This window comes from Engystomops pustulosus, chromosome 1 (assembly GCF_040894005.1).
Source record: "Engystomops pustulosus chromosome 1, aEngPut4.maternal, whole genome shotgun sequence".
NCBI lineage: Eukaryota > Metazoa > Chordata > Amphibia > Anura > Leptodactylidae > Engystomops > Engystomops pustulosus.
The window spans coordinates 150,988,558-151,200,473 of record NC_092411.1 but is presented as its reverse complement, the minus strand read 5'-3'; the positions used below and the strand labels follow the sequence as shown (position 1 = coordinate 151,200,473).

The 211,916-nt window shown below is 42.2% G+C and overlaps 3 protein-coding genes across 4 annotated transcripts; 2 read left to right on the top strand and 1 right to left on the bottom strand.

Moving 5' to 3' along the window:
• The first annotated feature begins 10,423 nt into the window (after positions 1-10,423).
• SHC2 (SHC adaptor protein 2) lies at positions 10,424-49,137 on the top strand. The gene is made up of 13 exons (XM_072110913.1): positions 10,424-11,229; positions 16,391-16,461; positions 17,234-17,294; positions 17,418-17,537; positions 28,875-28,928; positions 29,016-29,067; positions 32,806-32,932; positions 33,979-34,165; positions 36,049-36,118; positions 36,273-36,437; positions 42,766-43,061; positions 45,914-46,048; positions 48,428-49,137. Exons 1-12 carry the CDS (start codon positions 10,543-10,545, stop codon positions 46,046-46,048), a joined length of 2,025 nt encoding a protein of 674 aa, XP_071967014.1. The 5' UTR covers positions 10,424-10,542; the 3' UTR covers positions 48,428-49,137.
• A 7,697-nt stretch (positions 49,138-56,834) lies between these two features.
• C2CD4C (C2 calcium dependent domain containing 4C) lies at positions 56,835-92,632 on the top strand. Its single transcript, XM_072110900.1, has 2 exons — positions 56,835-57,012; positions 91,266-92,632. The coding sequence occupies exon 2, from the start codon at positions 91,325-91,327 to the stop codon at positions 92,630-92,632; it is 1,308 nt and encodes a 435-aa protein (XP_071967001.1). The 5' UTR covers positions 56,835-57,012; positions 91,266-91,324.
• A 16,278-nt stretch (positions 92,633-108,910) lies between these two features.
• On the bottom strand, positions 108,911-114,846 carry LOC140064210 (uncharacterized). 2 transcript variants are annotated; one of them, XR_011847727.1, is made up of 3 exons: positions 114,697-114,846; positions 109,303-114,433; positions 108,911-109,039 (listed from the first exon to the last, which is right to left on the bottom strand). XR_011847727.1 is itself a non-coding variant. In XM_072110887.1 (2 exons), exon 2 carries the CDS (start codon positions 114,183-114,185, stop codon positions 109,557-109,559), a length of 4,629 nt encoding a protein of 1,542 aa, XP_071966988.1. In that variant the 5' UTR covers positions 114,186-114,433; positions 114,697-114,846; the 3' UTR covers positions 108,911-109,556. The 2 variants fall into 2 exon arrangements, 1 of the variants encoding a protein (XP_071966988.1); XM_072110887.1 differs by having other exon boundaries at positions 108,911-114,433.
• Positions 114,847-211,916: the final 97,070 nt, after the last annotated feature.

The window sequence follows — 211,916 nt, the reverse complement described above, 5'->3', positions numbered from 1 at the left end:
CTCATTGAACCTGTGTAATGGTCTCTTATAGTTAGCAGATGGAAGGCTATTAGAAATCATCAGTGATATTGCTATATGCTGCAATACAGTAGCATTGCAGTATATAGTATTAGCAATCGGACCCTGCAGGGTTAAAAGAAAATGTAAAAAATTTTAAAAAATATGAAAAAAAGTAAAGGTTTAAATTATCCCCCTTTCCCTAAATCACATATAAAAGTAAATAAACAGTAAGGCCCCTTTCACTGCTTTTGACACGCAGAACTTGCATTGCACTCTGACCCATTGTAACCAATGGGTCTTTTCAGACTTGCATTCTTTTTCACGCCCACAAGCACGTTTTTTTACGCGCGTTTAAATCTCGACATGCTCTACTTTTGCAAGTCACGCACGTGAAAAACACACCATACAAGTCTATGGAGATGCATCAAAAACGCATTGCACTCTGAGACACTTGCAAGTGCAATGCAAGTGCAATGCGTTTTTCACGCAGCAATTGCCATAGAAAAGATAGAGCTCAGTCCTCAGTCCTGCAGCTAATTTCCTTAATTATATGACAACCCCTTTTTAACTGGCAACCTAACTTTCCAGTTTTCACTGACTTTTCAAAACTGGTGTGCCATTCCAAAGTGACTGAAACACTCTGCAGCCTGTTGTCCAGATGAAGGCCAAAGGGGTTGAGCCTATCAGCCATTGCAATAGAAGATGGTCAATACAAGTCTGTGATTTCTAGAATACTGCTTCGTTACAACATTGCAAATTCAAGTCCACCAAGAAGTCTGATCTCCCTTGAAAGACAAATGCAAGAGGGGACAAGATAATTCAGGGAATATTACAATGAGTAATTGTTTAAATACTGCAGCTGGAATTGCTTGCCATTACAGCACAGAACAGGGTAGGGATCTGTCTCATCATGCCAGGGTAGGGATCTGTACCTCAAGGGGAAAAAATGCCCCCGAACTGAACTATAAAAAAGCCAGTGAAAGGTGGTTGAGGAAGTGTCATGGTTTGGAGAAAGTTTTCTGCAGCAGGAGTTGGACTTCCCATACAGCTACATGGCAGAGTGCAGGCAAGTGTGTCAGAACTATGGAAGAGACTGGAAGAAGAGTGGACCAAAATCCGACCAGAACAGTGATGGTCCTATGGCTGCAGATGTGCTGAAGTCAAAGTTAAGACCAGTGCACTTCTTCCGATTGGTGACTGGTGTAACCTACAGAAAATGGAATTATAATCTTTCTTTGTGCTTCAGTCATTGCTGTTATCTAATATTATCCATGAATTTGTCTGCATGGAGCCTTCAAGCAGCAGTTAAAGGTTTTGTTTATTCAGTATATCAAATTCTGATCACTAGTCTAATATTTTGTATTTATCATACAGTTAATATTTTACATTTCATGGTTTTAATTGTAAATTAGCCATGTCAAAAGGTGACATTAACAGATGTATGCCTGCAATTGTAGGGTTATTTAGAAATGCATAATATTCATTATTTATGGTGGAGAGTTTCATCATTATTAACTATTTATCAGCTAATGGACCACATATATAGCTGTCCATTTTTTAATGCCTCTATAAATGTGTATAGATATATTCTTAGAACTGTGCTATTGTTACATAAGCATTGGTACACATCCATATCAAAACACAGATATTATTATAATTGCAAGTGAAGCTTTCTAATCTTTTTTCACATGTGGGAAATTTTATTCAGAAATAAAAGAATTTTTGCAGAATATGCCTGGATTTCTATAAACCTTTTCAGAAATATAGAACAGCCACTGACAATTCTGTGTGATATCTGACATGTAAACCCGAAGAACAGAGATATGCTCACAGTAAATAAATCTTTATTAACATATAAGCAGAAGCAGAACATGTAAAATCCCTAAAACTGTATATATTTATATAGAACATTCAATACCCTCACCTCCCAAAAAAACACCAGTGGTGGTCCATGGTAAACCAGACATATATAAATATCACACAATGGGGCACATTTACTTACCCAGTCCTGTCGCGATGCCCAAACCGGACGGTCCGATGAAGAAGAAGTCCGGTGCGTTTCACCAACATCTTGCGCCCGAGATCCTGCATCTGTCGCTTACCCCGCTGAGGTCCGCCGGAGTTCACCTTCTTCTTCCCGGTGCATGTGAGTGCATGTCTTGCGACACAATTTTTGATGTTAAATCCTGCGCGTTGTCCGAATCCTTCGGATCGTCCGACGGCTCGCCCCCTGATTTGTGTCATATGAAAGCCGGCGACAATGCGCCAAAATCCGCTCGTGTGTGCCAAAAACCCCTGTTAAATGTGGTGCTAATTGGAAATCCACTGGAAACCTGACGTAAATGCGATCCGTGGACCCTTAGTAAATGAGCCCCAATATCTCCTAGATGCGAATACTAAAACCTAGCTGTGTGGTTTGTCCAAGTTACACCTGTTGGCAAGGACAGATCAGCACTTACACCACATTTTTGTATCTGCAATTGATACCATAGGGGAAATACCCCTGAATTTGGAGGTGTTGCATAGAATTTAGTTGGTAATTTGATAGTAACTTTAGATCATAAGTTGTTCTTGTATCCAGGCTTACTAGTGCTTAATTTTAGAGGGAGGCCTTTCCACTTCTGCCTGCAGTTCTTTCTATTTGCATTTGCATTATTTTAGTGGAATTAATAAACATTGTAAATTTGTTGCTCATTATCACTTTCTTTACTTCTGTTGTTGTTTAAGGTAATTTGTGGTGTGAGAGCCTTTTGGTTATTATGTAGCTGTGCAGAGCCTTACTGTGTTTTTGTAGTACATGTGTGTGTATATTGGCTGTATGTGTGTTTGTATCTGCTATATGTGTATGTATATGCTGTATTTGTTTGTATGGTGTCTTTATACTGTACGTATGTGTATTTATGCTATATGTAAATGAAGTATGTGTGTATATGGTGTGTATATACTATATTTGCATGTATTTGTACCCGTTTGTACCCGTGTGTGTACACGCAGTATGTTTGTACAAGGTGCACATACTGTATATATATATATATATATATATACACTCACCGGCCACTTTATTAGGTACACCTGTCCAACTGCTCGTTAACACATTTCTAATCAGCCAATCACATGGCGGCAACTCAGTGCATTTAGGCATGTAGACATGGTCAAGACAATCTCCTGCAGTTCAAATCGAGCATCAGTGTGGGGAAGAAAGGTGATTTGAGTGCCTTTGAACGTGGCATGGTTGTTGGTGCCAGAAGGGCTGGTCTGAGTATTTCAGAAACTGCTGATCTACTGGGATTTTCACGCACAACCATCTCTAGGGTTTACAGAGAATGGTCCGAAAAAGAAAAAACATCCAGTGAGCGGCAGTTCTGTGGGCGGAAATGCCTTGTTGATGCCAGAGGTCAAAGGAGAATGGGCAGACTGGTTCGGGCTGATAGAAAGGCAACAGTGCCTCAAATCGCCACACGTTACAACCAAGGTAGGCAGAAGAGCATCTCTGAATGCACAGTACGTCGAACTCTGAGGCAGATGGGCTACAGCAGCAGAAGACCACACCGGGTGCCACTCCTTTCAGCTAAGAACAGGAAACTGAGGCTACAATTTGCACAAGCTCATCGAAATTGAACAGTAGAAGATTGGAAAAACGTTGCCTGGTCTGATGAGTCTCGATTTCTGCTGCGAAATTCGGATGGTAGGGTCAGAATTTGGCGTCAACAACATGAAAGCATGGATCCATCCTGCCTTGTATCAACGGTTCAGGCTGGTGGTGGTGGTGTCATGGTGTGGGGAATATTTTCTTGGCACTCTTTGGGCCCCTTGGTACCAATTGAGCATCGTTGCAACGCCACAGCCTACCTGAGTATTGTTGATGACCATGTCCATCCCTTTATGACCACAATGTACCCAACATCTGATGGCTACTTTCAGCAGGATAATGCGCCATGTCATAAAGCTGGAATCATCTCAGACTGGTTTCTTGAACATGACAATGAGTTCACTGTACTCAAATGGCCTCCACAGTCACCAGATCTCAATCCAATAGAGCATCTTTGGGATGTGGTGGAACGGGAGATTCGTATCATGGATGTGCAGCCGACAAATCTGCGGCAACTGTGTGATGCCATCATGTCAATATGGACCAAAATCTCTGAGGAATGCTTCCAGCACCTTGATGAATCTATGCCACCATGAATTGAGGCAGTTCTGAAGGCAAAAGGGGGTCCAACCCGTTACTAGCATGGTGTACCTAATAAAGTGGCCGGTGAGTGTATATATGTGTGTATATACTATATCTATGTGTGTATATGTTGTGTTTATATTGTTTGTATTTGTATATATTGTGTTTATATACTGTAGGTCTAATATATGATTATATATAGTTTATACTCGTATGAGTATTTAACGTGTATATACTACATGCCTGTATAGCATTTTAATGGTTTCTATCTTTTGCACAGTGCTTTTTAATGGAGGCAATGAACAGCTATGGGGAGCAGATGCAGCGTATTGCATCTCTCCCCACAGCCCCGTCAAGTGCATACGTTGCTCGGCTGGAGGGAGGAGCGGGGATGTCACTTTCCATATTAGGAAGATAACATCACTGGAGGAACACCCCGTTCATCAGCAGCAGTCAACAATGTACACTCCTTCCCCCCACTTTCAGGGGGAGGAGGGGTCCCCGGGTGACGTATCCCACTGTAAAGCATACAGTGGGATACATCTGTGGCATACCTTGAAAGGAAGGTCAGAATCCTCTTGATGTGTCCTTACAAAATATGGCTATTAATGTGGTGTAAATCCAGGATTACTGTATCCTGTATTGATGTTGGAGATGATGACCTACTGACCTGATAAAAACCTAGTTTTAAATGGGCTGCCACCTACCTCAAATATGTGGCCATACTTTTGCCATGAGATTCCAATTTATCTTACCAACTGAACTTCACTATTCTTTAAGGTGGAATGTGCAAGGGGGACATTCACTTATTTTGGGAAAGATCTTTAAAATGAATATCCTACTGTGTTTCTTATTCATGTTTTAGACCAGTGATTTTCAACCTTTTTTGAGCCGCGGCACACTTTTTATACTTAGAAAATCCTGGGGCACACCACCAAACAAAATAGCACAAAATGACACTAAAACAGTCATAAAAGGCCTCCCTTTACTATTAAAAAAACCCCTAGCGGCCTCCCTTTACTAATAAAAACCTCTAGCAGCCTCCCTTTACTAATTAAAAGACCCTAGCGGCCTCCCTTTACTAATTAAGAGCCCCTAGCGGCCTCCCTTTACTAATTAAGAGCCCCTAGCGGCCTCCCTTTACTAATTAAGAGCCCGTAGCGGCCTTCCTTTACTAATTAAGAGCCCCTAGCGGCCTCCCTTTACTAATTAAGAGCCCCTAGCGGCCTCCCTTTACTAATTAAAAGGCCCTAGAGGCCCCCCGTTACTAATTAAAAGGCCCTAGAGGCCCCCTTTACTAATTAAAAGGCCCTAGAGGCCCCCCTCTACTAATTAAAAGGCCCTAGAGGCCCCCCTCTACTAATTAAAAGGCCCTAGAGACCCCCCTCTACTAATTAAAAGGCCCTAGAGGCCCCCCTCTACTAATTAAAAGGCCCTAGAGGCCCCCCTCTACTAATTAAAAGGCCCTAGAGGCCCCCTCTACTAATTGAAAGGCCCTAGAGGCCCCCCTTTACTGATTAAAAGGCCCTAGAGGCCCCCCTTTACTAATTAAAAGGCCCTAGAGCCCTCCCTTTACTAATTAAAAGGCCCTAGAGGCCCCCCTTAACTAATAAAAAGCCCTAGAGGCCTCCCTTAACTAATAAAAAGCCCCAGCCTCCCTTTGCTAATAAAAAAAAGACCCTAGCTTCCTTCCCTATACAAATAATAACCTTATATACTTACCCTTGATGTCTTCTTCCGTGTACCTTCACTCCTAATGGCGATCCGCCCACCCCGCGTAGGCGATCCGCCCATCTTCTGTAGCTCCTGCACCTGACGTCAGGTCGTGTCAGTCACGTGACATGGGACACGCGGTGCAGGAGCTACAGAAGATGGGCGGATCGCCGACGCGGGGCTTGTAGGTAAAATGGGCGGCAGCACTACACAGGGGCACCATAGTTCGGGGAACTTTCCCCGCGGCACACTCAACAGGTTGAAAATCACTGTTTTAGACACTATCGCTTTTTTTGTTAAAGTAAATCTACCACTTAGGTAGATCCCAGCAGCATGAATGGAAATATATGTGTATTAGAAGCTCTGCTCCTTTACTTAAGTTTTATGTAAATGACTCACAAGTGCCCCCCCCCCCCCATCCCACTTTCTGCTGGAAATTTCAGGCAGATAGCAGAATTGGGGAGCAAGCTTGCGACTTATTTACATAAAAAAAATATTTTTTTAAGTGGACACACAAAAACACAGCTCCTAATACACTTATATATTTCCATACATGATTTAATAAGGAAGAAGTTGTTTTAGTGGTAGAATATAAAACAGGTACAAGATGTACAGTAGAATCTTAATTTTAAATTCTTGAGTTAACCAGACTCCAGCACATAAAGCACCTGCTACTTTATAGACGACACTGATTTTAAATGAAGCCGTCTGGCATCCCACTTGATTGTAGCCTCTCTTGCCTGCTGTAATGATGTGATTCCCTCCAGGGTTACAGAATCTGGTGTTCAGGACTTGGTATAGGGCCATACACTCTTGTTTTGCCCCTTATGGGTGCAATGTGGCATTGCCATCCCTGGCCAAATGAAATTCATTCACAGAGCCTGTTACTATGGGTAGTTCAAACAGCCTCTCTACTTTTTGTCCACTCACTGCAAGACACAGATAGATTTTTGGATGAGGTTAGAAACATCCTTTCATTTTCCTATGTCTTGGTGGTGTGGGAAGGAGGAAGACATACTTGTGCATATGTAGATGTCTTGCTGTGTGAAAATATGCAAATAACTACATGGCCTCCTCTATGATTGCAAGACTCTGCTGGTGCCACATAAACTTTTGCTTCACTGTTTTGTAGTGGTCGATAGCATGTTTTTTCTTGCTGTGGAAGAGATCTGAACAGGGTCGCATCTGCCATTAGGTGAGATGAAGATCTCGCCTCAGGCGGCAGAATCCTTTGGGGAGTGGCAAAATTCGCTATTTCAATGTGCCCATTGCCACCCAAAATCTCCCACCAGGTAAATAAATCACACCTGTCTCTTTAAGACTGTACTATGCAGGAACACAGCTGCACGGAGCCATGGCTGACAAGAGCCGGGAGAAGGAAGCCGCTCGATGTGGGAGCACACTACCTGCAGGTAAGTACACGTTTTATTATTTTTGCTGCCCAAATATTACTGAAAGTGAAGGGAATATATATAGACAGTATATACATGATGGGGAAATATATATGGACTGGATATAATACAAATAAATTGGAGGTGGCTATTTAGGAGGCAGTATATAATTGACGTGGGGGGACCTCTTAGTGTAATAAAACTGATTTGGGGGAATCAATTTTTGAGGGCCAGGCAGTAATTAAACTGGGGGGACTATATGGACTGGATATTATTTGTATTATATCCAGTCCATGTATATTTCCCCATCAATTATTTATATACAGAGGCCCCCCAGTATAAATAGTATCTGACACCTATATGTATATACTGTTTATATATATTAAAAACTGAGGGCATGGACTATATATTGGGGCCCTATAGTAATTCAATAGGACTGGTGAACTATATTCAAGAGCTGGATTTTAATTAAACTAGTGGGTGGTTGTATATGTGGGGCCAGGTTTTATATATGATGGATGATATCTGTATTTGGGAGCTTTACATAATTTAATTGGGGGGGGTGTGTATATTTAAGCCTTTCAATGCATTAAAGGGTGATGTAGTAAGAAAATTAGGGGATATTTATGAATATATTTATAAGGGGTTCTGTATATATTGATTAGTCAGGGTGGCACTGTATAGAAAAGGATTAGTCTGTATGTAACTTGATAATTACTGGGTGGGATACAATACTCTGAAACACTGTACGTGGTTACACGGTGCTAGATATATATGTTATTGGGGTGCTGTGCAAACTATAATTCCAATTATATATATATATACACTCACCGGCCACTTTATTAGGTACACCTGTCCAACTGCTCATTAACACTTAATTTCTAATCAGCCAATCACTTGGTGGCAACTCAGTGCATTTAGGCATGTAGAAATGGTCAAGACAATCTCCTGCAGTTCAAACTGAGCATCAGTATGGGGAAGAAAGGTGATTTGAGTGCCTTTGAACGTGGCATGGTTGTTGGTGCCAGAAGGGCTGGTCTGAGTATTTCAGAAACTGCTGATCTACTGGGATTTTCATGCACAACCATCTCTAGGGTTTACAGAGAATGGTCCGAAAAAGAAAAAACATCCAGTGAGCGGCAGTTCTGTGGGCGGAAATGCCTTGTTGATGCCAGAGGTCAGAGGAGAATGGGCAGACTGGTTCGAGCTGATAGAAAGGCAACAGTGACTCAAATCGCCACCCGTTACAACCAAGGTAGGCAGAAGAGCATCTCTGAACGCACAGTACGTCGAACTTTGAGGCAGATGGGCTACAGCAGCAGAAAACCACACCGGGTGCCACTCCTTTCAGCTAAGAACAGGAAACTGAGGCTACAATTTGCACAAGCTTATCGAAATTGGACAGTAGAAGATTGGGAAAACGTTGCCTGGTCTGATGAGTCTCGATTTCTGCTGCGACATTCGGATGGTAGGGTCAGAATTTGGCGTCAACAACATAAAAGCATGAATCCATCCTGCCTTGTATCAACGGTTCAGGCTGGTGGTGGTGGTGTCATGGTGTGGGGAATATTTTCTTGGCACTCTTTGGGCCTCTTGGTACCAATTGAGCATCGTTGCAACGCCACAGAGTATTGTTGATGACCATGTCCATCCCTTTATGACCACAATGTACCCAACATCTGATGGCTACTTTCAGCAGGATAATGCGCCATGTCATAAAGCTGGAATCATCGCAGACTGGTTTCTTGAACATGACAATGAGTTCACTGTACTCAAATGGCCTCCACAGTCACCAGATCTCAATCCAATAGAGCATCTTTGGGATGTGGTGGAACAGGAGATTCGCATCATGGATGTGCAGCCGACAAATCTGCGGCAACTGTGTGATGCCATCATGTCAATATGGACCAAAATCTCTGAGGAATGCTTCCAGCACCTTGTTGAATCTATGCCACGAAGAATTGAGGCAGTTCTGAAGGCAAAAGGGGGTCCAACCGGTTACTAGCATGGTGTACCTAATAAAGTGGCCGGTGAGTGTATATATATATATATATATATATATATATATATATATATATATATATACAGTATTTAATGAAGGGATGTTTTATATGTGTGAGAAAGTGAGCTCAGTTGTGTTGTGAGGGGTATAAAATATTTAGGAGCACAGTGTTGTTAGCCAAGTGACTTTATACTGTAAGTGACTATGGTATTTTTAGGGACGCCGGGTGGAGATGCTGCATGGTGCTGAATAATAATAGTAAATAAAGTCATTTACATATGAAAAAGATTGTCATCTATAAGGTACTAGATACAGCCAATGCCTCTCAATCAGTTACAGTGTGCCAGTGATCCTGCTTGTTGGAATGTTAATAATTGTTAGTAAAGTTTTCAGCATTTACTGATCAGGATGTGGAAACCTTTAAAAGATTTGTTCGATTTGTTCCCCTGCCAAATATAGCAGAGGAATAGAGGTAAGCTACTGAAGGAGGAAGGGGGACGGGGCGGCATTTTAATTTTCGCCGCAGGTAACAAATCTGTTAGAATCGGCCCTGGATCTGACCCCCACACCCATCCTTCCTTGGTCCTTCAAAATGAATCTTATGTCCTTGGCTCATGACATTGTGGATAAATTTCATAAGATCTGGTTTTACTTTAAGAATTTCTGAGGGACCGTGGAACACTGCATTTACTGATGGTTTAGATCTGTGCTGAATTTAGCCTTTCTCCCAATTACTACAACTTTCTCTCTGTTTCTAAATAACAAATATATTTAAAAAGCAGCTAAGAATGTAGTAAAATAACAAACTTTATTTTTATCTTTATCAGGATTTATCTGCTACATCTGGATACATTGTATATCCCTCCATTCCATGCCATATGTGAAGAATATGTTGGTCCATACGAAAAGAAAATTGATTTCTCAATGCCACAAGTGGAGCATTTACTGTGATTCAAGCTAATAAATCTGAGACCCATTCAGAAGGATAATACAGTTGTTGCCAGTCCTTCCTAGCATGCAATTTTGGGAGCTAAGATTCTGTTAAACCTTGTTTTCTAAAGATTCAGGTTGCTTAGAAATATTCAAGGAGAAGGGCAGGGCAATCACTAGTGTAGGATACTGCATGCTGTACTGCATGCATGCTATATAACATGAATTTTCATTCTTTCTTTCATTAAGAATCCTCCTGTGTATGGCTTTATTTTAAAGGGTGGGGGATGTGATGATACTATGGCAGGTTCTGCTGACCTGAGCTGGGATGTTGCATGCGGTGGGGGCACATGAGTAATATGAGAATGACATCATCTTGTGAGAGTGGATCCTCCCGAGGGAGCAGAGAAGAGCAGGAGGAGGGAATGAGAGAGAGAAGCAATCACTCTGAAAGCTCTGGATGGATCCCAGCACACGGCATGCTGGCTGAATCCAAGTATGGTCGCTTTCGCAATGAGTCTGTAACTTCTGCAGAGGAACAGACAACTCTACCAGCCGCTATGAGTGGACAAGTAGCCCCTGGTACCCCAAGCACATCAAGATCACTGGGTCAACCATTCTCTGAACCGCAATGTCCGGAAGAGCAGGATGTAGCTACCACCTTCTGCATGATGATACCCAGGATGGGACAATGGAAATTCTCAAGTCCTGCAGCTTTCCTCAGCCGATCCCCATCTGGTGCCAGCAAGGATCTGTCCCTGGAGAAGTCAGGGGCTTCTGGGGGACTAGGGTCAATGTTTGGAGCCTGTGATCCAGTTTGCTCTACACCTTGTACTCTGCAGGTGATAAACCGGTTGCGAGGGGGAGCAGCAGGAGGAGGTAGAAAGACTTCTCGGACAGAGACATATAAATTGCCAGGGGAGGAATGGACTCGTAAAGGGACTTTTATCAGCAAACCAGCTCAGGGTTGGCTTCATCCTGATGATCGATTGCAAGGGCCTGGAGTGTCTTATATTGTGAGGGTGAGTGTTGTTGAAATGAACATGGTTCCGATAAGTAGAAAGAGGCTATATTAATAAAGAGATAGGGTGGGGCATATTGACAGTGAAATGGATGTAATAATGTGACCAAATAGGGATAAAAATATAGTCTGAGGACTGGAGGCCATTCATCTGAACTTGACAATTTATACCAAAGGTAGTGCTAGTTATAACTATATACAACCGCAGAAAGGGCACTTAGTTGACTAATATCATATGAACCCATTGCACCCTGAAGGCCCTAAACTCTTTAAACAAAACGCCTTAAGTCTCATTTTACAAAGGTATATTTCTCTTTAACAAATGGCTCAGCACTTCTAGAGCAGTGCGCAGACTGTTATGTCCTGTTATCTAATTGGATAGCTCTTCCCTTCCCTGCTACCGATTTGTAAAAGTGCTGATGCAATGTTTTTCTCCTTTGTTTTGCTGTGCACTGATTGGGCAATGGCTCCTTTGTTTTGAAGGAGCATAGGAAGGGCCGGTGTATCCATGTTGGATTTTAGAACCGTTATTCTTCCATAGTCCTCTTATATATACCATTAAGTATAATATATATATTAACCATATCTGATAAATATATTAACCATATCATTTTTTCTTTTATTTTTATACATTTAGTAAAGTCTAAGAGATGGCGGCATTATTTTGGGGTATTTCCTGGTCCAGAGGCTGACTCAGGGTATTAACTCATAGACAGAAGTCACTTTCACCCTATAATTTTCATTTCCAATTACTATTATACAAATCTTTATTTACATCTTAAATATAATCATATTTATATCTTAAATCTTAAAAATAATCTTTCACATTCTTCAGTGCTTTACAAACCATGGGGTACATATACAAACAAAATAAAACATTCAGACACCTATATCTTTATCAGACAATACTATACAATAATGCTGAAGGATTAAACCAATTTGGATTTTTTTTCACATGATCTCGGCTGCAACCTACCCCTTAGCAATCAAAATGGTATTGCTCTAAATTGATCCTTCTTATATGGACATGCAGGTCTGCTCATTGAATCCCCCAGGGTAATAAGCTGAGCCAGAGGGGTGTTCTGACATCCAACCTGGAGACTTTCAAGCTGCCTGCTAAATTAGATCAATTACATTAGAAAACAAGAGTAAGATGGATAAGGCAGATAGGATGAAGGATAGGGCATATGCAGATGGGGTGCAAACTTTCTTGATTTTAAAAAATACAATAAGAAATACATTTAATGTCTTTAAATGTATGGACTATAAATTCTTTCTAAATCAATGCTGTGCTAACCTATGTGTCATCAAATGTTTTATGTACATATCATGTGTAGCAATCTAGAAGGATGAGATCATTTGGAGACACAGACACTTAGAAGTCACACGGGACCTCCACTGACACCCAAGTGTTTAACACATGTCTGTCAGTTTCATGGAGGTGACAGGTCAGACTACTTTCTAAGCATAGAGAGCTAGAGAATAAAAAAAAAATCTCATAAATATATGAACTAGGAGATAAACTAGACATCTGCTGAATGGTCTCACTAGTAGGACATGTCTTGTGGTGTTCATCAAATCTATCCCTTATTATATTACCATTAGCATTTTTGCTGTTCTTAAGATCTGCCTTCCTGTAAGTGTAAGATTGCGTTTCACCCCTTATAGTTGAGGTGAGTTTTCTTGATCCAGGTATTTATTCTGAATTACATATTTAGAGTGTGGAGAGATTTTTTTCTCCCAAAATGGCTTATTGGCATCAGCCTTATGGGTTATTTGTTATGTGTTTGGTTGTCCGCTGATCATTAACCCCTTAAAGACCAGGCCCTTTTTTGTTTTTGCGTATTTATTTTTCACTCCCCACCTTCAAAAATCCAAAACTTTTTTATTTTTCCATGTAAATGTCTGTGTGAGAGCTTGTTTTCTGTGTAACAAATTGCACTTCATTTTACGGACTTCACTGTGTGCCCCAAATGACATGTCAGTACGATCATGGGTATACCAAATTAGTATAGGTTTTATAATGTTTTCATGCATTTACAAAAATTAAAACTTCCTTTAAAAAAAAAAAACGTACTTAGTGTATGGAGCAGTTTGCAGTGTAATTTTTTGACAGTACAGACTTTTGATGACTTTTTATTGCTTTTTTTTTTTTATTTTTTCAAAATGGCAAAGAAAGTAGTATTAAGAATTTGGGTGCTATTTTCCATTATGGGGTTACACGCTGGTAATAATCGTTTTATGGATTTTGATATATTGGACATTTTGGGAGGTGGGGATACATAACATGTTTATGATTTTTACTGTTTGTGGCAAATTTGTGGTCTCCCCAAAGAGGCCAAACATAGTGACATGGGAACCAGGAGCAGGTTTTGTATGCTTTCTTATTCATGCCACTCCGGACCCTCACAGGATTTTGCTAAATTCCTGCCCCTTTAACATTTGCAATTGATGCCAGAAGTGTATTGGAGAAAAGTCTATGTGGCACATTTACTAAGGTCCCTGCATCAGTTTTCTGTTGGACTTGCACATTCTTTTATGTGCAAACTGCTTGCACATATAATTAATAAGTGTTCACACCACATGCGTGTCGCACGTAACCCTTTTGTGTCTCAGCTACACTATTCTTAACGTAACACAATTGTTGTCATTAAAATGGGCATTCCAGTGCATCACATACCATACCGTACATCACATTTATTATGCAAAGTCTGACAGAAGTGTGTCTCAAGGCCCATGTTAAAGGTGCACCAAAAAAAAGTTTGTGCACTCCTTCGGGGCAGTACAGGGAGCGCCAGATTCATAAAGAACAGGCGCCACAAATCCTGAATCTGGCGCACCCTGCACACTACAAAGGAAAACTGCACATAGTGCAGTTTGCACTGCTTTTAGTAATTAGTTTAAAAATCATTTTTAGTCAAATTTTTAAGACAAATTGATTAAAACGTTTAATTTACTTTCCTAGTTACCTAGTGAAAATGCGGCCAGTAGGTAGTACAATTTGTTATTCAGAAAACAAGCCCTTATACAACTCTTTGGAAGGTGCGGAAAAAAAATGGAAACACAAATATGGAAAATGACCAAGGTGTTAAAAGGTTAAAAAAGTGCAGTGCGTAGTGATTGAATTAATGTCTGGACCCCAAACTCCTTTGTATTCTAGTGAATCTGGTCTTGTCCCAGTGAATCTGGTGCAAGAGCAATGTCTGGGTCCCTGTCCACTTCCACTTCCACAACTATCTCCAGAACTACTGCCAACATAGAGGGTTGGTGAAATAAAAGAATCTCTATGACTTATACACAAGTGAAAAATGCTTAGCTACTATTGATCAAGGGGAATAAATGTATGGTAATAGAGGAGTGGATAGGATCTTCAAAAGTGTATGGAGGAAGCTTATGTGAAAACTTCCTGGAACAAGGGTCAAGCAGGAAAAACTTTACTTTCACCCTTCAGACTGATTTAAAATTTTTAGTCTATAGCAAATTATTGAGGAGTCTATAAATACAGGTGTCTTGTTGTCTTGCATAATCCAAGAATATAGGGGAAATATTGTAAGGTACACAAAGAATAATGGTGTTAACCTATAACAACACGTTAAGACAATTTGTGTCACATTCTGCCACAGTTATTGCCATAGGTCAGTCCATGTAAAAATCATAACACATTTGTTTCTAGTCTTAGGTTACTTAAGAGGTTGTCTGGGTTGCTTTATTCATTTTAGTTACTGCCTACTCTTGCGCTATGTCTAGCATTGCAAAATGTACATTAAACAGGTATTCCATAAATAAAATAAAATATAGACAACCTATAGGTTATCGATAGTAGAATTCTGGGACTCAAGTGATTGCCTGTAGTTTGTGAAGAATCTAAAAACTTTTCTAGAGAACACCGCTTCTGTCTTACAGGTTTATGATGCCACGTTTATTGGTCACATGGCCTGTCTGCACCTCAGTCCCATTCAAGTTTCATTCCCTCTTTCCAACATTGCAGTCACAACTCATCAGTGGTGATGCCAACTGCTGGATTGATGTTATAATTTGGACTTATCCTAATGGAAAGTCATCAATGTTTTAGTCCTTTAAACCCATTGAGCAACATTGAGACTTTAAAAAAAAAAGTCATGTGGTTGGTGAAAAGCTAAAGTAAAACTTTAAAGTATAAAATCTTTTGCCGAACTCTGCATTAAACTAAAATAAGCAATTCTTTAATTTACTCTTATTAGCTATCTGCAGCCGTTTGCCTGCTTTCAGAGGTTTAACCTTGTCCCCCTGGATGCTCTCCCTGCCATTGTTTGGTTTGGTTGCCATGGAAGTCTGTATCTGGCTGCTGGAGATGAGTGAAGCGTGGGGGGATCCTGCTGGGAGGGGCACTAGGAGGGGTGCACATTCCTGATCTGTAGCCTGCCGGATGCAGGAGAATATTAGTCCTCACTATTGCCAGCAGCATGAAGAAATTTCCAGGACCTTGAGTGATGTCACAAGTATGTGACTGATCACATGCTTCAGGTCATTCAGAATTGTGTATGTGTGGAAGTTTGAAATTAGTACAAATAAAGACAGATAAAAACAGCCTGCTGTTTTTTAAGACTTCTCTGTACAGGAAAGGGGACAGTTAACAAAGTATAATAGCAAAAAAATAATAGAAAAAACATCTTTTAGGCATCCTCTCAGCTGGTATCGTTGTATATATACTGTGATGTTGCCATGTGTTTATATTTTAATTCCTATGTAGGTTATTTTTAGTGTAATTGGACATGTTTTAATATATATTTTTCTTTGTGGTGTAGTAGATGTGTGGTGTCAGATCTGTGTCTTCCCTACCTTGCTCTTCACTAGATCTCTGTATAAGCCATAACACTGATTCTGTGTCCTGATTGACTGGGTTGTTTGTGCACATTCACAAGAGCCCTCGGTGCTCTGGCAACACTGCCATTAGCTGATATCCCAAACAGGAATTGCCCGCCCACTTCAGGAGTAGATGAGAGGACTTTACAGATAGGCCTGATAGATATATGAGGCTGGATCTCAGGCTAGGAAGAAGCTAGCAGCATGATATAGGTATTGTTGAAATTGTTGTCAGAGGCTCTTATCTGCTGTGCTAAAACTATCTTTTGTCAAGTAACTTTACAGTTACTCTTTATTGCTTTATGTTTTATACCTTGTAGTATATGGGCTGCATTGAAGTTCTACGCTCCATGAGGTCTTTAGATTTTAATACAAGGACTCAAGTGACAAGGTAGGTAATAAAAATTACATTTTCTCTAATGAAATAATAATTAAAAAATTAGTTAATATAAACATACTTAGCATGTATACAATGGAGGACATTTAATTTAGGGTTTCCGTCTATTCTCCTTTCCCATTGGCTAGTGGTTGGCGCCAGAAAAAATTAGATTTTCCGCCTCCTCTGACTCTGCCCCGATAAGGGGCATAGTTTTTGTGGGGTGGTAACTCCAACACACTTAATATGTGTGTTTTTCATTTTTTCGGTGCTGGAAATTGGGGGAAAGTAGACCAAAAAAAAATTAGTCTAGAAGAATAGAAACCTTCACTGAAGTCTGCTGTGTTACAGCTCTCTGCCTGTGGAAGTTGGGGTGCAGCTAATCCGGTGGAAACAGTTGGTTCCATACACCGACTATTATTACAGTGGCCATTGCTGCAACTCCTCCGCAGCCTGCTCATCTCCAACTGCTGCACACATTTGTGGTGCTTGGGACAGAAAATGGTCCACAAAATTATATATGTATATCATTACTGACAGCTAGTTGGAAACCAAATCTGCAGCGGTAAAGACACCTTATAAAAATGTCCCCCAATATCTTTATGGCTACACAAACCCGGTGTGTAGTTTTTTTTAAAAGTTGATTGAAATAAAAATAAAGCTAAAGTGGAACTAATAACCTCAATCACACAACATTCAAGTAAAATTATTTATTTACCACAGAGTTAATTTTCCAATCTAAAATTTTTAAATTTATAATGTGTGCTGTCACTTTTTGATGTCACAGAGAAGCCATCAACAGACTTTATGAGGCAGTCCCTGGTGTAAGAGGCACTTGGAAGAAGAAGGTGGGTATTATAGCTTGTTTATAGCTTGTCTCTTCTTGACCAAAAAAGAGATGTACAATGATTATATATTTTTTTTTCATATTTATCAAATTTAATATTTCATATTTTATTATTTATTTAAAGGCTCCCAATAAATCTCTGGCATCAATCTTGGGTCGGAGTAATCTTCGTTTTGCAGGAATAAGCATAGCTGTAAACATATCCATAGAGGGACTTAACCTCAGTATACCAACAACTCGACAGGTAGATAAATTTGAATTTCCTTTACTCATTTGTGTATTTTCTTAATGTTGTGAGGCTTACGATAATAAAACAAAATAAACAACCTTTTTATTTGTCATTTAAAATTTGGATGCAACAAAAGTTACTATCCTCCTTACACAATCGGAATGATTTATTAATAACATCTAAAACAGTGCAAAAATGTAAAAAAGTTTATTGTGATATATTAGCAATCTAGTTATGATACAAATCAGTTGAAGTGTAATGACTTGCACCACAGTTATAGATCCGGGCACTGTGCCTGTGGTAATCTTCTGATATTTGTTATCCTCCTTCTAAAATTATGAACAAGCCTCACCACCCCCACGCTTTCTTGGCACCTCCACCTTCCCTCTGCCTGTTGTAATCTCACACAGTGGGGGAAGTGCTCCTGCACAGTGAGGGGCTCTGCTGGGTCATTAGCATAATTTTAAAGGTTGATTTTAGAAGGAAGGAGGCCATGGATAACAGATATAAGAGGATTATCACAGTCACAGTGCCTGGATCTATGAGCAAGTGTACCTGGTTTATCATGCTTGATTTTGATGGTAGATTTTACTTTCAGAGAATAATTAACAAAAGTCTCATAAGGTAAGACTAGATGGTTTTATGCCGCCCAAGATTCTTTTTAGTGTCTTAGTTTAACTGGCTTAGTTTACGTCAGAAAACTGTGCCAAAATTCTTGTGGATTAGCATACCTTTTGGTGCACAGACTTTTCCCTGTGGAGCAATGCCCCCTTTTTGGATGGCATAACTGTAAAAGTGTTTAAAAATGTAAATGCTTGATATCTGTGGTGTAGACAGAAGTATGTCATATTGTATATTTACGCTATATGCAAATCCTGTTAAAGAGGTTTTCTAGGAGTGTTGGAAAACCATGTGAGGGCAATTTGGCGCAAAAAAAAAGAAAGTCTACTTACCCTAATTCGACTTCTGGTTTGTGTGTCATACCAGTACTTCTTGTCTTTGCCACTTCTGGGCCAACCTGTGCAGGATTTTTTTTTTTTTTAAAGCCCTGTCAGGATGTATTGATTATTATAGCCTGTGCTCATTTTGGGGTACATAGTAAATGATAGATAGGAACGATTGATGTATAACTATTAGTTTATATGCCCTATATGTTAGAAAATCCTAACATGAACAAGTCATGTGGCACAATAAAAACATCCAAAATGTGGCTTAGAGTTCTGGCCCCCCAATACTGGACACAGGGGTGAGGAGCTCCGACACCTGGCACTTTGCACCCGTAAAGTTATTGCACTCCACATACAGGGGATGAACACTGCACCCATGCTAGGCAGAGCTCGTGGCCTTGGGGGGCATGGTGCCCAGCCATGTGCAGTCCAACAAAGAAGACATCTCTGAAGGGGAAGCAGGAGAGTCAGATGCCATCCAGCAGAGTTTCCATATTAACTATAAGCGTCTTGACAAAGAAGTGGCCAAGAAACTAGCACCTAGTATACAAGACACTTTGTCTGCAACTATAGCTGATGCCCTGAAATCTATTCATTAAGAGGTAACAGCACACACTGACTCTTTGGATAAACTGGAGCACAGGGTATCTGTTCAGGAAGATGATCTAGCCACCATGAAGCGCATAAGGGAACTCCAACTAGATGGAGGAGCAATCTAAGAGTGGGGTTGCCAGAAACCTACTCTGCTGCGGCACTTTTTACTGTTTTCTCTACCCAACTTCCAGCAGCATTGGGACTGCAAGGTCCATTCCATGCACCTGTAACCTGAAAGGGCAAGACCCGAAGACCTGATCTGTTTTAAAGAAAATGGAAATTTCATTTTCAATACCATTTACCCCAATCAATCCGAGGTGGCATTCACCAGTCATACACAGATATTAATAATAATAATTCTTTATTTATATAGCGCCTACAGATTACGCATCGCTGCACAAAGCATGTCAAATCGGTCCCTGTCCCCATGGGGCTCACAATCTAATCATCCTACCAGTATGTTTTGGAGTGTGGGAGGAAATCGGAGGACCCAGAGAAAACCCATGCAAACACGGAGAGAACATACAAACTCTTTGCAGATGTTGACCTGGGTGGGATTAGAACCCAGGACCCCAGCGCTGCAAGGCAGAAGTGCTACTCACTCAGCCACCGTGCTGCCCCAGATGCGCCAGAGAGAACAGGCGGCCCAGAATCCTCACCTCAAGGAAGATTTATGGTCTTGCGAACAAATGGCATCCCCATGGTGACAGCATTTTTCCTTGAGCAGCAAGAGCCGGAACGTCCCAACTTCCAGACCCTAATTTAATGGATTTGTCCACTAGTTGGTTTGTCCAGGATTGTTAGTATGTGATGGTCACTTATTTTACTAATGAGACTTTTTGTATGCTCTTCGAGACTCCCCTCTAACTTCTTCACCCTTTCTACCCCCTTGGATTGAGTCCGACTTGGACTAGCCCTTACCCTGGCACATACTTTGTGACCCATAAGGATACCTATATCCTGGAAAGGAATCCTCAGCATAGTATCAAGAGGTGAAGTCCCTTCCAAAGATGTACTACCAAAGAGGTGGGGAGTTTCATAGAGCAGGATTTGAACTCTATTGTTCTGTTGTTTTCTTTACTAAAGTTATGTGGTTATGTTAATCGCTCTTTCACTAGCATTGTGTCCGAAAAAGAATACACCTTCATTATCAGAAACATGGTTCCTCTTAAAGTCACACTCCGCAGACACAGAGGGTAGAATCTCCACAACGCGCTTAGATATCAATCATCACTGCAGCCCTCCATCAGTCGGGGTTCTATGGCAGAGTGTGCCGGCAGAAGCCTCTCCTCAGTGCAAAAAAAACACATGAAGGACTCCCACACTGTGAGAAATAAGATTCTCTGGTCTGATGAGAAGATGATTGCACTTTTTGGTGTTAATTTTATTTGATATGTTTGGATCAAAGCATGCACTGCTCATGGCCTAACAAATACAATCCCAACAGTGAAATATGGTGGTGGCAGCATCATGCTATGGGGGTGTTGACTGGTACAGGGACAGGAGGACTGGTTGCAAGCAAAGATGAATGTGGCCAAATACAGAGATATCCTGGATGAAAACCTCTTACAGAGTGTCCTGGACCTTAGACTGGGCCAAAGTTCCACCTTCTAACAAAACAATGACCCTAAGCACACAGCTAAAATTACAAGTGGATTCAGAACAACTCTGTGACCATTCTTGACTGGCCCAGCCAGAGCCCTGACCTAGACCCAATTGAGCATCTCTGGAGAGACTTGAAAATGGCTGTCCACAAACGTCCACCATTCAACCTGAGGGAACTGGAGAGGATCTGCCATGAAGAATGGCAGAGAATGCCCAAATCCGGGTGTGAAAAACTTGTTGAGTCATTCCCAAGAAGGCTCATGGCTGTACTAGCTCAAAAGGTGCATCTACTCAATACTGAGCAAAGTGGCTGAATACTTATGACCATGTGATATTACAGTTATCCATGTTTAAGACATTTTAAAAATATCTACGTATCTGTTTTTTTCTGCCAGGATGGGGTGCAAATTATATACTATATTAATGAGCTAAAAAAGAACTTTTTTGATCTTACCAATTGGCTGCAATGAAACAAAGAGTAAAAATTTAAAGGGGTCTGAATATAGATAATATTCTGTTATAGATAATAAGGAAAAGTTCTGGAAATCCCAGTGCTATGCCGCCTTATTTAGATTCCAACTTGGTGAGAGGGGTCAGGCACCCATGATTCAGTAAATGGTATATGGTTCTTGGCACCACTACGGTTACCGAAAGCCTCCCAGGAGCAACTGGCAGATTTAACAGAGTTCTACAAGGCACTAAAGGCAAAGTTAGTGGTGACACTAGCTAAATATTTAACTTTCCTCCTGCATGGAGGCCCGGTATAGACAGCCTCCAACAAAAACGCATATCCATGTATTACCCAAGCCAGGATGCAATCAAACTGCATTAGGTTATTATCAAATAAGAAATCAAATAAGAGTAGGGCAGCGGTGACTTATATCATAAGAAGGTTAACAGTCCTTGATAGTGTTGCCCTTTAGTGATCGCCAGTGGGTATCCAATGGTGAGGGATGGATCAAGTGCTTGATAATATTATTATCACAGGTGGCTTCATGACATTTCTTGTGGCTCTTTATACAAACCCGGGAGTGGTGGTGGGTTTTGAGAACTGGGGGCGGCAAGGGGGGACTAGAACTGGGGGCAGCAGAGGGGCTAGAACTGGGGGCAGCGGGGAGGACTAGAACTAGAGCAGGAGGGAGGAACTAGAACTAGGGGGGCAGCAGGGGGGAACTTGAACTGGGGGCAGCAGGAGGGGAACTAGAACCGGTGTGATTAGTGTGATTTGTCAAGAGTAGGGTAGCGGTGACATCAAGTGCTTGATATTATTATTATCACAGGTGGCTTCATGACATTTCTTGTGGCTCTTTATACAAACCCGGGAGTGGTGGTGGGTTTTTTAGTTTTTCCCGCTGACCAAAGCAGTGTGGCAAGGATGCCCCTATGACCTCTGCTGTTTAATCTGCCACTGCTGGCTTTCATAATGTGTTACTAGAGGGATCTTTCAGGGCATACAGTTTGGGTTCCCAAGTCCAACGCAGCCTTATTTGCTGATGCTGCATTGTTGTTCATGAACGGCCCGCACACCTTTTGGATACTATACTGCAGCACATAATGGAACTTCAACAGCTCTTGGGATACCACATTAATACATCTAAATATTAAATGCTTGCCTTGCCAGGACGTAAAAAAAAATTAGGTCTAGGGATAGCCTCCAGCTCTATTACATATCTTGGCATCAACATTGGCACACAGCAGGGACCCTTTACTTCTTAAACTATTCTCCATTATTCCATAAAATAAAAACTAAGCACTGACGTGATCTCCCGATACACTTAATCGTTAAAGTTCAGCTGGTGAAAATGGTCAGTTCCACTAGGTTGCTGTACCCGCTACAGACAATTCCTCTCTTGCTCAAGAGAATCTCTGAACCGCTGGTAACGTGCCTTTTTGTGGCAAGGTAAGAGACCTTACAAAGCCTTGCGAAAACTGATGTGACCAATTTTGACAGGGGGTCTCGATTTCCCTGACGTGCGCAATTAAAACTTGGCGTGCATAAGCCGTCACTTGCTGGACTGGATACACAACACTAGTCTTTAATAATGCCTTATGACCCGGTAGCGATCCTACACTGCCATTGGTCGCAAAGAGGTCAATATTAATTAGGGATACCATTATCACATGAAAAGCCCTAAGGCAGGAGCATGGCTTATGTTTCCAATTTTCCAAACATCTACTTATCTGGCAACATCAGGAGTTTACATCAGGAAGCGACAGCAGACTTTTCACTCCATGGAGGACCGGGATATACAGAAAATACAACACATACTAAACCCAACCATGCCAAGACACACTAGTGCAGGGTCCCCATCCTGCTGCCTGCAGCTTCTAGTGCAGCAGCAGGGCCGCAATTCTATTTAATTTCTGCTGCGATTTGCGGCAAAAACAAGTAAACCAAGTAAGCACACACTCCTTGAGGACCTACCAGGATCTGTACAGAGGAGAATCTGAAGGACCTGTGATGTGATATCATCATCACATGACCCTCTGGCTTCTCCTCTATACAGCCTCCTGCGGAATAGGGCTGCTCACAGAACTGGGGGCAGGAGGGGAGAGGGAAACTAGAACTGGGGGCAGAAGGGGGGGGACTAGAACTCGGGGCAGCAGGAGGTGAACTAGAACTGGGGGCAGCAGAGGGGGGTGAACTAGAACAGGGAGCAGCATAGGGGGGACTAAAACGGGGCAGCAGGGGAATGGCTAGAATTGGGGACAGCAGGAGGGCTAGGAATGGGGGCAGCAGGGGGAGGACTAGAACTGGGGCAGCAGGGAGGGAACTAGAACTGTAGAACTGGGGGCAGCAGGTTGGAACTAGAACTAGAGGCAGCAGGGGGGCTAGAACTCTGAGCAGCAGGGGGGAACTAGAAGTGGGGGCAGCAGGGGGGGGGGGGCTAGAACTGGGGGAAGAAGGGAGGGCTAGAACTGGGGGCAGCAGGGGGAGGACTAGAACAGGGGCAGCAGGGAGGGAACTAGAACTGGGGGAAGCAGGTGGAAACTAGAACTTGGGGCAGCAGGGGGGTTAGAACTGGGGACAGCAAAGGGGAAGTAGAACTGGTGTCAGCAGGGGGGACTAGAACTGGTGTCAGCAGGGAGGGAACTAGAACTGGGGGCAGCAGGTGGGAACTAGAACTAGGGGCAGCAGGGGGACTAGAATTGGGGACAGCAAAGGGGAAGTAGAACTGGGGGCAGCAGGGAGGGACTAGAACTGGGGGCAGCAGGAGGGCTAGAAATGGGGGCAGCAGGGGGAGGACTAGAACTGGGGCAGCAGGGAGGGAACTAGAACTGGGGGCAGCAGGTGGGAACTAGAACTAGGGGCAGCAGGGGGGCCAGAACTCTGAGCAGCAGGGGGGAACTAGAACTGGGGGGGCAGCAGGGTGGATCTAGAACTGAGGGCAGCAGGAGGGGAACTAGAACCGGGGACAGCAGGAGGGGAGAATAGAACTTGGGGCAGCAGGGGGGCTAAAACTGGGGGCAGCAGGGGGGCTAAAATTGGGGGCAGCAGGGGGGCTAAAATTGGGGGCAGCAGGAGGGAACTAGAACTGGGGGCAGCAGGGGGGAACTAGAACTAGGGGCAGCAGGGGGGCTATAACTGGGGGCAGCAGGGGAAGGACTAGAACTTGGGCAGCAGGGGGGGACTCAAACTAGGGGGAGCATGGGGGTCTAGAACTGGGGGCAGCAGGGGGACTAAAACTGGGGGATGCAAGGGGCTAGAACTGTGGGCAGCAGGGGGGAACTAGAACTGGGGGCAGCAGGAGGGGGAGATTAGAACTATGGGAAGCAGGAGGGGGAGACTAGAACTGGGACCAGCAGGAGGGGGAGACTAGAACTGGCAGCAGCAGGAGGGGGAGACTAGAACTGCCGGCAGAAGGGGGGAACTAGAACTGGGGGCAGCAGGGGAAGGGCTAGAATTGGGGGCAGCAGTGGGGCTAGAACTGGGGGCAGCAGGGGGAGCTAAAGCTGGGGGCAGCAGGGGGAAATAGAACTGGGGGCAGCAGAAGGGAGATTAGAACTGGGGACAGGAGGGAGGACTAGAACTGTGGGAAGCAGGGAAGGGACTAGAACTTGGGTGCAGGAGGGGAACTAGAATTGGGAACAGGAGGGAGGGGGAACTAGAACTGGGGGCAGCAGGAGGGGGAGACTTGAACTCGGGGCAGGAGGGGGGATGAACTGGGGGCAGCAGGGGGGAGACTAGAACTTGGGGCAGCAGGAGGGGGTACTAGAACTGGAGACAGTGGTGGGGGGGTGAACTAGAACTAGAACAGGGGGCAGCGTAGGGGGGGGACTAAAACTGGGGGCAGCAGAGGGGAGGACTGGAACTGGGGGCAGCAAGGGGGAAGTAGAACTGGGGGCAGCAGGGGGGGGGACTAGAACTGGGGGCAGCAGAGGGAGGGCTAGAATTGGGGGCAGCAAAGGGGAAGTAGAACTGGGGGCAGCAGTGGGACTAGAACTGGGGGCAACAGGAGGGAGAGTAGAACTGGGGACAGGAGGGAGGGATAACTAGAACTGTGGGAAGCAGGGGAGGGACTAGAACTTGGGGCAGGAGGGGAACTAGAATTGAGAGCAGGAGGGAGGGGAACTAGAATTGGGGGCAGCATGAGGGGGAGACTACAACTGGGGACAGGAGGGGGTACGAACTGCAGGCGCAGGGGGAGACTAAAGCTTGGTGCAGCAGGAGGGAGTACTAGAACTGGAGAGTGAACTAGAACAGGGGCAGCTCTAGGGGGGGACTAAAACTGGGGGCAGCAGGGGGGAGGGCTAGAATTGGGGGCAGCAAAGGGGAAGTACAACTGGGGGAAGCAGGTGGGCTAGAACTGGGGGCAGCAGGTGGGCTAGAACTGGGGGCAGCAGGTGGGCTAGAACTGGGGGCAGAAGGGGGGAACTAGAACTGGGGACAGGAGGGAGGGGGAACTAGAACTGTGGTAAGCAGGGGAGGGACTAGAACTTGGGGCAGGAGGGGAACTAGAACTGGGGGCAGGATGGAAGGGGAACTCGAACTGGGGGCAGGAGGTAGGGGGAACTAAAACTGGGGGTAGTATTAAAGTAGTTATATTCTTGTACATAGGGGGCAGTACTATAGTAGTTATATTACTGTACATAGGGGGCATGTATATTAGACATGGACATTCAGATGGAGCATGTCCTGGAAATCTGCCCTGGCCGCTGCCTAATGCTGGACTTTACCTTTGACACTGTACATTATAGAGTTGTGAGTGTATATGCTTCTCAGACTAGGAAGGATAAAAGGGTGTTGTTTCAGAGTATCAAGCCATATTGCTTTACATCTAGAGTGTTTATGATGTGTGGTGACTTTAATAGTGTGTCCTGTAGCTTAGATCGCTCCAGTAGTCACAAGAGCTTGAGATATGATGAGACCCTCCTTAATAACATAGTCCCGCAGGCTCCTTTAGAGGATCCTTATACTCAACACTGAAAGCGTATGGCCTTCACTTATCATAAGGGCGGGAATGCCACCCGCATAGACAGGGTATACACAAAAATTGGTATGAGAACCTCCCGGTATAATATCACCCCCATAGAGTTCTCTGACCATCGTATGGTAAGTGTGTCCCTGGAGCTGGACGCTGCTGTATTATAGTAGTTCTATTCTTGTACATATGGGGCAGTATTATAGTAGTTATATTCTTGTACATAAGGGGCGGTGTTATAGTAGTTCTATTCTTGTACATAGAGAGCACTATTATGGTAGTTATATTCTTGTACATAGGGGGCTGCATTATAGCAGTTATATTCTTGTATATAGAGTGGTGGTGAACCTATGGCTGCCAGAGGCGGAACTCGGGTGCCAGAGGTGGAACTCAGAGCCCTTTCTGTCCCTTTCTGCCAGATAGGACTCATGGCTTCCTCCTGTGGTCCAGTACAGCCCAGGACTTGCCATTTTAAAGCAACATCCCTGGCTGCCAGGGTTACAGCAGAAACAAGAAGGTGTGGATAGAGACAGATTATTATTGGAGATCCTGCTCTGGGAACCTTGATTCTTCCTCTTCAGGGAACCCTGGAGGGAAGCTAAAATCCAAATTTCTCAATCATCTTTCTATTGTATTGGTGAACTCATTACACCAATGTGATTGAAACCTGAGATACAGCAGGGATTAATAAATTAGTGCTTAAATTGTCATGTTGGCACTTTGCGACATATACATGGGTTTTGGTTGTACTTTGGGCACTCTATCTCCAAAAGGTTGCCCATCACTGCTATAGGGGGCAATATTATAGTAGTTATATTCGTTTCAGCTCAGGCAGCAAAAAGGCTAGAATCTTAGGCCTTATGCAGCAGATAAGGATGAATAGGTCTACCAGAGCCCCTGCATGCAGCCAGTTATTCCCAATTACCTGCTGCAGGGGTTCAGACAATTTCCACCATCATTAATATCGTCTTGTTTGTGTGCTGTATTGTAGTCTGCTCTGAGGTCTAAGTTACTTATTATACATATGCAGTATTATGCAGTAGTGGTTTCTGTACAGGTTTACCCTGTACTATGGTTTTTGGCGCATCTAGGGTTTTGGTTAATAGTGTGGCCCCCTGAATGCGGCCCTTGGGCACCCCTTCACTGGTGGAATTGACATAAAAATACTCCTTCCTGCGGAACCAAGCATTTCAATACCTGCAGCTGCAATCTTTTTGTAGATAATAAGCTTGGACTATAGTGAACAAAATGGCTGACAATGCATTTGACAAACTTAGTGGGTTCCCCAACAGAAAGGTTCTCTATCTCTCTATTGTATAAGATGTTGTGCAATAAGGGTAACAGCCCATACCAGATGTTAGCAAAATAGTACGTAGTGTGTGTAGATGTGAATTAGTGCAATGGTGGTGGAAAAGAATCCGGGACCTGGTTCAGGACATCTGTCAGACACAAACAGTGGGGCAGATTTACTTACCCGGTCCATTCGCGATCCAGCGGCGCGTTCTCTGCGCTGGATTCGGGTCCGGTCAGGATTTACTAAGGCAGTTCCTCCGACGTCCACCAGGTGGCGCTGCTGCGCTGATGTTCCCTGGAACGCACTGGAATACACCGAGCCGGGCTGAGTAAGTGCAAGCTCCGCGACACATTTTTTGTTTTAAATGCGGCGGTTTTTCCGAATCCGTTGGGTTTTCGCTCGGCCACGCCCCCCGATTTCCGTCACGTGCATGCCAGCGCCGATGCGCCACAATCCGATCGTGTGTGCCAAAATCCCAGGGCAATTCAGGGGAAATCAGCGCAAATCGGAAATATTCAAGTAACACGTCGGGAAAACGCGAATCGGGCCCTTAGTAAATTACCCCCAGTATGTGCATGCTGATGCCGTGGAAGTGGCACGATATAGAGACACCAAAACTGCATCTTTTTCCAGGGAAATGGAGCCGGTTCATAGTAACTCTCATGCAATCAGAAATATAGAAGCTCATGTCCAAATTACACCAGACATCATGGTATCACATGCCCATTACAAATGCCCATTACAGTGCAGAAATATTTGTCGCATGAAGAATAGTGAAGCACAAAAAGGGTTGCAAAAATAAAAGGATCCAAAGAACTTTATCTAGTTTTCCGCAGTTTTATAGCTGATGTTTTAGTAACTTCTCTACATGCAATTAGTTCCACTTTAAGTGCCTCCAGTAACTGACAATCATAGCTTGAAACTAGTAGAGACCATTGAATTCTACTGCTATATCAACCAATATAAATAAACATAAGTGTGGATTGTTTTGTTCATATAAAAATAAAACATCCCCTGAAAATGATCCCCGAACCTGTCTTATTTTTGGAGAAACACTTGGCTCATTTATCATATGGTGGCCCTAAACCCTCTACAGCCACCAGATCTAGCCGTCAGGTCAGCTCTACACATGGCTTGACCAGACTACAGGCAATGACAGGTGTGGGGTAGGAACCGTTCCACTTATCCGCAGGGTGAGCCCCCCTTCAGACTCTTCCAGCCAATGGGGGAAATGCACACAATTCCTGCCTGTATGCCAAAAATTGCACCTATTTCAGGACTTGTATGCTAGATTGCAGGCATACAGCCCCTGATAAAAGTGTCCCATTGTATATTATCTCTTGTGGTGTTGACAATGCTATTAAAAACGATAATATTCCAGTAATAATCCTGGCACAAAGTCATGTTTGTGAATATTGCTAAGTGATAGGTCTAAATAGAATATAATCATATAAAATAGCTCTGCCCAAACATATCTTTTTCTTTGCAGGTGATTGCCAATCATCACATGCAAGCAATCTCCTTTGCATCAGGAGGGGATGTGGTAAGTGATCTTCTATGTTTAAAGTCCCTGTACACCAAGATGAAGGTATATTATCTGAGAACCTGACCAGTACTTTCTTCCTACTAGGATACAACAGATTATGTGGCATATGTGGCCAAGGACCCTGTTAACCAAAGAGGTACATTAATTATGCTTACAGTTGCTTGGGGGGGGGGTGACCTCTTTGCCATGGTATTATTTTAATTATATATATGAATAATATAATTTTTTACCATTAAATACCATAATCTATATGACACAGCAACTTAACAAGTATGTGTTCACATAAATCGGTTGCCATTAGTATTTTTGAGCCTAAAATCAGAACAACTGATGACAAATGATGTACCTAATGTATTTGGTCCCAGGTTGGCACTGCCATCTTATTGCTTGGCTTATGCCCTTTTTGTTCATTTGTTTTTTTTTTAATTAACGTGTGTCGTGATTAGCAAGCTATGTGGAAATAGGACCTGCTCTATCCTTTGCAGCACGGACACCCGATTCAGACATGCATAATGCATGTCTATGGTGGCCGTGAGCTAGCTGCCGTTTTTGCAGTTAGCTCACAGCTGCCATTTGTGGAGTATGATGATGCACAGATTTGAGGGGACTTATCAGGGCTTGTATACCAATTTTCTATCATTCAAGCCCACAGACAGGAATTACAACTATTTTCCCCCGTATCCAGTGGCTATATCGCCATTCTACACCTGAACTACCCTGCTGCACACTGGCCGCCGGATGAAGCAGAAGGCCAGAGTCTTTCAATGTATATGGAGCGTGCAGGGTAACAGGGTTAATGTCACATGTGTCAGTGTTTCATAATTCCCCCTCATTTTGTAAAGTATGTTTTTATAGTGGAACCTTGACATGTCTATCCATAATTTCATTCTAGATGTACAATCATAATACTTACATATATTAGAGCTTTAGCATTGAATGCCTCAGGGGAGATTTATCAAACGCCGGGGCTCCTGCACCGGTTTAAAATTGCGATTGCCACGCCCCACTCTTGTCAAAACTCCTTGCCAAAAATCTGACCTGTTATAGTTTTTCGTAAAAACCAACGTTCGTTGGTTTTTTAAAGGAACACAGGCACTGGGCAGGAACACCCCATTACTATCCTCTCCACTGGTTGCCGTTGCCCTTCCACACCCACATGGCGTGGAGGTGGCGTATTTACTATTTTAATGATTTCACCGTTTCAATAACAGAAAACTGTCATAGAAGTAGTGTTCAATCTCCCCCTTATTTCTATCCTTATGGAAACAGGGGGGTCAGCAGACTCCCACACAATGGGAAAGCTTGTTTCACCCACAAATTAATACTTTAAAGTGTATATAACCTTTAACAAACATTTCAGAAATTAGTATTACAGAATGTGCGCATAAGGAGTACCAAGGTTTCTTGTCATTGGCCCACATATATTATTAGTGAGGCAAAGACCTGAGCACGGTCTTCATAGATCTGGCGCACTCTGTACGTGGCCAAAGTGATAAACTGAGTGCATGATTTTTTTCAGGTGCAATCAGTTTAATAGCATGCAAATATGCACAGGAACGCCCCTTTCTGTGCACAGTATTGTGTTGCGGCATGCATAGTGCAGCCCCAACCCAATACCATCTCAGATACTTCATAAATACATATGCAACCAGTTTGCACATGTATTTATGTGCAATCTACACCGAAATTCTACAGCTCTCATCTCTGCAGTCTCTGTGAGTAAGTTTTCTGTTGTCTACATTCTCTGGTTGTAGACTTTGCTCCTTTATCGCACTTCTCCTGCTCCACTCTACAGTGAGCTTTTATGTAATAGTACACCTAAGTGAGCTTCTGTCTGTCCTATTAGAAATAAGTCCAAAAAATAGGCAGCACTCCAAGGTTGTAGTAAAAAACGTGAGGGTGAAGCTTTATTCCATGGCAACGTTTCGGTGGTTTAATCCACCTTAAACCACCGAAACGTTGCCATGGAATAAAGCTTCACCCTCAAGTTTTTGACTACAACCTTGGAGTGCTGCCTATTTTTTGGACTTATTTACAAAAGACCGTTTGCCACGGAACTTACGGCTTTGCACCACCTTACCATTTAAACCAGTAGTGCTGCTCCGGATTTTTCTTTTTTTCTTTTTTTCTGTCCTATTAGAAAGACAGAATTCAGCAGAGATTTTGAATAGTATATTCGATAAGAAGGAGTGGGATGATGAGGGCATGTTAAAGGTTTTGTCCGAGACTGTAAAACAAAAACATTGGGCTTCTTAAAAAAAACAAAACATGTATTCACCTCTGCAGTCCCTCCCGGCGTCCAGCGCTGTGATCTCTCTGGTCCATGTCCCATGTAAACAAACAGGGGCATGGAAGCCATGCTGCACTCAGCTCCCGGCCGCCCGGGGTGGCCTGCCATGCCCACCTGTCCAGCATAATACAATAACAGGGGGACCACAAAGGGTGAGTACATGTTTATTTTTTTAAGTAGTCCCTTACTGCCCACCAATGTTTTTTTTTACAGTCTTGGACAAACCCTGTAAGTAAATAAGTGAATAAGATCAAATCAATATAGATATAGAAATAAGATGAGTCGATAGTACAATCATGTCAATTTATGCTGTGGCTTTTCACTGTAAGGCTGAAAGCAGCAGAAGACCCTAAGCAATTTCTCCAGGAATGCAGCAGCGGATTGCAGAAAAACCTTCTGCTGAATTACCATGATGAAATCATGGCCAGGCTTTTGGGACTAGGATTATTAGTTTTTTCACAGAAAAATAAATACACATTCAAAAAAAGAGAAACAATTTAATGGATTTACAAGGCTGCATAGCTGCATGTAGAATAATTCCATATGTATAAACTGAAATATTGTGTTATTATAGGTAACGGTGTTGTGCCACTAATATCACTTACACCCTTTACACTGGATAGGGGGTCTGATCCTCATTGAACACAAGACTGGGGGACCACAAATTAAGTGCCCCCTTTGAATGGAGCAGTAGTTTGCAAGTCCATCCTGCTCTTCCTTCACTTGTATGGCTGTATCCCACAATCTATAGCATTGAATGGAGAATTGATCAAGCACTATTTTTGGGAAGCCGCTAGGGAATTAAAGAGCCCTATTTTTGTGTAGTGTTTACCACCTAATTATTGTGCTTGTGCTTGTGCTTTGTGCCAAAACTCTAGGACCTTCTTTGCCTTTATACTACTCTTTGGGTATTCAATTATTGCCAGATTTGTATAGTATTTCAATGCATTGTTTATATTGTAAATTATAGTTAAGTTATCATTGGTTAAAACGTAACTTTTTGTATTTTTCAATATAAAATTGCATGCCTGCAAAATCAACTCAAACCTGGCTCGTGTTCATTGTGATAAATCCAACTAAAATCTAGAATTGGAAGAATGCTTAACTAGTGCTAGATCTGGACGTTTTAGCTTTGCTAGTGTAACTTGTTATTGCAATCTGTAACAAATGTATTTTCTGAACAGTAGTTTATCCAAAATTTGGGTTTTAGCTCTCAATTATCTGTTTCTTTTCTTTTTCTGAAAATTACTCTTTGGTTTTGATAAATCTTACCAATGTTTTAAATCAATGGCATATTATTTTCTTATAAAGGTAGGGAAATGGGGAAATTACTACAAAAATGGTGACGAAGATAAAATGGGTGAGAAGAATGTGAATAATGATGATAGTAGGGAAAGGTTAAGGTGGCTGGGTTACATATAATCATCTGTCCACAATTTTCTTTCCTTGTTTCATACCTCAGACCTTCTGTTTGTTTCATCTTGGTGTTAATGTGTGTTTTTGTCTCTCAAATTACCCTTCTGTCCTACTTTACACCATCCCTATCCTCCCATCTGCCCCCTTGTGTCCCCAAATCATCCGCAGCTTGTCACATTCTGGAGTGCTGTGATGGGTTGGCTCAAAGTGTGATCAGCACTGTAGGACAAGCCTTTGAGTTGAGGTTCAAACAGTTCCTGCACAGTCCCCCCAAAGTGGCAGCACCCCCAGACAGGTACGATGGAATCCCAGTTTAATCAAGTTTAATCCACATTTTAGTCTTTAGGTCAAATTAAATTTTAATTAATATTCAATTAAGTACATAGTGTGTAAGACGTAAAACCCACATTTTTGAATTCTATTAATTTGATTTAACCCTTTCTCTGCCTAAGTCATATTTCATATGTCCTATCAGGTTGACTATTCAGCAGCCAAGGATGTATGTAATTTGTAACACAGTTCTGGTGTCTTCCTAAAAAGGGTATTTTAGGTTCTAGCCACTAAAGAAGCAGAGATAGCTGCAGTTAAAGATACAGTCGGGAACACCATGGGGCAGATTTACTTACCCGGTCCATTCCCGATCCAGCGGCGCGTTCTCTGCGGAGGATTCGGGTCGCAGAATCCTCGCAGAATTCACTAAGGCAGTTCCCCAGATGTCCTCTAGGTGTCGCTGCTGTGCTGAAGTTCGTCGGATTGCACTGAAGTTCACCGTCCTCCGCTGGGTGCAGGTAAGCGCTTGTCAAGCGACACTTTTTAAAAAAAAATATGGCGGTTTTTCCGAAAACATTGGTTTTTTTACGGCAACGCCCCCCGATTTCCGTTGCGTGCATGCCAGCGCCGATGCGCCACCATCCGATCGCGTGCTACAAAATCCCAGGGCAATTCAGGGAAAATCGGCGCAAATTGGAAATATTCGGATAACCCGTCGGAGAAACGCAAATCGGGCCCTTAGTAAATGACCCCCCATGTTGGTATACAGCTCCCATTGCTGAATTCACTCTGAACTGCATATATCACAGTTTCTGTTGCAGCTAGAATCACAAGATACAGATTAATAGCAGTTAGTAACATATTAAATATATCCTTGGAGACTGCCAGAACATGTGAAATATAATTGCATGGAAAGGTTTAATATATATCAAATTATAATACGATGCATCGGTGGTTGCCTGGGTAATCCCTTTTACAAAATCACCAACTCAGCTTTTCTCTAAGCCTGTACAATATAGTGACATAAGGAGGATTTGTTGTAATGTGCTTTTCTGTAACTTGTCTTTAAAGGATAGTGGTGGGAAGTGAAGACATGGCATGGGCTGCTGATGATGATCCAAATTCTGAACACAACTATTACAATAGCATACCTGGCAAAGAACCGCCTCTTGGCGGAGTACAAGACTGCAGGGTCAGGGATCAAGGTGCTACAAGTCAACCCAGCACACTGATTGCAAGTTATGGCCAGTGGACACAGGTATGAAGAGCAGTATTAATACTTTTACTAACATACTCTATTCATAAGCAAAAGAAACTCTGTAGGTAATGGGGCAGCACAGCGAGTAAGGGGCTCAAAGTCCCGACGAGGGTGCAGGCTTCAAAAAACCTGACTCAAGGGAATGCAAAGAATGGATCCAAATTTAAAAGTTGAAAACATACAATTGTCCAGAATGTGCTGATGCACTTACGTTTCTGTTAAAGGGGTTGTCCACTTTCAGCAAATAATTGACATTGTTTCTGTAATAAAAAGTTATACAATTTTCTAATATACTTTCTGTATCAATTCCTCACGGCTTTCTAGATCTCTCCCTGCTGTCCTTCTATAGAAAGCATCTATATTCATTTATAGTGGTTAGAAATCTGTCCATGGTCATGTGATGGACGTGCAAGTACACGAGCTGTTATTATCACAGAGAGTAATCACAGTCATGGGATACTAACAGCTTGTGCTCCTGTGTGTCCATAAACATAGAAGCTTTCTATAGAAGGACAGCAAGCAGATCTATAAAACTGTGAGGAATTGATACAAAAAGTATATTGGAAAATTGTATAACTTTTCCTTCCACAAACCATATCAATTATTTGCTGAAAGCAGACAACCCTTTTAAGTAAGAAGTTTTGGGTCTGAATAACAATACCTTCACCAAAGTTTCCACCATAAAACCAGGCAGGCAAAATTCTTCTAGCATTCATCAAATCAAGACTCGTCTATCAGAGAAGCATGACTAATCTCTTTATAGAACATTTTTCCACTACCGTAAGAAGCCGAGGTCAATGGTGGTATTCATCTTTACGTCACCTAAATGCTCAGGCCCTGAGAGCAGGGTGCTAGGGATAGATTCACCAACATCGTGCGCCAGAGATCCTGCATGTGTCGCTTCCCCACTGAGGTCCGCCTGAGTTCACCTTCTTCTCCCCGGTGCTTGTAAGTGTATGTCTTGCGACACAATTTACTATGTTAAATCCTGCGCGTTGTCTGAATCCATCGGGTCGTCCGACGGCCCGGGCCCCCCACCCGGTTTGTGTCACGTGAAAGCTGGCGCCAATACACCAAAATCCGATCACTTGCTCCAAAAACCCCTGTTAAATGCTGCGCTAATCGGAAATCGTCGGGAAATCCGACGAAAATGGGCTCCGCGGACCCTTAGTAAATTAACCCCTATTGTGTCACGTGCTCTATGTTTAATGAAGACTGTGTGCCAGTATTCAATAATCTGGTGCACTTCACACATTAGTGAGGAAAACTGCACTTAGTGCCGTTTGCAAGGTCGGCTCCAGGGTTCAGTAGGCCCCTGAGCGATAGAGCCTCAGTGGGCCCCTTTGCAGTAAACTCACATAGCGGCATTAAAAATTCAGAAACTAAAACAAACAGTCTCCTGTTCCCTAAAATATTCCCTAGTTTATCATACCAAACAGCCCCCTCCTGGTTATTTTATACACAACTCCCCTCACCCCTATGAATTCCTTATGTACAGCCTTATGTGGGCCTCCCAGCAGCTCTGGGCATTCAAAGTGTGGCACCGGCCCTGGCAGTTTGCACTTCTTTTGATAAATGTAGGTCTAAGTGTCTCATCAATTTACCTGGACAACCACTTCATGGCTGCGCCTCCTAAATATTTCCACTTTTGCGTGATACCACTCACAGTTGGTGCCATCTCTAGAAAAAGTTTTACAAACTGATTTCTTGCAATGGTGGAATCCTATTACAATCTAATATGTTAGATATCAGTGATCTCTTTGCACTGGCTCAGGGGTGAATTTTATATGTACATGTATCTATCATTGGTATTGTCTATGTTAATAATATTTATCAATGTATATGCTTTTCTAGATATTCACTTATCATGTCATATCTTGCAGCAGGTAGGATCTCCAGCCAGACGAGCACCAGTAACACACTCTGCATCACAGTGGGAATTGGAGGACCATGGTAAGATTGTACTAAAAGTTTGTATTATTGTATTTTGACTGTTGCCTATCCTCCTAAGCCTTTCTAAAGATAGACAGAATAATCAATATCATAATGAATGGGAAACATACATTTTCTTATTTAATAATACATTATTATTATTTTCCTTTATTAGGGTCAACAAATGATATTTGCCATGGAAGCAATGGGCATGCTTTAGGACTAAGAGACTATGAAGAACACATGTATGTCAACACACAGACCATTGACGAGCTTAATACAGAAAAAGAGCCTTATATGATCCCAGAGGATAGTCCAAAGAAGGATATTTTCGATATGAGTAAGTGGATATATATGTTTAGTCTATCTGTCCTGAAGGAATCTTTACCTATTCAGTTAATGGGGGACATTTACATAAAGTGTCGGTATCTGCATTGGCTTTGTTACCGACCTGCTCTCGGAAAGGAGACACATTTAATATTGCGGAGCTGTGCAGTTACATTTCTGGCGCCGGGACCATTTTCTGTCCCTGGGACCAAAATCTGTCCCGAGCACCAGAAATGTGTCCAACAGTCGGAGAACAGGCAACAGTGCAATAGTATTGTTTTGTGTCCCTGCTAGATCAAATTTCTTTTGGTCTACTTTCCACCAGTTTACAGCGGCCAAAAATGGCTGCGACATATTAATTGTGTCTGAGTTTCTACTCCGCCAAAGCCATGTCCCTTTTCGGAGAAGATTTGGAGCAGGCGGAAAAAGTCATTTTTTTCTGGCACCGCCAGCTAACAAATAGGTCGGAGAACAGAACAAAACTGGCGGAAAGGCCATAGTACATGTCCCCCAATGTCTTTCATCTGTTAAACTAACAAAAATGCACCTAAAACAGTCTCAAAAGTGATTGTAATGCAGTTGTAACCGCAACATGTGACTGCACCCTCAGATACCTGTAAGTTATTGATGTTTTTCTGGCATCTGGTGCTAATTTCCTTCCTTATCTGACAAAATCTATTCACCTGGAAGGCTAAAGTTGGATTTACATGTTTTGGTGATCACAGTACAGTGTCGTCTCTGCTACGTATCAAGAAACTAGAACTCTGTGCATCATATATCAATATTATGCATGGAGTTCAGTCCCCAGCATAGTGATCAGTCCGTGGCACTTCTCATGTCTATGATCTGCGGCTAATAATACAAAAATGTGAATCCTGGCACATGGTCAGGATTTTGCATCAATATTTTTATGCCAAAACCAAGAATGGATTATAAAATTTTTCTGTGTAGGTTTTTCTTCTGGTTTAGGCATAAAAATAGTAATGCTAAATACTGATCAAATACTGATCATGTGGACATACCCTAAGGGCTCTTTCGCACTGGCGTTGTTTTACACGTCTGTGGTTTAGTGATGCCTTACTGAACCATTGTTTTCTATAGGCGTTTTTACATTGGCCTGTCTTTTATCCATCTACTTTGGTAATTTAGCAATTTCTCTTTTTCCTTGTGTTAAATGTTTTTTTTTTCCATCTCATTTTTTGCAACATTTGTTACAAATGTCTCACAAATGTCTTGAGTCACTTCTTTCCATTTTTTAAGCTTCCCTTAAGTATGGTTTAATCTGGAGTTTTTTGCACCAAAAAATGTTGCAAATGTTAGACAATTTGAAAAGATAAATGTCATTTGCGAGATTTAGAAGATTTGGAACAGTAGATGAATGTTTCTTACTGGCGATAAACTAATGTACAGTGGACTTCAGTTCTTATTTCAAAAGTCCCCAAAAACTCGCAAAAATTGCAGAGCGTCAAAAAAAGCTGCAAAAAAAGACAGAAAAAAAGGGAAGAGAAATAAGAAATAACAACCCCTATGATTCCTTCCATGTGTTCTTTACTCAATCAGCCAACAATTTGGTCAGTGCCTCCTGTGCCCACAAAGAAAAACTGGTAACTTTAAAACATTGGCCAGTCCAGAATCCTAATCTAAGGGCACATTCCCATGGCCGTCTGCGGGGACGTACATGCGGCCGCAAATTTGCACCGATCCGGCCTGCACACCGCAAAAAAAATAGAGCATGCTCTATCTTTCGGCGTGTATGCGGCCGTGCGCCGTTATTCTCTATCCTCTGTGTGAATGTACCCTGTGTGAATGTACCCTAAACCAATACCCAGAATAAAACCAGAAACCTCTGGAAATCCTTGATGACTAAGTTATTGTCACAAAACTGTGGAAGAGACTAGAAGAAGAGTTGATCAAAATCCCACCAGAGTAGTGTGAGAGACTAGTGATGTCCTTTGGCCATAGATGTTTCCCTCATAATAACCATGTTTCCCTCATTTATCCTACCAATCCACATGTTTTGCTGCGCCTAATAATATTCACCTTTTGCAAATTTTCATTCAGGCGCAAAAACAGGCACAAAAGCACACCAGCCTGAAGGTGGCGTAAACTGAGAAGTAACACTGAGCTCTTGTGCAGAGCAGCTTATCCCCAGCAGAAGAGCTGAGCCAGACACTACAGACACTACGTGTAGCCTCTGTTTACAGTTCAGGAGCTTCTGTTTACAAAACAATCTGCAAAAGCAGCAGCTCAGAGCAGGAGAGAAGAGAAGTTTGTAGGATTTTGAAGATACTACAGAGAAGTGTCCCCTGTGTAGCAGGATGACCACATTGGCGTCTAAGGAGGATACTGGCCAGAATTACAGGGGGGCAGCAGAAGATCAGCACTGGGGGATCCCAGGGCTCTGCTGTGAGTGTCATTTTCATGCTGGGGTGTGGGAGAGAAGCAGAGAGGAGCTGGTAGCAGGATCACATATAAGTGCCAGAATCTAACATTGTGCCTAAACTGCTCCTAAATTGCGTCAAAAGTAAAGTGATTAATAAGAGGCAGGAACTCAACTCATCAAAGTTGTAGCTTGTGATAATTCAGGCGCAACAATGCGCCAGAATATATGCGCAGAAAAGTGATACATCTGGCCCTTTGTTCTCTAATTTTGATCTCCAGTATATGTTATATCTGTCTGTGTATGTGTCATATTAAACATATTTGCCTAGAATACATAATCGTTTCCTAATGTAGAATAACCTGAGAGAGCAGTAAAAAGTCATGAAAATGTATATCATTGTCAAGAATGCTTTGGTATGAGATTACTAACCCAGAAATGTTTAGAGTGAATTTCTTATTAAATATAAAACACTCACAAAAGCCAGCCAGTAGAATTTATATTAAATTTACTTTCCCGTTAATGTGTAATTAGCTCTGGCCATTATCAGTAATGACTGCATTTGTCAGTATATGTAGACAGAGGGAGTTGCCCCTTTGAAAAGGAACAGAAACTGTCTGTGATATGTGGAACAATACACATCAAATGCACCACAAAGTATACAAATGTCAGATAGGCCTGACCAAACAGTAAAAGAACAAGTGTACATACTGTACAGTGAAGGCCGACTGGACAATATTAGCAAAAAGAGAGATATCAATGGTAGAGAGTAAATGTCTGATACAGTTAAAGAGCACAAAGAGCAACCTAAATTTTAAAAAATAAATATGAAAGTACTTGAATCAACATTGATTGGTAATAAAATTCCAGTTGACTATTTGTTATTTTCTATCACAATCTGAAGGGTAGGCAGCCAATCAGCTGTACAGTGCAGTAAATGCACAGAGCATGGAGGGGTACAAAGTTTGCTCCATACTTTGTGTAGTTGTCAGAAGCTGTAACACCTGTATCCGGCAGATACATTTTCAGTACATTTATGCAGGAAAATTAAATACAGAGAATTATTTGCACAACATTTTAGCGTGTATGGATATCTGCATCGGTCCTGTATTCAGGAATTATCTGTGGAAGGGCAGCACTGGATGCTATGCATGTCATAAATCTTTTCTGTTTGTAGTCTCTTCTGCTTACAATAGGAAGGGAGAAGTAAAACAGGGCTGCTTCTACCATTATTTTGGAGGTGCTACAACAAAGCATCAAATGACCAGCCTTTTGAAGCAAGGGGGGGGGGGGCGTACATCCTCCCTCCACCTGCTCCATATTTTAAAATAATCAATTGCATTCATCTATTTATGGTGATGTATTTATGGTGTTTGCATTGTTCTGTATTTCTGGTTTGGCATTTGGTACTGTATTTATGTTTTGAGCTTGGATCTGGTGCTTTATATACTGAGCTCAGTGTTAATGGTGAGTTTATTTACTAAGCTTGGTTCTGGTGCTGCAACTATGAACTGATTTATTATAATTCAGGAGGTGGCACTATATTTTAATTGAGGGACCTATACATGTTTAAATTAAAAGGAGGTAACTATATATTTTAAAATTAATTAGGGAAGCACTGTATATATTAAGGGACTGTGTCTGCATATACTATTATTCATCCAGAATCACTGTATTACACTTAATATGGAGGCCACCATTTATGTTATAATGAATTTTGGGGGCCATTGCATATATTTCTTTTTTGAGATCTCCACTGTTGAATACATATTCTTAAAATTGTCCTGCTAAAGAGCAATAGTTATTCAAATGTCTTATTCACAACAAACATCACTCACTTATAAAGATAAGCGGATCGAAACTAGCCATGGCATATAGCTAGGGGTGTTAACTTGCCGGATTGGCTGTTTGGCAGAGGAAATGAAAATGAATAATGATGTAACTGTAAATTGCTTAAAGGAAATCTATCACCATGATTTACCTACCAGAAATAACTGCCTTGTCTTGTCTGGCAATGTCAACACATTCCACTCATACCTTTGTATTGTCCAGTTGTTCCTGCTATGCCAATACTCTATTAACACCCCCCAATGCACTTTAGCTTCATTTATATTATTCTTAAAGGAATAAAGCCGATGCCGGACCATATTTTTACTAGTTGCAGAAACCGATGTATTACGGGAAAAACTGTTTTATTCGTTATATTCAAACCCCCCTTTGGCGCACCACAATATCGCTGTGCGCCATATTGTCTGAAATACTCAGACCAGCCCTTCTGGCACCAACAACCATGCCACGTTCAAAGGCACTCAAATCACCTTTCTTCCCCATACTGATGCTCGGTTTGAACTGCAGGAGATTGTCTTGACCATGTCTACATGCCTAAATGCACTGATTGCCGCCATGTGATTGGCTGATTAGAAATTAAGCATTAACGAGCAGTTGGAAAGGTGTACCTAATAAAGTGGCCGGTGAGTGTATATGTGATGTATATATGCTGTATGTATATATGGTGTATTGTGTGTATAGACTGTATTTGTGTTTATATGCTGTACGTCTTTATATGGTACTGTATGTTTGTGTATATGTGATGTTCACATGCTCTATATGTGTGTGTGTATGATTATATAAATGTGTGTTAGAGTGTATAAATGTTGTTTATGAGTAAAGAACTGTATATTTATGTATGTAGGTATATGAATGTGTGTATATATAAGTGTAATATGTATATTTTTAAGTGGTAAGTGGGTCCCATTCAGAAGTCTGGTAACTCTCAAAGTTACACCCCTGAGTTAAATAAAAGGTTAAGGATACATAGAAAGTTAAGAAAAAAGTTAAAAAATTCCCTACAATATGCCATATATACAGTAACTGTTTATGTAACATTTACTATATGGAATCTGCAAATATTAACACTTGTTTTAATAAAAATGATGTTCAATTGTGAATATTTCTTTTATGTCCTATATAGATATATAACATTCAATAATTCTACAGTTTGAATGTATTTGAACTCCCTTGCTTCTCTTAATTTCATTACTACTGGAAATTTTGGTAACAATGTTGTCATGACTCGCAAATTGTACTGATGAGATCAGGTTTCAGGCTTCTTGCTGGGAAACCACACCCAGAGCTGCCTGTGATTGACAGCTGCATTTCTGATCCTGGGAAAGCTGGGTGTGCCTCTGAACTCGTTTTGCCTGCAGCTGCGGTTTGAGTGATTGGACGGCTGAGCCAGTCAGAGCTGGAGGCAGTGTCCATTACTGCCTTATATTCTGCTCAGCCCCTTCATTTGGTGCTGGTTATTGCAGTCTTTCTGTGTATCTGGTGTTCTTGCTATTGTGTTTCTGGCTATTCTGTGTACTGACTTCTGCTTTGCCTACTGACCATTCTTATTGCTTTACGAATCTGTACCTTTGCCGCCATCTTGGTTTTGACCCGGTTTGTTTGACTTCGCTTGTCTGTCTGAATTTGTTGTTTGTCCCTCAGTATCGTTTATCTCCTAGTGTTTACCCCACCTTCCTGTTTCAGTCTAGTGTCAGTTTCTGTTTCCAGTGTGAACACTGACCTATATCAGTATTCCGGTTACCTGTCCGCTCCACCATCCAGCAGCTGCCAGACAAAGTAGGTTTTCCCTGTCATCTTGTAGGGTCACTCAGGGACCATCAGTTAGGTTCCTGATAGTGGGTTCGCCCTTACCAGGGCGGTTTATCTGCTTTAGGCAGGGCCTTAGTCCGCAGGGACGTCGCAGGGTGAGTTCGCCACCACCTACCTAGTCTGACAGCTAGCGCCAAGCCTGGTTGTGGTTGCGTGGTTGCTGGACAGGTGCTGACAAATGTGCTCTGTTTTGATCTACCTCTTATTCTACATTTTTGCAGATAGATATATTAAATGATTAGGTACAATAAATATAATAAAGCAAATAATATCTTACTCTAACATAAATTCATATTTTTGTTAGGACCATTTGAAGATGCATTAAAACTCCATGAATCCGGTCTATCGGGATCTCAAAAAATGGAAGATCAGTGGCCAAGTCCACCAACTAGGAGAGCTCCAGTTGCCCCCACGGAAGAACAGCTGAAAGGAGAACCATGGTACCAGGGTAAAATGAGCAGGAGGGAAGCAGAGAAGCTTCTTCAGAGAGATGGTGACTTCTTGGTTAGAGACAGTATTACTAATCCAGGCCAGTATGTTCTGACTGGCATGCACAGAGGACAACCCAAACATCTACTATTAGTGGACCCAGAAGGGGTGGTAAGAAACATTGTATTTTTATGACCCCTATAGCTCCTGGGCCTGATTGAAACTGCTGCCCATGTGTTCTTTATAGCTAGAATCTATATATAATAATAATAATAATAATAATCTTTACTTATTAGGCGCTATCACAGGGGTCAGGAACTTTTTGGGCTGAGAGAGTCACGAACACCACATATTTTGAATGTGATTCTGTGAGAGCCATACAATATGCACATGCCCTCCAGCAGATAGGTAGCCACGGCACATGTCCCCCAGTAGATAGGTAACCACAGCACATGTCCCCCAGTAGATAGGTAGCCACAGCACATGGTCCCCAGTTGATAGGTAGCAGAGGTACATGGTCCCCAGTAAATGGGTAGCCACAGCACATGCCCCTCAGTAGATAGGTAGCCCCATAACATACCCCCAGTAGATAGGTGGCCCCAGCACATGCCCCCCAGTAAATAGGTAGCCCCAGCACATGCCCCCAGTAGATAGGTAGTCCCAGTAAGTGCCCCCAGTAGACAGGTAGCCACATCACATGGCACCCAGTAACTAGGTAACCCCAGCACATGCCCCCCCAGTACATAGCTAGCCCCAATACATGCCCCCAGTAGATAGGTAGCCCAAGCACATGCCCCCCAGTACATATGTAGCCCCAGCACATGCACCCAAATAGACAGCTAGCCCCAGCACATGCCCCCAAGTAGATAGGTAGCCACAGTACATGCCCCCTAGCATATTAGTAATCACGGCACATGCCCCCCAAGTAGTTAGGTAGCACCATCACATGCCTGCTAGTAAATAGGTAGCCACAGCACATGCCTCCCAGTAGATAGGTAGCCACAGCATTTGCCCTCCAGGAGAAAGGTAGTCATTTGTCCAGTAGATAGTTAGCCCCAGCGCATGCCCCCAGTAGAAAGGTAGCCCAGGCACATGTCCTCAGCAGATAGGTAGCCACAGCACATGACCCCCCCAATAGATAGGTAGTCACAGCACATGCTCCCCAGTAGATAGGCAGTCACAGCAAGAAAAAGGAAATACTCACCTACCTGCTCTCCCTTCAGCGGCTTCTCACCACTCCCCCGCTCTTCTCTATCACCCAGGTGCCATAGCCATTGTTGCTTAGGCAGTGGCGCCAGGGTCATAGAGAGGAGTGGATGCTGCTCTACTCTATGACATGGGTGCTGTCACCTAAGCAACGGTGCGGCAATGGCACCTTGGTCACACAGGCAGTGGTAACATTGTATCTAGGCTGGGAATAAAAACCACTTGATTTATTTCCACTATTTTGAAGTGCTGCCTATTTTCTATTTTTTCTATCTATCTATCTATCTATCTATCTATCTATCTATCTATCTATGCTTTGGAAATGGTAGGCAGCACTCCAGAATTCAGGTCAAATAAAGGTGATTTTTATTGGAACAAGTGGCGACGTTTCGGTGTGGTACACCTTTCTCAAGCCTTGATTTGACCTGAATTCTGGAGTGCTGCCTACCATTTCCAACGCATATACAAGTAAGGACCTGGCCAGGATCCTTGGGGGCTCTGCACCCCTCCTTTGAAGGAGTTTTCCACTGTGCGGACTTGAACTTTCCATGTGTATCTATCTATCTATCTATCTAAGTCCAAAAAATAGGCAGCACTCCAAGGTTGTAGTCAAAAACGTGAGGGTGAAGCTTTATTCCATGGCAACGTTTCGGTGGTTTAATCCACCTTTATCAAGCACCGAAACGTTGCCATGGAATAAAGCTTCACCCTCACGTTTTTGACTACAACCTTGGAGTGCTGCCTATTTTTTGGACTTATTTACAAAAGACCGTTTGCCACGGAACTTACGGCTTTGCACCACCTTACCATTTAAACCAGTAGTGCTGCTCCGAATTTTTCTTTTTTTCTATCTATCTATCTATCTATCTATCTATCTATCTATCTATCTATCTATCTATATCTTTCTCATATATGCTTTCTCATATAATGTTTGTTTCAGTTATGTGCAAAACTTGAAATCTGTTTACAACTAAAACTCTGTTCTAATTTTTTGGGAAAAAATGTCTAAAATGCCTGGTGTCACATTTATCAAGGATTTTAAAAAACCTTTAAGCCACTCGAAGAACTAAGAGGCATGGCTTTGTGGTAAAGGACATGGCTTATGTTGAGTTAATTGACCCAAGCAATGGGAGGCACGCAGTCTAAAAACCTTACTTTTTATTCTGCTTACTTGGATAATTCTGGTGCAGTTTTAAACCATCTTACTATACAACTGTTTTTTTTTTTTTTGCGCAGTGCAAGAATTTGTGATTAAAATAGTGAATATGCCAGAGGGGTGTGGCGGCCGGTGGAGGGGGCAGACATGGGACATTCCTGAGCTTGCCTGCATTCCTTTGAAAAACCAGTGGACTATGTTTTTGGTTTAATGTTTTTTAAGCAAAACTACACCAGATCGGACCTGGCGTATGCCATAAACCTTGCCTCTCCCACTGTGCTGGATATATCCAGAGACTCTGGTCTCCTGAATCCTGGCACCCAGCACCCAGTGGCAGTCCCCTCTGCCTCTAGGCATGAGCCTCATCATACCCTTTCATACCCATTTGTCGTGGAGGTGGGTTAAGAGGGAAAACAATCTATTCTATTTCAGGGCTTGTACACAAGAAAAATCTCCCCACTACAGGTACATGAGTGGGGCACTAAAGGAAGGATATTGAGGAACTGTACAAAATCACCTGGCAATATTGCATTAATATTGCCCATGGAATATTTACTGTAAAAAATGTTTTCCTTCTTTTATGGTTCTAACTATGGATGTTTCTTATGGTCAGGAGTATACTATACAAACGATACAGTAAATGGCTTCTGTTTTCCTTTAGGTTAGAACAAAAGATGTTCTGTTCGAGAGCATAAGTCATCTAATCTCCTATCATCTGCATAACCAACAGCCAATTGTGGCAGCAGAAAGTGAACTGCACTTACGTCAGGTGATACCACGAAGAGTAACATCTTAGGTAAGAGCACTGGTACCTGGAAATGGGTAAAGAAAGAGTGGATTGAAGCAGATAGGCCAGTTCAGGAATGTGAAGTAATCATTCTTATTGCTGTTTTTCAGGATGAGGGACAAAATGCCACATAAAAATGATAAAAGCACAAAAAGCTGCAAATGTAGATCTAAATGCAGTCTTAGATTTTGATAACTATTTTAATAAACTAGGGACACTTACTTGGCGATACATTATCCATGAAGCCTTGAATAAGGAATTTAAGAAGATTAGCACAGTCACAGTACCTGGGTCTATGTTTAAAGAGAACCTACCACCACGAATCTACCTATAAAGGTAGATCGGGTGGTAGGTGGATGTAAGGGACGTGAGGATAGCTCTTTTTAGAGCTAATCCTCACGTCCCCGCTAACTTTAGGTACACTTTATTCCCCTAATATGTAGATTTCATTATGCGGCTACTGGGGCGTGGAGTAGCCGGCACGAGGCTACACAGTGCGGCTACTCCACGCCCCAGTAGCCACATTACTCCTCCCACCCGGTTGCTTGCGGCGCGCAGCTGGGACTGCGGCCTCGGAGCTGGGACTGCTCAGCCGTCGGCCGGCGTTCTGCGCATGCGCAGAACGCCATCATGACGGACGAGGGCGCGCAGCTACGAGGAGCTGCGCGCCGCACGCAACCGGGTAGGAGGAGTAATGTGGCTACTGGGGCGTGAAGTAGCCGCGCTGTGTAGCCTCGTGCCGGCTACTCCACGCCCCAGTAGCCGCATAACGAAATCTACATATTAGGGGAATAAAGTGTACCTAAAGTTAGCGGGGACGTGAGGATTAGCTCTAAAAAGAGCTATCCTCACGTCCCTTACATCCACCTACCACCCGATCTACCTTTATAGGTAGATTCGTGGTGGTAGGTTCCCTTTAAGTGTCCCTAGTCATGATGGATTTTCATGGTAGATTTCCTATAAAGTTAGCAAAAAAATGCAAAAAACCATAAAAAATGCTGTATGTAATGCCCCTTTTGCTTTGTCCACATACTTGCAGTAGAAACACATCTGCAGACTTTCCAGTCACTAATCCTTGTGTAGACTTTCTACACTTGTGCAAAGTATCAATTTATGTTGCAGGATTTGTAACATTTGCAACCAACCTGCAGCATATCAGCTGAAAAACTCAAACTCGGCTTATACTCGAGTCAAAACCAACTCAATAATCAATAACTCAATAATAAATAACTCAAAACTCACCTTTCCGGCGGGCACCGATCCCCCGTCCCATCGGGCAAGCGCTCCCTCGTCCTGTCGGGCACCGCTCCCCCGTCCCCCGTTGTTGAGATAGTTGATTAAAAAAATAAATAAATCTAAACTCACCTTTCCGGCGGCCCCCTCAGGTCTTCTGCGCGATCCGCCCGGCAGCAGCAGCGGCGACAGCTCCGTGCGACGTCACATGGTATTGTGTGTGCCGGCAGCCGGCTCACACGCTTGATGTTTGGTGATTTCAGAGCTGTGCGTCTCACGGAGCTGCCGCCGCTGCTGCTGCCGGGCCGATCGCGCAGAAGATCCGGGGCCACCGGAAAGGTTCGCTTAGATTTATTTATTTTTTTAATCAACTATCTCTATCACGGGGGACGGGGGAGCGGCTATTTACTGGGGCAGAGGCTGCCGGCTATCTACTGGGGAAGGGGCCGCTGGCAGGCTGTATACTGGGGAAGGGGGCTGGCAGGCTGTATACCGGGGCTAGCAGGCTGTATACTGGAGGCAGGGGGCTGGCAGGCTGTATACTGGGGCAGGGGGCTGGCAGGCTGTATACTGGGGGCAGGGGGCTGGCAGGCTGTATACTGGGGCAGGGGGCTGGCAGGCTGTTTACTGGGGCAGGGGACTGGCAGGCTGTATACTGGGGCAGGGGGCTGGCAGGCTGTATACTGGGGCAGGGGGCTGGCAGGCTGTATACTGGGGCAGGGGGCTGGCAGGCTGTATACTGGGGCAGGGGGCTGGCAGGCTGTATACTGGGGCAGGGGGCTGGCAGGCTATATACTGGGGCAGGGGGCTGGCAGGCTGTATACTGGGGCAGGAGGCTGGCAGGCTAAATACTGGGGGGGTTGTGACCAATGCATTTTCCACCCTCGGCTTATACTCGAGTCAATAGGTTTTCCCAGTTTTTTTGTGCTAAAATTAGGGGCCTTGGCTTATACTCGGGTCGGTTTATACTCGAGTATATACAGTATTTCTCCGAAAAAAGAAAAGTTTTCTTTTTTTAAATAGGAAATACACATTTAGAAGAGAGATGCTTTTTATTGTAGGTGCATAGTGTTGGTTATAGGAGATTTAAATGTGATAAACTCTAACTATGTTCTTAAGCACTTGATAACCTCTTGTGTGCTGTATGTTATTCAGGCTCACCCCTTGCGTGGAGATGAACAATAATCAAAAGGGGTGAACAGAGGAGCTGCCCCTGAAACAGGTTGCAAAGGTGAAAACCACTATAAGAAACATCAATAAGTGACCAACAGAGGACCCTTCTGCCAGAGACTACATCTTGCATTTGTGTATAGCTGTACTATTGTACCTTTCCCCACCAGAGGGAGTAGCTGAGCTCACTGACAGTGAAGAAGAGGACCACTCATAACCACAACAATAACAAATATCCAGCCACTGGTGCAAGACATGATGTACGCCTAAGGATGAGCGGCAACGATTACTATATATACACGTATGCATTAACAACCTGAACTATATTTACACCAAGCCAGTGTATTTCTAACCGTCTGTCTGACCTTCCTGCTGCAGAATCTGGTGTATTTAGGAAATAGTAATATCTTCTAAGCATGGCTAACTTGCGGAGGAGCATTACATGTTGGGAAATATGTCTAATACCTTTTATGACCTTGTGGTGCTTGGATGTATGTATTGCCTCACCAAACATCGTCCATGCTTCTTTTCTGAAAAACAAGTGTTAATCTGTTTATCTCATACCTCGAGCAATCTTCATGGTCAGTACAGAAATGGTTGTTGTCTTACACAGTTAATATGATTTCATAGGTTTTACACACTTGAAATCTTAGAATATGTCAAGAAGGAACACATTTGTTCCACTCACCTGCAAAAGCCAGTACCCTACGGCCATCTTCATGATAATTATGGAGAACTGAATTGCAGCAGGAGGTGCAGAGACTGCAATATTTACTTTGGCTACTGATGGCTTCATCCTATGCAATGAATGTTATAATTTGCTAGTGATAGAATTTTGCTCCTTATCGTTACCGCTGGGAGATCTGACAATCAGCAAATATGGTGTGGGTGACATGGTGTGCTCCTAGTAGCACTCTAAGGCTTGTATATGCCCACTCACTGTGGTTGGATATAGTAGTGATTGAGCCGGAGATACAACAGGCCAATAAAGAAATACATCAGAGCAAGTGTCTAACTAAATCTCCATCCATTGCTTCCAAGTTATAATCTATACTTTTCTGGTGGGGATTTATATAATAATAATTCCTTTATTTATATAGCGCACACAGATTACGCAGCGCTGCATGAAGCATGTCAAATCGGTCCCTGTCCCCATGGGGCTCACAATCTAAACAACCTAACAGTATGTTTTGGAGTGTGGGAGGAAACCCATGCAAACACGGAGAGAACATACAAACACATTGCAGATGTTGACCTGGGTGGGATTCAAACCCAGGCCCCAGTGCTGCAAGGCAGAAGTGCTGCTCACTCAGCCAACGTGCCGCCATGTGCATGGCATGTGTTGGGTTTTCTGCACTGGGGATGTGCTAAAAGAAATCTACCTTATCTATATTTTATTCATGCACACAAGTGCTTTTGAATGAATTGGAAAAACAGGATTTTTTTTCCCTCATAATTCAATTCAAAAAGACATATATTATAAACACTCATTACAAACAGAGTGAACTTTTACAAGTGTTTATTTATGCTATGGCCTACATCCAAGGAAAACCCTAAATTAATTGTGGGAGTTTTTTTGCCTTCTCTGCCAGAAAACTGGTACATTTATAATCCCCTCCCGACAGTTATGGGTGGGCAGAGGACAGGAAGGAGTGTGAACCGGCCAAGACTAATGCAAAAAGATTCCTTCAGTTCAGATCTGATCTACAGGTCAGAATTGGCAATTTGTGCCCATATTATGGGGAATACTGCGGACTTGACAGCAGTCATTGACAAACTCCACAAGGAAGGTAAGCCATAAAAGGTTGTTGTTAAAGAAACTGGCTGTTAACAGAGTGCTGTAAAAAGAAAAATTGTGGTAGAAATAGGTGCACAATCAACTAGGATAACCGCAGCCTTGTTTGTTAAGAAAAGACCGTTCAAAAATTAGGGGGAGATTCACAAGTAGTGGACTTCAGATGGAGTCAATACTTCAAGAGTCAACATACATATCCAGGACCTGAGTTATAAGTCTCACATTCCATGAAGTGTCTTACCTGGGCCAAGGAAAAAAGGAACTGGACTGTTGCTCAGTGGTCCAAGGTGTTTTCAGATGAAAGTAAATTTAGCATTTAATTTGGAAATCAAGATCCCAGAGTCTGGAGGAAGAGTGGAGAGGCACACAATCAAAGCTGCTTGAGGTCTAGTGTGAAGTTTTGCAATCAGTGATGTGGAGCCATGTGATCTGCTAGTGTATACCCACTGTGTTGTATCAAGACCAATGTCAGCGCAGCCATGTACCAGGAAATTTTAGAGCACTTTACTATTCCCGCTGCTCACAAGCTTTAAAGAAATGGAATGTCTATACTGTCAAAGGTACCAATATCTAGTATCACTGTGTTTGATTGGCTAGCGAACCCGCCTGGCTTAATAGAGTATTGTCAAGATAGGGATACCAGACCCAACAATGCAAATGAGCTGAAGGCTGCTATCACAACCTGGGCATCCATAAGAGGTTTGTAGTGCCATAAGCTGATTGCCTCCATGCCACGCCATATTGATGCAGTCATTCATGCAAAAGGAACCCTGACCAAGTATTGAGTGCATTTAATCTACATACTTTTCATTTGGCCAGCATTTCTGTGTTCAAAAAATGTTATATGGTTGGTCTTCTATAATATTCTAATATTCTGAGATAATGGGGCACATTTACTAAAGGTTCGAACGCCGCATTTTTGTCGGGTTTTGCATTTTTTTTCCGTTTTGCCCTAAATTACCCCGGGTTTTTAGTGCACACGATCGGATTGTGTCGCATCGGCGCCGGCTTGCATGCGACACAAATCGGGGTCCGTGGACGTCGGACAACCTGACTGATTAGGACAAACGACGGAATTTAAACAGCAAATTGTGTCGCAAGATCAGCACTCACATGCACCGGGAAGAAGAAGGTGAACTCAGCGGGGGAAGCGACAGATGCAGGAAATTGGACGCACGATCTTAGTGAATCGCGGCAGACCCAAATCCTCGTCGGACAACGCATGATGGGGATCGCGACGGGACGGGTAAGTAAATGTGCCCCAATGATTTTTGCTTTTCCTTGGCTGTAAGGCATAATCATCAATGTTAACATAAATATAAACATGAAAAAGTTCTCTCTGTTTGTAATAACTCTATACAATATTCACTTTCACTTATATTTCCCTTTTTGATTTGATTTACTTTTCGCTGATATTCTAATTAATTAAGAAGCACTTGTATATTTAAGGTCAGATTGGCCCACCGGTGTACTGGTGAAACCACTGGTGAACGCAAACACATGTTACCCCTGCCAATAGCTGACTCTGTTCTACTGTCTGCTGTCCTGGGACTAAAACACCATATGCACCCTCTGCATATGGATTTGTATGAGGTGATGGTGCTGAACTTTGTGCCTTTAACTCTCTGCATCATCACTGTTGACCCACTGCAGCTGTATGCAGCAGATGTGATCATCATGTCTTCCAGCATCACTGCTTGCAACAGCAGCAGAGGCAGAAGATGAGAACTGCAGGAGGAAAGGGAAAAGAGGTGAGTATCTGCTGTTTAATTACATAGTTTGGGATGGGTTTGTGTTCAGGGGGCCCACAACATGAGGGTGACAGTCACAATATGAGTGGGAGCTAAGAGGGTGACAATATGTGGGGTAGCTGAGAAGGTCACTCTGAGAGGGGTGATGAGGCTAGATGATCAAGGCCACAATATGAGGGGCCACAATATGAGTGGGAGATAATGAGGCCACAATATGAGGGGTAAATGAGAGGCCACAATATAAGGTGTAACAATATGAGGGGGAGGTGATGTGGCCACAATATGAGGATATGTTCAAGGCCACAATATGAGGGATAGATGGGTGGGCCACAATGTGAGCATATGATCAAGGCCACAATATGAGGGATAGATGATGTGGGCCACAATTTGAGTGGTAGATGAGGGGGTCACAATATGAGTGGAGAATCAATTAGGTCTAGACACATACATGTTCAGGTAAGTGATGCTCCATATGTGCTATAAAAGCATTTTGCAATTCGAACAAAAGCAATGGAAAACTCTGACTAAGCACCAACACACCCATTTAGGTGCACAGTTTTCTAAAGTGTAGGACAAACTGCAACCACAACATAAAAGTGGCGCAAACACTTCACAAATACATGTGCAAGCTCAAAAGACACTTTTTTAGTGCAAACTTATACAAAAAACTGTCACAGACACAATATTATATCTAGGCATTAATGCAGCCACTGGTAGATTACCTTTGATTCAATTTATATCTTGAATTTTCGGGCTAGAGAATACTTATTTGTCTCTATAGTTGTCATGTGTATATATAGTTAATACACAACACATTTCTAGATAACAGTGAACCCGCTGCTTTGCATTGGCTATACAATACATAAGTCAATAATAGCCAACTCATGTTAAAATTTGGGACTAAGTCAAACAGAGCGAGAAGCACAGTAGTATGATAAGTAATGGAAAAGAACAGCAAGCCTTAGCTTTAGCTATGAATGGCAGATTAAGGTTGTTAATAGTCTGGAGTAATTAGGTAGGAAGAATTAAAAGGCAAGACTTATGAGGTGAACAGGAGAGAGCAACATCAGAGCTGAGAAAAGACACATAGAACATAAAAACAAGACTCAGAAGAAAGTTCAAAGCACAGAGGTGCAACAAAAGGATGAAAGAAGCATGAGCAACACAATGGGTCACATTTATTTACCCGGTCCTGCGCAATCCTCGCTGTGCCGTGATTCACAGAGATTGTGCGCCCTATTTCATGCATCTGTTGCTTCCCTGCTCAGGTCCGCCGAAGTTCACCTTCTTCTTCCCGGTGTATGTAAGTGCATGTCTTGCGGCAGAATTTTAAAGTTTAATCCCGCACTCAGTCCGAATCCGTCGGATCGTCCGACTGCCTGCCCCCCGATTTTAGCCTCATGAAAGTCTGCACCAAATCCAATCGCGTGCGACACAATCCCCTTCAAAATAGCTGTCACAGCGGTGCAAATCCCGAAAATTTCTGAGTATGTTGAGATCTGTGTATGACTATATAAATGTATGGATGTGTATATGCTCTATATGGGTGTATTTTTTTACTTTTTAACCCTTTCTTAATATAATGACAACATCCATTATCCTACAATCCTGTGATACTGACCTTGTTGCTATAGCAAGTCTAGTTTAATAAGATGTCAGAAAGAAAAATCCTTTTCATAGTTCGTATGCATATAACAACTAATTGCTTCTGCATAAGCCTATATAACTGAGCTGCGTTACTGTGTGGTGGTTCCATATCAACCATGCTATCTTTTTAAGGGGGCTTGGCCGTGATGAACATGTAATGCAAATCAGAGATAAGGTGGCATGTAGGCGAACAGAGAAGGCAGCCTCTACTCTGATGACTACGGTAACTACTGCTGCTCCAAAGCTGAGGCAGGAATTCCCTTAGGACAAAACAGATAGAGCTACAATTATACTGCATAATACGGCACAATCACATTAATATAGCTATCTCTGTGTCACAGCGCATTAAGTGACGTGGCCACACAACATTATGTCCTACACAAATAAGCTGACGTATTCATTTTACATAGTATTTAACAAGGCAGAACAATGCTCATGTCTTAATTTCATGCCAAAGTAAATATAGTAACACTGCTATCTATATGTTGTAATTTAACACAATGTACAGTGGTAAAAAAGTACATGCAGCAAATTTCCATGACTAACGTAATATACTATAACAATGACCAAAGCCTAGGCTGATGTTAAGTGAATCAATGATTTTGTGTTAGGGACATTGCATTTGTCAATCTATCTATCTTAATATCTATCTATCTATCTATCTATTTATGAATCAGTGTTTGAAAGAGTGTAGAATAATTTGTGTTTTTAAACACAATGGAGAGAACCCCACCACCTCAGCTCAGAACTGCCCTCTGTATATTAGAGGAAATAAGGACTGGCAGCTTCCTTTGGCAATAGAAGATGATCACCTCATTGGCAGGAGGCCAGTTACATACAGGTTGTGCAACTTGTCCAAACTGAGAATTCTCTTTAAGTAGATTTATTTCATGTTTTTAGTTACTTTTCAGGTAATATCTAGTTATTGTTCTGCCTAGGCCTTGCTCCTGAATGATGACACATTGGGGAAAAAAACACTGTGCATGTACAAGCTGTCAGCTCCCACGTGGATGCATGTCAATTGAAAGTCTCTCACACTGACTGACAGAGACAGTAGGTAACATCAGGGAACAAGACTTGGACTCTTGGACATGACAATGGGACATCTGACCTCTGTCGCTCTTAGACGTGACAGTTGAAGATCACATTTGCACTCTTGAACATGACAGTAGAAGACCAGACAGAAACCTGACAACTTCTCCATTCTCTCTAAGACTTGAATAGCCATGGGGCATAAAGAACTAAACTTATTACATGTATGGATCCACATCTAGGTGAGTTGTTGCATTTGCTGCTGTTCTTTTCTTTGGATTTTCTACTTGCCACTCGCTTTCTGTCTCTTAAATATGTTATTGACCTTTGGTATACTGCACCAAGACAATTATCCCGGTGGAACAAAATCCCAGTGTTTCTCATGTACTAAAGTTTACACCACAGATTTTAATGATTATCTGTTGGCTTTCTGGAAATCCTTGCCTCAGTAAATATACTGCATATACTCGAGTATAAGCCGACCTGAGTATAAGCCCTTATTTTAACACCAAAAACTGGGAAAACATATTGACTCGAGTATAAGCCAAGGGTGGGAAATGCATTAGTCCCAGCCCCCCCAGTATATAGCCCCCATGTAGTATACAGCCAGCCCAGCCTGCCCGCTGTAGTATACAGCCAGCCCAGCACCCTAGAGTATACAGCCAGCCTGCCCCCTGTAGTATACAGCCAGCCTGCCCCCTGTAGTATACAGCCAGCTCAGCCTGCCCCCATGTAGTATACAGCCAGCCCAGCCTGCCCCCTGTAGTATACAGCCAGCCCAGCCTGCCCCCTGTAGTATACAGCCAGCCCAGCCTGCCCCCTGTAGTATACAGCCAGCCCAGCCCCCTATAGTATACAGCCAGCCTGCCCCCTGTAGTATACAGCCAGCCTGCCCCCTGTAGTATACAGCCAGCTCAGCCTGCCCCCATGTAGTATACAGCCAGCCCAGCCTGCCCCCTGTAGTATACAGCCAGCCCAGCCTGCCCCCTGTAGTATACAGCCAGCCCAGCCTGCCCCCTGTAGTATACAGCCCAGCCAGCCCCCAGTAGTATACAGCCAGCCCAGCCTGCCCCCTGTAGTATACAGCCCAGCCTGCCCCCTGTAGTATACAGCCAGCCCAGCCTGCCCCCTGTAGTATACAGCCAGCACTTAAAAAAGAATAAACTTATATACTCACCCTCCGGCGGTCCAGATGCTCAGTGCAGCTCCCCGATGTCTGCGCGGATCCTCTTCTGTCTTCCCCAGGGCTCCTCTTCTTTCTTCCATCTTCTGTACAGCTGGCAGGGATGCGCTCATGCTATCTTCCTGGCCAGAAGGAGGAGTATATAAGTTTATTTTTTTAATTGACTTATGTATAAGCCAGGGTGAGGTTTTTCAGCACATTTTTTTGTTTTTTGTTTATACATGAGTATTTATGCTATATGAATTTCCAATGAAATAATAATTGTAAGGAATCTTTTCCTAGAATTCTGTGTTATGCTGCTAGAAATTTCTGAATAAGTTGACAACTTGGTGTTTCTATTCCCCCAGCCCAGCATGTGGGGGTTAGTGAATGGAACATAGAGCTATAAGAAAAGTGGCTTCCGAATTACTGTATTATGAGGAATACTATTGTGTTTTAAAACTGATATATGGAGAGTGGTGACTGGTCCTCTTTAAATAAACCAGGAAAGGCTCAAATTCCACAACCCAGTCCAGCATCTAATACATGTCTCATTTCTATATAAGCGCATTCCCTCCCTTTGTATTTCTCTATAAATAACATTTTCTAAAGTAAAAAATGAAACATGCAAATGTCTGTCAGGATTATTACACCAATGTGAACAATTACCAGCTGTAGCAAATAATGTATCCATATAAAGAGGCAAATTAGTAAATTGACTGAAAGCAATAAAATGAAATGATGTTATAAAATATGTCATAAAACTGTCAGACCCTAAAACCTGTGGACAGACATTGATGTGGGTATAAAATATACAGTAAAACTGAAATGTTAGGACCATGGAAGTAGATTCTGCCTGTTACAAGAGGGTAAGTTAAGACAGCTATTACAGTATTTGTCATGCATAGCAGATATGATGTCCATGTGCACATGCCAACCATACAGGGCACAGGAAGCAGGCACTTCTCTGGCACACTTGTTGCTCCCCAGGCAGAGAGACTGGGTGAGGGCTGGCAGTGGGAGGTGTGTGTGAGGAGGCTACATATGGTTGGCTGCCAGGGCTGGGAGCTGGGTCTATATAACACGGCAGAGTCCCGGCCACTGCATATACAGACGAGCTACATGACGAGCAGCCAGCTGTAGAAAAGTAGGTGCTTACAGACCCCCGGAGCAGCGGCTACAGGTGGGTACAGGCAAAGGGCAGCGCCGTGCGGTGTCGTCACTGTCATTGTGGGGAGCTGGGGCTTCTAGTCTACATGTATTCTGTATGTGCAGATCCTGTAGTCACTGGACATAGGGGTTACCTCACATCTATTCCCACTCTGCTATGCTGATGTGTGCAGTAGTGCTGAGTTTGTCGTGTAGCACACCTCACCCATGATGTCATGTGTTACCTGTTTTACATAAGACTGCAGGTAAATCTACTGCCTGATCATACTGCCCATAGTGATTGTGAAGATGAACTGAATGTGGGAAATTAGCATTGGCTTCTATTCTGATCCTAACAATAAGTTTGTATGCTGAAATAGATTTCTTTTCCTAGGGCTCATTGTCCTTTTCCACAGGATGATTTCTATAATATGTGATTGTTATCAATTACTGAATTGGTCTTTGGCTTTGAGAATTATGAGTGCACAGACAATACAGGCTGAAAGAGTTAACTGGAAAGCGCAGCTCCACTACAGCCATAATCACATCATTGACAGCAGCCAAGGAGACAATGCTGGAGTAACATTGATTAAAGTTTTCCATTGTCTATTAGTGAGCTTGGGTTGACAAGCCATCATTAGCCCTCCCTAATGGCAGTGCTGCTGTGGTCCAGCGACCTGTGAGTGGCAGGTGGGCAAGGTACATGGCTGATATAGGGGACAGATTGAAGGGAAGGGAGGGAGAAGGGAGATGATGCTGTTTACCACTGTCAGAATGTGCTACATAACCCATTTCACTGCAAATAAAATATGACCATAATTTGTATTTGGAGATGTTTTATAGGTGTTTATAAGGACTACCCAAAGTTACCCATAAATTTAATGATTTTATATACTATTAGATAAGAATTTTGATATTTGTCATTAACAGAACACCAATAGCCTGAGGGAATACATATACATGATATATTGTTAGGAGATGCATTTTTTCCATGAACAAATGTTTACTAGAGTTTCAAAAATCTTTTGTTTGCATTTCAACATAGAGAAAATCCTTCACCAAGGAAACCATATTGAACACGTCCAATTGTTTTTCACCATAAATCTAATAATTCTTTTAGTAGTTTGTGACATGGTTATTTTCGTGATCAATATAATATTCCTATCTGTTATTATGAGAATTTAGATTGTTTAAATTTGTTTAATGGGTTAATTACAAGAAAACACATACAATTACTTTCTGCAGAGAATTTCTGCTAAATTACATTTACTATATGCAAGTTCTAAAATTTATTAGTGATATAAAAAACATGTACTGTTACAATAAGATGTGTATGGAACAAAGATTTGTATGATTTTCAAACTGGATATTTCTGGTGACAATGTATATCCTATTTCATCTTTGTATGTGACAGAACTATGAGTATTTAAAGTGCTCACATAAATTGCATATTGCAAATATCAAAAAGCAAAGCATTGAAGAGCTCCATCTGGCACTTGAAGGATTCCTTATCTATGGAACATCATAGATTTCTTTTATATACACACCTGTAAACTCTTTGATATATGATACAAGTACATAACAACCAATGTTCCTCTATAGCCCTAAGGTTATACAATAAAAGGACATAGGTAGCCTTTTCATCATAAGAGATCTAACTTAAAGCTTCTGGGCCCTAATGTATATTCTGTAACAAGACCCCAACCTACCAATCACCATATGGAATACTGCACCCTAGGGTACCAGGGCCTGGGTGCAACTTTGATCCATTCAACAACACTGTTCAGTTTTATCTACCACATTACATCTATTTAATATACCAATAATGTTGTAGACCAGGCCACCAAAAGACTAAAAAGAGCACATACACTTCAGCATAAACATCCCCTACCCCCAAAGTTTTCTTATTAAATGTGATCAAAGACTGACTTATTTTGCAAACCCATCACTATACCAGCAGCAGACTCTAACAGGCACCTTCAATTACCACCACACATCTTAGTATCAGAGGACAACAGCTGTGACTGCAACATGCAAGCAAACCATTTCATATAATGTAATAAAAAATTACTGTTAGAATTGCTAAAAAAGACAAGAAAAAAAGAATGGTGTGGCCATGTAAAGGTGGGTACAATAAGGTGGTACGTATTCACCTAACTGCTTTCTAACTGCATTAGTCAACCAATGGTACATACCGACCATATAGGTTAAGGATGGAAAGAAATACCAGAAAATCACATCTCTCTACTTACTCAGAATATTATTTTTTTTAAATTGGATTTTTCAATCATATATCATAAAATGGCTTCAGAGTCTTTAAGCTACATATATATTTGAAAGATTATCATAAAAGCTGCTTCCAAATCGGCACCAAACCTAGAAAATAAAAACACTTTCTTATAATATCCCCGCACTAGATATGTCTCCTCTATATACTGGCGGTCCCCAGCTTAAGGACACCGAACATATAGATGACACCTAGTTACAGACGGACCTCTCTGCCTACTGTGACTTCTGGTGAAGCTCCCTGGATGCCAGCAATTTTCTGAAATTCTGAGGCTGCAATAGTAAGATTAGTAATAATTGTAAGAGTAATCAAGTGTGTCTTAAATGAGGCCTTACTATTAATCCTTGTACCCATGACAGCCAAAATGTATGAAAATCCTATTGTCACAGGGACAAAAAAATAACTTTGTCTCGAGTTACACTTACAAAATATAACAGTTCCGACTTACATTCAAATCAGACAAACCTATAGAACCTCTCCTTTATGTAACCCGTGGACTACTTATAATTTTTTACAGGCTCTCATTCATTGATACTTCTACAGAGGAAGACAAAAATGTCAGAACAAAGGTTTAAAAACAATTTACTTCCACAAAGGTTCAATGGATGTCTTAAAGAGGACCTGTCACCTGTAAAAAAGGCACTCGGAGCTGCTTACTAAAGTTGGGCGTATACATGAGGGGGTGGGATTAGGGGCGGTGACTGCCACATGAAGCTTGGCAGTCACCGTGTGGCCTATGGAGTAGGAGGGAGAAGCAGCACCTCGGACGGCCCCCTCATGAATACGCTTGACTGCATAAAGTATGGTCCGGCGTTACTTTTGAACAACGCGGCAGTGTCTGCTAGCGTTATCGTAGGTTTCGGATAACACTTCCTACTGCCTTTTATGTAGATGACATGTCCTCTTTAAGGTTTACGTTTTACCAATCATTAGCTACTGATCAGCCGAGGAACCAGCTATTCCTCATTGACTGCCAGCAGCTTTGAACTATGGCTAATCAACCTGTGTAAAATAGTCAGGGCTATCAGCACAGAGCAATGCAGTGGGGGCATTAACAATTGGCTGCTTGTGGAGCCATTGGGTGCTCATGTAACATCAACCATGGGCTCTTCAGTCTCATTTACATATTTTTATAAGGTAATTTTTTGGTTTATTCCGAACCCCTGAAAGGAGGAAAAAAGACCTACCATGAACCCCCTAAGGCAGTGATGGCGAACCTTTTGGAGACAGAGTGCCCAAGCTGCAACAAAAACCCATTTATATGGCGCAAAGTGCCTACATGACAATTTAAGCAGTAACTTATTTATCCCTGCTGTATCACAGCTTTTAATCATATTGGTGTCCTGAGTTCACCAATACAATAGAAAGATGATGGGGAAAATTGGATTGTAGCTTCCCCCCAGGCTCCCCTGAGGAGGAAGAATCAGGGGCCCAGAGCAGGAGCTCAAATGACAATCCTTCTCTGTCCACCCCTTCCCGCTCCTCCTGTAGTCCTGGCAGCCGAGGATGTTGCTTTAAAATGGCGCTGAGCATGGCACATCTTGGGCTCTATTGGACCACAGGAGAAAGCCTTGAGTCCTATCTGCCAAACTCTGTGTTGGGCTGAAGGCCTGGGTGCCCACAGAAAGGGCTCCGAGTGCCACCTCTGGCACCCGTGCCATAGGTTCGCCACCACTGCCCTAAGGTAACGAGCATGATTCTGTGGACAGTCTACCTCTGGTGGTAGATGTCCTTTACCCCTACTGAAAAATGCAGGATACTTTTTGCATATATAGGCAGTCGCTAGGTTACGTACAATATAGGTTCTTTATCTTTGTTTTTAAGTCGAAACAGGTATATTTTATCATTGTTGCTCCAGGCAAAAATTTTTTTTGTCTGAGTGAAAATTGGATTTTCAAAAATTTGTGCTGTCATGGAAACATGGATTGTCAATAAAACTTCATTACAGCTGATCATTGCAGCCTAAATGGGACTAAAGTAAAGCATCCAGAGATCTTTACTAGAGATGAGCGAACATGCTCGTCCGAGCTTGATGCTCGGTCGAGCATTAGGGTACTCGAAACTGCTCGTTACTCGGACGAATACTTCGCCCGCTCGAGAAAATGGCAGCTCCCGCCGTTTTGCTTTTTGGCGGCCAGAAACAGAGCCAATCACAAGCCAGGAGACTCTGCACTCCACCCAGCATGACGTGGTACCCTTACACGTCGATAGCAGTGGTTGGCTGGCCAGATCAGGTGACCCTGGGATAGACTAGCCGCTGGCCGCGCTGCTCGGATCATTCTGTCTCTGGATGCCGCTAGGGAGAGAGCTGCTGCTGGTCAGGGAAAGCGTTAGGGTGTTCTATTAGCTTACTGTTAGGCAGGAGTGATTCTCAAAGAACCCAACAGCCCTTCTTAGGGCTACAATAACGTTCTACTTTTTTTATTTTAATTTGCATCTTTTACCATTTTGTGAGGAATTAGCAGGGGGACTTGCTACCGTTGTGTTTAGCTCTTAGTGGCACACATATCCATAGCAAAGACCGAAGTGGCAAAATTCAGTAGGGGTTGGATTTCTATTAGGCAATAACTCAGTGTCATCTCATCTGGCATAGTAGTGTGCTTCCTTTGATACTTGGCTAGAAAATAGCCATAGGAGAATACAAACAGCTTCTTGAAGCCTACAGTAGCGTTCTATATATTTGATTTCTGGTTGATCTGCTGGTGGCTGTAGTTTCTGCAGTGCATGTACTTGCCAATTCTGAGCAATTTGTAGTGAGACTTGCGACCGCTGTGTTCTGCGCTTAGTGGCGCACATATCCATAGCAAAGGCCGAAGTGGCAAAATTCAGTAGGGGTTGGATTTCTATTAGGCAATAACTCAGTGTCATCTCATCTGGCATAGTAGTGTGCTTCCTTTGATACTTGGCTAGAAAATAGCCATAGGAGAATACAAACAGCTTCTTGAAGCCTACAGTAGCGTTCTATATATTTGATTTCTGGTTGATCTGCTGGTGGCTGTAGTTTCTGCAGTGCATGTACTTGCCAATTCTGAGCAATTTGTAGTGAGACTTGCGACCGCTGTGTTCTGCGCTTAGTGGCGCACATATCCATAGCAAAGGCCGAAGTGGCAAAATTCAGTAGGGGTTGGATTTCTATTAGGCAATAACTCAGTGTCATCTCATCTGGCATAGTAGTGTGCTTCCTTTGATACTTGGCTAGAAAATAGCCATAGGAGAATACAAACAGCTTCTTGAAGCCTACAGTAGCGTTCTATATATTTGATTTCTGGTTGATCTGCTGGTGGCTGTAGTTTCTGCAGTGCATGTACTTGCCAATTCTGAGCAATTTGTAGTGAGACTTGCGACCGCTGTGTTCTGCGCTTAGTGGCGCACATATCCATAGCAAAGGCCGAAGTGGCAAAATTCAGTAGGGGTTGGATTTCTATTAGGCAATAACTCAGTGTCATCTCATCTGGCATAGTAGTGTGCTTCCTTTGATACTTGGCTAGAAAATAGCCATAGGAGAATACAAACAGCTTCTTGAAGCCTACAGTAGCGTTCTATATATTTGATTTCTGGTTGATCTGCTGGTGGCTGTAGTTTCTGCAGTGCATGTACTTGCCAATTCTGAGCAATTTGTAGTGAGACTTGCGACCGCTGTGTTCTGCGCTTAGTGGCGCACATATCCATAGCAAAGGCCGAAGTGGCAAAATTCAGTAGGGGTTGGATTTCTATTAGGCAATAACTCAGTGTCATCTCATCTGGCATAGTAGTGTGCTTCCTTTGATACTTGGCTAGAAAATAGCCATAGGAGAATACAAACAGCTTCTTGAAGCCTACAGTAGCGTTCTATATATTTGATTTCTGGTTGATCTGCTGGTGGCTGTAGTTTCTGCAGTGCATGTACTTGCCAATTCTGAGCAATTTGTAGTGAGACTTGCGACCGCTGTGTTCTGCGCTTAGTGGCGCACATATCCATAGCAAAGGCCGAAGTGGCAAAATTCAGTAGGGGTTGGATTTCTATTAGGCAATAACTCAGTGTCATCTCATCTGGCATAGTAGTGTGCTTCCTTTGATACTTGGCTAGAAAATAGCCATAGGAGAATACAAACAGCTTCTTGAAGCCTACAGTAGCGTTCTATATATTTGATTTCTGGTTGATCTGCTGGTGGCTGTAGTTTCTGCAGTGCATGTACTTGCCAATTCTGAGCAATTTGTAGTGAGACTTGCGACCGCTGTGTTCTGCGCTTAGTGGCGCACATATCCATAGCAAAGGCCGAAGTGGCAAAATTCAGTAGGGGTTGGATTTCTATTAGGCAATAACTCAGTGTCATCTCATCTGGCATAGTAGTGTGCTTCCTTTGATACTTGGCTAGAAAATAGCCATAGGAGAATACAAACAGCTTCTTGAAGCCTACAGTAGCGTTCTATATATTTGATTTCTGGTTGATCTGCTGGTGGCTGTAGTTTCTGCAGTGCATGTACTTGCCAATTCTGAGCAATTTGTAGTGAGACTTGCGACCGCTGTGTTCTGCGCTTAGTGGCGCACATATCCATAGCAAAGGCCGAAGTGGCAAAATTCAGTAGGGGTTGGATTTCTATTAGGCAATAACTCAGTGTCATCTCATCTGGCATAGTAGTGTGCTTCCTTTGATACTTGGCTAGAAAATAGCCATAGGAGAATACAAACAGCTTCTTGAAGCCTACAGTAGCGTTCTATATATTTGATTTCTGGTTGATCTGCTGGTGGCTGTAGTTTCTGCAGTGCATGTACTTGCCAATTCTGAGCAATTTGTAGTGAGACTTGCGACCGCTGTGTTCTGCGCTTAGTGGCGCACATATCCATAGCAAAGGCCGAAGTGGCAAAATTCAGTAGGGGTTGGATTTCTATTAGGCAATAACTCAGTGTCATCTCATCTGGCATAGTAGTGTGCTTCCTTTGATACTTGGCTAGAAAATAGCCATAGCAATAGGATAGGATTGTTTGGTTTTAAAAACTCAAAAAAAAACAAAAAACACAAAAAAAAAAAAACACACAAAAAAACACCAAAAAAAACAAAAAGAAGTAAAAAAAAAAAAAAAGTTATAACTCTCATTTTAAAAATGTTTAACCCGAGGGCTAGGGGTAGAGGACGAGGGCGGGGACGTGGGCGTCCAACTACTGCAGGGGTCAGAGGCCGTGGTCCTGGGCGGGGTGAGACACCACCTGCTGATGAGGGAGCAGGGGAACGCCGCAGAGCTACACTCCCTAGGTTCATGTCTGAAGTTACTGGGACTCGTGGTAGAGCACTGTTGAGGCCAGAACAGTGCGAACAGGTGATGTCGTGGATTGCTGACAATGCTTCGAGCAATTTGTCCACCACCAGTCAGTCTTCCACGCAGTCCACCCATGTCACCGAAATCCCCACTCCTCCAGCTCCTGCACCTCAGCCTCCTCCCCCCCAGTCTGCCCCCTCCCAGGAAAATTTGGCATTTGAACCGGCATACTCTGAGGAACTGTTTTCTGGACCCTTCCCACAGTCACAAACCACTTGTCCGGTTGCTGCTGAGCAATTTTCCGATGCCCAGGTTTTCCACCAGTCACAGTCTGTGGGTGATGATGACCTTCTTGACGTAGTGGAAGTGTGTAAAGAGGTGTCCGACGATGAGGAGACACGGTTGTCAGACAGTGGGGAAGTTGTTGTCAGGGCAGGAAGTCCGAGGGGGGAGCAGACTGAGGGATCGGAGGATGATGAGGTGACAGACCCAAGCTGGGTTGAGAGGCCGGGTGAACACAGTGCTTCTGAGACGGAGGAGAGTCCTCGACCTGAACAGGTTGGAAGAGGCAGTGGTGGGGCCAGACGGAGAGGCAGGGCCAGAGCTGGTGCATCAGCGCCACTGTCAACTAGTGAAGCTCCCGTGGTGAGGGCTCTTGCGGCGAGGGCTAGATCTTCAGAAGTGTGGAGGTTCTTTAAGGAAACACCGGATGACCGACGGACTGTGGTGTGCAACATTTGCCAAACCAGGCTCAGCAGGGGTTCCACCACTACTAGCTTAACTACCACCAGTATGCGCAGGCATATGAATGCTAAGCACCCCACTCAGTGGCAACAAGCCCGTTCACCTCCGGCCGTGCACACCACTGCTCCTTCCCCTGTGTCAGCTGCTAGTCAGCCCCCTGCCCAGGACCCTGGCACAAAAACCCCATCGTCGCCTCCACGATCCTCCACAGCATCCACCAGCGTTCAGCTCTCCATACCCCAGACGCTGGAGCGGAAACGCAAATATAGTGCAACCCACCCGCACGCCCAAGCCCTTAATGTGCACATCTCCAGATTGCTTAGCCTGGAGATGCTGCCCTATAGGCTAGTAGAGACCGAGGCCTTTCGCAACCTCATGGCGGCGGCCGCCCCTCGGTATTCGGTCCCCAGCCGCCACTACTTTTCCCGATGTGCCGTCCCAGCCCTGCACCAGCACGTGTCAGACAACATCATCCGTGCCCTGACCAACGCCGTTTCTGACAAGGTCCACCTGACCACGGACACGTGGACGAGTGCTGCCGGGCAGGGCCACTATATATCGCTGACGGCACATTGGGTTAACTTGGTGGAGGCTGGGACCGAGTCTGACCCTGGGGCTGCTCATATACTGCCGACGCCGAGGATTGCGGGGCCTACCTCGGTCCAGGTGTTTCAGGCCTACTATGCCTCCTCCTCCTCCCACCCCTCCTCCACCTCCTCCTCCGAACTACCATCCGTGGGCACGGCGCCATCAGTCGGTAGCTCTAGGCACAGCAGCAGTGCCGTCGCTAAGCGACAGCAGGCGGTGCTCAAACTGCTGAGCCTAGGCGACAAAAGGCACACCGCCCAAGAGCTATTACAGGGCATCACGGCGCAGACTGATCTGTGGCTGGCACCGCTGAACCTCAAGCCGGGAATGGTTGTGTGTGACAACGGCCGTAACCTGGTGGCGGCTCTGCAACTCGGCAGACTGACACATGTGCCATGCCTGGCCCATGTGTTAAATCTGATAGTGCAGCGTTTCCTCAAGACATACCCCAATCTGTCTGATTTGCTCACGAAGGTGCGCCGCATCTGTGCGCATTTCAGGAAGTCCAGCCCAGATGCTGCCACTCTCAGGGCAGCGCAGCGCCGCCTCCAACTGCCCGCTCACCGACTGTTGTGCGATGTGCCCACGAGGTGGAATTCAACACTGACCATGTTATCCAGAGTTTACCAGCAGCGCAGAGCGATTGTAGACTGCCAGATGTCAACTTCCACCAGAACTGGTAGTCAGGTCAGTCAGCTTCCTCAAGTCTACAATGAGGAGTGGACGTGGATGTCTGATATCTGTCAGGTGCTGAGTAACTTTGAGGAGTCAACACAGATGGTCAGTGGCGATGCCGCCATCATCAGCCTCACCATCCCGCTGCTTGGCCTGTTGAAAAACTCTCTGGTCAGCATGAAGTCGGAAGCTTTGCGCTCGTCACAAGAGACGGGGGAAGAATATTCCCTTGTTGATAGCCAAAGCACCCTGAGGTCTGTTTCTCAGCGCATATCGGAGGAGGTGGAGGTGGAGGAGGATGAGGAGGAAGAGGAGGAGAATGTTGGCGAGACACAAGAGGGGACCATTGTTGAGTCCTTCACTGTTCAGCGTGTATGGGCAGAAGAAGAGGAGTTGGAGGAGTTGGAGGAGGAGGAAATGGACAGTCAGGCCAGTGAGGGGAGTGAATTCTTACGCGTTGGTACTCTGGCGCATATGGCAGATTTCATGCTAGGCTGCCTATCCCGTGACCCTCGCGTTCAAAGAATTTATTCCAGCACCGATTACTGGGTGTTCACTCTCCTGGACCCACGGTACAAGCAAAATCTTCCCACTCTCATCCCTGGAGAGGAAAGGAGTGTGAGAATGCATGAATACCAGCAGGCCCTGGTGCACAAGCTGAAACAGTATTTCCCTTCTGACAGCGCTAGCGGCAGAGTGCGTAGTTCTGCGGGACAAGTAGCGAGGGAGAGTAGGCGAGCAGGCAGCTTGTCCAGCACTGGCAAGGGTACGCTTTACAAGGCTTTTGCCAGCTTTATGTCACCCCAGCAAGACACTGTCACCTGTCCCCAGTCTCGGCAGAGTAGGGCTGATCTTTACAGAAAGATGGTGAGGGAGTACGTAGCTGACCATACCATCGTCCTAAATGATCACACAGCTCCCTACAACTACTGGGTTTCAAAGCTGGACATGTGGCACGAACTGGCGCTGTACGCCTTGGAGGTTCTTGCCTGCCCTGCCGCTAGCGTCTTGTCCGAGCGGGTTTTCAGTGCAGCTGGTGGCATCATCACCGATAAGCGTACACGCCTGTCGACTGACAGCGCTGACAGGCTGACGCTTATTAAAATGAATAAAGGCTGGATTTCTCAGAATTTCCAATCTCCACCAGGTGAAGGAAGCTCAACCTGAATAATTGATCCACTCCTCCTCCTCCTCCTCATTTTCCTCCTTCTCCTCCTCTTTGTACAGTAAAGCAGAGGAAAATGGCTATTTTTTGACAGGGCCCACTGGCTCTTGCTATAGTACTTCATGCATTTAATTTTTCTGGAGGGCCACCTACCCGGTCCTCTGTTTGAAACAATTTTTGTGAGTGCCACATACAGGCACTCAATCTATTCCATTTTTCTGGAGGGCCACCTACCCGGTCCTCTGTTTTAAAAAATTTTTGGGACTGCCACATACAGGCACTCAATCTATTCCATTTTACTGGAGGGCCACCTACCTGCTCCTCTGGTTTGAAACATTTTTGGGACTGCCACATACAGGCACTCAATCTATTCCATTTTACTGCAGGGCCACCTACCTGCTCCTCTGGTTTGAACAATTTTTGGGACTGCCACATACAGGCACTCAATCTATTCCATTTTACTGCAGGGCCACCTACCTGCTCCTCTGGTTTGAACAATTTTTGGGACTGCCACATACAGGCACTCAATCTATTCCATTTTACTGGAGGGCCACCTACCTGCTCCTCTGGTTTGAAACATTTTTGGGACTGCCACATACAGGCACTCAATCTATTCCATTTTACTGCAGGGCCACCTACCTGCTCCTCTGGTTTGAACAATTTTTGGGACTGCCACATACAGGCACTCAATCTATTCCATTTTACTGCAGGGCCACCTACCTGCTCCTCTGGTTTGAACAATTTTTGGGACTGCCACATACAGGCACTCAATCTATTCCATTTTACTGCAGGGCCACCTACCTGCTCCTCTGGTTTGAACAATTTTTGGGACTGCCACATACAGGCACTCAATCTATTCCATTTTACTGGAGGGCCACCTACCTGCTCCTCTGGTTTGAAACATTTTTGGGACTGCCACATACAGGCACTCAATCTATTCCATTTTACTGCAGGGCCACCTACCTGCTCCTCTGGTTTGAACAATTTTTGGGACTGCCACATACAGGCACTCAATCTATTCCATTTTACTGCAGGGCCACCTACCTGCTCCTCTGGTTTGAACAATTTTTGGGACTGCCACATACAGGCACTCAATCTATTCCATTTTACTGGAGGGCCACCTACCTGCTCCTCTGGTTTGAAACATTTTTGGGACTGCCACATACAGGCACTCAATCTATTCCATTTTACTGCAGGGCCACCTACCTGCTCCTCTGGTTTGAACAATTTTTGGGACTGCCACATACAGGCACTCAATCTATTCCATTTTACTGCAGGGCCACCTACCTGCTCCTCTGGTTTGAACAATTTTTGGGACTGCCACATACAGGCACTCAATCTATTCCATTTTACTGGAGGGCCACCTACCTGCTCCTCTGGTTTGAAACATTTTTGGGACTGCCACATACAGGCACTCAATCTATCCCATTTTACTGGAGGGCCACCTACCTGCTCCTCTGGTTTGAAAAATGTTTGGGACTGCCACATACAGGCACTATCCAAATTAAATTGTCTCCATAGCAGCCTCCACACGTTGTCTCCATTGCTACCTCCAAAAGTCGTCCATATAGCTGCCTCCATACATCGTCCCTTTATCAAACGAGGTGTGTCAGGCAGAAATTTGGGTTGTTTTCATGGATTCCACATCAAAGTTGTTAACTTTGTCGCCACCCTGCTGTGTTATCCACAAAATATACTGGCAAACTTTTACCATTTAGGGATATTATTTCAGCGCTTCTTGCGCATCTGTTTACATTCCCCTCACCCGGCATATCCTAAACTTATAAGAACGCTACTACACTTGATCTTATACAAAAGGTTCTTAGAAGTGCTGTTTGGGGAGTAGCCTAGAGACAGGGGCTTGGATTGGCGAAAGCTCGCCTGGCAGCGGAACGCCAGCTCCATGCGCATCATGCGCTTCTTGCGCATCTGTTTACATTCCCCTCACCCGCCATATCCCAAACTTATAAGAACGCTACTACACTTAACTTGGTGCAGGCTGGGACCGAGTCTGACCCTGGGGCTGGTCATATACTGCCGACGCAGAGAATTGCGGGGCCTACCTCGGTCCAGGTCTCAAAGGCCTACTATACCTCCTCCCACCCCTCCTCCACCTCCTCCTCCTCCGAATTACCATCCGTGGGCATGGCGCCATCAGTCGGTAGCTCTAGGCACAGCAGCAGTGCCGTCGCTAAGCGACAGCAGGCGGTGCTGAAACTGCTGAGCCTAGGCGATAAAAGGCACACCGCCCAAGAGCTATTACAGGGCATTCCACATCAAAGTTGTTAACTTTGTCGCCACCCTGCTGTGTAATCCCCAAAATATACTTGCAAACTTTTACCATTTAGGGATATTATTTCAGCGCTTCTTGCGCATCTGTTTACATTCCCCTCACCCGCCATATCCTAAACTTATAAGAACGCTACTACACTTGATCTTATACAAAAGGTTCTTAGAAGTGCTGTTTGGGGAGTAGCCTATAGACAGGGGCTTGGATTGGCGAAAGCTCGCCTGGCAGCGGAGCGCCAGCTCCATGCCAAGATCCAACTAACATAGTTTTAACTGCAGCACCTTTAATCTACTACTAGTTCACTGCCTCCATACATGGTCCCCTTATCAAACGAGCTGTGTCAGGCAGAATTTTGGGTTGTTTTCATGGCTTCCATGTTAACTTTGTCGCCACCCTGCTGTGTAATCCACAAAATATACTGGCAAACTTTTATCATGTACCGATATTATTTGAGCGCTTCTTGCTCACCTCCTTTGGTTCCTCTCTGCCACCCATTGGTTTGAAGCCTGAGTCCATTTAGGGTATGTCGCCATGCCACTCTCTAGCCTGCCGCTGCTGCCGCTGCCTCTGCATGCCGTCCCCTATAGTGTCAGGGTCAATTATTGGATGTTTTAGATGCTATCTAGCTTCATTCTGTCACTCTGTCATGGCCATGCTGTTGGCCATAATTTTGGCATAATGGTGCGATTATGCAGCCTCAGAGGCATCCATGCATGCTGCCCCTGCTGTTTCCTGTCCATTTCCGTGGTGTTTCCATCCTTTTCTGAGGTTCCCAGGTGTTTGGCCAAGCTTCCCTGTGCAGAGCCTTGGTCCCCTTGAAAAATGCTCGAGTCTCCCATTGACTTCAATGGGGTTCGTTATTCGAGACGAGCACTCGAGCATCGGGAAAAGTTCGTCTCGAATAACGAGTACCCGAGCATTTTAGTGTTCGCTCATCTCTAATCTTTACCAGAGGTCACAATGGGCAGAGAGGTCCATCTGTAACTTGGGGTTGTGTGTCCTTAAGACAAGGACTGCAGGTACATAGCAATATGAAATTTTTACAACAATCTTATTAAACATTAGTTTAAAATATGTTTAACATTAAACCCTGGCTGAAAAGATAAGTTATTTTCTAATGAAACCTTCCCCTCCCCCCCCCCAGTCCATTTTAAGTAAAATGTTCAGCAAGGGTGAATGTTATCTTAATTTGAGAGAAGAGCAGTAATTTCAAGATGGGAAGATTCAAATCAAGCAAGTCCAAAAAAAATATCTTCCCTCAAGATGACTAAGTTATATCACATATAGAGAGAACCTTTATTAGCAATACTATATCATAGTAGCAGCTCCTCATAAGTTGCTGACATTTAACGTTGTGCAAAGGCTGATGTGCACAATACAGCTATAGATATATTATATTATGAGAAGCCAGATCATTTCCTTCTTATAGGAAGCCTGCCGTAGTATTCATAGCTGGCAGCTCATTTCAGAGTCACCGAGGAAAAACTCATGAAACACAATAGTACAAGGACAGCTCACTTGACAGATTTCCATGTTTCATTGTATCCATTGTTTAGCTCGACCTGCAGACTAACATTTTCACATTTAATGTTAGGAAGTGTGGCTGGTAAGCAGGAGTCATTCATATCTATATGTATATATTAAATTGCAAGATCAGTGAAATAAGCTGCTCCTTAGAGTGTGAGATAAACACTTGTTGCTCAACAATGGATATATCGATCACTGAGATCTGGTAGTTAACGCTCTGTGACGCATAAACAGTGGGTATGGAAAGTATTCAGACCATTTTCAATTTTTCACTCTTTGTTTTATTGCAGTCAATTGGTAAGATCAAAAAAGTTCTTGTTTTTGCTCATTAACCCCTTTTTGTTTTTGCATTTCGATTTTTCACTCCCCACCTTCAAAAATAAATAATTTTTTTTTATTTTTCCCTTTAAGGAGCTTGTTTTCTACATAACAAATAGCGCTTCATAGTGATGGTATTTAATATACCATGCCTTGTAGTTGAAAGCAGGAAAAAAAATTCCAAATGCAGGGAAAGTGGTGAAAAAATGCATTTGCACTATTTTCTTGTGGGCTTGAATTTTACGGCTTTCACTATGTGCCCCAAATGACATGTCTACTTTATTCTTTGGGTCAGTGCAATCACGGGGATAAAAAATTGTTTTGTAATGTATACAGACGGTACTGCCTTTTGATCACTTTTTTTAAAATTTTTTTTATACTTTTCAAAATGGCACTTTCCAAAATGACTTTTGGGTGCTATTTTCCATTACGGGGTTAAATGCTGGGGAAAAAACTTTATTATATTTTGATTGTCCAGACATTTTGGGACACTGTGATACCTAACATGTTTATGATTTTTACAGTTCATTTGTATTTATATCAGTTGTAGGGAAAGGGTGTGATTTGAATTTTTATGTTTTTTACATTTTATTCTTTACTTTTTAATTTTTTTTTACAATTTTTCAGATTCCCTATGATACTTTATCCCTAGCTTGTCTGATTCTACCATATACTGCCATACTACAGAAATCGCAAATCGCACATTGTTATTGATGGTGTAAAACGAGACAGCCTAGGCCTTTGTATGACCCAAGGCCAGCAGCATAACAACCGCCATAGCAACCGTAGCGGCTGCTATGGGGCCCGCCATGTTAATGGGCTCGGAGGCACGACCGAATCATTATTTATTCATTATATATATACTGTATGAGTGTAGAACTTTATGTGTGTTTATAAGTGTATTAACATGTGAATTTACAAATATGTATTTATATTTTTTAAGGCCAAGGAAGGGCCCCATGAAGGAATCTTTTATGGGGCCGGGCCTCTCCTAGTTATACCCCTGCCCGAGGCTGTCATGGCAACAGATCATGTCCCCCCCCCCCCCGATGGGGCGGCAATCAAATTCAATATTGCGGCTCCCACGCGCCAGCACCAACGGTTATTATTACCGGTGAGCCCTCTCCATACACCCGCAGTTGTACAGATACGTCACACATCAGTAAGGGGTTAATGTACACTCTTAGATATTTTTGCTAACGTTTTAAACAAGAAAAACTGAAAAATTGCATGGTCAAAAGGATTGGACCCTTTGCTGAGACACTCATATTTAACTCACATGCTGTCCATTTTCTTCTGATCCTCCTTGAGATGTTCTATACCTTCATTGGAGTCCAGCTGTGGTTAATTAATCTGATTGGACTTCATTTGGAAAAGCGCACACCAGTTTATATAAGACCTCACAGATCACAATGCATGTCCATTTAAGGATCCAAAAAGTCCAGGCATAGAGCTGAGACAAATATGAAATTTACACAATCAAAACCAGATGACAGCACAGTATAAAATTGTTTTCTCGTGACACTTTTTACTTCATGTTAGTTGAAAAATCAGATATTTGGTGAAAATTTGGAAAAATTTGGAAAAATTCTTGATTTTCGAACTTCAAAATGTTCTACTTTTTCCACACCTAGTCATAACCGCAAAAAAAACTTAATAACTAACATTCACCGAATGTCTACTTTATTTATTTACATTACATTATTTATTTACATTTTTTTATACATTCTCTTATTTTTGTAGGATGTTATGAACCTTTAAACATTAGGTGCGATTTTTCACATTTTCATAAAAAACGCAAAATACTGCTTTTGAGGGACCTGCTCAGGTTTCAAGTCACTTTGAGAGGCCTAAATAAAAGTAAAACCCCGTAAATTACCCCATTATAGAAACTATACCCCTCAACATACGTAAAACAACTTTTATGAAGTTTGTTAACCCTTTAATTGTTTTACAGGGGTTAAAACAAAATCGGATAAAATTTTGAAAGTAACATTTTTTTGGTTAAATTAATGTGTTTTTCAAAAAATGTACAAATTCTCAGTGGATAAAATACCAAAAAATGTTGATACCCAATCCCTCCCGCGTATAACAATATCCCATATGTGGTGGTAACCTGCTGTATGGGCACAGGCCAGGGCAACAAAGGGAAGCTGCGCCATTCAGAGCAGATTATGCATTGTCACTTTTTATTGGCTATACAATCTTTATTTTTTTGGAAATTTGGACATATAAGGGCTTATTCTTTGCGACACAAGATGTACTTTACAAATATTTCATTTTCGTGGGTCACTAGCTTATTGATTGAGTTTATTAACTCTTGAATGTATGGGTGAAAAGAAAATTGTCAGTTTTGGTTTACTTTCTTTTTGTATTTTTTGGTGGTCGTATACCATACACTAAAAATACTATATTATTAAAATTACAATTTTACTGGAAATAAACTAATATAGAGGAAATCTCATGTGTTTTTGCATTGCCATCTTTTCGGAGACGTAACTTTAATATTTCTTGGTTGACAGAGCTAGTTTAGGGCTTATTTTTTTACGTGTTGAGTTGTCCTTTCAAGTGGTACCATATTGGTGCACTTAACTTTTTTTGATCACTTTTTAGAACATTTTTGTGAAGAGATTTTATGAAAAATGCACATTTTTGGCGAGTTTTTCGTGTTTTGTTTTTACGGCGTTCACCAAGTGGGCCCAATAATGTTTCTGAGTTATTGTACGGATTGCTACGGACGCGGCGATACCAAATATTTGGGGGTTTTTTGGCGATTTTGTGGTTTTTTTTTTACTTTATTACATGTGTATAAAATAAAATAATATGTTTTTATTTAATGTATTTAACTGTTTTTATTTACTTTTACAGGTTAGCTTAAACAAGCGATCCACTGATCGCTAGTGTCCGATTCTTGTCAAATGCCCCCTGCATGCCGCGGTCAGCGTGACCGTGGGTGTTAGAGGCAGGTGTATAGGCTATAATATATTTCCCCCATTATGTTTTATTCTACAGAAATCATTTTGCTGTTTTGGTTTTAATCACATAGAATAAAGGTAACATTTTTTATTAGAGTATGTGATGAACACCAAAAAAAGTAAAAAAAACTATTACAGAACTGATGTATCAAACCCTCCCCCCACAAAAAAAGTGAATTAGTTTTTATCAATAGGGCATAGCCACTCCAAAATAGTATCACTAATAATACATCTCATCCCATAAAAAATAATCTCCCACAGAGCCATATTATAAAAAAATATGTTGTAGCTGGCTAAAAACTGTTACATCTTATTGGGCAAATGTGGATACTGCATGGTTCTACCCGTTGAACACCCATACAATCAGTAATGTCCACATGTGGGGTGTTTCTTTTGTGAATGTGTAAATTTTATTACTGACAAAATTAGACCATTCTAAATTTCAACTCCATTTTGATTGTTACTATGAAACTCTTAAAGGGTTAACAAGCTCAATTAAAACAAAAATGATCCCCCAATAAGTCAATTCTGAAATCTCCTTGAAAATACAGAAAACTGATGTTCGATTTGTAAGCTATCTGACGTCTTAATAAAATATAAAGACATTTTAAAAATGGTAATGAAAGCATAAAGCAGACATTCACTAAATAGTAACTAATCTGTATGAAAAGGAGATAATTGATAATTTTGAAAATGGAAAATTTTAAAAACAATTTCACCAAATTTTCTTTTTTATAAATAAATTCAAATCATCACAGCAAAAATTTAACACAGACATGAAGTACAATGTGTCTCAAATAACTTTGGTAAATTAAAGTGTTCAAAAGTTATATCCATATAAAGTGACACATGTCAGATTACAAAATATGACAAACATGGGAGACCCAGAATTACAACAGCGGTCAAATTACTGAATGAATAAAACTCCATCTACTCAGTGTGAATAGAGCCAACTTGCGTGGCTATCATGGGTGTTTTAAAATTTTTTTTACCCTCTTTTAAATGGGTAGCATCCTCTTTGGTAACCAGGAATAGGGAATCGAGTTTGAGGAAGTCCAGGCATAGAGCTGAGACAAATATGAAATTTACACAATCAAAACCAGATGACAGCACAGTATAGAATTAGGAGGCATGTGGTAGTCAGAAAACAAAGGCAAGTCAAATCTAATTCACTAATTCAGGCATAAAAACACAGGTAGGTAAACTGAATTAATGGCATTGAAAAACAGCCCCAAGAAGGCTTTATAGCTGACTAGTTACAAGTTGAAGAGTAGCTGAGCAAACCACTATCTCTCAAACAGAACTGCAAGCAGATAAATTAAAATGTAGCTGCACTTGCCTTTTTGAATGCACATTTTTGGGGCTTCAGTACCATTAGAAGTTCCATCACATAGGAGAGAAAGGGAGGTTTACTATAGCTAGGGACATGGCAGTGTTATTGTAGAACGGGGGTTTCCTGTAAGAGCCCTGCAGATTATAATTTTAGTACAGGTTACAGCTAGAGATGAGCGAACACACTCGTCCAAGCTTGATGCTAGGCCAGAAACAGAGCCAATCACAAGCCAGGAGACTCTGCACTCCACCCAGCATGACGTGGTACCCTTACACGTCAATAGCAGTGGTTGGCTGGCCTGATCAGGTGACCCTGGAATAGACTAGCCCCTGCCCGCGCTGCTCGGATCATTCTCTGTCTGGATGCCGTTACGGAGAGAGCTGCTGCTGGTCAGGGAAAGCGTTAGGGTGTTCTATTAGAATAGTGTTAGGCAGGCATGGCACATGTGTCAGTCTGCCGAGTTGCAGAGCCGCCACCAGGTTACGGCCGTTGTAACACACAACCATGCCTGGCTTCAGGTTCAGCAGTGCCAGCCACAGATCAGTCTTCGCTGTAATGCCCTGTAATAGCTCTTGGGCGGTGTGCCTTTTATCGCCTAGGCTCAGCAGTTTGAGCACCGCCTGCTGTCGCTTAGCAATGGCACTGCTGCTGTGCCTAGAGCTACCGACTGATGGCGTCATGCCCAAGGATGGTAATTCGGAGGAGGAGGTGGAGGAGGGGTGGAAGGAGGAGGAGGCATAGTAGGCCTGAGAGACCTGGACCGAGGTAGGCCCCGCAGTCCTCGGCGTCGGCAGTATATGACCAGCCCCAGGGTCAGACTCGGTCCCAGCCTCCACCAAGTTAACCCAATGCGCCGTCAGCGATATACAGTGGCCCTGCCCAGCAGCACTCGTCCACGTGTCCGTGGTCAGGTGGACCTTGTCAGGAACGGCGTTGGTCAGGGCACGGATTATGTTGTCTGAAACGTGCTTGTGCAGGGCTGGGACGGCACATCGGGAAAAGTAGTGGCGGCTGGGGACCGAATACCGAGGGGCGGCTGCCGCCATGAGGTTTCGAAAGGCCTCGGTATCTACAAGCCTATAGGGCAGCATCTCCAGAGCTACCGACTGATGGCGTTCAGCTCTCCATACCCCTAACGCTGGAGCGCAAAAGGAAGTATAGTGCAACCCACCCACACGCCCAAGCCCTCAACGTCCACATCTCCAAACTGCTTACCCTGGAGATGCTGCCCTATAGGCGTGTAGATACCGAGGCCTTTCGAAACCTCATGGCGGCAGCCGCCCCTCGGTATTCGGTCCCCAGCCGCCACTACTTTTCCCGATGTGCCGTCCCAGCCCTGCACAAGCACGTTTCAGACAACATCATCCGTGCCCTGACCAACGCCGTTCCTGACAAGGTCCACCTGACCACGGACACGTGGACGAGTGCTGCCGGGCAGGGCCACTGTATATCACTGACAGCGCATTGGGTTAACTTGGTGGAGGCTGGGACCGAGTCTGACCCTGGGGCTGGTCATATACTGCCGACGCCGAGGACTGCGGGGCCTACCTCGGTCCAGGTCTCTCAGGCCTACTATGCCTCCTCCTCCTTCCACCCCTCCTCCACCTCCTCCTCCGAATTACCATCCTTGGGCATGGCGCCATCAGTCGGTAGCTTTAGGCACAGCAGCAGTGCCATTGCTAAGCGACAGCAGGCGGTGCTCAAACTGCTGAGCCTAGGCGATAAAAGGCACACCGCCCAAGAGCTATTACAGGGCATTACAGCGCAGACTGATCTGTGGCTGGCACTGCTGAACCTGAAGCCAGGCATGGTTGTGTGTTACAACGGCCGTAACCTGGTGGCGGCTCTGCAACTCGGCAGACTGACACATGTGCCATGCCTGGCCCATGTGTTAAATCTCATAGCTCAGCGGTTCCTCAAGACATACCCCAATCTGTCTGATTTGCTCATGAAGGTGCGCCGCATTTGTGCGCATTTCAGGAAGTCCAGCACAGATGCTGCCACTCTCAGGGCAGCGCAGCGCCGCCTCCAACTGCCCGCTCACCGACTGTTGTGCGACGTGCCCACGAGGTGGAATTCAACATTAACCATGTTATCCAGAGTTTACCAGCAGCGCAGAGCGATTGTAGACTGCCAGATGTCAACTTCCACCAGAACTGGTAGTCAGGTCAGTCAGCTTCCTCAAGTCTACAATGAGGAGTGGACGTGGATGTCTGATATCTGTCAGGTGCTGAGTAACTTTGAGGAGTCAACACAGATGGTCAGTGGTGATGCCGCCATCATCAGCCTCACCATCCTGCTGCTTTGCCTGTTGAAAAACTCTCTGGACAGCATGAAGTCAGAAGCTTTGCGCTGTCACAAGAGACGGGGGAAGAAGATTCCCTTGTTGATAGCCAAAGCACCCTCAGGTCTGTTTCTCAGCGCATATCGGAGGAGGTGGAGGAGGATGAGGAGGAAGAGGAGGAGAATGTTGGCGAGACAGAAGAGGGGACCATTGTTCAGTCCGTTACTGTTCAGCGTGTATGGGCAGAAGAAGAGGAGTTGGAGGAGTTGGAGGAGGAGGAAATGGACAGTCAGGCCAGTGAGGGGAGTGAATTCTTGCACATTGGTACTCTGGCGCATATGGCAGATTTCATGCTAGGCTGCCTATCCCGTGACCCTCGCGTTCAAAGAATTTATTCCAGCACCGATTACTGGGTATTCACTCTCCTGGACCCACGGTACAAGCAAAATCTTTCCACTCTCATCCCTGGAGAGGAAAGGAGTGTGAGAATGCATGAATACCAGCAGGCCCTGGTGCACAAGCTGAAACAGTATTTCCCTTCTGACAGCGCTAGCGGCAGAGGGCGTACTTCTGCGGGACAAGTAGCGAGGGAGAGTAGGCGAGCAGGCAGCTTGTCCAGCACTGGCAGGGGTACGCTTTACAAGGCCTTTGCCAGTTTTATGTCACCCCAGTAAGACTCTGTCACCTGTCCCCAGTCTCGGCAGAGTAGGGCTGATCTTTACAGAAAGATGGTGAGGGAGTACGTAGCTGACCATACCATCGTCCTAAATGATCACACAGCTCCCTACAACTACTGGGTTTCAAAGCTGGACATGTGGCACGAACTGGCGCTGTACGCCTTGGAGGTTCTTGCCTGCCCTGCCGCTAGCGTGTTGTCCGAGCGGGTTTTCAATGCAGCTGGTGGCATCATCACCGATAAGCGTACACGCCTGTCGACTGACAGTGCTGACAGGCTGACGCTTATCAAGATGAATAAAGCCTGGATTTCTCAGGATTTCCATTCTCCACCAGGTGAAGGAAGCTTAACCTGAATAATTTATGCACTCCTCCTCCTCATTTTCCTCCTTCTCCTCCTCTTTGTACACTAAAGCAGAGGAAACTGGCTATTTTTTGCCAGGGCCAACTGGCTCTAGCTATAGTACTCTATGTATTTAATTTTTCTGGAGGGCCACCTACCCGGTCCTCTGTTTTGAAAACTTTTTTGGACTGCCACATACAGGCACTATACAAATTAAATTGTCTCCATAGCAGCCTCCACACGTCGTCTTTTTAACTGCCTCCACACGTTGTCTCCATTGCTGCCTCCACACGTCATCGCCATAGCTGCCTCCAAAAGTCGTCCATTTAGCTGCCTCCATACATCGTCCCCTTAGCAAACGAGCTGTGTCAGGCAGAATTTTGGGTTGTTTTCATGGCTTCCACATCAAACTTGTTAACTTCGTCGCCACCCTGCTGTGATATCCACAAAATATACTGGCAAACTTTTATCATTTACCGATATTATTTCAGCGCTTCTTGCGCATCTGTTTACATTCCCCTCACCTGCCATAACCCAAACTTATAAGAACACTACTACACTTGATCTTATACAAAAGGTTCTTAGAAGTGCTGTTTGGGGAGTAGCCGAGAGACAGGGGCTTGGATAGGCGAAAGCTCGCCTGGCAGCGGAGCGCCAGCTCCATCCCAAGATCCAACTAACATAGTTTTAACTGCAGCACCTTTAATCTACAACTACTTTACTGCCTCCATACATCGTCCCCTTATCAAACGAGCTGTGTCAGGCAGAATTTTCAGGTGTTTCACCAGATACATAGTGGAACTCGGCCCATCTGTCGCCGCCATGCTGGAGACCTGAAGTTGCAATCACAGCAGCGCAATATGGATGCTCCATACTGTCTCTCTTAATCATGGAACCATTTCCGAAAAAACAATTAAAAATAGAACCACTATGCTATTCCATTATTCCTAGGTGAAATATTCAAACGACCCGGCCTGCTTTGAAAATTATAATTTTTTCAAAGTAAACGCTTCTGGCCCCCAGGCCCATTTTGGGTGGGGAGGAGCCGAGAGACAGGGGCTTGGACAGGCGAAAGCTCGCCTGGCAGCGGACCGCCAGCTCCATCCCAAGATTAGGCAGCCTCAGAGGCATCCATGCATGCTGCCCCTGCTGTTTCCTGTCCATTTTGCCTCCACGATCCTCCACAGCGTCCACCAATGTCTCCATGCGCAACTTTCAACTCTCTATACCCCAGACGCTGGAGCTTGAGAGGATATGCAGCTCATCATCCCCTTATCAAACGAGCTGTGTCAGGCAGAATTTTCAGGTGTTTCACCAGATACATAGTGGAACTCGGCCCATCTGTCGCCGCCATGCTGGAGACCTGAAGTTGCAATCATAGCAGCGCAATATGGATGCCCCATACTGTCGCTCTTAATCATGGAAGTCGTCTCCATGGCTGCCTCCACATGTCGTCCCCTTATCAAAAGAGCTATGTCAGGCTCATTTTTCGGGTGTTTCACCAGATTCGTTATGGAACTTGGTCACTATGTCGCCACCACCTTTTGTTGACATAGGAAATCATTTCAGCGCTTCTTGCTCACCTCCTTTGGTACCTCTCTGCCACCCATTGGTTTGAAGCCTGAGTCCATTTAGGGTATGTCGCCATGACACTCTCTAGCCTGCCGCTGCTGCCGCTGCCTCTGCATGCCGTCCCCTATAGTGTCAGGGTCAATTATTGCATGTTTTAGATGCTATCTAGCCTCATTTGGTCACTCTGTCATGGCCATGCTGTTGCCCATAATTTTGGCATAATGGTACGATTAAGCAGCCTCAGAGGCATCCATGCATGCTGCCCCTGCTGTTTCCTGTCCATTTCCGTGGTGTTTCCATCCTTTTCTGAGGTTCCCAGGTGTTTGGCCAAGCTTCCCTGTGCAGAGCCTTGGTCCCCTTGAAAAATGCTTGAGTCTCCCATTGACTTCAATGGGGCTCGTTATTCGAGACGAGCACTCAAGCATCGGGAAAAGTTCGTCTCGAATAACGAGCACCCGAGCATTTTAGTGCTCACTCATCTCTAGTTACAGCTGAAACCTACTCCAGGCAGAAGCTCTTAGTAATTCTGGAGTGTTAAGGTCTTGTGTAAGGAGTAGTAAGACTAGTGCATGATAAATCTCTGCCATAGTGTTTTCATTTTTTTCCCTAGCAATTGGGAGGTTTACATTGAGAGGGGTGATAATCAGCTGTAAAATATGGCATATGCGAGGTGAGAAGATAGTCTACTACTTTTTTCACAAAAATTGATTTAGCTGCCACAGGTTTTTAATTTATTTTGTCTTTGCAGGATACATTTAAAGGACATCTACAAACCAAGATCTTGGATTGTAAACCAAGAATACTTACATTCTACCTCTGGCATGATTTGCTCTTCTTTTATTTTCTTAAGTCCTTGTTTTTATGCAAATTAGCCTGAAGGGCTCTAGGCTCCATTGACATATGACGATCATTTGCATAATTTTTAAAACCTTTCTTTCGTAAAAACAAGGTCCTAAGAAGCTAAAAGAAGAGAATATCCAGACAGAGGGAGCACACACCAGCATGCAAGTGTTTATAAAGCATTGAAGTTTTACAATTGGGGGGAATAAAAAATTATCTACCATTTATAAATTTTTTTTTTTTTTAACTTCATGGAATTCTACTATTCTACTTCTGTCATGGATAAGTAAGCAGATACTTTGTTCGGTGACATAGTACGACTTGATGGCCATTGAGACTATTAAATTAGACCCTGATTATATGGAGATCAGAGGGAAACAATTGTTAGCTAAAAGAAGGGTGTCAGTTAGTTAATAGAGCTCTATGGGAACCTGCCACTAGCTGTATTTGTGAAAAATGTGGTGACAGATTCCTTTTAATGTACAATATTTGAGTAGAACTGGCTAGATCCCATCCATGGATAATTGTCAAGCAACCTTTTGATCCCGATTAAGAATCTTGATGGGTTAATGCCTTAACAACTTTACCACCCAGTATACTGTTTGGTCTTTCAATACCCAATCTTTAAATCAGCTGTGTAAGGTGATGTTCCTCTGTCTAAGAGCAGCGTAATAGGGGAAAAGGTTTAGCTCTGTCATATAGGTTTATATGATTTGGAGTAGAATTTATGATTACATCCTGAAAGGACATCAAAGTCAGATAGTAAGCGAGTCTTATACGAGGAATAACAGGCAATATTCTCTTTTGTAGAAATGACTAGAAGTAAAATTGAATCAGCTTAACATTTTTTACCAGTTTGATATTCTTAAGCTATTCCCTCCTATTCAGTGCCTTGCAAAAGTATTTACCCCCCTTGAACCTTTCTACCTTTTGCCACATTTCAGGCTTCAAATATAAAGATATAACATTGTAATTTTTGGTAAAGAATCAGAAACAAGTGTGACACAACTGTGAAGTGGAGTTTAAACTTTTGTAAAATACATATGTATAATAAACTGAAAAGTGGAAAGTGCAATATTATTGCACTCCAGAAGTTCAGTGAGGATCTATGAATGATCCAATGTTGTCCTAAATGACTGATGATAATAAATATAATCCACCTGTGTGTAATCAAGTCTCCGTATAAATACACCTGCTCTGTGATAGACTCGGGGTTCTGTTTAAAGTGCAGAGAGCATCATGAAAACCAAGGAACATACCAGGCAGGTCCCTGATACGGTTTTGGAGAAATTTAAAGATGGATTTGGATGCAAAAATTTCACAAACTTTGAAAATCCCAGGAAGCATTGTGCAAGTGATCATATTGAAATGGAAGGAGTATCAGAACACTGTAAATCTACCAAGACCTGGCCATTCCTCTAAACTTTCATTTAAAAAAGAAGACTGATCAGAGATACAGCCAAGAGACCCATGATCAATTTGGTTGGACTACAGAGAGGACTACAGCTGAGGTGGGAGAGTCTGTCCATAGGACAACAATCAGTTGTATACTGCACAAATGTGGCCTTTATGGAAGTGTGGCAAGAAGAAAGCCTGAGAGACACATGTAGAAGAAGGTGCACTGGTCAGATGAAACCAAAATCAAACTTCTTGGCCACAATACCAAACGATATGTTTGGTGTAAAAGAAACACAGCTCATCACCCTGAACACAACATCCACCACAGTCAAACATGGGAAGATGGTAAAATTGATTGGAAGATGGATGGAGGCAAATACAGGACAATTCTGGAAAAAACCTGTTGGAGTCTGCAAAAGACCTGAGACTAGGACAGAGATTTATCTTCCAGCTAGACAATGATCCCAAACATAAAGCAAAATACAATGGAATGGTTCACAAATAAACGTATCCAGGTGTTAGTATGACCTTTCAAAGTCCAGACCTGAATCCAATTGAGAATATGTGGAAGGAGATGAAAACTGCTGTTCACAGGTGCTCTCCATCCAACCTCCCTGAGCGTGAGCTGTTTTCCAAGGAAGAATAGGCAAGAATTTCAGTCTCTCTATGTGCAAAACTGATGGAGACATACCCCAAGCGACTTACAGCTGTAATTGCAGCACAAAGCGGTGCTACAGCGTGTTGACTTAAGGGGCCTCAATATTATTGCATGCCCCACTTTTCAATTTTTTACAAAGTTTCAAATATCGAAAAATTTTCGTTCCACTTCACAATTGTGTCCCACATGTTGATTCTTCAGCAAAAAATTACAATTTTATATCTTTATGTTTGAAGCCTGAAATGTGGCAAAATATAGAAACGTTCAAGGGGGCCGAATACTTTTGCAAGGCACTGTATTTATCAACATATGCTGATTTGTGATAAAGTATCTAAAATAGCGGAAACTGGTCCAGCGTTATGATAGGGTAGCGCTGATAAATCAGCATCATAAGAATCTATTACATATATTGATAGCCTCGCAATCCTTTCAATGTTAAGGCATCGTAAGAAACCTACACTTTATACAGCTATTACTCTGTTATTTAGAAATGGCTATGTATTAATTTCCAGAAATGTTAACTACAGTACAATCCTTATAATTTACTCAAAGCTACAATGTCATTTTCTTTCGTTTCAACTGAAAAACCGAATGCACTTTTACTGCCCTCTGTACCTATAAATTCCACTTGATAGCCATTGATTCTCTTCAATTTGCAGTGCTCCAAATTCTGCTTGATGACTAGTTGGATGTCTCCAACCTCTGCCTTTACTGCGCCCAATACATTCACATTTAGCTGGTTTGGCAATAAGCAAAGAAGATTAGCTACACAAGTCCCGAGACATGCATCCTAATGAATCATACACACTGAGCCCTGTAATAAATTATACACCCTTGGCCCCCTCATGAATTATATACATTGAACCTCATAAATTATATACACTGCCCCCTTCATGAATTTTATTTATAGGGCCCCCTCATTATATACACAGTCCTCTTCATGAATTTAATGTACTGGCCCCTCAATAATTATATTAATTGCCCCCCCCATGAATTTTATATGCTGGGCCCCTTCATTATATACACTGTCTCCACACAAATTTACATAATGGGCCCCTGCATTATATACACTGCCCCCTTCATGGATTTTATGTACTGGGCCCCCTCATTAACCTCTTACCGACACGTGACACAGTATCAAGTCACATGCCGGCTGCAGGTGAATGGAGAGGGCTTACGGGCTGAGCCCTCTCCATAAAAGGTGGACGTTTGCTGCATATTGCCCTATGAATGCCCCCGACAAAGCTGCCGGAGGCACTTAAATCCTGGCACCGCGTGGGCGCTGTCATCTTGGATATGATTGCAGATTCCCGTGACGTCATCGGGTGGCGCCGATCGGTTGCCATGACAGCCTCGGATTTTACGAAGACCCGATGTGATTGTAATGAATGAGGAGGAAAATCCCCATACACTGCCATACTGTTGTGTGGCAGTATATGGTAGGATCAATCAGACAACCTAGGGTTAAAGTACCCTAGGGGACAGAAAAATAATAAAAGAATTTTTTTAAAAGTTAGAGAAAAATTATGTTAATAAAACCTGATTCAAATCACCCCTCTTTCTCTAGAACTGATATAAATAAACAGTAAAAATCATAAACACGTTATCGCAAAATGTCCAATCTATTAAAATATAATAATGGTTATTGCTGGCGTTTAACCCCCATAAAGGAAAATAGCGCCCAAAGTCGAAAATACCACTTTTTTGACATTTTGAAAAATATAAAAAATTCAATAAATAGTGATCAAAAGGTGGTACAGTGGTAAAAGTAGTAGCACTGAAAATTTAATCAAAAGTTGCAAAAAATGACACCACATAGAGCTCTATACACTGAAATATGAAAAAGTTATTAGCGCCAGAAGACAAATTTGGTATCTCCATGATCTTACCACCCAAAGAATGAATTATGCATGTCATTTGGGGCACACAGTGAAAGCCGTAAAATTGAAGCCATCAAGAATACATTGCAAATGTGTTTTGTCACCACTTTCACTGTATTTGGAATTTCTTTCCCACTTCCCAGTACACGGCATGGAATATACAGTACCGTCACTATGAAGCGCAATTTGTTATGCAGAAAACAAGCCCTTATACAGCTCTTTACATGGAAAAATAAAAAAAGTTATAGATTTTTGAAGGTGGGGAAATGAAAATGTAAAAACGAAAAAGGGCCTCAGCTGGAAGGGGTTAATTATATAAACCACCGCCCCCATGAATTTTAAATATTGGGCCCCCTCACTAATTATATACACTACCCCCCCATGAATTTTATTTATTGGACCCCCTCATTATACACACTGACCCCCCATGTATTGTATATACTTGGCTCCCTTATTAATTATATATACTACCCCACCCCTCATTAATTTTATATACTGGGCCTGCTCAATGATAATATACGATGTCACCCATGAGTTTTATAGACTGCTGCCCTCATGAATTTACATAATTGACTCCTATATTATATAAATTGCCCCCCTTGAATTTTATATTTGGTCCCCCTCATTATACACACTGCCCCCCTCATGAATCTGCAAACTGGCATCATAATAGTACGACACTTTTTGGGGATCCTTTTTGCCTAATCTATGGGTTCTAGCATTTCTTACTGAGATACAGAAATTGAGCAGTTACTAACTTGCTGCCACAACCTCCTTTATTTATATTTTTAACACTTAATTAACCCATCTGTTTTATTTTTTTTAGGATTTATGGATGTTTAAACATTTGTTTTGTGTGTCCCTTAGCTTTACCATGCAGTAGCATATATTTGGTAGACTTTTCTTTATATTAGCTGACTGGTAATTTATTTTAAAATGTAATTAAACTTTTGATTACATTTTTTAAATGAATAGTGCAGATTACAATAGTAAACTTTGTAATACACTTCATTAAAAAATCTGTTCCTGTGTCCTTATTTCCCTGCCTTCTTATTTAAGTACTTTCTGTAAATATGTATCTAGTGACTTAACTCTTTACAGACAGTTCCTGCATAGTCTCATTACTCCACGCAGCTGATTCATTAAGAGAAATATGATCTCCATATGGAAATAGTTAATCATTAGTCTTTTTATCTGTTGGATTGGATGGACCTTAGAAGGCTTTCAGATATGGGAGTATGGCAGTCTAGAACCAGGAAGCATGTGACTTATTTGGCGGTATAAGGTCTGCTTTCGCCAGGTAACTTAAGGAAATACATTATTCTAAAAACATCAATACATTTAGCTCATTTATATATTTTTCCCCATTACTTATCATAGTATCATAGTTTATACGGTTGAAAAAAGACACATGTCCATCAAGTTCAACTAAGAAAGGGAAGGAATTGCATAAGGAAGGGATTTAGGGGAAACAATTCTATATAACATAACCATCAATCTTATTTAGGTGTAAAAAGGCATTTAGACCCTTCTTGAAGCTCTCTGCTGTCCCTGCAGTGACCAACGCCTGAGGCAGGCTATTCCACAGATTGACAGTTCTCATAGTAAAAAAGCCCTGCTGCCTCTGGTGATTAAACCTTGATTTCTCCAGACAGAGACAGTGCCCCCTCGTCTTTTGATTTAACAATTTACCACCATAATTTTTGTATGAACCATTCATATATTTATATAAATTAATCTTGTCCCCTCGTAGTCGTCTCTTTTCCAGACTAAATAAATCTAGTTGTTTTAATATTTCCTCATAATATAGACTGTCTATACCCCTTATCATTTTTGTGGCTCTTCGTTGAACCCTCTCCAGCTCCAGGGCAGCATATTCCATATGAGGCCAAACTAATGCCCTGTACAGTGGTAATATTACATCCCTATCCTGAGAGTCCATACCACATTAGATACATAACACCACCCTTGGGGTTACATGAAAAAGAAGAGGTATTATATGGTATCTATCATTATTTTTCTTACTTATTATTGTGTAACATCTCCTCAAATAATTTTCTCCATTCGTATTGGCCAATACAATGCACAAACACCTATGTAGAAACTAGGCCAATTTACACAACAGATAAAATAATCCAATCTTTATTGAAATTATATATACAACATAAATACAAAAAAATTCAAAAAAGGGAATATGCAGGTATACATAAGAGTAACGATGGAAAATCATCACTTCAGATCATATCATATCATCCATAGGAACATTTGTAAGGGGGCCAGGGATGTGAAATTCATGAATACATAAAATATTGCACCCGATTTTGGGTATAGCACGTAACCCAGTCACTCTCAATCTCTAAAGTGCTAGTGCAAATAGTAATCTGATTATTGCCACAATGGGGGTCATTTACTAAGGGCTCGAATCACATTTTTACGGCGGGTTACCCGAATATTTCAAATTCGCGCCGATTTTCCCCGGGTTTTTGGCGCACGCGATCAGATTGTGGCCGAACGAAAACCCGACGGATTCGGGATGTCGGAGGAACTGCCTTAGTGAATCGCCGGAAGACCCGAATCCTCCACAGAGAACGCGCCGCTGGATCGCGAATGGACCGGGTAAGTAAATCTGCCCCAATGTCTCAACCTGTGTACCAAAGTGCTAGTGCATACCAAAACAATTGGGCATATGTCTCCACAAATGAGTCAAATTCTATCACAGTTAAAGAGAATACATTGCCTACCCCTGGTGTCTGATATACCCCGAGTGTACCACGGACGGAAGAACTCTCCAAGGCGCGTTTTGGCGCTAGCCTGACAAGATCTTTCTGACTTCAGAGGCAGCTGATTGACATTGCATGCTGTTATTTAATTTATGATCTACTAGTAACCCCAAATTACTATGTAATATAACAGTTTTCATTAAAGAAGTTACAATCCTATATTTATAGTATTAGTTTTCAAAATGTTAACGTTAAAGAAAATCTTCCATTTGTTTTATGCATTGTGAACCAAACATACCTTGAGAATGCTGCAGCTACACTGTGTAATAGGATATGTAGGTACCCAGCTTTCCCAAGGTCCTGAATCTTACAATAGTTTTTTGAGCAAAACCACTTGGTTCAGGGATTAAACAAGATATGTCTCTGCATCAGTGTAGCTACAGCATTCTCAAGGTTTGTTTGGTTCATATTGCATAGACTCAAATAGTATATTTCCTTCAAAGACATTTTGCTTGAGCTAAAACCCTGATTACTGATACCATAGGTTTAGTGATAAACCAACAACTGGTTTTAAGAATGAGCTGGGTATACATGCTAGGGTAAAGTTGACCAAAACTGTAAAGAGACTTAGGCAGGATCTCCCAGTATGTTGGAACAGAGTAGACATTTGACAGGCCCAGTCCTTTTGTACTAAAGAGGAGATTAGGCACCATCAGAGCTGCCTGGTAGAAGCTTACTTGGTTGGTAGCTAGGTCCTTCACTTGGGACTTCCCTTTATTAGAAAAGGCAGGAAATGAATGCAAAGTCTAGAAAAACAGATCTTACTAGAGAACATGGCTGGAAACATCCACCCATGAAGCAAGGAGGAGTTATGAAAGTTATATCCTAGCCATAAGATGCAATGATAAATAATGAAAAAAAAACCACAATGTTGATAGAGCTGGAGGTTTTGGTAGACTGGTAACAGTAATTTCACATTAGGGAAAAAGGTTAATTTTTCATTTGTTTGTCCATTTACCAAAATGACAAATTATTACCATGGACAAATTTAAGAAGATCTGTTTGTATATAGTATGGTTTATATATAGTATATTTACTTTTGAGCAGGGCCAGATTAAGGTTGGTGGGGGCCCCCTGGCGCCACCATTGAATGTAGTCCAGATAGAAAACAGCAATCGCTATATAATGCTCCCCAGCATAACTATATACAGCCTCCTCAGTAATCACTATATACAGTTCCCAGTATTCACTATATACAGCACCCCCAGAAATCATTATATACAGCTCCCCCAGCAATCACTATATACAGCTCCCCCAGCAAACACTGTATACAGATCTCCCAGCAAACACTGTATACAGATCTCCCAGCAAACACTGTATACAGATCTCCCAGCAATCACTATATACAGCTCCCCCAGCAAACACTGTATACAGATCTCCCAGCAATCACTGTATACAGCTCCCAGGAATCACTATGTACAGCTCCCCCAGCAATCACTGTATAAAGCTCCCCCAACATTACCTATATACAATCCCACAACATTTTAACTATATACAGCACCCTATAATAACCACATACAGCCTCCCTATAATAACTATATACAGTACCCCTATAACTATATATAGCCCCCTTTAATATCTATATACAGCCCCCCTATAATAACAACTATACACAGATCCCTATAACTATATATACAGGCCCCGCTAATTATATACAGTCCCCCTATAATAACTATATACATGACGCCCTATAATAACTATATACAGACGCCTATTATAACTATATACACCCCCCCATAATAACTGAGTAACAAGTGGTTGGAAAATGGACGGCACGCACCAATCTTCATTAGTGTTCCATGTTCCTTCTTTATTCAAATAAATGCATATACATACTAACAACGTGGACATACAGGGGAGGGAGGTGAAGGCAGAATGCCCAATAGAGCCGACGGCCGTTTCACGCCACATGTCGCTTCTTCCGGCCTCAGTATATGCCTTTACTTAAATAAAGAAGAAACATGGAACACTAATGAAGATTGGTGAGTGCCGTCCATTTTCCAACCACTTGTTACTCTACTGTTTTTACTATTGTTTGTGCTCAACTGAGGACTGGAGCACCACCTGATCCGGTCCACCCATCACAGGAACTTGAATAAAATTTTAATTTATTTCTGGCAAGACACTAGGCGGTGCCGTTGGAATCTTGAGGATTTGTTTCCCCCCATAATAACTATGTACAATCTCCTATTATAACTATATATACCCCCCATAATAACTATATAAAGTGCTAGGAAAAATATTACAATTGTACTCACCTTCCATTGTTCCCCCGATGCACGCTGACCTCCTTCCCGTCCCTTGCGGTATCACGATAGTGGATATCGGAAATGTGCCAAGATGGCGGCACCCTGTTGCAGGCTGTGATGTCATGTTGCGGCGCTGTTGTACCTCTGATCGTCTATGGCAGAGTAGGGAACTTATTGTTCCCTTGCTCTGCCATAGACTGTCTTCGGGGAACGTCTGTTAGGTATGTCCCAGGGAGCCTGGACCCTATTACCCTTTAAGAGCCCCCCTTTAATCCGGCCCTGCTTTTGATGTAGAAAAAGGCAGAATTGATTGATGCAGTGGGGATCTTTGCTGGTATTAGACCTCTCAAATCATTATAAAATGTGCAAAAGTACATGGTTTGGCTGTAAATTAATGTTGTCAGTACAATGATCTGTAGATAACAACTCAAAATATTTATATAAAAAAATTTGCTTATTCTCTATTCGCAGGTAGCTGAATCTATATATTGTGACTTCACAACTTGAATTTACACCTTATAAGGAAAGAAATGTGGTTGCTGGAGAGAATCAGGGGCACAGTAGATCACAGCAGTGGTAGACAAGGAGGAGACTCTGGTGACAAACAGTCAAAAGGTGGATCATATAGCAATGTGCTGACTCCAGACAAGATTCCTGACTTTTTCATCCCACCAAAACTGAGTAATATACCAACAGAGGGAGGAGCTGAAGGTGCTACAGCAGGTGAAGGAGTACAGTCCAAACCTAATATAGGAATGTCTGCTTCTGAGCAAAACCTGTCAGGAAGGCGTCCACAACGCAGCCCCCGTCTACCCACCAAAGCTACTTCAGAGAGCAGAAACCTTGTAAAAGCTGCAAATCGGCACATCATTCAGATTGAAAGTGCAGATGAATGGGCCTCAGAGGAGGACTTGGGTACTAATGCGGACCCACAGTCTCAAACTGCCATGTCTCTGCCATATGTCCCTAAAGCCCAAACATCATATGGCTTTGTGACCTTAATGGAAAGTCCACATACACGACGTAAGGAGTCTCTCTTTCACACAGACCAGGGGTCTCTATCCCCATGTCCCTCACAGTCTAGTTCACCAAGTTCTCAGAGAAGAAGTGGAACAGAAGGAGGATCCCAGCTAAACACATCAGATTTTGGAATGTCTTTGATGAATCCATACCGATACTTTAGCGGTGGTGAAAGTGATACCTGTTCCTCAGCTGAGTCCTCACCATTCAGTTCACCATTACTTTCTCGTTCAGTCTCTCTGCTGAAAATATTCACACCAGACACACAATCAAAACTGATCAAACTCAAGCATTCAGTGGCTAGAAACAGTTCACTATCTACAGATGAATGCAGTTCTGCTGATACAAGCCCCAGCATGCCTAGAAGACGAGTCAGAGGTGCCAAAGGGGCTGGTATAGGCTCTGGACAACAAGGTGTACTACCTTTGGACCTTCCACTGAAGGAACACAATGTAGGTCTCAGTAAAGGAGGAAGTATGAGACTATCAGCAGAGTATGATCCATCTAATGCCCGTCTCAGAGTACGGCTAATAGCAGCAGAGCATCTCTTTGACAAACTTTGTGATCTGAAGGGAGTAAACTGCTGTGTGGTTCTCTATCTGAATCCTGGTAAGGTTCACCGCCAGAGAAGCACTATTATCAAGAATAGCCGAAACCCAGTGTTCAACGAAGACTTTTTCTTTGATGGATTGGTGGCTGGAAGTGCTAAAAAGATGTCACTTAAACTAAAGGTGCTAAACAAGGGAAGCAGCCTTAAAAGAGATACTCTTCTTGGAGAGAAGGAGATTCCACTAACTTCACTCTTGCCCTTTCTTTGAAAAAGAAGCAATGGTAAAAGAGCGTATGGTATGTGAGGGCTTTCTTTGTGCTTTGCATTGGTTAGTGTATTTACCTATTAGCTACCAAATCACATACTACCCTGTAAATGATGGAGCAAAGCCCTCAGAAGCATTGCACTTGACAGCCCGTATGCAGAAGGTAGTTCGGTACTTCCATGACTACAAAACTTGCACGTCTTTATTCAAAAAATGCCAGAGAATTGAGCTTCCACTGCAATGGTGAACTGCAGAGTACTACAAATTATAGCAGAAACAGCAAACTTTAGGGATCTCCATGTCTTGACTAATCAAAGCTATTTCCTAGAAAGGTCTAAGGAGATTTAACAGAAGTGTATGAAGATGATGATAAAATATTAATAATGTATCTATAGAACATTGTGCATTGCCCTCAGTGCTAGAATTCAAAAGCCTACAGATACCTATTGCATGTCGAAGGAGAATTCGTTCTTACATCGGCAAATCTTGACAAAGGAAGAGTAATATAACCTTTTGTTGCAGCTCCCATATGTGCACACATTAAAGGCATGTGTTTTATGGCTGCGTGAGTTCCTATTCGTTCTGTGTGCTTGCATAGCAACAGTAGGCATACAGCACATGTACTTTTATGAATCTAGTTTTAACTGAATAAATTGGCAGCTTTGCTTCTGGTTATATAATATTAGTTATTTTTATATTTTGTATCTAAGCTGTAGTGAACATGCAGTAACAGAGACTTCAAGGCATTATCAGTTAGCCAGAGATTGATAAGTAGCAGCAATTGCATCACATACAAAAGGACAGAACCTTTCTTGTACTACAGAATATCACTATGGACCTATAAAAAGGGCAATTCTCTGGCAACTGAATCAATTCTTTGTGTCCTGCCATGTTTAATGCAGAATAATATAGTATCATGGGATGACGATTTCTCATACAAATAATAGATGCTTCCAAAAATGTACCAGGTGACTCAAACTGATGAACTTTGACCATCTGGATGGACAGAAGACCCATCAATCTTTCTTCCTTAAAGCAATTTCTTCAGCCTGTTACATAAACTTCATCCTTTCCCTTAAGATCCTGATGATATCAGAGCCTCCCACGCAGACAAAAATCTTTTATCCAATGTGTACTTTCTCTTTCACACCTAAAAATTAAGAAGATGTTGCGTGAGTATTTACCACATACACACTTATTGTGCAGATGGTATAGTCAAGAGGTCACACAATCCCATATGGGCACATGAATGCAAAATGAGACTGATACAGACTGATTAACCCCTTCAGTACCACCACTTTTAACTAAGTTTTTTTAATTGAACCATAGATAGAAGACCCTGTATGAACATAGGTGAGTGAATACTAGGTATGGAAATGAGGGCCCCTGTTTTCACGTACAAACATGGAAAAATGTAAGCCTTCATGTTTATTTGCTTTCCTATATTTCTGCTTTGCTATTCCTTTCATTCCTGTTTTTGGAGCAACATCAAAAGCAGCAGAAGATTATTATACTGTTTTGTGGAGCAGATTCAGTATGGCTTGTAATTTATTAACCCCTTCACGTTCCGCGGCGGATATATCCGCCACGGAGCGCAGTGACTTAGCGCTCAGTGGCGGATATATCCGCCACGGCGCTTATGCCGGCTCGGCTCTGGATCAGAGCCGAACCGGCATCGGGAAACACGGGGTGCCGGCTGTAACTAATAGCCGGCACCCCAGTGTAACACCCGCGATCGGAGCTGTCTCCGATCGCGGGTGCTTAACCCGTTAGATGCCGCGGTCAGCGCGACCGCGGCATCTAACAAGTATCTGGGGGGTCTTTCCCCCACGATCGCCCCCCCCCCGAACTGTTTTCGGGGGGCGCCGATCGTTGCTATAGTAACTCTGGGGTCCGATCTGGACCCCAGAGTTACTAGCAAGAATTGCCAGTAAGATGGCGTCTGTGACGTCATCTTACTGGCAAAGTGCCAGCCTATGCAAGTGCATAGGCTGACACTGATAATACTCTGCAATACATCAGTATTGCAGAATATTATCATGAACAAGCAATCAGATGATTGCTTGTTCATATCCCATGGTATAAAAGTGAAAAAGTAAAAAAAAAAAGTTATTCAATAAAAAAATAAAGTCATAAATCACTAAAAATGCCCCAAACCCCCAAAACATATAAAGAGACATATAACTCAAAAAAAAAGTCTAAATCATAACACAAACCCCACATATATAGTATCACCGCGTCCGTAACAACCCGTAGAATACAAGTAAATCATTATTGAACCCCCACGATAAACGCCGTAAAAAAAAACTGTTATAAACCCTCCAAAAATTATGATTTTTACCTTTTCAATCCCACAAAAAATGCTATAAAATGCGACCAAAAAACCATATGTACTCAGACATGATACTGGTGCAAAGTACAACATGTCCCGCAAAAAACAAGCCATCAACCAGCTCCGTAGCCAAAAACGTAACAAAGTTATGCCACTTGGAAGATGGCAATACAAAAATTATAGATTTTTCCCCACATTAGGGTTTTGTTTGACAAATTTAGTAAAACGTAAGAAAATATATTCATGTCTGGTATCCCCGTAATCGTATCAACCCATAGAATAAAGCTAACATGATTATTAGTCTATACGGTGAACACGAAAAAAAAAAAAGTCAAAAATCCAGTACAGAATTGATGCTTTTCTACTCCTGCCCTCAAAAAAAGTTCCTAAATTTTCAACAATAGGTGATACCAACCCCAAAATGGTAACAATGGAAAAAGCATCTCATCCCGCAAAAAAAATGCCATCACATGGCCCCAATAACGAAAAAGCGAAAATTTTATAGCCTTCAAAAGGGGCCAATGAGGAAACTAAAATCCTGGCAGCTGCAGCGCCCTCCTTCCCTTCTGCGCCTTGCTGTGCGCCCATAAAACAAGTCACAGCCACATGTGGGGGGTCGCTGCACTCAGGAGAAATTGCAGAACAAATTGTATGGTGGGTTTTCTCTTTTTATATTTTGTAAATGTGTAAATTTTAGTGCTAAATGAACGTATAAGGGAACAATTTGACCATTCTAAATTTCACCTCCATTTTGATTCAATTACTATGAAGATCTCAAGGGGTTAACAATCTTCGTAAAAGCTGTTTCTGATAGCTTGAGGGGTGCAGATTTGAAAATGGGTAGATTATATAGGGGGTTTTGATGCTAAATATGTAAAATTTCATTCAAAACTGTATTTATCCCCAAAATAGTCAATTCTGAAAATCCGGAAAAGCGATATTCTATTTGTAAGCCGCGTGACGTCAAAATAAATTATCCAGACATTTCAGAAATTATGAAAATGTAAAGTAGACAAATGGGAAATGTTATTCAGCAACTTATTTAGCTGGTAAATCGATCTGCCTGAAAACGCAATGATTTAGAATTTCGAAAATGGCAAATTTTTCAAAAAATTTATCATGTTTTCTTTTTTTTGTAAATAAACGCAAAACTTATCAGCCAAAATTTACCACTAAAATGAAGTACAACATGTGGGGAAAAAACAATCTCAGAATCGTTTTGATAAGTAACAGTGTTCAAAAGTTATAACCATATAAAGCGAAGCAAGTCAGAATCCAAAAAATCGGGCTGAGCCTTAAGCTGTAAAATGGCTGCGTCCTTAAGGGGTTAATCTGTATCTCTGCACTTTTTTTTTAGCTCCCAAGCATTAATTGAGTCGAGGTAGTCCTATCATAGGACTCTGCATAATGTCAATTGCTGATAGATTGCCCCTGTGACAAGATGAAGCACTAAAGAGCAGAGAAATAAATGACAGTACAAAAGACAATACTACTGAACCTTATCTCCTAAAACTACTGCAAAGTTGCATCTGCTCTATAACATGCTGCCTGCAGATTACACTGCATTTTTATGTGTAAAGGCTCCCTATGAAATTCATCAAATTTTGGGCCTTTACATGTTTTACCAAATGTGTAGTAGTCTCTTTCCTAGATAGGAATCTACTATATGTCTATGCATTATTAAAGCAGTAAACTTGGTAAAATTGGTTAGTATCTAGTAGAGAAGAATACTTTACCACCATAATAGACCACTTGTTATACAAGTTTAGGTACAATTTGTGCCTAAAAACCTACTAGTCCCATAATCACAAACTGTGTCCCTGATACATTGATGTGTATAAAGCCTAGCATATGCATTCTGGAAAATGAATAGAATGAAACTGGCTTGAGAACTAGAAAATGCTCAAAGTAATTGACCATACTTTAGATTTTAGCAGATCTTGTAGAATAGAGTAAAATAAACCTTTAAATTGTACTCACTGTGGAGATTATCTTCTGGCAGCCTTCCACCTGTCACAATGACCTGGTTACAGTGACATGAGAGCCCAACCACTTTTTTATGTAAATAGTTGCAGCAGTTGTCACAGAGTGTGTCACGTCATTTACTTCATAGATGTTAAAGGAACAGCCAAAGATGAATAGAAAATGGTGCAGAGCCTGAAGGAGGAGCTTGACTCACATTTATAGTAGTCTTAGAACCTTGCTTGAACCTAGAGTCATGCTACTCCCTTCATGCTACTCCATAATAAATGTGATTATAGCTTGTAAGAAATATCAGCTGGTCACTTTTCATATTTTTAGTTCCAGTGAACCCACTTCCCTGCAGAAAATACTTTCTAAGAACTTTGGCAGTCAAAAAAGCTGTGTTTGTGATGACAGCTGCTATCAACACTAGTAAATACAGATGAGCAAACTGCTTGAATACATTCCAAATTTCCCATCAACATTGCCGTAGCCTAATCAATGTCCCGACCAACAGATGGCCTAATTTCAGTTTTACATAGACTGCACATATTAAACATCCTTAAATGATACTGTCTATATGCAGATGCATTGTTACATTCCTTGGCTATTTTTACTCAGCAATGCCACAATCCCAGTAATTGCCATTTTATATGGATGAGTCTGTGTACTGCGCTGCACATTGATTTTTCTTTTTTACTTCATGATTTTTAGACATCTCAGGAGAACTGACCAGTTTTGTTCAAGACACTTAAGCATAGATTTTAAACCTATTCACTCTTGTGGACCACATTTAAATATAACCTGGAATTAAGCTGCACTAAATCTTAGATGGAATTTCCAGGACTAAGTAATTGTTGATTTATGCTCAGAATAGGTAATCCATATCATATTGATGAGGACTCTGCACCTCAGAACCTCCACTGATTGTAAACAGAGAAGAGAACCTGAGATCTCTTCACGCAGCTGATGTGTAGGTTGCCTTTTGTATGGCTCCACCAATCTCATATTTATAAGTAACATGTTGGACCAAAAAAAAAACTTTAGTTAAAGATACAATATCCAAAGATATAGATTGTGGTACTAAGTTCCAACAACAGTATGACATCCCTGGTGTCACTTGGACTTAATATTCATGCTTTTAAAACTATCTCCATGGATCCATATATGAGTGCCAGGATAGCAATGCCAAATTTGAGGCTTGAAAGCCACATGCAAGTTCAGGTACACTGTACACTTTTGCAGTTATCACACTGTTTTTTTGTGGGGACCCATGGATCTTAAAAAACCCATTCATATAGAGGAAATGATATCCACTTTCAAAGAATGAATTCTCCTTTAAATTGTACGTTTTTCCTGGTATCGCATTAGACTGAGGTTTTACATTTTTCCAGTTTGTGTATAATCCACTGTATCCAAATTCGAATCACATTTGACAATTTTAAGCTTATTTGAGTCTCTGGTACCTGTTTTAGGCTACCTGCACATGATGTGTGCAGTTATATAGGATGCAAACAAGGGTCCAGTGAACCGTTGTTGGCATCCCATGTGTCATTCATGGGGGGCTCCACTCACATGCCGACAATTGAAAATGACTGCCAGGAGTGCAGAAAGATGCAGGAATAGGACCTGCCTTATCTTTTGTGTCTCAGGTTGTCGACTCATGCCCAGGGCTGTGGAATCCACACAAATGTGCATATAAGCGAATTAGGACGTGTCTTATGCCATAGAAAATACGGCGCACACACGTCTTCATTTCATCTTGTGTGTAGGTAGCCTTATAGTGAGAGAGATATTGATGTTTATTTGCAGTTCATATGACAAAATGTTTGCATGTTGATATACACAGTGAAAAGCATTAACGGTATGTCAGGAGGCTCAGCAACTAGGCATTAACAATAACTTTCCCCAGTTATAGTTTGTGGATGTTTATGTATCATAGGAGCAAGATTTATCTCCCTGAGAAAATGTTATTGATTTCTATGCTGTTTAAGGCGAATCAGACTTTAAGCAGGCTACAGAGTCTTAGTGTAACGACCCCTTTAGAGGGGAATGTACCATCTGTGTAGGGTCTTAACTTAAGGAGTGTCCCATGTTCCTAAAAGATGCTCGATTTTTCTTAAACCAACCAATTAGAATTTAAGGATAAAAGCAGAGATATTTTTTTCTCTGGATTATCACATTTTGATCACTAGAAATAAAAAAAATTTGAAGTCTGTTCCTCATCCCATTTTAGATATATTTTACATGTTGTTAGAAATTATTATTGACTAGTATCCTAAGTACCCTTTAATATCCTAGCAATACTATTTAATGTCAGTATGTAAACTTATAAATGGATGGTAAATATAAATTATGTTTCGCATGGTTATATATTTGCATGAATGTTACTTTACTTCCCTCGGTTTACATGTATTCTATTTCAGATTATTATTCCGAGTGGATTATAATGCCTGACAATTTTCCTATCAACTGTACTCTGATGTATGTGCACATTCAACCATAATATTCTAGTTTTATATTTAAGTTTTATCTTTCTGAGAAACTTAAGCCTAAAGGGCGCCATACACATTAGATGAAGCTTGGACAACCAGAAAACTTCAGAGAGACTGGCAGCCCATCTAATATATATAGAATATTGGGGCACATTTACTAAGGGAGTGCGCCAGTTTTCTGTCGGACTTTGCAAGTTCCCTTAAAGGGAAGTTTAGAAAGGGGATGCTGTCCTCACTAATTGATGGAGTGATAGGCCAAGCATACGCCCTCCCACAGCACGCAGCTATCTATGACACTCACATAGACAGTGAAGGGAGCCGCTGGGCATACGCTCGGCCTGCTGCACCATTCACTAGTGAGAATGGGTCCTCAGCTAGTTATCCCCTATCCCATGAATAGCTTCTTAATTTGGGACAACCCATTCAAGCCATTCCATTAAACTACTTTATTAATGCAGACCAAGATCTTAGTAGATAGAAAAAATTATAAATAAAACTATATTGAAGGGTATTGGGCCCTTCTGAATCACATTTTTAAAATCTAGGATTTTCTATGCTAACTATGAAATAAAACTATGCCAATATTCTTGTTAAAAAATCTTAGTAAAAACTTAATAAAACGTAACTTCTTGAAAGCATTGTTGCTTGCATTTCCTTGGTTGAACTTGATGGACAATGTCTTTTTTTTCAACCATATAAACTATGATCCTATGATAAACTATGATACTTTGAATGTAGCAATCTATATATGTAAACAAAAAAACCCGTAATTTACATTTGCAGTGATGTGCCATTGTGTGGAGGTCACTGTTGATGTTGGTCCCAGATTGAACGGCTCTCAAATGGCATGCCAAAATTAGAGAGCCATATTAGCTGCAGTGGGATTTTCAGGGGACCTGTTAGAGAATGGAATGGATTTATATTTTTTTAGTAACTCATACATATTTCCACATTCAAGCAACAATAGCTCACATTTATTAAAGTGTTTGTGCCAGTTTTCTGACTTTGCACTGAATAGAATGTGCAAACTGCTTGCACATGTATTTATGAAGTGTTTGTGTCAGCACTGTGTCGCTGTTGCACTATGTCCGCTGCACCACAAAACTCTACACCTAAAGAGATGTTATGACGCAGAGTTGGACTGTGCACCAGATTTATTCCTGCTATTCGACAGAATTGTGTTGCACGCTCTGTGTTAAAGGTGCACCAAAAAAAAGTTGGCACGCACTTCCCTAGCATTGCAGGATGCACCAGTTTTGATGAATCTAGTGTACTCTGCACACTCCACACTGCACTCATTTTGATAAATGTGGGCCACTGTGTTTTAGTTGAAAAACCTTGTACAAGGATGTATGACCACAAAACGATGCTACTCAGGATTTTTGTAGTCTGGAGACTCATAGATTTGGATAGAAGCTGTACACATAAGTCTTTGGATATTTTGATTTAAGAATACAGGCAGTCCCCGCTTAGGATAGGTTCTGTAGGTTTGTTCTTAGGTTGTATTTGTATGTAAGTCGGAACTGTATATTTTATAATTGTAACCCCAGCCAAATTTTATTTTGTCTCTGTAACAATTGGATTTTGAAACTGTTGGATTGTCATAAGAACCAGGATTAACAAAAAAGCTTAATTGCTGACACCTTTGATAACTATTATAGCTTTTTATTGTAGCCTAAGGCTAAAGTAAATGACCAATATCCAGATCTCCGTTTGCAACTAGGGGTCATCTGTAAGTCGGGTGTTCTTAAGTAGGGGACTGCCTGTATTTTTAAAGTTGCTGCACTTTGGATAAAATTGCTTATAATAAATATACAGTTATATGTAATATATATAACTAGATAGTCTTGATTATGAAAAATAGAGACTGAGCAGAAAAAAATATGACCATATTCTAGATTTAACTGTCCCAGTCAAATAAGGTTTCAGTTTATTATTCATTAGCTTATCCAGTTAAAACAAATTCTTCTCTGGTTTTAGCTATCATAACTGTTTTTTGAGTACTAGGAGGTAGAAGGTGGCTGTACAAAGTGCAATAATTTCAATTTAGAAATAAATCTTGTGTAGGTAATGCAGATATCACAAACTAGAGGTCACAAGACAAATCATTTTTAAACAGTGAAATGTGACCTTTAGTAGGGATGTAGACATAAATGTATATATGGATGAAATAGTTTTTTTTCCCTGAGAATCACTTTTCAAAGTGAGAAAAGGGGAGAGCATGTTTTCATCTGATGCTACATGTGGATATACAGTACCTCAGTGTCCTTGGTCAGATTTTTGTTGTAACTTTCCATTTTACAGTGTTTCTTTGTGCATTGCGCTTGATGTTCACTTTATAATGAAATGTACGGCAAATATAGTAAAATATTGTTACATGTGTTATAGAAATGAACTTATTAGATTTAGGAGTCCATTTGCTAGAACTATTACCTTTGTGTTTAATTTGTGTCATTCCATTCATTGGTCCACATTTATTAAAACTAGTGCAATCTGTGCGGCAGATTAATCAAAACTGGTGCACAGTCTTCATTAATCTGGCGCCTCTGCACTGCTCGGGAAGTAGGCACCATTTTTTCTTTTGTGCACTTTGTTCATGCAGCAGAATTGTGGCACAGGCAGAATTGTTGCGCACATCAGTAATAAATGTGGTGGAAACTCCCACTAACACACCCATTGTGTGCACATTTTTTCTGTCTTGTTGGACACAGAGCAGCCACAACACAAAACTGGCACAGACACTTTATAAATACATGGGCAAGCAGTTTGCACTATCTTTTTAGATGGAAAACTGGTGCAAACACTTTAATAAATTTGGGCCATTGTCTTGCAGAATAGTGTGGTGTATGTCCCTTTGATACCAGACATGTGGTGTCAATTTTTATTGGTAGATGGATTAACCCAGATACCCAGAACCTAGATATGACGGATAACCAGCTGTGTAAGTGATAACACCTGCTTAACTCTGAATGGACTGACTGAAGTAAAACATGAAGAATACATTTGCTGGGAATATCAAAATGGAACATTTCTTCACATTGGTTATCATTTCAGGCATAGACAACATGCATATTATGTCCCTGTACTTTCTTATAGATTCATAGCCTCTGTATAGCATTCTCTAATAATAACGTTGTATTATGTCCTCTGATAGAGCACATAACTTTTTTCCTGTTGATACAAAATCAGACAGAAGAACACATGATTTTCTTTCATATAAAACTGGAGACTTACTAGGGTATGGTAAATCCCTATAGACTCTGGGTGCAGTAGTAAGAATCTGTACAACTAAGAGGTTATACAGAGCTCTTATGCATGCAGGTACATGATGCCTTAAAGTAAACTTAAATAGTAATGGTCAATTCTTGTTATAATGTTAAATTGAGCATACACAGTTTAAGAATGTGTATCCATCTCAGGTAAACTAGGCATGTTTATACCTAGTTTCTCACTCTATAGATATATGATATCTTCTGTATTTAACATGAGTTACCATTTGTAATAATCTTTCTAAATCCTTGGCTCTTTTCTTGCCAATAGAATTGACAATAATGAAATTCTAAAAGTATGTACTAGACTATATTACTACATAGACTATACAACTCTGTTGGAACCAAAGTCAAAACGTTAAATGATGCACTTACTGAAAAAAAAACACCCACCATCAACTAGAAACTATGTAAAAAATAATGTAGCAATATTCTTAAACCAGGACAGCATATGGAATCATTAAATTACTGAAAAGGTCTGGACTCCGAGTAAAGCCCCCCCCCAATTAGAGAAAAGTCAACTGAACCTCCTGATTTCATTGTCCACTTACAAAGTATGCCACTGTTCCTTCCTTTACGTATAATATGATAGTAAAGATGCTTAATCTCACTCATAAGGAATATATGGAGGCCGAAACCTTGGTTCTCTCTTCCTCCTACAAAACTGCTTTTCTACTTCCAAAATTATGGCTGATTTTTCATCTTATAGATTGTATCACAGTTTGTAAAACAATGGCTCTGGAACATTTTTTAGATGTTAGTGTGATGAAGTAAACCGAGCAGTAGTAAAGACTTGTGTTAAATCAACGTAGCAATATCTGCCAGTGTGTGAAGGAGCTTTGAGCTTTGAAGCAATGCATAGTAAAAGATGACCACTTACCGAGAGCAGGTTTTTGCTTTCCAAGAGCCATCACCTGATGGCCAACTGCTCCACATCCCTCTTAGCTTTTCTAGATCTCCATCTACAGTATACCTTTACCTCTTAGGGTACATTCCCAACTTTGTTGCAGAAAATTCTGCAACATGTACATGAATTGCTCCACCCTAGTCAGATGTATGGAACAGTTAAGAGGAACTCCTTAAAAAAGCCTCCATGGAAACATATTGGAGGCTTATTCCCCTTAGAAATAATGGTGAAAACGTCCAGAATGCAAGATGTGATAAACCATATCATAATTTTGATCTATGTGATTTATACAGCATACAAAAGAAGTCCTTTGTATGACCTCATAGGCACATGGAGTTGTAGGTTGTACCCTATTACAACTCCATGAAACATGGCACAGCAATATGGCTATGTGCAACCTGTTTAACATACTATCCCATTTGCACTATCCTATTAAATAGGGCTTTAAATGGGGCTTTGTTCATACTTTTGAACCCAGCAAGACGTAGGACGTAGCAATAGAGAATCCGGCTGAACTACTTTCTGTGATGGTGAAGCAGCCCCTCTATGTTGTCACTAATGCACTTAATTGACTCCTCATTTATACCGGATCCTTTTTCCAGGATGTTATTTGGGTATCCAGAGGGGAGGCTTATAACCTCTTTAAACAGGGTCCCTTTAGCAGATGAGGATATATCTTCTTCCTAATAATCACTGTCATTTTTTTCTAAGCTTTCATAAAATTTTTGGGTTTGTAATATACAGTATATACCTATATATTGAATGAAACATTAACATGTAAAAATAATATCCAAAAATGTGTTGTATGTTTATATATAATAAAGATTTGCATTTTTTTCTGTGCAATAAATAATATTTCTAAGAATGGATAACTGTGGTGCTTGCTTGTTTACTGTACTTAGTCACCTCCAAGAAACTCGCCATCAATAATGAGAAATACTGTTTATTTCTAGTTATAGTGCGTCACTGGAATGCTGAGAGATAATACAAGCCTTAGCTCCAGATGTGTCCCCTGAAAAATTCTCATTTATTACTCAGTCAGTGGATAAAAATCACTAATATAATGCCAGTACTGATATTGTATAGAGCAAAAATATCTGAAAAGTCATACTGGGTCACCAAGTCATGTATTGGAGGCCTAATCTAGGAGAATAAACAGGTAAATGGATAGTTGATGCTAAATTACTGCCCAATTCAGTTTCATATTAAACATTCAAAGTCCCCTGTTCTTGTTTCATATTAAATAATTCCTAGCAAAAGTGATTGTACTAGATTTAGTGTTGAATATGGCGGCTGATCAACACCAACCTGCAAAAACCGGGACATGTAGCCAGAAGCTGCAATAGTACGGTAGCCTTTGCTCTTATTGAAAGTAAATGGCTGTAATTCCAGCTTCCATTGATGGATGAATATGGAGTCCACTGCTTATGTCTCCATGTCCCTGTGCTTGTAAACAGTAGACTGCATTCACAAGTTGCACTTGGAATTCTTTTCGTTAAGTGGTTTAACATTTTTTTTACGTTAATTTATGTCTAGATACATAGATAGTAATATTGTCCTCACTTCACATTCTTCTAATGAGTTATTGGGAAACAGATTTGACATCCCCTCATCATCCATTTATTTTCCCTGTGGTAAAATAACGAGAAATTCCTGAAAAAAAAGGAAAAAAACTTTTGCCAATTTCAAAATGAAATAATTTAGAACAGTGTAGTACTTCTGAAAATAAAGATGCACAGGCCTGGTTGTGAAGGACATGAAGAACAAAAATAGCAAGTCTCTCTCTGCCCATTAATTACTGCAGACGTGGAACCTTTTCTGGGGGTTTGTCGTGTTTCTGTTGGGGGAATGGGACTAATAAAAGTATTTTTAATTAATATTTTAACATCTTCAGACTGCAGCCTTTTGCTGCTGCCCCGAGGCTCAAATATGAGGTCATCAATGATTTTGCTGTGTCTCTGCTTATATCTGGGGTATCATTTTCAATAAAAAATAGATTTTAAACTTTAATCATGGTGTAAATCACTTCTTGGCGGGCTTGTAAATTGTCACTGATGTGAAGGAACTGCTAAGTATTCTAAACGGATCATGACAGAAGAATACACAGGGGTTACTTGGGTGGAATTTGTAGATCAATAAGCCCTAATTTAGGTTGTTTTTTTTTTATAATAAAGGGTCAGTCACAAAAATCTTTTTATTTATTTAAATTCTGTTGGTGTCCAGTTTCTTGCATGGACGGTTGATGGGTTGGGTTTTATAAATATTAATTCGGTGCAAAATTTCATTAAGAAGGGTGGCATTTAAAAATAGATGCACTTCAAGCCGTGGAGGTGTCTGGGAAGAAACAAACTTGGGGCTCAGATCTGGTTACACTGAAGTATTAGAGTTTATTGATGGCAATATGTTTTGGCCAAGAACATGTGCCTTTATCCTACATAATGTGCAATAAAACATTCAATCACATTTATACTAAACAGTAAACAGGAAATCGGGACTGGGGTGTGGTTAAAACTGTCAAAGCCTCTTCTTGTCGCTATGCAACTTCTTAATCTATGCAGACCAGTGAAGATCATACTGAAGGAGGTATATTATAGTGGATTATTTGGTTGTTCAGCAACTTCTAGGACTCTGTAGGGAAAATACTAAAAGGAGTTGCACCTGTGGGTTAGCAAGTTTACGGGAGTAAGTAAGTAAAATGGAATTGAAAGAAATAAAACAAGAAGGAAGTGTGTATAAGGGCCAAAACTATACACACAATTTTTATTTAATTTCATAATACAGTACCAAGCAAACAAGACACAGTTAAAAACATCTAAAAAGTACACCGGTACATATTAGAAAGACCACTGTATCAAACCCTGATAAGTAGATACATAACATTGCATGAATAATAATCAATTCAATAAATATTGCCACAAGCCCCATCTGTAAACAGCTAATGTGCAAGAGAAGGTACTAGAAAATAACCACATATAACCACATGAAATACATGAAAGAGATGGCACAACCTAAAAGGATCTGGCACTTCGCTTAAAGTGTAATTACCACATCAAGAGAAAAAGGTCCATGGAGCAAAAAGGGCTAAATGGATATGAAGCAATGTGTAGGAATACCCCACGCGTTCCGTCGCGAGCAGCGACTTCCTCAGGGGTCCATTTTCTCAGTATTTAAGTAAAACGGAATGGTATAATGTATACAAGTAAATTGGATTGGATCATATTAAACAACCAAAGATGCTTAGATCAGTGATGGCTAACCTATGACAGGTGACACACTGAGACGTTTTTTGCTGACATCCAGCAAGCTGATAGCATCCGGAGGCAGGGAAACAAATAAACAAGAACAACAATACAATACAGTTACATCAATTGTTGCATTGTCTTCTTTAGCCATTACATTTTAAAAATCCACTTTAGCATTTACAGGAAAGTTACAAGTAAATTAAAGTAGAGTGCCGGGAGTGGAGGGTTCCTGATTTACTCATCTTGGACCCGCATACTGTCTGTTTGCTGTTTGGGCTTCAATACCTGATAATTTAAGCATCCAGAGAAGGGGAATCTTGCCTGCTGAGAACAAGACCAGTGACCATATTACCCTCAAAAGAGAAGACAGTTAGACAGTGAAGCCAGAGCTCCTACCCTGGAGCGCACCTGCCATGAGGCGGGTTGAGATCCTTGCCTAGGGTGGCACCTCCTGCCACTGGTGCATTGTAACAGATCTGAAATGACAAGTACTTGGGTTTTGTAACATCCTGAAGACATTAAGGGGAGTGACAATCACAGCCAAGGATGATGGTGCCTATGTGTCTCCCACAGCTTTGCCGGAGGCATGTAAAGGGCTAACACCCTTGATCGGGCCAGCATCAATCACCGGTTAAAGTATTTGCTGCGATATGCTGGTGTGTATGGCAGGGGGTTGAACACCTAAATAGGAAAAAGTTTGAAATATATTACAGGATATTTGGTATCTCCCTAATTGACCTAAAAGCTTAAAGGTGAGGTGTCATTTTGAGTGCACAGTGAGAGTGGTAAAAACAGACCACAAGAAAATGGCACATTTGGAGGGGTTGTCAATAGTACTGCAAATTTTATTTCTACCTACAAAGCATGGAATATTAAATGCTGCCACTAAGAAGTACAATTTGTTCTGAAAATATGGCTGTGTTCACACTCTGTATTTCTCCTCTGTTGTATGGATATGGTCAGAGGATTCCCGATGTATACCACTCTATACGTCGCGGGGGGCATCTTTGTAAAGTTCACCTCCGGCAGCAGAAAGGCTACGTGCACCCCAGCTCCCACCCACACTAAATTTAATGTGGACCTGCAAACCAGACTTCTGGAAACACTAGAATTATGTCCCACAGTTACCCTGTCAGCAGCACATGGCTGGTCCATTCCAGTAACTACAGGGGGGATAGGATTCCAGGCGTGTGTGCTCCTTAAACTGTCCATTATCATAAAACAACTACCAAAATCTCACCCTGCTTCCAGCATACCTATCACACTTACCGCTCAGCAATGCTGGGGGAAGAGAACACCCCATCAGAGGCAGTTTATCCTGCCAAGTCTTCACCATGCTGCCACTGTACCGACAAACAGTTACTGCTAAGTAGAGATGAGCGAGCACTAAATTGCTCGAGTGCTCGTTATTGAGTCGAACTTTTTCCGATGCTTGAGTGCTCGTTTCGAATAACAAACCCCATTGAAGTCAATGGGAGACTCGAGCATTTTTCAAGGGGACCAAGGCTCTGCACAGGGAAGCTTGGCCAAAAACCTGGAAACCTCAGAAAATGATAGAAACACCACGGAAATAGACAGGAAACAGCAGGGGCAGCATGCATGGATGCCTCTGAGGCTGCCTAATTGCACCATTATGCCAAAATTATGGGCAACAGCATGACGATGACAGAGTGACCGAGTGAGATGAGATAGCATCTAAAACACCCAATAATTGACCCTGACACTATAGGGGATGGCAAGTGGAGGCAGCGGCAGCAGCAGCAGGCTAGAGAGTGGCATGGCGACATACCCCAAATGGACTCAGACTTCAAACTAATTAAAAAAATTCCTTTTGGCGAGGATAATGTGTAGCACTGTACGTATCAGTATTTTGCCTGGTTATGGGGGCAGAGAGGAACCAAAGGAGGTGAGCAAGAAGCACTGAAATGATTTCCTATGTGAACAAAAGGTTGGCGGTATATTCAGTCGATAACACAGCATGGCGGTGACAGAGTGACTGAGTTCCATAACGTATCTGGTTAAATCCAGAAAAATGAGCCTGACACAGCTTGTTTGCTAAAGGGACGATGTCCTGCCCCCACTTCACGTACCCCCGGGGTCTATGCGGAGCTCGACAGGCAGTTAAACGCCTTCCTACAGTTCAACAAATGAGACTGGTTCAAAGTCCGTAGCTTTATTAAACTGATGTAGGATTAGGGTGAAACTGAAGAAAAACAGGAATGTACAATCTATTAGAATAGTACAATAATATAACAGGAGCATGTTACATACATTACATTAGCATATAACAAGAAACAAGCTGATACATATACAGTCTGGGACCAAACATGGCGGACCATGAGGTTGGGCCTATCTGTGCAATTACAGTTTAATTACAGATCTATACATTACATCATATAAGAGACTTTATACAGAGTGGTCCTATAACTGCTAGTAGCTATAGATTCTTATAGACAGTCTCCTTACCGGCTATACTACAACAAGGGTTAAGATGGTTGAATATAGGTCTTCTCTCTGTGTAGACATGAAGGGAACTGCCCTTCTCCTACCCACAATCCTTTGTATCTGCTAGTGGGTGGGGAAAACAGAATGTAAGTAACTATTAACTTTGGCCATTAGATGGCGCCTGCAAATAAACATCTGTTACATAATGGACAAATTAAGAACATCATTTAACCTGCATAACATTTGCCAGTGGGCAGCACACTCCCCGCCTGGCGTCAATCGATGCCACCACAAGAGTCCTCAGATGACAGCAATAAGATTAGTTCAGTTACTGGTCTGAAGAACATTTTGCAGAGGTGCCAGCCTTTACACTCCTTAACATTAGCAAGCTTGGTATTTTTGAAAGAACGAGCTATGTGGGTTAAGAGAGTGATGGCACGAACAAGTGATTTCCAGGTTGAGAACCTGCTGAATCGGTGAGACTTAAGGTAATTGTCTGAAGTCACTGTGTGTAGTGTCGACACCTTGGGACGGATTTCTGCATCCTTGTCAGCATCCACAAGTTCAAATGTTTTAAGATCCGTAGTGCCGTGTTCTGAGCTGTATAGAAAGGCAGGACCTGTAAACCATGTAGTGTCTTTAAGGCGGTTGGCAGCAACAGATCTAGTTGCTTGGTCTGCAGGATTTTGATCAGTAGGAACAAAATTCCACTGTTTTGGCAAAGTTGACCTCCTGATTCGTAGAACCCTGTTGTTGACATACACGTAGAAGCGTCGACTTTCATTGTAGATATATCCCAAGACTACCTTGCTGTCTGTGTAAAACACAGCATCTTTGATCTCCAAATGCATCTCTGTTGCGATCATCTCAGCTAGCTCAACTGCTAATACTGCAGCACAAAGTTCTAGTCTCGGTATAGTGTGCTCAGGGAGTGGTGCAAGTTTTGCTTTGCCCATGACGAATCCTATATGACATTGTCCTTTAATGTCTACTGTTTTAAGATAGGCCACAGCAGCAATGGCTTTGATAGAAGCATCAGAAAACACATAAAGTCTTTGTAGCTGAACCTCTGTAGATGGTACAGGGGCATATGAGCGTGCAACATGTATATGAGAGAGATTTGTTAGAGAATCCTTCCACTCTACCCACAGTGCTTTCTTTTCATTGGGAAGTTGTTCATCCCAGTTAGAGGCATCATGAGTCAAATCTCTAAGTATTGCCTTACCTTGGATGGTAACAGGAGCTGCAAACCCTAAAGGATCATACAAGCTGTTTATAGCAGATAGTACTCCTCTCCGAGTAAAGGGTTTCTCTTCCTCGCTGACTTGGAAGGTAAAGGTGTCAGACTTTAAGTCCCAGAGCAGTCCAAGACTACGTTGCATTGGAAAAGTGTCAGTACTCAAGTCCTTCAAATCATTGCTGTAATCATGAGAGGGAAATGCTTCCATCAATTTTTTGCTGTTGGAGGCAATTTTATGGAGTCTCAGGTTTGAATTAGCAAGCATTTCTTGAGCTCTCTTAAGAAGACTGATTGCAGACTCATTTGTAGGTAGCGATTTTAAACAGTCATCCACATAAAAGTCCTTTTTGACAAACTGTGTAACGTCTGAACCATATTCTTTCTCACCCTCCCTGGCTGAATGTTTAAGTCCATATATAGCCACTGATGGGGAAGGGCTGTTACCAAAGATGTGCACACGCATGCGATACTCGATGGGTTCCTCCAAGGGGTTGTTGTCCTTGAACCAAAAGAACCTAAGGAAATTTCGGTGTTCCTCTTTAACAAGAAAGCAGTGGAACATTTGTTGGATGTCAGCCATAAATGCAACAGAGTCTCTGCGAAATCTGAGAAGCACTCCAAGGAGTCGGTTGTTGAGGTCTGGACCTGGCAGTAGGACATCATTTAAGGAAACACCCTCAAATTTGGCACTAGAGTCGAATACTACTCTTATCTGTCCTGGTTTCTTTGGGTGGTAAACTCCAAATATAGGTAGATACCAGCATTCCTCTGAATCCTTTAAGGTTGGAGCTATCTCTGCATGGGAGTTCTCAAATACTCTTTCCATAAATGTAAAGAAGTGGTCTTTCATATCAGGCTTTTTCTGAAGATTCCGTCTAAGGGAAGCAAAGCGTTTATAAACTTGTTCTCGATTGTTAGGCAAACACTGCCTTTTGGGTCTGAAGGGAAGAGGTGCTATCCAGCTATTTGATTCGTCTTTAACTATTCCTTGCTCCATTATTTTTAAGAACAGTCTATCCTCAAAGGACATTGCCAGTTGATTGTCTTCCTTTGTTCTCTGGAAGACTGTGCATCCTAAGTGGTCATGGTCACTAGTACAAGTATGGTTGTCACAAAGGTTGCTAGTGATATGACAGGGTAGAGGAATGCTGTGTGGAAGCTCTTTTATGAAGATGTTACTGTAACATGGTTGAAAGAGAGAAGGGCGTCCATTCTCTAATGTGCTGGTAAGCATGTTGTTCACCGAAGTGGGTCTGTGCACACCACCTATACAAACATCGCCTACAATCACCCACCCTAGGTCAAGTTTCTGGGCAAATGGAGCATTGTGAGGACCATTAATTTGATGTCTAGGCTTGTGAACTTGCAAGATATCTCTTCCAAGGAGCAGAATTATCTGAGCTTGAGGATCTAACTTTGGTATGAGATGAGCTATATGCTTCAAATGGGGTTGGTGTTTTGCAACATCTGGTGTAGGGATTTCAGACCTGTTATCAGGGATCTGGTTACACTCGATTATGGTTGGTAAAGTCAGGCAGGTGCGACCATCTATAGACTCTATTGTGTACCCAGTAGCTCTTCTCCCCGCCGTCTCAACAGTGCCTGCACAAGTCTTTAGGGAGTAGGGAGAGCTGGGTCCCTTAATATTGAAAATGTCAAAGAAAGTAGATCTAGCCAGAGATTTATTACTTTGGTCATCAAGAATGGCATATACTTTGAAGGCTTTGTCTTTGCAGCCCGTTGGGTAAACTCTGACAAGACAGATTTTTGAGCAGGACCTGCCACCTACAAGTCCTTTGCAGACCTCAGTGCATTGAGAAGTAACATCTGGTGTCTCTGTTTCAGTATTTCCTTCCTCTCCACCTTGTTCCTGGCCACTTTCTATATGAGATGAGGCCCACGGTGGTGGCCCAGGGTGTAAAGCTGAGTTGTGATCTGTGCTGTCACATTCTGTACATTTAACACTGACCTTACAGTCCTTTGCGAAGTGTGATGTTGCCAAGCAGCACTTGTAACAGATTTTGTTCTCCCTGAGGAAAGCTTTGCGGTCCTCCATGGACTTCTCTCTGAAGCCTCTGCATTTCAGTAGGGAATGTGGCTTCTTGTGCAGGGGACACTGCTTACTTGGATCCATGGATCTTCCATCCTGGTGGGAGGAGCTTGAAGGCCTGTAAGAATTACTTTTAGAAGAAACATTAGTTTTGTGAACTGCTACCGGAGTTTTATGTTGTTTAAGACCAGATGGAGTGGCACAGGATAGAGTAAAATCGAAACTGGGATCATTTCTGATTTTTGCTTGCTGAGTAATAAATTCCACAAATACACTGAAGGGTGGAAACTGTACATCATGGATTTCCTTGTACTTGAAACCATGATTGACCCACTTCTCTTGTAGGTTGTGAGGAAGTTTTTGCACTATAGGGTTGACACCTCTGGCTGTGTCAAGAAATGCAAGTCCCATTAAATCTCCTTCTGCTTTGGCAACCTGTAGTTCAGTTAACAGATCACTTAGTTCCCTAAGTTTTTGGTAGCCCTTACTAGCTATTCTAGGGAAGTCATCAATTCTTTTGAATAATGAATTTTCTATAACCTCTGCTGAGCCATAACACTCATCGAGTCTATCCCAGATCATCTTTAAGCCTGTTTCTGGATAGTTTATGTTAATGGCTCTGATCCTCTTAGCATGCTCAGCAGATTCATCTCCAAGCCATTTCACCAGTAGATCTAGCTCTTCCCTAGAAGACAGGTCTAAGTCTCTTATAAGACTCTGGAATGAGGATCGCCAAGCCCTATAGTTCTCAGGGCGATCATTGAACTTTACAAGTCCTTTGGTGACAAGCTCACGTCTAGCAAAGAACTTAGCAAAGTCTATTGTGGCTTGGTTTGTGCTGAGACAGGTTGGCAAGTGGTTGCCTTGGTGAGAGTGTGGTGTGTAGCCATACCTGTCAGAAGTCTCTTCTTTGGGTTTCACAGTGCCACACTGTCTGGGAGTGTAGTAACTTCCTGGATGCTGGGGTGAAGCTTGGGTTCTCTGGTAGGCAGGGAAGTTGACTTGAGCCGTAGCATTCTCTTGCTTGCAGAACTGTTGTCTGAGGTCCGCTTCTTGACATGAAATACGATGCCTTGGACTTGACTCACAGTTGGTAACCTTTGTTTCATGTGTAGTCTGAGGATTACACGCAGGATGTTGAAGGACATATTCTGAAGTGCGTTCTAGTGTATCCTGGGGTTCTTGTTCCAGATCAGGCATGCTACTGTGTCTGCTGGGCTCGCTGTGAGAGAACGCGGCTGCCTCTAAGATTTCTGCTTCCGCCATGGCAGCTGCGGCTTCCCTCTCAATTGCCAGCTTCTCGAGTGTTGCTTCCAGGCGTGCTCTTTCTAAGTCTAGAGAAGCCTGTTCTTGTGCTTGTCGTGCCCTCTCTGCTTCTAAGGAGGCTTGTTGTCGTGCCCTCTCTGCTTCTAAGGAAGCCTGTTGTCGTGCCCTCTCTGCTTCTAAGGAGGCTTGTTGTAATTTCAGCTGCATCTCTTGTTCAGCAAAGGTAGCCCGTGTCCTCGCTGCTTCCGCTTTTGCGCGGGCGATGGCGGCTGCATTGCTAGTGGTAGATGCTTTTGAGGAACTGGCCCGTGATCTTGTCTTGATAGAAGACACTTGGCTTCGTGACATGCTTTGACCGGTTAGAGATTGCTGTGTTGTCTGTTTGCAGGTGACTGCGTAGACAGTAGCAGACCTCTGTGTAGTCTAAATCTTTCCCGCTTGTTTCCAGCAGCCGTTTCACTGTCCTGCCCCCACTTCACGTACCCCCGGGGTCTATGCGGAGCTCGACAGGCAGTTAAACGCCTTCCTACAGTTCAACAAATGAGACTGGTTCAAAGTCCGTAGCTTTATTAAACTGATGTAGGATTAGGGTGAAACTGAAGAAAAACAGGAATGTACAATCTATTAGAATAGTACAATAATATAACAGGAGCATGTTACATACATTACATTAGCATATAACAAGAAACAAGCTGATACATATACAGTCTGGGACCAAACATGGCGGACCATGAGGTTGGGCCTATCTGTGCAATTACAGTTTAATTACAGATCTATACATTACATCATATAAGAGACTTTATACAGAGTGGTCCTATAACTGCTAGTAGCTATAGATTCTTATAGACAGTCTCCTTACCGGCTATACTACAACAAGGGTTAAGATGGTTGAATATAGGTCTTCTCTCTGTGTAGACATGAAGGGAACTGCCCTTCTCCTACCCACAATCCTTTGTATCTGCTAGTGGGTGGGGAAAACAGAATGTAAGTAACTATTAACTTTGGCCATTAGATGGCGCCTGCAAATAAACATCTGTTACATAATGGACAAATTAAGAACATCATTTAACCTGCATAACATTTGCCAGTGGGCAGCACAGACGACATGTGGAGGCAGCTATGGAGACAACTTTTGGAGGCAGCTATGGAGACGACATGTGGAGGCTGCTATGGAGACAACGTGTGGTGGCAGCTATGGAGACAACGTGTGGAGGCAGCTTTGGAGACAACATGCGGAGGCTGCTATGGAAACAACATGCGGAGGCTGCTATGGAGACAACGTGTGGAGGCAGCTATGGAGACAGCGTCTGGAGGCTGCTATGGAGATGGCGTCTGGAGGCTGCTATGGAGAAGACGTGTGGAGGCAGCTATCAAGACGATATGTGGAGGCTGCTGTGGTGACGACGTTTGGAGGCATGTGGGGGGAGGGACGCGCACTCAGTCATACAGCTTTGCATCCATTGTCAAAATGAGTGACCCATATAAAACACCAGAAAACCACAGCGGGTAAAACACCCGAAAATGTAGCCTGACACAGCTCGTTGCTAAGGGGACGAAGTGTGGAGGCAGCTATCCAGACGACGTGTGATGGCAGCTATCGAGACATCGTGTGGAGGCTGCTATGTAGACGACGTGTAGAGGCAGTTGGGACGGTTATGGCACCTGAGGTGAGCGTAAGGAGGTGAGAAAAGAGGAGTGAAAAAATAGATTTTAGTGGTAAAAGGTTATAGTAGTAGATTAAAGTTGCTGCAGTTAAAACGATGTTAGAAAATCAGAAAGCAAACTGAAATACGGATTGCTGAATGTCCCGGTACTAATGTGAACAAAAAAAAAAGTATTAGATTACGCCACATGGTACGTACAGTACGCTTCGCCGGCAGAGAGAATGTGGATAGGGATTTCTGGAGACTAGCTTGCTAAACAGTAGCAGGCACAACCGTTCAACTACAGTAGACAAAATTTGATTGCTATAACAGAGATTTCCCACCCCAAAAAAAATTAAACGAGAAAATATTTTTTTTTTCTCTTTTTTTATAACTTTTTTTTTTTTTAAATTTCTTTATGAAGGAAACATGCAGAAGAAATCAAAAAGCAAACTGAAATGCGGATTGCTGAATGTCCCGGTACTAATTTGAACAAAAAAACGTATTAGATTACGCCACACGTGACGCACAGTACGCTTCACCGGCAGAGAGAATGTGGATTGTGAATTCTGGAGACTAGCTTACTAAACAGTAGCAGGCAGACTAAGCTAGATGAAATTGCATTTGCACCACTGACAGCACACAAATGGATTTTGTGCTGTGACTTTCACTTTTTAACTTTTGAAAAAAAAAAAAAAAATCGGCAGACTGTGCCTAATTCAATCAAACCCCCAATAAATTGTCCCACTTAGTTGTTTGAAATGGATATGTGTGTCACTTAGAGCCAAAAATAACATCGCAAGTCTCCCTGCAAATTTGTCACAATATGGTAGTAGCTGCACTACTAGTGCCAGCAAGCCCAGCCACAAGTAAATAAAATAAAAATAAAATAAGGCTATTGTAGCCTTAACAAGGGCTGTTGGGTTCTTGTAGAATCACTCCTGCCTAACACTAATCTAATAGAACACCCTAACGCTATCCCTGACCAGCAGCAGCTCTATCCCTAACGGCATCCAGGCAGAGAATGATCTGAGCACCGCGGGCAGTGGCTGGTATATTCCAGGGTCACCTGATCAGGCCAGCCAACCACTGCTATCAACACGTAAGTGTACCACGTGATTCTGGGTGTACTGCAGAGTCTCCTGGCTTGTGATTGGCTCTGTTTCTGGCCGCCAAAAATCAAAACGGCGGGAGATGCCATTTTCTCAAGCTGGCAAAAGTTGCGAGTACGCGAATGCTCGAATAAGCATCAAGCTCGGATGAGTATGATCGCTCATCTCTACTGCTAAGCAATTCTAATATATTAATATTAGAAATATGACACACATCACTGGCTTAGATTGTGATAAGACAACAAGGGGTGCATTACTATAATGATATGATTGTTAAAAAGGCTGGGAAGGGGGATAGTTTATTTTAAGGGTTGAACACTATGAAATGAAATGACAAAAAAAGCAGGACAGTGTTTTTAATCCACAAACATAACTAGGCAACCGTTGGGTATACAGAAGCCAAGACGGGACATGGAAAATGTCAAACCATCGACTGCTGCTTTAGTAGAGCTGTGTTTACACTTTGTGATAAAGAGATACAGAAATACTCATAGTTCCCAAGAACAATGGTGGATCCTCATAGGTCTATTGTATATTAAGTCACATATCACATCACACATTGGGGCACATTTACTTACCCGTCTGGAGGAGTTCACAAAGCACTCTGGTGCGATTCACTAAGATCGTGCACCCAATATCCTGCATGTCCGCCGGAGTTCACCTTCTTCCTCTCCCTGTCTGTCTCTCTGTCACTCATGCACTCACTCTTCCTGCCTGTCTCTTTGTCACTCACTTGCTCTCAATGCCTGTCTCTCTGATACTCACTCTCCATGCTTGTCTCTCACTCTCCCTGCCTGTCTCTCTGTCTCTCACTTTCCCTGCCTGTCTCTCTGTCACTCACTTACTCTCCCTGCCTGTCTCTCTTTCTCTTTCTATCATACCTCAAACATAGTTGTAATGCACACGTTAGAAGACTAGCGTAAAAGTGATTAAACTTGCTATACCACCCTTGTCACACTTACATGTAGGAATGTTGGGAGGATGACAAAATAGTGCAAATGGAATAGAAAAATCAGTGTTTTGTGCCTTTTTCTAAGTCAAAAAGGCATTGATAAATGCTCACCATTGTGGCAAACAATTTAAATAAATTCTGGGATGTAACTTCTTATACAGCCCAGGGCCCATGGAACCCCTAATTCGGCAATTGAAGTGTATTTAGTATTATCAACTTGATATATTTAATCTTTCATGTGGATATTATACACTCACCGGCCACTTTATTAGGTACACCATGCTAGTAACGGGTTGGATCCCGTTCCACCACATCCCAAAGATGCTCTATTGCAGTGGTGGCGAACCTATGGCACAGGTGCCAGAGGTGGCACTCAGAGCCCTTTCCATCGGCACCTGCAGCATCACCCCAGCGCAGAGTTCACCAGACAGGACTGAAGGCCTCTTGCAGTCCCAGGCAGCCCAGAACCCTATAAGGAAGCTACAATAATAATCCAAACTTCTTCTCCTTCTTTCTACCATATTGGTGTCCTCAGGTGCCTATACAATTTAAACATGTGACAGAGTAGGGAGTAATAAGTTACTTCTTAAATTGTCGTATCAGAATTTTGCAAAAAATACATGGGTTTTGGTTGTAGTTTGGGCACTCAGCATCTAAAAGGTTCGCCATCACTGCTCTATTGGATTGAGATCTGGTGACTGTGGAGGCCATTTGAGTACAGTGAACTCATTGTCATGTTCAAGAAACCAGTCTGAGATGATTCCAGCTTTATGACATGGCGCATTATCCTGCTGAAAGTAGCCATCAGATGTTGGGTACATTGTGGTCATAAAGGGATGGACATGGTCAGCAACAATACTCAGGTAGGCTGTGGCGTTGCAACGATGCTCAATTGGTACCAAGGGGCCCAAAGAGTGCCAAGAAAATATTCCCCAAACCATGACACCACCACCAGCCTGAACCGTTGATACAAGGCAGGATGGATCCATGCTTTCATGTTGTTGACGCCAAATTCTGACCCTACCATCCGTATGTAGCAGCAGAAATCAAGACTCATCAGACCAGGCAACGTTTTTCCAATCTTCTACTGTCCAATTTCGATGAGCTTGTGCAAATTGTAGCCTCAGTTTCCTGTTCTTAGCTGAACGGAGGGGCACCTGGTGTGGTCTTCTGCTGCTGTAGCCCATCTGCCTCAAAGTTCGACGTACTGTGCGTTCAGAGATGCTCTTCTGCCTGCCTTGGTTGTAACGGGTGGCAATTTGAGTCACTGTTGCCTTTCTATCAGCTCGAACCAGTCTGCCCATTCTCCTCTGACCTCTGGCATCAACAAGGCATTTCCGCCCACAGAACTGCCTCTCACTGGATGTTTTTTCTTTTTCCGACCATTCTATGTAAACCCTAGAGATGGTTGTGCGTGAAAATCCCAGTAGATCAGCAGTTTCTGAAATAATCAGGCCTTCTGGTACCAACAACCATGCCACATTCAAAGGCACTCAAATCACCTTTCCTCCCCATACTGATGCTCGGTTTGAACTGCAGGAGATTGTCTTGACCATGTCTACATGCCTAAATGCACTGAGTTGCCGCCATGTGATTGGCTGTTTAGAAATTAAGCGTTAATGAGCAGTTGGACAGGTGTACCTAATAAAGTGGCCGGTGAGTGTATATAAGTTATAATTATTGTATGCTTAACTATAATTAGCAAGCAATGGATATATAAGGCAGCTGGGCTTTTGCCTGTTCTAGAAGTTAGGAAATTAAATGGACTCAATAACCTCATTTAGATCATTGGGGTATAAAGTGTTCAACTTTAAAATCCAAAAGGACTTTCTCTTATTGAGAATCTTACATCTCTGGCTACAAAAGAGTGACTTTAATGCATTGAAAGACAACTCCATGTTCAAGGTGCATGTGCTTGGATTTCTGTTTAAGAAATCCAATCCTGGTCATGTGGATATTTACATGAACATGTACGGTTTCTATGGTACAACCCACATATTGCAGGCCACACCCCTGGTCCCGGGTTTCCTGGTTTACTTAAAAAAAAAACTGAATGTTTTATTCCATTTTATACCTTACAAAGGCCAATGTTCTGGACCACCATGCCACAAATAACTTTAGTGTACCCCATTCTGAGCCTCAAGTTTGTTTTTTGTGTCGGACAATTCCACACATCAAATGGAGTTGAAGTGCATCTTCTATCTTCCTTCCCTACAACCTGGGGTGGGTCTAGGTTCATATGCACTGATAGGTGAGAGTCAAAGTCAGCTTTTTGTCAGTTGCATTATATTTTAAATAACATTATTAAGCTAGTTTTGCACCCTTTTATTCTTTTGCTTCAGGGGCCCATCTCTTTGAGGCCATTTCTTTCCCAGGCAATAACCACTTATAAATAAATGAAAGTAATCCATTTGGATGAAAGTGGAATCATTCACTGTTATGGCATCTGTGGCAGTAAAGGCATGCATTCTAGGATCAAATACAATGAAATAAAGTGTATAAGATGTATTATTTCAGGAAGGGTGCTCAATAGGATTATATTACGAATATATCAACATATTTTAAAGAGGTTACTCTGCAAAAAAGGCAAAAAAACAGACCAAGGGATGATTAAAGAAGATAAATGGAAGAGGATTTATAAAAATACTAAACCATTCTGGGAATTACAGAATAGTACAATTTAAAATGACACACAGGTTGATCTACACACCAAAAAGTATGTATAAAAATATCTAGAAAAATACCTGGAGTACATTTTATATACTTGATGTGGTTAGAGGAAAATGTTAGAGAACATAGGGATATAATCAGCAGCATTTTGTTCTTGCCAAGGTTTTGGTGCAGCAGAAATAAGAGGTCTTGGAAGCCCTTGTATATGAAACCTAGTTGGAATTAATGAAAAAAAAGTGATCTTCTGAAATAGGGTATTTCAGGATGATAGTTAATTTTGATTATTGGAACAAAATATAGATAAATATTTAGGGGGGACAAGGTCACCTCTGTGCTGTAAGTTACATTATGGTACATATGTAAAATTATTCTTTTCTTTTTCTCTCCAATTCCCTTTTATTATCTCTTTCTCTCTTACCAGTGGTTGAGAAAATTGTAGAAGTAAACCAGTGGTAGGAGGGTGGGCGAGGAGGTGGGGCCTGGTGGGTGGGGATATAAGCAAGACAGTCTGTAAGGCCCCTTTCACACTTGCGTTTTCTGCGCGTGCTTTTGACACGCAGAACTTGCATTGCACTCTGACCCATTGTAATCAATGGGTCTTTGACTTGCATTTTTTTTCACGCACACACTCGCGTTTTTTTTAACGCGCGTTTAAATCTCGACATGCTCTACTTTTGCAAGTCACGCGCGTGAAAAACGCACCATACAAGTCTGTGGAGATGCATCAAAAACGCAATGCGTTTTTCACGCATCAATTGCCATAGAAAAGATAGAGCTCAGTCCTGAGTCCATTTCACGCGCATTTTCTGCGCGTGAAAAACGCATTGAAATTGCATCAAAAACACGCGTGAAAAACTGAGACACTGAACAAACTCTGACTGAAAACTGATTGCACTCTGATGCAAAATGTGTGTTTTTCACTGACCAAACCCTGATCGCACCCTGATCAAACTCTGACGTGATCTGCAACGCAAGTGTGAAAGGGGCCTTAGATCCTCACCTGGAGCAAAGCATAAGAGGGAGGAGCTGTTATTGAGTACTACAGGATCATGGGATTTTTAGTTGTAGATGGCAGCCAACTTGGAGAAAACTCTGCCTATGTTAGAAAGCCCATACAATTTTGTGATTCATAAAAGCAAACTATTTAAGCTCAATTTTATGATTAATGACATTGAGTCCTGTTGTATTCATTTATTTATAGCATTATGGATTTTTGTATCAGATGCTCAGATGCTATTCCCGGAATACCCTTTTAACCACCCACTCCAGAGAAAATGACAATGTCAGACGTCAGTGTACAAACCTAACGTGTGCCAGTGAAAGAACTGGCGTCTTTTACACAATATAGAAATTCCTGGGTTCCCCTCCTGATGTATTTTGCTGCAGTACACCTGCAGGCATTTCTGAGGTCTGCTGCAAAGGTTAAAAGCTGCAGGTAAAACCTGCAGCCATAATTGAAATTTATTTAAGTCTTATCCACAAAGATGCTACTGTACATCACAGTGGGTTACATGGAAGTCAATACGGCCTATTTGTAACAGCTTTAGGGAGCAAGTAATTTAAAGAAATCGTTCTGAGTTAGGAAAATCTTGTGTCTGTCAAAATGCCTATATAAAGCTTTTGATATAATTCTCACTGATGGTTATCTTCCCCCAAGCTATGCTATATGTTGTACAGTTGTGTGTTAAAAAGGCCACAATTAAGGTTGTTGGAGGCCCCTAGGCACAAAATATGGCAGGGGCCTGTAATTGGGCGCTCCTCTCTTCACATGTTCAGTTTTGCAGGTGCAGTTTTTGATGTTTAAAACCAGGAGTTGAGTGAAAAAAAAGAGGTGCTTCCACCTCCTCATCGAGATTATAGCAGGGTAGGTATGGTTTATGTTAACCAACTTTAGGGGCACCGGGGATAATTAATTTTATATTCCTTATAATAATACTGATTGTTTAGTAACATGATTTAAATATAGAGTCAGCCACACATCTGACATTTTTGTTGGTCTGTGATTAATAGGAGAATAAAAAGTCAGAATCTGTGAATCAGGTCATCTGTGAGTTGATAGATGTTACTTCTGCCTGTAGTACATTCATTTGTGAATAGGCTTGTGTTTTACTGATTTGTCTGGTAACAAGGGTGAGTGGACAGTAGTGGACTTGATATGGGCCTGGAGGGGGAGAGGGTAGGGGTAAGGGCTGTGTATTAAAAGCTCAAAAGCGGTGGATGGCCCACATTCTCTATACAGCCCACTGCTATACAGACAACTGAGAGGAGGGGAAACAGTTAAAAGATGCAGTCGGATACATTAATAGGCGCTTGCCTCTTGATGTATCTGGCGGGGTCCTGCACACAGTTTATTAATTTGCCAGGTCCTAATATTCACATATGAAAATTGTCTGGCTGCAGCGAGTGCCCACTCCCTCCTGGCCCTGGCCACCTCATGACCGCCCCACCCCCTCCACGCCCCTCTTGAATGAAGGTGGCAGATTGAGGAAGATAATCGAAAGTGTTAACAATAAGCTAGCATTGTGATTATTTCTGGGCTTTTAAGCCCCCATAGCGTAATTCACCTAATACACCAGACCATTTATGCAAAGTTTGTTAAAAAGTTTAGGTACACATTAATGTTTAGACTCCATGGTAGCATTTATTCATACTCTTTTTTTATCCATGTTTTCAGTCCACACAACATTTAAATATAGGTCAATATGTTCCTGCAAAACAAGTGGTTTGATAAGAATATGCTCTTAAGCAGAGATGAGTAATTACTAAGTAGGGGCACACACAAAGCGAATAGCACTACCAGAGAATGGTTTATAAAAAGACAAAACTGGCATACTAGAACTGCTAGTTAATAATTTCCACAGATTTTTCATTAGTATAATGAATTTTTAACCCCTTAATGACTACTGTATCGGCTTTTTACGGCAGCCATTAGGGTTACTTCTTCTGACGCGCCTTTCTACTTCGGCACATCAGAAGAAGACTGCAGGATATCTGGTCTTGTAAGTGCTGGTGTTGGGCTGTGTTATTATAGCCCAAACCTGGCATTGACACTCGGGATGGGAAAAACTCTGATTCTGGGTGTTTAACACCTTACTGGGCATCCAATCCTTCCTGCTGCAGCCCTGGGGTCCAGTGTGTGCTTCAAGGCTGCTTGCTCCTCTGCACGCCGGCTTCTGCCTTCTGACAAGAACTGGCTGTGACTGAGCATGCACAGCATTCTCAGTTACTTACATTATACACTAGAATACATGTGTATTGCAGTGTAAAGGCTTGAACAAATGACATAATGAACGCTTGTTCAAGCCCAAGTCTGGAAAAATTAAAAAAAAGATTAAAATAAATGGAAATATCATTTTGTAATAATGAAATAAATAAATAAAATTAAAGGCTCCTAATCACCCCAGTTACATATAAAAAAAACTAGAGGGGCACATTTACTAAGGGTCCGAACGCCGTATTTCCATTGGGTTTTGCAATCTTTTTCCATTTTGCCCTGAATTGCCCTCGGTTTTTGGCGCACGCGATCGGATTGTGTCGCATCGGCGCCAGCTTACATGAGACACAAACCGGGGGGCGTGGACATCGGACAACCCGACTGATTCGGACAAACCACAGAATTTAAAAAGCAAATTGTGTCGCAAGATCAGCACTCACATGCACCGGGAAGAAGACAGTGAACTCCGGTGGACCTCAGCAGGGGAAGCAATAGAGGCAGGAAATTGGACGCACAAGCTTAGTGAATCGCAACAGACCCGTCGGACAACGCACGGCAGGGATCGCAAAGGGACGGGTAAGTAAATGTGCCCCAGTGTATATATAAATAAAGTATATAACACACAAAAACTAAATTTTGTTTACATATTTGGTATCATACTGTTCGTATTAACCTGTACAATACATTTAAGCAATATTGCACCCGCATGGGGAACAGTGTAATAAAAACCATGTAAAACTTCTTGTAATTTATGATTTTTAATCAAATACCCTCACAAAATATGTTCAAAAAATGTTAAGTGCCTTAAAATGAAACGACTGAAAAGAACAACTCTTTTCCCCCAAAATAAGCTCTCAACCAGATCTGTCAATAGAAAAATACATAAAATTGTCAATACTAAAAAAATTTGATTTTCTGCGATATTGGTTTTGCTCAGTAAATATTATTTTTATGCTATGGTGAGTGGGCAAAAAAGTGCTAAAATCCAAAATAAAAATTGATGATTTTGTTTGTATCCCACTTGAAATAATTGAATAAGCTACAGACGCAATATGACAATACATACAGTATCTGCTCTGAATGGCACTCCTTCAATATGCCCGGCCTTGTGCCCATACAGCAGTTTGCCACCACATATGGGGTATCAGTACACTCGGGAGAAATTTGGTATCAAACTTTGCAAAGCGTTTCAGCATTTAATTCATTTTGTAAATGTCATTTTTGCCCTAAATGAATGTCTTTTAAAAAAAAATTCTAAAGTTTCTAAATCACACTTCCATTTTGCTTTAACCCATGTGAAACACTTTAAGGGTTAATAGACTTAATAGAAGATGTTTTACATACGTAGAGGGATAATTTAAAGGATTTTACTATTATTTATGCCTCTCAAAGTCACTTGAAAGCTGAGTTGTCCAGCAAACGTGAGTTTTGTCAATTTTCATGAAAATTTGAAAAATCAAATCTAAAGTTCTTAAGCTCATAACATTCTAGAAAAATGAGAGGACACATAAAATATCATCTCAACATAAAAAAGACATTCTGGAAATGTTAGTCATCAAGCTTTTTGGGTAGTTTAACTATCTGCCTGGAAAGTAGAACATTTCAAACTTTGAAAACTTTGCATTTTTTTCAGAATGAAATGCAAAACTTATTACTTAAATTTTGTAACTACTGTAACATGAACTTAGAAAGCAATCTAAAAATCACTTAGATATGTTAAAGTGTTCCGAAGTTATAACCAATTATCGTGACTCATATCAGATCAAAAGAATAGAATATGGTCATTAATCCCTTAAGGACACAACCTAAAATGGTTTTCAGGACATTCAAGACACAGACCATTCAAACTGTGAAAATGTTTCCAAATTTTGCCAAATTTTCATTTTTTTTCAGAATGAAATGCAAAACTTATCATTCAAATTTTATAACTAACATGAAGTACAATGTGTCAGGAGAAAACAATCTCAAAATCACCTGGATATGTTAAAGCGTTCAAAAGTTATAACCAATTCTGTTAGATCCAAAAAATAGAATATGGTCATTAAAGGGGTATTCCCATCAGGGCATTTACATTTAATTTACTTCATTTTCCATATATAAACATTTCTTCAATTGGATGTTAATAAAAAAAATGTTCCTGTGTGAATATAATTTCCTTTAAATGTAGCCATGTTGTCCCTTAGAAACGAGATAGCTTCCTCAGATACGACCAAGTCACACTCTGGCAGCGGTGGCCAGACATGCGTTATTGATCCCTGTGGGACCACCAGAATTCAGCGATCATTACCACAGGACGGCTGTGGGACATGCAGTAACTCCCGGACATTTCATATACAAAAAGTTTTTGTTTCTTTGTGCAATCTCTCCAGTAGAGGTATCCGAGGAAGCTATCTCGTTTCTAAGGGACAACATGACTACATTTATGAGAAATTATCTTCCCACAGGAACATTTTTTTTAATAACATCCAATTGAAGAAATGTTTATATATGGCAGATTAATGAAACTGAATGTGAGTGCCCAGACGAGAATACCCCTTTAAACCCATAAGGAAGGAGCCATTTTATAGCTTAAGGCTCAGCCCCATTTTTTTGTATTGAGATTGTTTTTTTCCCCACATGTTGTACTTAATTTTAGTGGTAAATGTTGGCTGATAAGTTTTGCATTTATTTACAAAAAAGAAGAAAAAATTATGAATTATTTGAAAAATTTATCATTTTTGAAATCCGAAATCATCGTGTTTTCAGGCAGATAGCTTTACCACCTAAATAAGTTGCTGAATAACATTTCCCATATGTCTACTTTACATTTTCATAAGTTTATAAGTTCATAATTTATTTTGATGTCGCGCAGCTTACAAATTTACTTTTTTGGGGATAAATATTGTTTCGAATGAAATTTTAAATATTTAGCATTAAAAGCACCTTATATAATTAACCCATTTTCAAATCTGCACCCCTCAAACTATCAGAAACAGCTTTTAGGAAGATTGTTAACCCCTTGAGATCTTCATAGTAATTCATTCAAAATGGAGATGAAATTTTAGAATGGTCGATTGTGTCAGTTATACGTTCATATTGCCCTTAAATTTACACATTTCCAAAGGATAAAAAGAGAAAACCCATCTTAAAATTTGTCATCCAATTTCTACCTAGTACAGAGACCCCCCACATGTGGACGTTACTTGTTTTATGGGCGGACAGCAAGGCTCAGAAGGGAAGGAGCACCCTGCAGCGGCCAGGATTTTAGTTTCCTCATTGGCTTCTTTTGTAGGCTCTAAAATTTTAGCTTTTTCGTTATTGGGGCCATGTGATGGTATTTTTTGTTGAAAATTTTTTTTTTTGTTCAGTGTTCACCATATAGCCTAATAATCATGTTATCTTTATTCTATGGATCGATACCATTACATGGATACCATACATGAATATTTTTTATCATGTTTATTAAATTTGCCAAATAAAACCCTAATGTGGGGAAAAAATCTATCATCGCCGTCTTCCAAGTGACATAACATTTTTACTTTATGTATGGTTTCTGTAATGATTTAGACTTTTTCTTGCATTATATGTCTCTTTATATGTTTTGGGGCTTATGGGCATATTTATTATTATATAAATTTATTTTTTATAGAATTTTTTTATTAACTTATTTATTAGTTCCACCATGGGACATGAACAAGCAATCATCTGATTGTTTGTTCATGATAATACTCTGCAATACTGATGTATTGCAGGGTATTAGCTGTGTGATCCTATGCACATGCATAGGCTGACACTGTGCCTTTAATATGACATCTTAGATGCCATCTTGATGGCACTGCTTTCAGGACCCCAGGGCTGTCATAGCAATGATCAGCGCCCCCCAATCAGTGCCCCCCAGAAGACGAAGACCAAATTAAATGCCACTAGTACGTCACGGAGCACAAAGGGGGTTACAGACACAGCCTAAAATGGCCTTCAGGACACAGACCTTTTTTTACATTTTTTTTTTCTGCTCAAATTCCAAAAGGTACTTTTTTATTTTTTATCTGACATAGGCATAAGAGTGCTTCTTTTTGCGGAAAGATTTGTATTTTCCAGTGGGTTAATTTTTATGGTAAAAATAGCATATAGGGTACATTCGACATTCCTCCTTTAACCTTTTTATTGTCCCATTTTTAGACTTACACTGGGGATACCTTGATCCCTTATACAATACATTGCAGTACTTCTGTACTGCAATGTATTGTGTCTGTCAATGATTTACTGACATTTTGTCCATGAGACCCAGTCTTGGACTGGGCCTCATAGGCCACCACATATGGCAGACACGGAGATCTTTGTCAGACCCCGGCACCCTGCGATCATGCTGCACGCGTTTGGGGGGAGTGATACCCTGTTAATTTATGGTTTGAATTGCCAGTGTAGATTGAATGTTTTTTTTTTTTTAGAGAAGTTTTCATTTTATGATATTTATGATATTTTAATGTCATTAGAACAATTAGAAATATATTTACTTAGACAATTTAGACAATTTGTGACAAGTTCAAGACTTATTTTCCCCATTGTATATGTAAAACTAAAATTAACACAGCCAGCTATATAAATGCAGACCTGACGTTATCCATTTGATAATATTGTTGATGTGTAAGCGTACCTTTTGTTGCAAACAAAGCAAAAGATGGCTCCAGTCAAAAGTTCCTTTAATTTTTAAAAATAAGCCTCCTCAAAAACCTCCTCAATATGGCCTCCAGTAATGATTTTATGATGCTGCAAACATTATTTCCTAGAATCCCCCTGGCCAGAAAAAAAACGAGGCAGCTGCTAATGTGAGGCCACAGGGCACCATGAGGTAAGCGCCCTTATTGTTCTATTATGGGGCATTATATTTTATACTTATGTAGGGGAAGGGGCCTTAACAGTGTGTACTTAACAGTGAACTCAGAGGTGGCAGTGTATACGTATTATAATAATTTTTTATAATAATTTTAAATATCATAATCAATTCAGGGGAGAGGTATTGTATATATTATGATGAATTTAGGGGCACAGAATGCATTCTAATTGATTGATAAATTTGGGAGGGGCAGTGAGTTTGTTTTGGAAATATTGTCAATATTTTTTCATTAAATATCTTTATTATTTTTAATAAATATAGCAATATTAAGCAACACACAAATAATAATAATCTTTATTTATATAGCACCATCAAATTCCAAGTCATAGGGGACATATATAAATATAATATCACATTAAAGAGTACAAACAGTCATATGGAACAATAGGAGTGAAAGCCCTGCTCGCAAGAGCTTACATTCTATGAGAAAAAGTTCATCAATTGTACATTACAATTTAAAGGAAACCTACCACATGAAATGGTAGGTGTAAGATGCAAATACCGAGCAGCAGCTCAGGGTGAGCTGGTACCGGAGCTTATTTTCGTTAGTGCCATAAACCGCTGTATCGCGGTTTAAACACTTTTTAATCTTTATAGCTGAAGCATCTTCTGCGCACCATGCGCACGACCGTGCGCGCATGACGTCACAGGCTCTCCTTCACTTCCTATGTAGGTTGCGCGCTTGGTGCGCCGAAGCTGCTTCAGCTATAAAGATTAAAAAATGTTTAAACCGCGATACAGTGGTTTAGGACACTAACGAAAGTAAGCTCCGGCACCAGCTCACCCCGAGCTGGTGCTCGGTATTTGCATCTTACACCTACCATTTCATACTTTCCTTTAAATTACTACCCCCCAAACTTTTTCATACTGCTTAACTTATGAAGCTTTTCCATTGCCATAAGTTTGGGGGTTCTTCACTGCCCCATCTTCTTGCTATACAAACATGAGCCAAATAACTGTGTAACTGGTGGAGTACACATAACCAAACAACTGACATCTGGATAGACGGGTTGAGCACTATTCCCAATTTATTAGACACATATTCACAGACCTCCTTCCAGAAAGAAGCCATAATAGGGCACTGTTTAAGCAGATGTATAAAGTAAGCTTCAGGTCCCTTTCCTTTTGCACATGGGGAGCCTTGCTTAATTCCCATCCTGTACAGGTCTTTTGAGGGAAAAATAAATCCTATGAATGGTTCTAAACTAAAGTTTTAAAGTGGTATTCTTACTGTATCTCTCTGAAAGAGATTACCATATTACCTCTAATTATCTAAGGTATATGCAGGATTTCCAAATGTCACCAAACATCTGGTTTCAATTGAAACTCAACTGAAATTGCGAAATTAAAATATGTTATATATATATATATATATATATATATATATATATATATATATATATATTTATATATAAATATCTATATCTTAACTTTTTTCTTCCCCCAAATCAAATCATTAATATTATTATTTTGAAAATGGACTTATCTATTCAAAACGGGCAGGCAGACAGAAAAAACATATCTTGTCAGCTGAAGGTATGGGCAACATTGGGCTTTAGTTCTAAGAGATTTAAAAGGGTATTCCCACTTCGGCAAATTAATGTTATTGTTCCTATGATGAAAAATAATATAATTTTCCAATATGCTTTCTGTATCAATTCCTCACTGTTTTCTAGATCTCTGCTTGTTGTCATTCCATAGAAACCTTAAGGGGCTTATTTACTAAGGGTCCTGCGACCGCCTTTCTGTCGGGTTTTCCAACGTTTTCGTGGATCGCGCCGCTGGGACAGGGATTTAGAAAGGCTCCTCAGAGAGACCACATCCATTTTATTACCTCTACTGATTTAAAGGTTTCTTCTTTATGTTCCTTATGTTCTTCCGAGATATTCGTAAAAACAATATCTGACAGATAATTCCATGTCTTGCTCTGATACTTGCAAACAAGATTTGTATAAGAAAGGATTAAATTATACAAAATAAATTAATTAATTATCTGAAAGTTCCACTTTTATGTTTCCATCCCTTGCCCTCACTGCCTCAATATGCTTAAAGAGGGCCTGTCACTGAGAAATTCGGCACTAGGAGCTGCACCACCGAGCTATGGAGTGACCCGGGCGGTCTGCGGAAGAGGCAGTGCCTCGGCCGCCCCTTCATGAATACACCAGACCACTTTGAGAGTGGTCCGGCATGTGTAATGTTCAGAGCAGCAGTGATAGTTTCTGATAACGCTATCATTGTAACAACGCTGCGTTTGTTTTCGCACTAGGAGCTGTTTATTTTAGTACCGACAGGTCCTCTTTAACTTTGTCAGCCTCTTTCACCATAGAAGCCAAGAGTTTCCCTGATCTTCCTCTGACCGGAGAAAAAATCCTATGTTGCCAAAAATGCTTGTAATTCTGTCCTGCCAGAAACAACTGCTTTGGCTATCTCTAAAAGGGCTACTTCCATTCTTTTTCCCACATTAACGAATGCTAGTTCTAAATCTCGATTCTTATTACTAAACTGAAATTCACCATAAATAATGGCACTGAAAAAGATTCCTCTTAAGTAAGGATAAATCCCTGGCAACTAATGAATCAACTAAATCTCTTAGAATTCCAAAATCTCTTCAATAATCTCCTTCTGCAGAAGTAATATATTCAACCAGAGAGGGTTAATTTAAACCTCCTCCTGCTGTTTACTTTTGTACCAAATATTATGATTATGAATTCATACGACATCTTATACATCAAATCTGTAAACTGAGAATTAGCAAAACATAAATCAATCTGCAAAAAAGAGTTAAAGGTTTTGCTAAAACATGAAAAAGCTTTTTTTATTACCATATTAACAGTGTCCAGGCATCCCTTAAACCCAATTACTCACAAAAAGAGGCAAGTTTAGATTTATTGATCCCAACTCTAGAGTCTTTCGCCACACTCATGGGGAAAGGGGGGTATTTATTAGGGCTTCTGCAATTGTTAGGTTATTGCTAGCAATTTTGATTATTTTCCCCTTCCTGGAACCTCCCAGGAGTAGGAGGGGCACGGCTCACAGGGAGTGGGGTGGCACAAGGCATTCCTGTTCCTGTGCCTGCTCACTTGCTGCAGTCGGTGCATTTTCATATGTGAATGTTCGCAGGCTGCTTTTAATTTTAGAAATAAACGCTGCCCAGACCCTTGATGGATTCTGGATCCGCATTGGAGTTAAAGTCACCTAGGATCATTACTATGCAGTTATTTTTATCTCCTACGAGTTTAATAAATACACTAAGAACTGCAAAGGAGAACAGAGGAGGGATGCAAACAAAAGCAAGGACACATCGGATTAATCTAAATCCCCATATTAAAAAAACACATCTTCCTTATTTATAAATGGACTGGGAAATGAGCTGAAAAATCTACAATAGACTAACAAAAACAAATGAAAAACAGAATAAAAACTTCCAAATAAACACTCCCAAATGCATAAAATTCCATCTGGGACCATTTCTTCCAAATCAGGAGTGTAGTCAAGTGAGTCTCTATAAGACTGACAATTCCTGGAAGATGTCTACTAATATGGTTAAAAATCATACATCTTTTAAGATGATCATTAAAACCCCTAACATTCCAAGCTAAGATTCTGACTACAAGAACCATCATTTATGTGGAGGAAAAAACTAACTGAAAAACAACAAACAAAAAAATCCCCCATCAAAGCTCCCCAACACCACAATTCACTTCCTTTTCCTTGAATAGGTATCGAATGTCCTTCTAATTGCAATCCCCCTATCTCTTCCTTCCCTAAATATTACATATTCGGAAAACTTGCATTATTAATCTCCCTGTTTTTTATAACAAATAAAAAAGTTCAGATGATCTTCAAAAAAACCAAGTCTTGTCCTTAAATATAAAACGCATTCATGCAGGGAACCACAGGCCATACATAAAGGGGTTGTCTGGGTTTAAACATAATTATGTAGCCAGGCAGGGGGGGCTAAGGAAACAAAAATGAACTTATACTTAAGTTACTCCTGTTGTCCCTTGTCTCTGTTTGTATACAGAGGCAGGGCACACCCACCCAACCACTGACACTGCCGCTGACGGGAGATGGCACGGGACAACGGGAGCACCCACGACATTAAGTATAAGTTATTTTTGGTTTTCTTAGCCCCCCTGGATGATTATATATTTCTATTTAAACACGGACAACCCCTTTAGTCTTTGCTTCCATTTGCCTTTTTTTTTCCAAATCTATAAATAGCCCTATCTCTCTGGGTCTATTTTGAGTGATCAGGAAAAATTAAGACACTTTATCCATTGTACAGTATTGGAGCTTTGTTCCTGCTATTACTCAAAATATACTCTGGGAACTCAATAATTTTACCAACATTGCCCTAGAAGCAGTCCCAACAGAAGGCTTCTTAAATGGGACTCTGCATTTTCTCTTCACTGAGGAAAAACCTTCAGATTCAAAAATCTCAATGAACCATTTCTCAATAAAACCATATTTGTGGCTCTACATGTTCTGGCATCCCAACAAATCTTATATTAGCCCTCCTGGATCTGTTTTCCATGTAATTTATTTTCTCCCTCAAAAGTTGCCCTCCTTTAAATTTAAAACTTCCCGCTTCATTTTCTGAAATTCTAATATTTCTTCCAATGTTTTCATCCCATCGTCTAACTATTTAAATCTAGTTCTGATATTATATAAATCATCTCAAATAGTTATGTCCCTGCACCCATTTGAAAATTTAAATTCTTTACTGAGTCGTTCATCTCTAGTTTGTAGCCAAGATATCAGAGAGAATAGGCTGCATCTCCTGTGGGAGTGTCTCGCCTTGTGCAGGAGAAGCTCTAGCTCCCGTTATTTCCTGACTGCCCCCATCCTTTCTCTCTACCCTTCTAAAGGGGGGCGATTTCATCTAAGCTAACTGTTGTGTACTTTTAGTAAGCATGTTTTCAAAATGGCATTCAACATTTTTGATATGAGGGCACTTCAGAAAAATTTTAGGATTTTTCTGTATGGGACAATGGGACAATACAGATGAAAGCTTTTAAAATGCCCTGCAAAATGGCCAAACATAGGTGGAAAAACTAAACTGGAACAAATATTGAAATTTGGTGACATGAAAACTATTTTTTGTGAAGTTTTTTCATCATGCAAAAGACAAAAACCTCAGTGAACTGTGTACCCTATTAAAATTTCAACTAAACCCACAAACAAACAAAAACCAACTTGGATATGATTAGTGAAAGTATAAAAATTGTAGGTGAGGGTAAAGAAATTATAAAAGTTAATGCAGGAATTGCTTTGACTGTGAATCCATCCCATACAAGTAGATTTGTGCATGGATTTTTATAAACCCCATTGAAATACACCGAACAGTCTCACCAAAACGGAATGTGAGTTTGATTATCAGAATCTAAAGATTGATCTAAAATAAAAAGCATAAATAAGCATGCAATGTGGCCCTGGGTTTTCCATGTTGCTGAGTATCTCTCTGTGTCAACCCTTTTCTACAGCTGAAATGATATTCCCAGTGTGAACCAGCGGGATGGAAGGCTCCAGTGACTAATGAATGGCTACCCAGAGTGCTGAGCGCACAGATCAAACACAACTTGTCTCTGTCATCATTGAGGTCAGAAGGTGGTCTGACTAAATCGTATTCTGCTGCTTGAAATGCAGTTTTATCCCTACAATGCTGTGGATTCTGTGCTAAGCAGAATCCATTTCTTCTTATTAAACCATGTATATGTATCAGTACTCGCACATCAAATCCTGGTAAGAAGCACAGCTCTCCTACATTGTTATTCTGTTTTACAATAAGAATACATTTGTAGCTCGCTATGGGAGCCTTGATAATGAATGTTTTACACATAAATGGTAATTGACCACCTACAGTCAGTTCCTCTGATTCTACTCTAAGAATATATTTATGGGCCCAATGGTATGGAGTCAAAGGAAACAATTCATATTTTGGAGTCTATGGAGGTACAGTTCAATAACATTACTTCTGTTTTGTTTTTTTGGGGAATTTTTTACATTATGATTCCAAATCATAAACCTAATTAAAATGAGGGTGCTAGAACCAATTTTTTTTATCCTCAAATGAACTTATTTGGCAGCATACACTGGCAGATCCCCTATTCCACTTGTCAGGTTCTTGAATTAATCTGCAATCTGTTTGTGAAATGTATACTACGTAGTGCATTTTGAGCACTTTCTTAACAAAACGTCTAAACCAAAGCCTATCAATGTCTGCCATTGTAAAATTTCAATGATATGCAAATAATATTTGTTTAAATAAGAAGCTGGAGTTCTGCGCATACGCAAAACTCCAGTTTCACAGATGAGTGAGTGCAGCTGCATGCTGAAGTGTGGGGAAAGAGGTATCAAAAGAGGCTACTGGGGCATGGAGTAGCTGTAGCGCCAGCTCCACAGTGCCGTTACTCCACGACTTAGTAGCCTCTTAAGAAAATTTGCATATACATCAGATTTAGGGCAAAAAAATTTTTAATACAAAAAGCATTAGGCTACACTACATTACAGTAGCCTGCCATTGGATCTACCTTAGCTCTGATTAAAAAGCAGCATGCCCTTATTCCTGAATGGTTACTTTCCATGCCTGCAGTGTTAAAAAAGTCCAATTACAAGTGAGTCTTGCATATTAAATTTTACTTGCATTGCACTCCTTGTTCCAGATTGACAGGTCTCACCTCTAAAACATTCTGCTGTTTGGAACATTAAGAGGGAGCTCGGTTACATCATTGGGCATTTTATGTCATGTGACCAGGTCATGTCATCTAAGGTCCTTTACCCAGTTACATTTGCAACAGCTACCCCATGTATTTATCTGATCACATGAAATCACAGCATGCCTCCATGGAGTAGGGGAAGGAGTAGAAGTCCATGGAGGCGTACTGTGATCTCATGTGAGAAGTGGCATGCCCCCTCTGATTCTAGATAATATAACATAAATTTGATTTATGGTGATGTAAGGGAAAAAAATGTAGCTAAAAGAACGGAGTCAGTTAGGCATATGGCTCTATGGGAACTTGTCACTAGCTGTATTTGTGAAAATGTGGTAAAAGGTTCCCTGCTGCAATTGAACCTGACCACAGCACCTAAACAGCAGTTGCAGATTTCCTTGATCTGATCCCATTGAATACAAACATCCTAGGGGCCTAAAGAGTTATTAAAAAAAGATATAAAAGAAATAAACGCAGCCTGTGAATTTTCACATGTGAAAATTCACTGGCTGCAGCGAGTACACAGTCGTGTGCCTGGCTCCGCCTCCCTTCATGCCCCTTCACGTCCCACTGGCGTGAAGGTGGCAGATTGGGTAAAATCATAGCAAGTGCTAGCAATAAGCACTAAGATGGCGGAGAGGCCCTTATAAATATCCCCCACTGTCTCTATCTCTGATGTGATGTGGGTCAGAATTGGTGTATATATAGTGAGCTGCTCAGAGAACCATAATTGAACACATACACACTTGTGTCTCCCAAAATGTTTCCACTTTATTTGCACTGAGCTGTGGCTTTTTATACAGTGTCAGACAAAGAGTTTGTTTTCATGGGACAACTGAGACAACTCTGGAGTAAGTGGGGGAAGGGTCTGTATATACAGACGTAGCTTGCAGATACTGGGAGTGTGAAGACGGAAAACACATACAGAAAATGGACTGTGTTCTCTCACAAATACACAAAATAAACAATCAAAATCATGAATATATTAGGTATCTCAAGGTCCAAAAATGTCTGATCTACTAAAATATAATACAAAATATATAAATAATGACTCCATAATGGAAAAATGTCATCACGGAAAACAATTTAAATTTTTAAATCAGTTTTGAATACCATTTCTCGCCCCATATGAAGAAACGAATCAAAATAATACAACAGTATTATTTGATTAACTGGGACTCTATTTCTGACTGTAGAATATAGAAAATAATATCAGAATATTTAAGAAAAAACGCCCAGTTCAAGTAGAGCTGCAAGACAGAACTCCAGCAGGTTGTTCTCACACATGGCCTGCACTGTGAAAGTCTCTCTTTCACAGCAACAACTCCTACTGGGCTTCATAAAATCTCTGCAGTTTATCTATTATTTACTAATAATTGGACATTTTTCAATTTGAGATGGATTTTCTCTTTAAACATTTAACTCCTTCAGGACCATTTCTTTTACATAGAGATGGGCGAATTTGTTAAAATTCGTTCCGACCCGATTCGCCGAATTTTTCGAAAAGTGGCACAATGATATAGTGTGAAGATGGCATCAGTAGCAGCAGGAGCCCGCAGAGTGGCACAATGATATAGTGCGTTGGTGGCATCAGTAGCAGCATCAGCAGCAGAAGCCCACAGAGTGGCACAATGATATAGTGTGTTGGTGGCATCAGAAGCAGCAGCAGCAGGAGCCCGCAGAGTGGCACAATGATATAGTGTGAAGGTGGCATCAGTAGCAGCAGGAGCCTGCAGAGTGGCACAATGATATAGTGCCTTAGTGGCATCAGTAGCAGCATCAGCAGCAGAAGCCCACAGAGTGGCACAATGATATAGTGTGTTGGTGACATCAGAAGCAGCAGCAGCAGGAGCCCGCAGAGTGGCACAATGATATAGTGTGAAGGTGGCATCAGTAGCAGCAGGAGCCTGCAGAGTGGCACAATGATATAGTGCGTTGGTGGCATCAGTAGCAGCAGCAGCAGCAGGAGCCTGCAGAGTGGCACAATGATATAGTGTGAAGGTGGCATCAGTAGCAGCAGCAGGAGGAGGAGCCCACAGAGTGGCACAATGATATAGTGTGTTGGTGGCATCAGTAGCAGCAGCAGGAGGAGGAGCCCACAGAGTGGCACAATGATATAGTGTGTTGGTGGCATCAAAAGCAGCAGGAGCCCGCAGAGTGGCACAATGATATAGTGTGAAGGTGGCATCAGAAGCAGCAGGAGCCTGCAGAGTGGCACAATGATAAAATGCATTGGTGGCATCAGTAGCAGCAGCAGGAGCCCGCAGAGTGGTACAATGATATAGTGTGAAGGTGGCATCAGTAGCAGCAGGAGCCTGCAGAGTGGCACAATGATATAGTGTGAAGGTGGCATCAGAAGCAGCAAGAGCGGCAGAGTGGCACAATAATGTAGTGTGTTGGTGGCATCAAAAGCAGCAGCAGCAGGAGCCCGCAGAGTGGCACAATGATGTAGTGTGAAGCTGGCATCAGTAGCAGCAGGAGCCTGCAGAGTGGCACAATGATATAGTGTGAAGGTGGCACCAGAAGCAGCAGCATGAGCCCGCAGAGTGGCACAATAATATAGTGTGAAGGTGGCATGAGAAGCAGCAGGAGCCTGCAGAGTGGCACCATGATATAGTGTGGAGGTGGCGGACAATTCCAGTCCCTGGTAAAGATGGTAGGAGGCAGATGGTGCAACTAGCAGCAGATGTGTGGCATCAGGCGGGTGGCAGCATCAGAATAGTAGCTGAGGCAGGTAGTTAGAACCCCAACTCATTTCTCAACGTTTGGAGGAGGCGTCATGGCTGATCTAATCTGATGCATTAGGCATTGGTGAGTTGAAATCTTGGCCGATCCAAGTCTGATTCATCTTGACAAAGGTCAGTCTCTCCACATTACGGGTGGACAAGCGGGTTCTCCTGGGGGTAACGATGGCCCCCTCCGCACTGAACACCCGCTCTGATGCCACACTACTGGCCGGGCAGGACAGCTTCTCTACTGCAAACTCCGCAAGTTGCAGCCACGCATCAAGTTTGGCTGCCCAGTAGTCCATGGAATCCTCTACCTCAGGTGGTAAAGTGCTGTCCAAGTAGGCCACCACCTGCTGGTGCAGGGTCTGCTTCATGTCCTGCTGCGGCTACCCTCCTCACTAGGCGGGTGAAGGAAATTGCTCATTAAGGAATCCAGACTTAAGCGACTGTTGATGGAACTGCTTCTGCTCCTACCCCCCAGCTCCCCACAGCAGCCGTAGTAGTAGTACGTGAGCAATAACTGCCAGGAATCCCCGGTCAGACCTGACAGAGGATGGACAATGGCGCACATAGGCAGCGGCCAACTGTGTGCTCAGTATTTCTCTATAGTATGCCAGTGGTTCCTTCCTCTCAGCAGCAGGAAAAAAGTTACCCATTTTGGACCGGTAGCGAGGGTCCAAGAGGGTGGAGAGCCAAAAGTCATTCCTATGCCGGATGTTGACTATTCGGCTGTCACTAGTTAGGCAAAGATGCGGGCCATCTGCGCAAGTGACTCTGAGGGACTCCCGGTTTCCATATCCACAGTATACTGCCACGGTGCTTCTGGGTTATCTGCCTCGTCTTCTACCTCCTCCAGATGCTCCTGCTCCTCCTCTCCTGTCACCTGAGTAGAAAAACCACAAATTGCACCAGACTCTGCTTGTGCTCCAATGTCCTCCTCCTGTTCAGCCCCCACCGGACTCATGTGGCCATGAGATGTAGTCTCCACTTCTCCAGTGCCCTGACCGACAGATTTTGCAGCATGAGTTCCAGGACATGAAGCAGTGGAATGACGTTATTCATCCCGCAGTCCTCGCGACTGACAAGTAACATGGCCAGAGCAGTTCTCTGAAGGGTGCAAAGTCCACAACTTGGAAAGGGAGAGACTGCAGTACCAACAACTTCGACAAGAGCACGGTCAGCTTCGGCACCTTAGGATGGCTGGACGCATAGTGTTGTCTTTTTGTAATCGCCTCGCTCAACAACTGCTGGCGCCATGCGTAGCGAGGAGCAGGAGCATCTGGACCGGGAGATGATGTCAAAGACAAACAGCTCCCTTCGGTAGAGGTGCTGGAGCCTTGACTTGCTGAAACAGCATGTGTGCCACTAGGTTCTGCTGCTGCTGCTGTTGCTGCGCCTGCAGGATGGACCGCATCTGACACCCGTTTCTCCCAGGCCATTGGATGGTGATGCTGCATGTGTTGGCGCAGGGCCGCGGTGTCAAGGTTAGCTCCCTGGCCACGCACCACTTTCTGCCCACAGATACAACATATACCGGCTCCTCTGGTGTCTTTGCAAAAAACTGCCACACCGCTGAGGTGGTAATTTTAACGCCAACACTCTGTACTGAGCGACTGCAACTGCCGCTGCCTTGCTGAGCCCCTGTGCCACTGCTTATTTGAGCCTGCGAATCAGGATTTGTACCCGGCAGACGTTTGGCTCCCATCCTCGCACTGCTGCCACCCTGCTGACTCACAGCCACAGTAGCAACTTGCTGTCTGCTCCGCAAGCTGACACTCTCTTCGCCCGACGATGCTGAATCCCCTGCTACACCCGGCTCCCAAGTGCGATCGGCTACATCATCGTCAATTTGCGTTTCCCAGTCACTGCTACTCTCCTCACCGATGTCAGTATGCACAGCCTGCCTACTGCAGGAAGCAGTGGAAGTCTGCCCCACCTCTACACTGCAAAGCAGCTGCTGACTGTCCTCAAACACTTCGTCCTCGCTGAATAGTGGCGCGGAGCCCAGACCACCTAGTAGCTCTCTGGCTGTGGGAAAGGAACAGGACAGAGCCTGGTTGAGGGCAGGTCAGGGTCGCTGACCTGCTCCTGGGCCATGCCAACTAATTGTTGTATTAGAGGAACCTACGGACTCTTGGCTGGGGTTGTCAGATATTTGAGGAATTGGATGACCTAGTCAACCATTCAACAACCTTTGGGTTGTTGATCAACACACTGCCACTAGATGGCAACGGCAGTTCTGGCCTCACAGAGTCACCCCTGCTGCGACATCCCCTTACTGTGCTGCCACCTCTGTCTGCTCCACCTGCCACCTTTCTGTCTGACATAGTGGTTTATAAACTACGTGGATTTGACACGTAAATCTGGCTGTAAACTAGAGCCCCCAAAAGGTTTTGCAATGTGCGTTATACAGATACCCCACAACTGGCAGTGTAATTTCAGCGAAAATCACTGTATAAACTACGTGGATTTCACACGTAAATCTGGCTGTAAACAAGAGCCCCCAAAAGGTATTGCAATGTCCGTTATACAGATGCCCCACAACTGACAGTGTAATTTCAGCGAAAATTACTGTATAAACTACGTGGATTTCACACGTAAATCTGTCTGTAAACTAGAGCCCCCAAAAGGTTTTGCAATGTGCGTTATACAGATACCCCACAACTGGCAGTGTAATTTCAGCGAAAATCACTGTATAAACTACGTGGATTTCACACGTAAATCTGGCTGTAAACAAGAGCCCCCAAAAGGTATTGCAATGTCCGTTATACAGATGCCCCACAACTGACAGTGTAATTTCAGTGAAAATTACTGTATAAACTACGTGGATTTCACACGTAAATCTGTCTGTAAACTAGAGCCCCCAAAAGGTATTGCAATGTCCGTTATACAGATACCCCACAACTGAAAGTGTAATTTCAGCGAAAATCACTGTATAAACTATGTGGATTTGACACGTAAATCTGGCTGTAAACTAGAGCCCCCAAAAGGTATTGCAATGTGCGTTATACAGATACCCCACAACTGACAGTGTAATTTCAGCGAAAATCACTGTATGAACTACGTGGATTTGACACGTAAATCTGGCTGTAAACTAGAGCCACAATAAGGTATGGCAATGTACGTTATACAGATACCCCACAACTGACAGTGTAATTTCAGCGAAAATCACTGTATAAACTATGTGGATTTCACACGTAAATCTGGCTGTAAACTAGAGCCCACAAAAGGTATTGCAATGTGCGTTATACAGATAAACCACAACTGACAGCTCACTACTGTGGATACATGAACTTCAAACATATTTCTTCCTATTCGATTTTGTCACTAAATAGAACTGCTATTTGGGGTATACAGATCCCCCTTAGAGAACAGTGAGGGATTGCAGCAAGAATCGCACAGCACAATAGCAGCAGCTGGACGCTACAACATCAAGTGTGAAGTGCTGAGATAGAAAATGGCTGGGTTTTATAGGGCTGTGTGACATCACATAAGCCTGCCGGTCGCTGATTGGCTTACAGGTCTGCAGATGTGATCGGCGGTGTTCCTTTCTCCTTCCCAGAGTTCTCTGCCCCATGTAACACGTTTAGCAGAAACATGAGGGGAAAAAAAACAACTTCGTTCCCGCGAATCAACATAAACTTCGGCTTTGTGGCGAATCGCCTATCCCTACTTTTACAGTATTTTAGTTTCCGTTTTCACTTCCTGCATTCCAAAAGCCATTTTTTTTAATTTTCCTAGTGACGCCATTTAAGTTTCTGTTCAGTGTACTGGGAAGCTGGAATAAAACACAAGTGCCACATTTTCTTGTGGGCTACAGTCAAATTTACAGTTCAATTTACATTTGAAACCATACGTTTGCACATACTATATAAGAAGAGACATATACATGTTTTTCTCACTATCTGACATGAAATCAGAATAAAACTTTCCCTTTTAGAAAGTTAAGTTTAAATTCTGTACATTTCATTAGTATTTAGTACCATTCCCTTGAAACTATGTGACTTGGGTCAAATGTTTTGGATATCCTTCCATGAGCTTCTCACAATAGTTGGTAGGAATTCAGCCCATTCCTCCTGACAACACTGGTGTAACTGAGCCATGTTTGTAGGTTGCCTTGCTTGCACCTGCCTTTCCAGCTTTGCCCATATATATTGCCTTTCCAGCTTTGCCCATATATATTTGAGAGAGATCAGGGCATCTTGATGGCCACTTCAAAACATGTGTTATCCTTAAGCCACTTTGTAACAAGTTTAGCAGTATGCTTTGCATTGTCTAATTAGAAGACCCATTTGCATCCTAGCTTTATCTTTCTGGCTGATGTCTTTAGATATTAGGGTACCATGGTTGCTCAGTGGTTAGCACTACAGCCTTGCAGTGCTGGGGTTCTGGGTTCAAGACCCATCCAGGTCAACATCTGCAAAGAGTTTGTATGTTCTCTCCGTATTTGATGAGTTTCCTCCGGTTCCCTCCCACACTACAAAACATATTGATAGGTTGAATAACTTGTGAGCCCCATTGGGACAAGGACTTATTTGGCCAGCTCTGTGCGGCATTACTTAATCTCTGAGAACTATTTCATATTGCTTCAGTATTGCCCCATAATGTTCTTTCATCATGATGCCATCTATTTTGTGAAGTGCATCAATCCCTCCTGCAGCAAAACAACCCCATAACACGATGCTGCCACCCCTATGTTTCATAGTTGGGATGGTCTTCCCTGTAAGATTCACTCTTTTTCCTCAAAATGTTTTAATGGTCATTATGGCCAAACGGTAAGATCAAAGGACATGTCTCCAAAAGGCCTTTGTTCCTGTATGCATTTGCAAATGTTAATTTGGCTTTTTTATATTTCTTTTGGAGTAATGGATTCTTCCTTCAAAAGTGGCCTTTCAGCCCATGTTAATAAAGTACTTGTTTCATTGCGGATAATGACAGAACTTTCGCCTCTGGGACCCAAAACCTTTCTCCTTCCTGAGCTGTATGATAGCTGGTCATTCCCATCTTGTTTGTAGATGAACAAAGCACCTTCAGGTATCACGAAATTGCACACAAGGATAAACCAGACAAGACCACAATACTCTCTCTGATGTCTTGGCTGATTTAATTGGAGCTTCCCTTGAGAAGGGCACTGATGCTAAAATACATGTAGTGTTGAAACCGATTGGGTAGCCATTGAGTATTTTTCTGGCACATGGCACTTTATTATTGTTCAATGAGATTTATGCGTTTGTACTTTATAGCAACACTCAGTATTGAGTTAGGGCCGATTGCCATAGTAGGTCACGCCAAGGGACGTTACTACTGTGTTATAGATATCAGTTATAGATAATCCCCTTGTTATTGTAGTGTCACACTTATATCACTATTGTGTATTTAATTGCATGTACTTTATATACTCGAGTATAAGCCTAGTTTTTTAGCACATAAAAATGTGCTGAAAACCCAAACTCGGCTTATACTCGAGTAAAAAATATATAGGTTTTACAAGGTTTTTGTGGTAAAATTAGGGGCCTTGGCTTATACTTGGGTCGGCTTATACTCGAGTATATACAGTAATCCCTTTCCAATAATTGTTGTTTGCTTTGTATCTTTATATTGTACATTATCACCTACTTCATTTCAGGGTGCGGTCACAGGTCGCATTTACCGCATGAGTTTTAAAACGCATTGGAATAGCTGAAGAGTGATTTGCCTAATTAAACAGCTGTTAACACTTGCGTTTACAAAACGCAATTGTTAACGCATACGTTAACATTGTGTTAACAAACACATGTGTTAACCGCGATGTTAACGCATGCGTTAACAATGCGTTTATGGTTGCATTTGTAAACACACCTGTTAACAGCAGTTTAATTAGGTAAATCACTCTTCAGCTATTCCAATGTGTTTTTAAACGCATGCGGTAAACGCAACGTGTGACTGCACCCTCATATTCACTACTTTATTGTTTACTTATAGACCAAAAAGAAATACTGGGGAGACTTATCATATATTTCGTATAGCGTATATTTCTACCCTATTTCACCGTGTATGAACACAAGCTCCTGATGTATAAACTCTTAACCCAGTCACTTGTGTCCTTTGATAAGGTTATAAGGTTTCCTGGGTGTTCTGTTGGGTTCTGTTGTCATTTGGGTATGGCATCAACTTACGGTATGATCAGAGATGGTCTGACCTAGGGAAACCTAAACCATGAGAAGGATGGGTAAATGACTAAGCTACAATACCAAACATATTGATGTTACTGTGTCCGTATGAAAGGGCAGTGAACTCTAGTGAGTAGCAATGACCATGAGCTTTTCTTTCAGTTGCAATGCACCCCCCAACTATACTGAGAATCCCTTTCCATCACTATTATCAATTTATATTTAATGTCATGTATTAATTACAGAATTCAACTTAATCTCAAAGACTATTTAAAAAAATAAAATCAGAAATCGTTCGTGAACTGCTGTCACTGAAAGGGTTAAAGGTATATTTTTCCCCTAGGGGTTCCATCTCCTTAGCTGGAATGAGGTAAGTTTGTTAGGAAGTAAAAATGATTTCTTCAGTTACCTTGGAAACATTCCCGCTACAGCCAGCAATACACTCTTCCTTGATTCTACTAAGTCCTAGTTTTAATTTGTTGATGATGTAAGCTTAGTCGGGTCATGCCTTTATATCACCATGATAATGTTCCTTTCTAATGGATAGATATTAAAATATAGAACATGACGGCCAAAAACATTATTTACCTACTTTATCCTCTAGAAATGACAGTATCCACATCTATTGTGCATATAATAGAGCATAAAACATTGTGGATCTCTCCCCCAAAAATTAACATAAGATAACCAAAGTATAAAGGTATCTTAAGGGAAGGATAATAATGGCTTTAGCATATTGATAATTTGCAATATGATGGATTATGAATTAATGAAGGGGGTGCTCCTTTATAATATTTTAATTAATGAGGGGGTGCAGGCACTGCTTATGAATTAATGAAGGTTGCTGTATTTATTAATGAGAGGATGCTGTATTATTTATTCATAGTATCATAATAAAAGAGGTTAAAAAAGACATCAGTCCATGAAGTCCAAACTATATTTTGCGTTGATCCATGAGAAGGCAAAAACCCTGCAAGGCTGATGCCATTCAGAATAACTCCCTTGATCAACAGAAGCTACTAACAAAAAGTTTTGTTCTCATACAATGTGATATTATTGCTCTTCAGAAAGGCATTGAGGCACCTCTTGAGTTTCATAGTCTCACTGCTTTTATGGTAAAGAATAGAGATGAGCGAACATACTCGTCCGAGCTTGATGCTCGTTCGAGCATTAGCGTACTCGAAACTGCTCGTTGCTCGGACGAATACTTCGCCCGCTCGAGAAAATGGCATCTCCCGCCGTTTTGCTTTTTGGCGGCCAGAAACAGAGCCAATCACAAGCCAGGAGACTCTGCACTCCACCCAGCATGACGTGGTACCCTTACACGTCGATAGCAGTGGTTGGCTGGCCAGATCAGGTGACCCTGGGATAGACTGGCCGCTGCCCGCGCTGCTCGGATCATTCTGTGTCTGGATGCCGCTAGGGAGAGAGCTGCTGCTGGTCAGGGAAAGCGTTAGGCTGTTCTATTAGAATAGTGTTAGGCAGGAGTGATTCAACAAGAACCCAACAGCCCTTCTTAGGGCTACAATAACGTTATACATTTTTTTTTTTTATTTGCAGCTAGTACCATATTGTGAGGAATTTGCAGGGGGACTTGCTACCGTTGTGTTTAGCTCTTAGTGACACACATATCCACCTCAAACACCAAAGTGGGAAAATTTATTAGGGATTTGATTTCAATTAGGCACAGTCTGCCATTTACTTTTTATTTTACGTTTATTTTTTCATAACTCAGCGTCATCTCATCTGGCATAGCAGTGTGCTTTCATACTTGGCTAGAAAATAGCCATAGGAGAATCCAAACGGCTTACTTAGGCCTACAATAGCGTTATATATTTTATTTCTGGTTGATCTGCTGGTGGCTGTCCTTGCTGCAGTGCATCTACTACCATATTGTGAGGAATTTGTAGTGAGACTTGCGACCGTTGTGTTTAGCGCTTAGTGACGCACATATCCATCGCAAAGACCGAAGTGGGAAAATTTATTAGGGGTTTGATTTCAATTAGGCACAGTCTGCCATTTACTTTTTATTTTACGTTTATTTTTTCATAACTCAGCGTCATCTCATCAGTGTGCTTTCATACTTGGCTAGAAAATAGCCATGGGAGAATCCAAACGGCTTACTTAGGCCTACAATAGCGTTATATATTTTATTTCTGGTTGATCTGCTGGTGGCTGTCCTTGCTGCAGTGCATCTACTACCATATTGTGAGGAATTTGTAGTGAGACTTGCGACCTTTGTGTTTAGCGCTTAGTGACGCACATATCCATCGCAAAGACCGAAGTGGGAAAATTTATTAGGGGTTTGATTTCAATTAGGCACAGTCTGCCATTTACTTTTTATTTTACGTTTATTTTTTCGTAACTCAGCGTCATCTCATCTGGCATAGCAGTGTGCTTTCATACTTGGCTAGAAAATAGCCATAGCAAAAGGATAGCATCGTTTGGTTTTAAAAACTAAAAAACACAAAAAAACACAAAAAAACACAAAAAAAAGTAAAAAAAAAATTAAAGTTATAACTTTCATTTTCAAAATGTTTAACCCGAGGGCTAGGGTAGAGGACGAGGGCGGGGACGTGGGCTTCCAACTACTGCAGGGGTCAGAGGCCGTGGTCCTGGGCGGGGTGAGACACCACCTGCTGATGAGGGAGCAGGGGAACGCCGCAGAGCTACACTCCCTAGGTTCATGTCTGAAGTTACTGGGACTCGTGGTAGAGCACTGTTGAGGCCAGAACAGTGCGAACAGGTGATGTCGTGGATTGCCGACAATGCTTCGAGCAATTTGTCCACCAGTCAGTCTTCCACGCAGTCCACCCATGTCACCGAAATCGGCACTCCTCCAGCTCCTGCACCTCAGCCTCCTCCCCCCCAGTCTGCCCCCTCCCAGGAAAATTTGGCATTTGAACCGGCATACTCTGAGGAACTGTTTTCTGGACCCTTCCCACAGTCACAAACCACTTGTCCGGTTGCTGCTGAGCAATTTTCCGATGCCCAGGTTTTCCACCAGTCGCAGTCTGTGGGTGATGATGACCTTCTTGACGTAGTGGAAGAAGTGTGTAAAGAGGTGTCCGACGATGAGGAGACACGGTTGTCAGACAGTGATGAAGTTGTTGTCAGGGCAGGAAGTCCGAGGGGGGAGCAGACTGAGGGATCGGAGGATGATGAGGTGACAGACCCAAGCTGGGTTGAGAGGCCGGGTGAACACAGTGCTTCTGAGACGGAGGAGAGTCCTCGACCAGAACAGGTTGGAAGAGGCAGTGGTGGGGCCAGACGGAGAGGCAGGGCCAGAGCTGGTGCATCAGCGCCAAATGTGTCACGTAGTGAAGCTCCCGTGGTGAGGGCTCCCGCGGCGAGGGCTAGATTTTCAGAAGTCTGGAGGTTCTTTAAGGAAACACCGGATGACCGACGGACTGTGGTGTGCAACCTTTGCCAAACCAGGATCAGCAGGGGTTCCACCACTACTAGCTTAACTACCACCAGTATGCGCAGGCATATGAATGCTAAACACCCCACTCAGTGGCACCAAGCCCGTTCACTTCCGGCCGTGCACACCACTGCTCCTTCCCCTGTGTCAGCTGATAGTCAGCCCCCTGCCCGGGACCCTGGCACAAAACCCCCATCGTCGCCTCCACGATCCTCCACAGCATCCACCAGCGTTCAGCTCTCCATACCCCAGACTCTGGAGCGGAAAAGGAAATATAGTGCAACCCACCCACACGCCCAAGCCCTTAATGTCCACATCTCCAGATTGCTTAGCCTGGAGATGCTGCCCTATAGGCTAGTAGAGACCGAGGCCTTTCGCAACCTCATGGCGGCGGCCGCCCCTTGGTATTCGGTCCCCACCCGCCACTACTTTTCCCGATGTGCCGTCCCAGCCCTGCACCAGCACGTGTCAGACAACATCATCCGTGCCCTGACCAACGCCGTTTCTGACAAGGTCCACCTGACCACGGACACGTGGACGAGTGCTGCTGGGCAGGGCCACTATATATCGCTGACAGCACATTGGGTTAACTTGGTGGAGGCTGGGACCGAGTCTGACCCTGCGGCTGGTCATATACTGCCGACGCCGAGGATTGCGGGGCCTACCTCGGTCCAGGTCTTTCAGGCCTACCATGCCTCCTCCTCCTCCCACCCCTCCTCCACCTCCTCCTCCGAACTACCATCCGTGGGCATGGCGCCATCAGTCGCTAGCTCTAGGCACAGCAGCAGTGCCGTCGCTAAGCGACAGCAGGCGGTGCTCAAACTGCTGAGCCTAGGCGATAAAAGGCACACCGCCCAAGAACTATTACAGGGCATCACGGCGCAGACTGATCTGTGGCTGGCACCGCTGAACCTGAAGCCAGGCATGGTTGTGTGTGACAACGGCCGTAACCTGGTGGCGGCTCTGCAACTCAGTAGACTGACACATGTGCCATGCCTGGCCCATGTGTTAAATCTGATAGTTCAGCGTTTCCTCAAGACATACCCCAATCTGTCTGATTTGTTTACGAAGGTGCGCCGCATCTGTGCGCATTTCAGGAAGCCCAGCACAGATGTTGCCACTCTCAGGGCAGCGCAGCGCCGCCTCCAACTGCCCGCTCACCGACTGTTGTGCGACGTGCCCACGAGGTGGAATTCAACATTAACCATGTTATCCAGAGTTTACCAGCAGCGCAGAGCGATTGTAGACTGCCAGATGTCAACTTCCACCAGAACTGGTAGTCAGGTCAGTCAGCTTCCTCAAGTCTACAATGAGGAGTGGACGTGGATGTCTGATATCTGTCAGGTGCTGAGTAACTTCGAGGAGTCAACACAGATGGTCAGTGGCGATGCCGCCATCATCAGCCTCACCATCCCGCTGCTTGGCCTGTTGAAAAACTCTCTGATCAGCATGAAGTCGGAAGCTTTGCGCTCGTCACAAGAGACGGGGGAAGAAGATTCCCTTGTTGATAGCCAAAGCACCCTCAGGTCTGTCTCTCAGCGCATATCGGAGGAGGTGGAGGAGGATGAGGAGGAAGAGGAGGAGAATGTTGGCGAGACACAAGAGGGGACCATTGTTCAGTCCTTCACTGTTCAGCGTGTATGGGCAGAAGAAGAGGAGTTGGAGGAGTTGGAGGAGGAGGAAATGGGCAGTCAGGCCAGTGAGGGGAGTGAATTCTTGCGCGTTGGGACTCTGGCGCATATGGCAGATTTCATGCTAGGCTGCCTATCCCGTGACCCTCGCGTTCAAAGAATTTATTCCAGGACCGATTACTGGGTATTCACTCTCCTGGACCCACGGTACAAGCAAAATCTTTCCACTCTCATCCCTGGAGAGGAAAGGAGTGTGAGAATGCATGAATACCAGCAGGCCCTGGTGCACAAGCTGAAACAGTATTTCCCTTCTGACAGCGCTAGCGGCAGAGTGCGTAGTTCTGCGGGACAAGTAGAGAGGGAGAGTAGGCGAGCAGGCAGCTTGTCCAGCACTGGCAAGGGTACGCTTTACAAGGCTCTTGCCAGCTTTATGTCACCCCAGCAAGACACTGTCACCTGTCCCCAGTCTTGGCAGAGTAGGGCTGATCTTTACAGAAAGATGGTGAGGGAGTACGTAGCTGACCATACTATCGTCCTAAATGATCACACAGCTCCCTACAACTACTGGGTTTCAAAGCTGGACATGTGGCACCAACTGGCGCTGTACGCCTTGGAGGTTCTTGCCTGCCCTGCCACTAGCGTGTTGTCCGAGCGGGTTTTCAGTGCAGCTGGTGGCATCATCACCGATAAGCGTACACGCCTGTCGACTGACAGCGCTGACAGGCTGACGCTTATTAAGATGAATAAAGCCTGGATTTCTCATAATTTCCAATCTCCACCAGGTGAAGGAAGCTCAACCTGAATAATTTATGCACTCCTCCTCCTCATTTTCCTCCTTCTCCTCCTCTTTGTACACTTAAGCAGAGGAAACTGGCTATTTTTTGACAGGGCCCACTGGCTCTAGCTATAGTACTTTATGCATTTAATTTTTCTGGAGGGCCACCTACCCGGTCCTCTGTTTTAAACAATTTTTGGGACTGCCACATACAGGCACTCAATCTATTCAATTTTTCTGGAGGGCCACCTACCTGCTCCTCTGGTTTGAAAACTTTTTTGGACTGCCACATACAGGCACTCAATCTATTTCATTTTTCTGGAGGGCCACCTACCTGCTCCTCTGGTTTGAAAACTTTTTTGGACTGCCACATACAGGCACTCAATCTATTTCATTTTTCTGGAGGGCCACCTACCTGCTCCTCTGGTTTGAAAACTTTTTTGGACTGCCACATACAGGCACTATCCAAATTAAATTGTCTCCATAGCAGCCTCCACACATTGTCTCCATTGCTACCTCCAAAAGTCGTCCATATAGCTGCCTCCATACATCGTCCCCTTATCAAACGAGGTGTGTCAGGCAGAAATTTGGGTTGTTTTCATGGATTCCATATCAAAGTTGTTAACTTTGTCGCCACCCTGCTGTATTATCCACAAAATATACTGGCAAACTTTTATGATTAACCGATATTATTTTAGCGCTTCTTGCGCATCTGTTGATTACACTGCTGTGTAATCCACAAAATATACTGCCAAACTTTTACCATTTACGGATATTATTTCAGCGCTTCTTGCGCATCTGTTTACATTCCCCTCACCCGCCATATCCCAAACTTATAAGAACGCTACTACACTTAACTTGGTGGAGGCTGGGACCGAGTCTGACCCTGGGGCTGGTCATATACTGCCGACGCCGAGGATTGCGGGGCCTACCTCGGTCAAGGTCTCAAAGGCCTACTATACCTCCTCCTCCTCTCACCCCTCCTCCACCTCCTCCTCCTCCGAATTACCATCCGTGGGCATGGCGCCATCAGTCGGTAGCTCTAGGCACAGCAGCAGTGCCGTCGCTAAGCGACAGCAGGCGGTGCTCAAACTGCTGAGCCTAGGCGATAAAAGGCACACCGCCCAAGAGCTATTAGAGGGCATTCCACATCAAACTTGTTAACTTTGTCGCCACCCTGCTGTGTAATCCACAAAATATACTGGCAAACTTTTATCATTTACCGATATTATTTCAGCGCTTCTTGCGCATCTGTTAACATTCCCCTCACCCGCCATATCCCAAACTTATAAGAACGCTACTACACTTGATCTTATACAAAAGGTTCTTAGAAGTGCTGTTTGGGGAGTAGCCTAGAGACAGGGGCTTGGATTGGCGAAAGCTCGCCTGGCAGCGGAGCGCCAGCTCCATCCCAAGATCCAACTAACATAGTTTTAACTGCAGCAACTTTAATCTACTACTAGTTCACTGCCTCCATACATGGTCCCCTTATCAAACAAGCTGTGTCAGGCAGTATTTTCAGGTGTTTCACCACATACATAGTGGAACTCGGCGCGTCTGTCGCCGCCATGCTGGAGACCTGCAGTTGCAATCATAGAAGCGCAATATGGATGCCCCATACTGTCGCTCTTAATCATGGAAGTCCTCTCCATGGCTGCCTCCAAATGTCGTCCCCTTATCAAACGAGCTGTGTCAGGCTCATTTTTCGGGTGTTTCACCAGATACGTTATGGAACTTGGTCACTATGTCGCCACCATGCTGTGTTATCGACTAAATATACCGTCAACCTTTTGTTCACAGAGGAAATAATTTCAGCTCTTCTTGCTCACCTCCTTTGGTTCCTCTCTGCCACCCATTGGTTTGAAGCCTGAGTCCATTTAGGGTATGTCGCCATGGCACTCTCTAGCCTGCCGCTGCTGCCGCTGCCTCTGCATGCCATCCCCTATAGTGTCAGGGTCAATTATTGGATGTTTTAGATGCTATCTAGCTTCATTCTGTCACTCTGTCATGGCCATGCTGTTGCCCATAATTTTGGCATAATGGTGCGTTTAAGCAGCCTCAGAGGCATCCATGCATGCTGCCCCTGCTGTTTCCTGTCCATTTCCGTGGTGTTTCCATCCTTTTATGAGGTTTCCAGGTGTTTGGCCAAGCTTCCCTGTGCAGAGCCTTGGTCCCCTTGAAAAATGCTCGAGTCTTCCATTGACTTCAATGGGGCTCGTTATTCGAGACGAGCACTCGAGCATCGGGAAAAGTTCGTCTCGAATAACGAGTACCCGAGCATTTTAGTGCTCGCTCATCTCTAGTAAAGAACCTTTGTCTATGGCAACGGTAGATTCGCCTCTGCTATAGGTGTAGAGGATGCCCACTTGTCCTGGCCACAGGCCCAGGTATAAAAAGATCTTTGGATAGATCCTTGTACCGCCCATTCAGGTATTTGAGGTCTCCCCTCAGTTGTCTTTTTTCTAAACTAAATAATCCCAATATTTGTAATCTGTCATTGTATTCTAGCCTCTACCCCCATTCCTCTAATAATTTTGGTTGCTCTCATCTGCTCCCATTGCAGTTCTACTATATCCTTTTTATACATGGGTGTCCAAAACTGTACACAATATTCCATATGTGGTCTGACCATTGATTTGTCTTAGAGTAAAACTATGTCCTTATCGTGAGAATCTATTCCTCTCTTGAGATGCCTGGATCTGATCACTAAAATTGAGTTTACTATTCACCAATAACCACAAGTATATTTCTCCATCAGTTTTAAAAAGACATTTATGGCTCAACACATAATTATAATTTTAATTTCCTCAACCCAAGTGCATGACCTTACATTTATCTACATTAAACTACATCGGCAATTTGTCAGCCCAGGCCTCCAGTTTCCACAAATCCATCTGTAATGTTATACTATACTCCTCTGTATTAATTACTTTACAGAGCTTAGTATCGTAATAAATAACAACAATATGATTACCCTTGCTCGCAGATGAATAGAGGGAACGGCGCAAGGAGGATACAGGTTAAAAGATCCAAAAAACCTTATGTTATCAATACAAATTAATTGATCCTCCGCCTCTACGTTCACCTACTCCAAGAATAAGAGAAAACGTGGTACCTTTCCAATCTAAACGTTCAGTACTCACGGGGACCGTCCTTAGTCCATACTCAATTTCCTCAATTTTTTGTGCATAGGGCATAGGAGTCCTCTTATGAGGTGCAATGTTTCGGCACGGCGTCTCTCCTAGGAATTTCGGAGGTAGCGCGTAGCCTCTGTGCTGCTCCTAATTCCTCCCGCCAGGGGACTTGTTCCTCCACTTTTCGTTCCGTTCTCCTCGTTTCTTCCCCTGATTGCTGTTCGAGGTAGGAAGAAAAGGCAAAAAACGATGGTGCAGTACTTTTCAGTTTCTTAAAAATTATTTTATTAGAAATACTCACAAGAGTAGAAGATAAAAAGGCCTTAATATAAAAAGAACACGCTCGGTACAACTGCCCGACTCCGAGTTTCGCCTAGTATGGCTTCTTCCGGAGTCGGGCGGTTGTACCGAGCGTGTTCTTTTTATATTCAAGCCCCGGAAGAAGCCATACTAGGCGAAACTCGGAGTCGGGCGGTTGTACCGAGCGTGTTCTTTTTATATTAAGGCCTTTTTATCTTCTACTCTTGTGAGTATTTCTAATAAAATAGTTTTTAAGAAACTGAAAAGTACTGCACCATCAATTTTTTCCTTTTCTTCCTACCTCGAACAGCAATCAGGGGAAGAAACGAGGAGAACGGAACGAAAAGTGGAGGAACAAGTCCCCTGGCCGGTGGAATTAGGAGCAGCACAGAGGCTATGCGCTACCTCCGAAATTCCTAGGAGGGACGCTGTGCCGAAACATCGCACCTCATAAGAGGACTCCTATGCCCTATGCACAAAAAAATTGAGGACATTGAGTATGGACTAAGGACGGTCCCCGTGAGTACTGAACGTTTAGATTGGAAAGGTACCACGTTTTCTCTTATTCTTGGAGTAGGTGAATGTAGAGGCGGAGGATCAATTAATTTGTATTGAGAGCTTAGTATTATCTTCAAATATAGAAATTCTACATGGTAAACCCTCTCAGAGGTCATTAATAAAAATATTAAAAAGGGGCTATGAGGGGGATGCTGATGTACTACTTATAATTGACAAAAGGGGTGTTGTGCTACATATGAATGAGGGGGCATTGACCCTGTGTATTAGTGGGCGCGATAGATTAATTAATTTGTGGGCTACTGTAATATATTTGTTGGGGGTTTTATGTAATTGGGGTTCTATGTAAATGCTGTATGCATTTTTTATGAGGGGACTATATACAAAATACACTAAATAACTGTGTCAGCAGTTGGAAGAAGCACATAAAATGATGCCAACCATGTTTGCAAACCTGCAGAGATGAAAGCAGTCATTTGAAAGGCCTGACCGAAGGGAAAAGAGACACCATTAACCGTAAGACAATATATTAAATTGCAGAACTGTGGAGAACTAGTATCTACTACTAAAAGGTCACTGTATAGTATCTTGTTATATAGATAGATCATACCGAAGCATAAGCTATATGCTGTATGACACCAGAAGCAATTTAATAACATATCATAAATAGAACAAGGCTGATGTCATAAATAGAGTAATTCATAAATCATATAAAACTAAAAATGTATTAGTATATGTTAAAACACACTTAAAACGCATGAATATGTGTAAATCCTCATGAACTGCTATAATCTGTCAGTAATTCAGCTCCTCCTAGCTACCATAATATAAGGCTATTCTTTCCATGGAATCAAAGGTAGTAATAAAGTGCAAACATCATGTGCAACAATATGTATACCTCCAATAAAGTGTACAATTAAATGCAGCAGGTGATAATGCTGTGTATCACCTAAATTCATGAAACTGGGTGGAGGCTTCAGCCGCACGTGTATCGCCACTTTCTGGTGGGTTCCTTAGGGATTAACAGGCATGACAATGAAAGCCTTTTATTAACACTGTGTGTGGGTGCGGCGTCCCACATAAAGGCCGCATCTCATCCAGCAGTCACCCAGCCATGACTGTGTCCTGACTCCAACACGGGGGGCACCGCACCTGAGCCGGGGAAGTGACCTGACATCACCACAACCATGGAAACCACCAAGCCGAGCCTCGAGACAGAAGCAACAGCTTTCTATATTAGAAAAAATGGTAGCTGTCTGCTCAGACATTTATATGAGAAAGTTCATATAATCCTTAATGTGAATTCTTCTTTGAAGGGGACATCCATCCTTTATGTGTGATGAAAATGTGTTTAGATTATTGGATATCAGGAACTATCTCTGTCATTTCTTTTGTAGGGATACGTTTCTCAATATGAAACCTCATGGATCCATGACACAGTCCACCTCCAGACCTTGGCTCACATCTAGTAAGAATTAATTATTAATCATGATCTCAAAGAGTTTTAGAATTACGCTTTTTTAAACTTTATCTGGCTCACAAGTCTCAGGGGTTGCACTTTTAAAATGGTAACGGGCACCTGCTCATTTAAATCCATGAGAGGGTAATCCCCCGCTAAATTATTATTCAGCCCAAACTCGCTCCCACATCCTTCTTCTTTTGACCCTCCCGATAATGACGTAGACTCACACTAACAACATAGGCACATAGGCTCTCAGGCTGTTGCCCCATGGCAGAATTTGCCAGACAAATAACAACAAAGGATGCATGCACAGAAAGCCGTGAGGCGGCTCGCTGCGCCCACTGCTCTCTGCGCATGCATCCTTTGCTACACTGTCTTACTAGGCAGTGCAGAGGTACACAAATTGTGTAGTGAGTTTGCGTACCTCCGCTTTCTGGGATAAAGATCCTCTTATGGATCCAAACGAGCAGGCCCCAGTAAACGTTTTGAAAGTGTAACCCTTGGGTCTTTAGTAAGTTTTATTTAGTAACATCTCTGTATTTATACATGCTGGGAGTGATGTCTAACCAGCTGAGGCCTCTGTAAGCGTACACAGGCTGCAGGCAGAGGCTGGAACATGTTCCTGCTGGGGTTGTGATGTTACCTCCATCCTACGTATACAAACAGACCAGCAGTGGCAGATGGCGCCCCTGTTGAACAGGAGCATTGAGAGAGAGGTGAATAAATGGTTTATTTTTTTACATTCTCCCTTATATATAAAAAAATATTGGTGCAGATTTATCACGCTGTGATTGGTTGCCATGGGCAACTAGAAATATTCTGACTTTCAGACAGCTTGATAAATCTGCCCCATTATTCCTGCTGTGGAGAATATAGCAAGGGGGAACAACCCCTTCCCTCAGTGCTATCTTGTTGCAAGTAGAAGGGGTTCTGGCCTTAAAGGAGGAGTATAGAATTTGACACCTAGAACAGGCTGGCTGGCAGCAAGCTCCCTAGGACACACATGGCCAATACTTCCAATGGAATTTATGGAACATAAGGGAGTTATGTGGTGCATCGTAGACAGATACCAGGTGTGTCTGGGTATCACTTGGGAGCTTTTGGATCAGTAGATACTATCTTTCCATTGTTCATCTGTAAACCCATCTCTTAGCCTTTCAGAGTTGTGAGTGAGTGTGAGTGAGTAAACTATAACTGACCTTGCACACCCCTAGGGTGTGGTCAACTTCACAAGCAGTTAATACCTTTAATGGTTACTAGAGTAATCATGTAGCAGTAATATTTGGGCCTTATATGGTGGTATTATCTATGTAATCTCTACCAAAACATCCAGGAGTCTCTTGAAAAGGGGAAACCTCACAAAGTTGTAATGTCCTGAGGTTCACTATTGCTAAATTTCACCTCACTGGGCTCCCCTACTTAGGTAAGAAGCCCTACCTTTAATCTCCGGATCCATACTACATTATTTACTCCTCTGGACTAGGCTGCATGGTACCCAATAAAGGAACATCTCTGTTTATCTTAACTATTCCAGTTAAGATAAATAAAGGGAAAACACTAAACACAATTCCACTGAAAAAAAAGGAAAAATACAAAAGGGGTTATGGATGAATTTAGATTTCAGTTTGAAATAACAGATGGAAAGAGGGAGAAGGTGGGAGAGAGTGAGAAAATGGTGACAATAAGCAGATGGAGAAGAAGAGTCACAGGTATGACTGTCATCTGGTCACAGCTCAGTGAGCTCATAAACGTCAGCAGAATTATTCTGAATATGGAACCATGTTAGGCATCATATTAATCATATTTATGTCTGAAGCCTCTTTTTTGCCTTCAGCACACAAATTAGACTTTTGTCTAAATTATAAATATTTAATGCAATATTTTATGCTTAAATAAAGAATCCAACTGTAGGACCATCTGAGACACTTGTTCTTACCTTGGAAACTGGGTCTCCACACGTCTGCTACACCCCACTCTTACTTTGACAGTTTTCAGTGGGATTTATTAACACATATTTTTTTGTAGGGTAAAACTTACTGCTCCTTAAAGCGTAACTGTAAAGCAATAGTGATTTAAAGCAATAGAAATTATTATATGTGATTCCCCCTTTGAAAACAAACAGAACAATGCCTACTCTGTGCTGCTCGTCCTTTTCTTTCCAAAGTTAAGGAATTTTCTGTTCTGAAAGTGTTTGACATACATCTTTCTCACCAAAGGTGAAATGGGCAGAGACTAATGTCTGTCAGTCTATGCCCTCAGGCTGAGGCCAGTTAGCTTGCCCACAGATCCCATGATGCCTGCGTTCTCTCTCAAAGTAATTTACCATTGAATCCATTTATTTTCCCACATGTAAATCCACTGAACACTGGTGACCAGCCTAGCAACTTCCATCACATGGAGGAGCAGGGAACATGTAATAAGCAGGGGCGTAACTACAGCGGTAGCAGCCATAGCAGTCGCTATGGGGCCCGCAGTGTCAGGGGGCCCCGTCATCCGACCTGACACAATTAAGAATGGAGGATGTGCACCATTTTATCTATATTGTACTGCACTTTGTCCAGCATAATATGTATATAACATATACTGTGATGTATATATGCAGTATCTGCGATGTGTATATGTCTGTATACACTGTATGTGAGTATGTTGCATATGGCATTGTATGTATGTGTATATGCACATGAGTGTATTTATATGTGATTTTAACTTGCATGTGTGAGTATACTAATAAGTATATTTTTTAAGTAGGAAGGGGGCCCCATGCAGTAGCCTGCTAGGGGGCCCTGTCTCTCCTACTTACGCCACTGGTAATAAGTGGTAGAAAACAAAAGTAACCCAGTTTCATGAAGTCTATAGCCTGTGCTATAGCCTGTGAGCACTAAAGATTAATAACTTATGTGCACAGAGCTGATACTGCTGATAACAAAGTGGGGGCAGGGAGCAGCATAAGGACAGAAGACAGACAGACAAAGCTCTGTAGAATCACAGACTGGGATGAGGGACTGATAACGAACAGGGAGATCTTGTACCTCACTATTCTGTGCAGGAAACATCTGCTTTCACTGTTCTGTACACATCCAGCTCTTCTACATTCACTGTCATATGACCTACTCCTCTGTGTGCAGGGAGCAGCAGCTACTTCCCTCCCATGAAACTGTTTAAGAAACATAGTGTAAACAAAGTATGGATTTTATCATAGGGTTTATCAGCACAGTGAGAGGAGGCAGCCAGTGCAGCTCTGATGAAATCTGAGGGGGATAGCAAAGAAACTGCTGCATACACACTCACCGGCCACTTTATTAGGTACACCATGCTAGTAACGGGTTGGACCCCCTTTTGCCTTCAGAACTGCCTCAATTCTTCGTGGCATAGATTCAAAAAGGTGCATTCCTCAGAGATTTTGGTCCATATTGACATGATGGCATCACACAGTTGCCGCAGATTTGTCGGCTGCACATCCATGATGCGAATCTCCCGTTCCACCACATCCCAAAGATGCTCTGTTGGATTGAGATCTGGTTACTGTGGAGGCCATTTGAGTACAGTGAACTCATTGTCATGTTCAAGAAACCAGTCTGAGATGATTCCAGCTTTATGACATGGCGCATTATCCTGCTGAAAGTAGCCATCAGATGTTGGGTACATTGTGGTCATAAAGGGATGGACATGGTCAGCAACAATACTCAGGTAGGCTGTGGCGTTGCAACGATGCTCAATTGGTACCAAGGGGCCCAAAGAGTGCCAAGAAAATATTCCCCACACCATGACACCACCACCACCAGCCTGATCCGTTGATACAAGGCAGGATGGATCCATGCTTTCATGTTGTTGACGCCAAATTCTGACCCTACCATCCGAATGTCGCAGCAGAAATCGAGACTCATCAGACCAGGCAACGTTTTTCCAATCTTCTACTGTCCAATTTCGATGAGCTTGTGCAAATTGTAGCCTCAGTTTCCTGTTCTTAGCCGAAAGGAGTGGCACCCGGTGTGGTCTTCTGCTGCTGTAGCCCATCTGCCTCAAAGTTCGACGTACTGTGCGTTCAGAGATGCTCTTCTGCCTACCTTGGTTGTAACGGGTGGCGATTTGAGTCACTGCTGCCTTTCTATCAGCTCGAACCAGTCTGCCCATTCTCCTCTGACCTCTGGCATCAACAGGGCATTTCCGCCCACAGATGTTTTTTCTTTTTCAGACCATTCTCTGTAAACCCTAGAGATGGTTGTGCGTGAAAATCCCAGTAGATCAGCAGTTTCTGAAATACTCAGACCAGCCCTTCTGGCACCAACAACCATGCCACGTTCAAAGGCACTCAAATCACCTTCCTTCCCCATACTGATGCTCGGTTTGAACTGCAGGAGATTGTCTTGACCATGTCTACATGCCTAAATGCACTGAGTTGCCGCCATGTGATTGGCTGTTTAGAAATTAAGTGTTAACGAGCAGTTGGACAGGTGTACCTAATAAAGTGGCCGGTGAGTGTAGGTAACAAAGATAATAGGCAAAGTTGTTTTACCAAGAGCTATTGATTTGGGGAAAAAAAAAACTTTACAGTTACTCTTTAAGGTTTCATTGAAGAACTTTAATCCTGTTGCAACAATCAACCACTGCATAACACCACTTATGGGTCCCGAACTGCAGGAAACTAGAGGGGATACAAGAAACTCTGAGCCACTGGAAGGTCCACCTGTAATCTGTATGTAATCTAATGAATAATTACAATGAAATAGACACTTAAAGGGAACCTACCACCACAAATCTACCTATAAAGGTAGATTGGGTGGTAGGTGGATCATTGGGACGTGAGGATAGCCCTTTTAAGGGCTAATCCTCACGTCCCTGCACTTTTTTGAGAACTTTAATTTGATATTTATTCAAATTTACTTATGTGGCTACCGGGGCGTGGAGTAGCCGCTTATGAGATTACACGAGGCGGCTACTCCACGCCCCGGTAGCCACTTTACCCCTCCTACTCACCCATCTTCGGCGCGCAGCTCCGCGTAGCTGCGCGCCCTCGTCCGGCGAGCCTGCCGTCTGCGCATGCGCAGAAGAGCAGGCCCGCGCCTGTTTCGGAGTTGTGACCGCGCAGGCGCGGGCCTGCTCTTCTGCGCATGCGCAGACGGCAGGCTCGCCGGACGAGGGCGCGCAGCTACGCGGAGCTGCGCGCCGAAGATGGGTGAGTAGGAGGGGTAAAGTGGCTACCGGGGCGTGGAGTAGCCGCCTCGTGTAATCTCATAAGCGGCTACTCCACGCCCCGGTAGCCACATAAGTAAATTTGAATAAATATCAAATTAAAGTTCTCAAAAAAGTGCAGGGATGTGAGGATTAGCCCTTAAAAGGGCTATCCTCACGTCCCAATGATCCACCTACCACCCAATCTACCTTTATAGGTAGATTTGTGGTGGTAGGTGCCCTTTAACAGAAGTGTTTCTTTTGCTGAATATAATAGTTTTCTACTTTTAGCAAACACTGCAGACCAAATTGCAAATCAAATGACTATATCACTTGATTGTTTGTGACACAATAACTCAAGTAGATAACTTAAAGGAATAGTATACAAAAATGTTTGCAAATTATAGCTCTTTTATTTGAAAGGATACAAATATAGATAACACTTCCATAGAATAATCTCTGAAAACCAGATTGTTGGGTTCAATTCCAAGCACCCCGCATATCAGCTGTTCTCAGCAGCAGATTCACATGTTGTTATAAAAATGTTTGACATCTTACATAATGTCAATTGCCCTTTTCTCTTGAAGGGAATGAGCTATTCAACACACAAAATTGGAAAATGCTTCCCCATACCTTCTGTGTCAGAAGACAATAACCTCTGTCCTGTAAAATTTATTTGCATATTTCCCAGAATCCCCTAGAGGAGCATTGATGGCATTAAGTCTACACCCACTTGCAAGGTGGCCTTAATTGACAAGGTCACCATAAGGAGAACTATTACTCCATGACCCTAGTCAAAAGCCTCTCACTCAGCTTAACCAATTCCCTACGCTGTACTGAAGCAATGCAACTACGAAAAGTCAGTGCTGTCTATAGTTGGGACGCTTTTCCTTATGAAATAGATATAGTGGTTTGGCTTTAATCCCACATAATGCCATTAGACTTTCTGAAAGTCCTGCTTGTTGGTAAGGGGGCTGCCTTTCAAGGTAGCTAAAGAGGGATGGTTTTCCTTATCCCATCCTGGAAAACTTATTTGCATAATATGGTCCATGTCATGGCCAAAGCTCAGCTAGACCAAACTTGTTTTATTATAGTGGTCTAATGTTTAATTTAGTAAGTTCCAGCCTGGCCAGAGGTTTAGTGTCCCACTCTGTATACTATAATGAAGATGTAGCTGTCACTTAGCCTCTGTACCTGGACTACAGAAGGAAGCCTGATTTGACCTTTATTCTTGCAAGTCAAACTATTAGTATCAGTACTCAAAAATGAGTTAGCTATTTACTCTTCTTCACATGCCCCATTCTTTTTAAGGTGTTATGAGGAGTTGAGTACAGCAGTCCTTATCTGGAGGACATGTTCATGTTTGCCTTTCTTTTGTCTACAGTTCTATCATTCCTTATTGGTCTTTCTGTTGGCTGACAGCTGCCCAGGGAGTCTTAACCAGGTCCACAACTAATATGATTTATCTGGATGGTTGCAAAGTTTTATATTGCTACTAATTGGAAATCTCCACTCTTGTTGGTAGAGCAGGTAAAGGCCAGGGTCACCAAGATGATGACATTTTAAATCTCTGCATTGAGGGATGATAGGATGGATCTGATACTTAAAGGGGTATTCCAGGAATCAGCATAATTCATATACAAATGGATACTCAAAACATAAGCTAATTTGTAATTAGTTGTTATTTAAAATTTTGCTCCCCTTAGCAGAAAAATGCTGGTGACTTAGACAGTAATGAAGAAATAAAATGCTACTGGCCCTTTAATCAGTCCGTTAATTTCCTCCGCGCGGTCCGTCGCAGAACAGAAGATGGCCGCTGGTCACATGTCCACATCACATGTCCTGCACCTGCCTGGGCAGGTCATGTGATCACCACTATGTTTGGCTGTAGCCGGTTGGTTGCAGTGCATCCAGTATGGCCAGTGTTGTGGTGATGGCAGGTACACATCATTACTATGGTAACAGAGCAAGAAAGTCTGTTATATCATCACCAGGAGCAGAGCATAAGAGGGAGGAGGAGTTACTGAGAACTAAAGGATCATGGGACTTGTATTTCCCAGTGGCGGCCATCTTGGTGATAACTTCACCTACTTTAGAGAGGACATAAAATGTTGTTAATCAGAAAATCAAATTATTTAAGCTCCGTTTTGTGACTAATGACATTGAGTATTGTTGTATTCATTTATTTATATCATCATGGGTTTTTGTGTCAGACGTTCATATTCCCGGAATACCCCTTTAAGACGTTGCAACCATGGAATGATTCTATCTGCTTCTGCGTCAATTGTTCTTTCCCACTGAGGTTCGGTGGTTTCTGATTCCCCTCCCATCCTATTGACTACCTATCCCACTTATGCTGTGTCATGCCTTTTCTTCCATTTTCACTTCCCCTTCTATTGTGCTTTTATCTTAATTTTGTTTTCTAGATATTTGTTTGCTGTGCTCCGTTTTTAGGATGTCTTAGGCACAATTTATTCTGTAATATTTTACTTTTTGCAAGGTGATTTTGGGCATATTTCACCACCCTGTTTTCTCATTTTTGGTTTAATAAACCATTATTGAAATTAAACATGAGTTAGATATTATTATACTATAAATTATGTTAACTTTCTTAATTTGACAATGTCTGGAAAATGTCATTGTTAGCTGTTAATTCCTAATTTTCAAATAAATATAGTTTAAGCTAAAAATAATTACAAGAAATTACTTATTCTGGGGAGGAAATTTGAATAAACTACCAAATTTACCACAAAATGTACATAGCAATGTTGTTACCATAGAAACCAGTCAGAAGAGAACTGAATTACAAGATGGTGCTTGCAGCACATGGCAGAAATAGAACTAGAAAATGAAAACTAATTTTATTTTATTGTTTTTATCAGTGATATCAAATATATATATATATATATATATATATATATATATATATATATATATATATATATATAAATACAAATTTGATATATCACTGTATTGGTTCTTCCTTGGTTGAACTTGATGGACATGTCTATTTTCAACCGTACTAACTTTTTAACTAAAGTCTTCCAACCATTGTTGTTGGAATTGGTAAAATAAGGTAAATGCCACAATATAGGAGTTATGTTTTGGATAAACCCTACAGTTTAGACTTCACAAACAAATGAGATTTATACACATTGATGAAGGATTATCTGCAGTTCTGTATCCTCATTCTTGGGGATACTGGGTGTCACACCCCCACCAACCACCTGTTGATGATACTATTGATAAGTCTTTAATATATTTTATCTGAAAAATCCCTTTATGCCACATAAGTGTTAAATAACTGTATGACAGCAACAAAATACTTTACAAGTGTATTCACTTGACAAACCATTCTACAAGTGTACTAAAATGCTGAGCGACGTGACATAGATATAGAGCTAAATTTCGAACTTAATATGAAAATTATATTTAAAGGGAACCTACCACCCCGATTCTACCTATAAAGGTAGAAGGGGTGGTAGGTGGATGAATGGGACGTGAGGATAGCCCTTTTTTGGGCTAATCCTCACGTCCTGGGTGTCTTTTACAAAACTTTATTGGAGGCATATGTAAAATTTTTTATGCAGCTACTGGGGCATGGAGTAGCCGGACATGAGGCTACTAGTCGCGGCTACTCCACGCCCCAGTAGCCACGTTACTCCGCCTACCATTTATTCTTTGGCACGCAGCTCCTCGTAGCTGCGCGCCCTCGTCCTGGTCCCCCGGCATCTGCGGCCTTCTGCGCATGCGCAGTAGCTCCGGCCGCGCAGCAGAAGGTGGAGTAACGTGGCTACTGGGGCATGGAGTAGCCGCGACTAGTATCCTCATGTCCGGCTACTCCACACCCCAGTAGCCGCATAAAAAAATTTACATATGCCTCCAATAAAGTTTTGTAAAAGACACCCGGGACATGAGGATTAGCCCAAAAAAGGGCTATCCTCACGTCCCATTCATCCACCTACTACCTCTTCTACCTTTATAGGTAGAATCGGGGTGGTAGGTTCCCTTTAATTAAATGGAGTTTTAATCAATGTTGATTTTGTCTCCAATATGGTTATATGGGACATTGTCTAAAATATATTCAAGCAAGAGTCTACAGAAGTGTGCATTCCATTAGTATGCAGATTTCTTTTAGATGTGCTATTTCAAGTTTATCTTAAATGAAAATACAGCAGTATACATAAAAGATTGTTGATATATTTATTGTTCCATGTTGGGGTACAAAGAAGCCAAGATAAATGAAAGGTTTTTTTTTTTAAATACTTCTACTGTACAGATTACATGCTATGATAATAGCACCCAAATGGAAGAATAGGAGTTTCTTTGTGTTTACATTTATATTAGAGGATATTATATCATTGGGGCAGTGCTTTCTAGATAATCACACTGCCTGACAAGACATAATAGGTGGATTAAGATAGCAGTCATAGCAGCCACTGTTATGAAAGAAGGACTTCGTAGATGTTGTGGTTAATCAATCTCAAGGCTAATTGGAGGGTCGCTGTTCAGCGGGAGCCCAGTTGTCACTCCTAGGCTTCTATTTTGATTCTGTGAACTCTGACCTTGGGCAATCACTATGATATAACTGTACATCATAATGCCTTAACAGTAGGTTCTTAATTGTGTACATGTATGGCATAGTATTTTAAGTGGTTGAAGAAGATCTGTCATCCCTTCTGATATATCTTTTAGCAAATACTGGTTGTTACATACTCCTCTGTGCTTCTACACCATTACTTTGTGTTTTATCAGCTGAATTGTCATGGCAACTGGTGGCTTAGTTAAGCAGTTGCCTTTCCTAGAGATTACCTTACTTATAGTACCTTCTCCACCTCCAGCAATATGTGTACCTGCCCTATAACTCCAGCTGAACACTCATTTTATGACCGGTCTAACACCTGCTAAGAAATTTTAACCAAAGTAATAACACTTGACCTCTGTGCTGCACCATTTCTTTTATCTGTGATTTCCAAAGTTATTAACTTGCTCTCCATTAAAGTTGCAGCCTTGATGTTACTTTAATTAATCTGGCATTAATTCATTTGTAAAAATTATTTGTCATTGTCAATTTATCTGGGTAGCAGCACTGACATCAAACTTGCTGAGCATCCAGGGCATCTAGACACAAACCACCCTCATCCCATTAAATGCACATTTATTTGTGCCAAGATTGAGTAAAATACAGCTACTGTATAATCCTACATTGTCCATAAATTACTTGATAATCGAGTGCTTGAGAGTAGAGAGTGTTCTTTGCTCTCCTGCGGGTCGCATCCATGTAGCGTTTGTTCTGAAAGACCAGCCTGGCTGCTCAATTAAGAATAGATTGTAAAGGAGAGAGTTTAGTAAGTGGAAGACCCATTATGGAGTTACAGTAGTCTAGTCGAGAGTGAATAAGCGCAACAATTAGCATTTTATTAGTTTCAATTGTCAGAAAATGGCGGATTCTGGAGATGTTCCTGAGCTTCATGCGGCAGGAGCGAGCAAGAGATTGAATATATGGTGAAAAGCAGAGGTCAGAGTCCAGCACAACCCCAAGACAGTGAGCTATAATGCTCCCACAGACCGAGATGGAGAAATCATGGTTGGGTCAGTTAGTAGACAAGAGAAGAAGTTCAGTCTTAGAAAGATTAAGTTTCAAGAAGAGAGAGGACAGATGTTGGAGACAGAAGACAGACAATCACTAGTGCTCTGGATGTTACATGCAGAAGTATACAGCTAGGTATCATCAGCATAGAGATGATACTGGAAACCAAATCTGCTGATGGTATGTCCAATGGGAGCAGTATAGAGGGAGAAGAGAAGGGGACCGAGGACTGTGCCCTGAGAAACCCTGAAAGTAAGAGGAAGATGAGAGGAGAAAGATCCAGAAAAGGAGACACTGAAAGTGCAGTCAGAGAGATAGGAAGAAAACCAAAAGAGTTAAGTGTCTTTTAGGCAATGGAGCGAAGCATCCTGAGGAGGAGCTGGTGGTCAACAGGATCGAACGCTGCCGATAGATCCAGAAGAATGAGGAGCGAATAGTCACCTTTGGATTTTGCAGTGAGGAGATCACTTTAGAAAGAGAAGTGCCAGCGGAATACATAGAGCGGAAACCAGAATGTAGGGGGTCAAGGAGGGAGTTAGCTGAGAGATAGCGGGTTAGTCGAGAATAGACCAGGCGTTCCAGGAGTTTGGAGATGAAAGGGAGGTTAGAAACTGGTCTGTTATTAGTAGCACTGGATGGGTCCAGGGAAGGTTTCTCTAGTAATGGGGTAACAACAGCATGCTTGAAAGAAGAGGGTCGACACCAGAAAAGAGAGAGAGAGAGAGATTGAAGATTTTAGTGAGGTGAGAAGTGACTGCTGGGAAGATAGACTATACCAGATGTGAGGGGATGGGGTCACTGATGCAGGTAGTGGGTCGAGAAGAGGAAAGGAGCCTGGACACTTCTTCCTCTGTGACTGGCTCAAAGAAAGAGAGTGAACAAGATAAGGTACTGGAGTGGATTGAGCAATTATTTCCTGACAAATGCAATCAATTTTATCTTTAAAGTAGGAGGCCAGATCTTCAGCCCCAAGGTCTGTGGCAGGTAGCTGCACCTTTGGAGTTAGTAGCTAGTGAAGAGTATCGAGGAACTTTTTGGGGTTGTTAGAGATAGAGCATATTAGATTAGTAAAATAGACCTGTTTAGCAAGGTGAAGGGCAGAGTAATAGGTTTTTAGCATAAATTTGAAGTATAGAAAGTCTGAAGATGTGCACAATTTTCTCCACAGACATTCGGCAATCCTGCAGCACTGCTTAAGGAGACAAGTTTTTCTGGTGTGCCAAGATTGCCTGCCTCTGTGTTCAACATTACGGATAGTGACAGTATGATTATAGTGATCAGTAGCTAGGTTTGGACAGGTGAGAGAGGAGATGAGGGACAGTGCAGACTGTAAGGTTTCTGTGTGTTGGTGAGTATCAATGGCACATGATTCAGAGAAGGTGAAGGATTATTGAAAGTAAAAGAAAGAAGGTTGTGGTCTGAAAGTGGAAAGGAAGAATTGGTAAAATTAAATATTAAAGAAAGTTGGGAGAAGACCAAAGCGAGGATGTCTCTCATTATGAGTTGGGGAATCGGAGAGTTGTGAAAGACCTAGAGAAGTAGGTAGTGCTAAGAGCTGAGAGGCAGGGGGGAAATGGGAGTGTTAACAGAGATGTTAAAGTCTCCTATGATGATCAGCTAGGAGGACGGTATACTACAGCCACACGAAGAGAGAATGGGAGTAAAAATCTGAGGGTGTGAACCTCAAAAGATGGGAAGGTAAGAGAGGGTAAAGGAGGAACGACCTGGAAAGTTCATTGTGGAGAGAGTAGTTTGCCTACCCATCCTCCCTGCCTATTCTCAATCAGGTCTGGAGCAGTGAGAAAAGTATAAGTCGCCATAAAACAATGCAGCAACTGAGGCGGAGTCATCCTGCTGGACCATGTTTCCATTATGACCACCAGATCAAAAGACTTAGAAAGAAAGAGGTCATGAACAGATTCTAGTTTATTACACACAGAGCGGGCTTTTTATAGGGCACATTTAAAAAGGGTTACGGCTGGAGGAGGAGGAGAAGAGGGGATACACTGAATCTTTATAAGGTTAGCAGGGTTTTTGTGTGAAATGTTCAAATAAGCAGAAGGTGGGCCTGTGTTAGGAGAGAAAAAGGAATGACAAAAGATGCTTTAGAGATTTATACGAAGTTATTTCTTGCTTTACACAGGAGAAAACTGTGGTAAGTTAGCATGGTTACATAACTTATAGAGTGTGTGAGTGGTGTACAAAGGTGAGTGAAGAAGTGAGATATTGATATGGATTGTTGGTACTGGTGGAATAGATGGGCGGTAGGCAAGTAAAACAACTATAGCAAACAGAGAGAAAATAGAAAACCTTTTTAGGCACATTCTCACTACTGTTGCCCGCTGTACTGTAACATGGTGTGCACATGGCGGAGTCAGGGAGAGGAGAAAGAACTGAGCGCTGCTCCCCCCCATCCCTCTCCATAGGGATATATGGCACACGTGTGCAGCACCGCACCGCTCCAGTACGGCGCCACACGCCCATAAGACAGAGATAATTGTTCAGTTTTCTCTGCCATCTTACCTGTCTCATGCCCTGTCTAACTGCAATGTATAACTGCAGTCTCATACTTGTCAGAATATTATTATACATAGCAGAATATTATGCTAAGCAAACAAAAAATACAAGCATCTAAGAATATTGTCATACAACCTTGTTTGGTGAGAGGTATGATGAACCTAGCCTCTCTCTCGTGATTGAGGCAAATTGTAGAAATGCATCATCAGGGGTGAAGAAACAGTATTTTAGGTATTAGGTCCTGCTTAGAGATGAGCGAACATACTCGTCCGAGCTTGATGCTCGTTCGAGCATTAGCGTACTCGAAACTGCTCGTTGCTCGGACGAATACTTCGCCCGCTCGAGAAAATGGCAGCTCCCGCCGTTTTGCTTTTTGGCGGCCAGAAACAGAGCCAATCACAAGCCAGGAGACTCTGCACTCCACCCAGCATGACGTGGTACCCTTACACGTCGATAGCAGTGGTTGGCTGGCCAGATCAGGTGACCCTGGGATAGACTAGCCGCTGCCCGCGCTGCTCGGATCATTCTGTCTCTGGATGCCGCTAGGGAGAGAGCTGCTGCTGGTCAGGGAAAGCGTTAGGGTGTTCTATTAGAATAGTGTTAGGCAGGAGTGATTCAACAAGAACCCAACAGCCCTTCTTAGGGCTACAATAACGTTATACTTTTTTTTTTTTTGTTTGCTTGTGGCTGGGCTTGCTGGCACTAGTAGTGCAGCTAGTACCATATTGTGAGGAATTTGCAGGGGGACTTGCTACCGTTGTGTTTAGCTCTTAGTGACGCACATATCCACCACAAAGTGGGAAAATTTATTAGGGGTTTGATTTCAATTAGGCACAGTCTGCCATTTCCTTTTTATTTTACGTTTATTTTTTCATAACTCAGCGTCATCTCATCAGTGTGCTTTCATACTTGGCTAGAAAATAGCCAAAGGAGAATCCAAACGGCTTACTTACGCCTACAATAGCGTTATATATATTTTATTTCTGGTTGATCTGCTAGTGGCTGTCCTTGCTGCAGTGCATATACTAGCCAATTGTCAGGAATTTTTTAGTGAGACTTGCGACCGCTGTGTTTAGCGCTTAGTGACGCACATATCCATCGCAAAGACTGAAGTGGGAAAATTTATTAGGGGTTGGATTTCAATTAGGCACAGTCTGGCAGTTTCTTTTTATTTTACGTTTATTTTTTCATAACTCAGCGTCATCTCATCAGTGTGCTTTGATACTTGGCTAGAAAATAGCCAAAGGAGAATCCAAACGGCTTACTTACGCCTACAATAGCGTTATATATATTTTATTTCTGGTTGATCTGCTGGTGGCTGTCCTTGCTGCAGTGCATCTACTAGCCAATTGTCAGGAATTTGGAGTGAGACTTGCGACCGCTGTGTTTAGCGCTTAGTGACGCACATATCCATCGCAAAGACCGAAGAGGGAAAATTTATTAGGGGTTTGATTTCAATTAGGCACAGTCTGGCAGTTTCTTTTTATTTTACGTTTATTTTTTCATAACTCAGCGTCATCTCATCAGTGTGCTTTCATACTTGGCTAGAAAATAGCCAAAGGAGAATCCAAACGGCTTACTTACGCCTACAATAGCGTTATATATATTTTATTTCTGGTTGATCTGCTGGTGGCTGTCCTTGCTGCAGTGCATCTACTAGCCAATTGTCAGGAATTTGGAGTGAGACTTGCGACCGCTGTGTTTAGCGCTTAGTGACGCACATATCCATCGCAAAGACCGAAGTGGGAAAATTTATTAGGGGTTGGATTTCAATTAGGCACAGTCTGGCAGTTTCTTTTTATTTTACGATTATTTTTTCATAACTCAGCGTCATCTCATCAGTGTGCTTTCATACTTGGTTAGAAAATAGCCAAAGGAGAATCCAAACGGCTTACTTACGCCTACAATAGCGTTATATATATTTTATTTCTGGTTGATCTGCTGGTGGCTGTCCTTGCTACAGTGCATCTACTAGCCAATTGTCAGGAATTTGGAGTGAGACTTGCGACCGCTGTGTTTAGCGCTTAGTGACGCACATATCCATCGCAAAGACCGAAGTGGGAAAATTTATTAGGGGTTGGATTTCAATTAGGCACAGTCTGGCAGTTTCTTTTTATTTTACGTTTATTTTTTCATAACTCAGCGTCATCTCATCAGTGTGCTTTCATACTTGGCTAGAAAATAGCCAAAGGAGAATCCAAACGGCTTACTTACGCCTACAATAGCGTTATATATATTTTATTTCTGGTTGATCTGCTGGTGGCTGTCCTTGCTGCAGTGCATCTACTAGCCAATTGTCAGGAATTTGGAGTGAGACTTGCGACCGCTGTGTTTAGCGCTTAGTGACGCACATATCCATCGCAAAGACCGAAGCGGGAAAATTTATTAGGGGTTGGATTTCAATTAGGCACAGTCTGGCAGTTTCTTTTTATTTTACGTTTATTTTTTCATAACTCAGCGTCATCTCATCAGTGTGCTTTCATACTTGGCTAGAAAATAGCCAAAGGAGAATCCAAACGGCTTATTTACGCCTACAATAGCGTTATATATATTTTATTTCTGGTTGATCTGCTGGTGGCTGTCCTTGCTGCAGTGCATATACTAGCCAATTGTCAGGAATTTGGAGTGAGACTTGCGACCGCTGTGTTTAGCGCTTAGTGACGCACATATCCATCGCAAAGACTGAAGTGGGAAAATTTATTAGGGGTTGGATTTCAATTAGGCACAGTCTGGCAGTTTCTTTTTATTTTACGATTATTTTTTCATAACTCAGCGTCATCTCATCAGTGTGCTTTCATACTTGGCTAGAAAATAGCCAAAGGAGAATCCAAACGGCTTACTTACGCCTACAATAGCGTTATATATATTTTATTTCTGGTTGATCTGCTGGTGGCTGTCCTTGCTGCAGTGCATCTACTAGCCAATTGTCAGGAATTTGGAGTGAGACTTGCGACCGCTGTGTTTAGCGCTTAGTGACGCACATATCCATCGCAAAGACCGAAGTGGGAAAATTTATTAGGGGTTGGATTTCAATTAGGCACAGTCTGGCAGTTTCTTTTTATTTTACGTTTATTTTTTCATAACTCAGCGTCATCTCATCAGTGTGCTTTCATACTTGGCTAGAAAATAGCCAAAGGAGAATCCAAACGGCTTATTTACGCCTACAATAGCGTTATATATATTTTATTTCTGGTTGATCTGCTGGTGGCTGTCCTTGCTGCAGTGCATATACTAGCCAATTGTCAGGAATTTGGAGTGAGACTTGCGACCGCTGTGTTTAGCGCTTAGTGACGCACATATCCATCGCAAAGACTGAAGTGGGAAAATTTATTAGGGGTTGGATTTCAATTAGGCACAGTCTGGCAGTTTCTTTTTATTTTACGTTTATTTTTTCATAACTCAGCGTCATCTCATCAGTGTGCTTTCATACTTGGCTAGAAAATAGCCAAAGGAGAATCCAAACGGCTTACTTACGCCTACAATAGCGTTATATATATTTTATTTCTGGTTGATCTGCTGGTGGCTGTCCTTGCTGCAGTGCATATACTAGCCAATTGTCAGGAATTTGGAGTGAGACTTGCGACCGCTGTGTTTAGCGCTTAGTGACGCACATATCCATCGCAAAGACTGAAGTGGGAAAATTTATTAGGGGTTGGATTTCAATTAGGCACAGTCTGGCAGTTTCTTTTTATTTTACGTTTATTTTTTCATAACTCAGCGTCATCTCATCAGTGTGCTTTCATACTTGGCTAGAAAATAGCCAAAGGAGAATCCAAACGGCTTACTTACGCCTACAATAGCGTTATATATATTTTATTTCTGGTTGATCTGCTGGTGGCTGTCCTTGCTGCAGTGCATCTACTAGCCAATTGTCAGGAATTTGGAGTGAGACTTGCGAACGCTGTGTTTAGCGCTTAGTGACGCACATATCCATCGCAAAGACCGAAGTGGGAAAATTTATTAGGGGTTGGATTTCAATTAGGCACAGTCTGGCAGTTTCTTTTTATTTTACGTTTATTTTTTCATAACTCAGCGTCATCTCATCAGTGTGCTTTCATACTTGGCTAGAAAATAGCCAAAGGAGAATCCAAACGGCTTACTTACGCCTACAATAGCGTTATATATATTTTATTTCTGGTTGATCTGCTGGTGGCTGTCCTTGCTGCAGTGCATCTACTAGCCAATTGTCAGGAATTTGGAGTGAGACTTGCGACCGCTGTGTTTAGCGCTTAGTGACGCACATATCCATCGCAAAGACCGAAGTGGGAAAATTTATTAGGGGTTTGATTTCAATTAGGCACAGTCTGGCAGTTTCTTTTTATTTTACGTTTATTTTTTCATAACTCAGCGTCATCTCATCAGTGTGCTTTCATACTTGGCTAGAAAATAGCCAAAGGAGAATCCAAACGGCTTACTTACGCCTACAATAGCGTTATATATATTTTATTTCTGGTTGATCTGCTGGTGGCTGTCCTTGCTGCAGTGCATATACTAGCCAATTGTCAGGAATTTGGAGTGAGACTTGTGACCGCTGTGTTTAGCGCTTAGTGACGCACATATCCATCGCAAAGACTGAAGTGGGAAAATTTATTAGGGGTTGGATTTCAATTAGGCACAGTCTGGCAGTTTCTTTTTATTTTACGATTATTTTTTCATAACTCAGCGTCATCTCATCAGTGTGCTTTCATACTTGGCTAGAAAATAGCCAAAGGAGAATCCAAACGGCTTACTTACGCCTACAATAGCGTTATATATATTTTATTTCTGGTTGATCTGCTGGTGGCTGTCCTTGCTGCAGTGCATCTACTAGCCAATTGTCAGGAATTTGGAGTGAGACTTGCGACCGCTGTGTTTAGCGCTTAGTGACGCACATATCCATCGCAAAGACCGAAGTGGGAAAATTTATTAGGGGTTGGATTTCAATTAGGCACAGTCTGGCAGTTTCTTTTTATTTTACGTTTATTTTTTCATAACTCAGCGTCATCTCATCAGTGTGCTTTCATACTTGGCTAGAAAATAGCCAAAGGAGAATCCAAACGGCTTACTTACGCCTACAATAGCGTTATATATATTTTATTTCTGGTTGATCTGCTGGTGGCTGTCCTTGCTGCAGTGCATCTACTAGCCAATTGTCAGGAATTTGGAGTGAGACTTGCGACCGCTGTGTTTAGCGCTTAGTGACGCACATATCCATCGCAAAGACCGAAGTGGGAAAATTTATTAGGGGTTGGATTTCAATTAGGCACAGTCTGGCAGTTTCTTTTTATTTTACGTTTATTTTTTCATAACTCAGCGTCATCTCATCAGTGTGCTTTCATACTTGGCTAGAAAATAGCCAAAGGAGAATCCAAACGGCTTACTTACGCCTACAATAGCGTTATATATATTTTATTTCTGGTTGATCTGCTGGTGGCTGTCCTTGCTGCAGTGCATACACTAGCCAATTGTCAGGAATTTGGAGTGAGACTTGCGACCGCTGTGTTTAGCGCTTAGTGACGCACATATCCATCGCAAAGACTGAAGTGGGAAAATTTATTAGGGGTTGGATTTCAATTAGGCACAGTCTGGCAGTTTCTTTTTATTTTGCGTTTATTTTTTCATAACTCAGCGTCATCTCATCAGTGTGCTTTCATACTTGGCTAGAAAATAGCCAAAGGAGAATCCAAACGGCTTACTTACGCCTACAATAGCGTTATATATATTTTATTTCTGGTTGATCTGCTGGTGGCTGTCCTTGCTGCAGTGCATATACTAGCCAATTGTCAGGAATTTGGAGTGAGACTTGCGACCGCTGTGTTTAGCGCTTAGTGACGCACATATCCATCGCAAAGACTGAAGTGGGAAAATTTATTAGGGGTTGGATTTCAATTAGGCACAGTCTGGCAGTTTCTTTTTATTTTACGTTTATTTTTTCATAACTCAGCGTCATCTCATCAGTGTGCTTTCATACTTGGCTAGAAAATAGCCAAAGGAGAATCCAAACGGCTTACTTACGCCTACAATAGCGTTATATATATTTTATTTCTGGTTGATCTGCTGGTGGCTGTCCTTGCTGCAGTGCATCTACTAGCCAATTGTCAGGAATTTGGAGTGAGACTTGCGACCGCTGTGTTTAGCGCTTAGTGACGCACATATCCATCGCAAAGACCGAAGTGGGAAAATTTATTAGGGGTTGGATTTCAATTAGGCACAGTCTGGCAGTTTCTTTTTATTTTACGTTTATTTTTTCATAACTCAGCGTCATCTCATCAGTGTGCTTTCATACTTGGCTAGAAAATAGCCAAAGGAGAATCCAAACGGCTTACTTACGCCTACAATAGCGTTATATATATTTTATTTCTGGTTGATCTGCTGGTGGCTGTCCTTGCTGCAGTGCATCTACTAGCCAATTGTCAGGAATTTGGAGTGAGACTTGCGACCGCTGTGTTTAGCGCTTAGTGACGCACATATCCATCGCAAAGACCGAAGTGGGAAAATTTATTAGGGGTTTGATTTCAATTAGGCACAGTCTGGCAGTTTCTTTTTATTTTACGTTTATTTTTTCATAACTCAGCGTCATCTCATCAGTGTGCTTTCATACTTGGCTAGAAAATAGCCAAAGGAGAATCCAAACGGCTTACTTACGCCTACAATAGCGTTATATATATTTTATTTCTGGTTGATCTGCTGGTGGCTGTCCTTGCTGCAGTGCATATACTAGCCAATTGTCAGGAATTTGGAGTGAGACTTGTGACCGCTGTGTTTAGCGCTTAGTGACGCACATATCCATCGCAAAGACTGAAGTGGGAAAATTTATTAGGGGTTGGATTTCAATTAGGCACAGTCTGGCAGTTTCTTTTTATTTTACGATTATTTTTTCATAACTCAGCGTCATCTCATCAGTGTGCTTTCATACTTGGCTAGAAAATAGCCAAAGGAGAATCCAAACGGCTTACTTACGCCTACAATAGCGTTATATATATTTTATTTCTGGTTGATCTGCTGGTGGCTGTCCTTGCTGCAGTGCATCTACTAGCCAATTGTCAGGAATTTGGAGTGAGACTTGCGACCGCTGTGTTTAGCGCTTAGTGACGCACATATCCATCGCAAAGACCGAAGTGGGAAAATTTATTAGGGGTTGGATTTCAATTAGGCACAGTCTGGCAGTTTCTTTTTATTTTACGTTTATTTTTTCATAACTCAGCGTCATCTCATCAGTGTGCTTTCATACTTGGCTAGAAAATAGCCAAAGGAGAATCCAAACGGCTTACTTACGCCTACAATAGCGTTATATATATTTTATTTCTGGTTGATCTGCTGGTGGCTGTCCTTGCTGCAGTGCATCTACTAGCCAATTGTCAGGAATTTGGAGTGAGACTTGCGACCGCTGTGTTTAGCGCTTAGTGACGCACATATCCATCGCAAAGACCGAAGTGGGAAAATTTATTAGGGGTTGGATTTCAATTAGGCACAGTCTGGCAGTTTCTTTTTATTTTACGTTTATTTTTTCATAACTCAGCGTCATCTCATCAGTGTGCTTTCATACTTGGCTAGAAAATAGCCAAAGGAGAATCCAAACGGCTTACTTACGCCTACAATAGCGTTATATATATTTTATTTCTGGTTGATCTGCTGGTGGCTGTCCTTGCTGCAGTGCATCTACTAGCCAATTGTCAGGAATTTGGAGTGAGACTTGCGACCGCTGTGTTTAGCGCTTAGTGACGCACATATCCATTGCAAAGACCAAAGTGGGAAAATTTATTAGGGGTTTGATTTCAATTAGGCACAGTCTGGCAGTTTCTTTTTATTTTACGTTTATTTTTTCATAACTCAGTGTCATCTCATCAGTGTGCTTTCATACTTGGCTAGAAAATAGCCAAAGGAGAATCCAAACGGCTTACTTACGCCTACAATAGTGTTATATATATTTTATTTCTGGTTGATCTGCTGGTGGCTGTCCTTGCTGCAGTGCATCTACTAGCCAATTGTCAGGAATTTGGAGTGAGACTTGCGACCGCTGTGTTTAGCGCTTAGTGACGCACATATCCATCGCAAAGACTGAAGTGGGAAAATTTATTAGGGGTTGGATTTCAATTAGGCACAGTCTGGCAGTTTCTTTTTATTTTACGTTTATTTTTTCATAACTCAGCGTCATCTCATCAGTGTGCTTTCATACTTGGCTAGAAAATAGCCAAGGAGAATCCAAACGGCTTACTTACGCCTACAATAGCGTTATATATATTTTATTTCTGGTTGATCTGGTGGTGGCTGTCCTTGCTGCAGTGCACATACTAGTCAATTGTCAGGAATTTGGAATGAGACTTGCGACCGCTGTGTTTAGCGCTTAGTGACGCACATATCCATCGCAAAGACCGAAGTGGGAAAATTTATTAGGGGTTGGATTTCAATTAGGCACAGTCTGGCAGTTTCTTTTTATTTTACGTTTATTTTTTCATAACTCAGCGTCATCTCATCAGTGTGCTTTCATACTTGGCTAGAAAATAGCCAAAGGAGAATCCAAACGGCTTACTTACGCCTACAATAGCGTTATATATATTTTATTTCTGGTTGATCTGCTGGTGGCTGTCCTTGCTGCAGTGCATATACTAGACAATTGTCAGGAATTTGGAGTGAGACTTGCGACCGCTGTGTTTAGCGCTTAGTGACGCACGTATCCATCGCAAAGACCAAAGTGGGAAAATTTATTAGGGGTTGGATTTCAATTAGGCACAGTCTGCCATTTCCTTTTTATTTTACGTTTATTTTTTCATAACTCAGCGTCATCTCATCTGGCATAGCAGTGTGCTTTCATACTTGGCTAGAAAATAGCCATAGCAATAGGATAGCATTGTTTGGTTTTAAAAACTAAAAAACACAAAAAAAAACTAAAAAACACAAAAAAAAAACTAAAAAACACAAAAAAACACAAAAAAAAGTTAAAAAAAAATTAAAGTTATAACTTTCATTTTCAAAATGTTTAACCCGAGGGCTAGGGGTAGAGGACGAGGGCGGGGACGTGGGCGTCCAGCTACTGCAGGGGTCAGAGGCCGTGGTCCTGGGCGGGGTGAGACACCACCTGCTGATGAGGGAGCAGGGGAACGCCGCAGAGCTACACTCCCTAGGTTCATGTCTCAAGTTACTGGGACTCGTGGTAGAGCACTGTTGAGGCCAGAACAGTGCGAACAGGTGATGTCGTGGGTTGCCGACAATGCTTCGAGCAATTTGTCCACCAGTCAGTCTTCCACGCAGTCCACCCATGTCACCGAAATCGGCACTCCTCCAGCTCCTGCACCTCAGCCTCCTCCCCCCCAGTCTGCCCCCTCCCAGGAAAATTTGGCATTTGAACTGGCATACTCTGAGGAACTGTTTTCTGGACCCTTCCCACAGTCACAAACCACTTGTCCGGTTGCTGCTGAGCAATTTTCCGATGCCCAGGTTTTCCACCAGTCGCAGTCTGTGGGTGATGATGACCTTCTTGACGTAGTGGAAGAAGTGTGTAAAGAGGTGTCCGACGATGAGGAGACACGGTTGTCAGACAGTGGTGAAGTTGTTGTCAGGGCAGGAAGTCCGAGGGGGGAGCAGACTGAGGGATCGGAGGAGGATGAGGTGACAGACCCAAGCTGGGTTGAGAGGCCGGGTGAACACAATGCTTCTGAGACGGAGGAGAGTCCTCGACCAGAACAGGTTGGAAGAGGCAGTGGTGGGGCCAGACGGAGAGGCAGGGCCAGAGCAGGTGCATCAGCGCCAAATGTGTCACGTAGTGAAGCTCCCGTGGCGAGGGCTCCCGCGGCGAGGGCTAGATTTTCAGAAGTCTGGAGGTTCTTTAAGGAAACACCGGATGACCGACGGACTGTGGTGTGCAACCTTTGCCAAACCAGGATCAGCAGGGGTTCCACCACTACTAGCTTAACTACCACCAGTATGCGCAGGCATATGAATGCTAAACACCCCACTCAGTGGCACCAAGCCCGTTCAGCTCCGGCCGTGCACACCACTGCTCCTTCCCCTGTGTCAGCTGATAGTCAGCCCCCTGCCCAGGACCCTGGCACAAAAACCCCATCGTCGCCTCCACGATCCTCCACAGCATCCACCAGCGTTCAGCTCTCTATACCCCAGACGCTGGAGCGGAAACGTAAATATAGTGCAACCCACCCGCACGCCCAAGCCCTTAATGTCCACATCTCCAGATTGCTTAGCCTGGAGATGCTGCCCTATAGGCTATTAGAGACCGAGGCCTTTCGCAACCTCATGGCAGTGGCCGCCCCTCGGTATTCGGTCCCCAGCCGCCACTACTTTTCCCGATGTGCCGTCCCAGCCCTGCACCAGCACGTGTCAGACAACATCATCCGTGCCCTGACCAACGCCGTTTCTGACAAGGTCCACCTGACCACGGACACGTGGACGAGTGCTGCCGGGCAGGGCCACTATATATCGCTGACGGCACATTGGGTTAACTTGGTGGAGGCTGGGACCGAGTCTGACCCTGCGGCTGGTCATATACTGCCGACGCCGAGGATTGCGGGGCCTACCTCGGTCCAGGTCTTTCAGGCCTACTATGCCTCCTCCTCCTCCCACCCCTCCTCCACCTCCTCCTCCGAACTACCATCCGTGGGCATGCCGCCATCAGTCGGTAGCTCTAGGCACAGCAGCAGTGCCGTCGCTAAGCGACAGCAGGCGGTGCTCAAACTGCTGAGCCTAGGCGATAAAAGGCACACCGCCCAAGAGCTATTACAGGGCATCACGGCGCAGACTGATCTGTGGCTGGCACCGCTGAACCTGAAGCCAGGCATGGTTGTGTGTGACAACGGCCGTAACCTGGTGGCGGCTCTGCAACTCGGCAGACTGACACATGTGCCATGCCTGGCCCATGTGTTAAATCTGATAGTTCAGCGTTTCCTCAAGACATACCCCAATCTGTCTGATTTGCTCACGAAGGTGCGCCGCATCTGTGCGCATTTCAGGAAGTCCAGCACAGATGCTGCCACTCTCAGGGCAGCGCAGCGCCGCCTCCAACTGCCCGGTCACCGACTGTTGTGCGACGTGCCCACGAGGTGGAATTCAACATTAACCATGTTATCCAGAGTTTACCAGCAGCGCAGAGCGATTGTAGACTGCCAGATGTCAACTTCCACCAGAACTGGTAGTCAGGTCAGTCAGCTTCCTCAAGTCTACAATGAGGAGTGGACGTGGATGTCTGATATCTGTCAGGTGCTGAGTAACTTCGAGGAGTCAACACAGATGGTCAGTGGCGATGCCGCCATCATCAGCCTCACCATCCCGCTGCTTGGCCTGTTGAAAAACTCTCTGATCAGCATGAAGTCGGAAGCTTTGCGCTCGTCACAAGAGACGGGGGAAGAAGATTCCCTTGTTGATAGCCAAAGCACCCTTAGGTCTGTTTCTCAGCGCATATCGGAGGAGGTGGAGGTGGAGGAGGATGAGGAGGAAGAGGAGGAGAATGTTGGTGAGACACAAGAGGGGACCATTGTTGAGTCCTTCACTGTTCAGCGTGTATGGGCAGAAGAAGAGGAGTTGGAGGAGTTGGAGGAGGAGGAAATGGACAGTCAGGCCAGTGAGGGGAGTGATTTCTTACGTGTTGGTACTCTGGCGCATATGGCAGATTTCATGCTAGGCTGCCTATCCCGTGACCCTCGCGTTCAAAGAATTTATTCCAGCACCGATTACTGGGTATTCACTCTCCTGGACCCACGGTACAAGCAAAATCTTTCCACTCTCATCCCTGGAGAGGAAAGGAGTGTGAGAATGCATGAATACCAGCAGGCCCTGGTGCACAAGCTGAAACACTATTTCCCTTCTGACAGCGCTAGCGGCAGAGTGCGTAGTTCTGCGGGACAAGTAGCGAGGGAGAGTAGGCGAGCAGGCAGCTTGTCCAGCACTGGCAAGGGTACGCTTTACAAGGCTTTTGCCAGCTTTATGTCACCCCAGCAAGACACTGTCACCTGTTCCCAGTCTCGGCAGAGTAGGGCTGATCTTTACAGAAAGATGGTGAGGGAGTACGTAGCTGACCATACCATCGTCCTAAATGATCACACAGCTCCCTACAACTACTGGGTTTCAAAGCTGGACATGTGGCACCAACTGGCGCTGTACGCCTTGGAGGTTCTTGCCTGCCCTGCCGCTAGCGTGTTGTCCGAGCGGGTTTTCAGTGCAGCTGGTGCCATCATCACCGATAAGCGTACACGCCTGTCGACTGACAGCGCTGACAGGCTGACGCTTATTAAGATGAATAAAGCCTGGATTTCTCATAATTTCCAATCTCCACCAGGTGAAGGAAGCTCAACCTGAATAATTTATGCACTCCTCCTCCTCATTTTCCTCCTTCTCCTCCTCTTTGTACACTAAAGCAGAGGAAACTGGCTATTTTTTGACAGGGCCCACTGGCTCTAGCTATAGTACTTTATGCATTTAATTTTTCTGGAGGGCCACTTACCCGGTCCTCTGTTTTAAACAATTTTTGGGAGTGCCACATACAGGCACTCAATCTATTCAATTTTTCTGGAGGGCCACCTACCTGCTCCTCTGGTTTGAAAACTTTTTTGGACTGCCACATACAGGCACTCAATCTATTTCATTTTTCTGGAGGGCCACCTACCTGCTCCTCTGGTTTGAAAACTTTTTTGGACTGCCACATACAGGCACTCAATCTATTCAATTTTTCTGGAGGGCCACCTACCTGCTCCTCTGGTTTGAAAACTTTTTTGGACTGCCACATACAGGCACTCAATCTATTCCATTTTACTGGAGGGCCACCTACCTGCTCCTCTGGTTTGAAAAGTTTTTTGGACTGCCACATACAGGCACTCAATCTATTCAATTTTTCTGGAGGGCCACCTACCTGCTCCTCTGGTTTGAAAACTTTTTTGGACTGCCACATACAGGCACTCAATCTATTCAATTTTTCTGGAGGGCCACCTTCCTGCTCCTCTGGTTTGAAAACTTTTTTGGACTGCCACATACAGGCACTCAATCTATTCAATTTTTCTGGAGGGCCACCTACCTGCTCCTCTGGTTTGAAAACTTTTTTGGACTGCCACATACAGGCACTCAATCTATTTCATTTTTCTGGAGGGCCACCTACCTGCTCCTCTGGTTTGAAAACTTTTTTGGACTGCCACATACAGGCACTATCCAAATTAAATTGTCTCCATAGCAGCCTCCACACGTTGTCTCCATTGCTACCTCCAAAAGTCGTCCATATAGCTGCCTCCATACATCGTCCCCTTATCAAACGAGGTGTGTCAGGCAGAAATTTGGGTTGTTTTCATGGATTCCACATCAAAGTTGTTAACTTTGTCGCCACCCTGCTGTGTTATCCACAAAATATACTGGCAAACTTTTATCATTTACCAATATTATTTCAGCGCTTCTTGCGCATCTGTTTACATTCCCCTCACCCGCCATATCCTAAACTTATAAGAACGCTACTACACTTGATCTTATACAAAAGGTTCTTAGAAGTGCTGTTTGGGGAGTAGCCTAGAGACAGGGGCTTGGATTGGCGAAAGCTCGCCTGGCAGCGGAGCGCCAGCTCCATGCGCATCATGCGCTTCTTGCGCATCTGTTTACATTCCCCTCACCCGCCATATCCCAAACTTATAAGAACGCTACTACACTTAACTTGGTGCAGGCTGGGACCGAGTCTGACCCTGGGGCTGGTCATATACTGCCGACGCAGAGAATTGCGGGGCCTACCTCGGTCCAGGTCTCAAAGGCCTAGTATACCTCCTCCTCCTCCCACCCCTCCTCCACCTCCTCCTCCTCCGAATTACCATCCGTGGCCATGGCGCCATCAGTCGGTAGCTCTAGGCACAGCAGCAGTGCCGTCGCTAAACGACAGCAGGCGGTGCTCAAACTGCTGAGCCTAGGCGATAAAAGGCACACCGCCCAAGAGCTATTACAGGGCATTCCACATCAAACTTGTTAACTTTGTCGCCACCCTGCTGTGTAATCCACAAAATATACTGGCAAACTTTTATCATTTACCGATATTATTTCAGCGCTTCTTGCGCATCTGTTTACATTCCCCTCACCCGCCATATCCCAAACTTATAAGAACGCTACTACACTTGATCTTATACAAAAGGTTCTTAGAAGTGCTGTTTGGGAAATAGCCTAGAGACAGGGGCTTGGATTGGCGAAAGCTCGCCTGGCAGCGGAGCGCCAGCTCCATGCCAAGATCCAACTAACATAGTTTTAACTGCAGCACCTTTAATCTACTACTAGTTCACTGCCTCCATACATGGTCCCCTTATCAAACGAGCTGTGTCAGGCAGAATTTTGGGTTGTTTTCATGGCTTCCATGTTAACTTTGTCGCCACCCTGCGGTGTAATCCACAAAATATACTGGCAAACTTTTATCATGTACCGATATTATTTGAGCGCTTCTTGCTCACCTCCTTTGGTTCCTCTCTGCCACCCATTGGTTTGAAGCCTGAGTCCATTTAGGGTATGTCGCCATGCCACTCTCTAGCCTGCCGCTGCTGCCGCTGCCTCTGCTTGCCGTCCCCTATAGTGTCAGGGTCAATTATTGGATGTTTTACATGCTATCTAGCTTCATTCTGTCACTCTGTCATGGCCATGCTGTTGCCCATAATTTTGGCATAATGGTGCGATTAAGCAGCCTCAGAGGCATCCATGCATGCTGCCCCTGCTGTTTCCTGTCCATTTCCGTGGTGTTTCCATCCTTTTCTGAGGTTCCCAGGTGTTTGGCCAAGCTTCCCTGTGCAGAGCCTTGGTCCCCTTGAAAAATGCTCGAGTCTCCCATTGACTTCAATGGGGCTCGTTATTCGAGACGAGCACTCGAGCATCGGGAAAAGTTTGTCTCGAATAACGAGTACCCGAGCATTTTAGTGCTCGCTCATCTCTAGTCCTGCTACATAGCTACTGACTGTGTCCATAATGCTGCTCCCTACCTTAATAAAGGTGGTGCTGCCTGAGGCAAGAGGGTATGATCACTTTACAAACATGTTATATTAAGAGCAAATTGTTATTAACAGGTTATATTGGAAGCATAAATATTGGTTGTAGGTACAAATAGTCAGATGAGAAAATATGTCTCATGCTACATAAGATTCATTATAAGGATACAATTTTTTGTCCCTAAATGGTATATTTCAATATAGACAATTCATGTGCAATATAGAAAATCTGTGCAATAGCACAAAATTTCCAGGTTTGTTGCGGCATTTCTGGGTTTGGGTGTTTAATTGCACTTTTAACTCTTGCAAATTGTTATGCAGTGTATGGGAATGGCCTGGAGGAAGTGGAGGAGCAGACAAGGACAGCGAGTTCTGTCCCTACCAAATTTTCCTGCCTACCTAAGCAGTAGGAGGCAATTAGATAATTGCAGCGCCACAAAGACAAATACAAACTCTGAAGAGTAGTCGACAAAATACAGGTCAGCACCGGGAGGACAAAACCAGTAAAAAAAAAGGCATTGGGTCAGGGAATACAGGATAGAGAAGTCAAAATGAAAAACAGCTTTCTCAAAATAAGACTTGTAGCAAGCAAGGAGGAAATAGCATGCAAACCTTTAATGAGATGTCAGAGCCCTGGTCCAGCAGATTATTCAACCAGTTCTTTGACATCCTGATGGGGCAAACTAACATACAAGAAATTAGAGTGGAGAAAGATTCTGTCCATTTAAGCAAACTTAAAGAGGTATTCCCATTTCAGCAAAAAAATATTATAGATATTTTATATCTCTGCTTTCTGTCCTTCTATAGAAAGCTTTGTTGTTTATTTCCAGTGGACAGAAATCTGACCACATTCACACAGGTGGGCAGCTCATTATAACCCATAGCTCTGATTACTTTCTGTGATAATAACGAGTAAATTGATTTGAACGAGTTGGAATTCATTTTTAATTTCAGGAAACTTCGATTCGGCACGAAGTTTACGGTGATTCGTGGGAACAAATTTTTTCTTTCCCCTTGTCGCGAGCACAACATGTAACATGAGGCAGAGAACCCTGAGAAAAAGAAAGGAACTCTGGGAAGAAGAAAGGAACACCCTCGATCACATGTGCAGACATGTAAGCCAATCAGCGACTGACAGGCTTATGTGATGTCACAGCCCTATAAAAACAGATGGCTATTTGCAACCCCTTCATTTCACACTGCATGTGCTGTCTGTAGTGTCTAGCTGCTTGTACTCATGCGTGATTTTTTCTCAAAGTCCAGGGTGTCCGTTTTGGGGGTTCTGTATTCCCCAATTTTTAATTCTTTTTTGTTGCTAAAGTCGATATCAAGAAATCCATCTGAAATCCACATTGTTGGTGGAGTGATTTTTTTCTCATAGTCCGGGGTGTCAGTTTTTGGGGTTCTGTTTTCCCCAAATTTCAATTATTTTTTGTTGCTAAAGTCTCAAAAAAAAATCTGTGTCAAATCAACATAGTTGATTAACCAATATGTCAGACAGAGAGGTGGCAGGTGGAGCCACCGGGTCGCAGCACAGTAAGGGGACGTCGCAGAAGCAGCCTGTTGATAAACAACCCAAAGGTTCTCGATTGGTTGACTAGGTCATCCACTTCCTCCCAAATGACATCTGACAACCCTAGCCAAGAGTCTTTGGGTTTGTCAGATACAACCCTTATTTGGCATTGCTCAGGAGCAGGTCAGCGGCCCTCACCTGTCCTCAACCAGCCTCTGTCCTGTTCAATTCCCTCAGTCAACAGATCTAACAGGTGGTCTGGGCTCAGCACCACTATACAGCACGGACAAACTCTGTGAGGACATTCAGCAGCTGCTTGGCAGTGAAGAGGTGGGGCAGACATCCGCTGCTTCCTGCAGTAGGTGGGAAAGTAGAGATGTGGAGAGTGGCGAAGGATGTTATGTTGCACTTCAAAGTAGTCAGGCTGTGCATACTGAGACCGTTGAGGAAAATAGCAGTGACAGGGAAATACAAATCGATGATGATGCATTGGGAGAAGAGGGTGTCAGCTTGTGCGTCAGGCAGCGAAGCAGGAAGCAAGTCGCTACTGTGGCCGTGAGTCAGCAGGGTGGCAGCAGTGCAAGGACGGGAGCCAAATAGCCACAGGATACAAGATCTGCTTCGCAGGTCCAAGTAAGCAGTGGCACAGGGGCTCAGTGAGGCAGCGGCGTTAGTAGCCACTCAGTGCACAGTGTTTGCAGTAAAATCACCCACTCAGCGGTGACGCAGTTTTTTGTTAAGACACCAAAGGAGCCAAATGTGTATATGTAGAATCTGCGGGCAGAAAGTGGTGCGTGGCCAGGGAGCTAATGTTGGCACCATAGCCCTGCGTCAACACATGCAGCATCACCATCCAATGGCCTGGGAGAAACGTGTCTAAGATGTGGTGATCCGTCCTGGTGCCGCAGCAACAGCATCAGTACCTAGTGGCACACGTGCCATTTCAGCCAGTTAAGGTTGGAGCACCTCTGCTGAAGGGAGCTGTTTGTCTTTGACATCATCTCCCGGGCCAGATCCTCCTCCTACTCTCTACGCATTGCTCCAACAGTTGTTGAATGAGGCGATTACAAAGAAACAACTCTATGCTTCCTGCCATCCTAAGGTACAGAAGCTGACCGTGCTCATGTCCAAGTTGTTGGTACTGTAGTCTCTCCCTTTCCAAGTCGTGGACTCTGCACTCTTCAGAGAACTAATGGCTTGTGCCAAACCGAGTTGGAGGGTTCCAAGCCAAAATTTATTTTGCAAAAATGCAGTACCAGAACAGAAGGTGGACTAGTCCTTGAGCTTATTGGTTTCCTCCAAGGTGCACGGCAGCATGGACATGTGGAGCTGTAACTACGGTCAGGGCCAGTACATGTCCTTTACGGCCCACTAGGTGATTGTGCTTCCCACCCAGCCACACCAACAACTTGAACAGAAGACGTCGCTTTCTCCTCCACGTGGTCAAACTGCTGCTCCTACAACAATGTCAGCCTCCTCCTCCACTACCTCAGCCTCCACAAGTCTAAGTGCTGCTCCATCATACCACATGTGAAGCGCACAATGGTGTCAGTTCTATACCTGGTTTGCCTGGGCGAACAAAGTCACAAAGGGGAGGAACTGCTCCGCGTCATGTAAAAAGAAATCAATGTTTGGCTTTCTCGCGACAACTGCAAATTGTTGTTTTTCTACTCAGGTGGAGCAGGAGCATCCGGAGGAGGTGGAAGATGAGGCAGATGACCCAGAAGCGCCTTGGCAGTATACAGTGGAGATGGAGTCCCGGGAGTCCCTCAGAGTCACTTGCACAGATGGCCTGCAGCATGCTGCTTCTTTGCCTAACTAGTGACACCTGGATTATCAACATCCAGCATAGAGATGAGCTCCCCACCCTCTTGGACCCTTGCTACCGGTCCAAAATGGGTGCCTTTTTCCAGCTGCTGAGAGAGAGGAACAACTGGCGTACTACTGTGCAGACAGTTGGCCGCTGCCTATGTTCGTCATTGTCCATCCTCTGTCAGGTCTGACCAGAGGATTCCTGGTAGTTATTGCTCACGTACTACTGCCATGGCTGCTGTGGGAAGATGGGGGTTAGGAAAAGTCTGGAGTCCTTAATGAGCAGCTTCCTTCACCCACCTAGTGAGGAGGGTAGCCGCCACTATCAGCATCAGCAGGACATGAAGCATACCCTGCACCAACACGTGGTGGCCTACTTGGACAGCACTCTACCACCCCAGGTAGAGGATCCCCTGGACTACTGGGCAGCCAAACTTGATGTGTGGCCACAACTTGCAGAGTTTGCAGTAGTGAAGCTATCCTACCCGGCCAGTAGTGTGGCATCAGAGCAGGTGCTCTCAGCTGCTGAGAGAGAGGAACAACTGGCGTACTACTGTGCAGACAGTTGGCCGCTGCCTATGTTCGTCATTGTCCATCCTCTGTCAGGTCTGACCAGAGGATTCCTGGTAGTTATTGCTCACGTACTACTGCCATGGCTGCTGTGGGAAGATGGGGGTTAGGAAAAGTCTGGAGTCCTTAATGAGCAGCTTCCTTCACCCACCTAGTGAGGAGGGTAGCCGCCACTATCAGCATCAGCAGGACATGAAGCATACCCTGCACCAACACGTGGTGGCCTACTTGGACAGCACTCTACCACCCCAGGTAGAGGATCCCCTGGACTACTGGGCAGCCAAACTTGATGTGTGGCCACAACTTGCAGAGTTTGCAGTAGTGAAGCTATCCTACCCGGCCAGTAGTGTGGCATCAGAGCGGGTGTTCAGTGAGGTGGGGACCATCGTTACCCCACGAAGAACCCGCTTGTCCACCCGTAATGTCGGGAGACTGACCTTTGTCAAGATAAATCGGCATGGATCGACCAGGATTTCAACACACACATATGCATCAGATTAGATCAGTCATGACGCTTCCCCCTAAAGATTCTAACCACCGCTGTCAGCCACTATTCTGATGCTGCCACCCGCCTGATTCCACACATCTGCTGCTAGTTGCTCCATCTGCCTCCCGCCATCTTTACCAGGGACTGGAATTGTCACCCACCTCCACACTCTGTCATTGTGCCACACTGTGGCCTACAATGTTGCTGCCTCCACCAGAATTTGCCATTGTGCCACTCTATATCCTCATGCTGCTGCCACCTCCAGACTCTGTCATTCTGCCACTCTGTGGCCTAGGATTTTGCTGCCACCTCCATAATTTGTCATTGTGCCACTCTGCTGCCTACTCATGCTGCTGCCAACTGGCTGCTGTCTCCCTGGAACACCCTGTGATTTCCATAATGCTGTTTTCACCCTCCACCACTCTATGACGTTTACACTATGTTTGGTTTTCCCCTTAATTTCATCTGTCACAAGGAATGAAAAGCTTCAGGGTTGATAGCCAAAAGCAGGAGTGGATACAGAACACAGATTATATGCAAATATCCCATTTACTGGTCATCTCTGTTTTGGATCAACTCCTGTTTGTTTTGGGCTTTAGCAATACTGATGGATTATTGACTGATTAAAAGCGGATACTGAGGGATGAAAATAGGGCAAAATGATCAGTGACATCAATGCAAAACTACTGCCGACACCCTCTCCACTCTTTTGGGGGGTTTCTACATGTATCAGCATTTAACAGAACAGGTTCTGTCATAATCTATGGAATCATCTGATGTCAGTGTAAAAAGAGTGCACTCTTTGATGTTGTAGTGGGATCTTGGCCCTCAGCTAAGTCCTTTTGAGCCGGCACAGATGTTACTTTGTCAGGCTGCTTTCCCGCTTCACTTATTTGGTGAAGTTGGCCCCTGTAAGTGCCTATGGAATTGAAGAGTGCAGCGATTCTAAAAGCAGCGGCTGTCATGTGTGTGCCGTACTAAAACAGAATTGTTTGAAGCTAAACCACGCTCCCTATGCATATTTGAGCATGGCACAACATTCTACAACACCCTACAGGCTCTCTGCAGCCAGAAAATACCTGTTTTTAATTTGATTCATCATGATTCGATTCTGTAAAACTCGTGAACTTGGCAAATCGAATTTTTTTGAAATTCGCCGATCGCTACTAACAAGCCATGCACCTGTGTGACCATGGTCATATTTCTGTCCACTGGAAGTATGTAGAATGACAGCAAGAAGAGATCCAGAAAACAGTGAGAAATTGCTCCAGGAAATGTATTGGAAAATTGTATAATTTTTATCATACAAACAATAACATTAATTTGGTGAAATGGAAATATTACTTTAATGATTTAAAACCCAGAGGGTTTAGTGGATTCAATTAAGACAGTTAGCAAAGGAATATACCAGTGTTCAGACTAATAAGAACAGAATAAATTCAAATCACACTTGTCAGCACCTCCTCAGCTCTTTACCACAGACAGAGAATGTCGCTGAAACCTGAAAGGGTATAGATGTTACACAATTCTTACAGATTTACAAAGCAATTCATGGCATGTAGATCAAAGGAAAAGCAACACAGGAATAATATTTGATTCACTTAATTGATAAGAAAAGGAGTTCTTGTGGTATCAATCTAAAACGGCATAGTATTTTTTCATTAAATACAAGATGAAAATCCAAATATTAAAATCCTCTTCTAAGACAATATGAAATGTAAAATTACCCAGGGTCTTTTAAGCATTAAAAAAACCCTCAAAACCTATATAATCCTAAACTTAGCTAATATACTTGGCTATGTTATGAATTTATGATTTATGGAACAATAGTATGGCATATGTACTCATTTTTTGGCTCATATGCTGCATCTTTGTTCTTTGTTTCAATATTTAGAAAAATAAAATATGTCACACTAAATCAGATGTATATTGCATGGAACTTAACATACAGTAGTCTAATATGATATAGACCTGTAGGCATACATGGTTCATACAAAGCCCTTTTCATCATTTTTATTTTAAATAAGTAAGTATCATTCTGTTTTTATCCAGATTGCAAACATTCCCCCAAGCATTAACACATTACCAGCAGGAATCTGGTTAATGACATATTGAAACTATGCTAATAGTATTTAAATGACTATTAACCTACTAGCTAGCGGAAGTGAGAAGTTAATTGGAGTCATAAGAGAACTTATTAAATTTAGTAGTCAGCGTCAACAAAATCTAAGTACGTGTAGAAGGGGATCAATTCTCAGCAGAGTTAGCTTACAATGTTAAATGAATATATTCCTCTGTTTTCAACCTATTGTTAGTGAAAGAAAAAGTATTAACGGATGCTATATTTGTCCACCTGTGTATACTAGGCTCCAGGAAGCCTCTCACTATGGATAAGCTGGATTTCTGATCCCCAAATTACTTAACGGAACATACATTGATTCTGTGACCTGAAGATTAGGAATTTATAGTACCTGCCGCAGAAGAACAACCATTCCACATAATTGGTGCACAACTATATGCTTCTGCATCTGGAGACTCTGGACACCGCATGCTTGACAGATTGTACAAAGAGAAATCAATAATTACCTTACGGAGAACAACAGCAAAGAAATGACCGTCAAATATTGGCAGCAGATCAGGTATGCCTCTTTAGGCATGCTGAAGAGGCCACTAAAGTTTTGAGTAGGGAATTCAAATTTTTTTGCGAAAATTACTCTTTTGATGTAGCAATTTTGACAGAATAGTAACACTTCTTGGCTAGCACCAAACTATGTTGAGGGATCAGCTGTGAGGTCACTACATAGAAATAACTGGTACCCAGTCATAAGGAGGTTATACCTTAAGAATCAATTTAAACAGTAAGATTTATATTTCAACTCATTTTTCCAACCTTTATGATTAATAAATAATGAACTATATATAATGTATTAAGGGAATAAACCGAAAGGAAACACTGCTTAGTGGAGCATGGAAAGCTTTGATGGTTATTGAGACCATATGGGGGAAATTATTTAATCCTTCCAAGGGGATATATAAACTTATTTCTTATCAACGGCCCTTTAATTAGGATTTGTATGGTAACTCTCACTTACAGGAACATCAGAGAAATGGGCATACAGAGAACTCTGCAGAGGTGATTGAACAGTTGCTTGGGCAAAGCGAACTCTTCATATAGTTGTTTGTACAATTGTATGTAGAACATAAGTTATTTTGTTCCTTTATGAGCCAGTACTATCATCCCGATGAAACTTGGTGATAATCCCATGAACACAGTGTCAGACTGGTGAAAGCTGAAAGAAAAGTACATGTAATAGTAAATAAACAATGACATAAAGTCTAAACAATTTTTTAGTGTTCTTGTAGGGTTCTTATTTATATATTCTTGCATAAAAAATGTGCTAGGATAACTGATCAAGGAGACACAAGGCATCTATGAGTCGACAAAATTTGTATTAAAAGCTGTCAGGTTGTCTAAAGTAATGAGTAAGCTCAGTTATTTATGTGAAAGCTTGGGATGGGTGGATGTGTGGCGCTCACTCTATGGAAATAAAAGAGCATACTCCTGTATGAGTAAAACATACCAATCACTGTCCAGAATTGATCTTTGCTTAGTGAATAAGGAATTTTTTAGGTTAATTAAGAAAATGACATACGAAGATATAGTGGTCTCTGACCACGCTTTGGTTACCATTATTCTTAAAAACCAAGAAAGGGGGTTTAGCCGGTTTAAACTCAATCCATACTGGATTACGTTATTGGCACCCAAATTTGATATGGTTGGGGAAGTGGAGTGCTTTTGGGAAAGAAACCTGGGATCATCCGACTTGTTAATAGTGTGGGATGCTTTTAAACTACATATAAAAGGTAAATATTCTAAACAGATCAAACAAGCAAAAATCTCATTTAGTAAAGAAGAGCAAAAGCTGAAGGAAGAAATGCGGAACGCAGAGCAGGTATTACTAGAGTCCCCATCGGAGGATGCAAGGGGGAAAGCAATCACCTGCAGGGAAGCCCTAAGCAATTTCCTAAGACAGAAAGCACAACATAAGGTTTTCTTTAGGGATCAAAAACAATTTTTAGAACAGGGGAAATGTGGTAAAACCTTTGCAAGGATGGTACAGAATAACGGTAAAAATAATGTAATTGGGGCACATAGGGACAAGGATGGGAAGGTAAATAGGGAATCTTCGGAAATTTTAAAGATCCTTAGCACATTTTACGAAGAACTATACAAAGCCAAAACCCCAGTAACAGAAGGGGGAATTAAGAAGTATTTGGATCACATACAGGGCCCCAGGATATCCCAGGAGGACAGGGTAAAATTGGATGCCCCGATTACTGTAGAAGAAATAAAGACAGCCTTGTTTTCTTTTGTGAAAGACACTTCCCCAGGCTCAGATGGTATACCATTTGCCTTTTATAGGAACTATTACAGTGCCCTACTCCCTAAGTTGGAGTTGGTCTTCAGGGAAATATTAGAAAGAGAGACAGTGTCTGGCTCAATGGCTGAGGCAGGCATTGTATTGATACCAAAACAGGGAAAGGACCCTCTGGATGCGGCCTCCTATCGCCCGATCTCACTGCTCAATACTGATGTAAAAATCTTGGCAAAGGTCTTGGCGATGAGACTGCAACGAGTGATTAAAGATATTATACATCAAGACCAAAATGGGTTTATCCCTGGCAGACGCACGGGAGACTGCATCCAGAGGATGTATTCAGTCATTGAAATGGGGGAGGGGGGGCTCCGCTCCATCCTGTCATTGGACGCGGTTAAGGCCTTTGACAGGGTGGAGTGGGGCTTCCTCTGGGAAACCCTTAAATGGTTTGGAGTGGGACCGGCGTTTATCAAATATATAAAATGTATGTATAGCGCCCCAGTAGCCAGGGTAAGAGCAGTAGGGAGAGAATCGGAGGCTTTCCCTTTATCATGCGGGACCAGACAGGGGTGCCCCCTTTCCCCCCTCCTTTTTGCCATTTATATTGAACCATTGGCTATCCAAATCAGAAGTGAAGAGGGTATACAAGCGGGTGGATGCGGGGACCCCAAAGATAAAATTTGCCTATACGCGGATGACCTGGTTTTGTATTTAAGGAACTCCCCATCCTCGATCCCAAAAGCGATTCAGGTAATAGAGGAATTTGGTAGGCTATCGGGACTAGAAATTAATTGGGGTAAATCTGTTATGTTACCATTGGATCAGGAAACCAAGGAATGGGCTAGGGGGAGCTGTGGTATTTCGTGCAGAGAAAAATTCCGATACTTGGGGATTGAAGTCTCGGGGAATATTCAGGAGTTTGATAAATTGAATCTACAACCGCTGATTGGCTTGATAAGGGGAAAAATTAAATGTTGGAGTAAACTACCACTCTCCCAGGCCGATAGAATTGGGATCATAAAAACGATTTTGTTACCCCAAGTGCTGTATACCTTGTCATCTTCCCCGGTATGGATAGAGGAATCCTATTTTAAGCTGATGGAATCCATTTTGAATGAGTTAATTTGGGGTCGAAGAAAAGTGAGAATAAAAATACAGTCTCTATATAGCCCAATAGGAGAGGGAGGGTTGGGGATCCCTTTTTTTAGAGGATATTTTTTGGCCTCACAAATAGCACGCTTAGCAAAATGGAAAGAAACACACTGGCTTAATAAGCTAGTGTATGGCACAGAGGGCAAGGTGAGAACTATTTTTGAATTTTTGGAAAGTTATTTGGGGAAGGAGGAACCGTTTAATAAATGGGCACTATGCAAGGCAATAACCAAGGCTTGGAAGGTATTTAAAGAAATCCTAAACATCACAGGACTTGTAGAAGAGTCACCCATTTGGTTCAATAAGAACCTGGGTGAAACGGACAAAGTACCTGACAGGACATTTTGGGAGAAACTTGGAGTGAGATATGTAGCACAAGTATGGAAGGACAATAAGATTAAACCTTTTAGTTCACTACAAGAGATATATGGGTTAAGAGAAAGCGATTGGCTACGATATTTGCAACTAGCACATGCACTAAAAGAGGATGCACATAAGGAAAGTATACATATAGGAACACACGCGGGTCTAAACTTGGTGATGTTAGGAGGGGAAAATCGGAAATTGATTTCAAAACTATATAAACATATGGTGGTTGGTATGGTACAATTAGAGGGAAGCAAAGCAAAAAATAGATGGGAAAGAATGATTGGTCCCATTAGGGACGCAGACTGGGGCAGGATTCAGAAGAATACAAAAAAAGGGTCAAAAAATGTTAATCATAGGATAATACACTTTAAATTGGTTCACCAAATATATTACACTCCACTAAGCCTATCCAAAATGGGGGTTAAGTCGAACTCCAGATTTTGGAAATGTGGTACTCTGGATGCAGATTTTTATCACTCTGTCTGGGGATGTCAATTAATACGGGAGTTTTGGGAAAAGGTATTTGGGAAAATTAATAGTGTTTTGGAGATTAAGTTGAATATGTCCTTGCAAATGGCTTTACTGTGATTAATAGAGAGCTAAGATATAGAAAGGAAATATGGTAAACTGATTCTCAGATTGATGAACCTGGCTGGTGTCTGTTTGGCACGCAATTGGGGATCAAAAACCCCCCTACTTTGGAGGCATGGGTTAATCTTTCACTTTTGATTAAAAACTACGAAAGAAATATGTTTGGAAAAAACGGTGCCCCAGGGAAATGGGAAAGAATTTGGGCGAAATGGAATTAGAGAGAACCCTTTTTTTTTTTTTTTCTCAGAGGACTGGACCGGGGGGGGCGGGGGGTTGATTTGGAATAAATTGAGCCACATGTTACATTGTTACACTGTCATTTATACCGAGAGGGCTTGCCGACTCTGATAATTTGCGGTAAAAGATATACTTATGTAAAACTTTTAATTCTGTATATAAGAGCCACATTGTCAAATTGAAACAAGAGGGCTCGCCGACTCGGATGGCATATATGGGAAGTAACTTGTGTAAACTTTGTATATAGATGTATGTTCTCTCTGTTTTTTTATGTATAATGACAAATTTTTCTAATAAAGTTTAACTTTTTCAAAAAAAAAAAAAAAAAAAAAGTAATGACCTACGGCACTGCTAGCAATATTTCTGGCGTGGAGCCTGAAATTGGGACAAATAGGCTGTGGAAAAGGCCAGTGGGGCACATTTACTAAGGGTCTGCAGACCACATTTCCGTCAGTCTTCCTGACTATTACCTATTACGCATTTAACAGGGGTTTTTGGATCACGCGATTGGATTTTGGCGGAATCGCGCTGACTTTCATGCGACAAAAAACGGGGGGGGGGGGGGTGACCATCGGAAAACCTGACTGATTCGGACTAAGCGCTGGATTTAAAATTCAAATCTTAGTGAATCACGCCAGACTTCATCCTCGTCGGACAATGCACCTCGGGGATCGCGAAAGGAACGGGTAAGTAAATGTGCCCCAGTGACTTTAATAATAATGAACATGGAAAAAAACTACCTGTGTCCTTGTGGCTATCGCATAATTTTCAGCACTAAGACTTATTCAAGACACACAGAAATATTACAGATATAGCTGACAAAAATTAGGCGCCTTGGGAAAGATTAACATTTAGGCCAAATTGAAGCTTTATATTCAATAGGACTATTTCTGATATAATTTGATCCAGTAGCTTTGGAAGAAAACAAAAGAAAAGGAGGAACCATGAATCAAAACCTCCCACTTAATCTTTTGTCTGGAAAAAATTGAATTGAGAAGGGAAAGATCTTAGAGTAAAGGGCATATAATTTCTGAAAATAGAACCTATGGCAAGTTTCTTTTTTACATACAAGCCAAGAATGATGTATTCCATAAAAAATAAATAATTTGGATGAAAGGCAAATGAGAGTGCATTAAAGGGAAGTAGTACATGTGATCCGCTTTTTGTGATGTTAATTAGATATGAAGATATTTTATCTCAAGAGCCTCTGGTACTAAAAAAGAAATCAGAGTCTTCAATATATGAACAGTCACTGGGTAAAAGATTCAAAACCTTATTGGTTTTAGAAAACAAACAAAATGAAAAAGCTTGAAGGGTTGTATTAATCCCAGGAGTTAAAATTCAGTTTAATAATTTTTTTTAATAAAACTATTATCATCAGTAAGAAAAACAATGGCAGCCTATCATATCTTTCTTTTAGAAGAGAAATTCATTGTTTTCAAAGATTTGCAGCAGAAGATGTTAACTTCAATTTTATCTTCCCTCTGGCATGTACTTTTTCCACAAAATACACAAACATCCAGACGCGCTGTTCTATTACAAAATAAAATAAATTCTGTAAAGGAATGGGATGTTCTACTTTTTTATCTGAAAGACAGACAAAAATAATAATAATACCTTTGTAAGCATGCAGGTTAAAGAAAGCAAGCAATTCCTATGGTAATAATTGCAGGATGATCTTCCGGGGAGAGAAATACAGATAATTCAAGAATAACCATAGTAAAACAGTCATTCATAATATACAATTTGATCCAGTAACTTGAACCAAAGAAAAGGAGGAATCATGAAACAAAACCTCCCACATATTTTTTGGTCTGAAATAAAATGGTAAGAGCATATCATTACTGAAAACATAACCTGTAGCAAGTCAAAGATTCGCAGCAGAAGATGTTTAACTTCAATTTTATCTATCTACCCACATATTAGCTGTTCTCAGCTGCAGATTAACACAGAATGGAACAGAAAACATACAGCCCTGTGTAGCAGCCAGACTGCTTAGGGTACTTCAAATCAGCTCCCATTTAAATTGGAGGCTGAAAAATCCCTTTATTGTTATTAAAATGTTTCACATCCTACATGACATCTATTGCCCCATTTTGTCATGAAGTCTCCAACAAAGGCGACTTCTCATCACTCTCACACCTCTACAGAGAAATGTGTAAATTTATCAGACATACATTTTTATAATATGTCTGTAGTGTTATTGAATTCAAGACTCCTAACCCTAAAGCCAGCCACAACCTCATCTCATTTCAAAATAAATATTTTGTCATCCTTAAAGGACACCTGTCATAAGCTCACAAGGATCCCATCCCACCCTTTATCTAGTCAATTCATGCATTAATCATTATAAAATCATCTATTCTTTATTATGTAAATGAGGCTGGTCACATGGTCAGATGCAGTGATGTCACTCCTGTTCCCCCTCCCCTCTCCTCCCCCTGCTAATGTCTGTGTGTAATGTATAGTAAAGCATTGCTAGTGTGTGTGCTTTATCTGCTGACATGCTGCATCCTTCTAATACACAGAGACACAGACATCAGCTACACAAGTACCCGACATGTTCTGCTGTAACATGGCTGCATCCTGGAGCTGTTGTATCTTTCACATACACACACACACATGCACACACAGGCTGCAGGAGGCGTGGCCACCAGCAAGCTCATGATGCAGCCATTACATGGAGCAGCTGTCAGTCAAGCACTGGGGGTGTGGCTGTGCCTCCCACTCATGAATCGGCTGGACAGCTTGAATATGCTAATGGCTCATTGGACATTTCACAGGTCATTTGCATACAGCTTTAGGACCTCATTGATTAGGTTTACAGGCATGTAGAGGGACAATGAAGGGATAGAGGCAATGCTTTCTAATGGCAGTTTATGAAAATATATTTAGTTTAGGGGGTTATTTTGCATGACAGGTTCTCTTTAAAGCCTCAATTATAATGTTCTTCTCTAAAGGAACAAAGTACTTTTATGTAGGGATAGAGTGGGCGAAAAAAGTAAATCAATTATGGTTAGAAAGCATTGCTCTTATGCCTAAATGATTCCTTTCCATGGCTGCAATGTTAACAAAAATCAGTTTGTAAACTTGTAAAATATGCAACTCACCTGATGTGAGTCCAGTGATAGTAATGGGGTCCTGCATATGCTTGATTGACAGGCCTCACTGCAACAAATATGCTGCCAGTATGGAACTAATACTTGGGGACCGCCTGTCAATATTCAACTCCAGACATATACAGCTCGGTTTACTTTTACCTTCAGGGGGCAGTTGGAAGTTGAACACAATCCCTTGTTGGAGTTTTGAGAGAGAAAAAGACAGGCACTGTGAATGACTCATCACTGCTACATCATAAACCAATCCCTCAGAAAGGTGGGGGCTGAGAGAGATATGACTATTTGATGAGAATTATAATAAGCATGCTGCCCTAAGGAATAGTCTTCGGAGAGTCACATGTCTCTCTCATTCATGAACGGGCCGGGTTAACAGTGTCAGTGAGGAGGTGGGCTATACAGACTGTATACAGAGGACATCTATTAAGTCTTTTTCAGAAGAATGGTGGCTCTAATCCCATGGATAGAGGCATCAGTGGAATATATAAAAAGACATCTAGAAAGTACTGCGCATGGTTTGAGAGGGGGGAGTCCCTGGTGATAGGTTCTCTTTAATTGGCAAAGTCTTTGTAAGTAGAGCTTTTACTTCTCAACCCCTTAAAAGAGGGAATGACTTAAAGGATATATCATACCCTACCTGAGAGGGCTTTAGTGGTGTATAATCTTGTGACAGGTTCCAATTAAGGACTGTAGCAACACCCTTTATTTGTACTCTACTTCTCTCTTGTTTTTTACTATATATAATATGTTCAAATCCAACAGATGGGGGAGCTAAGGATATGGGCACCAAATCCAAGTGCCACTGCAAAATCCTGTGCCCCAAAATGTAAGTATCAAAAAATACAAATTGGTACTATACTCACAAGCAATTATAAATATTAAATACATTTTATTAGTTATGCAAAAAAAATATTAATAACAACAAATTTACATAGCATGGTAGTTGTACAATGGGAATACATGATTAAAAACGTATGGAGTAGGAGACCTAGTAACTAGAGGTAGAAGACCGCTATATACAAGCCTTAGCTTGCTAACATGGACAGCTCTAAAACAATACTAGAAAGTCATTACCATACCAGGATACCGGGTGTGCACTGTGTAGCCCAAACACGTGTTTCGCCCACTGGCGAAACCCCACATATATAGTATCACCGCGTCCGTAACAACCCGTAGAATAAAAGTAAATCATTATTGAACCCCCACGATAAACGCCGTAAAAAAACTGTTATAAACCCTCCAAAAATTATGATTTTTACCTTTTCAATCCCACAAAAAATACAGTACAGAATTGATGCTTTTCTACTCCTGCCCTCAAAAAAAGTTCCTAAATTTTCAACAATAGGTGATACCAACCCCAAAATGGTAACAATGGAAAAAGCATCTCATCCCGCAAAAAAAATGCCGTCACATGGCCCCAATAACGAAAAAGCGAAAATTTTATAGCCTTCAAAAGGGGCCAATGAGGAAACTAAAATCCTGGCAGCTGCAGCGCCCTCCTTCCCTTCTGCACCTTGCTGTGCGCCCATAAAACAAGTCACAGCCACATGTGGGGTTCTCTGCACTCGGGAGAAATTGCAGAACAAATGGTATGGTGGGTTTTCTCTTTTTATATTTTGGAAATGTGTAAATTTTAGTGCTAAATGAACGTATAAGGGAACAATATGACCATTCTAAATTTCCCCTCCATTTTGATTCAATTACTATGAAGATCTCAAGGGGTTAACAATCTTCGTAAAAGCTGTTTCTGATAGCTTGAGGGGTGCAGATTTGAAAATGGGTAGATTATATAGGGGGTTTTGATGCTAAATATGTAAAATTTCATTCAAAACTGTATTTATCCCCAAAATAGAAAATCTGGAAAAGCGGTATTCTATTTGTAAGCCGCGTGACATCAAAATAAATTATCCAGACATTTCAGAAATTATGAAAATGTAAAGTAGACAAATGGGAAATGTTATTCAGCAACTTATTTAGGTGGTAAATTTATCTGCCTGAAAACGCAATGATTTAGAATTTCGAAAATGGCAAATTTTTCAAAAAATTTATCATATTTTCTTTTTTTTGTAAATAAACGCAAAACTTATCTGCCAAAATTTACCACTAAAATGAAGTACAACATGTGGGGAAAAAACAATCTCAGAATCGTTTTGATAAGTAGCAGTGTTCAAAAGTTATAACTATATAAAGCGAAGCAAGTCAGAATCCAAAAAATCGGGCTGAGCCTTAAGCTACAAAATGGCTGCGTCCTTAAAGGGTTAAATACAAATAATAAAAATCAATACGAGTCTACTAAAGAACCACATTAGGAATAACTTCATGTCATTACCCTTTGTCAAACATCTATTGCACACCACCCCCCTTCCCTCAACAAATGGTTGAATTTTGATATTTGCTCACAGAAGTTTGGATTTTGAGATTCCTTTTGAAGTCCCTTTCAAGTCCTCAAGCAAGTGCTACTTTGTGTATTGGAATTTATGCATAAGGGCTTCAACTTCATAACTAGTGGTGTGACATAAATTTTACCAACTTTCAAAAGAAACTCTAAGCTAGGAGAATAGGTGCAATTAAACTTGTTCAAATAGACTTCTGTCCAGTCTTTTCTACAGACAAACAAAATTATATCTATAATAAGCAGCAGAGCAACACTTTCAACATGATCTTTTTGATGAAGAGGTTCCAGGAAATGAAACAACAAGGCTAAAGGTGCTATCTGCAGAGAGCCCTCCCATAGGTGCTTGATGTAGTGTATATATGTTTATATGCTCCATCGAATGGTCACCTATGACTACGTCTATTTTGTGACCTAATAGCTCCCCAAAATTGATCCACTGTGACTGAGGAGTTCACTGTATCTTACTCAGTCACTAACTTTTTAGCTACATAGTAATCAGATGTATTACATCCAAATATCTAGGGTCTGTAGTGACTGTGTTTTCACTGTTCTTTGTTGTTCTTTGTAAAGAACCCCAGCACACCAGACAGGACTCAAAGAATCTTCATGCAGTTCCAAGCCACTTAAAAGATGCTGCTTTCAGTCATATTTTGATACTTGGCTACTTGGGACTGTAAGAACAGGGGGAATTAGACAGGGCCGAATTATCTTTGGAGGTCCTCTTGCTGGCCCCTACAGGTCTACAGACACTGGGACACTAGAAAGCTAAAATGATGCAAATTGTCCATTTTCTGCTGTGTTGCTGTCCTCAGGAGGCCAATATGATTGTTGAAGAACAGGGAGCAGTAAGTTACTCCTTTAATTTTTGGTTGGCACCTCTTGATAAATAAGGGGGGTTTTGGGCATCTTTTTGGGCACTTGGACGTTAAAAGGTTCGCCATCACTGCCCTAGAGGATCTAAGAAATAGTGAAAAAAAAAAGCTAAAAAAAATAAAAAAAGCTAAAAATTCAAATCACCCCCTTTCCCTAGACCTGATATAAAACGTAATATAACAGTAAAAATCACAAACACATTAGGTATCGCGGCGTTAAAAATGCCAGGACTATCGAAATATAAAAACGGTTATTGAAGGCGGTGACAACCAAAACGAAAAATGGCGCCCCAAATGTCCGAAACGCGACTTTTACACCATTTTATATGACATTTATATTTCATTTTTATATGCACTCCTCAAAATGGTAGTAATGAAAATGTTGGCTCATTTTGCAAAAGTAAAACAGCTCCGTACACCAAAGTATGAAAAAGTTGTTAGCGTTAGAAGATGGCAATTTTTTTTTCTGCTTCGTACACATTCATTTAATTTTTGAAAATGTATTAAAACGCAATAAAACCTGCATAAATTTGATATCACTGTGATGGTACCAACCAAAGAATAAAGCAGAAAGTGACGCAATTTTTAAAATTTTCCTCATTTGGAATTTTTTTCCTGCCTCCCAGTACATGGCATGGAATAATAAATAACATCATGGAAAAGTAAAATTTGTTACGTACAAAATAAGCCCTCGCACAGCTCTGTACAAGGAAAAATGAAAAAGTTAAGGATTTTTGAAGGTGGAGAGCGAGAAATGAGCAAAAAATCCCTGCGTTCTTAAGGGGTTGCAAGTAGAATAAGCCAAAAGCAGTGTCAAGAAAAGGTTTTTTATGTTAGAGGCAAAGAAGGTGATCTCCGCCTATTACTGTAAAAATCTGAACAGAAGTATGATAGCAGCATAGCAATGCTTCTGCCTTCTAAAGCTTTTTTTGTTTTACGTTAGTTTAATTAAAAAAAACAGAACACATACTCTAAAAGAAACACTAAGCAGACAAACAGCCCCAGTTTTAAAGGAAATCTACCATCAAAATTATGCATGATAAACCAGGGACACTTACTCATAGATACAGGATGTGACTGTGATAATCCTATATTTGTTATCCATGGCCTTCTTCCTTCTAAAATTCTAAAAGCTTCACAGGCTGTTACAGCTGTTACCTTGTGCAGGATCACTTCCCACCTCCCATCATGTGTTGAAACTTCCTCTGCTGCTGTGAGATTACATCAGGGAGAGGGAAGGGTGAAGTGCTGAGTGAGCAGAGGGGGAGACAGTGTAACAGCCAGTGAAACTGCAACAGGGGGTTCTGATAACACCTGAAAAACTCCTTTGTCTCATTAGCATAATCATAAAACATGTATTTAGAAGGAAGGACACCATGGGTGACAAATATACGAAAATTACAATACTCACAGTTCCTAGATTTGTGAGTATGATGCTTGATTTTTTTGATTGATTTAATTTAAGTTATGCAAAATAAAAGCTCTGTATTACCAAACATAGGCTCGTACTATAGGTAAACACAGAACTACATTTTATGTAGTTCATATAGAATATGCCACTGATTTAACCTCTTAACACTCCACGTCTTACTATTATGGTGTGGAGCTGTCAATGATGTATGAAGTGGGTTCCCGCAGCAAATGATTGGTCCTAGCATTAACTCTTTGATGGCTGCTGGCAAAGTCACCACCAACCATCAAAATCAGGCGGCACGTGGGCGCTAACATCTTGTTCCCAGTGACGTCATCGGGGTGCAATGATCGCAATGAAGTGTAAAAATGTCATGTACTGCAATACCATACTGTCTAGGGTTAAAGTACCCTAGTAGGTGTAAAAAATAGTAAAAAAATTTTTTTAAAAAAGCTAAAAACAATTAAAAAAAAATGACAAAAGCTAAAAATTCTAATCCTCCCCTTTTCCCTAGAACTGATATAAAAGTAAACAGTAAAAATCAAAAACATATTCGGTATTGCCACATTACAAAATGCCCGATGTATCATAATATAAAATCGGCTATTCCTCATATTGAACCCCACAACAGAAATTCACAAATGTCCAAAACACCATTTTGATGTCATTTTACATCACATAAAAATGTTTATAAAAAGGTGATGAAAATGTTACACAGTCCTTGAAATGGTAGCAAGCTTGTCTTGCAAAAAATGAGTCCTCACACAGGTCTGTGTACCAGAGTATGAATAGGTTATTAGCAGCCGGAGATCGTGAAACAAAATGTTATTTTTTTTCTACAAAATGTTGTAACTTTTAAAAATGTGTTAAAACACAATAAAACCTATATAAATTTAGTATCAACGTGATCGTACCGAACTGAAAAGTAAAGTAGATGCATAATCTGGAGCGCACATTGAAAGCTGTAAATTCTGAGCCCACAAGAAATGCGTTTTTTTGCCAATTTCACCACATTTGGAATTTTTTTTCCAGATTCCCAGTACATGGCATGGAATAATAAATACCATCAAGTACAATTTATTACACAAAAAAAAAAATTATCGAAAAAAGGCTGCAATGCAAGGGGTTAAGTATAGCTCATCTGTATAATGGTACTATAGAAATAAGCATGTCATTGGGGCAGATTTACTTACCCGGTCCTGTCGCAATCCCGCAGTGCGTTGTCTGACGAGGATTCGGGTCTGCCGCGTTTCACTAAGATTGTGCGCCCGAGTTCCTGCATGTGTCGCTGCTGCGCCAAGGTCAGACAGAGTTCACCTGCTTCTTCCTGGTGCATGTGAGTGCTTGATCTTGCAACACAATTCTTTTTTTAAATTCCACGTTTTTTCCGAATCCGCCGGGTTGTCCGACGGCCACACCCCCGATTTCTGTCACCTACTTGCCGACGCCGATGCACCATAATCCGATCGCGTGCACCAAAAACCCAGGGGCAATTCAGGGCAAATCTGAAATATTCAGGAAACCCAACGAAAGTGCGGCGTTTGGACCCTTAATAAATGAGCCCCAATATCTGGACATTTGTATGTTACAATATCTTTTACATGGCAGTAAGGTCACAGGAATATTACCTTGAGGTGCTTAGCTCAATTGAGGTTACATACAGGATAGGTTCTTTAGGTTTGTTCTTAAGTTGAATTTGTATGTAAGTTGGAACTGTATTGTAATTGTAACCCCAGTGAAGATTTTTTGGTCTCTGTGACAAATGGATTTTAAAAATGTTGGATTGTTATCAGAACCAGGATTTACCATAAAGCTTCACTGCAGACAACTTTTGTAACTCCTACAGCTGATTATTTTGATCTAGGGTTAAAGTACAGTGAATTACCAACATTCAGAGGTCCGTTTGTAACTAAAGGTCTTCTGTAAGTCGGTTGTTCTTAAGTAAGGGACCGTCTGTACAGAAGAAGTGGCACTAACTAATGCTATAAACAGGAATGCAGCAGAGAGGGGAGCATGGATGTGGAACTGGCAATGGCCATTCCATGCCAGAGTGAACTTATTCTGTCCCTGTACTCACCATCGTCCACATCTAACATCAAGTGACAATCAGGTGCCAATTGTTTCTGATGGGCAACCCCATTATTGGTAGTGAGGAACTATTATCAAACACAAACCTTCTATTGTAACGGGCTTGGTGTCTTAACACATGGTTTTACAAGAGTTTCTGAATTAGTTGCCAAGACTTTGTAAAAATCTTCTTCCAGTAGAGGACCATGATATTCTCTAGTCTTCCATTTGAAATGGTTCCCGGGCATATATAAAGTCAGAATCTTCACTATATTAGGTACTGCACTTTTGTGCATGTTGTGGGGAGAAGCTTTCATAATGCAGGATTGTGTTTGTAGCCATCAGCTTTCTATGAACAGATGTCACTAATGACTGTCCATCTGCAACCACATAAACACCTCCAAAAAAATCTATATTTGTACTGTCCATTTTAAAGGTGTAGGCCAAGTTCATTAAATTGGCATTCAAGTAAGACAAAGTTAGGGAAAAGCTCTTTAGAGTCTGACAACACAACTAAAATATTATTTGCATATCTTACAAAGAGATTGATGTATGTGACATATTAGTTAGATATATAAAAAAATTGATCCAATGACCAAATATCTTCAAGAAAGTACAGCTTATTTAAGCTACTATTAAATATCCAATCTGGATCACCGGAAATGTTCTATTCTTGTGATCTTATGTAAATATATATCACTGAATTTAGCCTAATGTTGGACTAATTGGAAAAAAAGAGCTACTAAGTACTACCATGCTGGCAACAAATTGATAAATCTATTACTGTAACTGGCAACTCTACAAACATATCATTCTTTATTTAATGATGAATATCAATGTCAAAATTAAGATAAATATGGAAATGTACATTGGGAAAAATTCCAAAAATTATTATATTCAATGTTCTAAATTATATTTACAAGACTAATATTTATTTTACTCTTTGGTCATTTTTCTTTACCTCTTCTGCCAATTTATCTGCGAATCTAGGCCAAATGCTTAAAAAAAAGAAATACAAAAATAGAATAGAATTTATCTTGCATAAACAATTTTACCTGAAAATTATTCACCTATTAGTAACAGAAATAAAGGAAGCGGATATGCACATTTTAATGGTACCTAAGTTGACAAGCATATATTCACAGGACATGCCTTAGTTGTCTGTTACAATGCTTCCTTCTAGAGTTTACTCTTAGACATAGTGGGGCACATTTACGAAGGGTTTTGGGCTGCTTTGCAATGCACTTTAGTCGCACTGTTCACGTTTTTCATTGCTAAAACGGCTTGCACAGGTATTTAAGAAGTGTGCAACCCTTTTGTGGTGCAGCTGTGCTGGCTTTCGTGCAACACAAATTGGGGGGGGGGGTGCCGTCAGACAGTCAGACGGATTCGGATATTTAACTTTTAAATTGTGTTGCACGCCCTTAGTTAAAGATGCACTACAAATAAAATGGTGAACTCTGTTGGACCTCGATTAGGTGCACGATCTTAGTGAATCTCAATATATTTGAAACAGAGCTGGTGTCAAAAACCCACTACCATATTCTAAGTATAAAAAATAAGATTTTATCGATATTCACTAAAACACACATAAACAACACACCCAATGTGTGTTATATTTCTCCACTGACTGAAATAAAGTCACATGGACTCCTTGCTGCCACAAAATAAGGCTGTCTGTAAACATGGATTGGCAAAGTGCAAACAAATGTGCAAAAGCCATTGTTCCTCCACCTCCATTGCGGCGACACCGCGCATGCGTGCACGATCCGGAGAGCAGACGGGACCCTACCCTAAACAGAGACTTAAGGCGAAGAGACTCCTGTCCCCTCCCCACTGGTAAGTATCCCTAAATTATCCTCTTGTCCTCCTCCCCATCCACGCTTGCATCATCTTTGGCAGATTGCCCCGTTGTGATAAATTCTTGATCGTGTGAATGCCGCACGCTGCATTATAGACAGACAATGCACTTTCAGTGAACTAAAGTGATCTGGCTACACAAAGCTATGAAGGTTATTATGCTGAATTTCTGGTTAAATGGGGAAAGATGGCTCCATAATTATTGGAGTACAGGGTAAGAGTCAAATAGGGAACAACAGGTACCAGACCAACAGCTGCAAAGCCAAGCCAGTGGTGATAATCAGGAACAGAAATGAAGTAAGGATCAAAATCAACCAGAAGTTAAAGGGGTATTCTTATATGTACTCAGGACAACAAAATAACACAGTCTCTAATTCACTGTTATTTAAAATAATGCAGCATTTCACAGATATAAATCCAACCTGTCTCTATCAGTCCTGGTATACACAATTTCAGTTGCCCCTAGACAGGACCCTGTAACTGCAGACTTAGAGTCGGGTGGCCGCCATCTTGGATTTCTTTGTGAGATCGTGCAGATGAGATTTCTGTCTCTCTCTGTTGTGAGACACTCCCCTGCACAGAGCTCAGAGACACTCAAATCCTGCCAGGAGATTGTGAGCAGAGAGAGGCTGCAAACTACAAACTACAAGGAGGGAAGGGGGAGGCAGGCACATATCTGTATGATGTAGCAGAGCTAAAAATGTAACAGTGTAAAAGTCTCTCAGCCTCTGTCTGTCATGCATGTCATGCATCTCTCATCTGTCTCATCTCTATGTGTCATAGAGATGAGACACATGTTTTTTAAATAAATATTGGCAAGGACTTGTGTTTATTTGTATTATTTATGCTTTAGGCATCATGTGAAGTTTTTTTAGACATCATTGTATAGACACATGTATAGACACCTATACATTAATTTGTAATTTATTTTTTATTCATTTTATAATGAAGGTGATCTGCAATTGTGGTCATGGTTTGTGCTGCTTACCTGCACCGAGGGGGAAATGTATTTCTTAAGATAATTGCATAATTGTAGAATGGCAAATTTTCTTATAAAAGAGAATGGGATGTGGAAATTGGTCTGTATTTATAAACCATGTCTTTATAAACACTTTTGTTAACAGGGATGTCTGGCAGGTTTCCAGGTTGTTGGCAGTTGGCTAAATTGCAAAGAGGAATTAATTAGGAAAGCAGTGGGAGCGGAAAGAGTATTTGAACCATGGTTTAGCAGCTTTGACACAGGAGTAAAACATATATAGTGTACCAATTCCTCAAAAAAACCTCTCCCTACTCCATATTTATATATATAAGCTTAGTGGTGCTAATTTGTTTACTCCAAAATGGATTGTTGGGAGGCTGGGTGTATAGAATATTGTTACTAAGGGCTCATGACAGAGAATGGATGGATAAGTGGCGCCCAATTATTTTATGTAATTTTTAAAAAAGAAACAAAAAAAATGTTTGGTTACTAGGATAAGCTCTTAAAATGTAAATGTTTTTCAGGGAACTGAAAAAATATAGATGCCACAGATGTGATTGCTCATTAGATATGGACAGACGTATTGAAAAGAAATTTAAAATGGATGGCTTTTCGTGCTCGAGAATCATCTCACCCAAGGGAATCTAGGCTAACTCATATTCAATTGTGTACATTATAAAAATTAAAGGAATTTCATGATGTAACGAAGATAATGCTGTTGTTATCTACCCCACTTACAAATAAGCTCTGTCTGGGATTGCAGATCAGTGGAATTAGCCTCATACAAATATTCAAAATATTACACAATGCACTTTCCAGGTCATTCCTCCTGTACCTTCCCTCACTTTCCCATCTTTTGGTGTCCATGCCCGCAGACATTTTATCTTCATGGCACTAAAGTAAACCATGCTGCTAGCTCACCCTACCAGTTGCTTGACCATTTTGCATCTTGGCTCCCTGGCTTTCTATCCTGTGAGATTGCAACCATCATCTTGGGAGACATTAACATTCCTGTTAACACTCCCATTTACCCTCCTGCGTCTTAGCTCAAGACACTAACCTCTTCTCTAGGTCATTCACAACTGTCTGATTATCTCATAATGAGGGAAACATCCTCGACTTGGTCTTCTCCCTACTTTCTTCAATATCTAATTTTACCAATGCTTCTTTTCCACTTTCAGACCATAACCTTCTTTCTTTTACTTTTAATAATCCTTCACCTTCTCAGAATTCATCCAGCCATTGTTTATACTGGAAACCATTGATAGCCATTGATACTCATCATACTGCCATTGATACTCATTGGGGCAAATTTACTTACCCGGCCCATTCGCGATCCAGCGGCGCGTTCTCTGCTCTGGATTCGGGTCCGGCCGGGATTTAAGAAGGTAGTTCATCTCATCGCGCCGGAATCCACCACCTCGGACCAGGTGAAGGTAAGCGCTCCCCAAGCGACACTTTTTCGGTTTTTAAATGCGGCGGTTTTTCTGAATACGTCGGGTTTTCGTTCGGCCACGCCCCCCGATTTCCGTCGCGCGCATCCCGGCGCCGATGCGCCACAATCCCGGGGCAATTCAGGTACAATCGGCGCAAATCGGAAATATTCGAGTAACACGTCGGGAAAACGCGAATCGGGCCCTTAGTAAATGACCCCCATTGTCTCACATTTCATCTTACTCTACCTTTCGGGGTTCCTCAGGGCCAAGTCCTAGGTCCTCTTCTCTTCTCCCTCTATACTGCCCCCATCAGACATACAATCAGAAGATTTGGTTTCCAGTATCATCTTTAAGCTGATGATACCCAGCTATATATTTCTGCATCTAACATCACCCTTGCATTACTTCAGAACACTAATGATTGTCTCTCCACTGTCTCTAACATAACACATGTCCTCTCTCTTCTTAAAACTTAATCTACTAACCCAACCCTGAACTCTCCATCTTGGTCTGTGGGATCACTACAACCCTGAGACAGCAGGCCCGCTGTCTTGGGGTAGTCCTGAATTTTGACCTCTCCTTTGCACTGCATATTCAATCTCTTGCTCGCTTTTGCTGCATCTCGGAAACATCTCCAGAATGCACTCATTTCTTACAATTGAAACCTCTTAAATGCTAATTGTCACTCTTGACTGGACTACTTTAACTGTCTACTAATTGGTCTTCCACTCACTAAGCTCTCTCCTCTCCAGCAGCCAGCCTTCTCTTTCATACCAAACGTTACCCAGATCCCTCGAGTTTGTGCCAGTTTGTGCACTGGTTGCCCATTTCTTCTGAATACAGTTTAAAATAATAACCTCCATCCACAAAGCTCTGAATAATGCTGCACCTCCCTACCTCTCTACTCTCATCTCAGTCTATCGCCCAACCTATGCTCTTCAATCTGCCAGTGATGTTATATTAATCTCTACCTTAATTTGAACCTCTCATGCACATTTCCAGGACTTTTCCCGAGCTGCACCAATTCTCTGGAATTCCCTACCAGAACTATACTCTACCGGAATAATACCCAACCTCCAAAGTTTCAAACATATTCTTAAATCCTATCTTTTTAAGTAAGTCTTTTACACTCGCTAACTTCATGTACCTTCAACTCTCTCTTTACTAACCCATCTTGTGTACACCTCCTGTTATCCAGCAAACACCAGATAGATACCAAGATACAGGCTTCTCTGCAGTCCCATTGACTTTGGACTTTGTATATAAGATGGTAGCTGATGGCTGGTACAAGTAGCAGCATTTTTATTTATTAACTTTTTTATATTATGTTCCCTTATAAAGAATGGCTGGACCATTATCAAAGCTTTGAATGTAAGCATAGAATGTAAGTTCTTGTGAGCAGGGCCCTCACTCCTATTGTTCTATATGACTGTTTGCACTCACTACAGAATATAATGCCACTGTATAAATAAAGATTTTTATTATTATTATTAAGGAGGGGGAATGATAAAAGCCAAAAGTGGAATTAAAACCACTTAAAGCAAACCTGTCAAAAGTAATTGACCTAATAAACCACTACCAGTATGTTATGGTATCAAGCAGCTAAACACTTTTGAGATCGTGTTTCTTTAAAGGCACAGCATTTTATACTTTGTCTAGAAAATCTACTTTTAAGTAAGTTATAAATTGTTTGTATAAATTCACAGTCAGAGAGCTCACTGCTTGAGTTAAGCTCTCCCTCACATCATATTGCCCCCTTCACTTTGTCATATGCCCTTGTTCCCGCTAACACAATAGGACACAAATACTAAAAAATAGTGAGTGGAAACTACACTATGGGGCTTATTTACTAAGGGTCCCGTGGCCGCATTTCCGTCGGGTTTCCCGACTTTTTGGTGATTGCGCCGGGGATTGTGTCGCACGCGATCCTATTGTTTTGCAATCGCCGGCTTTCACGTTACACAAATCGGGGACGGGCCGTCGGACGATCTGACCGATTCGGACTAAACGTGGGATTTAACATTTAAAGCCAAGCACTAACATGCATCAGGAAGAAGAAGGTGAACTTGGGCGGACCATAGCGGGGAAGTGACGCATGCAGGATATCGGGCACTGGATCTACGTGGATCGCGGCACAGTGCATCATCGTCGGAGAGTCCGGATTGGGGACCACAACTCGAACGAGTAAGTAAATGTGCCCCTATATGCCTGTGCAGTGTGCAGAGGGCAACAGAATGCACCACTTTTTATTGGTGCACCTTTAACATGGGACATGAAACACATTTCTTTCGTACTCGGCATGATAATCGTGGAGCATGGTCTGACTGAGCACTAGAATGCCCATTTCTATGTGAAAATTTGTGTCACATGAAGAATAGTTCAGCCACGGCATAATAGGGTCACATGCGACACATATTTGGCGCGGACACTTTTTAAAATACATATCCAAGCAGTTAGCACATAAAATAACGTGCAATGTCTGACAGAAAACTTGTGCAAGGTCCTAAGTAAATGTGCCTGAATATCCTAAAGTCTGCTGCAAAATGCCAATCACAGCAGAAGGGATTATTTGAGACGTGGAGAGCTTGACTTCAGTATTTCAGTTAAAACTCTCTGCCTGTGCGACTTCATACAAACCAATTTACATCTCACTTCAAAGTTGATTTTCAGGAAGATAACACTATGCCTTGGCCATGGAAGAATCATGTTTTGGAAGGTGTTAAGTTGTTTGACAAAAGACTGGTAGTGGTTTCTTAGGTCAATTTCTTCTGAAATGTTCCGTTTAAAGGGGTTTTCCAATGAAGGAAAGTTCTCACATTTCAATCTCCTAGTGATGTTAACACAATAAAGATCATTTTAACCAGTTACTTTACAATTTTACTCAGTTTTATTGCTGTTTTAGCTCATATCACTCTCTATGGTGCTCAGTGCAAAATCCCAGGGTGTGGGCAGGGCCTTTCTAACAGACACATTATAATCCATCTAGTTCTGTAGGGTGACAATGTGGTTACAGTAACAGGATACAGGTGTATATACACTTTCATCTGGCTTCTGACATTTTACAAATACACTGACACATAGAGAGAGATGAGACAGATCAGAGATGCATGAGGTCCATTAGATGCCTATTACAGAGTCAGCTCTACTACATCTCTGTTCTCAGTCTCACATATCTGTGCCTGCATTTCCCTTCCCTCGGATCGCTTATCTCTTTGTAGCTTGCAGTTTGCAGCTTGTCTCTCCTCACAATCTCCTGCAAAGAACTGAATCAGCGTCTTCATAATATAATAATTCTTTATTTATATAGTGCCTACAGATTACGCAGCACTGCACAAAGTATGCCAA

What these genes read in the sequence shown, in the direction of transcription:
- SHC2 (XM_072110913.1), top strand. Translation starts at nt 10,543, where the DNA reads ATGCGGTGGGGGCACATGAGTAATATGAGAATGACATCATCTTGTGAG. An exon ending in ACAAGGACTCAAGTGACAAG is followed by an intron (nt 16,462 to 17,233) that starts GTAGGTAATAAA and finishes TTGATGTCACAG; the next exon opens with AGAAGCCATCAACAGACTTT. An exon ending in TAGTGGACCCAGAAGGGGTG is followed by an intron (nt 43,062 to 45,913) that starts GTAAGAAACATT and finishes GTTTTCCTTTAG; the next exon opens with GTTAGAACAAAAGATGTTCT.
- C2CD4C (XM_072110900.1), top strand. Translation starts at nt 91,325, where the DNA reads ATGTGGTTGCTGGAGAGAATCAGGGGCACAGTAGATCACAGCAGTGGT.
- LOC140064210 (XM_072110887.1), bottom strand. Translation starts at nt 114,185, where the DNA reads ATGTCACGAAGCCAAGTGTCTTCTATCAAGACAAGATCACGGGCCAGT.